The sequence below is a fragment of the Anabrus simplex genome, chromosome 4, assembly GCF_040414725.1.
Source record: "Anabrus simplex isolate iqAnaSimp1 chromosome 4, ASM4041472v1, whole genome shotgun sequence".
Taxonomy (NCBI): Eukaryota; Metazoa; Arthropoda; class Insecta; order Orthoptera; family Tettigoniidae; genus Anabrus; species Anabrus simplex.
Window position 1 is genome coordinate 320,122,442 of NC_090268.1, and position 288,358 is coordinate 320,410,799.

A 288,358-nucleotide genomic window follows, 5' to 3' on the forward strand; every position below is an offset into this window, starting at 1 on the left:
GTAAATTTAATTGCATTAATAAGTTGGGAACAAGGGTACATGAGCACATGCACGACACTTACCGGTGAATTGAAACTCTTAATCCCCACTTATTCTTTCTTCGTGAATATGAAAAACAACACCTAAACACCACGCGGGTATTCATCATTCTTCCACACAGTAGTTTTCCAACAGATTAATATGCAGTGTGCATAAAAACAACCGGGTTGTTCCAACACACAGTTCGGAGCGAGATCGGAACGCGTTCAGATCCTATACTAACAACTGTGAATGCGCTAGCGTGTACTGGTTACCGTTCAGAACCGGTTCGTTATTGCATCGTGTTGGAATACAAATAGAATCCTTCTGTGCGTTATCAGGGTCATCCAGTGACAGCGAGATAAACTAATCATTTATTTGGCGAGTACTTGATTACTGTAATGAGGAGATTAGGAATGAATTATTTCTACATTCTTAATGTATTGGCAATGTCATTTCGAATCATTTTGGCATCTCTATCGTCATCATCGTAATCGTCCTCAACGTCGCCTATTTCCTGTTGAGGCAAGGCCTTTTCCACAACAATGTCGATGCCATTCTCCTAAAATACAGCGTCACTTAAACATGGATGGAACACTAAATAGTTCTAGATATAGAATAAAATCCTTTCCTATTTTATGGGAATCTGATTAGTTCCTGGTTTGTCAGTTCTTATGTGAGAGCTGTCGATACCCCCAATGACACCAGAAAACCCTCTTTCTCTGAAATGTAGTTCACTGTCCCTTTTTCAACTTATGTAGGCCAGGTGATTATTTTGGCAGAGAGATTGCTCCAAAATAGAACAACTCTTTGGAACACCCTGTGGGAGAGCTGATGGTAACATCAAATATGTCAGCTACATCCCTGAAACTTGCAGGATGATGCCCCATGAACCACAGAAATATGAGAACCTGAAATTAGCAATGTATATGTATTCTGTCAAAGATGAATTAAATATATGTATAGGCATTTTGCTGATAAATGAATGCTTAAAATGCTTAGCATCTTTATTACCCCATCATAGTTACAAACCATCGGTATAAGGGAATAAAGAACATATTACAAGGCTAGACTAACTACATAACTACAACTATATCTACAACTAATTTAAACAAAATCATCTATGCCTAAATTACACTCTAACTAACTTGGTGGCGCCCCGCACGGGCGGGATACCAGACACCATGCACGGCACCACCCCCAACTAAATCTACTGAGCTGCCTCTAACATGCGCGAATAACCGAACCGCATGTTAGGTCATCCCCTGCATCTACTCTAACATCCTAACTAGTTATTCTACTGCCTACATCTACTTTAAAAGAACTGGCTGGTCGTGGTATCCACTTGGTAAGGAAAACTCCCGTCCAGCCCGTGATACCACTCCCAGCCACGCCTCGAGGGTCAGATGTCTTCCCCACCGACACCTAGTTGGCAATGTGTTTTCCTCCCATTCTATGCGTTGCGGATAACATGAGGCGGAAGCCAGTCCATCATGTGACCCGTCACGTTCTTATCTACTGTCCAGCCTGATGTGTACGACTCGCCTTTCTTAAACATTGCCAGCACGCATCCTTAATTCTCCTATTTCACCACGTACGGACATGCTTATTATTTTAACCTTGGGGTGGGTCAATCCTACCCCACACTTCCACCTCTATACCTCCCACTCCCTATCCTATATCTTTCAGTCTGCTCTTTCTAACTTACACCCTACCTTTCATCTACCTTATTTACATCTTATCCTCTACAATTTACACACTGATTGCCCATTTCCTTCCACTATGTCATACTGTTAACATTTGTGCATCTTCTTACAACACCGAACTTGCAAACAATTCAAAACTTTCCTTACTTCTGTACTAATTTACAGCACCTCCATACAGTTCTTCCATCTTATTTACGTCTCTTAGTCTAAAAACCACTCACTAATTGCACATTTCTTTAAACAGTACAAACTCAATGTTTATACCACCTCTGTACAGTTCCACTCTCAACTTACTTTCTCCTATCTAATTTCTTTATAACAAGGTTTCCCTTCCTCACCCCTATCTATCAATTACCTACTCGTCTCTTAATACAATCTTTTTCCAATATCTACACACTACTTCTTATTGTGTCTACATTATTTATAATATAACACATTTGTCTAAATCACCTTTTATCCTCTACAATTTACACACTGATTACTCACTTTCTTCCATTATGTCATACCAATGATAGTTGTACACCTTTTTACAACACTGAACTTGCAAACAATTCAACAGATTCCTTACTTCTCTACCAATTTAGAGCGTATTCGTACAGTTATTCCACCTTATTTACAACTCTTAGTCTAATAACCACTCACTAATTGCACCTTTCTTTAAACAGTACCAACTCACTCTTTATACCATCTCTTTACAGTTCCTCTCTCAAGTTCCTTCTTCCTATCTAATTTCTTAATAACAAGGTTTTCCCTCCTCACCCCTACCTAGCAATTACCTACTCTTCTCTTAATACAATCTTTTACCCATATATACTGAAACAGGAACGCCCGTACTTCAGTTTATCGGAGAGCATGAGAAACGACAAGGCGTGTACGGCCCATGCTAAGAGAGTGAGAGAGAGAGAAGGGTAGTGAAATTTTTTTTTAATGATTAAGTGGATCCTTCAGTTTATTCAATAGATATGCAAAGAATTATGTCACCTTTTACAGCTGAATCGTGGAGTTGTCCTTGAAGGCGTGGAGGGGACGTCGTCCTGCGGCGGCTGCGTCGTCTTGTGGTCGGCGTCGGCGTTGTCTTCCGTCGTTGGTGTTTTCTCTGTATTAGTGTTGATGGCGACTCGAACCTGAGGCGGGAACGGGGAAATGTGGAGCTTCCACATCGGACGTCATGGGACTCTGGTGTGACACCTCTCTAAGGCGAAGCACACCGAAATAGTTCCCACAGTCAATGATGTTGAACGCACTTTAGCAGCAAGGATAAAGTCAGAGTCACAGTTCCATGAGAATAAGATGGGAGGAATTATCGTATTTGGAATCATAAACAAACGAAAACAATCTAGGACCTTCCGAGGTGCAGTGATTAAGCACTTCACAAAGAAAATTAAATTCACCGGGTACAGTCTCTGCACTGTACACCATGAGCACAATATTCACACACTTGTTGAAATAAACGACAGTCCAAGTTCTGTTACGTCGTAATTTTCAGAAGATTATCATTGGCACTTAAGATCATACGTGATTCTGAACAGGTTATGATGGGAATTGGCATGGTCCCTCGGAAAGAAATTACGATACCGTATTCCACAAGTTAATACTGTCTTTAAGAGGGAATGTTGGCACAATTTATTACGAACACAGTTCAACGGATAGACACAGTCTTTAAATGAAATGAAGGTCGGCACAGTTTTATTACGAACACAGTTCAATGGATAGACACAGTCTTTAAATGAAATGAAGGCTGGCACAGTTTTATGTTAGAAACGTTATCGCTGTTTTTACACAGTCTTTAAATGAAATCAAGGTTGGCACAGTTTATGCTAGAAACACAGTCTTTAAATGAAATCAAGGCTGGCACAGTTTATGCTAGAAACATTCATAGTCCACAAACGAAATATAATCGCCCAGTCGTACAGACTGATAAAAACGAAATTACGTTTTTGTTCATGCACAAAGTTCAAGCCCACGGAGAAAGCTTCTAACACTAACGTTTCTGAACTCAAGTATACAGCCGGACCGAGTGACGAATTATATCGCGACGTGCTTACTTTCACACACACATTGAACTCACGGCTTACTGCCGACTCCCTCTCTCTCTCTCTCTCTCTCTCTCTCTCTCTCTCTATCTACGGCACACTTCAGCTGCACACTGCCCACACTGCACACTCTCTGCTTTACCCCATGCTGGCGATTCGCTTATATTGCCGAAGGTCGGTGGGCGTGGCTACACATGTGGGCCCCAAGAAAATTTTATATCTTGGCCATCTTTACACCGATTGACATGAAATTTCGGCTAGCAGCGTTCAATATTCCTGCCTGCAAGGTGACGTTATTGAAATATTGATATCACATTTCGTTCATGCTGCAATGCTATGGAACACGAAAGAACCTTCTGCGTGACGTCGCTTGACCTTGGCCGGTGTTCTGGAACAGCGCGAGCTTGCTTGCAGTTCCCACAATGCCTGTGCACTCGGCGCAAGTTTTAAATGCTTACGGCCGGGTGTTAGCGAGTTCCTCTTAATAAATGAATGAAACGTGAATGCTCGTAGGGCGTTCCCGTTTCACCTCCCCCCCCTGCTCGGGAAAAAGAAAATTGCTGGGCGATTTTCTTTTCGCTCATCTCCTAGTAAGGTATTTCAAAAACTTAACAGTCTTCTCACTATAGAAAGAGGATTAATGTAAGGTGTGACGCATTTTGATATGATTCTATCATTCTCCATCTGTTTAATGATGACCCGAGCTTCTTCCAAGTACTTCATGGGTATCGGATACGGCCGTTTCTTATAAGGTGAAGTGTCAGTAACATCTAAGTGGTGCTTGAACCCCTTAATGACTCCAGGTTTCTCGGAAAATACATCTGGAAACTTCTTGAAAAGCTCTTGGATTGCCTTTGTTATTTCATCATCATCGTAATCTGGGCTTTCAGCTACATTGGCGTAAAGCGTGAAGTTGTAGTGGTCCTCGTTCAACTCATCATCGATGATGGACGCCATCTGGTCCTCTACGGGTCCCACTTCCTCGGGTCTCCTCTCTTCGTGGACGCTTTCTTCGACAGGCGGAGCCTCACTCATCTTGTCTTCTACTATGTCCACCGGGGTCTCACATTCCGGATTCTTCACGTCATTATAAGTAACCAACTGTAGCTCTACAGATTCGACGTGGAAAAATTTAATCATATTAGCGGGATAATCAATGATTCCCCCATGTTGAATGAGAAAGTCTGATCCAAGGATTAAGTCAAATTTAATTTGCGTCAAAATCAAAAATAGATGTTGCAACTTAACACCACCAATTTCTAACTCAAGAAACGCTTGGAATTTACATTTAATAGCTTTGTCAGGAACTATGCCTTTAACCTTAACTTGAACAACCGGCAAGATGGAGATGTAGGTCGTCTCCTGCGCCACATCCATTAATTTCTGTGAAATTAGTGAGGCTTGCGATCCCGAGTCTACTAAAGAGTGAACAATCATATTGCTTAACTTAATGATAATGATCGGTAAGCCGCGTTGTATCTGAGGCTGTCGTGGTGTTGAATCCTCATATAGTAAATCTGCATCCTCTAAATACCAATGGTTAATGAGTGCGCTACATACTACTTCTCCTCCCTCCGGGTTTTCAGGCAATCTCTTTATTGCTTCGTCAAAGTTTTTTTGTACCCGCAGCTCTTGGATCCATTACCGTTCTCTCATTTCTTCTCTGCATTTCTGCCTGATATTCCAAAGAAGCTGCTCCAGGTAAGCCCTCTTCCCTGTTCTTATTCCTTACATATTCCGTAGAGTCTCTCCAACGTTTCTCTAATTCTTCCCGCTGGGAGTTCCTATTATCATTGGGTTGGTTAACTGCCTGTCTCCATGAAGGTCCAGGTTGAAACTTAGCCCTCCCTTCGTAGGGACGATTCCTAGATCTTCTGTACCGGAACGGAATATCTCGGCGAGTTTCTCTTTCTTCTCGCGGTTCTGGATTTACTTGAACCGGAGTCTTCATTTCCGTAAAGTTGGTCGTAATTTCTTTGGTTCGACCTGCTTTTGTTGCACTCTGAGTGTGTGCAGTATTGAGTCTCCTCAGGACATCATCGAGCTGCTCCAAGTCCTGGGCGTTTGCTGCCACCAATATTTCCTGAACATTTGGTGGAAATTGCAGCGTTATGACCTGAATAAGTTCTTGCTCCGGCAAAGGAGGGTCGAAAAACTGCATCTTTTTAAGCTGAGATATGAGATAATCTGAATATCGCGAGGAATTAACGGAAGTGTTATACTTTCTGGAGTATAATTGAAGTTTTATCAGGCGCTGAGCCTCAGCACTCCAAAATCGTCTAAGTAAGGATTCCTTAAACTCTTCGTAAGTGTTAATACTGAATTTAAAAGCGGTAAACCACATTAACGCCTTGCCTTCTAACAATCGAGATGCTATTCGTAATCGGCGGTCGGTCTTAACGTGATTTGCTTGAAAGAACTCTTCGAGGTTGAGGAGAAACTCCTTAGCAGTATACTCCTCCTTCCCCGAAAATTTGGCTGGTTTTTCCTCAGTCATTTTAAAAACTGTGGAAACATTCATGGATTCTCCACTAGTGTTGTGAAGGCTAGATGATGAAATATCCTGTTCAATTTGCGATACTTTGCTGTTGAGAGCTTCTATACCTCCTTGGAGTTCAAGTTTTAGGGTTTTAATTTTTCCCTGTACGGAATTCTCAATTTCCTTGATCTCCTTTTCTAAGTCGGTCTTGACTTCTGCTACATCGAGACAGATACGAGTAATCTGCGTGTAAGCATTATCTAACTGAGCCTTGACACGTTTATCGACCTCCTCTTGCTGACTTTTCAGAAGAGTAATTTCGTTTCCCAACTTCATGAAATTATTTTTAACAGATTCATGAAGTTTGTCTTGAATAGAAGCGATTTTAGTTTGCGCAAGAGATAATTGAGCATGGGACTCTTGAAATTCTTCCTTTAAGCTTTCTACTTCTTTAAGGACTTCCTGAGAAGAAGACGGGAAAGCAAGTTTTAAGTCCTCGGCCACTTGTGATTTTATATCTTGCTTAATGTTTTCTAAGTCACGTGTTAATCTTTCATTTATTTCCGTAAACTTAGAATCCATTCTTTTGTTAGATTCTTTAAATCGTTTTTCAATTTCGGCACCTGCACTATTGAGCCTACGTTCCAAATTATTATTAACTTCTGCAAACGTTTGATCAACAGATTCTGTCAATTTTACAATGTTGGCAACATTAGCCTCCCTTAGTTGAGTAATATTACGATTAGTTACTTCATTAGCCTCCCTAAGCAGACCTATACTAGCCTTAGTGGCTTCCATACGACTTTCCAAGGCTGCGTTAGATTCTTTAAGTTAAGCTCCTAAAGTATTATTAGATTCAGCAATCCTACGCCCGAGATTAGTGTTACTTTCCGTAATCCTGTCATTTAGACTGATTTTTAAAGCCTCAATAGCAGCTAGTATATGTTCCATATTAATGTCGTTATTTTCACAAAATGCGGAAAATACCACTTCATACGTAAAATCACCATTATTGTCCAATGGTAAAGTTCAATATTTCACCAACACAAAATATCAAATACTTGTGCATAAAATTAAATATCACCGTTATTGTCCAATGGTAAAGTTCAATGTTTCACTGACATAAATATCAAAAATTTATATGAGACTGTGCATAAATATTGTGCCTGAAATGTTTTACATAGCAAGAGAAAGAGAAAGAGAAAAAATAATCACTTGTGCCATAAACTTAATCAGAGTTCTGTGCCAAAAGTTCAAAATTTTGCCAAAGTCATTGAATTGAACTTCGTAAAATTTTAACACATTCACTGAACTGGAATTAACGTATGTACTATGCACTTTTATTTGAATTAAGATATCACTGATTTCAACGTTAATTTTTATCACTTTACTCTCTTTAATCGGGCCCCAACGTCACGGGTGCCACTTTACTACTCACTACCTTCTCTCTGAAACAGGAACGCCCGTACTTCAGTTTATCGGAGAGCATGAGAAACGACTAGGCGTGTACGGCCCATGCTAAGAGAGTGAGAGAGAGAGAAGGGTAGTGAAAATTTTTTCTATGATTAAGTGGATCCTTCAGTTTATTCAATAGATATGCAAAGAATTATGTCACCTTTTACAGCTGAATCGTGGAGTTGTCCTTGAAGGCGTGGAGGGGACGTCGTCCTGCGGCGGCTGCGTCGTCTTGCGGTCGGCGTCGGCATTGTCTTCCGTCGTTGGTGTTTTCTCTGTATTAGTGTTGATGGCGACTCGAACCTGAGGCGGGAACGGGGAAATGTGGAGCTTCCACATCGGACGTCATGGGACTCTGGTGTGACACCTCTCTAAGGCGAAGCACACCGAAATAGTTCCCACAGTCAATGAAGTTGAACGCACTTTAGCAGCAAGGATAAAGTCAGTCACAGTTCCATGAGAATAAGATGGAAGGAATTATCGTATTTGGAATAATAAACAAACGAAAACAATCTAGGACCTTCCGAGGTGCAGTGATTAAGCACTTCACAAAGAAAATTAAATTCACCGGGTACAGTCTCTGCACTGTACACCATGAGCACAATATCGAAATCGAAATCTCTTTATTTGCAAATGAGGTGATTACCTCGGTGGCAAATGGTACACTAAAATACATGATTGTCAAGCACTAAATATTAAATTAACAAGAGAGTAAAATTTTCCTATAATACAATATTATATAATTTACGCAAACAATTTTTTCTATTAAACACACAGCTCATCCTTAATAAATTTACATCGTTTACAAACTTCTACGTATAATATCTCCTGTACTACTTACAAATATAGTCATCTGATATACAGTATGTGGAATTACTTCAAATGATACTGTACAACTGGTATAAGATTAAAATTTACATTGCACTTATTTACTTTTTCTTTTCTTTACCCATTCTGGAACCTAAGTAGCAAAACGACCTGCTGCGTCTTAACCAGAGCCCCTTTTACCACCACTTTTCAGAGTTCCTGAAGGGCCTTCACAGCTACCGTAGCGGTCCCAGGGCCCTCGAAGTCCCCACTGTACTTCACCCCTACGGGCAGTCCCCTACTTTGGCTGTCCAAACTCCTTAGACCAGGGGATGGAATTAATCTATTCACACACATTCTTTATTTACATTAACCTGCACTGGTCGAATGCCCCCTAACATTTCATTTATTTTTCTCTGTTGCTGTTTATTCTCTTCTTGAATATCTGTATAGATTTTGGAAAAGGATCAAACACTACCCCTGGTAAACTGTTCCACTCCTTCACACCCTTCCCAATGAAAGAAAATTTACCCCAATCGCTTCTGCTAAAATTCCTTCTAATTTTATATTTGTGGTCAATTCTGCCGATATAATTATTTTCCAACTGAAGCCTCTCACGGATATCTCCCCATGCTTCTTCTCCTGTATAGGCTCTATATAAACCTATAATTCTAGTTTTCTCCCTTCTCTTACTTAAAGTTTCCCACCCTAGTTTCTTTAACATTTCTGACACACTACTCTTTCTCCTGAAATCCCCTGTTACAAATATTGCTGCTTTCCTCTGCACACTATCTATTTCTTTTATTAGGTATTCTTGGTGAGGATCCCAAACAATGTTTGCATATTCCAATAATGGACGAACCATACATAAGTAACTTTTCTCTTTTAATTCTTTGTTGCGTCCTTTAAGTAACCTCATTATGACATGTAACGATCTGTACTTGCCATCTTTTGGGATAACTACCCCATCCAAAGTATATTCAAATTCAGTTTTAAAACTCCTGTTTGTAAATGTTGTAACAGTTGATTTGCCTCCATTAACCTTCATGTTATTCTCTTCAACCCATTGTTGGATACCCTCAAGGTCCCTTTGTAATTCTGAACAATCCTCAATGGTATTTAGTTCCCTATAAACAATTATGTCATCTGCATACAATCTTATATTTGATGTTATATAGTTCCCTAAATCATTTACGTATATTAAGAAAAGTAACGGACCGATTATACTACCCTGTGCAATTCCCTTCCAAACTTTCTCTTCCTGCGATACGTTAATTCCTACTTTGACTTTCTGAACCCTTGAATTTAGAAATGTTTTTACCCAACGTGTAACCCTTATGTCCAATCCTATTCCCTCCAATTTCTTTAATAATATTCCATGTTCCACTCTATCAAAGGCTTTGGAAAGATCTATGGCTATGCAATCTAACTGACCTCCTGAATCCAATTGATCTGATATGTCCTGCTGAAATCCCACCAGTTGTGCCTCACAAGAAAATTTCTTTCTAAATCCATACTGGCTCCTCATGAACCAATTTTTATCATCACATATCCCTCTGATGTACTTTGATATTAAACTCTCCAGTATTTTACAAACTATACTGGTCAGGCTGATTGGTCTGTAGTTCTCTGGTTTCCTTTTATCACCCTTTCCTTTATAAATTGGTATTATTATAGATTCCTTCCATTCCTTTTGTATTACACTATTATTTATGACATAGTCAAAGAGAAATCTTAAATAAGGCACTATGTACCACCCCATTGTCTTTATGACCTCCCCAGTAATTTGATCACTTCCTGCTGCTTTTCCTTGCTGAAGCAGTTGGATTTCTCTGAAAATATCTTCATTTGTGAACGAGAAGCTTCTTGTTTCCCTCTGTGTCTGTCTCTCTGTAACTTCTGTTTCGGTTTCCAACTTCTGACAATCATCTACTGAATCTCTAAATTCCCTACTAAAGAGGTTTGCTTTCTCAGTATCTGTTAAATAGTGTTCACCCCCTTCTCCCCCAATTTTAGGAATTTGGATTCCTTTTCCTTTTTGATTCCTGATATATGAATACAGCTTTTTCCATTTCCCTTTGTGGTCATTACCCTCTTGAAGTATGCCATTCATATAATTCTCTTTTGCTTCCTTTTTCACTCTATTCAGTTCCCACATTAGCTGTTTTCTACTTTCTCTACTCTCCCTACCTTCTTTGATTTTCCTGTTTACTATTCTACATTTTCTTTTTCATTTTCTTATTTCCCTTGTATAACAAACAGGGTCTGAGGTCATTTTACCCTTCTTAACAGGTACAAATCTCTTCTCTCCTTCCCAAATGATTTCTTTGAATTTAGCCCAAAGTGTATCCAGATTACTCCCTTCACTTATCCAACAACTGAATTGTGATTTAAGGTAAGTCCCAAATTCATCAACTTTAGTTTTTCTGTACAATTTCTTGTCTTGTGTGACCCTCTTATTAAGCCTTTTAGGTACCAGTCCTACATCCATTATTACAGCTTTATGGTCACCTATTCCTTCAATTACCTCAGTTTTAACAACAATTCCCCATGGTTTAACCAAGAATACATCTAGTAAGTTATTGAGATGAGTCGGTTCTTGTACTACTTGTGTAAATCCTCCCTCCCAAATTAACTTATTTGCCAGTTTCTGTTCATGGGCTTCACTTGTAGCTCCATTCCATTCAACCTCAGGCAAGTTTAGATCTCCCCCAAATATTACCACATCATTATTATTGTTCTTATGAGTATAATCTATTATTTTCTCAAATATTTCCATGTCTCTTTCCTCTCTTCCAGGCCTGTATGTTCCTATAATTCCCACCTCCTTTATATTATCACAAATTAATATTATCTCTAATATTTCATCCCTTTCATCGGTAAACCATTCACGTGAACAATATGTTTCCTTCACCAGAATAAACACCCCCCTCCCTTTTTATCTCCTCGGTCTCTACGATAGACTGTGTACCCTTCTGGAAATATTTCTCTATTACCCACCCCTTCTCTCATCCACGATTCCACTCCTATCACCACATCAGTCTCATAAGATTCCATCAATGTACTGAATTTTAATTGTTTATTTACAACACTCTGACAGTTTACCAAGAGCAATCTCAGACCCCCTTCCTCCCTAAAAATTGACTGTTGCAATTGTGTAACTTGAAATTCCTTAATTTCCTGAGTTTCATTTTCTAGTTGGCTGAGCCAGCTTGAAGTACAGCTGGCTCTTTCTACTAGTTTTCCTGGTCAGTATTATAACTCAACACACTTGTTGAAATAAACGACAGTCCAAGTTCTGTTACGTCGTAATTTTCAGAAGATTATCATTGGCACTTAAGATCATACGTGATTCTGAATAGGTTATGATGGGAATTGGCATGGTCCCTCGGAAAGAAATTACGATACCGTATTCCACAAGTTAATACTGTCTTTAAGAGGGAATGTTGGCACAATTTATTACGAACACAGTTCAACGGATAGACACAGTCTTTAAATGAAATGAAGGTCGGCACAGTTTTATTACGAACACAGTTCAATGGATAGACACAGTCTTTAAATGAAATGAAGGCTGGCACAGTTTTATGTTAGAAACCTTATCGCTGTTTTCACACAGTCTTTAAATGAAATCAAGGTTGGCACAGTTTATGCTAGAAACACAGTCTTTAAATGAAATCAAGGTTGGCACAGTTTATGCTAGAAACACAGTCTTTAAATGAAATCAAGGCTGGCACAGGTTATGCTAGAAACATTCATAGTCCACAAACGAAATATAATCGCCCAGTCGTACAGAATGATAAAAACGAAATTACGTTTTTGTTCATGCACAAAGTTCAAGCCCACGGAGAAAGCTTCTAACACTAATGTTTCTGAACTCAAGTATACAGCCGGACCGAGTGACGAATTATATCGCGACGTGCTTACTTGCACACACACACATTGAACTCACGGCTTACTGCCGACTCCCCTCTCTCTCTCTCTACCTACGGCACACTTCAGCTGCACACTGCCCACACTGCACACTCTCTGCTTTACTCCAGGCTGGCGATTCGCTTATTTTGCCGAAGGTCGTTGGGCGTGGCTACACCTGTGGGCTCCAAGAAAATTTTATATCTTGGCCATCTTTACACCGATTGACATGAAATTTCGGCTAGCAGCGTTCAATATTCCTGCCTGCAAGGTGACGTTATTGAAATATTGATATCACATTTCGTTCATGCTGCAATGCTATGGAACACGAAAGAACCTTCTGCGTGACGTCGCTTGACCTTGGCCGGTGTTCTGGAACAGCGCGAGCTTGCTTGCAGTTCCCACAATGCCTGTGCGCTCGGCGCAAGTTTTAAATGCTTACGGCCGGGTGTTAGCGAGTTCCTCTTAATAAATGAATGAAACGTGAATGCTCGTAGGGCGTTCCCGTTTCAATACAAACCTCTTCTTATTGTGTCTACATTATCTATAATATAAGACATTTGTCTAAGACTTCCCCATCCCTATCTAAATATTACCTACCCGTCTCTTAATACCAATATCTACAGATCTCTTCTTATTGTATCTACATTATCTATTATATAGCACATTCGTCTACATCCTCTTCACCCATCTCTAGATATTACCTACTCTTCTTTTAATACAACATTTACCAATATCTACAAATCTCTTCTTATTGTATCTGCATTATCTGTAATATAACACATTCGTCTACATCTTGCTCACCCCTATCTGGATATTACCTAATCGTCTCTTAATACAATCTTTTAACAATATCTACAATTCTCTTCTTATTTTATCTACCCTATATATTGTACCCTGATGGGATAGGCTCTATCTTTCATGATTTGATTTTGATATGAGAAATACAGATATAAAGGAATATTAAATGAATACAGTGTCAGTTTTGTGTGGACGGGATAATTTCGACATGAGCTAGACATATCGCGACTGTCCGTCGCCACAGTGTAAGCTTGTCATTAAGGGGAAAATGTTTCTTGGCCAGAAGATAAGAGGATTAAAGCTAGAGCTCACAACAACGAAGTAATGACTTCGAGGAAGTGAAAGAGTATATATTTCGGACCAAGGGCGAGCATATGTATCACCAATACCGAGAATGTGACGTGCCAGTTTTTCCCACGCCCGAGGCATTTGGTGTTGTCAACGTTACAAGGAAGAGATTTCAAACTAACCGAAGCGGTGTTGACCAATGAGAAAATTTATCACAGGCCCGCAGATAAACCAACATAAGAAAAACTCAGAGTGAACTCCAGTTAGCTTCTCCGATAACAATAATTAAATTATTCCAACCACATAATTGAATAGAGGGGATTTTTGTGATATCGTTCCCATGTTGATTAATTGTAATCGTAATAAATTAAAGTAATGAATTCGTGGAAATGACCCACGCTATCTCGCCATTGGTCGAGATGAGCACGCCATCAGGGACGCCGAGTTAGCGCGCGAAAGGTGGAGGACAGAAATTAAGTGATATTTCCATGATCACCGAACGATAGGAGTTCAGAATACGACACATGAATGTGTATCGCCAGTGTATTAAGTAGGATAAAGCAAGAGATCCAAATCCACCTGCATATGCCGATTTAGGATAACCAACCCCCCTCTCCAGGAGCTGACCGCGGATGACCCCGGCGGGAAATCATATCGTCCATAAAAGTCCAGAAGCGGACCTCACATCACTCAGTTCTTACCAGTCACCCGTCGTTATCGGTCACCAGTCGGAATGAAGTAGTTGGGACTCTGACACGTTGACTCTGTAAGTCAGTACCTCGGGACGCATTTGAAGTCAGTTAAAGCTGAAAGTGCGTGAGTTATCAGGAGAATGAATACGAACAGTGAAATTATCCATAGTGCCGAGTGTAACTAATCAGTACAACTGTATGTTGAATTTAATAAATGTCATGTGATTGAATAATAAATAACTAACGGAACGCCGATAGTACATTTGGAAGGCAGTGTGCGGAGCCTGAAGTAAACACCTCAAGATAGACGGTGAATAACTATCCGAGCAGGGAATTATAGGAACTAGGCGATTATCAAGACGGCTTAGAAATAAACCAGGAAGTGCCGGTTGAAGACGCGATACGCGCCGGTTCAAATGAACGACATTTCGTCGTAATGTGTCACGACGTGTGTTTCGGGCGTATGTGAAGAGTATATTGTGCGAGTGTCAGGGGTCTAGGAGCACCTATAAGTGTTTTTTTTGTTATTAGTATTCCTGTGTAAAATAGTGTAATAAGGTATTAATCATGGGTAGTCACCCAGAAGTGTTTTATTGTGTTAAATTTGTATTGTGCGACATGATGGACGAGTAGATCACCATGGGGCCGTAAGGCCTATATCTCCTCCGCTACGAGACAATGGAATTCTACATAGGAATGAGTACACAATTTTGATATTGGGGGATGTTATCGCGACTAAACGGGGCTCAGTGTAAATTAATTATGGTTACTTAAAATAGTCCGCCTCCCGAGTCCATGATTTTTTTTGTTAGACGGACGAACTAATTTATATTAACGTAATAATGGGTTAGATTAATTAATTTGAGTATTTGTTTGTTGTATATAATGTAAAAATGGGATATATTTCTTTCAATTAATGCATGCTGTTCGTAATACTTTGACTTAAGTTCAATTCAAGTGTTAATTTCCTTTTTTTTGTGCTAACCCATTTATTTGATTTTCAATCACTGCTGTGATCATTTGTAATTCAATTAGGAATAATTTCTATTAGACAGCCAGATTATGAAAGAGCCAGAGTATGTAAGATTTGTGTTGCGTACGGAAGGTCATTAAAATACTAATAATAATCATGTTTGTGTGTTGACAAAGGAAAGTAAAATAATAATAATAATAATAATAATAATAATAATAATAATAATAATAATAATAATAATAATAATAATAATGTTTGGGCGTGTGCAAGTTAAAGTATAATAATAATAATGACAGTGCTTCGCGAGTTAGCCAGTGCAAATATAATAATCAATGTGGAGATGACATGTAGCGTAAAGACTTTCATTCGCGTAATCAGTTTGATTTTACGTAAATTTTTGATTTTACGTTTTTGGACTTTATTTTAACCATTAAAAATTTGTTTAAAAGCGATAGAGGCACGTGAATTAGAATGGTCACGATATGTTAAAAGCCCAGAATGAGTTGAGCCCATATTTAGAGTTGGAAGTCATGAGGGACGAATATCCGGCGCGAAATAAATTGAGCCGTATTGTTTGTAATGATGAAATAGATTAATCTCAAGGCCTAAGATGATATAAATGCATATGCCGGTGTTATTAGTGGTAGAATCCACGCACCGAGGATTATTTTATGAATTAAATGTTTGAAGAGTTCCGATGAAAGGAAATGGACTTCAAATTTGAAGGAATAGTTTAGCAATCGCCGGCATTGGAGGTATTTGCCCAGCCGCGATGTGCCATAGGTTGTGAGATGTGTCTTGGGAGGACAGGTGTCCCCATATAAAATTAACGGCAGTACGAAAGTGAAGGTACGGTCCCGAATACCGTGTTGTCCCGACCGATATAAAGCAGATCTTAGTGGTTCATAACGGGATTTAACATATGTGACTAAATTCTAAAGAGTGAAAATTAAAATATCATCTTTCCATTTTTAATAATAATAATAACAATAATCATACTCCAAGTGAATCTTGTCTTAAATCAAGTGCTTAGTGCCAGGATAAATCGGATTTGTAAAAGGGGTTATGCGTTAAACATATTAAGAGTGGACTACCGTGTAACAGGCGAAATTAATTTTTTTAATTAATAATAATAATAAATAAAAACTAAGCTACTTTTTTTTTTGTTTTTGAAGAATTTACTTTTTTATATTTTGGACATAATAATGATGTTGGGAGTTGAAATGAAAGATTTGAGATTTTTAACTAATAATAATAATAATAAATAAAATATTTGAAGAAGGAGAAGAAGAATAACCAATGAAGCTACTTTTTTTATTTTTTTGATGAAAATAATAAGAGCGAGAAGTTGAAGTATTATAGCGAGGATGATTACGGGTTACGATAATCACGATTTCCAATCATATTAATAACAATAATAATAATAATAATAATAATAATAATAATAATAATAATAATAATAATAATAATAATGAAAAGTTGAAGGAGCAGAAGATAAAGAACTTGCAATAGTAATTTGAGAATGATAATTATGATGAAAGGATATTAAGATATTTAATGGGCGATGATTCATTGTTACGAATATCATAGTAATAATAATAATAATAATAATAATAATAATAATAATAATAATAATAATAATAATAAAATATTTATGAGGAAGCTGATCATTATATTGTGCGGATAAATTAGGAGGATGAACGACCCTTCGTTTGAAACGTCGGCAAGGGTTGGCATATAATCATCCCGGATGACAAATGATAATAATCAAATACAGGATTATAATTGAAATTAATGATAATAATAAAATTAATTGATGGTAGTCAAAGAATATGATAATGATCAGATAAAGAATGGTATGATATTATTTAATAATCATAGGAGGATATGCTAGGGACAGTCATCCTGTGTCGAACTGCTCCGAACCAGATGTTGGGTTTTCACGGGGAGATTGTTAGCAGTAGATACGTAAATAACCCACGGACGGCACATGTTTTCATGGTCAGAGCATAGTAATGAACCTTTCCGTACGTCTTGTCGTATTGACAAGTGTAAATATTAAAGTAGCTTTTGAGTTAATGAACTCCGCCTGGTGTGTTTGTGAATCTGGAAATAATAGGCTAGAGTTTGTCCGTATTATAAATTCCCGTTTTTTTTTCGAGGCGATAACATTTTCCAAGGTGGGTGTCCGGCTCACCAGAATGTACATACCGGAAGTGTCTCATGTCCAAACGGAACGAGGAGACGACAGTAAAAAGTTACTGTCGTGCCTTCGTCTCCGAAAGAAGATCTCCAGCGGTGAAACGTCCAATCATACGGATGTGAATTCGATCCCCAGTAACCAATTGGGGCGAATTCACCAGATGTTTTACACTACCAGAGTAGTGAGGTAAAATCCAAGTATTATGTCATTTATTTTTCAGGATTAAAGTGCCCCAATGTAAAATTGTCATCATGTGTAGTATGCAAAATAAGTGAATAAATTGCTCCTCATTGCAATTTAAATAGGAAACAGTTTCCATATCTTTTCATTGTAGTTAGTCCAGTATGCCCATGGAATTTAAGTTGTCACTTCCCAGTCCTATTGTGGAGTCAAAAATTTGTATCCATGAATGAGTCGTCCCCCGTAACCTTAAATTTGCATGCCCCGTTCATCCCTGTGTTCATTTGATGCGCCGATATATATTTTTTGAATTTCTTTATATAATTTTTTTTATCGTTTTCGAACTGATCACCCCTGAGATAAATGCTAGTCTGGGACTCAGGAGGTGATCGGGTGCAATATAACATCACACCTTCGTGTAAATCTTCCTCACCACTATCTATATATTACATCCTCGACACTTAATACCTCTTTTTACCAATATATACACGTCTCTTCTTATTGTATTTACATTATATATAATCTAACATTCTCGTCTAAATCTTGCTTCCCATATTTCAGAATATTTCATTTCCTTATTCAACTCATCATTTCGTATATCACATATCTTCCTCCCATCAACCCCTGCTTCTCTCCTCCCCTATTCTCTTTTCTAAACATAACTCCAGCCATTCCTTCTCCTTATTTCTTGCCTTCCTCTTAACCCTATCTTGTCTTTCTCCACTTTTATTGCCCCCTTTTCGCTCTTACCATTCTACATGTTATTCCCTCAATTTTTTAAAAATCTACCTCTGACCGCATTTAAATATTTTGACGTATTTGTTCCTCTCCCCCACTCTCTGCACAACCATGCTGTTATCTTATAAATCTTTTCTTTTTTCTATCGCTTTCTTATTCAGCATTCTTTATCTCCTCTAAGGCTCTGCACGGGTAAAATATATGCAGGTTCGACCATCCCTCCCCACACAAAATACATTTATCCTTATTTTCTCGACCTACCCACCCCCTGTTTTTCAGAACTCCCATTACCCACCAACATAAACCTCTTTTCCCCTTCTGCCCTCAAATTCGGTTCTCGGGTTCGTTATTTACACCAATTAGTTTAATACTGATAGCGATTCTCTTTCCCTACATTCCATTATTAAACTCTGTCTTTCTATATCTGCTACTCACCCCTTTACCCTTTTCCATGCCCTTTCTTTCCTCTCCCCCCATCACGCACACCCTAACACTAAATTTTGTAGTTTTTACACTTATTCAACCAGTATCCTTCATTCTCCATACTTTTCTGGAACATATACACCTCTTGTATTAAATCCCTTCCCTTTCCTTTTCTAATCTTATCCAATACTTCATCACCCTCTTACCTATTGTAATTTCTATCGATTCGTTATATATTAATCTAGCCCCCGCATTTGCAGTACAGTCTGGAACACCCATCATAATCTTACTAAATTACGCCACCACTTGGTTTAGTTCCTTCCTGCCCTCCTCCAATCCCCAGGCTTCTACCCCCAAATAACATTTTGCCTTTTACCAGTGATTGGAACAACATTCTCGGGATTTTGTACTTGATATACGGAAATTTATTTTCTAACACCCCAACTGGTGCAAGGATTCCCCTCCACTTAAATTTGCCCCTTCGACACTGATCTTTCCATGATCCGTTACTATTAATGATTACATCTAGATACTCATATTTTTCAGATATGATTTCTTCCTGCTCTACCATCCAAACTTTCCTTTCCTGTCTTTCCTTTTCCTACATGCCATTATCTGCATTTTCCGTACATTTACTCTAAGTGACCATCTTCTAGTATGTTCAGCCTCCTCTAACCCCTTTGTAATCCACTAGCTGTTAGTGCCAAGATCATTAAATCGTCTGCAGATAGCAGGCCCGGTACCTCCCGCTTCCCTATCCAAGGACATTGCCATCCCTCTCCTCCTTGACTCTCTAATATATTATTTATAAACAATACAAATAATATCGGTGAAAGTTTACAACCTTGTCTCACGCCCCTATTCGACTCAATAAACTTACTCAACCCTCCCCCCTGTAATTTAATCATCACTAGTACTTTCTCATACATTCCTTCTATTGCCGCCCTCATTTTCTTCGACATCCCTACAACCCTTAATCTAGTAAATAGCGCCTCCCGACTCACTGCATCAAAGGCTTTCCTAAAATCAATTGCTGCTAATATAATCTCATCCCTGCTATCATCACATACTTCGCAATTAAAGTATCCAAAATCCACACATTATCCACCGTGTTCCTCCCTTCCCTAAACCCAGTCAGATACTCCGATATCCTTCCATACTCCTCTGCCCAATTTTTAATCCTATTGGCTAGAATTCCTGTATACACCTTCGACAACGCGTCAAGGAGTGTTATTCTTCTATAATTATTAGGATTCTTATATATTGGACATAACACCTTTTTTCTCCACTCACTAGGAAATTTCGCCGTTTCCCATATCCTGTTAAAAATTTAACCATCACCTTCAACATCGGTTCATTTGCCCTCACTTCCTTCCATACCCTGTTTGTAAAACCTTTCTCCCCACCTGCTGCATTTGTTCTTGCTTTACTTAACACCCTAATTACTTCGTGTCTTGTTATCTCCTCATCTAATAACTGTATTTCTACTTCTAGTTCTCTTACGATATAAGTCTTGCCCATTTCCCCATGCCAGTTTCCCCTCCTACCCAAAAGACGCTTAAAATATCCTACCCACTCTTTTTCCCTAAATTTATTTCCTTCCCCGCTGGTCTCGTTATCTTTATCTTATTTGTCCCTACCCAAATCCTCTCAAATATCTTCTCCTTGCAATATCCGTTTATTCTTTGAGGTTCCGCTTCTTTCCGGCATTTCTTTTTCTCGTTCAGTATCTTCGTATAATCTCTTCTTAAATCGCATATTCCTCTCTCTTTTCCTGTTTCCCTCCATTCATAAACTCCGCTAGAGCTGTCATTACAATCTGTCGTTTCCTCTTACAATCTTCATCAAACCACCCCATGACTCTGTTTTTGTTTCTCCCTTCTCTTATATTCACTTTCTTTCCCACCTTACATACTGGGAGTTCTATTAATTTTAGAACCTTATCCATGTCATTTCCTTCCAGCGCCCTTTCAATTTCTACTCTTAAACTATCTCCCCTCTCTTTTAACTCTAATATCATTTTCTCACTCGTAGTATCATTCCAGTTATACTTCCATCCCTCCTTATACCTCACCCTTTTTCCTAACCCTCTCTTCACTTCATCATCCTCACCTCTTAGTTTTATCCTACTTTGCATGTGTTCTGTTGTCCCACATTCTGCCACCTCAAAGCTGTTTCCGTGCTCCTCTATCTACTACACTCCCTCCATTCAATGTGATGTACGTCAGTTCCCCCTTACTGTCTCCCCTCGTCCATCAGTTTAAAATATATAAATTTTCTATAGCACGTAGCTCTAACAACCTTACTCCATAACTATTTATACCTTTGTCTTTACTTCTTCTTCTTCTATACCCTCTCACTTCGGTATCCTCCCTCCCATAATCTGGTACCCTATTGCTCACTCTTGCTTTCCAATCCCTCATTAAAATCATTCCGTCTTCCACATACAGCCCCTTTCATTTTGTTTATTTCTTCAATCAGTTTCTCAAAAAAGAATTATTCGCATAAACTGAATCCTTCGGATGATTACATGATAGAGCCAAACAGGTTGTCTCCTTCGCGTCCCTTTCCATTTTCATTCTAAACCATACCACCCCCTCTACCTCATTTTGTATCCTCTCTACCATCGCCGCTATCTCATTTTTTTATTAAAACTGCTATCCCACCAGGGTTTCTTCCCATCCTCCCAATTTTTTCCTTATCACGTTGACTACTCTATACCCGTCCCATTCAATTTCTACCCCTTTCCCTAACCACGTCTCCGCTCTCTCCTCTTCCTTTTCTTCCTTGTCCTTCCCTTTCTCCATACCTGTGCCTTTTTTCCCTTCCCCATAAATCTTTCAAACTTATTGATCTTTCCTTATTCAACACCTGTCTCCTCTCCATTTTACTTTCTGTCCTTTTACTTGGTGAGGATGTATCATTACCCTGTCTCCTACTTACGTCCAGTTACCCCTTTCACTTCTCTCTGCACCACTCGTGACATATTACTCGCTTCCTCCACCTCTGCGTTGTGCTGGCTCTTCAAGGTCTCTGCATTCCCGAACATCTGGTTGCTGACACTGCTATTCAGCAGTTCTCCACTTCCCGCTCTTGCTGTGCTGTGGACTTCGCTCACTTCCGTAATATCACTCCCCACTACGTCACTGCTACTTCTCCTTGTGCCCTTCCTCGCTTCTCCCTCTGCCGTCGGGGTCTCCTTCTGCTGTTGTTGCTGTTCGTCATCTAAATTATTTAGCCGGCCCACCACCCATATATGTGTCCATCTGCAGTCCCCAGCCACCAGCTGCTGCCCTCTATTATATGCTTTAAGGCCTTGCTTTTTTCCTCCCTTAAATGCCTGTTCAGGATTCTGTTCTCATCGATGGCTTCCCTGCTCATCTCCCTCCTTATCCACACTTTCTCGCTTTTTAAATTACTCGCATTCCTTATCACAATGTCCGCCATCAATGTAGATATTAATTTCACTCTGATGGGCCTCCTTCCCTTAACCTTACCCACACGGTGCACATCGTCTATATCAACTTCACTGAAGTTGACCTTCATTCTATTCTGAATCACTTCCAGCACTTTATACACTAGTTCCACTTTAGACTCTTTTCCCTCTTCTTGCACACCATATATGAAAATATTCTTCCTCACACTTTCTTGCTCACCCCTCTCTACTAATCTCTTCGTTTCTCTCAGGTCATGCTCCAAACTTCTTACCTTCTGCTTCAACAGATCCAGCTCGTCTTTATTACACCCTTAATACTCAACTTTAGGTCCTTAAACTCCTTAAATAACTCTTGAAACATTTCTCTTATTTGCTCCGTCTGACATGCCTCTCTTATCGCTTCGAACTCTTCCCATCCAATGGCACCCACTGGACCTGGACCAGGATTGACTTTCACTCCTCCTATTATCAAAAGCTTCGCCACCACCACTGCCACCAGTAGAGCAGCCAACACCCCTCTTTTTCACCCTTTAGCTTCACCCTTCTCTCCTTTTTATTTCCATTCCACAGTTCCAGCTACCAATCGCTATCCTGTATTGTGCCAACGTGTTGCCCATTGCTCCGGGCTTCACTCAGCATATCCGCACTCCTTGCTGACTCAAAGACGACTGGAGAAATGAATGCATGAAGCGTAGTCAACTATAAAGTACCACTGCTGTACTGACTTAGAGCTGATAGATTTCAATACTGCTCATAGTGCCTTTTAAACTAAGGAGTTTGCTGAAACTGCTCAGCAATATTCTCGGCAACTGTTCGAGTGAACCGAAAATGTTATAAAAATGAATCATCTTCATATTGAGGGACTGTTTGTTCTGAACATATAAAAGTATAAGCAATAAGACTATGACCCTTTTCACTAGAATTTTATATGGTGTAAACACATAAGAATTAGAAAATTTATTTTCTAAATGGGGTATTTTCTTACTTCCTTCTGCCATGACCTCCATTCTACATTTGAATGAATGCACATATTTTTGGAAATGATTGAAGACGTCCTTTGCTCAGCTGTTCCAGTCTTTTTCCTCCTTTCCCACAAATGAATGATTCCTCCGGTTATTATTCCATTGGCGTAACCTTATTTTAAACTCGTGATCGAACCTACCTCTATAGACACCTTCAGTCCTTAAACTCTTTCCATTATCCTCCCAAGCACTTTCCCCTGTATATGCCCTGTATATGCCATACTTGCTCTCCACCTCCTTTCTGTCAAACTTTCCCTCCCAAGTTTCCTTAGCATGATACAAACTCTGCTAGTCGTTCGATGGTCCCCTTCACATACCTAACCTGCTTTCCTCTGAACCCAGTCCAATTCTTTTACGAAAATTCTTGATAAGGATCCCTTATCCGCGAAACGTACTCTAGTTAATATCCTACAAGAATTAAATATGCCATCTCTTTTATACACCTCCTTGCTCCTTTTAATATCCGCATTGCAATGTGCAGTGACCTAAAAGCTTTATTGACTACATACTGTACCTTATATGTCCTCCACAGTGAGATTTACCGCTGCCTGATATAACACCTAAGTATCTATAATTATCTTCAAAAATCACCCTATCTCCCTCAATTCAGCTATTATGCACTATCCGGCATGTTCTGTTCCTGAAACTAACTGCTTGACTCCTTTCAACATTAATTTTCATCCTATTTTTCTGATTCCATATACTGTATGTATTTTGTCCAGATCCTCCTGCAATATTTTAAACTCATATAATTGTTCACAAAAATTACAAAAATGTAAATGCACCAGTTTACTGCCCTCTCTTATACTTCTCCCCAATTTCTGAGGTTCTGTTAATGACCCATCTGCCTACTATCTAGTCGTATATTTCTCATTTGCTTGATAAGTATCATGGTATACTCTGTGAAAGCTTTAGACAAGTCTGTTGGTGTACAATCCAACTCTTCACTCTCGTCTAAAACCTCTGACATATCCTGAGCTCTCCTTCCTCGCATTTTAGGTCTAGAATTTTATTTTTACCCACTTCTGTGTTTTAATATAGCTATACACATTTCTTCCCCTATCCTTAATCCCTTTTTTTTTGCTAGGGGCTTTACGTCGCACCGACACAGATAGGTCTTATGGCGACGATGGGATAGGAAAGGCTTAGGAGTTGGAAGGAAGCGGCCGTGGCCTTAATTAAGGTACAGCCCCAGCATTTGCCTGGTGTGAAAATGGGAAACCACGGAAAACCATTTTCAGGGCTGCCGATAGTGGGGTTCGAACCTACTATCTCCCGGATGCAAGCTCACAGCCGCGCGCCTCTACGCGCACGGCCAACTCGCCCGGTCTTAATCCCTTTACTCTCCGCTGTGATTACTCTCAAGGAAATTCTTTTCTTCCATATTCACCTCAATGAATTCCCTTTGTAACAATTACATTTTCACCTTATTTCAATGAATTCCCTTTGTAACAATTATATTTTCATCCTATTTCATACTCCATTTCTAATTTTATTCCATGGCACCCTATTTAGTCTCTTGACTCCCTATTGTAGTATTTTGGGTCTTTGTATTGCCGACAGTTTTGATCAGCCCCTCTCCTCTTTCCCCTTCCAGAAGTACATTTTTGAGTCCTCCCCATAGCAATTCAACATTTTCCCATCCATTTATCCTCTTGTTAAGATTTTTGCAAAGTAAGATCCGATTGCTTCTGTGTCTGCCTTATCATACAACTTAACCATTTTCCTTTCTCTTTTCTCTCCTCTTGATTCAGTGTTAATTTTTAACCGTAATAATAAAATAATAATAATGCTATTTGCTTTTCATCCCACTAACATAACTGCGCTATGATAACCCATTCCTTCTATTAGGTACCGCTGTTTTAGTAAACATTTCTTCAGGTTTGTCCAGGAATACGTCCAGAAAGTTATTTCTCCTTGTATTTTCCTTTACCAGTTGGGTATATACATCCTACTAGATGAAATTGTTTGCTAGAAGTTGGTCATGTTTCTCAGAGTTTAAATCTCCTTCCGAAAGCATGTCCATATCTAGGTCACCACCATGATAATACTTCTACCACATTTCTCGGCCTCTTTACTGTATTAAATCATTCACTAATTTTGCATCTCCTATTTTCCCTATTGCAAGGACACATCCTGAGCTTTCCTGTCTCCTATTTTAGGTCTGGAATTTTATTTTGTACCCCCTTCTGTGCTTTAATATAGCTGTACATATTTCTTCACGCTGTTCCCCTTTCACTAGCTTACTCTCACGAAAATCTTGTACTGTTAATGTGAAGTCTAATACATAAAATTTCATTTTTATTACATGTTAAAATTGAATGACTTGCAAAATTATTTATGTCTTATAAGAAAACCCCAGCATCCCTGTTTCCCCTATTCCTCCTGTAAATATTATACCCTTTTGGAAAAACAGCCCCTCAGCATCACAATTGGGCAATTCAAAAAGAAAAATTCAAGACACTGTCCAACCCACATAACCAGAGCAACTTGCGCTTGAAAATGGGCATAGACATAGTTGATTAGGTAAGCGACTGTGGTGTAAAGTTTAGCAATCTGGACTCTGAATCCAGCGATCTGATATCATATCTCGGTGGGACCTCCATAAACAGGTTCCAGGAAGGACGTTCCAGGGAACATTAATGGACATGGCGAGTTTACATGCGAGGATTTACAGAAGGTAGCAGTTCTTTATTTTTAAAGGTACCGGTACCAGCCGTGGCCTTAATGAAAGTAAGTTACAACATTTGCCTAGTGTGAAAATAGGAGACCACGGACAACCACCTTCAGGGCTGCTAACTTCCGAATGCAAACTCACAGATGCGTGACCGTAATCTGGCCGAAAACGAGTAATTTATCGGAGCCCAGCAAATTGTAATACTTGCCTGGACGGAGGTACCTATTCTGATATGTTTACATAAGGATTACAATCTCGTGAATAAAACGTTGTGCAATCAAGTTAAAATATTCAGTATTATAGCAAAGTCATCTTCGTACAGGCCATGCAGGCCCTTGGAATTGTGGAAGGGGAAGACTTCCACTATTCGTAACCTCGGCTTCAATATTATAGGCCTAACCTTGTTCTTGTTCTTGTTCTTGTTCTTGTTCTTGTTCTTGTTCTTGTTCTTGTTCTTGTTCTTGTTCTTGTTCTTGTTCTTGTTCTTGTTCTTGTTCTTGTTCTTGTTCTTGTTCTTGTTCTTGTTCTTGTTCTTGTTCTTGTTCTTGTTCTTGTTCTTGTTCTTGTTCTTGTTCTTGTTCTTGTTCTTGTTCTTGTTCTTGTTCTTGTTCTTGTTGATGGGGTGGTGGTTGGGCTCTCGTAATGTTACCCAGTCACAAATCAGGAGTATAACTTTACTTATATGTTATAAGACGAATCCACATAAACACACACATGATAACGAAGCACTCATTCATAAAAAAACACTATGCTAGACACACGTTATTGACCGAATGCTATGAATCATATTGAACAGTTTCTGTGTTCATATGACAATGGAACCTAGTAGCGCGAAAATTTGTTAAACAAAAGGGGATCATTTGCTTACAAAATTAATTTGAAGTCATCAACAACTTGGTTTAGAATTTTAAGAATGTTGGAAGAGGGTTCAAATAATAAACAAGAAACACTAGTTGGTAAATAATGTATAACTGTACCAGTTGCTTTAATAATGTGTGGCGCGCGGAGGAATACTCAGGACATTGGAAAAGCAGATTATTATTGTCGCCTTCTGGATTACCACATATACAGTTGGGGAGGTTAGTAATATTAAAACTAGATTTGTATTGAGGAGTGAGTGCATGATTGAACCGTAAACGTATAATGTTAATAATATGCTGCCGTGTATAACAACCGTTAAGATGCCAAGTTTTCTGTGGAATGTATGGTTGTAACTGATAATAAAATTGACCTTTCGTGCGAGCGGAGCGTTGCCACACTTCCAGCCAAGATTGAAAGGCGGCATCTTTAATAAGAGGATAATAATCTGGGAGAGGAGTAGCTACTGTAAGAGGCTCAGAGGGTGAGTTACTCGCTTCTTGGGCAGCAAGGTCGGCTTTGTGTTTTACTGGATTTGTGGAATGTCTTTGGATTCATATTAAAGTTAAATAAACACCCGAAATTTCAAGATGAGAACATTAATATTTTTTTACAATATATAAATACCAATTATACGACTATGTGTTTGAATTGAGAGCTTGTAAAACATTTTCGGCATTGGTTTATATGGCTGCCTTTTTTTAGGGAATGGTGTTTAACATATAGAAGCGCTTGTCGAATCGCAAACATTTCTGCTGAAAAGATGGGAAAGTTAGTTCGTAAATGGAATCGCTCGGTTGTATTCGTATTGGAAACGAAGAAGGCCGCACCTAGACCTCGATGGAATTTCGGTCCGTCAGTATAGATATTAAAGCCACAGTCGAATGGAGAAATTGTGAGTTTCTTGTTCGCTGAAGTAGGGAATGAGGCATTATTTGACTTATCTGAGAAAATCGATGTGGAGGTACCTAATTATAATATGGGGAGTAAAATTGAAGCTATCATAGGAAAAGGAATGCATAGGTAACTGAGTGGTACGTAGTAATGAATTGCGAAGAAAACTCATCTCAACGTAAGCCTGATATACTGCGGGATTCCGTCCATGTTTTGGGGGATGTTGGCTATAGTATTAGTGTAGAAGTTGTAGCTTTGGTATTAGTGTGGAACGGGGTAGGGCGAGTTGTTTAAGAATATACTTTTTCGCGAGAATTTGGCGTCTAATGAAAAGGGGACATTCACTTGTTTCTACGAGTAGAGCATTGTGGGGTGATGGGGGGGAGTGTTAAGACCGCCAATACAGATTCGTAAGGCTTGATGTTGGATTGTGTTAAGTTGAGATAAAGTGGCTTCAGAGGCCGTATCTATGAAATTAGCACTGTAATCCATATATGAACGGATAGCTGCCGAATATAGCGATAACGCTAATGAGGGCTCTGCTCCCCATTGGCACCTCGTGACTGTTTTAAGGATTTTAAGATAGACATCTGCTTTGTGTCGTAATGTCTTAATATTTTGTTTCCAATTAACGTTACGATCTATAAGCATACCCAAATAGGTATGTTGAGTAGTGAAAGGAATACCGAATCCATCAAAGGTGACATGCGTATGATCAAACGAGCGTTTGTGTGTAAAAATCACTGCAGCGGACTTTGAAATAGAAAATTGTGAGCCATGTATGTTGAACCATGTTAATACATTACTCTTAACAGCTGCTATGGACTGTCATTATTCATTTAAAGTAAAAACTTCATGGTTGTGTTCCGTATTGAGTAAAGTCTTAACTTAAAAACGAGTACAAAATTTTATTGTTCCACCTTCTCAATACTTAAAATCATTTAACGTTTATCAAAACATTACAATATAATAATAACAGGTACCAGTTTCGGTCCGTTTTTTGTACCATCATCAGCCTAGCCAATAATAATATTTCAATAATACGCAAAATATCGACAAATAAATCGTTTCTGACCAGAATTGAGTATTAATAACTTATCACACGTACAAGTACGTTTATACACTTCACGATAACGCAACTGCACCTCACTTGCATAGGTTCATTGGGTTCCGACTGAATTTAGACTACCTTTAAAAAACAGCAATCTTTCATACTACATAGAACGAGTCCAGATTTCTTAATTCGTCAAGTCTATACTGGTCATATTGGACAATTCCCTCTGCGCCATTGTGGATCTCGCTTTTAAAACCTTCCAGAAACATAAGAACTTACATAAGATTTCACTCGAATTTAAGTGTGCAACACACGTTCAACTGTCAATCTAAGACTTTGTCATCAAGTGATTTTATACATCACAATGCTTTAATTCATCTGTTAATTTTAACATATTCTGGTCATATTTATTGTAACACATGTATAAGTTTTTTACTTTCTTATGTCATTCCATCACCCACATGTTCACCCACATCATTTTTAGATTATGTCTTTTGCCTGTAATTTTGGCTAGACTGATGATGGTCCAAAAACGGACCGAAACTAGTACCTGTTATTATTATATTGTAATGTTTTGATAAACGTTAAATGATTTTAAGTATTGAGAAGGTGGAACAATAAAATTTTGTACTCATTTTTAAGTTATGTCAGCATTCATCTATGCTAGTGTGTGAGGTGGAAATGACGAAATCATCCGCAAATGCTCAAACGCGAGTAAATGGTGTTAACTCTGTTATAGATCACTCGTATAGAGGGCAAATAATATGCAATCTAATATAGCTCCCTGTGGTAACCCATTCGATGGCTGCCGACTAGTAATATGGTGGTGTGCCGATTTAATCATTAATGTACGACAAAAAAACAGTTAATGCAGCATAGATAAAAAATTAAAAGGCATTCCCTTTGAAGCCAACTTTTCCCACAGGAGGTGTAAAGGAATTGAATTATACGCACCCTTTATGCCGAGAAATATTGCAATAGTGCTGTGTTTTCTCCAGCGGGCTAATAGCATATATGTGAGTAGAATATTGATCGGATCCTGAGTACTACGACCTTTTAAAAAGGTATATTGAAAATTTGGAAAGAGATTGTAATAGTCCAAAGACCATACTAGTCGGCGTAATAGAATCTTATAAAAGGTTTTACGTAAGCAAGAGCCCAGGACTATTCCACGGTAATTCTCGGGGTCATTGGGAGTTTTATGTGGTTTCAATATTGGTTTTAAATGAAAATAACTCCACTGAGGCGGAGGGGGTTGCGCACGGTATGCAAGATATTGTTATAATAGTTAAGTAGTACAAGTTGTGCTTGAGGAGGGGTTAACCGAAGCATTGTGTACGTTATTGAATCCGGACCTGGGGAGGAACTGTTAGCAGTAGAGAATACAGCTCTTAATTCAGCAAATTGTATAGGTTGTAATAAAGTAGAAAAAATGCGGGGTGAGTCGTATAGGAGGGAAACGAGAGTTCTGGTACTGTATATTCAGGAGTGAGGGAATTAAGAAAGGCACAGATTATATCTGGAGATATAGGTTTTTTTTAATTTTGTGATGCTCTTGTAAGCATTTGTACCGCATTCCATAAATGGTACGCCGGGACATGAGTGGTTAAGGACGATATGGATGCTCTCCAAGCAGCTATTCTTTTATTATTAAATATAATTTTAGTTCGAGCGATATGACTCTTTATATTCAAATAATTCGCTTGCGTTAATGATTGACGATAAGTTTTAAATATAATTTTACGTTGTCTAATCAGATCATGACACTCTTTGTCCCACCAATGTATAATTTAAAAAGGCCGGGGGGAAGACAGGATTATTGGTTTGTGTGGATGGAAAGTAGTAATATAATTATTAAGGGTTGTAAGAAGCATCGAATATGGTATTGTACGTCCGTGAAGACTATTAAAATAATTGTTTAGGTATGCGACGTAAGTATCGTTATCAAAGTTTCTAAAATATCGTATATGTTCAGCTAATTGCATAGAAGTACGTGGTCTACCAATACCGTATGTAATAATAATTGGGTAGTGGTCGCTAGAATAACTGTATCATGGAGTATTCCAACTAATCATTGGGGCTATATGAGCACTACACAGTTAAATCCACAGCGCTGGGAGGAGATCCAGGAGGTGAGGGTCTCGTGGGGAATCCAACATTAAGGATCGTAAAATTATGGTGTTGTGAAGCGAAAAGGAGATGTGAACCTTTTGGGTATCATTTATACCTACCCATGCAGTATGGTGGCAGTTTAGGTCTCCAAACACAATAACATGTGATAAAGAATAAAATTGAGCAAAGAAGGACGACCATTGTGTTGTGGAAATATATATATCAGGGGGACAGTATATGTTAACTAAATGTAAATTATTATGTGTAATACCAACAACGTAAGTTTGCGGGATATTACGAAAGATGGATAAGGGTTGATATGAAAATGAATTATGTATACATATCGCTACTCCAGCACATCCTGGCCCATCTTGTTGTTCGATATTATATCCCGGAAGATGTTGGAGGATGGAATATAAGCTTTCACTTTAAGAGTTTCGAGAATAGGATTGCGCAGGAAGTCATTTGCCTGTGTGATTGATTGAAAAGACACTTGTGTACGATTTTTGCCCTTACGTGATATGGATTTTACACATAAGTCTTGCTCGTAGAAATGTCTGCCTAGTGCCATGGGATGAAATTGACCGATATTTTTGTCATTAAAAGTTTCTACGAACACTATGTATGGGCAAATACAGTAGAGACAATACGCGACACTCAGCGGGATATCGAGGGACAGCTATTAGAGCTGTCTCTAGCGGGTAGACCTGAGAACTACTGATTCTGTCATAAGAGCACGTGTATTCGTGTGTGAAGGTTTTGGTGTTATTTATGCATTTTCAGTGAGTTGACATAATTAAATAGTAGCGTGTGTCATTCCTTGATATCTCCTCTCAACATGAGGAAAGGTATGTGTTGTGTTGGGCTGCTCGTGACAGGAACATGTAAGTTATATTGTGTTTGCATATATATTCTTCCGGTGACAAAGAGATTTTTATAGTACTTCATAATCTTCTGACCTGCGCGACCCATATTTTAACTGGCTTAAAATAGAATACGGATATTTTATTGTATAGTGCATCAGTTAACCTTCAATACCGATGTGTTGTTGTAGGTGTGATCTGTGGGTTTTGAAATGTCACAGAAGTGATTTGGATAAGGTGTACAAGAAAGAAGGGACGTTACGCTTATATAAGAATTATAAGATCTGTTGGAATCATTTCCAGGCCAGCGACTTTAAAAATCCTCGGCTATACAGCCAAGGGTGTGTTACATTTTTACTCTAATTGTACGTAAATATTCCTCAAAACATCACTATCGACAACATTTTCGTACTTTTCTTTCTTTTATCCCTCTTCTCAGATTAAAGCCGGGATTTTATAGATTTTCTTTCTGTTAGTAGGCTTCATGTTAAGAGGAAAATTGTCCAGCTTCTAAATGTTAATTCATTGCATCATGTGTGTAAGGAATGTGGCGATATTTTTATTGACAAGTGTCTTTATGTGATGATACAATGTTTTTTAAATGAGAAAAAAGACAAATCTAACCGAAAAAGTTCAGGCAGGAATGTTAAAGCTAAAAAAGTAATGCATAAATGAAAGATCAACGCATTTCACAGCAGTCCATTTCAAGTCTTGTTTATATGTCTAATTTCAGTCTTTAAAAAGTAACCTTTTAAGTAATTCTTCATTCATTTATCCAGAATTGCTTTAGCAACTTTGAAGTTAATATCTCAATAATACTTTCTTTCTAGACGTAATTTATTTATCCATTTTCGTATATGCATTTCCATTGATATTTTAATTTAGCGCGGCTTTTCTGGTCAAGTCACTAGGAGCGCCACCGTCGAATTGTCTCCCATTTTTACAAGGCTAAATCCGTAAGTGTCGCGTATTGTCTCTACTGTATTTGGTATGGGCCATAATGAAACTGATTGTAATACTCCTGCACGTTTGTCGCCTGAGCCACTTACCAAGCTGAGCACTTTGTTGTACTGGTGGAAGTTTCTTATCCTGCGGTGTTTGACGAAATTGATCACTCTGTTGAACTTGTGATTGATCCTTATTAGCATGTTCTAGAGAAGAGCTATCCATGGATTCATCGTCCATAGGAACCTCAATCCCTTTACCTACCACTAACTGTTCATAGCAAGTAGCCTGTTTCCCCCGCTGGAGGCGGCCATTCGTCCCTCGTAGCACCACCATACACACGAGAGAATACAAGTAACTAACTCGCTGTTCACGACGTCACACACAAAACGACTTTCGTGCCTCACGGCGAGCTCAGAACTTTCTCTTTCACAATCCTTGCTCAAAATTGCGCTAATTCTTGAATTAATGTTCCGAACTCTTATTAGAACAAACCTTTTAGTGCGCATGACCAGAACGTCCGGTTCTGGCTATCCGGTTCGAAACCGTTACGAACCAGTTCCGAATTATGTTGGAACAGCAAGCTGGGAATTCAGAACTGTTCAGAACCGATTCTCATTTATGTTGGAACGCATGTTGATTTACTGCGCATGGGCAGGCAGTTCAGAATCGATTCGGAATCGTGTTGGATCAAACTTAACTTAAAACAAAACCGCACTTAACACAGTAAAATGCAGTAAAATGAATGTTTACACTGTATCTGTAAGGACGTAAAATGGCTGCGGCCGCAAGTTTCCGGCTTCACCAGCACCTATTCTACGAGATAGGGTGCAGCCTGTCCAGCACCTCCTAGAATGCTGGCCTGTTTATTTACTGTATTTCTGTGAGCCATACAATCCAACTTTTGCCAAACAGCGCGCTCGTTCAACTTCGCACGCGACTGCAGCACCAGTGCTGCCTCTGGTGTTCTATTTAGTAACTCTATGATATTTTTATATTTGCTTTACGTCGCACCGACACAGATATGTGTTATGGCGACGATAGGATAGGAAAGGCCTAAGAAGCGGCCGTGGCCTTAATTAAGGTACAGCCCTAGCATTTGCCTGGTGTGAAAATGGAAAACCAGGGCTGCGACAGTGGGGTTCGAACCCACTATCTCCCGATTACTGGATACTGGTCGCACTTAAGCGACTGCAGCTATCGAGCTCGGTAACTCTATGTTTCTAAACCTATTTCTTTCCAATCTGCACCTTCTACATTTGAGTCTCATTATTTATTTGTAATAACAAATACTGTATTTGGTAATAATAAAGTGGGACTTTTCCATTCCTTTAGCTGTGGTTTCCACATATTTACCTGCGAAGAGGAAGAAGATTTAGTTTGTTGGCGACCCTTAAAATGTCAAACATCTACACGTCGTTAGCCGCCAGCTGTCAAACTAATGATGGAAAGTGGCAATGTTTTAGCTATAGCTCTATGAAATATATCCTACTTTAATCATAAAAGAGTAACATTTTTCTTGCTCTCTGCGAAATAGTTTTCGCATTAATTTAGCGATATTTTTCTTCCTATAATTATACTCGTATGACGATTTTAAGTTTATTACTAACTCGGTATTACGGTAGTATATGGCCAGCATAAGAAAATAGAATTGAAATGGAAAAAGAAGAGAATAAGTACTCCATTCTTTCATCTAAAACTGGTGAAGATGTAGAAGACCTTCACATGTGGACGAGGTAAATTATCGTCTGTAATGTTGAATGAGCTTTGTGTGTATCAAGAATTGGCATAGAATTGCGAATATGCATTTTTTTAAATTGATGTATTGTCATTTTAGTGTGATCAATAATAATAATAATAATAATAATAATAATAATAATAATAATAATAATAATAATACATTGCTTACATTGTGCAGAATAGAATTACTTGGATTAACAGAATTTAGCGAGTGTCATTTCTTGTCTTTTAAGCCGTATGATGTAATATCTATCGCACATTTTCTCACATAAATAACACGCATATTTATTTATTTTTTATTTATCGTACTATAGGTTGTATTGCCGAGTGTGTCGGAGGACATGTCAGGCTCGCCAGGTTTAGATCTTACTATTTGACGTCCATGAGAGACCTGCGCATGTGGGTGTGAAATGATGAGTTAGGGAGAGAGAGAGATTGGGAGAGAAACGCGGTGTCAAATAACATCAAGGGGTCTGCTCAAGCTTAACGTCGTCAAATTACAGACGAATCACTATCACTGAATCCAAGCTTTTGGCACACAATCTGGTGGTTAGAAATGTTATTCCACCACCTTTCCTACCCTAAGTCAATATTCTGATGGTTTTTTTTCTTTTTTTCATTGACAGAAATTTAACTGGTTAACCATAGTGTCAGACTGTTAAAGACTTGGCACATTGGCCACCGGATGGGTTAACACACATTGTTTAATTGGAGAATGGTGATGCAGACTTTTTGATGGAAGCCATGCACTGTGAAATGCATTCTAATATGTCTTGGTTCATAGTTTATCTTGTCTGCATTCTGTTGATGTCATAGTGGCTGTCGTGTTGACATCACTCCAATTGTCATTTTTCTTTCAGTAGATGTAGATGTCAGTGGCATAATGCTTCTAAGATCTTCTGTGACAAATGGCTCCCTGTCGGTTCATAAACCAAGCGGAGTGGAGTAAACTTTGGCAGGTCCATAGTCTCCTTGAAGGACATAACATTAACATCTTCATGTTTCCTCTGCTAAAGTAGTCCTGTATAAAATCAAAAGACCATAGGTGTGATTTTAGCTCTGAACGGCTTCAAGGTAGTTTCCAGCGACAGTCTGTTTAAATGTTTCATTGTGTGCATTGCAGTGACATTTTATGTACTCCATCTATCATGTGCAGTGTTAACAAGTTTCCTTGATGCTGGAAGATCATGCCTATGTACTTGGAACAGCTGATTCTGGTGAGGATTGTGGTGTCCAAATATATGTTGTCCCTTGACATAGGTTTTCCTCTTTTCTTGAATGCCATGTGAACTGTCTTCATCCCATTGAGCTGCTGTTTGTTCTCATTAGCCTAAGCTACTAGTCTTCAGAGACAGCCTGCAGGGCCTGTATTAAAGTTGAAGCCATTACCATATTATCAGTAGGCTATACATACGAGGGCTGTAAATAAAGTAGTGGCAACGTAGTCCAGTCACTCGCAGGAAATCGGGCATGCACAAATAAGACTTTGAAGAGATCAGGTGGTGCTTTCATCGCTGTGTAGTGTGCATTTAACAAGCATGTGGTTTGGAGTGTTGTTACTGTGGGCGTTGAAGTAAAGAGCTGCTCTAAAGCCGGTTTTCAAAATGTGATCAGCGTTTGTGGATTAAAATCATGGTTGCCCATGGCAAAAATGCATCAGAATGGTACAGAGGATTAAGTGAAGCCTGTGGTGAGAATGAATTACTGTATAGGACGGTTGCACGATGGGTCAAGGAGTTTCGTGTGGGTCGGAATGAGACTGTGGATTTGCACTACACTAGTGTTGGCTACTGAATGCGTGATTCGAAGCAGTGTATCGATTCATTCAAGTGTCCGAGTGAATCGATTCACAGGAATGGCGAGCTCACGGCACACAGTTCAGCTTACTCCCAGCAGACAGTGCTGAGTGGCGCACTCACTGGATGTTGAAGGGGAAGACAGTGAATCATGGCACATCGAAAGAATCGTGAACAAGCGCGTCTCAGTGAGACACAAGATACACACGGCTCCTTATCGGCTCACTGGACACTGGCGGGTGGCGGAGAGCCGAGCTTCCGCTGCAGCGAGACATACAGTGAGCCAAGGTACACTGAAAGAATCGTATGCTATAATGGACTCTCGAGCTCAGCTCATTTGAAAATAATACTCAGTTGCATTCACTGTCCTCTTCTTACAGGGAGGTTTAAATAATAGATGGATTTATTTGCAGTGTTAAAAAGGTAGTCAAAACATAATTCTGAAGTAGCTAGTAAGTAGGTAGGCTATTAGGTTATACTATTTATTAGTATAATGAATCTTAGTATTATAACTTAGTTGACATTTGACAATTAATTAAACTCTACTGTGGCCTGCCCTATGACTATGAGTCATGCTCATGACCACTCAAAAGTACCTGTTTTATATTTCGAAGAACGGCTCAGTATTGTCTCAGTTCGTATGTCACATCGTTGCACAAGACTTCAATAATATGTGGACAGTAAGTGAGCCGACTGACGCAATAACTTAACCAACAGTATGTTGAATCAGAAAACCAGTGGGCTACTGTACATCTCTGGTAGCCTATACAAAATATGACGATTTTAAAAAATCCTCTGCTGATAGAAAAATATAGTACATATTTTCAAAAATGATTTAGCGAGTTGGACGTGCGGTTAGTATCGCGTAGCTATGCGGTTGCATTCGGGGTATGGTAGGTTCGAATCCCCCCGTCGGCAGCCGTTAAGATGGTTTTCCGTAGTTTCCCCATTTTTACACCAGGAAATCCTGGGACTGTACCTTAATTAAGGCCATGCCTGCTACCTTCCTAATCCAAGACATTTCCCATCCTGCGTCGCTGGAAACCTTCGATGTATTAGAGTGACTAGCATTTGTTTTTCTAAGAAAGGAGTTCATAGTATGAAGACCAGATGTTAGCAGCGAACAATGAATGCTGTTGCTGCTGTCTTATCATTACATACTACACAGATGCAGTAGGAGCGGTGACTCTAATGTGCCGTGAATCGGATCGCTGTATCGATTCAGTAACGTGAACGGAATCAAATGAATCGATTCAGTAAAATGAATCGAATGTCCCATCACTACACCACACAGGTCAGCCATCCATTCCTCAGGATCAGTGTGACATCGTGAGTGGTCTTGTTTCCGAAGACCATCAATGGACTCTCCGGGAATTATCTGTAGAGGTTGGTCTTAGTCATCAAACGGTGTGGCACATACTGATGAAATATCTTAACATGAGTCAAATTGCGTCCCGTTGGGTTCCACATCAACTCACAGATGTACAAAAATGGCACCGGTGTGTACTGGCTGGCATCCACCTGATCAGATGCTGCAATGAAGGAGACTCATTTCTGCAACATATTATCGCCATTGATCAGACATGGACACAGGCCTACGAGCCTGAATAAAAGCGTCAACAAAATTTGTGGTATCACCCAGGTTTGCCACGTCCACAGAAATTTCGACAGGAACCCTGATTCTGGCATACAACTACGAGGGTGTTGTTCTTACGCATGCTGTGTTCGAGGGACAAACCGTCAACATCGACTACTGTTGCTAATTTCTGGAGTGACATCTGTGTTCGGCTATGCGGTGCTGAGATGATAGCCCTTTCAGATACTCATTGTGTATGAAATCTGGACCACAGGCCTCCCGACATTTGGCGAAAGGTAAATGACTTTTTGGGTGACTGCATTGAAGGAATGTAATGCAAATGTACTTGTTAGTTCATTAATTGTGTGTTCTATCAATATTGCCACTGCTTGATTTACAGCCCTCGTTTATGCAGTATATACATGGATTTTTTCTTCCTTCATCTATTCTACAATATCTGCAGTTGAACAGCAGTGGGCTCATTGGATCACCCTGAACACACAGTCTGTCTGCTCCAATACTCTAGACTTGGAAATTTCATCACTCTATATGTAGTTGTTGGACAAAATGCTTGTGAATTATTTGAGAGATATGTAATGTTCTTTTCCTATAAGAGATTGTATCTTTTCCAGTACCTTATTTCTGTTCATTGTGTCAGAAGCCTTTGTATAGTAAATAAAGTGATGTGTGCTGTTTCCTCTAGGTCTCTGAAGTGCCTTTTCAATGTCTTGGAGGCATCTTATAGCTTGCAATATGGTTCCTCTTTCCTGGAATCCAAACTCTTCTTCAGGCATTATTGCATCTACTAGTTTTGTTAATCTCTTATTGATGAGTGTTTTGAGCAACTTGTATGGTGTACTTCCCAAAGCTTTACCTCTGTACAAACTGGGTCACCAGTGCCATCATGCCCTCTGAGAGTGGAAATCCTCCATTTCCTTGGGATGTTACTGGGAATCGGGCATTGATTGATTAGGTCAGTTCATGTGTTTGTCAGTGTTGATAAACTATCTTTCAGATACTCATTGTGTATGAAATCTGGACCACAGGCTTTTCTGGGTCTGCAATGGGTTATTGTGTCTTAAATTTCATCAGTAGAGAATAATGTAATGTCTGCTGTTGTGTTACAGTATTTGCATCTGATTTTCTGGGTTGGGTATCTTTGGTTTTTAACACTTTGAGAATTGATTTTCCTGTAAGTTACTTCCATAGGAACTTACGCTATCAGGGCTGTAGAGGTTGGGTTTCCCTCCACCACTTTGACCAGTTTCATTTCCTCATCAAGTTGGGAGTCATTTCTGTATTCCTTTGTAATAAATTTATATAGTCTTCTCTGCAATATGTACCTAGTCTTTGTTGGATATTTTTGGTTATGTGCTAAGCTTTTAGTATCGGCATTGTGATGACGAAGCACTTGTTATCGAACCATGGCTCTGCTCTCCTGTTCTTCTTTAGTGACTCTACTGATTTCAGTATAAGCTTCTAGGCCAGCACTTCTGAATCTTCAAGAGACCATGACCCAGTGAATCCTTTTTCTATAAGACGAGGGCCCAGTCCTGACAAATTGACTTGTAAATATGTTTTGCAATTTCTTTAAAATTCATACATTTAACTATTTTATTGAGAAATGCATTTATTTCTGCTTCCCCCATTTGGACTGCTAAAAAAAAAAGCTTACATAAACTTACATAAAAATCCCAAGGAAATGGAGGATTTCCACTCTCAGAGGGCATGATGGCACTAGTGACCCAGTTTGTATAGAGGTAAAGCTTTGGAATGTACACCATTCAAGTTCCTCAAAACACTCATCAATAAGAGATTAACAAAACTAGGGCCGTTTAAAATGTGTCCATAAATGATACATATACTATAGTAAAGCCTAAATAATAAAAAATTGTATCAGTCAATAGATTTAAAAATCCATGAGAAATTCCTCATAGGACAAAGATATAGCTAAGAGTATAAATTATTTCTTACTATTGCTAACGATCCTTTCAGGGCTGCTAACCCAATGTCCTTAATGAATTGGTTATACAAATTACATTTCTTACATAAGTATTAATAATTATGCATTGCATGATCTTTAAAATGAACACTATGAATATGATATGTTGACAAAAAAAAAATTAATTACCGAGCTCGATAGCTGCAATCGCTTAAGTGCGGCCAGTATCCAGGAGATAGTAGGTTCGAACCCCACTGTCGGCAGCCCTGAAGATGATTTTCCGTGGTTTCCCATTTTCACACAAGGCAAATGCTGGGACTGTACCTTAATTAAGGCACGGCTGCTTCCTTCCCCCCTCCTAGCCCTCTCCTGTCCCATCATTACCATAAGACATATCTGTGCTGCTGCGACATAAAGAAAAATGAAAATCCACAGCCTGTTTCCAGTCATCTTGATTTATTAGTTTCATTTTCCGTATTGATAGTTCTCGTATATTATAGATAAGAAAGCATCCACCTTATCAATACAAGTTTTATTTATATAAGATTCTACTTACATTACCGGTTTCGACTTTTTATACAGTCATCCTCAGCTGTACATTAGTACCTTCACATAAGTCAAAGTTAGTTAATATGCCTTGCCTAGTAGAAAGGTCATAATAATGGAGTGTGTCCAACGTTCAAATTGGGCATGTTTCTAAGTAAAAGCTGACTATATGTACAATCTAAAAATGAGTGTGCGTGTGTCTTTTAGGCCTAAAATTTGTGTGGATTAACTTATTTTAAAAGTACAGGTACATAAACACTTTAAAGTATATAGTACATATTAAATCACATATTAAAATATGCAGTTCATGTTAAAATCCATATAGCAGAACCCCAGAAAGCACCGCCTATGAATACGGACATTCTCCATTCATATTGGATAAAAATAAGACAATGGACAAACGCAAGATGTTAAGCTAATTTTAATGAAGTGTTCCTAGTCATCATAATGGATGGCAAGGCAAGGCATATTAACTAACTTTGACTTATGTGAAGGAACTAATGTACAGCTGAGGACGACTGCATAAAAAGTCGAAACCGGTACTGTTAAGGGACACTGGGACTGAAATTTCCAAATTCTATATATATGGAGGTACAGCTTTGAAATTTTATATGCTTATGAATAATCATAATATAAACTACTGTGGGAAATTTGGGCATTGCAAGTTGATTAGTTCTTGAGATATTAATTTTTTGTACATTTTCATGTGCAAATTATTCAAGATTTATAAAGGTCTGCCGCATTAAACCAATCCAGATAGTGTAACTTTTAGGTAATATTCTATTGAACAAAAACAATTGGAAGAAACCTACAGATTCGTTTTTGAATTGCATTAATGAGTGTGAAAAAATTTTTTTTTTTTCAAATCCTAGTTTTATTCTACAAAAAATCTTCAATTTTTTAAGTTTGAAATTTTTTTTGCAGCCAGACCAAAAGTGCAATCCTAAAATCGATCCGCAGGTTTATAGTCATTGCAATGAAGATAATACATGCACATTTTGAAAGCAATATCGTAAGATTTATGATGCGTGTAACATATTGAATGCCTGAAAAAGTGAATCAGAGAAAAAAAGCCTTTTTCTAAAATAATGGACAATTTACGAGGTTTCAGGTTACCAAAGACAATAGAACTGTCCTGCAGCATAGGTGACAGCCACCTTCTGTTTTGCAGCCTCCTTCATTTTGGTCAGTTTCACCTTCCGTCGACAAGCCTTCCACGTCTCCATTGATGACCGCAGACTTTCATACTTCCTGCGATTGTCACATCTTTAAGTGCTTGTGCTGTGACATGAGATACTGAAGTTTGTGTTATTCCTGATTTCAACTCTCTTGTTGCACTACACCCCATGTTGAATTCTGCTACAGCATTACAAACAGCAATTTCAAGTCTCCCCCATGAAATAAAAATCTCTTTTGGGCACTTTCTCCAGATAACAGAATGCAGAGACTCATTCTGATTTTGAGTAGCACCCCGGATGCATCTGGATAGTATATCACCTGTGCTGGGGCTTACTGTCAGTTGACATGTAGTGCCATAGAGTGGCACACACTGTTTTCTTCATATCTGCAATATTAGTTATGTTCTGTACTATTGCATTCCTATAATAATTTGTAAGTTTTGTTATCGTGGCATTAGTAAGACCACCTGTAAGACCACCAAGTTGTACACCTTTCAGCTTCCAAGTCTGTATCACCTGTCACAAGCATGTTCCCATTCTCTTTGCTATGTGCTTGATACATTCCTCCACTAGAAAGCAGCACAATGCAGACCAACAGATGTAGAAGACCTTTTTGAATTATTCCTATGAAATGAAATAAAGAAATCTGCTTGAATACACCAATAATGGCACTGATCGTGAGTCGAACAAAAGTGGGCGTTTAAAGGTCTGCATGCCAGGCATTTAAAAGCTATGCTAGACCTTTAAAATTGGCAGAATTTGGATAAAAACACTGCTATCTGATCTGCAGGGGTTAGGGGTGTATTAATATGGAAAAAAACGAAAATCAATATTTTTCATATATTTTGCCAAAATTTCAGTCCCAGTGTGAAGGAACTAATGTACAGCTGAGGATGACTGTATAAAAAGTCGAAACCGGTACTGTAAGTAGAATCTTATATAAATAAAACTTGTATTGATAAGGTGGATCCTTTCTTATCTATAATATACAATGTTTCCAGTCATTCGACCAGGTCAGGAATGGAATGAATGAAGCCCCATCTAGTGGTGAGAATAGGAATTGTGCCGACTGCCAAAGTCTGTCGCACTCCTCTGGGGCAGTGATTAATGAATGACAGAGGAAATGAAATGGTATTGGAGAGTGATGCTGGAATGAAAAATAACGGAAAACCAGAGTATCCGGAGAGAAACCTGTCCCGCCTCCGCTTTGTCCAGCACAAATCTCACATGGAGTGTCCGGGATTTGAACCACAGAACCGAACGGTGAGAGGCTGGCACGCTGCCGCCTGAGCCACGGAGGCTCTTGACGTAAAGCAACTTGTTAAAAAAAAGAAGGAATCATTATCTGTAACTGGATGAATAAAATTTTATAGCATGTTGTAGTTTCTTCATGCCAACATCATTTATCGATATATGCTAATTTTCATTGTTATATATTATCTTGAATCCTTTCCTAATGTTTGTAATAATTTGTTTTAACATTAAATTTGCAAACTGTAAGTTTTGGAAAGGGTTAAAATTAGAGTTGATGATCGCAGAGTCAGTCCATACATAAGGCACCCATCAACAGAAAGAGAGGGTCTCATCACTTATATTCAGGGGAATGGAATTGGTGGGAGAGTTGACTATGACCACCTACCAACATCTAGAAAAGAAAGTTTATAGAATAACTGTATCAAACCCATAAGCTTGAAAATATAAATCAACCTCACATCAGGCCTAAAGGTGTGATAGAAAGATGGTACGATATATTTTTCAGAGCTCACAGTGAGAGGGAGTATTGCATGAACATAAAGAGTAATACTGTACCATTGTGAATCAGAGCATGTTGCACTGTTTCTAATGCCTATGTCATTTGCTTGGACAGTGCTACCACCTGCAATCTTATCTTAAGTTATATTTATTTATTTATTTACATTTTATGGCCTTCATTGGACCACTCTAGCCAACTTTATACAAATAATTTTTTAGTTTCCAGTCAGCCCAGTACTTCTTCATTCTCTGTGATCTTATCCTTCTTTCTTCATCGGAAATCACCCTTCCTATTGTCTGTTTGTTGATTCTGATTTGCAGTCTGGTTTGTTTGTTTGTGAGTTTCTTGATTTTGTCGATTTTGTTTTTTAGGTCTTCCACTGTAATTTGTAGTTCATCCATATCTTCCTTGATTTCTGTAATCCACTTAATGTTGCACTTGCTATTCCATCATTTTTCTATTATTCTCCTGTTGATCCTGTTCTCTGGTGTCCTGATTAGATGTCCAAAAAATGAAATGCATTTCTTCCTGATTGAGCTCATTACTGGTTCTATTTCCTTGTAGACTGTTTCATTAGAAGCTACTCTCCAGTGTCCATCTTTTTGGTATGATTTGTTGATGCATGTTCTAATGATTCTTCTCTCTATCTTGAGTATTTTGTCTATTTGTGCAGTGTTAGTTGTTTTGAAGATGGTTTCACTTGCGTATGTTATTTCTGGTTGAATGACTGTTTTGTAATGTTTTAATTTTGTTGCTATTGACAGGCCTTTTTTGTTGTAGGTATTCTTGGTGACATATTGTGCTCTGGTCAGTTTATTTTGTTATGCCATGCTGGCTTTTCATTGAGGTTATATGTTATGATTTCTCCCAGATATTTTCATTTATTTACAATTTTGATTTCTTGGTTTTCTATGGCAATTTTGTTTATGAGTGGTGGGTCAGTAAACATGATTACTGTCTTTTCAAAAGATATTCCAAGACCAATTTTCTGTGCTATTTCCTGCAGTGATATAACTTGTTGTCTGGTTTCCTGAATATTGTTGGACAAGAGAGCAAGGTCATTGGCAAAACCTAGGCAATTTAAACTTATGTTGTCTTTGGGTCTTCCAATTCGGATGTTCTTTGGGTTACTCTTGTACCATTCCCTCATTATATATTCCAAGGCACAGTTGAACAGCAGTGGTGACAAGCAATCTTCTTGTCTTAAGCCTGTTTTTATGATGAATGGCTCAGAGAATTCCCCTCTGAACTTGACTTTTGATTTAGTGTTGGTTAAGGTGAGTTCAATCAATTTGATTAATTTTGGATGGAGCCCGAAATTTCTTAATATTTTCAACATTGAAGGTCTATGGATACAGTCGTAAGCTTTTTTAAAGTCCACAATGGTTATTGCAAGAGGTTTGTTTTGCTTCTTGTAATATGCTATGGCTAATTTTAAAGTGATGATTTGTTCTGCACTGCTTCTCCAAGGTCTGAAGCCTCCTTGGTATTCACCTAATTCTTCCTCTAGTTGCTCTCTGATCCTCCTGTATAGGATTCTGGAGAAAATCTTGTATGTGCAGTCTAAGAGAGAGAGAGATATCTCTGTAATTATCTGGATTGCTTTTATCTCCTTTTTTGTGGAGTGGGTGGATTATGTCTGTGGTCCAATGTTTGGGGAACTTTTCTGTTATCCAGATTTTTGTTAGGGCCACATGTAAGAATGTTCAAACTGTATCACTGGCATATTTCCACATTTCTGCGAAAACTTGGTCTTCTCCGCATGCCTTATAATTTTTCAACTCTTTGAGTGCTGTTTCCATCTCTTGGATTGTTGGGGGATTTATGAGTTCAGGCGGGGTCTTAAGTTATATATGATCACCCAGGTGAAAAAATACTGAACTTCTAATGCTTGTTGAATTTTGAGTAAATATGGTGTACTCTTTGGAAGCCTGCATGGTGCCCGTGATTGTTAAGGCGAGAAATCTATGTGGTCTGACACTATGATTAGCCAGCTTCAGTCCCATTGGTCGAAAAAAATTTCACCTTCAGAATGTTGGCCAGCGGTGTAGGAGGGGTGTTGGTATACAGTTTCTAATCAGCCAAAAGCCTGGATTCAATTCCAAACCTCTCTGGAGTGTTCATATGGTGTAAAGGCATATGATGGTGTTGGTGGCGATTTGTCCATCAGATGGGGGGATGTTAATCCTTGAGCAGACCCCTTGGTGCTATTTGACAGGAGTAGGCTATGTTCTGGCACCAGATTTCACCCTCTCCCATCTTGCTATCATCATCATCATCATCATCATCATCATCATCATCATCATCATCGTTATTTTTGACCAACTGCAGTTTCCCAGGTGTGGTATACTGCTATCATATATCACATAATTAATTTCAGTTCAGTAACTCCTTTCAGAAGGATGGCATCAGGAAGGGCTATCAGTCATAAAAACCTGTTACAAAGATTCATCTCGCTTCATATCCGACCCCATAGAGAAAAGAGAGGGAGAGGTTAGGTTAATTATGTTTATCGTCGCCATAAGACCTATCTGTGTCGGTGCGACGTAAAGCCCATAGCAAAAAAATAAAAAAATAAAAATAAATTATGTTTAGGGCAGATCTAGTCCCCTCCTCATTCAGGGTGAGCAGAGTGGATCCTAAATATTACTGCCCAGTCATGAAAGCTGCATATGGGTTGCTTAAAGCCTATAAATGCCAATAACTTCTATACAGCTGCCTCTGACTGTCATGAATTTGGCTCTGTAGGAAATCTCTTGGTATGATGGTAATCGTAAAAGAAGTCCATCACTTCTCAGCGACACCAGGTTATGGACATCGAGTGTGGGGGAGTAGAATACATCCTGCCTGTCCTAAACAAAACTTTCTTTAGTTTATCTTTGGTATTTCTGAGATCGCTGGAGCCACCCAGTCTCATTTTGGTTGTGGCTTGGGAATTAAGGCCGGATGCTCTTCCTGATGCCATGTGACTTTTTGAGATGAAAATCTCAACAGGCATCGACTGGGATTCAAACATCAGCCTTCCGTGTGGGAAGCTAGCAGCTAAGCCAGGGATGCTAATCATATCCCTTATCCTGTCCGTCAACTAAGAAGGGATTCCTGGGTTCTCAACTTCTCAACTTACCTTTAGCTTTCCTATCTGTCATTCCTTGGTCTTCTCTTTTGACTCTGATGCTATTAGTTTTGTGAGGCCTGAGGTGTCTTTGTCATGCCTTCCTTGACTCTTGCAATAATCTGGAACACAATCTACTAATCTACTTCGATACCTCATTCTTCAAAGGACTGGAGCCGTTCCTTTTTCCTTTCCGATTAGTGATAAGAGAGGATGGTTGCTATTAATACTTCTTAACCCAGGAACGCCGGAGTTTTCAATTTTCGATTTTTCAATTTTTATTTAATTTTCTCAGCATTCACATAGAGAACATTTAACAGTCATTTTTTTCTAAAAATTATATGATTGGTTTCTAAATGAGGGCCTGGTACCGTATGGACTTAGCAATAAACGAAAGAACAAACTGTGTTTATAGGTTCATTTGTGACATCCCTCTGGGAATTCCGAAAAATAACATTAGCTCAGACGTGACATATCCTTAGGAAATAGGTATAATACTACTATTGACATCAGTTTTTAGTCACCTATTTCCACTTTTTACTAGTTTGAAGAGGCAAAATGTAGTTTACACAGACGTCCGCATTACACTTGACGCATTCTCTGCAACCATGAGATTCGCGTCCAGTGGCCGCGCAGCGCCGGCGATGGTTTGTTGGAGCAATATAGTGATGTAGGTCATTGAATCTCAAGGTGTCAAATACTCTAAAAAGAAAAGAAGTGTGAGCAACTGCATTTCTTTATCTTCAAAATACCTCCCATATATATATATATATATATATATATATATATATTGTAACAAATATTTTGCACCTTCCTAATTCTGATGGTGGCAGTTGCACATAGACACTTAGAAGTAAAACGGTGACAAATATTTTCATTTCTTCGGGGTTACTTGAGGATCTTCATCATTTTTAAAGTGCATACTTGCTGGCTTCAGAGCACAAGTAATTCACAATTTCATCATCAAAATACAACTCTAAAATATTTCGGTTAGCATCATATTTCGAAAAGTGGAAAATTTCGCACTAGGCAAGTGGATTGTTGTGGGAACTAGGTCATCCGCCATCCAGATAGCTGGTGGGCGAGGTGATGATATTGCTCTCTTTGTGGGCAATGAATCATTATTGGACATGGATTCTCTACACCTGTACGGAATTTGCTGTTTCAGCACTCCTTCAAGTGGTGCTCCGAGTTGACCTCTCGTAAGGTTATCTGCGAGCCCCCTTTCATCTTCCTCAGCTGAATCTTCATTGGATAATACATTGCATTCCGGTGTTTCAATTTATATGGCTTCAGCATCAGTATCCTCTTCTTCAATACATAGAACCTCCTTAAACATCAAGCAACTCGAATGACATTCACATATCGTTAGACGCGATCAATTACGTTCTTCATGTCTATTATGACGTGGATTTTTTAGTAAAATCTACAATTATACAACTGAATGAAACACATAAATCATTATTTGCAGCTACAGTATGAATTGTTTGTTTAGAATCGCCCTTAGAAGCTTATTTTTCAGCATTTACGGACACTTTTATTCTCCATCCCGCGTAGTAGGGAAAATTATAGTAATCCACAAGCGGTAAAAATCATATAACCACATTTCAATTGAGAATTGTAGTGTAGATACGGTATATTTAGATAGTACAGTATCTTACCTGCTATATTCGTGTGTATCTTTTGTGTGTGTCTATTAGAGCATAGTACTAATAATAAACTGTCTAAGCATTTAGCTTTGTTGGTAATCTTTGAGTACAGTAGTTCATGCAAATTTCAAACTTGCAATTTTAATTTCTGTTTGTGCATAGTAATGACATACGGTACCGGTACGGTATTGTAATTAGGATACGTCTGAACTTAGTTTAAAATTATTCTAGTGTACTGTGCAGTAGTATACAAGTAAAATCTTATTAGAATTTAGCGTGCTTATTTTATTATTGTAAAATATTTGTGTAGTACCGTATTGGTATAGTAGAGGTATCCGTAGAAACTCCCTTACTAAAATTCTGTTGGTGTAATTAGGATAGGCTTAACTGCAGTATAGAATTGTGTAATTCTTGTGTATTTCTTCCGGTATTCAGTAATAAGCCACCAGCGGGGTAAACTCACCACACTAGCGGTTAGCAAACATGCACCGGCCGGTACTACCTATAAACCGGTGTTAAATAAATAATATTTATTAAACAAATTAAGGAAATCAGACACAAGGATAGGAAAATTACATCCAACAGTACTTACCCAGCAAGGGCCAAATAAAACTCCCAGAGGAAATGGATAAAAATCCCTTGTTTTGGCGCTGAACCACACAGATAATGAAATGAGACGCTGGTTTCAATCAAATGAACTTTTAATTGAAGAATGAAAACTTAACATGAAACCAAAAGAACATCGTCCTACCTGAGGGAATAAAAGTATTTTAAGTAGTTCAAAAAACAATTAGTGAATAATAGAAAATACACGGATGAAACTGAAAAACGTAGTCCTTTTCAAGAAATGATACTGAAGGAAATCATTAACTTAAAACAGAAAATTGTACTAATTAAAGACACTAAATCCACTACCAGAAATAGTACACTTTGATAACATTACCATAATAACTGAAAATGATACGAATTAAAACTTAAATTGTTTACAGAAGGTTTACACGGGCCCGTTTGTTAGACTTACTAAAATGAAATTAAAGCTAACGTATTAAACCTAGGGAAAGCCAATCAATTAACGAGTTTCGCTGAACTTTCTTGGTAAGATGAGGCTTTGCAGGAGCATAGAACTCTAGCCCAATTAATAAACTACAAGGGGTCAAATAAGATCAGCAAATGGAAATCACACACAATTAAATAGGGGGAAAAGGAAGAAAACCGTAAGAGATCAAGTGAGGAGCAAAGAAATCTTCCACATAAATCCAAAATTCTTAAGTAAACTCAGGCTCCACAATCAACACGCAAAACCCACAGGCAACAATCACCATCACGCCCCCAAAGGCAAATTGTTACCATAGCAACGAAAACATACGCCCGCAAACCAATCATGGTACAAGGCACAACAAAGGCCAGAAACACAAAAATAAAATCAGGAAACACGAGAGTATAAAATACCATAAAAATAGAAGAAGCAAGGTTTTTTTTAAAAAAAAAAAACAAGAAAACTAGAATTATATGCTTCTGCAGAACCTCACGCAGTATAAAGGCCACTAATTGCCCAACACATTTGGAATTTACATGATGAATGAAATACATTAACGGGTGAAAATGATAGTTAATTTAAAAAGGATTTCCTTATTTTCGTAGTCTTTACATGCCAATAATTTAATTTTATATATATATAAACTTTATTGCGCACAAGTTGTGCAGTATTAGGATAATTAATCAATACAGAGGTCTGTGATTGATTTCACACGATTTTTACACGACAGTACGTGATATCGGTCACAATGTTTATCACAGAGTTCACATATGCGCATCGAGTCCGGGTCGTGGTATGTCTTCGACCTACATATTTTGTGATGGTAGCCATGGACTGCCATGGAATTTACAAAATGTCTCAGCTCCTGGTTTGTGCCGGTCCATGCTCTGTTCATCATGGCCTCTGAAGAGTAGAACTCTGGCCATATCTCCTTCTTTTTCTTCTCCCTCTCTAACCGCAGTTTCTTCCAGTTCTCTGTACAGGGCAGATTGAATTTCCATCTCAGGTCCTCTATTAGAAATGTTTCTCTCGCGAGTTCGTACGCTAGTCTTGACTTGGTGTACTTTGAAATTCCGAGGGCTGCTTTCAAGAATCTGGCTTTCACTTTTTCCATTCGTATTAGGTCTTTATAGCTTAACTTTTCCCATGTTATCTCTATTCCGTATGTTAGAATAGGAACGATTTTGGCTTCAAAGAGGGCTATAGCTGTTTCCAGGGAAAGTTGTCTTAATGGCATGATGTCGTAGATGGCTTTGGTTGCGGCAGCTGCTCGTTGTGTTGTGTGAATTCTGAATGAGTGTGCTGTTGTCTGGACCGTTAAGCCCAGATATTTGAAGCTGTTCGTAGTTTGTAGAGGTTCATGTTTGAGGTAAATTTTGTCCCTTGCAGATAGGCATCCTCCTTTCCTGAAGACCATGTGTACTGTCTTTTCTGCGTTTATTTGCAGTCCGTTGTATTCAGCCCATGTTCCTAGAGCATTTATTCCTTTCTGGAGTTCGTTAGTATCGTGAGAACCCATCATCATGTCGTCTGCGTATATATAAATCTTGAGGGACGGAGCGGAAGTTCTTATTGCTTGGACCACGTCATGTGTGGCTACGTTGAACAGAAGGGGACTAAGGGGGTCTCCTTGTAACACGCCGTTTGTCTGTATAATTTCTTGCGAGGTTGTTACGTTGTCTGAAATTATGATGGTGTTTTTACTCAGGATGTTGTGTATCAAGACGCTTAGTTCCTTGTTTTGTTCCACCATCTGTTCTAGTTTGGCGCATGTTAAGGTCCTGTTGAGATTGTCGAACGCTTTTGTAAAATCGACAAATACTGCGTGGAATTTTCCTTTTGGGAATCTTATATCCTCCTCGACGTCGTCTATGAGGTTTTTGGCTGCATGTAGGGTGCTTCGGTTTTTCCTGAATCCAAATTGTTCCTCTGGGATCTTGTTGTCGATTTCCTCTGTTAGTCTTATCTTCACAAGATTCGTCAGAATTTTGAGAAAGTTGTTCTCTAGCGCGATACCCCGGTACGAGTTTGGGTCAAGTGGTTCTCCTTTTCCCTTGTATATCATTCTAATTTTCGAGGTTTTCCAGCTCACCGGGATTTGTCCTTTATACAGACATAAGTTCATCATGTTCGTGATTGCTGGGATTAAAACTTCCGAGGCTGCTTTGATGTGCTCGTTAAATATCCCATCCGGGCCTGCTGCCTTCTTGTTTTTCAATGTTGATATAGTGTTTCTAATTTCCTCTGTTGTAAATCTTCTGATGTCATCGTATTGTCTTGTTATTTCATGAGCTTCGTTGACACTTTGTTGGTTTAGGATGTTTGTGAAGTGAGCCTCCCAGATTGGCATCTCTATTTTCCCCATTGTCTGTGACTGTCGTGGCTTTAGAGCAATTTAGGGGTTTTCTTTTGCTTCTTCCACCATTCTTCTAGCCTCGAGTTCTGTGAAATCGTCTCGTTTCTTCTTTAGAAGGTTTTTATATTCTTTTCTGAGTCTGCTATATGTGATCAGGTCGTCCTGATTTTGAGTGCGTTTGGCCACGTGAAGGGCTGATATGACTCTCTTTCTCTCTGTATAGCATTGTTGATCGAACCATTTCTTTGCCTTTCTCTCGTTTATTGTGGAGGTTGCGGCTTTGATTATGTCTTCTAGCACTGTTGCAGCAGCATCTAGGTCCTTTTCCTGAATCTTGTTTTCAAAGATGGTAAGCTTGTCTCCATTTTCGCGTATTTTATTCACGTCTGTCTTTCTGGAGGTTCTTTTCGTATGGTTTGTTTCCTGTCGTGTGCCTGTAGACTCTTTCAATTTGAAAGTAGTTGTCACTGGACAATGTTTCTTTATTGGTGTCACCGCGTCGGAATATAACACCTTATGGTCCGTTACTTCTAGATCGTTGCCTTTGTACAGGATTATGTCTATGGTACTGCTACCATTATGTGCGAAGTATGTGTTGTCTTCTCTCTTACTAACCAGTGTAAATCCCTCTTCAGCCATCATCTGTAGTAGTTCCCTACTTCTGCAATCATACTTATCTAGCCTACAGTTTAGGTCGCCCGCTATAATAATACTTTTTCCCGTGGCCGTCTTTCCTAGAGCAGTCATCACGATTGCTATGATGTCTTCAATCGGGGTCAGTGGTTCGATGTATAGGCCTACGAAAGTCACTCTCTCGGACTCCATTATTATGGTGTCTTCTTGTTCACAGACGCAAGATGTTCTTCCTATCGTTGGTTTGTAGAAGCAGGATATTCCTTTTGTAGGTCTTCCCCTCGGTCCTTTTTTTGCAGGAATATGTTTTGAGTAGAAACCGGGGATTTCTATATTGTCCGTCGCGAAAGTCTCTGTCAGGATGAGTATGTCATGGCTACTTAGGAGCTCGCCTTCAGTTAATTCTAAGGCACTTTTAAGTCCTTCAACGTTCCATAGTAGGAGGTTAAGCTTCGAGTTCTGCACCTCTGCTTTGGGGACGAAAAAACTTGTACCTTCTAATTATGGCCCCTTCAGGCCATTCTTCTGGAACTGTGATTTTGTGAAGCTCGTTTAATGGTATGCCTACTTTGTAGGCTTTTAGAGTTCCTTTGGATTTTATTTCCTCACATTCTATTATTTCCGTCACCTTTAGTTTCCGGAGGTGTCGGATAAGTTTCTCCGGAGTGGAGTTAGAGTGGAGGCGTCCTATATAGAGCCACGCTTTGCGTACGGCTGCCTGAAGTGGGCCGTCTGTTGCGTCCGTTTCTTGTTGGGGTTGTTGCTGCGTGCCCACTACTATTGGGGTCATCTTCTGTTGATTCCCTCGGCGCTTCCTTCTTGCTGTCCATGTTTGGTTGTTTTCGTCGCCGATTGATTCGTCAAAGTCTACTTCCTTTTTGTCGTTGTTTACTGAGATCTCTTCGTCTCTCTTGTTGTTAATTAAGGCTCTTCGTGTAGTTAGCAGGTTGGGAGATTTTCGCGTTATTTCTTTCGGTTTAGTTCCGCTTGGTACATTCTCAGTTGTTTTTGCTGTGGTCACGGACCCAGCTAAGTGTGTAATTTGGGTTCTGATTTTCTCATCTATTAAATTTCTTAGATTGTTGGTGAGATGTTCTATCATGGCCTCCATTTTTTGTGTTAGTTCTTGGGAAATTTTTTCTTCCAGTTTATTTTCAACTTCTATTTCCAACTCACTTGTTATCGCGGGTTGTTGAGTATCGTGTCGTAACTTCTTACTGTCTATGCTGAAAGAGTCGGCCCGGAGGCCGCTAGGTATCGGCTGTGTTATGTTCCTGCCAGAGTAGTCGGTGGAATGGCTACTTGGTGTCGCCTCCTGACTTCTGTGAATGTTCCATTGTCCAACAGGAGTTGCTAGCGTCTTGTTTCGACATGCTGTTTCTTGCTTCGGGTCGCTAGATGTGGCTGGTTGTCCTATTGAGTAGCTGTCGTCTACTTCTATATCTGTACTTATACCTGTTCTAACCTCATTTCGAGTATTCTTTGCTGCCTTTTCACTTGCCTCTAAGGCTGATTGTAGTTCTGCAAATAAGTTTCGGATGTTACTTACGATTCTGTGCAGAGTTTCCTTGGCTTCCTTTTTCAGGTAACTGCCTCCTTCCGCTATATTCACAAGTTGTGTCAGGGCCTTGTCGAGACGCGCCTTAGACTTCTCCGCCATCTTTTAGACTCAATATGGCGGATTGATTTTTCTTTATTCTCCGCTACACGTTAGCACTTAGATCACACAACTGGAGTGCGACCTTACTGTGTTTAAAATCTATGACAAGATGGCTTCTTACAACAAACAAGAATATTTCGATATTTTGATATATTATTAGAATTAGCCACACGTCCGTCCGCTTAGTAATATCCAAAAATAATTATTTTCACTAAATTCCACCTTGAAAGAGTTAATTTCAAGACACGGATCACACGAATTTCCTTGCAGTTTCCTAATCACAGGATATAACTAGCCAAATGATGAAGCCACTTACTTGGGTGAAGCTGACGCTCAGGCTTGATGAGCTAGTTCCTCACATACTTACAGATGCTTGCTGATGAGTTTGGTTTCCCTGGTCAGAATTAGCTAAAAAGTATCATAATAGGACGATGCAGGAAACAAGGTAATTTGGGTTTAAAACCCACATCTCAAGACCCTCAGCCGGGGTCTATACTCCAACATGACGCCAACATCTTAAGAATCCAATTAACACAACTGCACGCCATGACTTCCCCACGCGTACTGTCAGCGGTCAAAATGGCGAGGTTTGCTCCATCAGGAAGTAGCCGCGCTCTGATAGGTAGAAGAGCGCTTGGGGAGGGGAAACTTATTGTGGGTGACTGGCGGAAGATTGCAGCACTTATTAGAAGAGAAATGAAACAGTCCATACAATACAGAAATGCGATAATCCAAAGACGTTGCCTTCAGTCCACAATAAGAAATATAAATAAGTTCGATGAGTATCACCAAAGCACGTAGTAGTACGAGGGAAACCATCCGCTTAGACATATAGAAAGATTAAGATTTTCTACGGCAATATTGCCAGTTCAAAATAGGTTCTCGAGGGAGGTTTTAAATTGCCTTACTCCGTAACAGCCCTCTCCCCCCGAAGCTTTGTATATTAACTGATATACCTCCCAGTTCAGTTTAGTGGTCAAGAAGTAAGCTAAATTTCAAATCACGTCCACATTGGATAGAGACCACTAGTGACGACTTCGCGTACGCACAACAATATCATGTCGAACCAGAGTCATTTTAATGTTATATTCTTGACTTAAGTTCATGGTAGTTGTGTCTTAGGTTTAGTAAACAGTCTTTTTTTAAAAATATTATCCATGAAGACACTTAGGTTAATTAACCCCAATTTCAAACAGAGTTCCATTTCCCTAATATTCATAACAATTAGATTAACAGAAATCAACCCTGTTATATATATTACAATTCACCCGTTTTAAGAAAATTAAGATTAAATTCACAATTACAGATTAGAAAATAAATTTTCTCTAGGTCACCAAGAAATGCATTATCTCACCCTTTTCCTTTTGACATAATAGTCAAACATGTAACCCACCAAGAGGAAGAAAAGAACCCGCGGCAAGGACGGGGAACAAAAGGGGAAAGGAGATAAACAAGTCCGGTGATACCGTACGGAAAGAAAATTACAAGATCCAAAATAAAACACATATAGCTTAAACTAGTAGAAGGCGGACTCAAGGTTAAATCATACCAATTGACCCCACAAGGAAACCCGGAGGGCCACACTATGATAGAATAGAGAACCCAAAAGAATAGATAAAGCAACAAAATAACACCAACTTACAAATAATTAAGGTAAAAGTGAGAGTAATAAATCACCCAAGGGTAGTTTCTAGATAAATAAGGGACATTAGGAATCGAAGTAACTGCACCAGCTACTGATAGTTAACTATGCCAACTCACACAACATGTTAACCAAAATCACTGGATATTCCCATACAACACCGAGCAGTGACATGTTGAGCAGTGCCTCACATCTACGGGCACAACCTTCCTTACAGAACAATATATAAAAATGACCCACCATAAGATGAGGAGGTAACACAAGCTTCAACTCACCAGGTTACAGACAAATAGGGCAAGGACCTAACTATCAAAACAATTTTGGTATAAATAAACTTAATTTGATCAAGAGAATCAAGGTGATAAATGGGGTAGGGCTTACTTTCAATGAGCAAAAGAAAATTTACATTAGTTTCACAATAAAACCAAAATTAAATACCTCATAAATTAGTGTCAACACATTCGTATTACCCATACATAACTTACTACCACAATAGGTGAAATCAGATATATTATTACCCAACCAATCAACAACACAGAGCAACAGAATGTAATCAAATGACAAGAATACATGGGTTACAGGAAGGAATTACTTCAGGAAAGGCCGATATTGGTAGCTGCAGTTGGAGACTTCAAGATCCTTCCGATGGTGGGTGCGCATTTAGTTGGTCATCATCAACGAGCTATCACCAACATAAGGCCAACAATGATACTAAGATAGAAAACAATAAACTCACAGTAACCCTTTCCTTTACACCATTGGTGGGGCGGAACACAAAATATCAGAAGAAAATTCAGGAAGGTTAACCAATCGGAAATCACATTTCTCATGACTGCACTCAAATTTCAAACATATACCTCAACAATGGACAACTCAATTAAATAAAAGGTTCAGAAATATACCTCAATTAAGTGACCGACTTGGAAGTGAGGAAGCAGAGACATAGCACGATTCACTACCAGTTATCCGCAAGAGATCTTGGACTAGCCGGACTAGTAATAAGAGATATCCGTAGACTCACACTGTAGCTTCACAGCGACAGGTACCTTGCTCAAAACAAAATGAAACAAGGTTAATAAAATATAAATGGTAGATAACGAACCAGATTGATGGAGAATGCTCAATACAACCATGAAGAAAGAGAAAACACTACTAAAAGACCCTATGATCAAATAGCAGAACGACTTCAGTACTGCTTTAGGAGTACTAGTTAATACCATACTTAACTAGCACCGTAGGACAGCGAGATGACCAAACAACAGCAACAGATATTAATACTCAACAGAGTCAGGTTCCAACAGACTGGCAGGTTGATCTAGAACGAACCTTATGGTACAGCAAGTTAAATACCAGATGACGACAGGTTAGCAAGTTATGCAGAGGAATTTTTTTTTTAAAAGATAGAATAGACCCAATTCATACGATAACCAGCAAAGAGTTGTAGACCCAAACAAGAATTAATATCAAACCACTGTGGGCACAAGGTACAAATAAAGGCAGCACACTGCCCATACCTGACATGCCCTAACAAATCAATTACACAACACCATAACATCAACACAACCATGGATTACATTTAACGACATGCATCTGCCCCAAGAGAGATAAAGGACCATTTACTTTCCCCAACACCATGCCCAGAAACAATCACATTCCACTCAAAACTATTTTCACAATACACCTACTTACGATATAGTACCAACGGTACCAACATAGGACCCAAACCAAACCTACTGCGTTTAAGAAGGGAGATGCTCTGCCCAAGTTAAGGATCCATACAAATGTAGTTAAGGTAGATAAGGTAGGGAAAAAAGAGGGTTACAACTCAATACCAAAATAATGCAACCAAATTAGAGGCCAGAAACCCGGTAAGTGGGGTTTGTAGTAGGGTGTGGAACTAATACCACATTCGACCGAAAAATACAGTAAGTAACAACTTAGTTAACCACCATTACCAGAACGGAAAACTCAGTTGCCAACCTTCTAAAGTAGGTAGAGTAAACCTTTAATCACCAAAAGGTCAATGGGGCAGAAATGCTCATAAATAAATCAATCAGCCAAAGGATAATTCACAACAGATTACAGGAATTATTTTGAGAGAGAGCGTCGGAGCAATCGAAAATTAAGAACCCATGCCACCGGAAGTAGGGGACCGAAAGCGGTAAAGACAGTAAAGTCCATACCCAAGGCAAACAGCTAACCACCACCAACGCCGATCGACAGGGCTCAACAATAGCAATAGCCACTCCCTAAGCGAATTAACCAAAAGAAACTAACATTGGGTACTACTTAGCAGTGAACGGACCCACTGTAACCAGAAAGGTCCACAGTTACATCTTACTAATAGAGTCGAATTACCGAAAATAGGGTATAGCATTTTAGAAATATAATAGAAAAGAAAAGGTAGAATTCCCTAACAATATTCACTTCCATATATAACAACTAAACAGGCTAAAATCACACAAATCTTGAAGTACCACATGACCAAGGTAAACACATCATGACAGCCCATAACTCAATTCATTTTCAATTTAGTAGTCTATCAAAGAACAAGATCAAATAATAGTGGTGACGGAACTGGCAAGCAATCTCCCCATTAACCCGATGAGTAGTTAACGGTTAAATAAGTAGATGCTTACAGCATAAGGGAAACACACATATACTCCTAAGTGACAATCACATTTTTAAAAGACCAAGATAGTAGTAAATACACAGTAGTTCGTTTCTACACAGGCATATCGCCTGAGATGTGAATGCAGAAGATTCGGACTAGGTAGTCTTAATACATGGTAAAAAAATTCGCACACAACTAAACAAATTCACTATTTTTTTTTTTCTTTTAAACAGGAACAGATCTTAAGCTTTTTGAAACCAACCCCCAGAACATCCAACACTATAAACACAGTACCCCAGGAAACCATAACTAAATTAAAATTCATACTCAACCAGAATAATTACCTAACGATCTAAAAATAATTAAATAAATTTGCTCATTGAAATGTAGCCCTAATCCGCAGATTCCAACTACAACCACAGGAACAACTAAGAAGCCCTAAAGGAAGGAGGAGGGACGCACCTTAACTGGTTTTTAATTGGGAAAGATGAACTCGCCTAATCCTTTTAGCGATGGGGTCGCTCACCAACACCGAAACTGGAGATAAAAACTGCAATACCGTACAGGGACCTTGGTACCTAGGAGAAGGCAGAAAATTTATTAATGGCTTTGCTGATTGGGTAACATTTAACGAAGACTTTATCTCCAACCTTTAACCTAGTTGGTTTCCTACCGATATCATACCTTTTCTTGGCTTTCTCATACGAAACAGACAGGTTTTTCTTTGCTTCATCCCACACCTTTCAAACATCATGGGGTTTAGACAGATCAGGCAAAAGATCATCAATACCAAGCACATTTGACATTGGGGAATATGGAGTATAAGAAAACATAAGGGACTTGGGCGTTTTCCCATGAGATTCATGGATAGCTGAGTTGAATGCATGAGCTAACCAATGTAGACAGGAGTCCCACTTAGACTGATCATTGTGATGATAGGCAATCAATGCAGATTTCAAATTTCGGTTTACTCTCTCGGCATAAGAAGGATTTGGGTAATGTGGTGTGGTTGTGACATGTGAGATACACAACTCGAAAAGGTATTTTTTAAACAGATGACTAGTGAACGCACTGGCATTATCAGAAACAAGGAACTTGGGAGGGCCGAAAGAAGCAAAGATATAATTTAGACAGTTAATAGTAGTCCGAGAAGTGGTAGACCTAGTGGGAAAGATCCAAGTGAACCGTGAGAACGCATCCACACACACAAAAATATGGGTGTTCCCCTGAGAAGATCGAACCATTGGTCCCACGTAGTCGATGAATAGTCGCTCAATGGGGCGAGAGGCTTGTGAGGATGACAACAAACCTACACGGTTGTTCAAACTAGGCTTACTGATGGCACAAATTTTGCAAGATTTGACCATGTTTCGAATATCACTGTCCATTCTTTTCCAAATGAAAAACTGCCTAATTTTCTGCCTAGTTTTAAACGTCCCTAAATGACCCCCAATAGGACAGTCATGATAATACTTGAAGATAATCGGTACTAGTACCTTGGGAACGACAATTTTGAAACCATGATCTCCGCGACCTTTACAGCACAAGACACCCTTGACTAGGGAGTAAGGCTTTACAAGATTCCCATAATTAATTTTGTTGATGATCTCGTTTAATTCAGGGTCAGATTTCTGATAATCTTCGAATTCATGGTAAAGTAAAGGTAGATTGGAAAGGATGGCACTAACTCCAAAAATATTACTTTCATCTAAATTTTCAACGTTAGATTGTACAATAGGACAAGGTTCCCCATCAAACATTCTGCGTAGATTGTCAGCGATGACATTATCCGTACCTATGATATGTTTAACTTGAAAATTAAAGGCAGAAATCCTAAGTGCCCATCGAGTAATCCTTCCAGTTCTTTTGGGTCGGTTCAACACCCACGAGAGAGCCTGGGTATCCTTCTCAAGATCGAAATTCACATGTTCCACAAAGGGCCGAAACTTTTCGAGAGCGAACAGGACAGCAAGGCATTCCAACTCATAAATAGAGTATTTGCACTCAAGATCAGTTAGGACTCGGGAGGCATATGCAACAGGTCTGCGTCCATCCTCGTACTCTTGCAGGAGTACCCCAGCAATAGCTTTTCCAGATGCATCGGTCTGAACAATAAAGCGTTTAGAAAAATCAGGTATAGCCAAAACAGGGGCGTTCGACAGAGCGAACTTCAATTTCTCAAAAGCTTCTTGTTGGAGAGGACCCCAGAAGAACTTCACATCTTTCCGCCTTAAATGATTGAGAGGGGCAGCTACCTCAGCAAAGTTGGGAATAAATTTCCTGAAAAAGTTAACCATTCCCACAAAACGGGCAATGCCTTTGACATCTTTAGGAGGCTGAAACTCATGAATGGCTTGTGTTCTGGATTGATCAATAGGAACTCCATTTGAAGACACAACGTGCCCAAGAAAGGACATACTCGGTTGGGCGAAGGCTACCTTAGATAGCTTAATGGTGAGGCCAGCTTTCCTCAAGCGTTCTCCCGTACATGGGTCACATGTTCTTCGAAAGTTTTAGAATACACGACGACATCATCGAGGTAGTTAAAAACGCATTTAAATTTAATATCAGAGAAGATAGAATCAAGCAAACGTGTGAGAACTGCAGCTCCAGAATTCAAACCGAGCGGAAGCCGGAGAAATTCATACAAATTCCAGTCAGTGATGAAGGCAGTAAGTGGTATTGACCGCTTAGATGAAGGAATTTGGTAGTAGGCCTGGTTAAGGTCCAATACAGTGAAAAACCTTGCCCCAGAAAACCACCCAAAGCAGGTGTGCAGGTCAGGTAACGGAATGGACTGAAGGACCACCTTCTGGTTTAATTTTCTATAGTCCAGAACAGCCCGGAGTTGCTTAAGTGCGGCCAGTATCCAGTATTCGGGAGATAGTAGGTTCAAACCCCACTGTCGGCAGCCCTGAAAATGGTTTTCCGTGGTTTCCCATTTTCACACTAGGCAAATGCTGGGGCTGTACCTTAATTAAGGCCACGGCCGCTTCCTTCCCATTCCTAGCCCTTTCCTGTTCCATCGTCGCCATAAGACCTATCTCTGTCGGTGCGACGTAAAGCAATTAGCAAAGAAAAGAAAAAGAAAAAAAGAACAGCCCGGAAGCCACCAGAGGGCTTGGGTACAAGGAAAACAGGAGAGGCGTATGGAGATGTAGAAGGTCGGATGACACCTTCTGCAAGCATATTCTCAATAATCTTTTTCAATTCCAGCATACATCGAGGAGAGAGTCTATATAGAGGGGAACGAACAGGTTTGGTATCAGTTAGTTCAATATCATATTCAAGAACATCAGTTACGCCTAACTTACCGGTAAATACTTCAGGAAATTCACTACAGAGGGCACGGATTACTTCAGCCTTTTCTTTACTCAGATGATCAACTTTTAAGTTTTCAATACCACTAATTTCATCTGGTACAGACCCAGATACACAAGAGACATTAAAGGTACCCCTAGAACTCTCAATCAATTTAAATTTACAGGTGGGAGAAAATTTAAAAAGGAACATTTTGTCCTGAAGATCAAGAACTAATCCAGTTTTTGACAAGAATCCAGTTCCTAAAATTACATTGCAAGATAGTTGGGATGCCACTAGGAAAGTAATTTTCCAAGTGAAGTTTCCTATTCTTAGTTTTACTCTCACAGTTCCCAAAATATCCAATTTGTTACCATTAGCTGCAACACATTTTATGCCAACGGGTTGCAATTCAGAAAATTTACAGGCACACTTTAGACAGTTATACCAATCAAAATCAATCAAGTTCACTAAACTACCGGAATCTATCAATGCAAGGACAGGTTCATTAAATACTTCCACCTTAGTGAAGGTGCCATGGTCAGAAACGTGCCCATATATTTTATTACATTCAGGAGGACAGAGAACTTCATTCAGATCATTTGAATTCACAGAATTTTGAAATGCAGATAGTTTACCATTACCTTTTAGTCATTTGGCACGTCTATGGAAGGAGTTAGGGCAGAAATTTTTTGTATGTTGCCGAGAACCACACAAATAGCAACAAGTATCCTGTTTTCTGTTCTTGGAAGGGCAAGAATTCCTAAGATGCTCGACAGAACCACATACAAAACATGCTTTAAGATTAGAACTTTTACCCGTTTTAGAATCCACTGGAAAACTGGGATTAATAGGGGGAATTAGTTCATGAAAATCATCAATTTTACACTTCTGAGAAATAGCCTCAGAAATTTCTCTCTTTAAAATACCCTCGCAATGGGAAAATAAGGCCCTATACATGCCTAGATCGTCAACAGAATATACACTAGCAGATTCCTTCATTTCTACAAGGAATCTTAGGAATCTTAAAGTTTCTTCGATTGAATTCACAGAAAAATTCTTAACTCCGTTAAACAGTTCCTTAAGGGAATTATGAGAAGGGGTAACATTTAACCTAGAGATGAGGCTTTCTAACACCGAAGTAGCAACACTGGTAGACACTAGTTCATTAGTATTGGAAACAACTTGATTAGGATTGTTATTAGGGTTAGAACACGAAGGACTTGGTCTGTCAACCACAGATAAACTTTCTACCTCCCTACACGCTAACATCAGGTCTAACTCAGTTGAAATACTAGAGGCGAGACATAACAAGCGTGTTAACTCACTAATATTTTCTGCAGCAGGCTTAACTGTCAAAAGGTCTTGAATCCGCCCACAATAGTGGAATGATCTAGCCTTGAGCGGAGCCTTAGTAGGCGTCACCTCAATAAATTCATTTCTGAAGGATTGAATCTCCTCTACATTACTTTTAATCTCAAGAATGGACTCACCGGAGTTGTTAACTTCTACCTTAGATACATCAATCGGAACCCGGAGAAGGGATGATAAACGAGGCGCACATTCAGTAGCAGTGCCGCCTGTCTCTAAGCCACATACCTGGAGCTCATACACGAGTTCGGACTTCCTCAAATGATATGGAAACAACACCCCTCGGGACATGATGAATGAACATGAAACAGAGTTTCAAAAAATAAGGAAAGATACTTGCACTTCTTTTCACAATTATGCATACAATTACCATACATAGTGCTCCTTCAATATCCAGCCTTTCAACGCCATCACAAGTACAATTACCCAGGAAAATGGGAAAAGAGAACAATGGTTAGCAGCGCCCAAAGAAAAATTAAACAACCACGCTCTGCTACCACTTTACTAAGCCACCAGCGGGGTAAACTCACCACACTAGCGGTTAGCAAACATGCACCGGCCGGTACTACCTATAAACCGGTGTTAAATAAATAATATTTATTAAACAAATTAAGGAAATCAGACACAAGGATAGGAAAATTACATCCAACAGTACTTACCCAGCAAGGGCCAAATAAAACTCCCAGAGGAAATGGATAAAAATCCCTTGTTTTGGTGCTGAACCACACAGATAATGAAATGAGACACTGGTTTCAATCAAATGAACTTTTAATTAAAGAATGAAAACTTAACATGAAACCAAAAGAACATCGTCCTACCTGAGGGAATAAAAGTATTTTAAGTAGTTCAAAAAACAATTAGTGAATAATAGAAAATACACGGATGAAACTGAAAAACGTAGCCCTTTTCAGGAAATGATACTGATGGAAATCATTAACTTAAAACAGAAAATTGTACTAATTAAAGACACTAAATCCATTACCAGAAATAGTACACTTTGATAACATTACCATAATAACTGAAAATGATACGAATTAAAACTTAAATTGTTTACAGAAGGTTTACACGGGCCCGTTTGTTAGACTTACTAAAATGAAATTAAAGCTAACGTATTAAACCTAGGGAAAGCCAATCAATTAACGAGTTTCGCTGAACTTTCTTGGTAAGATGAGGCTTTGCAGGAGCATAGAACTCTAGCCCAATTAATAAACTACAAGGGGTCAAATAAGATCAGCAAACGGAAATCACACACAGTTAAATAGGGGGAAAAGGAAGAAAACCGTAAGAGATCAAGTGAGGAGCAAAGAAATCTTCCACATAAATCCAAAATTCTTAAGTAAACTCAGGTTCCACAATCAACACGCAAAACCCACAGGCAACAATCACCATCACGCCCCCAAAGGCAAATCGTTACCATAGCAACGAAAACATACGCCCGCAAACCAATCATGGTACAAGGCACAACAAAGGCCAGAAACACAAAAATAAAATCAGGAAACACGAAAGTATAAAATACCATAAAAATAGAAGAAGCAAGGTTAAAAAAAAAAAAAAAAAACAAGAAAACTAGAATTATATGCTTCTGCAGAACCTCACGCAGTATAAAGGCCACTAATTGCCCAACACATTTGGAATTTACATGATGAATGAAATACATTAACGGGTGAAAATGATAGTTAATTTAAAAAGGATTTCCTTATTTTCGTAGTCTTTACATGCCAATGATTTAATTTTGATATATTATTAGAATTAGCCACACGTCCGTCCGCTTAGTAATATCCAAAAATAATTATTTTCACTAAATTCCACCTTGAAAGAGTTAATTTCAAGACACGGATCACACGAATTTCCTTGCAGTTTCCTAATCACAGGATATAACTAGCCAAATGATGAAGCCACTTACTTGGGTGAAGCTGACGCTCAGGCTTGATGAGCTAGTTCCTTGCATACTTACAGATGCTTGCTGATGAGTTTGGTTTCCCTGGTCAGAATTAGCTGAAAAGTATCATAATAGGACGATGCAGGAAACAAGGTAATTTGGGTTTAAAACCCACATCTCAAGACCCTCAGCCGGGGTCTATACTCCAACATGACGCCAACATCTTAAGAATCCAAATAACACAACCGCACGCCACGACTTCCCCACGCGTACTGTCAGCGGTCAAAATGGCGAGGTTTGCTCCATCAGGAAGTAGCCGCGCTCTGATAGGTAGAAGAGCACTTGGGGAGGGGAAACTTATTGTGGGTGACTGGCGGAAGATTGCAGCACTTATTAGAAGAGAAATGAAACAGTCCATACAATACAGAAATGCGATAATCCAAAGACGTTGCCATCAGTCCACAATAAGAAATATAAATAAGTTCGATGAGTATCACCAAAGCACGTAGTAGTACGAGGGAAACCATCCGCTTAGACATATAAAAAGATTAAGATTTTCTACGGCGATATTGCCAGTTCAAAATAGGTTTTCGGGGGAGGTTTTAAATTGCATTACTCCGTAACAGTAATTAACAACAGTTTTTATATGTTAGGGTGTAGTAGGATAAAAATAGAGTACGACTAAGTAGTATTGTAGTGTAGTAGTATATATATTACCTTATTGCCATGTGATCTTTGAGTACTATCCTAGACAATATTTCTTTCCTTTTTTTTTTTTTTTTTTTTTTTTTTTTTTTGCAAAAACAAATTATTTTATTTTTTCTTTTCTTTTCATTTTTTCCATAAAGAATGGCTAAGGAGTGCAAATGTAGGAACTGTGGGTGTGGCGAGGCATTGAGGGGTATGAGAGAGGAGTTGGAGAATTTGAGGGAGATAATTAGGATAGTAAAAGAGAGATGGGAAGGAAAGGGAGTAATTGTACAAGACAGGTGGTCTAATGTTGTAAGGGGAAGGAGATTGCAGGCTAAGGGCTCTATTCAGGATCAGAATTCAGGACAGGTGTCTGTGAGAAATCAGTACGAGTCGCTCCAGGTAGAACAACAGAGGGAAGATGAGGAACAGGGAACTGTTGCTGAGATGTGCGGAAGTAAGGGGAAGGGAAAAAATAGGAAAGGGAAATGTAGAGTACTGGATAGGAAAAGACAGTTGGAACAGGATCATGGGAGGGAGAAAAGGGAAGAGGAAGTAGCTTCTGCAGCTGTCAGGAAAGATAAGGCTGACCAGGAAGGGGATGTGATCAAATGAGGTGGGTAGGGTTGAGGCTCTGGTCATGGGGGATTCCATCGTTAGACTTGTGGGGAAAGTGTGTGGAGGATAGGGAACCAGGGTGGAGTGTTAACCAGGAATTAGGTTGAGGCATTTGTTGAGAAAAGTAGAAAAGGAGGAGGAGGGGAAGGAAAAATTGGTAGTGTTTCACGTTGGTACCAACAACGGAAGGCAAGCTGGTATAAGTACCAACATAGTTGGGGATGTGTGGGATCTGGTAAATGCAGCACGGGTGAGGTTTAAGGAACCGGAGAGTGTTATCAGTGGAATACTGTGTAGGAGGGATACTGACTGGAGGGTGATTGGGGATTTAAATGAGACTATGGAGTTGGTATGTGGGGAAACTGGGAGTGAAATTTCTAGATCCTAATGGGTGGGCAAGAGATAGGGATCTGCGCTCAGATGGCCTTCACTTAAACCGCATTGGTATGTATAACAGTTAAAATTGAAATAATAAATAAAGAGGTTCAACCTATTCAATACAAAAGAATAAGAAATGCAGTGATTACATTCTTATTTAATAATAAGTAGAATGTAATAATAAGTATAATGTAATAATAAGTAGAATGTAATCACTGCATTTCTTATTCTTTTGTATTGAATAGGTTGAACTTCTTTATTTATTATTTCAATTTTAACTGTGATACTTTTCAATACGGAACAATGAAATTTTTATCTTTAAATTGGTATGTATAAGTTAGGAAATTTGTTTGGAAGGGTAATAGGGAGGTACATTCAGGAAACGGGGTTGTCTAGGGAGCGGTGATAAGGGTACAGAGATCTGGAAGTCAAGTAGGGATGACATAAAAATGTTAGTGTTGAACTGTAGAAGTATTGTAAAGAAAGGAATAGAATTAAGTAATTTAATAGATATATGTTTACCAGATATTGTAATAGGAGTTGAATCATGGCTGAGAAATGATATAATGGATGCAGAAATTTTCTCACAGAAGTGGAGTGTGTATCATAGAGATAGGACAGGAATGGTAGGAGGGGGAGTATTCATTCTGGTGAAAGAAGAATTTGTAAGCTACAAAAAAGTTAAATATGACAAATATGAAATTCTAGGTGTAAGGTTCATTTCTAAAGATGATAGGCAACTTAATGTCTTTGGAATGTACAGACCGGGAAAGGGTAGCGCTGACATGGATTCAGAATTATTTGATAAGATAATCAGCTATGTGGGAACAACATGGAAAGGAATGTGATTGTAATGGGCAATCTGAATTTACCAGATGTCAATTGGGAAGGAAATGCGAATGACAGGAAGCATGACTAACAAATGGCAAATAAGCTAACATGGGAAGGAAAGCTGATTCAGAAAGTGATGGAATCAACTAGCGGGAAAAATATCCTGGACATGGTGCTGATGAAACCAGATGAGCTCTATAGAGAAACCGAAGTAATAGATGGCATTAGTGATCATGAAGCTGTTTTTGTCATAGTTAAAAGGAATGTGAGAGAAAGAAAGGTTTTAAAAGTAGGACTATTAGGCAGTACCATATGGCTGATAAAGCAGCATGAGGCAATTTTTAAAAAGTAAATATGATCAGTGGAAAATAGTAAATAAAAATATAAACAGACTCTGGGATGGGTTTAAAGCAATTGCTGAGGAATGTGAGAACATGGTACGGAATGGTAAAGACCCACCTTATTATAATAGATAAATAAAGAGAGTAAGAAGGAGGTGCAGATTGGAAACAAATACAGTTAGAAATGGCTGTGGAAATAAGAAGAAATTGAAGAAACTTACTAGGAAATTGAATCTAGCAAAGATGGCAGCTAAGGATAACATGATGGCAAGAATAATTGGTGGCCATACAAATTTTAGTGAAAAATGGAAGATTATGTATAGGTACTTTAAGGCAGAAAAAGGGTTCCAAGAAGGACATTTCAGGAATCATTAATGAACAAGGGGAGTGTGTATGCGAGAATATTCAAAAGGCAGAAGTATTCAGTCAGCAGTATGTAAAGATTGTTGGTTACAAGGATAATGTTCAGGTAGAGGAGGTGACCAACAGTAAATAAGTATTAACATTTACATATGATTACAATGATATTTACAATAAGATACAAAAGTTGAAAACTAGAAAAGTGGCTGGAATTGATAAGATTCTGGGGATATACTAAAGACAATGGGTTGGGATATAGTACCATATTTGAAGTACTTATTTGATTATTGTTTGGTTGAAAGAGCTGTACCAAATGAATGGAGAGTTGGTATAGTAGACCCTGTGTATAAAGGAAAAGGTGATAGACATAAAGCTGAATATTATAGGCCAGTAAGTTTGACATACGTTGCATGTAAGCTTTGGGATGACATTCTTTCTGATTATATTAGACATGTTTCCAAAATTAAAAGGCAGTTCGGTTTTAGGAGAGGTTATTCCACTGAAGCTCAACGTACAGGATTCCAGTAAGATATAGCAGATATCCTGGATTCAGGAGGTCAAATGGACTGTATTGCGATTGACCTGTCTAAAGCATTTGATAGGGTGGATCATGGGAGACTACTGGCAAAAATGAGTGCAGTTGGACTAGACAAAAGAGTGACTGAATGGGTTGCTATATTTCTAGAAAATAGATCTCAGAGAATTAGAGTAGGCAAAGCTTTATCTGACCCTGTAATAATTAAGAGGGGAATTTCTCAAGGCAGTATTATTGGACCTTTATATTTTCTTATATATATAAATGATATGAGTAAAGGAGTGGTATCAGAGTTAAGGCTTTTTGCGGATTGTTATTCTGTATAGAGTAATAAATAAGTTACAAGATTGTGAGCAACAATCACATAAATGGGATTGTAAATAAAGGGTACAGTTCTCTGCACATGGTTATGAGGGTGTTCAGGGGTTGTAGTAAGGATGTAAAGGAGAGGGCATATAAGTCTCTGGTAAGAACCCAACTAGAGTATGGTTCCAATGTATGGGACCCTTATCAGGATTACTTGATTCAAGAATGGGAAAAAATCCAAAGAAAATCAGCTCAATTTGTTCTGGGTGATTTCTGACAAAAGAGTAGCATTACAAAAATGTTGCAAAGTTTGGGCTGCTCGACTAAGTGGTATGTCACTTAGTTTACAAAAGAGTACATTTATTGTTCCACCTATTCAATACAATCAGTACCACGTTATGTGGTTAATTAGATATAGAAAATCTGAATATTATGGGGACATGTTTCGCCCTTCTTATTGGGCATCATCAGCCATATTAATTTATTCTTAAAACAAACATTGTTTAAAGGACAATGACATTTATAATTTGTAAAAAATTGAACTGTGATTTCTTATGATATTAACTTTACAGAATAGTGGTTATAAAATATGATGTTGGGACATATAACACATGCTAAAATTATTGTAAACTAAATTAAAATCTTGTCTAATAGAAAATTTGTGTCAATATAAACTTCTAAAAATGGCACCTCTTCGTTATAAAAGTCAGCATATATTCACTGGGGCAGTTGCCAACGTAAGTTTTCAATAGACTAAAATGTTTGAAAACTTGAGGGTGAATTGTGTTTATATTTTGCGTTCCAACATTAAAAGATTGGTTAAGAGAAAAGGCGAATGTTATGATGTTATGCTCATTAAGTTGATTGGTCTAAAATATTATCTGATATAACCGTTGCAAACAGACGTTAGTGTGCTGGTTGAGGCTGCTTTGAGACAAGTTTATTTCAAATATTTGACAGGTTATGTTTGATTTTCACTTAAAAATGTAGCCCTTCTAGAAGATGTAGAACATCGATGAATAGAATGTGGTTATACTGCAAAAGAAGAAAAAGACTTGTTTGACGTGTGTGTTTAAATCATATGTTAATGTCCAAGAATTGTGTATTATGTGAAGTGGTTACTTACTCATATGCCGTATATACATCTTACTGTATTAGCAGCGTTGGTCTGTCTGGAGTTCCTACTTTGCGTATTGTAACGATGTGATAGAGGGAGGGGGCATGCTGAGGGGAAGCGGAGGTGGGCGGAGCATTACATGTCGATGTTAATGTGGGAGGGAGATTGTTTGGAGGGGCAAGTGCAGGCTTAGTATTCAGTGGGATAAGGGGAGTTTTTGATTTAATGAATTTAAATATTCGTGGGACATTTTTTTTGCTATGGGCTTTACGTCGCACCGACACAGATAGGTCTTATGGCGACGATGGGATAGGAAAGGCCTAGGAGTTGGAAGGAAGCGGCCGTGGCCTTAATTAAAGTACAGCCCCAGCATTTGCCTGGTGTGAAAATGGGAAACCACGGAAAACCATTTTCAGGGCTGCCGATAGTGGGTTTCGAACCTACTATCTCCTGGATGCAAGCTCACAGCCGCGCGCCTCTACACGCACGGCCAACTCGCCCGGTGGGACTTTGTTTTGCTTTGGATTGACTGTTTTTAATAGCTAAGGCATTAATGTATAAAAGGGCCTCTTGACTTCCATATCATCGTTAAGGTTGCGATCTTTAGTAAGTGTTTTGTCCAGAAAATTATTTATATTCTCTAATTCATTTAGAAGTTTACCTTTATTTGTATTTCTGATTATTGCAAGATCCTTTTCTTCTATTGAAGTAAAACGGTGACCTGTTTCCTTCATGTGCATGCTCATTGCCGAATATTTATTGTGCTTATCCGCATTGAAGTGTTCCATGTATCTTATAAAGAAGCTTCGTCCAGTCTGTCCAACATATGAAATTCCACACTGGGAACATGTTAACCTGTACACTCCTGAGCCTGAATATTTACTGTTATTATTATTATTATTATTATTATTATTATTATTATTATTATTATTATTATTATTATTATTATTATTATTATTGATTTTATTATAATTGAAAAATATATTTTGTGTTGTGTTGGTTGTTCTGAAGGCTATGTTCATATTACATTTGTTGAAAGTGTTAGCAATATAGTGGACAACTGGGTTACTATACAGTATGTAAAAGTGGCATATTCAGTTCTTTTAGGTTTGTCTGGTATAAGGTTTGTGGATAACTTGTTTTTAATCTTGTGAAGTAAGCGGTTTACTATTTCGATCTTATAACCATTAATTTTGGCAAGATTCCTTATGTAATTTAATTCTGTTTTTAAGCTTGTAGGGGATAATGGGATTCTTAAAGCTCTATATATCAAACTATAAAAAGATGCCTGTTTCTGAGAACCGGGGTGTAGTGAGGAATTATTTATGGTTATGGTTCTATGAATCTGAAACTGAAAGGTGTTATTAGTTGGGGTGACCTTTATGTCTAAGAAATTTAAGGAGCCTTTGACTTCATCTTCCTTAGTGAAATTTACATTAGGGTTGATATTATTTAAGCTTTCTAGTACTTCGCTGCTATTGGTGACATTCTTATCAATTATTACGAACGTGTCATCCATGTACCTCAACCATAAACAAATCCCTTCAATATTTGTTCTGATTTTTGTGTGTTCAATCATGTCCATGTAAATATCAGCTAGGATGCCCGAAATCGGGTCTCCCATCGCTGGGTCATTCTGTTTATAGATTTTATTAAAAGTGAAATAGTTGTTGTCTAAAACAAAATTTAATAGCGCCATGAATTCGTCGATCTCCATTTTACTGAGGCCACTATGTTTACAGATGTTATTATAGGTGATGTTGATAGTGTCTCTGGTCGGGATGTTTGAGTACATGTTAACCACGTCAAAGGAACATATTGTATGGTAAGGTTGTAGAACTTATTTAGGATCTCACAAAAAACAGTGGAATTCTTTAAAGGTTGCTTGTTATTAAATGTGTAATGTCTCTTAAGGAAGCCATGAATATACTTAGAAACTTTATAGGTTGGACTGTTTCGGCAGTTGATGATGGGACGTATTGGGATGTCATTCTTATGTATTTTAGGAAGGGCTCTTGCTATAGGGATGTTGGGATTCATGTTTGTGACTTTTTGCTGATCTTGTTTGTTAAAAAGAAATGTAGATTTCTTCAGTAATGTCTTTAAATTACGTTGTAGTTTTTGCTATCGGGTCCTTATTAACCACCGTCTAACTATTACTATTTAAAAAAATCTTCTGTTTTTTGAATATATGTTTCTTTATCTAGTAGAACTATTGACCCCACCTTGTCGGCTTTAGTTACAACGATGTTGTTGTTGTTTTCTATCTTGGTTTTCAAGTTTTGTATTAATGTGTGTTGGTCAGGATCAAATTTAGTATTCAGGTCTTCTGCTAATCTTGGAAGTTTTTTCTTTAATTCTGTTTTTATGTCGTTTTGTATTTCATAAGGTAGTTTGGAAACATTAGTTTCTATTTCGGCTACTGTATTTATGATATCTACCTCTTTATTCTTGTTAGGCCAATTATACTTGGGACCCTTGTTCAAAAGCTCTATCTCTTTATTTGAAAACTGTGTGTCTGTCAAATTTACTACTGTAGGAGTGTTGGTACGTAATAGATTTATCTTCTGTTTGTCTGTATTTTGCTTAGAATGTTGTGTTTGAGATATTCTTAATTGCATTGGTTTTTTGTCTAGTGTCACCTGTTTCTTATCCATCAAATGCGTCAATTTGTTGTCTACATATCCTTGTTTAATTTACATTAAGTATATTCATGGCTTCCTTAAGAGACATCACACATTGAATAACAAGCAACCTTTAAAGTATTCCATTGATTTTTGTGAGATCCTAAATAAGTTCAACCTACAACCTTATCATACAATATGCTCCTTTGACATGGTTAACATGTATAACAGATTTTAGAACTTTATATTGACACAAATTTTCTATGAGACAAGATTTTAAATTAGTTTACAATAATTTTAGCATGTGTTATATGTCCCAACATCATATTTTATAACCACTATTCTGTAAAGTTAATGCCATAAGAAATCACAGTTCAATTTTTACAAATTATAAATGCCATCATCCTTTAAACAATGTTTGTTTTAAGATTAAATTAATATGGCTGATGATGCCCAATAAGAAGGGCGAAACATGTCCCCATAATATTCAGATTTTCTATGTCTAATTAACCACATAACGTGGTACTGATTGTATTGAATAGGTGGAACAACAATTTCCAATCTCATTGAAATCATTTAAGAAAAGGCTAGGAGAACAACAGATACGGAATGTACCACCTGGGCAACTGATCTAAATGCAGATCAGTATCGATTGATTGGAGGAGAAAGGGAACAGAGAGGTACAGTAAGCGCCATGCGGTACCTTACACTACCAACAGAATAAGTAGTGTCATAACAGCTAACACAGAAATGATGACCAATTGCTTGTTATTTCAAGTCATGGACTGATATTTTAAGATAATAAACCACGCAACACAAAATCATATTGTCAAAATTTATAAATTAAATAAAGTAACTTAGACGGGCAGTCATTTTTATTCCTCTCAACATGATCTCAAATTCGAAGCAGTTATTGCCGCAAATAAACACTCAAATAAAACCCTGTGTTGATTTTAGTCATTGTAGGGAGTATCAGCTTGACAACGTAAAGCAGAGTTGCCAGATTTATGTCGCGAGTAATGATCAGTATGAGGAAATCTGAAATAAGGTGCACTGGTACTATACGGTACTGCACTGCGTTGCCAGGTTAAGACATTATCACCACCACCTAAGGATATGGACTCACTGTTATGAGACTTTAATACGACCTTGTTTGGGAATTTCTTGTCCTTTTTTTCATATTTCCCCTTTGGTCAAATATTTTGTCTGATTTGGAAAGATTTGTGATAATGGCATAATGCCTTAAATGCCTGTTTGCTCTAGGAAGTCCTACCCCTTTGTTGCCAATCAATAACATACGTGTTATGTATTTCATGGATAAGCCAAGATTTTATATAATAAGAGAATGACCAGGCCGAAAAAACAAAAGTTCAGACTATTTTATTGATATAGAAGTTTTGGAGACAACTTCAGAAAATATAAATTTGTTGCCAGATATCTGAACGTCATTATGAACACAAGTATATCTTTGATCATGAAGGACCGAGCTCAGTAGCTGCAGTCGCATAAGTGCGGCCAGTATCCAGTATTAGGGAGATAGTAGGTTTGAATCCCATTGTCGGCAGCCCTGAAGGTGGTTTTCCGTGGTTTCCCATTTTCACACAAGGCAAATGTTGGGGCTGTACCTAAAATTAAGGCCACAGCCGCTTCCTTCGCACTCCTAGTCCCTCCCTGTCCCATCGTCGCCATAAGACCTATCTGTGTCGATGCGACGTAAAGCAACTACCAAAAAAAAAAAAAAAAATCATGAAAGAATATCTTATTTTTGCCATCACTACAGTGACATATGAGTGGCCAGTCATTTTCAGTGTAGATAATGAAAATGTAGAGAGGGTGTGTTCTCTTATGTCTGACCAATGGACAGAAGAAAGGAACAGGTTAATACTAACATCTATAAATGCAATGCTGCAATGGTAATACAACATGAAATATGTAAGTTGTAGTGAGCTTCATGTGCTTATTCAAAATAAAATTTTCTTCTTCTGTTCTTGGATCTGAGAAGTATGAGTGGTATACAAAAGCTTAATGGATTATAAGTACACATTTTTATAGGAGTACATGTTCTCTTCATTAAATGAAGTGGATACAAACATACTAATGCTATTTTCTTATGATAAATGTTTACCTTCTTATATCAGCCATACTGAGCCATTCCATAGATGCCTCAATTATTAAATCATAACACTGTGGAAACATTTATATTTATGCATGTCCAAGGAGCTGGGAATGAAGTCAGGGAATCCGTTGAACAGCAATATATGCGAGGCACACCCAGTATTTTTTCATCAGCAGCAAACTTTTTCAAGTTCGAATCAAGCCGTTGGCTAGGTATCCAGGCATGCCGACCCCACTCCCCTTTTCATATTCAAACGATACAAGCTAGTGGGAGGTAATATTTGAACGTCGGGAACCCTGAGACAACCAATTTAGCCTGGCCAACATCTTCGCAGGACTGGGATCTCTGAATTTAAGTAGAAATATTCACCACCAAGCTAAAATTCCACAGGTCCGAATTATTGAGAAATTGGAAATAGATTTGTCATTCACTTCTGTGTGAAAATAATGACTACTTGAGCGCCCTGGTATTAAAACTAATTTGAACGTAAAGCCGTTGGACTTAGGGAGAGTCGTTACAAAGTCATCATCTCTGTTAGTCGGGGAACCACTTGATGCAACGCAAAGACTGTCAGTCTGTTTAAACGCCCGTGATGAGAGAAGCTTTCACATTCGCCAGAAGTATTTTCAGTGAAGTGCATGTTGTGCATATTGATCTTCGTGAGAGGTGATATTTCATTGTGTATATCAAAGTCAGTTATACGCTATGTGTGCGTTCGGAATTAACATTTTGTTTGTGACTACCAGTACTCTCAAAGGATAGTTACTTGTATCTTAGTCTTATTTCAAATACTTCGAAGTACCAAGTGCGGTTTTTACCGTGCGGATGTAATAACTACATTAATCTGAGATTGGTAATAGCTCGAGACCTGCGAGTGAAATAGAAGTACAATTCAAACAGTAACCAGTATCTCCTGTAGGTATGCAGTCACGAGTTGTGAATCTGTCATGTGCGCTTTGCTTATTCTGAGCTGCAAAGGACGAATGTTGAGTGGGCCTAGACCCTTAATCTAATGACGCACAGGTCGGAACTAATACTTGCGCATAGGCTAAGCCAATTATAGCCTAGCATTAGAATCAACATTGTGTATTCATGCACGCAAAAGCGGTCAAGAGGAGATCTTAATTTACAGCATCATTGCAGACTTTTCCAGGAACGAAAAGAAGATGATAGCTGTATGTGGAGTCTACGCCAGTACCAGTCAACCTTCACTCACTCCTGTCATGATGTGCTAAGCGATCGTGACACAGCGGACATTTGATCCATGGTGAATGACAGCTAGCTGCAAAAGATAAGTACGATGTCCATTTAAGCATGTTTCCGGAAAGATTACTATATTAGGATAGGGTAAATTTCAATATGTTATAAATTAAATGTCAGCCACATTGGCAAAAGTCTTGTTCAGTTTTATTTAATCTATCAGTTTCATGTCTGTATTGATACTTGTATTCACAATTACAAAGAATGGGTACCGTCCACCTAATCAGTACTTTATTATGTCTTATTACTATGCAGTACCAGTTTCAACCTTCACAGAGGTCATCTTCACCTGGTCATGAGATCCAAAGTTAACTTAACATATAATTTAAAAACATTACTAAATCTAATGAAGAAAGTCACATGATATGAGTGATAATATTAAAATATACAATGATATTATGTGTCCTCTGGTTTAAAAAACAAGCGTTGATATTTTAACACAGGCATATTGTACCATCAAAATATAGCCCGGATTTACTATTTAATTTATAATTGCATGAGTTATGTCTCAGGGCAGTTCTAGGTAAATTATAGCTAGGGATTGGTACAAGAAGAAGGGTATCCAAATAAATGCATGTTGAATTGCTTATCACCTTGGTGTAGATTTTCGTCAACTTCAACATCGTCTATCGGGTAACCCGTACTCCCAGGTCACCATGCTGAACTGGACTGGAACTGGTTCTGCAGGCCTCGTTCGTCACCATAGATTGGAGCTGGAACACCCAGGTTGGTTTGACATGGGATCAGACTCATACCTCTGTAGTTCTAGATGGTCTCCGACGATCTTGTGGGGTAATCGCTCGTTTTATTACTCACACGAGTGTCCACTATTGCACAGTCCTCCGACACTTACTTGACACCAACGTCATATGAGGTCAATCTTCACTAGTCCCTTGTAGATAAAATTTAAAGATGAAGATGCGGATAGCATCAAATTAAGAAAAGAAATAAATCACAGTTTATGAACGTAAGCTTTAAAAATAACAAAACTGAAGACTGTTCACATATTATGCACAGTTTGTGGTTGCTTTCCACTGAAATATGGTCACAGTTGACACTAGAATAAATATACGACTGCACAAGAGTTTATCCAATGGACACTGCTGTTAGTAACGCACTAATGAATTATTATACACTTTGGGGAAATAATAACGTTGGCAATTATTCTGCACAGTTCACAATTCAACTCAGTTTGAATTAAGTATCGTTCACTTCAACCCAGAATTTGAAGAAATAATAAAGTTAGCAACTATTATACATTTGTAAATTCAATTCATTATGAAATGAGTATCGTTCACTTCTAGCCACTTCACTTGTGTTGAAGCACACGAGTATAAATTGTGCAATGGGTAATCACTTGCATTTATGGTAGTGAAAAAGTTTAAACACTTTCACGATCACTTCTACTGACTGGTTTTAAGAAATTGCACAGTTAATAATGTAGTAGTGTATCACTTTGAAATTCGCAACACTTATTGATAAGAAACTAAGTTCCACAATTGTAAAGTGGTGAGAAACGAAGTTCCACAATTATAAAGACTTGTCACATGTCAAAGTTTCTACACCCACACAATTTCTAAGTTCCAATCAATTGCCAGAACCTAAATCCACTGTAAGACTTGTCACATATCAAAGTTTCTGCACGCGCACAAAATCTAAGTTTCAATCAACTGACAGAATCTAAGTCCACTGTAAAGACTTAATGGGAGTTTTCTTCTCGCGCACAGATGCTAAGTTCCAATCAACTGTCAGAACCTAAGTCCACTAGAAAGACTTGTAGAATTCAAGGATAAATTTGGACAGCACTTTGTCTCGACGAACGGAGTAATGGTGCAGCGTGGTGAGTCAGACTGAACTCCCAGTTGTGACTGACTGACTTGTTTTAACTCGAGAATCCCTTGATGAATTAACTTAGTATTAGAGACGTTTACATGATTCTCTACAAAATGGCATATCTCTCAAGTTAATACGGTCATTGTTACAGGAGTTTTGAAAGTTTCCTAGTCGAACATTCGGGAAGGTGTGACGTTTCTTCTAGAACATGCCAGTCCTTGCCGGGTAGCACGTGGCAGAACAGGCGGGTAGCCTATCTTGCTCCTGCGTCCACGTCACTCGTACAGCCGCAGCTGCTTCAGGCCGGCTCGCTTCACCGAGTGTAGACAGACCAAGCTCGCAGAAAATGTCTTGCGTGATGATTAAATATTATTTATCTAAAAAAATACAACATGTACCGTGCATTACTGGTACAATAATGTTACTTAAAATTCTGATGTACTGTTCATGAGTAACAGATAATTTGTTAAAATACAATTTTTACACTTAAAATGTTTATAGCATTCTTGAGGTACACTTTGGAGTTTAATTCATGTTGGTAAATCATTGCATACATTCATGGATATATTTGTACCAAGCATTCTAGAATATTCCAAGATATGGATGTGATAAAAACTAGTAACACATAGTACATTAAAATACAGTGTTTTATAATGTAAAAATGTTACAGTATTCTTGCGGTGCACTTTAGAGTTATATTAACACTATGAGCCCGGATGTTTCAAGATGGCGTCCCTACCCTGTGCCGGCGTAATTTAGACTCTCAGAAAAAAATCTCAGTTCTGTCAGTTTTCGCATTATAAATTAACACATTTATATACATATTGTACAAAGAGTGGGCTATCCCACGAAATCAAATAAAAAATGCTTACCTTCAGCATTGGAAAGAAACTGAGGCTACATTATTGGTCCATTCTGATATCCTTGTTCACGCAGTTGAATTTCTAATTCACTAGAAAAGTTCGATGGTTTTTAGTCACTGAATAACAGAATTACACATTGTTATTCCCAATACTTAGCTTTGGTATGGTAACACTCAAAACATTCTCCTATGCAAAGACCTACGTCACATTTATGACAATATATGGTTGTCATTTTCTTCACAGCACGACCGGTGTTATGTTTGGACTTGTCGTAGCAAACCTTGCACGTACGCTGCGTGTGCCCTTCCTTCTTCGTGCCTACTGCAGGTATTCTGTGTGGAAAATGATCTCTACCTACTAGCCTTCCCGCAGTTGATGTTCATGATTCTTCAGTAATTTCGGCCCCAACACTACTCACCAAATCATCCGCTAAACGTTCACAAAATTTTGAAAGGGAAAGTTTTTGTGAAAAAGCCTTATGGTACAGTAAATAGGCATTCACTATGGCAAGATCAAACAGATGGAAGAATAATTTTTTCCACCACTTGATCGATTTCCTTGCGAATGCATAATATGCCAACAATTGGTCGGACTTATCAACAATTTTGAATTTGTTATAGTCTACTACTGCTGATGGTTTGGATTTCTCATGGCTTCCTCTTGCTGTGGGTACTTCAGTCATGTCGTCATCATGTGCAGTACTCAGCATATACACGTCTCGAACATCTCGCCACTTTATTGCTAGAAGGTGTTCTTTCTGCAATGACATTTTTTCCCCCTTTTCTCAGTTTTTTCCGGAACTCTGATTTTGGCATTCCTTTCCGATTTGGCATCACGGTGCCAGCTGCTTTAGCTTGACAGTCCCACAGATGGTCATAAATGGTGGGGCTTGTCCATATACACTGTGTGCCCCCTATTTTTTACTGGTTCGCACAGTCTGTCAACAACATTGAAGGAAAAATTGTAATCCTCCACTGTGATATGGGCCCCAGAATACACTTCCATGTTACACACGTAACCACTCCTTGCTTCACAGAGTTGAAAGATCTTGATTCCATACTTCTGCGGCTTTTCTCTCATGAACACACGGACACATATACGTCAAGAAATGGACATATTGTTTCATCGTTTGTCAATGATTCATCAGGAGAGAACAATTCTGAAAACTTGTTTTCGGGTAGTCTATAGTATTGGTCAGATTTTGAACAGAGGATCGTTGCCTAGATGGCCCCTTTTTTTTGCTTATCATTGTCGTTCAGATGCAACATTGTCAGAATAGCGAGAAATCGGTCTCTCGACATTCCAATGGACATTGCGTAGTCAGTTTTTAGAATTGGTATTGTGCTCCAGTAGTCCCGGAGAAAAGGTTTACGAATCAAACACATGTGAATCACTACTGCAAAAAATAACTTTAGTTCATTCAAAGTCACTGGTTTCCACTGCGCATGCACTGACTTAGTTTTCATAGGGCCTTCTTGCTTCTTTAGATGTATCTGCTGTAGGGCATATCTGTTACTTTCCACTCGGATAACATTCAGTACATTACTGTCAAAAAATGTACTGAAGAAATCTAGAGGAGAAGATTCTGCAGAAATACCAAGGTTATTAGCATTCAGTCCTGGTGCGCCAGAAAAAACAGGCCTATTCACAGGAGTAATATCTTGTTTCCATTATGTTCCCGTTCTTCTCACTTCCCTTCGTCTTTTTGCAACTGGTTCTCCTGGTGATGAATTTGATGATTCAGCATCCTGACGGACTTGTATATTTTCATTTTCTTCTTCACGATCACTTTCATACAGATCAGAATCTGAATCGTTCACAAGTTCCGTAATAATCTGTTTTGAGAGATGATTGCAGACTGTTGCCTCACTACACTTTCATTCTAAATCTGTGAAGTCATATAATCTATCATTAGAACACACGCACATAAATTTGAGCTTATCTAACCAGAGCGTGCGAGGAGTATGTATGTCAGCAATTATGTAAGATCTAACTGAGCGCAGGTGGCTACGAAACATCGTCCCTAAGTTGCACCACCAATCACTATCAATCGACAACACCACCTAACGATAGTAAAGGAAATCGACAACACGTCAAAGGAAAAACTAATTCGATAACTTGAATAGCTTTCGAGTGGCTGAATTTCAAAGATCGTGGTGGTAGTATTACTAACAGCGGCATTCAGCCGCATGCCGCGTGGTAGTAATATTACTACCGGCGGGCGCATAGTGTTAATGTTGGTAAAGCATTGTGTACGTTCACAGATATGTTTGTACCAATCATTGTAGAATGTTCAATGATGTGAATTGTTTATCTTGTGCATTCAAACAGTTGAGAATGTTGGATGATTTACATCAAAATATTGTGTCATTAGTTTCATTGGTACTAATCTCATAAGATATTGCATAGGTGCAGATGCTCCCTCCTTGTAGTTGTGTTGTTGGACAAGCTAGTAATCTGGGAGAACAGAGAAGAAAATGAAGTATAAGAGTTTTGTCAATAGAATGTCTATTGAACGTGTGGAATAAGTGCTTACTTACATAGTACTGTTGACTGGTCGATGTGTACAGTCAGGAAGCACGTCATGCACTGCTCCGTGTACGTCTAAGACTGGTACTTGCGGTTACGGAGAGGGGAGAGTGGAGGGGCATGAGGGGTATTTATTGGGGAAGGTAAAGTAGAGGTGACGTAGAGGGGGGAGTGGAGGGGTAATAGGGCTAATGATTGGGGAAGGTGAGGTAGAGTTGGGCTTGTCTTCGGGAGATTTCTTGATATATATTGGATTCTGTTTCTTAACTATTTTTATGTAGGTGTTTTTTTTTAAATCGGTATAACTGTATTAAAGAGGATATTAACTCTATCTTTAATTTCATTTAAGTTAAAATTTGGGTTTTCATATTGATCTATACTAATGTAAAATTCTTCTTTTATATTGAGTAGAGGGCACATTACGCCTAAAAACATAATCACTTTTCATCTATAGCCCAACATAACGAGGATTATAAGCATAATTTTACGAATATTGAAAACGACATGCAGATTCTAAGTATGATCCCCAAGGGCCCTCTACTCAATATAACGGAAGAATTTTACATTAGTATAGATCAATATGCAAACCCAAATTTTAACTTAAATGAAATTACAGATAGAGGTAATATCCTCTTTAATACAGTTATCCCGATCTTAAAAAACACCTACATAAAAATAGTTAAACAGAATCCAATACATATCAAGGAACCTCCCGAAGACACGCCCAGCTCTACCTCACCTTCCCCAATCATTACCCCTATTGCCCCTCCACTCCCCCTCTCCGTCACCTCTACCTTACCTTCCCCAATTAATACCCCTCATGCCCCTCCACTTCCCCTCTCCGTAACCGCAAGTACCAGCCCTAGACATACACGGAGCAGTGCATGACGTGCTCCCTGACTGTACACATCGATCAGTCAACAGTACTATGTAAATAAGCACTTATTCCACACGTTCAATAGACATTCTATTGACAAAACTCTTATACTTCATTTTCTTCTCTGTTCTCACAGATTACTAGCATGTCCAACAACACAACTACAAGGAGGGAGCATCTGCACCTATTCAATATCTTATGAGATTAGTACGAAGGAAACTAATGACACAATATTTCGATGTAAATCATCCAACATTCTCAACTGTTTGAATGCACAAGATAAACAATTCACATCATTGAACATTCTACAATGATTGGTACAAACATATCTGTGAACGTACACAATGCTTTACCAACATTAATATAACTCTAAAGTGTACCGCAAGAATAATGTGAACATTTTATGTTATAAAACATCGTGTTTTAATGTACTATGTGTTACTAGTTTTTATCACATCCATATCTTGGAATATTCTAGAACGCTTGGTACAAACATATCCATGAACGTATGCAACGATTTACCAACATGAATTAAACTCCAAAGTGTACCTCAAGAATGCTATAAACATTTTAAGTGTAAAAATTGTATTTTAACAAATTATCTGTTACAAACAGTACACCAGACTTTTAAGTAACATTATGCATGTCATAAAATATCGATGTTTGTTTTTTAAACAAGAAGACACATAATATCATTGTATATTTTAATATTATCACTCATATCATGTGACTTTCTTAGATTTAGTAACGTTTTTAAATTATTTGTTAAGTTAACTTTGGATCTCATGACCAGCTGAAGATGACCTCTGTTAAGGTCAAAACCAGTACTGCATAGTAATAAGACATAATAAAGTATTGATTAGGTGGACGTACCCATTCTTTGTAATTGTCAATTTTTATAACGTTAAATGTTTGGCCAGGGCTGGTGTGCATGCTATAGCCCATGTGCAGTGTATATTTTAGCTAGATGGGAAAAAGGGAAAATCTTAGGATAGTAGTTGGATTTATTTGTTTGTCTAGTGCATTTCTGTTTTCCTTTATGGGTCTTTCTTAGAGAAATTGCAGGTAGAGTTCTTTAAATTGTTAAACAGGCTATACGTCCGCTGCATTGAATTAAATTCAGATATCTTGTAATGAGAATTAGCTGGGGTGTTTTTCTCTAATGCATGCTGCAAGGATAATTTCAGTGCCTACAAGATGTGCAGCGACAATAAATCCACCATTGGGTCATGTTAGGATCGTTTATATTGGGAAGAAGGCAAGTTCGGGAACATGAGAGGACCATAAGTTATGAATTTCATTATTGTCCGTATTGACAATTGATCACTATCAAAGGGTAGGAAGGGTCCACGTATTCAATGCTATTAGTTTGTATACTGTTTTGTCTTATAAAACTGGGACTAGTTTCGACCCCATATATATTGGGTCATCTTCAGCCACACTCCAATTGGAAGACATAAGCAGCATATATAACCAATAATGATATAATCACTGAGATGACACAATTTATAGTCTTAATTTAAACTATTGATAAAGTCTGAAATAACATATCTACACTTTAAGCTAAATAGCACATCAAAAATGTTGTGGTTGATGGCAAACTATTTTGTCGTTTCTATAACAGCCATTGTTTTTGAGTTGATCTGGGAGTTGGTAACCTTTTCTGTGTAGATGAGCAACTTGATTGATATTCATGTTTGTTCATAGTAATATGGGTCAAGTCTTATGTAGCTTTAAGAGGAACATTTGTACTTTGAATAGGTTTTCCTTATTACCCATGTAGTGATCTATTGTTTAATTAATTTGGAGGTGAATGTCCCTATGTTGTTCGTAAGTTACGTGCACTTGGTACGGATAGATATGTTATTTCAGACTTCATCAATAGTTTAAATTAAGACTATAAATTGTCTCATATCAGTGATTATATCATTATTGGTTATATATGCTGCTTATGTCTTCCAGTTGGAGTTAAGCTGAAGACGACCCAATATATATGGGGTCGAAACTAGTCCCAGTTTTATAAGACAATACAGTATACAAACTAATAGTATTGAATAGGTGGACCCTTCCTACCCTTTGATAGTAACATGAGAGGACTCGAACCGATGATATGCGATGTGAAAGGCCAGTGTTGCCATTGCCATGTGAGAGAGGCGATTGAGCCATGATATTTACTGGGAGGACTGATTTAAAATGCATTGTGAACGGAGCCTGTGTTTGCCTTGAGTATGCCCAGGCCGTCCGTTTGTATTAGTAAGAGAATGAACAAAGAAAGTCGGCCACCCCGACAAGTGAATAAACTCCCAGGTAGCAAGTCTTCTGCCAGGTGTAGTAATGAGCCACTCCGTGAAAATGAAGTTCAACGTCGTGTTATTTCCCCGAGCGATGTTGTCCTTGCCTGTCAGAGTTTGTTTTGGTTTCCCAACAGCTGATCAACCTAACCACGTGGAGCCCAAGTGATGGACGATTGTGTCTGTTGTAGACACAAACCTGCATTGCCTGCAAATGTCGGGTTCGATCCCCGATATCTCTTTGATGTATATGTTTTGTGTGTGTGTATTTTGTCCACAGGTCTGTGCTATTTATGTGTGTGTTTCTGCTTGTTATTATATGTCCTGTGTTGCTTTCATTATGGGATTATCAGCTTGATAATTGATTTTTGTTGGTAACCAGTTCTGCCTGGTCTAATTTGCATATGAATGCGGACTCATACAGTTGAAGCAGTGTTACTTATAAGATATATAAGGGAGCCTCCCTGTGCCAAAGTGCTTATTTATTTGTGTCCAAATATATTGGAATGTAAATATAGAGTGTTAGTTATTTGTACTAGTGTATTAGTATTTCCAGAACATCAAACAAACGGTTTCACATTGATGCCCAAGGACAAAATGGACTTCGGTACTTAGCTGGCGCAACTACAAAATTATTATGTAACACGGATCAATTCTCCACGTAAACAGACTTTGTAGCTTTAATTTTTGGGTCGTTGCCCGCCTTTTCTGTTTAGACTTTCACATTTATTGTCATGTAATTTCATTCATGCACTTAATGCAGTTTTACAACCGATTTGGTGTCAGTATTTTAATTGTATTCTTGGTTTTTTAATTAGTATGGACCATATCTATGTTTTTGGACCAATAAATCCATTCTACCCCACATATATATATTTCTCATTTAAAGATATGCCTCCATATCTCCTGTCCATATACTCATTAGTATAAGTTTAGTTAAAGATTTTCTTTCACCCACTTTCGGGCAGCACCGTGCGCTCTACCAACCCCCCTGAGTTAGTCGAATTTAAGGACAGGAAATGGTGCAATACTAATAAGTATATATTGGTTTAAGAGTCATAAATTGCAACAGTGACCTGGTTTTGGAATTTTGGATTATGAGAACCTTAATTATACAGCTTTTTATTCACAGCATAATAAAAACTATTTAAAATAAATGTAAATAAACCTCATGTAGCAAAAATACTGTCTTAGCTGAGTTAATTGAAGAGGAAACAAAGAAGACAAGCGTACCTATTTGGCAGTATATGAAGATGTGGAGATTGTCCTTTTTCTTTTGTGTTTTCGTATTTGTCCATGTTACCTTTTTCTGTTATGCCTTCTTCCCATTCTGACCTAGCATTGCGTCTATTGTATTATATGTTCCTTTTCATGTTCCTATCTTTCAGTGTATGACTAGATTTGACACATGTATGTTCCTTTCTTATTGGCCTGTTGGTTCCTTTTCTTTTTTTGTGTCTGATGTTTATAGTCTTTTACCACCTGTATTCATCTTTGTCATTTACTCTTCCCTTTTCCTATATTTACCTGGCTTCTTTCTTATTCTATACTTTTAAGGACGAGCTGAAACACATCATGAAGACAACTGGTATTGATATACAGACATGGGAAGAATGTGCTGTGGACCGCTCACTGTAGCGGAACACTACATCCACCGCTGTCCATTTGTTTGAAAGAGAATGCTGCAGACATCAAGAGGCCAAGCGACAAGCAAGAAAACTCTGTCATTTACATCCCCGCCCTCCTCCATCCATTCAGTTTGATTTGTGTGGGTGTATGTTTTATGCCAGGATTGGTCTGTTTAGTCATCTTAAACACATCCATAAACTGAGTTGAACTGGTCAATGTATGCAGGAAGAAGTTATATATACTCGGATCGAGTTACAGCCGACGACGACACTTCTCATATCAAGACTGAAGATCTGTCAAGTTGGCCACTCGGTGATTGTTGAAGCCCACCTTCCTGATAACACTGTGAAAGCAGAAACGAGCTCATTGGGGATAAGAAGAACTGGGACTGGTGAGGGGAGGAAGAGAGAGAGATTATCTGTTTGAAGATAACAGTGTATGAAGACAAACAGATTGTGATTGTCCTTGTACTTTTGTTCTTAAGTCTGTCGGAACTAATTTTTAAAAATTTGAAGATACAATGCACAAATTGTGCATAGAGTTGAGAACAAACTAGAATTACTGACGTCACTCACTTTTACAAAAGTTCACAGTAGAAGATCTCCAATTTGTACAAGTGAGTACATGGTATCGGCTGCATTGTATACTGCATAGTTTACATACACAGGATTCATCTGGGTTTTGGAAGAACTCGGTATTACGCAGCTTATGGTGGCATCCATGTACAGCCATCGAGTTAACAAAGTGCCGCAGGTCTTAGTTAGCGTTAGTCCATGTCCTATTCAACATGGCCTCCATTGTATAAAAGTCGATCCAGATTTAGTCTCTTTTCTAAACTCTGTCCTGCATTAGTTTCTCCCCGGCGTCTGTGAATGGTAGCCCTCTCTTCATCTGGAAGTCCTCGATGAAGAAGGTCTCCTTGGCAAGTTCATATGCTAGGCGAGATTTTGCGTATTTCGATATCCCCAGGGTAGCTTTCAGAAAACGCGACTTGACTACTTGGAGTGTCCTCAAGTCCGCCATAGTCAACTTCTTCCAGATTATTTCCAGCCCGCATGCGGTGATGGTTCCCAGTCAAAGCTTTGTGATTGTTTTAATGTTATATATGGCTTTGGTTGCTGCCATTGCTTGAGACATTATGTGCATTCTGTAGACTCTAGCTGTTGTTTGTAAAGTCAGTCTGAGATATGTGAATGTATTTACTGACTTGAGGGGAATTGATCCTAATTTTTGAATAAATATATTTAATAAGTTGTTTCTTTTTCAGGTATAATTCTGTTCACATATGGGTTTTTTTTTTCAGGTAGTTTCTAAATGTATTTATTCATAAATTAGTTTTTACAGACTAAAGAACCTAACAATTATAAATCAACTGAGTTGAAACTGTGAAGAAATGGCTTTGTAAAAACTCACCTTATTCTGTATGTGACTTGATTTGACACTTGTTTGTTTCCTTCCTTTACTTATAAGATCTTAAAAGATAGTCTCTCCTTGATGTGCCTGCCGTTGTGACAGTAAAACAAGATTTGCATTGTGTTATTACACTTATTTTTATGCTAAGATCAATCGATCAATCAATCAGTCAGTCACTACTGATCTGCATTTAGGGCAATCACCCAGGGGCAGATTCCCTATTTGTTATTTACTTACTCTTTTCTTGAATAATTGCGAAGAATTTGGAAATTTATTGAACATCTCCTTTGGTAAATTATTCCAATCCCTAACTCCCCTTCTTATATGTGAGTATTTGCCCCAATTTGTCTTCTTGAATTCCAACCTTATCTTCATATTGTGATCTTCCCTACTTTTAAAAACACCACTCAAACTTATTCGCCTACTAATGTCATTCCATGCCATCTCTCCACTGACGACTCAGAGCATACCACTTAGTCAAGCATCTCGTCTCCTTTCTCCCAGCTCTTCACAGCCCAAACTTTGCAACATTTTCATAACGCTACTCGTTTGTTGAAAATCACCCAGAACAAATCGAACTGCTTTTCTTTGGGTTTTTTCCAGTTCTTGAATCAAGTAATCCTGGTGAGAGTCCCATACACTGGAACCATACTCTAGATTGGATCATACTGGAGCCCCCCCCCCCCCATTGCATCCTTACTATAACCCCTAAATACTCTGTACCCTTTATTTACAATACCCTTTTATGTGATTACGTCAAAGATGATCTCTTCTTATATTAACACCGAGGTAATTACAGTAATCCCTATAAGGAACTTTCACCCATCAACACAGTGACTAAATCTGAGAGGACTTTTCCTATTAATGAAACTCACAACCTGATTTTTAACCCTGTTTATATTCATACCATTGCCTACTGTCCATCTCACAACATTGTCGAGGACTTTCTGCACTTGCTCACAATCTTGTAACTTATTTATTACTCTGTACAGTATAACATCATCCGCAAAAAGCCTTACCTCTGATTCCAGTTCTTAACTCATATATGAGAAAACATAAAGGTCCAATAATACTGCCTTGGAAACATTCTCATCATCTTGTGTGCTTAATTTTGAGTTCAAGCAGAGAACTTAATTCCATGTTTAATATCCGTTTATTATATCCCTTTCTATTGTACATGAATTACTTATGAATTTATGTCTATATAAGCAATAGTGTGTATACAAGATGATTGTACTACTGACCAGTACCAGATTCCTATTTATAAATAATGATTGTACTAATTTATGCTATGATCTTTACAGGAATGAAAAACAGAAATGGCTCCTTACCCTTTTCATAGGAACGTCAGCTCTCTACGCCAGCAGAACTTCAATGCCACTTTTGATTCCAGCCATTAGCAAAGAACGAAACTGGAGCAAAACAGATTCAGGAACAATACTGTCAAGTTTCTTCTGGGGTTATACTTTAACTCAGGTGCTAGGTGGATATCTCAGTGACAGAATTGGTGGACAGAAAGTAATATTAACTGCTGCTGTTGGATGGTCTCTCTGTACATTTTGGATGCCCTATTTCATCTGGTTCCTTTCTGATCAGCGGAGCTCTGTAAACTTTATTGTGCTCATCAGAGTGCTTCATGGTGCATTTCAAGGTATAAATATTTTCTTGAATTTCTCCTTTAATATAGTAGGATGAGTAATTCAAGAGGGGAGATATACTGAATAGCTTCATTGTTTGTTTGTAAGAAGTTGTGTTGATATACAAATCATACTCATTACTTACTTTGTAGAGTCTTATTTAGTTTTCACCTAAAGATGAAGATGCTGTGTATTATATTTATAAGATAGGAAATGTCATCCCTATCTCTTTCTTGAAAGAATTGCTAGTTTAACCTCTCAAAATATCTCTCATGCTGGCTGTTAGCCCACTGCCTGTAGAATATAACTTGCTAACACTGTCATCTTGTTAAACTGTTATTGCAAATATTTAATAAGCATTTAATACTATCTATAAAATCAAAAGTAAGTTTGTTCCTTGTACGAATCTACATGCCTCCACTGTTAAGTACCAAAATTTACACCAAAGTGCATGAGGCACTTGGATGGGTCATAGAAGTAGCTATACTGTCAAATCCAAATTTGAACTCCATGGTGAAACGGCCACAAAACAAACAAAAATTCATAAGTAAAATATCAAAGTTGTCATAGAAGGACTGGACACAGCTCATTTTTATGCCACTCACTGCAAGAAACAATACTTGGCAAATTCCTATGAGACTCTGAAAACATCGTTTTAAGGCCCTAAAATCAAATGTTTCTGAGATATTTCCTAAACCCCTCCTCTTGAAAACTGATCGTGTAATGGCCAGCGGTCATCGTGGTAACACTGGCTCAAGATATCCCATTCAACTTTCCCTCTATCTCTGTAAGAGGCAGTGCCCAAAAATGGCTGGGCTAACATCAACAACTGCATGTTTTGGGGTGCTGTCTCTTGATGTTTTAAAAAAAAAACCTTCTTGAAGTCTTTAAGCCTGCTGTAATAGCTTACTTTATAGCTGTATTTTGCTCTGTGATACAGTCTTGCAATTCATTCTCTGGAAAATTCACCTGAATGAGTATGGAATGATTGCTTGCTGTTGTGGATTTCCTGCTTCAATCATATGTGCCATAGCTGTGCATTCCTCTTTGTTTCTTAATTCTGAAACAATGTCTTTAGCAATTCATTATCTGGAAAATTAACTTCAGTTCCATTATTAAGTATGGAATGATTACTTTCAGGTGAAAATTACTTGCTCCAATTCTATGTAACATAGTTTAACATCTCTCATCGTTTCTTAGTTCTAAAACTATGTCCTTGTTAAATATTTTTTTGAATCTGTTTATTCCAGCCTGTAAAGACTTCATTTTAGTTGTAGACTGCAGCAATTGGAAAGTCTGTTGTTAATCTTTCACCTCACCTTTATCATTAGGGGAAATCAACTACATGTTTAACAGTAGAAATTGTTGCAGGTTTGTGAGATTTGAGAAAGTGCTAGCATTAGGGCCGAGGAAAAAGGAACCTACCCAGAGGGGAAGCGAGGTGGACTGAGGTTAGGGAGTTCTCCATCCGTATTCATCTGTCATTTATTCAAAGGTAACAAAATATATACAATATCATAACTGAAGCATCCTTCTGATAATAAACCAGTAAACTTCTATTGGCCTCGTGCATTCATCAACAGAGAACAGAAAATCTATTACCAAAAGGTAATATAAAAGAAATACAAGTATAACCAGAATGTAACATTAAAGAAGTACATATTACGAAAATGAAACGGCCTTCAATGGGGCCATAGGCCCCTGGGCTATGAGCCCAGCACATCCATACAGCACACACAGAAGCACAACTCTTACCCAATTATACGCCCATTCGCTGCCACAAGCATTAACCTTTCACTCAACATACACTCACGACTTTCACTCTGATGCTCGCAGCCCAGCAGCCTCAGGTTTGAAAGGAACCCCAAAGTAGATGTTCAGATAGAGCGACAAATAAATAATGAGACTCAGATGCTGGACACAACCAGCCACCAAGACTATGCTTGAGAAGGAAAGGGGAAGGAACATGAGTTGGCGGGGACTACCAATGTTGAAACAGAAAATCACATACCAATAAGACACTCTCAGATCATAGCACAGGTGCACTTCAAGTGTCTGTAAGCGTCTTTTGAGTCTGAGAGAACAATTCGAAGTCTCTTGTTATACAATTTTTTAAAATAAATGAAAAACATCTGTGATATCCTTCCCCCCTGAGACTGGGCCAAGCGCATACAATTCACTTCACACAGTTTTATCCCTGGACCATTAGAGATACAATATAAACATGTTCATGGCACTGAATATAGTACTAACACTTCACACTGTAGCTGTCGATATAACACGTAGCTTGGCTTATAGGAGTGAGTTGACAAGGTCAGTCATTCAACCGGTTTTCCAGCACGTGACACACACACAACACCAGGTGTGTCGACTGCCGATACAAGTTCATAGAAGGTCAGGTAAACAGAGCAGGTAGCACACACTGCACAGAGGAGACACAAGTCTCCAACAGCGGGACAGCAGACTAGATCACACTGGTGACAAGCAGTGTCTCAGGACAGCACACAGCATATCCCCGATGAGGCAGCAGGCAACAGGTATAGAATAATGATGCCCCAACATCACATAGCACAGCACCAAGCACCAAAGAAGGAGGCTCCAAACTTCTCCTAGTGGATCGATCAACTAGCCATCTCAAACCATTAGGATTGGATTTCGGGATTCTCCAAAGTCTCGTTAACACGATTGCTCCCAAAGGAATTCCTGTGACATAAATCAAACGCAGGAGAAAGGCGGCACCAAAATGAGGTAAAAGGATTGGGGAACAAGGAATACTTCTCAAACGTAGTAAACTAGTGAACGACAGGACATTACACACACAGTACATATACTTAATCTAATATGAGGCCTCAAAACAAAGAATTGACATGTCAAACTGAGAAGAAATATATACAGAACTTACAATAATAAGTAACCTGGAAATAACCTTAACAATATCCTAAATATGACCTGACAAATCATAGCTCCAGGCATAAATTTAGCGAAACAGAATAATACATATCCTAACAGTGGCCGTACATAAATTGAGTGGTCCAAACATTTACCATATCGGTCATCAGTTTCTGAATAAGTTACTATATTAAAAGGCAGAACACGTCGAAACTCGGTGAGAACAGCAGTTACCAAAACATTCTCTTAATAAAGCATTAAGTGGCCTTTACCTGAGAAAGATGTACACGGGTCAATTTCCTGTTTGAATTATCCCGAACCAAAAGAGTGACAGGCATCAAATACTTCAAGATTTCTCACGGACCACGATATTGAGGAGCTAGTTTTAGCTGTAGATCTCACAGAATAGAGGGAATCTCCAACTTTGAAATTACCAGTTTTGTGACCCTTATTATAATAACACTCCACATGAGCATGAGAAACAAGAAGATCACAACGGGCTCTAGTCTAAGTTTCACGGATGGAAGAGGGTTCAGTAACCTCCATCAAAAGGTCATTAATTGATCAGAGATTGGCTAATGGAGAATTAGGAGAGAACGCAAACATGAGTGATGGAGTTTGCCCATGCGATTCATGCTTAGCTGAGTTGAAAGCCAAGGACAACCATTCCAAATTAGAGTCCCGACGAGAGCGATCATTTGAGTGATAGGCAATCAAGGGTGATCTCAAATTCTGGTTAAAACGTTCTGCATATGAAGAATTTGGATAGTGAACCATTCCAAATTAGAGTCCCGACGAGAGTGATCATTTGAGTGACAGGCAATCAAGGGTGATCCGTATGAAGAATTTGGATAGTGGGGAGAAGTAGTAATATGAGTTATTCCTAACCCAAAGCAGAACTTCTTAAATGCATGAGAAGTGAACACTGAAGCATTGTCCGACACCAGATACTGGCAAGGACCAAACGTTTCAAAAATCTGTTTCAAACATAAGACAGTACTTTTGGTTGTGGCATCACACGTGGGAACTAACCAAATGAAACAGGAAAATGCATCAACACAAACTAGCACATATCTACGGCCTGACCGGGAACTCGGAAAAGGTCCTAAATGGTCCACAAAAAGCTTCTCCATAGGGCGATTAGCTTGTTCAGAGACAAGGAAACCTAATCGGGTATTCTGACCTGGCTTAGGGAACAGACAGTACAAGATCGAATGTACTTATGAATATCTCCATCCATACCCTTCCATATAAAATGACTTCTAATCTTTGCTCGAGTTTTGAAGATGCCAAGACGACCACCCAAATGGGAAACATGGAAATATTTGAAAATCGTAGGGATCATGGCAAATGGAAGAACGACTTTCAACTTACGATAATAACGAGGACAACAAAGCAGCATACCATCTGTGATGACGTATGGCTTGACTTCTTCTCCCTCAGGAACTTTTCGGATAATGCCAGCTAGAGTTTCATCTTTTCCTTGATGCTCGTGCAATCCCTGAAACAATTCGGGAATTTCTAGAAGAAAGGAATTAGCAATTCCAACTTTATCTTCTTCTACCAGATCAGCAGCACCAGGGTAAAACATACTACTCCAAGCATCGGCAACGACATTCTCAGAGCCCTTAGTGTGCTTCACAGAAAACTTAAAAGCAAAAATACGGACGGCCCAGCGAGCGAGTCTACCAGTCAAACAAGGTTTCCATAAAACCCAAGAGAGAGCCTGATTGTCAGTCTCAAGGTCGAACTCAGAGTGGTTGAGGTAAAAACAGAATTTTCCCAAAGCGAACAAGACAGCGAGCACTTTGAGCTTGTACACAGAGAACTTTACTTCTGCGGAGGTTAACGTTCTGGATACATAAGCCACTGGACGGCGCCCTAGCTCAGTGTCTTGGAGAAGAGCCCCGGCATTAGCGCTCCCAGAAGCATCCAACTGAACAATAAATTGCTTGGAGAAATCCGGAATAGTTAAGACGGGAGGGTTAGCAATAGCAGATTTTAAATCCTCAAAAGCAACTTGCTGTTCAGATCCCCAAACAAACTTGACTCCTTTCTTCTGAAAATAGTTCAATGGAATAGCCCTCTGAGCAAAATTGGGCATGAATGTTCTAAAGAAATTACACATTCCAATGAAACGAGCGACAGCTTTGACGTTACAAGGCGGAGGGAACTCGCTTATAGATGTGGTATGATCAGGATCAATAATAACTCCACTAGATGACACAATACGTCCCAAGAACAAAATTTGCGGTCTGGCGAGACCTTGGTAGGTTTGGCAGTTAAACCTGCCTTCTCTAGACGGCTAAAAACTTCCCAAAGATGATTGATATGTTGATCAAAATCCTCACTGAATATTATCAGATCATCCAAATAATTGATGAGGAACTTGAATTTGATGTTAGAAAGAACTGTGTCTAAGAAACGAGTTAAAACAGAAGCACCCATGAAGAAACCGAAACGAATTGTCTCAAATTCGAAAAGGTTCCAATAGGTAGCAAAAGCTGTTAAATGTTTGGATTCCTCTGCCAGGGTATTTTAAAATATGCCTGATTCAGATCTAAGGAAATGAAGACATTGGCCTTACTGTACAAAGCAAAACACGACTGTAAATCAGGCAATGGGACTGATTCAATAGCAATATTCCCGTTCAAAACTCTATAGTCAATAACTGAGCAAAATCCGCCTTGTGGCTTAGGAACTAGAAATACAGGTGACGAGTAGGCATATGTAGACGTCTGAATGATACCTTAAAGTTCGATCTTGTACTCGAGGACGTTTGTTAGCCCAAGCTTATCTGTAACAACATTGGAAAATTCATTACACAAACTCTGAATACACACTGCTTGCTCAGGGGACACATCAGGAAGGGCAACATCAACAGACGACAACATAGTCTCAATTAATTGAAGGAACAAGAATCCACCTGATCGATACTTTCACTTTTATTTAGCCTTAGGCTATTTCAATAGACATTAAATTAAAAGTTCAGAACATGTTTCGAATGCGTTGCATTCATCATCAGCTGCTTACATTTGGCAAAAGTAAAAATTAGCTAAAAACAGTCTCACAATTTTCTTAAAACCTTAAAAACAAGTGTTAGTAGTGCGTGTGTGAATGGATTGGGGGGGGGGGGGGTAGAAAGGGGGGGGAATGCATTGAAGGTGATTGTTAAAAACTATGACTTATTATTAAAAATCTTAATGTTAAAAACACTGATGGACTGAAATATAGTTCACTATAAGTCTTGTAAATTTTCCATAAGTTCGTTGATTGCTGAAGAACTTGTATGCACTATGTGAAGTATTTCTGTTGAGCTATTGGTAAAAAGTTTCCTTAAGAAGGCATCCGGTGTTTTCACGTCTCTTATCTCCTGTTGAATGGAGAGGTGTGGCTTGTTTCGAATATGAAGTTTGCTAATTTGTAGTTTGCATGAAAACAGTTGGATCGTCTGTATCACGATCTGTAACCTTGTCTTGCGTGTTAGTTTAACTTCCCGTAGTACGGGAGACAAGGTTACAGATCGTGATACAGACATCCAACTGTTTTCATACAAACTACAAATTAGCAAACTTCATATTCGAAACAAGCCACACCTCTCCATTCAACAGGAGATAAGAGACGTGAAAACACCGGATGCCTTCTTAAGGAAACTTTTTACCAATAGCTCAACAGAAATACTTCACATAGTGCATACAAGTTCTTCAGCAATCAACGAACTTATGGAAAATTTACAAGACTTATAGTGAACTATATTTCAGTCCATCAGTGTTTTTAACATTAAGATTTTTAATAATAAGTCATAGTTTTTAACAATCACCTTCAATGCATTCCCCCCCCCCCCTTCTACCCCCCCCCCCCCCCCAATCCATTCACACACGCACTACTAACACTTGTTTTTAAGGTTTTAAGAAAATTGTGAGACTGTTTTTAGCTAATTTTTACTTTTGCCAAATGTAAGCAGCTGATGATGAATGCAACGCATTCGAAACATGTTCTGAACTTTTAATTTAATGTCTATTGAAATAGCCTAAGGCTAAATAAAAGTGAAAGTATCGATCAGGTGGATTCTTGTTCCTTCAATTAATTGGATCTTATAGTCGATACGGATATGAAGTGGATAGTATGTAACATAGTCTCATTCGAGTTGACCATTCCATTCGAAGAACATTGATGAAACACAGGGATCAATATCTTGGGCTGAAACTGAGAATGAATAAATCCTGCTGACAAATTAAGAATGAGCCCAGAATGGGCATTGAAATCGGCTCCCAGTATGACTGCACAGGATAACTCAATGACAACCACGAAGTTGAATTTCCAAGAAAAGGAAGCAATTCTTACAGAAACTGTAAATCTGCCAAGAATATCTAGCTTACTGCCATTTATGGTCACATACATAGAAGACACAGGTTCTAGTCTATTAAACTTATTGGAGCCCTTTAGCAATTCATAAAGTTCCTTATCAAATAACAGCACTACGCTCCCCGAATCAACTAGGGTAGACGTGGGTACCTTGTTTAATTTAGCATTTAAATAGGGCAGTGGAAATCAATGAATAGCCTTCACTTGAGTCCAATCTCACAAATTACTAGGAGACCCAAACAAACAGCATTCAGACAAACTTGAAAGATCAGAAAAACCTTCAGTTTCAGGAATGAACATCGGCGGATGAACATCAAGTGTGTCAGGCACTCCTTTTCTCGGTCTCACCTGAATCACCACCGGATGAAATGGGGTGAACAGGTGGTGGTTCCAAATCCCCTGTTCAGTAACTTCAGCAGAGACAGAAAACAGACTATCTCCCATCCTCAAAAGCGACTCAATTTTACCAGACCACAAAACTAATAAGATTTTCACATCATCACCCATACTATCACCAAATAATACCTGGAGATCAGACACACAGTTCCTGTAATGAAGCAGGTGAGCTTTAATACAACGAATCTGCTTTTGCTTGACATCACCTTGACCTTAACTAAACTCGTCCAACATCCCTGGCCTGGGGACTGGGTGTTTGTGTCATCCTTAACGTTCCTTTTCTCACATTCAAACTCGTCAAATATGGACTCTATTTGAGACAGAGAAACCGCGATACGACCTAACGCACTCTCAAGAGCAGTGGAAGGTTGACAGCTCGGTAAACTAACATGGTTACTTAATGATGAACGAAGTAATCTAATATTATTGTCTAATGTGCCAGCAGGAGAAACGCCCCTAATACTCGGTTCAAATCCCAGCTCCTCGGTTTATAGCAGTTCGAGACCAAAACAGTCGCATACCTTATCTTCATTAACAGGTTCAATTGACCCTTTACTAGGATCAGTCATATTTGCCCCTTTAAATAAGAAAGAATAATAGATGAGATTGAATTTACAGATGGAAACCACACGATAATGCTACCACCTGAGAAGGTGCTAGCATTAGGGTCGAGGAAAAAAGGGACCTACCCAGAGGGGAAGCGAGGTGGTCCGAGGTTAGGGAGTTCTCCATCCGTAAATTCATCTGTCAGTTATTCAAAGGTAACAAAATATATACAATATCTTAGCTGAAGCACCTTTCCGATAATAAACCAATAAACTTCTATTGGCCTCGTACATTCATCAGCAGAGAACAAAAATTCTATTACCAAAAGTATGTATGAAAGAAATACAAGTATTACTAGAATGTAACATTAAAGAAATACATGTTATGAAAATGAAACAGCCTTCAACTGGCCCATAGGCCCCTGGGCTACGAGCCCGGCACATCCACACAGCACACACAGAAGCACAACTCTTACCCAATTACATGCCAATTCGTTGCCACAAGCATTAACCTTTCACTCAATATACACATGCAACATACACTCACAACTTACACTCCAGTGCTCGCTGCACAGTAGCCTTGGGTTCGAAAGGAACCCCAAAGTAGATGCTCAGATAGAGCGTCAAATAAATAATGAGACTCAAACACTGGACACAACCAGCCACCAAGAGTACGCTTGAGAAGGGAAGAGGAAGGAACAGGAGGTGGTGGGGGGGCAACAACCAATGTTGAAACAGAAAATCACATACTAATAAGATACTCTCAAATCATAGCGCAGGCACACTTCAAGTGTCTGTAAACATCTGTTGAGTCTGAGAGAACAATTTGAAGTCTCTTGTTATACAATTTTTTTAAATAAATGAAAAACATATCTGATAGATTATACTACATCAGTGTCACAAAGCTTTCATGAAGACTGTAAAAAAAGGCTTGAGGAAAATCGCTGAAAGTGGCAGGGGTTAATTTGGAAACTCTGCTGCCTGCTGTCATTTCTTGATGGATACAGTACTTTTACATCCATCTCTTGGCACAGGCCAGAGTAAAGTGTAGCTTCCACCGAAGTCCCAGTCAACATCCATGGCTGTGACAATATGGAAGTTGCTGGGATATGGGTAGTGCTGAGTAATGACATTTGGAGCATGACTAGTGCATCTGAGTGTTATGAAAGGTGCTGCTCATAGGGTCAGTCGTGCTGCAATAGTACTTTCTGACCCAGTGAGGAAAGCAATGACAAACTACCTCACTCCTCATCTTGCCTAGTACGCCTCATTTTGGTGCTACCATTGGTTTTTGGGGTTTCCTTATAACCGCATAACCTTTGATGGTGCTATTTGAGGATCCAACCAGCCTCTGGGCTGATGACCTTACAGACAGACAGTGTTACTCTCATGGTCAATTTTATGTAGGGTTACTTGTAATATTGTTTATCCTATGGATCTGGAGTAATGATTTTGCACTTGGAAAAGGTGTACAAAGTTAACAAATCATTATCAATAATTTGCAGGTAAATTCAAAAAGTTACCAAACTACAAGAAAAATAAATCTAATTCACTTTATATCTGTGATGTATTTTCAAGTGTTTGTTGATATGATATTACATTCTATTACCACAAAAGTTCATGTGTATTATTTCTTTACCTCAAAACTTTGTGGTACATCTTTGGGAACACCATGAAACATTGTGGGAAGAGCCCATGGTATCTACTAGTCATTCATATTCGCATGAGGCTTGCGATAATAAAAAGAGATTGTGCTGAATCACTTTCCATAGATAAAGTTGTAATAATAATAATAATAATAATAATAATAATAATAATAATAATAATGACATCTTGAGGCAACCTCTAGGGCTAACAACCCTAGTTGTAAAAGGATGGGTACCCGTCCAAAGCAAAGTCAAGTCAAAAAGCATGATGGCACAACATTCAAGAAACATACCCCAAGGGGTAAATCTTCGGATAAATCCCTCGTCGTGAACGCCACGGCGCACGAGTCTCGTTCGGATTCTGGGGGAGACTCGACATCATGTAAGAGACGAGTCGGAGCGTCTCGGTGTACCCCGAAGAGTCAAAAACTCAGGCCAAAATCTAAAACCTTTTTAGCAACTTTCAACATAAATTCACTTACACAAACTGGCAAGCTGAAAACTCTCACCAAAGCTCTTCACGAAAATCAGATATCCATAATGGCCCTACAGGAAACAAGGTACCCAGATGAAGAGATTTTTGAAACCGAAGGCTACCGATTTTTCAAGAGCAAAGCGCAAAGAGGAATCCTCAATGGAGCTGTGATGCTTGGAATCGCGTTTGCTGTTAGAACCAAGATCCTTAAATCGGTTGCAAATTTCGAGCCTGTGAATGACAGATTGTCTATACTCACAATTAAATGCGCGAACAAAACCTACACCCTAGTTAATGCACATGCTCCTACAAACGATAAGAACAAGTCTGATCCGGATGAAGTTGATAATTTCTGGGACCTACTGGATGAAAAATTAAACAAAATCCCCAAACACCATGTCAAGCTTCTTTTGGGTGACTTCAGTGCCCAACTAGGTCGTGAACAGAAGTACAAGAAAGTTATAGGAAATTACCCTGCTCAGAAAATAACCAATCCCAACGGCAAAAGACTGGTGTCCATTTGCGAAAATCACAACCTGCAGGTCATGTCGACCCACTTTCGCCATCTACCCAGAAAGCAAATGACTTGGCGTTCTCCCGTCCAAGCTCTCGGAGAGTTCCAAATTGATCATGTTGCAATCTCCAGGAGAAACAGCCCTGAGATTATGAATGTCAAGGTAAAGAAAGGCATCAATATGGCCTCAGATCATTATATGTCTCTTATCAAATTCAAACCAATTCCCGCAAACACAAGAAAGACAACCAAACAGATCACACGCTTCAACAGTGATAAACTTCGGCAAAGGGTCGAGGAGTTCCAGGAGAAGGCTAGACCAAATGACTGTGACTTTAACAGTGCCAAAAGTCTCCTTGTTGAGGCCGCCAAAGACGTTGCAGAAATCAAGAGAAGCAAAAAGCATGCCTGGTGGAATGGTACCTGCGAATCAGTCCTCCAAGAAAGACTCAATGCGTGGAAACAGTACTACTCTACGAAATCGAAAAATGATTGGGAAACCTACAAAACCCAACGTGCCCAAGCAGCTAGGGTGTTCAGAACTGAGAAACGTAAATACGAAAAATCTCTCATTGAAAAGATAGAACAAAACTTTAGGAAGAATGAAAGCATAGAGTACTACAGAGCCTTCAAACGCAAACTCACTGGCTATAAACCACCATCTCTATGCTTTGAGTGAAAGGATGGCACACTGGCGACGTCAAAAGAAGAAAATTGCAGCATTCTGGCAGATTACTTCAAGAATTTACTTGCTCTAAACCGCAAAGCGCCATTGAGACCAAGGAACCCTTACTCAGGTACCCAGATTCCAGACCACCCGACAGAGATGAAATCAAGCTCCACATTGCCCATCTCAAAAATAACAAAGCGCCGGGGGAAGACTCAGTAGTAGCAGAACTATAGAAATATGCCCCAGAGGAATCACTTGATATCTTGCAAAAGCAAATAGAAGAAATTTGGAACAAGGAGACCCTACCCGAAGATTGGAAAATAGCTTTGATCCATCCATTACACAAAAAAGGCAGCATGAAGAACATCAACAACTACAGAGGAATATCTTTGCTACCCGTGACTTACAAAATTCTATCACTTGCCATCCTGGAGCGTTTGGAAGCACAAGTCGAACATCAAATAGGTGAATACCAAGGAGGGTTCAGAAAAGGTCGCTCAACAGCTGAACAGATCCAAAATCTCAAAACGATCATCCGATATTGTACACTAAGGTCCAAGCAGTATGTGTCTGTCTTTGTGGACTTTAAGAAAGCGTACGACTCCATTGACCGGGAAGTCCTGCTAAACATCTTAAATGAATTTGGAGTTGATTTGAAACTGCTGGCATTAATTAGAGCCACCCTGACCGATACAAAATCCAGGGTGAAGTTCCACGGATGTCTCTCGCATTCCTTTGACATCAAAACAGGACTATCCCCAACACTCTTCAACTGTGTTCTTGAAAAGATCATCAGAACCTGGCAGGTGAGATTACCCAAACCAACTACAGTCCATTGAGAATAGGAACCAAATCCAAGGGGATCGCAACAGACTGCTTAGCATTTGCCGATGATATTGCTGTTCCCTCAAACGACATAGAAACCGCTAGAGCTCAAGTTGAAATTTTAAAGGAAATTGCCGAAGAAACTGGTTTGCAGATATTGTTTGAGAAAACAGAAGTAATGACTAACATCAAAGAGGCTCCACCAAAACTCCATACAAAATACGGGGACATCACCCGAATAGACAAATTCAAATATGTAGGTGAGATCATCACGAAAAATGGACTGGAGAAAGAAGCACTTCAGAAGCGAGTACGGAAACTGAAAATAGCCTACCAAACATCCCGCACAATCTACAACAAAAAATGCCTTTCCCAAAACACCAAAATACATCACTATGCAACAGTTCTGAAGCCAGTAGTTCTATATGCAGCTGAAACCCTGTCTCTAAATACCAACAAAGGACTCCTTGAAGAACTGGAGAAAAGAGAACTGAAAATTGTGAGAGGAATCTTGGGATCAAAGTACACAAATGGAATCCATCAAAAGAGATCCAACAAGGAAGTCTACAGCAAAATAGAGAAAATTACCGACACAATCAGAAAAAGACAGGCACGATTTTACGGTCATCTGGAAAGAATGGACGGAAGAAAGTTAACTAAAGAAATCTTTCACTTTTTTGATTCAAACCCCAAAACCACAATTCCCTGGTTTAGAAATACCAAAGAAGACCTGCAAATGCTACATATCTCAGCTGAAGACGCCCTTAACAGAGATCTCTTCCATAAGAAAATATTGACGACGGGCTAAACCAAGACGAGCAACCGAAGAGAAGACACGGTGCCCCTTGGACAGAGGAGCGTAAGCAGGCCCACTCACAAAGAATGAGGGAAATTTGGGCTCTAAAGAAGACCAAGTTCAGTGTCAAATGCAACAAGACTTAACGTGGTCCTTGATGGCCCCAGCAAATTTTATATAAAAATAATAATAATAATAATAATAATAATCATGTGTCTTCCAATGCCAAGCTCAGACACTATTGTACAGTCATTCGACTATAGGCCCTGAATGCAGCAGAATGCCACACGATGAATAAGAAAGGTTTGATAGAAAAACTAGAATCCAAGAAAAGGCTGAAGAAATTTCTGGGCTGAAGAAAGTGGTGAGTACAGAAAGAGGCACAACTATGAGCTATATTCACATGTAGAAGAGATAACAGAAAGCATTCAAAAGAGGATAGCTTTCTGTGGCCACCTGGCACGAGTCAGACAAACTGTCCATTCAGATCTTTGCTTATTTTCTGGGTATAAGACCAAAGGAGCCTGCCTCACTGAGGTGGAAAAGGACTTTCAAAAAGTGGGGATCACAGTGATGACATCCTGAAACATGATCTTCAAAGAAACGTGGAGGACGTTATGGATTCTAGAAAATGCCCAAACTGAAACCAGGCAAGGAGTGGACTGAAGAGGGAAGGAAACCTCACCAAAAATGAATGCTGGAATCCTGGACAAATATTAAAGACCATGGAAAAAATAGTTGGAATGATGTAGTTCCTAGCAGTCCAAATCAAAATTAAAAGAAAACAAAAAATAATAATCATAATTTCCTGTACTTTGGATAAAAGGGGATCAGAACAAATATCATTCTCTCCATTTTACTCTGTCCACTACTCCTCTGTTCCAGTCGAGGTTCCATTGTCTCAGGCTCTTTTTAACCAGGTCCACTGACAGTAATTTGAAACTTCTTGGTCTCTCTTTCTGTTCTTTGGTTGTTTCATAGTACGTTGAAGTTAACAGTTTTAATTTATGTAACTTATTCAATATACCTAAACCATCTCAGGCACATATTCTCATGTTTTCACCAAACTTTGCCACTTTTAGTTCATGTCTTTTCTCATTTGATCTCTCTTGAATCCTTTTTTTAAACATATTCCTTAGACATTCTGTTGTTGCTGGCTTGTCTTTGATTTTTGTCAATCCTCCTTTGTAATTGTCAAAGTTTGATCAACATATGTTATTGACATGCAATTCAAAAAGAAAACACTCTCTGAACAGGACATGACGACCTGTGGAGGGGTGAAAGGTAAAGTTTTCCACATTTCATAACCTCAGACTTAGTAGTGTGGTGGTGGAGTTTTATTGCATATCATATGTGGTGGTAATGTTGGAGGGTATATTATATATATGGGTGGGGTGCAATGATTTTGGTTATTTGATGTTAGGCATAATTTAACGTATGGCAATAATAATAATAAAATAAGATTGAGCGACTGGCAAGTGCCGCTGCGGAATAGTAACACATAGTAAGCATGCAGAAAGATACACTTCAAATACTAAATGTGCATGAACGCGGGAAGGCGTACAATGGGATCCCATAAGGCACACTATCTTTCCAAACAACCAAAACATCCAGTTTTCCGAGGTGATCGAAGAGCAAGGGCAAGGCAAATGTACACGAAGCCAGCAATAAACTCACCACACAGCAAGTTTTAAACGCATAATAGAGGTCTACTGATTTGCAAACTCCAGCCAAGAGTGTGGAGGACGAAGTAACTAAGCGGAATGACAAATTCAGACAATGACATAAGGCAACTGCCTAGCTTGTCCACTCCAAACTCATTATTGGAAAACGAACCACTCATCACAATAGTTATTTAGCAGAGTATGTAGGGAGGGAAAACTGGGATTATTCCAGGAGGTGTTCCGTTGTAGGTACCAATTTAAACAAAAAAGGAGACATAGGAAAAAGAATAGACTCACTATTGCAAAAGACAAAGGAACAACAAAATATATTTTTATGCAATAATGATTCAACAATTTTTACACAAAATAAATTTCTTTCATAAAATGTTTTTAACTTTTTCAACACTTGAAAGGATTGCAAAGTTTGATGCTCAATAGTTTAATATTTATCTAACACAAAAACACTGGTAAGAAAATTAATTTCTAAAGATATTCACTAGAATTTTGAACAGATGATTTGTTCAAGGTTAACGAATAGTCCAGTTCTCCTCATCTAAATCTCTTGTCTATTCATACTTTCTTTTTGGAAGAATGGCAATTTACTTACAGTAAGATTTAAGCTTAAAATGCTTACAACTTCACACATTTAAAGGTAACACCTCAAGGCCACTTTACAAAGACAATCTCTACGGTTGTAGATAAAAATTGACAATGACATGGGAATATTTTATCGATCGATTACCCAAAATAATGAAAATGAAAATGAAAATAGGTACAGGCGGGCGGAAAAAGGGACGGAAGGAGTCTGTCTCTTTGGTTTCAAAAACTTTCCAAATAGCACCAAAGAAGAGGTGCATTTAGTTCCCCTGAAGAAACACTCACATTTCTCTGTCCTCAAGAAAATGTCCATACGGAGATTCTATCATACCGCATGCAAGCGAAGAAACTAGTTTTTACTATAAAAAGGGGGAACTCATTTTATCGTGAGCCCACCAGCAACTACATCAGCAGCTTAGAATTTTATTATTCACACCATGCTTGAAGGGCATAAATGTTAAGCAGTTCAAAATTTGAATTTTATAAGATATCCAATATAATACTTGCTCACCCAGCATAGCGTTGCGAAGTATGCTATTCCAGATGGTCGGAAAAATAGCAAAATCATACGGCTGGGCCGTACAAAACGTAGTCTCCCTCCACACAAATCCTTCGCTGGAAACCTGACTGACTTGCTCAAACTATCCACTTCATAGTCGTATCGATGATATAATCTAATGGTTTAAGAAAATATTTTCCACCTAATTGATACCTTTTTATTTTGCCTTTGGCAATTTATAATATCATTAAAAATAACAACACATGTTTTGATCGCTTTGCGATCATCATTAGCTGTATGCACAAAAGCTTAGATAAAAAAGCATTAAAAGTAAGCACATAATAAAATCCTTGTTGACTTTAAAACTATTGTTAGTAAAGGACGTAAGGGTTTGAATGGGTGGGGGTGGGGGGTTTGCGGCGGGTAGGGAACGGGTGTTACAAGGAAGTTAATTTAAAATAAGTTAAAAACTTCTATCTTATTGGGCTAAAATGTCTTTAGTATCTACTTAAGTCCCGAAGCCGTAATTAAAATCACTTATTGTTTTAATACTAGGAATGGGTGTTGTAATCTTGAAGAATTTTTTTAAACTAGAATGTGCTTCTTCTTTCATTGAATTCTAGTCTTCTTCCTAGTTGCATTGTACTGTCCTGGAAATTGTATAGAAAAGGTTGATCCACTTGTTTGTCCTTTTCTAAGTTCAAAAGGAGGATTCACTGTTGGTTTAAGTTAGGAGTTGTTTTCACAGACATTTCAGGTTGAATAGCTTGTTGCACGATCTCTAACTGGCAGAAAAATATGCGTCAGTTAGTCGAAATCGTCTCCGGAAGTGTTGTCTAAGGAATTGTTTCATGTTAAAATAATGGAAAATGATTGAGAATTTTTTTAACTTACCCTTGTCCGATTCCCTTTCTCTACTCCCCGTGATTATGGGTATGGGTCTGTATCTACTGTTCTCAACCTGGTTTACTAGCGGTGTAATGTGTTCTGATTGCTAGCGTGATTCGGAGGGGAGAGGGGAAGCAAGGTCGTGTCCTCATCTGTTGTTTCTCGCGAGGAGGTGTTTCTGGGTGTGACATAGAGTCCTTGTGCCTGCTTGTTACACTTGTTGGGCGTGTTTGTTTCCTACCGAATATATCCATATATCTCAGTATATAAGCAAGGGAACAGGAAGGATTGCAACAACTATTGAGGTATCTCATTGATTAGTAAATAATAATAATAATAATAATAATAATAATAATAATAATAATAATAATAATAATGTTATTTGCTTTACATCCCACTAACTACTTTTACGGTCTTTGGGGACACCAAGGTACCAGAATTTCGTCTTTTACATGACAGTAAATCTACCGATACGAGGCTGTCGTATTTGAGCACCTTCAAATACTACCGGACTGAGCCAGGATCGAACCTCCCAAGTTGGGGTTTAGAAGGCCAGCGCCTTAACCGTCTGAGCCACTTAGCCCGGCCATTGATTAGTATACCAGGCAAAGTATTCACTGGCATCTTGGAAGGGAGGGTGCAATCAGTTGTTGAGAGGAAGTTGGATGAAAACCAGTGTGGTTTCAGACCATAGAGAGGCTGTCAGGATCAGATTTTCAGTATGCGCCAGGTAATTTTAAAATGCTACGACAGGAATAGGCCGTTGTGTTTATGTTTCGTAGATCTAGAGAAAGCATATGACAGGGTACCGAAAGAAAAGATGTTCGCTATACTGGGGGACTATGGAATTAAAGGTAGATTATTAAAATCAATCAAAGGCATATATATTGACAATTGGACTTCAGTGAGAATTGATGGTAGAATGAGTTCTTGGTTCAGGATACTTACAGGTGTTAGACAAGGCTGCAATCTTTCACCTTTGCTGTTCGTAGTTTACATGGATCATCTGCTGAAAGATATAAACTGGCAGGGAAGGATTCAGTTAGGTGGAAATGTAGTAAGCAGTCTTGCCTATGCCGACGATTTGGTCTTAATGGCAGATTGTGCCGAAAACCTGCAGTCTAATATCTTGGAACTTGAAAATAGGTGCAATGAGTATGGTATGAAAATTAGCCTCTCAAAGACTAAATTGATGTCAGTAAGTAAGAAATTCAACAGAATTGAATGTCATATTGGTGATACAAAGCTAGAACAGGTCAATAATTTCAAGTATTTAGGTTGTGTGTTCTCCCAGGATGGTAATATAGCAAGTGAGATTGAATCAAGGTGTCGTAAAGCTAATACAGTTGCGATCAACAGTATTTTGCAAGATGGAAGTCAGCTCCCAGATGAAACTATCTTTACGTCGGTCTATTTTCAGACCAACTTTGCTTTACGGGAGCGAAAGCTGGGTGGATTCAGGATATCTTATTCATAAGTTAGAAGTATCAGATTTGAAAGTAGCAAGAATGATTGCTGGTATAAGCAGATGGGAACAATGGCAGGAGGTTGCTTGGAATGAGGAGATAAAGGCTAATTTAGGAATGAACTCGATGGATGAAGCTGTACGCATAAACCAGCTTCGGTGGTGGGGTGATGTGAGGTGAATGGAGCAGGATAGGTTACCTAGGAGAATAATGGACTCTGTTATGGAGGGCAAGAGAAGTAGAGGTAGACCAAGACGATGATGGTTAGACTCGGTTTCTAACAATTTAAAGATAAGAGGTATAGAACTAAGTGAGGCCACAACACTAGTTGCAAATCGAGGATTGTGGCAACGTTTAGTAAATTCACAGAGGTTTGCAGACTGAACGCTGAAAGACATAACAGTCTATAATGATAATGTATGTATGTATATGTTCATTTAAGGGATTTCTCTGTTCATTCGTCTCATTTAAGTTCTTGTCCTTACTTGTTAGCTTATCAAGAAAAATATGGTTATTTTCTAAACTGTTCATCAGTCTTTCTTTATTTAATCTGTTAATAATTACAAGGTCTTGTTTGATGTCTGTAAATTTATGACCCGTCTAAACCTTCTGTATTTTTCTGCATTGATGTGTTCTTGATACCTTATTGCAAAGTTCCGTCCAGATAGACCTACATACGTGGCCTTGCATTGGTTGCAAATCAACTTATAAATTCCTGAATCTTGGAATCTTTCTTCTTTGTACTTGTTAACTGTGTTATGGTTGAAAAACCTGTGCCTAGTATTATTATTTGTTAAAACGCTACCTTGATATCATATTTCTTAAATAAATTTGTAATTGCATAAATGTTAGAATTGTTGTAGGTGAATTCCACGTACTTCTTTGTTTTCTCTGACTGTTTTGCTAAATTTATTTGTTGTTTGCATTTACGTTTGGTGATTAACCCATTAATAACTTTAACACTAAAGCCATTTATCAAGGCCTGTTGTCAGATAAAAGCAAGTTCTTTACTTCTCTCTTTGTAGTTTACACCTATCAATTCTCTCATTTAGGTTTTCCATTCTGACCTCCTTTCTCACATCTTCGTTTCTTAATCTGTCTTGGGCCGATGACCTTCGATGTTAGGCCCCTTAAAACAACAAGCATCATAATTAATCTGTCTTTCCTATCATACTACTTAGGTATTTAATTTCACTAATTTGAATTCGATTCTACTCTCCTCTCTACTTGTCATTGTTGTACAAAAAGAAACAATTCCTCAAACGTGAATTATACTTAGCACACCTCACAGCTTCAGCTAACCTACTGCTGTTAGAATGGGATTCCTTCCTTAAACATAGTAGGGATAAAGTAGATAACTTAATGGAAAAGAAACAAGTCACACTAAACAAGAAACTAGAGAACCGGAATGAGGATAATCCGAAAAAAGGGAATAAGCCGCAGTTTAAACCAACCTTTGATCAAGAAAGATACTCACCCCAGTTGAAAACTTATCGGAAACAGTTTTCACCGAACAAGAATTACAAATATTAGGTAAAGGCCCGAATTATAATTGACACAGCTCCAATAAAAGTAAGGATCTAACCCTTACTTTATCAGAAACTGAAGCAGTCATATAGATTCTCCCAGCCGAAGTACAAAATGACGTAAGATATGAAGCAAAGAAAAAAATTCCTTCCCTAATAGACGCATTTAAGTAAAAAGATAACACTAGGATAAACAATGACCTACAACCCAAAATCAGGCAAAGTGACGTAGTCGTAACTAAAGTGGATAAGGGAGGAACAATAGTCATACTAAATAAAACCGATCATATTGAGAAAACCAAAACTTTTTTCAGCAATAATAAGTTCAAGGTCGTAGATAAAGATCCCACCTCATGGATTCAAAGAAATTTGAAAGGAATACTCAAACAAACCACTTTTCTTCTAAGTGAGCAGGAATCACAGAAACTGGTGAATATGAACCCAGGACTCCCTATGGCAAGAGCAATGCCCAAGTTGCACAAAAAAGAGATACCTATTAGACCAGTAATCAATATATAAGAGCCCCTCCTACAAAACATCGCAGTATATTTGTAAGTTTTTAACACAACATTATGTTTTTCATACTTGGAAAAGTATGAAACATTTCCCTTGATAAAATATTCCAGTCCCTAATTCCTCTTTGTATAAATTAATATTTGCCCCAATTTGTCCTCCTAAATTCCAACTTCAGACCTTCATATTATATTTCTTATTGCTGAAAGTTCCACTAAAGCTTATTAGTCTATTAATGTCACTATACGCCATCTCTCCACTGACAGCTTGGAACGTCCCGCTCAATTGAGTAGCTCTTCTCCTTACTCTCAAGTCATTCCACCCCAAATGATAAGAACCGATACAAAATCGGTCAGCATTCATATTTCTTCTCAGTAATTGAAAACAGATATCAGATAACATAAGTTTAACAAACTTACAATCAAAATCCCACTCTAGGAAATAAAATATTCATAAAAAGAGAGATTTCTAGCTTTCATACAGGATGACTTGCTCCTTGCTGCTGATTTTACCCTTGGTAAATGACCGTGGAGGAAAGGCTGAGTGTTGCAAGGCTGAAGTGGCTAGGACACGTTAAGCGGAATCAGGCAACTTGAACACCAAGGAAGTATTTTGAAATGATCGTTCTGAGATGGAAACCAAGTGGGCGCCCTAGAAAAAAGGTGATTAGACCAGATAAGAGAAGACCTAGAGAAGACAGGAGAGACATGGAATGCCCTAGAGAGAAAAGAAGCATACCAAGACTGTAATAAATGGAGCCACATCATTCTTAAACATCCTACCTAGCTCGCTGGAAGGAATTGATGATGATGAGGACGAGGATGATGAACTGAGACACAATATTGTAGGCTTGTGTATGAGAATTTTGAGGAAACTATTATTCTACATTTTGTAACAGGTACCATCCTTTAAAGCAAGAGTACGAAGTGGTTTTGGTGTAGGTATATCAAGCCATATTGAAAGGAACACGTAATAGGAGAAACACAACGACAGGCCAGTGTGGGAAGAGGGAGACAGGAAGGAAACACAAAAGGATAAGGACAATCTCCACATCTTCAAATAGATTGGCTCTCTCCTTACCAACCCCAATTCTTCACCACCCACTTTATCACAGCCCCTGACAAGCTCCTTTCTGCTTCCTAGCTCATTAGGAACGCGGGCTTCAACACTCATTGAGGGGTCATCATGACAGATCTTCATTCTAGATGTGGGAAGTGTAGGATAAGTATGAGGCCAGATAAACACAGGAAAAGGGAAAAGACGAAAGGGAAATAAGAGTTCTAATATAGTAGGAACACAGAACAAACACAGAAGGCAAAAAAGGAACTCATTGGGTCAGGTATAAGTAATTGAAAGAAAAAAAGTGCAAGTCAAGCCATACATAGAAGGACAGGCTTACCAGAAGGAACACATAATAGGATAAATACAGTGAAAGGTCAGTGTGGAAAAAGAGAAAAATAGGAAGAAAACACAGAAGGACAAAGGGAGTCTCCACTTCTTCATATACTGCTGTCTTCAAATAAAGGCTCTCTCCTCATCAATCCTAGATCTTCAACATCGATTTCTTCTCAGCCCTTGACAAACTCGCTTCCTGGATTCGTTGGGATGGTAGGCTTCAACATTAATTGAGATCTAGGTGTGCAAAGTATAGAATGAGAAGAAAGCCGTATAAACACAGGAAAAGGGAAGACACAAAAAGATAAAGTTGAATAAAGGTGGTAATAGGGTAATAACATGTGACAAACACACAATTCTCCTCCTCTTCCTCCTCCTTTCCCCTTATCCAGCTCCTGCAGGGTCAGGGCATTTATGGCATTTTTCAACTTCCAGCATTTTGTCTCAGTCCAGGTTTATTCTTCTTGCACTCCTCTTTATCGAATCAATACACCTTGTTCTAGGTCTCCCTTTTGCTCTCTTTCCCTCGAACTTCATCTCAATCATTTGTTTTTGTATTTTCCTCCTTCATCCTCTCCAAACCTTCGTAGTTCTCTCGTTTAGGTTTTCCATTCTGACCTCCTTTCTCACAACTTTGTTTCTTATCTGTCTTTCCTATCATACTACTTAAGTATTTAATTTTGCTAACTTGAATTCTACTCTACTTGTCATTGTCAAGATTGTAGCTGCATAGGTCAATATGGATGCATAATACATTTTGTACATTATCTCTGTACACTTCCTTCATTCCAGGCAAGGTTTCTTACACTCTGATTGAAGGTATTGCCCTGTTGCACCCTCTTGCTAATCTCTATGTCCACCCTTGTTTTCTGCATTAATTCAGTCCCAAGGTATTCGAAACAATCACCAATTTCAGCGCTTTGACCACCAATTTTCACAATGCCTTGATTTCACCATGGTTTTGCTTTTCTCTGTGCTGAATTGCATACCATACTTATCAATTTTCTTATTCAGTGCATCAATTTGTTCTAGTACTCCTGTGCTGTTTGTTCCTCAGACTACAATATCGTCTGCAAATAATAATAACTTTATCTCCCTGTTCCCATATGCTTCTTTTGTCTCATTTGTAGTTTTGTTCATAACCATTAGAAACAAAATAGGTGACAGCATGCTCCCCTGTCTTAGTCCAGTTTCATTTTTAAACCATTCCATCTTCCCGAACAGAGTCTGTATTCTGCTGATACAGATTTTGTACATTGCTGCGCCATTTCTACAGTTTGTGTACCCAGTCTCTTTTTTTTACCATAGTTTCCCACACCTCCCAGGGAACACTATCATATGCCTTCGTTAGATCTACGAATGTCATGACCAGAACCTTTCCATATTCACAATTCTTTTCCATTAATTGCCTCATGATGAAGATTGGGTGCTCTATAGATCTTCCACTTCTAAAGCCATACTGTTCCTCTTGCAACTCTCCTTCGACCTTTCTTCTCATTCTCCTCTCTGATATTCTTTCCAGTACTTTTTGCCACTTGTGATGAGAGTGTGATTCCTCTATAGCAGAGGTGCTCACGCTGGGCACTCTGTCCCGCAGGCACCCAGCACTGTAAGTGGGCGGGCTGGCAGGCGATGAGCGTATGCTATTCAACCACAGTGACGATGTGGCTAGAGGGATAGACAAAGTTCTCCCAATCACTCTTGATCACTGTGGTAATACCCAAGTTTGAAATAGAGGCAGAAAATACTGAAAGAAAGAGGGCAGAAATCCACATCATTTTCAATTTGCGTTATAAGAAATAACGTATTTATGTTCATTGCAGTTTATGTATTTTGACCGGATACAATAAAGAGTTAGGCCTACAACCTCAAATATTTGTGTAATGTACATAATAAATTACAATTTTCACTATTACATTTTTAGAGGTGCTTTAGAAAAAAAGTTCTAATATAATATGGTGTTAAGGTGGATAAGCTGTAGCTTGTGGTTGTTGAGGTTTAAATTATCTGATAAAAGTCTCCAACAATCCATGCTTACTGGGAATAAAATCAGTGAGGTTAATTATTTGAAAGCACACTGTGTATCTATCTGGTAGGTACATTTACATTGTTGTTTTACTTTAATCTTGGATATTAAATATCTATGTCCTCACACGTTATGAAACTACCTCGCCATTTAGAGGCTAGCTATTATCACCTGATGTCTGTTAAATTTTAAATACTACTGTATTTTCAGAAATTCATTGAACAGGGAAAGTTGCACAACACTACAACATTGTGCAGAATCTTTGTTGCATTATGTAATTACATTACTTTTTGATTAATGAATAACAGGAATTTTACCTTTTTGAGTGGTAATACTCTCATTCCCATCCAAGGAATTGTAAATCATTAGCTTGTATGCGTAAACCCTGTACCTTTGTAAATTGTAACACAAAAATTATATATCAGTTTTCTTTGAATGAATAATTATAAGAAAATAAAACTGACTGTTTATATTGAGCGCATTATAAATCAAACCAGAATATCTTAAAAAGATCAGTTTTTGTTGTTGTGATTATAGAATTTTATTTTAAATAATGTATCCCAGTCAGCACTTCACTGAGTAATGGAGGAGAGCTTTGTAATCACAAGCGAACATCAATGCTCCCTGGCTTCCCTGCAAAGTGTGTCCACTCTCTCGCTTCACTGTGACGTATGCTTGCTACATTGTCTGCCCGCATTCACGTCAGGCCAGCCCGGCCACAGGGGCTACCCTCAATGGGCACCCAGCTGAGCACCTCTGCTCTATATCACACACCTTTTTTGTCCTTCTTCTTAAAGACTGCAGTGGCAGTCGGTGCATAAAGGGCTTTTAGGTGCTACCCTGCTGCCTTTTCAAAAACACTTAACCTAATTTCACTCTGTAACTGATTACATACAGAGATGGACAAATGTTAGTGGTGTGTTACTCAGTTATACAATATCTTTATTATTTTGGCTGTAAAAATTTTACTTTTCTATTTTCAAAGATGTGGCAAAGGCTTTCAAACCATGGCTGCTGTTCAGCAAGCATGATGTTTTATCTTTAGTCTTGATGCGCTTGGGCTGTGGCAGGAGAGCCCTTGGTAGGTTCCTAGAGTGAGTTAGTGTGCGGGGTGCGGGCAGAGCCTGAAAGGACAATATTGGTTTGTTAGGGGAAGGAAGAGTGCAGACGGGTGTATAGTCTGTCCAGCAGAGCCCTCAGCAACATCGCCAACCACATTACAATGTACCTAGGTTTTCTGCCCCATGTCTTACGTTAACTGTTGCTAGAAATTAATTCCAAAACATTTTACAAAACAGTGAATTCCATTATACTGAATATTGAAACAATTTATTTCTACAAAGAAGCTAAAATAAAGATGGCACCCTTTGTAGGTTGGTCAAGTTGTTAAATACGTCTTCATGCTTTGAGAAAGTCTAGAGAAATTTGGGCTTTTACTACTTGTTTATTTTTGTGGATGTTGTTATTGTCGTTCGTGATCAGTTAAACAGTTCAATGCATGGTGGTTGTGATTGCAATAGCTGTTAGCCTGTTAATGCATGTGAATAAACCCATTGTAGGATAGTTAATTAATTACTGTTGTAGTGCAAGTATTCAGTAGATAAAACTAACATACTAGTTCAGATAGCAGTGTAAATTATATCTTCTGTATTTAAGTCTCATGTTAATATATTCATTCATGTGTTTTTTTTATCTGCCTGGTTGAAAACTAAATGTTACGGTCTTCATTTAAGAAGACAAAATAAATGTATTCTGTAAGTAGCATTTCAGTAGTGATGGGCATTTAAGTTTTGAACTTAGGCTATAATTAAAGAAGATTAGGGCCTCCTTGGCTAAATTTGAATATTACACAAGAACAGAATGATTATAAGAATGAAAATGCATACGTTAGGAAATTCAGTCCGTCACGTTATAAGCACGCTGACTGGCTGTGGGGTTGTGAAATAAGGAATGTGTTCTTTTGTTACTCTTATTTGACAATGAATGTCATTGATCCTGCATGGACATCAGTCAGGCTTTCAGACATAAAGCACCTTGGTGAAAAGGTGGAAAAGCATAAACTGAGCGAGAAATACATAAAAGCTGGTATTGAACATTGTACAGTTTCAGTTTCCCGGGTACTGTTAATGAGCCTCTTCCACTTCTTCCTATCCATATACAACTTGTCATGGAGAACATCATCCACTGTCCATCCTCTGGTAACTAGATCAACATTGATCATGTCCATCCATCGGGTTTTAGGTCTTCCTGCAGGTCTTTTTCCCTCCATCTGTCTGTCCAAATTTATTCTGGCTGTTCTTGTAGGCTCCACCCTCATCACATGCCTGTACCATTGTAGTCTGGATCTGCTGATTCAGTCTAATAGGGATGTCTTTATTCCGGCTTCTTTCCTCACCTCTTCATTTCTTAACTTGTCCATCTTTGTCTTCTGGATGGTGGATCTAACGAGGGAAGTACCCCAGCTCGAACGGCTAAAACCGACTGGAAGTGTGCTTAACATATGAAGATATGTCTGTTCTACTACACATCGAGGGCATTTGTCTGTAAAACGCCGCATTAGTGTACAATCAATGTTTGGAAGTTACGGCGTACAAAGATTTTAGAAACACAATTCACAGCAGAAACTACCGTGCAGCAGGCACTTCGGACCATTATAGTTACAAGAAACAGGTGTGGTGCAGTATCATCTGGCAAAAGGTTGAACATGTGCTTGCAAAAAGAACTCTTAACACATGCAGTACCGTGTTGACGTAGTCATCTTTCCCACAATAGAAGATACTGTGTTGTCCTTTATTCGACGTCGAAGTGTGAATGTGGAGTTTCAGTGAAGTGATTAAAAGACAGCGGAATGGAACAGTATGCACACTTAACGAGGGCAACATGTAGACATACTACATTATTTACTATGTTCCCGCATTGCAATAGTCCAAACTCAAATGCCACGGTGATCACATTATCGAACGAAACAACAGGAACATCCACATCATTACCTGCTCCTTGCCATGTGTATGTTAACATAGGTCTGTATCTCGGTGCAGATAGTTGGTTGTAGATGACGGAGTGAAGACGGATGATGAAGTATCGATCATGTAACGTGGCCTGCATGGTATCCATGGTGTCTCCTGAGGCTATCCGCAGCAGATAAGGGCGGTGGGGTTCCCTCTCTGGCTGTCCCTCAGCTATGTCCAGCCTGGCAATGGTCAATGCCCCCCCCCCCGTGTCTATCGTGACTCGGCACGGCCTGTCTCCGAGCCACCCGTCGGTGATCAAGCTGTCGCCGCTCCGCTCGATGACCACATTTAGCATGAAACGATGGGATGGTAGTGACGGTGCCGACGAGCCCCTCTCCTTGTCGGCCCTTACTCGTTTCCCTGATCAGGGGCCGCCACCATCCGGCAGTTCCTCCGCAGGTGGCCACGCTCGCCGCAATTCCAACAGGTGATCTCATTGGTGCGTCGGCGTCTCAAGAGCAGCGTGCGTCATTCTCCCATAACGGCGTGGGTCTCCGGCGCGTCCTCGCTTCTCACGACTCGTATTCTTGGTGACGGTGCCACTGTTCCCCTCACTGCCTCCACCCTCAGGGCTAACATCAGGGCCTCTCTGAGGTCATGCTCCCCGCTGAGCATCAGTTTTTGACGGATCTCAGCGTTGCGGAGCCCATCAATGAATGCATAAGCTGCCTCCCGCTGAATGTGGTCCAGTGGCAGCCCATCCAGAGCCTTGTGGGCTAGCTGCTCCACCCTCCCATGCGAATTCTTGCAGCGTCTCATTAGTGCGTTGGGTCCTTTTCCTCAGCTGGACTCGGTAGGCGGCTGCCAGCTGGTGGTCACCATACCGGCTATCGAGCGCTCTAACGATCTCGTCGTAAGTAGCACCTGCTGAAGGCTGTGTAGTACTTCTGCTGCTGGTCCTTGCAGTGCGGAGATTAGGTACACGGCCCTTTCCTCCGATGTCCCACTGTTGTGCCCGCACACGGTCTCAAATTGGGCCCGGAAGGTCCGCCAAGATGTTGTCCCGTCGAAGCGCGGGGGTTTTACTTTCCCGGCGCTGGAGCCGCTGTTGCTGCGGGTGGCCCTAGCACGAGTCTCCATGGCTGTCACTCTCGTACGCAGGGCAGTTACTTCTTCCTTCAGGTCTCGAACCCCTGACTCCACAACCTGCGGTATTTCTTTGATCTGTTTTTCAACCAGTTCCTGTACGTCCTGCATAATGTCACTCTTTAATTTTCTTTTGAGAGAGCGCATTTCATGTTCTAATCTACCTTGTCCACCCTTAAGTTCACATTTAATTCCAGTTTTAGTTCGTTCTTGATTTCGTCCTGTTTGGATGAGAGTTCGGTGAACTTACTGAGGAAAGCCTGAAACTGTTCACTATCCATTTTATGATTCACTAGAAATTCCTAGTTAGGAAATTACTGCTACCAGTCGATCCCTATTCTGACACCAGTTGTAACGAGTTGGCGGGGAAGTAGGATCAATCAACACTAGACTGGTAGCTTCAATACTAAGATTTATTAGCTACGCACTAAACTACACAAGACTACACACAACTTTTGCTCATAACACACACTTATGCAGTTTGCGCGCACTCTCTCCCTTCGTTTCTCACTTGTTCTCGCACTACACAGTTTTACACTCGCACACAAGGTCCTACGTCGCACGGCTACACGTTCTCTCCTTCGCTGATAGTCCGCACTGTAGCACACTAGTCCGATAATCACGGCAGTTCACATACTTCACTACACTGGCAGTCGCTCACAACTGAACCACACCAACTTCTAACTCAGTCTAACTCTCACTAACTCCAGGCAGGTCGTTCCTCTCTTATATACCTGCGCTGGCTCTTCTAGAATCGTCTGGATGCTGGATGGGTCCAGGAACATCACGAGATGATACACTCCAGATTAATCGTGGAGTCATTTCCATACTCCTCCGCTACGGGACCGTGAGCAGAAGCGAGTGGGGCTGGCTTAGCACTTAAGCGCTGCTAGTGATTGGCGCAGTTGAAGCGTAAGGGGTGGGTCTATACGGTGCCGGGCCAAGCCCACTGCCAGTTGACATGGCGGACGCTATGACCATTACAATATCTATATGTCCGTCCATTGTTTCCCTGTACGTAATTGCGTCCTTGAGCTTTGCTCCTATTCTAACTAAAACCTGTTCCTCTCCTATCTTCTGATTTATTGTTTGGACTCCAACCTCCTCTCTATGGTTGTCCATTTTCGTCTGTTCTCACCTCACGTGACATAGTCTGCGTCCCCGAGCTTTGCTGTTCACCTCCTTTTCTTATCTTGGTTGATGGGCTACTTTTCTCGGTCAAGTCCATCGTATGGATTGCCTCTGCATGTCTTATTCTAGGGTGCACTTGGTTCGACGTCAGATCCAGCTGTCTTAGCATCATTTCAGCATCTGCAGCAGTTTTGACGTTCGCTGCAATGAGTGTTCTTTGTACTTCCAGTGGTAGTTGCCTTGAAATAGCAGCTATCATCTCTGTCCCTGACAGTGGCATATCTAAATCTCTGAATTTTATAACCTGCGATCAAAGTACTGAGGAAGTCTTGTTGGAATCATTGCTGGATATTTTCTAGAGTAAAGTTCCATTCGCAGTCCTTGCTGTACCGAAGCGTCCCAAAATTGTCATAAGAAAGCTGTCTTAAATTCTTCATAGTTGCTAAACATATAGCATCCATTTGCCAGCAGAATCTGATAAAAACTTTTCTACTGTACGAAGCCTCCTTTCCAGTCGTACTCTAGAGTCAACTGTCGTCCATCTCTCTAAGGAAAGCTCGTGGCGTTTGATCGTCCATACAACTTAATTTCCGTGGTTTGTCTTCTGCTGTGCTAAGAATACTATATATAGGTAACCCACTTGGTGTGTTTGGCGTTAATGATCTCTCGTTCGGTCTAGGAAGAAGTAATAAATCACTCATCTTTGCCAATTCACTGGCCTGACTATGTTCTCTGTCAATGCTAGGCTGTTGTATTGAGCACTTTAATTTATCCATCTCCTTGTTAGTTTTTAAATCCAATAACTCCATTTTGTCTTTTAAGTATTGCATTTCCTTTTCAACAGAGATCAACTTATTTGTACTTTTCTGGCTTGACTCGGCCTAGGCTTCGATGCTTGCTCCTACCTCTTACGCATTAATTCTAGCTGTCTCACGGTCTGTCAAAATCATTTTCTTTATTTCCTCTCCCTTATCTGCAATCTCCTGCCTTAGTTTTTCCTCCTTCCTTTTCATTTCTGCTTTGGTTTCCCATTGATTTCCCTTCAGTTTTGCTTCCAGCTTTCCCTCGGTCTGTTATTGCACTTCAGCAATTTGGGTACTAATCTCTTCCGTTATATTCACAAATCTTGCCTCTGTGGTTTCTCCTAATTGATCGATTGCGCTTCTGTTTTTGCAGATCTCCGTTTGAGCCTCATCTAATCCAGTCATGACCTCTTCCAATCTCTTGTCACTTTGTAACGCTCCATCCGTCACTTTGCCGGTTAATTCCTCAACAGTTCTTTTAATACTTTCCACCTGTTCTTCTGTCCTATTTTCTATGGTATACATCCTCTTCTCTAATCATTCCATGCCCTCTCTACAACATTCCTGAACGGTCTCAATTTTCGCCTCAAGCTTCTCATTCCCTTCTGCGATCTGTTTAGATTGTTCGTCCATTCTATCCATAATTTCCTTCATTCGCTCCTGCTCGCATACAGTAAATTCACATGTTCTTTAATTCCCGTTTTTCATCTTCTATGGCTGCCAAGTCTATCCTATCTGTAATATCCTTCATTCACTCCTGCTTGCGTATCTCTGCTTCTTGCTCTCATTTTCTCAGCTTCTTGCTCCCGTTTCTCAGCCCTTTCTGCCTCCAAGTATATACGTGCCAGAAGATTTGTTAACGTAACTGCCATTTTAATAATTCAAGATATGACTACGCAGCCTGCTCACGTCACAAATGGTTTTAAATGTAGTCTCAAGTTTCCAAGTTTCTCATTAATTTAAAATTTCAGTTTCTGCCATCTACTTTAATCGAACAATACAATCAGTATGGCTCTATAATTCACCATGCAGAAACTGCCTAACGAACGCCATCAATGCCTTTATTAAATCGCGATAAAATAGTAAACCAGATATATATACAAATAATTTTGAAAAATTTTACTCTTGTAGCCCTAAATATCTAATCAAAATATGGGTTTTCCTAATTTTGGGCTCAAATCTAAGTATTAGACAACAACGCACAACCATATTTGCATTATATCTCCAATTCAAGGCTAATATATTCTGATACGGTGGTTTATACAGGGTGAAGCGTAATTTGCGCACTCAGGCGTCGCAGCGCGACTCCTCACATGCCAGCAATAAAAAAATGTCTCTTACAAAATTTCGTCTTGCGAGTATATCCGGCAGAAAAACGACGTTGAAGAGTAACAATCTGGCAACACTGTAACCACATGTATGGTAACTACCTCTGTCAACAGGAGTTAGTCGTACTGTACAGTTGGTGCAGTGGATAGAGTTTTGGATTACCATGCAGGAGGTCGAGTGGTCGATCCTGGATTCAGGCGTATGTTTTTTCTTTCGTAAATGTAGTACAGGTGGTATGGTATCTGGCATCTTAATCGTCAACAGCGATTGCAGTGGGTCCTCTAGAAGCCATTTGCACTTACATACTACGATCCTAGAAATGGACGAACAATTGTTTTCATTGGTCAGCTTTGAAAGGCACCCTTTCCACGTCGTGAGGGTGAATTTATTCGCACCACTTCATCTACTAGATGTGAAACCTGTTTGTTTCAGCTGTCTATTTCTTATTAGTCTAACCAGGTATTTGTTGTTTAAGCGTTACAAAATGTTGTAAATGTAGGATACATGTCACCTCAGAAACGGTGTCTTACTGTATTACAGTAGGTAATGTCAGATTAGCAAATAAAAAATGCGCCTCAACCCAGGATCGAACCATCGACCTCCTGCATGCCAACCAAAAACTCTACCCACTGCACCCACTGTACAGCACGACGAGAACGTGCTGACAGCGGTAGTTACCCTACATATGGTTACAGTGTTGGCAGATTGCTACTCTTCAACGTCTGTTTTCTACCGGATATACTCGCAAGACGAAATTTTGTAAGAGACATTTTTTTATTGCTGGCATGTGAGGAGTCGTGCTGCGATGCCCGTGTGCGCGAATTACGCTTCACCCTGTATACCTTCAACCTACGATAATAATGCCACTTACAAGAAAGAATAATGCCACTATCGATACAAATGTACATCCGAGATTGAGGTTTATCTCGTGTCCCTAGCTTACTCTAATCAACAAATATTCTACGTCACTGGCCATCCAAATTTGTTATGCAGAACAAATTTGTGGCTATGTCTTCAGTCGATTGATATCTTATGGATATAATATTGTCTATTTTGCCTCATGTGAGAAACGTGATCTCATATATTTAGGATTTTCTAACTTCCCCTAAATATACAATTTCCTTTTAAATCTCGCCCTCTCATATTCGCATGTCAACACAAGTAATGCCAAATACAGGACTGTAGACTCAATTGTCTAGCACATTAGGCTGCCAGTTTACATGACTCTGTCTGGGTATCGAATAAAATTCTCAGACTTTATCATCTAGGTAGTGCGCCAGTTCGAAATTATCTCCTACTTTGATCAGTGAATGTAGAGACTGGGTACCAAAGTGGTTATCCCCAAATTTCAAACCAACATTTCCTATCAAAGCCTATATGATACAATTTCTACCTGTTACAAAGCCAAAGGAAAAGTGCTTCCAACATGGTTGCAGAACCTGCCAAAACAATAGCAGTCCGCTACAGGCGACAAATAATGGTCCCACTATGGGTATAAACATTGCCCAACAACAATAGCAGGCCCCACATGCGGGTGACATAAATTATGTACCGTTTCCATTCTCAAATTTTGCCAGATTCAGCGGTAAGTGCGCGTGGTTACTGTTCGTAACAAAACAAAACAAAACAAAACAAAAACTAACCTCACAAAATAAGTAAATACCAAAGGTATATGGACAGGATAATGGATACATAACTACATGAATAAGAAACAAAAAAGTAGGTGCTAAAATGGATTTATTAAATTAAACACATCAGTGTTATCCACACTACATGTTAAACCAACTTCAAGATAAACTCGAACAAAGCCAAAATGTCATCATAAAAAAAAAAGTGTGCAGTGAACATAAGAAACTCAATTTACATTATGCAAATAATTACAACAACGTGGGTTATGACCTGAAATAAACATATTACATTGGAGTGACTTGGGAATTTGCTAAATTTTGATATTGGATCGCGATAAACTAATTTCTCTATGTCTTTATCCCCATTGGAATGCGATCGTTGAATTGTCTATAAATACCTGCGGTAGTAAATTAATCACACTAGTATTAGATCCATTATTATTTACATATGCACAACATTTATATCTATCACAAATCATCAAACAAGGTTAGTCCAGGGCTATGCTTAACTTATATTTTACCAATATAAATGGTCCGTTATTGGACATTATAAATTTTCCAGCTAACTCGTTCCTAGTTGCCAGCGTTTCACCCCCGTGTGGTAAGCTGGGCTCATCAGTTGGTACTTAGCACACCCACCAAGACGCATGGCTAGTGCATACCGTGGAGGCCACTGCGTAGGCTACTTGGAGCCACCGGCAGTGCCAATGCAATGTGAGAGACTTTATCTCATTACCAAAAATTGATGCCTGCTTGGCCATCAGATGATATAGATGTTGATTCCCATAGGGAACCTGTGAACATAGTGACTAAAAATACTGGTTGAAACTGGTACCAATTTTAATTAAATAAGAATGTAAACTTACATTTCTTATTTTAATAGTATTGAAAGGTGTGAACACACATGCATTGCTCTCTAACACATCTAACTTGAGACTTTTAGAAGCACAGTGCTGACCTACTCTTCGGGAACTTGCTCTGTAGTACATTTGTGTATTCGATCGACACCTTCTTCATAATTTTTTGATCTATCGGTGGGCAGTGCTATTCCCTAAAATTATACAGTGTCTCATAAACTGCAGTTGAACTCTTCAATTATTTGCTCAGTACTATATTTGGATATGTATTTTATTGTGGACTTCTTTCCGTACAGTACTCTCTAACACTTATGTCTTACTAACGTTGATGTTTGACACGCAGTATCTTTAAAATTGTACAGTGCCTTATAAACTGCAGCTAATAAATACTTGTGGTATAGTGCTTCATAAATGCATCTGACAATATCGTCTAAACTTCATATTTTTACCTGTGCATCTTTCAACGCACAGTACTCCCTAAAGATTTTAGTGCTTCACTATCAGTAACCTACAGAATCCTTTATGCTTTGCAATTTATTTATCTGTGCATTGTTTTACACCTGTTTGTGATCGGCTGATGATGACAAAAAGTAATGATCGAAACCGGTACCAATTTTAATTAAATAGGAATATAAACTTACATTTCTTATTTTAATAGTACTGAAAGGTTGAACCATTTTATACTTTTTTTAACTTTTTTTTTTGCTAGGGGCTTTACGTCGCACCGACACAGATAGGTCTTATGGCGACGATGGGATAGGAAAGGCCTAGGAGTTGGAAGGAAGCGGCTGTGGCCTTAATTAAGGTACAGCCCCAGCATTTGCCTGGTGTGAAAATGGGAAACCACGGAAAACCATCTTCAGGGCTGCCGATAGTGGGATTCGATCCGCGTGCCTCTACGCGCATGGCCAACTCGCCCGTTTTTAACTTATTAGTGCTCTTGCTATCATAGGAAATTGCTCCCCAGACCAGAACTCCTGGTGTAGGTCCAGTGTGTTGATGCTGCAGACAGGTGGAATGCAAGCGCTCACCTGGCCTCCTCCTAACCAACACACGGCCATCACTGGCACCAAGGCAGAACCAGCTTTCATCGGAAAACATAATGGATCTCCACTCCATCCTTCAATGACTTCTTGCTTGACACCACTAAAGTCGCAGGGTGTCTGGCTCGGAGCTGTCCTTCAAGTAACTGATTTTGAACAGTTCGTTGTGTCACTGTTGTGCCAACTGCTGCTCGAATTGGTGCTGCAGACATACGCCGAATACTGTGTTCTCCCTCTTGGTGGGGCCACGGGGACGTCCGGAGCTCAGTCTTCTTGCGAGTGTACCTTCCCGTGACCATTGCTGCCAGCACACATGAACAGTGGAGACGTTCATGCCAAGTCGTTCTGCAGTAGCATGGAAAGAAAATCCACCTTCACGTAGCCCTATTATACGGCCTTGTTCAACCGCAGTGAGTTGTTGATACTAGCCTCTTTGTCATTGTAAAGGCATTTTTGACCCACTCACAGTCACTCCGTCCAATCTCAAAGGTAATTAATGCTTTTGCACAGGACAGCCCCTATTTAAAGCAAATCTGATATGCAATATCATGGGGCCACTATGAGCTCCACGCTAATGCGATTTGTGGGAAGTTTGAATCAACATCATCTTTTAGATGTATAAACATGCATACCAACTTTCATTAATCTAGCACAACCCCTTCTTGTTGTTTGGATATTTTTTTTCTGCCATTGTAGTTCCACATTTCAGTACAAAATTGTGATAAACGAACTAAGTACCATTTTTAAATGTGGCCGCTGCAACACTTTGGTCATCATTCAGAGCATGCGCGCTCAGTACGTACATCTGTAGGCTAGCCAAAAATGCCATTACAGAAGCATTTGCCCGTATTTATGTTTGTTTGTGCATATTGAAAATACCTCTGACAATTAACGGTCCTGCCAAGAGTGAAGTACAAGCTGTGATTTGTTTTCTAAATGCAGATGATGTAAAAACTGTTGAAATTCACTGGAAGATTAGTGAATGGTATGGAGAACACACTAAGAGCAAATGAATGGTAAGAAAACGGGTTTACCGGGCAAATTGGCCGTGTAGTTAGAGGCGCGCAGCTGTGAGCTCGCATCCGGGAGAGAGTGGGTTCGAACCCCACTGTCGGCAGCCCTGAAGATGGTTTTCCATGGTTTCCTATTTTCACACCAGGCAAATGCTGGGGCTGTACCTTAATTAAGGCCACGGCCACTTCCTTCCCACTCCTAGGCTCTTCCTATCCCATTGTCACCATAAGACCTATCTGTGTCAGTGCGACGTAAAGCAAATAGCAAGCAAAGTGACTACCACTTGTCTCTGCACTTGAAAAAGCATTTAGGAGGTTAGTGACACGACGATGATGAGGCGGCAGATTTCTATGATGATGGAATTCAGAAGCTGGTTTCACGATATGACAAGGACAGTATCTTAATATGGTTGGAACTTATGTTGAATAGTAGTTTAAGGTACTAGCTTACATGCAAAAAAAAGAATTGTTTAAAAAATTGCATTTTTTTCTATATCAAAACAGTACTTACTTAAAAAACTTGCCTCTTACCTTAAATCACCAAGGCTAACACGTCATATTAAAATGTAGGACATGTTTCATCCCTCTTATGGGACATCTTCAGCTTTATAAACTTCATTGAAAAAAATAGACATAGGCCTATATGAATTTAAAAATAGAACTGTGTTGCGTTAAAATTGAAGTTGGAAATTTCTGTCAAAAACTATCCATTGTCATGTGTGCTATTTAATCTACTTAATTGAAGTAACATTAATCATTTATGTTTAAGTATAGGAATAGAACAAATTTATTATTTATTTATTGTGAAGTAATTCTGTGAGAGAAAATTGAAAAGTAGAAAATGGATTTTTAGGAAAGTACATTAATATTGTACCTTGTGTATCAGGGTTTATTAAAATTGGAATAGAGATTTATTTTTCCAACTTTTCTGCAAGCTTGAGAATTCTCCAATCCAGCAGCCCACAGACACTGATTCACTGTTTTCTATACCTCCTCCGTCAACTTGTGAACATAAATGACACTGTAAAAAATAAAGTCACAAGACACACGTAACATAATGAGAATGCACTAAAAGCTTAAATGTTCTACTGATATCTTCAGAACCAAGGTTACCTTTAGCAACTGTTATTATTATACAAACTTGTAAGATATAGGTGGTAAACGAGTCATACTGACGGTGGCCAAAGTAGCAGGGAACACCTCTCATAAAATGAACGCTGGTGTTCTAGAAGAATATTAATGTAGCTATGGATCGAATGAACCAAGTCCTGAAGAACTTGACATTGGTAATTGTAAAATGAAAAGAGGAGTCCATAAAGAAATCTAGAATGAAACGGGAACTGCAAAGAAAAATGTACCAAATTAAATGATGTGAACATGTCCTACATTTCAATATTACTTGTTATCCTTGGAGATTTAATGTATATCATGATTTGTATTGAAAGGTAGAACTAATACATCTTTTAAATGGTGCTCCATTTCTTTGCACATGCTTTTTCCACTTTTCTGCAAGCTTGAGAATCCTCCAATCTAGCAGCCCACAGACACTGATTCACTGTTTTCTATATCTCCTCCATCGACTTGTAGTGTTGACCTTGGTTATCTTTAAAAATAAATGTAAAGATTTAAAGAGTGTGCTTTCTCAGGATTGTAGGCAGGGTGCTGCAGAACTACCCATCCCATTTTCCCTATTTCCTCTGTGGTCATCTGACCAGAGTGTTGAAGGATGAGATTCTTGTTCCTGCACACTGAGTTTGTGAAGTGTTTGGACATAACAGTGATCATTTATGGTTTTTCCAGGTTCAAAAAATTAAATCAGAATGCACCCCTCTGCATCCCAGTAGACACTGAACATAACTTTCCTTGCAGAATGCACTGTCTTAACTTTCTTCTTCATTGACAAATTCTGAGGATGCCATTCCATGCTCTGCCATTTTGTTTATGGTTCACAATAATGTAACCAGTGATCGAGCAAGTGGCTGCGTGGTTTGGGTCATGCAGCTATCAACTCGTATTCGGAAGATAGTGGGTTTGAACCCCACTGTCGGCAGCCTTGAGGATGGTTTTACATGGTTTCCCATTTTGACACCAGGCTGTACCCTGCGTCCTTTTCACTCCTAGCCCTTTCCTATCCTATCATTGCCATCATAAGACCCATCTGTGTTGGTGTGACATAAAGCAGGTTAAAAAAAAAAAAGAAGTAACCAGCTTTTATCACCTGTCACAAAACGCGTTAAAAATCATATTCATTTCAGTATCTCTAAATAAGTTTAGAATGATTGTTTGTCTGAAATTTCTGTCAATAAACATGGGACTGAGCAACTTACACATTGGAAGCCTAAGCTATCAGCCATTTCCTGTGTTGACTCTGTCCTACTGGAAGTTTTGCTGCAGTTTTATCTACAATGAAATGTCTATCCCCTTGAACGGTGTTTTCAACTTCTTCCATGTTTTGTTCAGTGGAGTCAGTTCAAGGGTGACTGCTACAATGCTTATTTTATATGTTTTGTTTTTACATCTTTGAACTATTTCCCTCATCTCGTGTGCCCATGCACACAGCAGTCTGTAGTGAATTTCAGTGGCAAAAATGTTTTCCTTAACAAGGACTATAATGACAGCATGTTACCGATATGAAGCATCACTCTCAGGCATATTGTTACAATTACCTGTGCTGATGAGTTCAGAACACCTGAATGCATTGTGTAAAATCTGTTGATCGTGATTATGCATTTGGTTTTACTATATTGATGAATTCTGATATTTAGAAAGTTGTTGCTTATTAATATCTGTCCGATCTTTATATTTCTGCCATTAGTGCTTTAACTTTAGTGTTACATTTCAGTAATACCGGTACCATTATTTTCTGTGTTATTGTTAGGTGTCCACTTCCCTAGTATGAGCAGCTTAACGAGTCAGCGATTGACAGAGAAAGAAAGAGCATCTTTTTTCAGTGTGCTCACGTCAGGTTCTGCTGTTGGTACGATTGTCACAGGTGTACTTGGATCGTACTTATTAGACCATTTTGGATGGCCTACTGTATTCCTCATGATAGGTATGAATTTTAACCAAATTTTATAATTTCTTCTTTGGAATCTTTGGTTTCTATTTGCTATTCATGTCCTGATATTTAACTTGTATATCATTGAGTAATTGACGATACTCTCAGAATCAATCATCATACATTTGAGTGTACAGTGAAACCTGCCTATATGATTACCTTCACTTAGGGGTCATCTCAGTAAATGGCCATTTTTCTCTGGAACTGATTAATTTTTCCCATAACACCTTCTTTAATATCCCCTCCTTTAAGTGGTGACCTGAGACTGCAGTTAGAGGCCAGGCACATTTTACAAACTGACTTGAATTAAACAGCTGATCATAACCATTCCAAATACTTCTGTTCATCTCTTGGAGAGACAGTAATAATATCAACCTACCTTCCTCACATCAACACAGTAATTTTAACTGAGTGGACTTTTCCTATTGGTGAAACTTACGACCTGATTTTTCTCCCCATGTACCATGATGCCACTGACTGTTGGGGCTTTATCTTAATTAAGGCCATGGTTGCTTTCCCATTCCTAGCCCTGTCCTACCCTGTCTTCACCATAAGACCTGTCTGTAATTAAACCCAGTCACTGAGCCAGAGGAATTACCGGGCGAGGTGGCGCGCGGTTAGCACCACGCAGCTGTGAGCTTGCATCCGGTAGATAGTGGGTTCGAACCTCACTGTTGGCAGCCCTGAAGCAACTAGCAAAAAAACTAAAACTACTACTACTACTACTACTACTGGAATTTTAACTGAGTGGACTTTTTCCTATTGGTGAAACTTACAATACTATGCCATTTTAGTTTGCTAGACAGAAGTTGGTTCTCAATCTCCTCATCATTCAGTGTTTGGACCTAACTCAGTTGTATTGGATTTAAAAAAAAACTAACTGTGAATTCAGGGTATCTTATCCGTTAGCTAGTATTAAAAGATGCAAAATGTATAAATAATTTTTTTTTTTTTTAAACCATCATGTAAGTGACTCGGTTTCATATTAGTATTTATTGTTGAAAAATAGCAAAATTTAGAACAGTGATTTTATATCACCTATTACAACTGATCTTGAGCAGACATTGATCCAGGTGGGACGCGAATCCTGCAATATTTGAACTCCAAGTTTCCATGGAGTTACAGTCACCAAGAAGTACTATGGACCATTCATCATGAAGCTCCAAACACCATTCACCATTCACCAGTTACCATACTAGAAGTTCCAATCCAATCCAATCCATGAAGTTCCAGTAAACCATATTAGAAGTTCCAATCCAGTCACCATGAGAAGTCGCGGTAGTGGCCTGGGTCCTAGTCCGATGGTGGTAGATCCATTCTCATTGATCAACCAAGTCTCTTTACCTTAAATTAGGACACCTAGCTACTAAGTGCAGTCTGTGGTGGAGGAATAACTGTGAATTTAAACAATTATTCATACAACTCCAATTTTACTTATCTCACTTGAATGAGTGCAATTTAACGAGGCCAAAGAACCATGATAGTTGTCCGCTTGAGCTGACCCTTGCAGAAAGCCAGACTAGTGGTGAAGAAAAGGAATGACCCATGAATGAACATGTCGTTAATATCCCAGGTGATGTACAAAATGTGGTGGGCCCACCATGAAGTAAAGCTTGCTTTGTTTCCCCTCTGCAGCCAGCTGATCACATGTTTTGGTAACATGTAACCGGGAGTAGGTCTGTGTGTTCAGACACAGCCTGATACTACTAGAATCAGGGAGATACTGGATTTGAATCCCACTGTCGGCAGCCCTGAAGATGGTTTTCCGTGGTTTCCCATTTTCACACCAGGCAAATGCTGGGGCTGTACCTTAATTGAGGCCACTGCTGCTTCCTTCCAACTCCTAGGCCTTTCCTATCCCATCGTCGTCATAAGACCTATCTGTGTCGGTGTGACGTAAAGCCAGTAGCAAAAAAAAAAAAAACTACTAGAGCCTTACAGACCGTGAGAGCGATGCCCACTCACTCCAATTAATCTAGTATAAATATTTGTGTATTTTCCTTTCGGGAATGGTTTACTTGTGTTCATCGTTATTTTATGTCCAGTATATTGTGTTATTTTGTCATGTTGTCGTGTTGTTAGAGGGAGTTACAGCCTGTTGGCTATAATTGGATTATGACGTTTCACACCTCTGCCTTGTGCCCACAGTTTGGATACCATGATTAGTATCAATGTTCTTCTGTGGAAGGTAAATTTAGGGCAGTCCCAAACAAAGTGTTCTTTATTGTAGGTTTATATCCGACTAATTCAGAAGTAGTGTAATTAGGCCAATGCAGTGAAACTTCAGTAGTGCTTTCCTCATTAACACGTCTTCCCGCTTAGCATATTAAATCTATATGAAAATACCTCGCTTATCTTGTCACAAATTTTCACTATTATCACTTAGTACGATCACATTTTTCCTAGCCCTGAAATTGTTATTTGTCATCCCTTGTGGAAGGAATGTGATTTCCAACTCAGGTAAGAGCCGTCGCCCCAGTTGCATGATAACGGGAAAAGGCCTTGATTTCTTGAACTTCACAGGATAAATTGCACCTTTGGGGAGCAAGCCATTAGCCTCAGAAATTCTCAGTTGTGCTTGCCGGTTAGCAGTGAAACTACAGAATAACAAAATGAGCTTGTTTGTGCTTGTATTTTTCAGTCCATTCAGAAGTTTGAAATGTATTTTGTGTTTAGTTGTACAGTGAATGGTAGTGAACATTTGTCGCGCGATAGCCTCCATCTGGAACATAATCGTGTGAAGTTGACCAGCATAGTGCATATTTGTCTTGTGATAGCCAAATTATGGATACCGGAAAAGTCGTGAAATTTCTTACTAATGAAGACAAAATTAAAGTCTGTCAGCAAGTAGACTGGCATCGACATCTTCAAGGGTGCAGAATTGGAGTGAATGTTGAAATTCGCACCTTCCAGTTTCGACTTGAACACTCAAATTGGTCTTGATTGGTCAAAGTTTCATTTGATTCAAAATGGTGGCCAAAATCATTCTGAAGAAATATTATAACAAGTTCTTATGTGATTCCAATTACACTTGTCTCACTTGACTCAGTCCACAAGCGTATTTACACTGTCATTCAAAAATAACTTCAACTTGGCATGATTTTCAGCATGTCTTCTATGGATATAAATTTGTTACACATGTGAAGCTTCCTATCTAAGTTTATGATATTACACAGTTCAAATAAATATGCAAGTTCCCAAAGGTTTTGTTACGGGCACAAGGGCAGTAGAGGGAAAGAAGCGGTAGGGCATAGGCAACTCAATAAATGACCACGCAAAGAACTTTAAAGTTTGAATGTACTTCCTAAGTAATATTTTGTTCTTTTCTTTTTGTTTCTTTTCTCAAAAGTAACAATAACAATTAGTAACAGTAATAAAGATTCACTCAGTCAATAAATCACTGATCTGCAATTAGGGCAGTTGCCCAGTTGGCAGATTCCCTATCTGCTGTTTACCTAGTCTTTTCTTAAATAATTGCAAATAATTTCAAAATTTATTGTACATCATCATCATCATCATCATCATCATCATCATCATCATCATCAATGTTCCACTCCAATTGCCCAGGTGTGGTTAACAAGTCTCCTCCACTCCTTTCTGTCCTTCCTCTTTTCCTGCTCCATTACTTTTGTGGAGAATCTCTATGATGTGTAAAGTTGTTGTAGAATATTTTATTTGTAAATCTGTTTATTTGTAAATCTTTTTAAGGAATACTTACTGTGTGATGTGGAGTGTTGTGGTAGAATATTTTATTCATATTCCATTTAGCTACCTAACCTGTATGCTGTAAAATATTTGTATAGTTTTTTATTTTTATTCATTTTGTCCACTTAAGTAACTACTAGGTTGTAAATTATTGATCTGTAATAGCTTGAACAGTCCAGAAAGGTTGTTACGCAGACTTTTAGAACAGGGTGTGTTGGCCCCTGTCGGTTGTGGATTCTAGAAATATGCCCTTACTAATTCTGGAAAATGGAAAGTTCGCGATCAGTGTCTGTCTATGTTCTGGAATATTGTATAAACATCGCGACTGGATAAAGAGTTGTGATTGGTGAATCTGGGTGGCGTTAGGCAAACTCCTGCATTCTGATTGGTCATTCGGTAATCGGACCAAGGCCAGTCTTCCCTTTTTAAGTGAGTGAGGCAGGATTTTGTGGTCTTTCGTTCTATCATCAGTCCAGCTATTTTGACACTCATCAGCGTAACCTCGCTCCCGGGATGGGCTACCTTGGGGTAAGCACTCTTGATTTCAGTTCCACCTTAAATTATATTTAATGTTCACTTGCATTTTCATATAGGAGTTTGCCCTACTCCCCCCCCCCCCTCAGACTCGTCACTCAATTACTTCAGATGCCTTAGCTTTTCAGCTGGGCTTGCCTGTTTGCTTTCGAGGCATTCCCCTTTCCTTGTTTGCTAAACATGTAATTTGTAGACTAATGTATTTCCCTCGGGGTTTGCCTCTAGTACCTCCGTGTCGCTTGATGCACGCTAGTTTTTCCGCTGCCCCGCATCAGAATTGTTTTTGGTGTGGGAGCAAGTTGAACTGGTCTCTGCACCAAGTTTAGATATTTCTGATTCCCCCCCTCTTTCAATTATTTTTCTCAGACGTTTTAGAAAGCACGATTACTTTCATACTAGATTGTATTTGTATCTTGTTTGCCTTCTTACCTTCAGAATGGTATTGTAGAACTTAGATTATGCTAAGATATTTTGGTTAACTTCTTGGCCTAATAGCAGTGCTCTTGTCAAACAACATCTAATCTTGTATTTGTAAATTATGTGACTGGATTGTTTGGATAGATGAATTTTGTTCGAAACTTACCTCGAAATGTTCATTTTGAAAATAATATTTCGAAAACAAGAGATCACCGTTGATTTTCTGGAAACCCGCAACCTTCACATCTCTATGGCCTTTGGTAGTTTTCCCAGCCCCCGTTCCGCGTTCCTTGTTTATACTCGTCAAGTTGCCCAACTTGATATTTTGTTTGTGTGTATTCTGCACAGTTCATCTGATGTGTATTGCGTGTCCAGGGTTTAAAGTACCATGTATTTGATTTATTTTCCTCTCTTTTAACTGTGTATCGTGTAACAGCTGTAACCCGGTTACAACTTCCACCACATCCAGTCCAGCTTCTCTAATGTCCTTCCAAATCTGATCTATCCTCCTTCTTCTCGGTCTTCCAACTGGTCTCTTTCCCTTAACTTCTCTTTCCAATTCCTTTCTTGCTACCCATTCTTTTCCCATTCTTTTTACATGTCCGAACCATCTCAGTCTTGCTCCCGTGGTAAATTGTTCCAATCCTAAACTTCTCTTCCTATTGTAATTTCTCCTGTCCTTGCTGGGCCTAGCTTAGTGGAAACACTGTGTGGTGCGTCCGAAAAATTGATTGAAAAAAGTCTAACTAAAATTATCATAAAATACTGGAACAGGTTCTAGAATACTTTTTTGTGAATGATTACTCAGTGAGATAAAGAGGGTAAAAACAGTTTATCAAAGCAAAAACATGAATTTCAAATTCAAAACAATGGAAACTACTTTATTCCCCATTGAAAATCACAGAAATAAAGCATGGCAAGTCTCCCGAATGCTGGCGATCAATGTGGAGAGTGCTTTTCTGTCTTCACGGTAGAGTTCTTCAGTGCTTTTTATGCCTGTCCAGTCTTTAATATTCTTAAGGCATGTGGTTCTCCTCCTGCCTACTCCTCGGCATCCTTCAAATTTGCCTTTCAAAATTAGATGTAAAACTCTGTATTTTTCACCACGCAAAACATGACCTCGGTATGCAGTTTTTATGCATTTTGATGGTGATTACCAGTTCTTTTTGGCAGTTTGCTCTCTGTAATACTTGTTCATTAGTGGCATGGTCAATCCACAAGACTCGGAGCATTCTTCTGTGAAGCCAAAATTCTAAAGCTTCTAGGCTTTTAATGGTGGCCTCTTTTAATGTCCAAGTTTCAACCCCATAAAGGAGAGTAGACCAAACATAACATTTTGCCATACGCTGTCAAAGTTTTAAATTTAATGCACCATCACACAATAATGTCTTCATTTTCCTGAATTGTCCAAAAGACATAATTTTAACTACTCTGAAACGCACTTGATAAATAAATCCTAACAGCCCTTGTTTCCCAGTTCTAATTAACACTGAAATAAGACTGGGGTACAGCATGCTTTCAGTCCCAAATATATTTACAAACAAAGTGAAAAACAGGCATGAAGAAATGGCAAAGAAAACAGCAGAAACCAAATTATGGAAGAATATTGATGCTAAATGAGATCAGTATAAAATAAAATCAAGAAGAGAAGCTGTAGTCTTCTCCAGACAACACTGGCCATGACTGGCTTGCAGTTCATCTGAAACGAATCAGCATCCTGAGATTCAAAAAATGCACACTTTGCCATGATCCTGGAAGCAAAATGGGGTAAGGAACACCTGTTACATTGCAAGTAACTTGATGTGACAGCCAGAACTTCAGGAAATCTCACTCAACTATACTGGAACGCAAAAAAGCTGGTGGATTGGAATCTGGTCTAGCCATGAGATACTACAACAACAACAACAACATGAAAGCAAAAAAACTACCACTCTGGTTTGCATCCCAATTACTATTTACATTTAACAAATGGCCCTAATATGAATCACATCACCACATTTTATGCATATAAGCAGTTCAGCTTATCTTTATCTCCATCTGCCATCTGTACCATCTTAGTAGCTGCTACATATTTGCACTCTAGCACATGACAGTGATGCTGTCAGCTGGTCTTGAAGTCATCCGGTTGATTCTTATTGGGTCTATGATGTGTCGTCTTCTTTCTCATACCTTTGATAGCTGCCTGGAACCTTGTAACACTGGTTAGCTTGTATCTGACGTACACGTTCGCAGCCTAGATTAGGATACATTTTACGATATCCACTATCGTGACATTAGTCTGGTCAACCAATAGCAACCTAATTATGGGATATCTCCTGGTTACATTTCAGTCCTTCTCAGCAGTATCTCCAATCTTGTATCACTGAATATTATAAAACATTGTCTATCCCGTTCTCGCGGAAGATACACACAGTTACAATTTAAAAACTTCATCATATAGATTCATATTGATACAGTTTGAATTAAGAAATAGTGTTAGGTTTAATGGTTCACCCAATCAATACACTTCACTTTACAAGTGAGAACTACAATAGAAGTCCGCTATAGCGAGTACTGCATATAACAAGAACCCCGTTATACCAACAATATTTTGCTGTCCCTTCAAAATTCCTATATTAAACTGTGTATTATCTTTTGGTTACAGCGAGAGCCCTATCATTGATGCATCCGTTATAATGAGCGGTTAAGCGCACATGATTTTTTCCGTCATCGATATTTATGTACCACAGCGATTATGTTGCATGCAATCGATTAACTTCGGTGTCGTTTCCTCGCTATGTCCACTAGCAATTTCTCTCGTCGACATTCAGAGGCGATGTTGAAGTCTGTGATACACCTCAAGATATGGCAGAGTACATCACTGATTACAGAGGACAGTTCATCGACCGCTGTTTCGTAAAGAAAATTCAAAATGAAAGAGAACATGTTTTCGTAATAAATGCGTAAATAACGTGTCTGATAACAGTTCTTAACTCGTTAAAAATAAAGGCTGACTAAACGATCGCTTAATTTTAACGCTAAACACTGCAATTAAGTAAAAATGGGATACACCTCAAGATATGGCAGAGTGCATTATTGATTTTACAGGTTAGTTTATATTTTCTCACGTCTGGTTAAATTACAGAAAGGTTATTATCATGTAAATTTATAGCGAGAAGGTTATCATTTCTCTAGTGGCGCTTGAAGTATGTTTCATCATGTGTATAGTATGGTTAAGTTAGGATAGGTGACGTTGTTTGTATAAAGAACTGAAACGTTTGCCACAAAATGCGATCGATCATCTTCAGTACGGTATAGTTTTCTCACTACGTGCATTTGCAAGCGCTCTCATCATCATTCGAAGGCAATGTTGGAGTCGATTAGTAATACCCAACAACTACTATTCTCTAAAGAAAATTAAAAATGAAAGAGAATAACAAGTTGTCGTAATAAATGTGTATATAACGTGGCCGATAGCGGTTGTTAACTCGTTAAAAATAACGGCTGAAGTAAACAATCTCTTAATTTTAATGTTATACTAGGAGTTTCCCGCTGGCTCCGCCCGCAATGTGCAAAGTATGGTGTTGTTCGTTACCCTCCTCACGGATGTATTTGCAAAGTTCCGACTTAATGAAATAAAGCACATAGTCTGCTGCGGTAATAGAATGTAATATTATGTCAACAAAACACTTGAAAATACATCATACAAAGAAATTGAATTAAACGTTCCTTGGAACAACACTACGCGTTGAATTGTTGAAAAGTCCTTGAAAGATCTTCGTCATGGAGACAAATGTACTCATAACTTTTCTCAGAATCTACCAATTTAAGTAGTTATTACCTCAAATGAAAGTGCTTGATCCACTGAGTGTTTTTAGACCAAAATGAACTGCGTACCTCAATTAGAACGAAAGATTTAATTGCTTCAATGAGAAAAAAATGTTGAAGAAATAGGACGTCAAATTGAATGTGCACTCATAACTTTCCTCAGCATCAACTAATTTGAATAGTTAAGAGCTGAAATGAAAGATCTTGATCCACTGAGTGTTCTTAGGTCAAAACGAACTCTGTACCTCAATTAGAGCCAAAGATATAATTGCTTCAAAGAGACAAAAAATTGAAGAAATCAGATAATTTGAGGAAGGCGAAAGTTAAGTAATTTATAGTGCATGATGACAAATCTGTGCATGAATACCTTTCAGTTAAAAAAAAAAAATTAAGGAAATCGTCCGGATAGAATGGCTGTACTGACTGACTTTAGTTGTCATCAATTTTTTTAATATATAGATATTGAAGTTAAGTAAGAATGTGATACACCTCAAGATATGGCAGAGTACATCACTGATTTCAGAGGATAGTTCATATTTTCTCGCGTCTAGTTAAATTTCGGAAAGGCTATTCACATGTAAACTTTTAGCGAGGATAACTCATTTCTCTACATGCATTTCAAATATGTTTTCATGACACATATATGGTTAGGTTGAAAACTCTGAAGTGATACCGTATTTCTCCGAATCCAAGAAGACGTTTTCTTCCTCGGAATCTCATGCGAAAAATCAAGGGTCATCTTGAATTCTCAGCCTAACAGTAATGAATACCATTGGCAACTCTCATGGCAACCACACTGCTTTTTTTCACCCGTGCATGCACACACAAAATTCATTGACAATAAACGACCGCCTCTTTATTATACATCGCAAGCCGTGACAACTGGTTGTACAGTGCCTGTGTGTAACGTCATTGGATCTTGGGAAATAGTGAAGAGAGAATGACATTCTATTAGCCTCTACAAAAACGTTTCTCAAATCTGGATAATGGCATCAAAACATGCGAGCCTTTGAATTCATCGATAGGCCACGGCTACTCAGTGGCAGAGTTATAACGCGTCTACTGTACCTGAATCTTAGTAAAATTAAGTTTTATAGAGAACAAGAATATTTGGCGTCAGCGTGAAGACAAAGATACAAAAAATGCATTCAGTGGTCTGCAATAAGGACGCTTTAAATAAGTCGAAAAGGAAATTGTGAGGTATGTGCACGAAAAATACAAGGGCAAAAAGGCCATACCGTGGTGCAGTAAACTCATTCGTTGACCTGCAACGTCCGCGATTAGTACCATGCTATTGTAAGCAGCTTTCTTATGTGTGTCTGGGTCACAGAAGTTTGTTGGATGATATTGATGGTGTGGGTGGGTTTCCTATACATATTAAAAGATAAAATATTGTTGCAGTTGCGCATAATGGTTAAGTCCAGGTAATTGAGGGCTTTGTTTTTTCTGACTCAATGGTGGGTCAATGGAGTTGAGAGAATCGAGTACTGTATTGCTGTCAGTAACACATTAGTCTAAAATAACAAACGTGTCATCTACAAAGCGTGTCCAGTGTTGAATGCCATTAATCATACCAATATGTGAGAATGTTCTAAAAGATCGATGTAAATATCCGCAAGGATCCCTGAAGCTGGTGACACCATGGTAAGACTTATCTGTTGGTAAATGGCATTATTGGAAGTGAAGAAATTGTTATTCAATGTAAACATCAGAATCCAAATAAATTCATCTATTTCGCCTATACTTAAATTGCTGAATTTGGAAAGATTGTTCTTGATCAATTGTATGGTGGTGTTAACGGGCACATTAGCATACATGTTAGTAATATAAAATGAATGAAGTGTGTGGTGTTTGGATAAATTAAGGTGTTTAACTTCATTGCAAAATTCTATGGATAGGGTGATTTGAGGAATTTGTGAATGAACCGAAATACCTCATAGGTCGGACTATTTCCATTACAGATTGGAACTTCATTGACGGTTTCCACTACGGTCACTTACAGTTTATCATGCATCTGTTACCCCTCTAACACAGCTTCTCAATTTTGTTGCTGCCCTCCCGACCATTTAAAATAAGGCAAACACACCTAGCCAACACTGGAAAACAATCTTCGGGAACGGGACCGCTAAATTGAGAAGAAATTGAGAATGCTGCTATTCTAAAATTTTAAATTCATCGGTGATTTTTCCCCATCACTTATCACATACATTTCACCTGGCGCGTTGTCTCCTCTCAAACTTGGTTTCTCAAGCTTTTTTGCTCCCCTCCTAGTCATTCGGGGGATTGTGTTTCTACATAGAAAGACTGTTAGCCTGAATTTACAACAAGGTGATTTCATCCTGTTTTTGAAGTGTGATCTAACTAAAAATTTTCAGTCTAAGAGATTTGCAACCTCACTATTAACATTTATTCTTTCCTTTCCATCTGTTATCTTTTATTTTATTTTATTTTATTTTCTTAGGTTTAGTACATTTTTTGGTTTCAATTATGTTTTCAGCGAGGTATATACTGCTCCATCTAGTGGTGTAAATATTGTATATTGCTATTGTTTTTATTTCCATCTGTCTTTTTTGTTTTTCATTTGTTCTTTACGTTTTTAGTATCCCCCCCTATTTCACTGAAGATGGCTCAAATGAGTCTAAACGTGTTTGAATTTTATTGCTCCATCTAATGTTGGAATTATGTTTTGTATTGAATGAGAAGAATACATTTAATTTTTTGCTTTGTAAAGTGAAAACTGTCAATATGGAATGATTCTAATATCTTGTACCTTATACGATTTTATATATATATATAAAACCCACATACAACCTACTTTTTAGTTTTCACTATTATGTGTGTTTACTTTGCAGTGAATGTAAGTGAACCCCTCCCGGTTGATGTATGTGACAGCCCTCTGACGATCGGGACACGTAATTCCATTGAAATTACCCCATGTATATAATAAAATATATCGGTTGCCAAGAATTGTATTCAAGTTGATAGTTGCCGGACTGTCCCTTTGTCAGTTTCAAGAAACAAGGCTCTTGAAAAGCGAAACCTTATTTTAGGATCTATCTCCCCATATATGTCAAATGAATTGCTGCTATTTAGCAACGGATGACCCACAGAGAGGCCATCGTACTAACCTTTCTTCCCGGAATCGTCTCAACATAATACAAATTACATTTTTCATGGTACATAACCTCTGATTGTGATTCACTCCTCTGATTTGAGGTTAAACAGAGCTCTCAGCACTGTTTAAACATGACCGGTTGAACATCGGTTTTAGATAGTGTCCAAGTGATAAATAACGTCTTTGCAATGTGGCAGCCATACTTAGGCATTGTTTAACCGTTGACATCGTCTAAACACCGTTTCTGCAATCGGCCCTTAGTGTTTTCTCTACATTTATTATTTTGGCCAACCCTGACTTTAATTTAATTTTTGTTACGTTCTTAAATAATGAAATGTTCTTTGATTGCTTTTTATTAGGAAATAATTAGTCATACCCGATCTATTCAATTATTAGCAATTCTATTAAGGACAGCCCTGATCTAGAAAGCCAAGAATAACAACCATGAGGATTCATTGTGCTGACCACCGGACACCTTGTAATCTGCAGGTCTTTGGGCTGAGCACCCATCACTTGGTAGGTCATGGCCCTTCGAGGCTGTTGTGCTGTAGGGTTTGGATTTTTATTTTTGGTCCTTTCTTGTCTTTCCTATCATACTTGTTAAAAATTTAATTTCACTGGCCTGTATTTTATTCTCCTGTCTTTTTGTCAGTTTCCAGGTCACCAGTGCATATTGCAGTATTGTGGAGTTGTACCTCTTATATTACCTCTTTATACTTCATTGCTACTTCTTTCCTCTACACCAGGTTTCTCATACTCTGGTAGAATGCATTCAATCCTTTTACTGATGTTCATATCCAGCCCTGCATCAGTTTGCTTCCCAAATACATGAAACTCTCCACAATTTCAATGTTTGCTCCCTTTATTTTTATAATTTTTTTTCCCTTCTCTTTTTCCTCTAGTCCATGCCATTGTCTTACTCTTTTCCATGCTGATTTTCATTCTGTAATTTTCAGTAATCTCACTCAGCATTTCAAGTTGCCCTTATACTTTCTCTCTGTTTACTCCCCACACCAGAGTATAATCTGAAAACAGCATTACCTTCAGCGCCTTGTCCCCATATTTTACCTTCGTCTCCTTCACAGTTTTGTCCGCAACCACTTTGAATAATAGCGGTGATAGCACACTTCCTTGTCATAGTCCAATTTCATTCCAAATCCACTCTGTCCTCCCCAGATGTCTGGACATTGCTGCACCAATTTTTGTACGTTGCTTACACATATTCTATCATTTGTTTTTCAAATTAATTCTGTTGCATTACTTTGTGTACCTTTGGTCTGGGTACACTATCGTAAGTTTTCTAAATCAAGGAATGGCATCACCATATCTCTTCTATATTCCCAGTTAATTGCCTCATATTGAAGATGATATCTAGTGTTGATTTTCCATTGCATGAGTCATATTGCTCTTGAAATTGTCCTTCCACCTTTCTTCTCATTCTCTTTTATAGTACCCCTTCAAATATTTTTGCTACCTGAAATATGAGTGTGATTCCTCATATAATTGTTACATACCTGCTGCTTTTATCATTTGCACACCCAGGTCATGCAGTCCTGCTGCTTTTTCCTCTTTCATTTGTTTGGCGGTAGTTTCCACGTCTTCCATTGTGATTTTATTCTTGGTTTCTGTCTCCTCACACTCTACCTCTATCATTTTACAATGGTCCAACTCCATGGCTAGAGGTTAGCGTGCTGGCCTTCGGTCACAGGGGTCCCGGGTTCGATTCCCAGCAGGGTTGGGAATTTTAACCATTATTGGTCTTCATCATCATTTCATCATCACGACATGCAGGACGCCTACGGGCGTCAAATCAAAAGGCCTGCACCAGGCCTCTCCGGAGGCCACACGGCATTTCATTTCACAATACAAAGCTTGTTTACTCCCTCGTGATGTATTCCAGTGACGAGTATGTGAATATGTTGTTCATGTATGGAGAAGCTAGACAGAATGCACACCAGGCACAGTGCCTATATTGAGAACGCTATCCAGATAGATGGCAATGAACACCATGGCATTTTGGAGTGTGGAAAGACATCTAATTATAACTGAGTCCCTGGGAAGGACACAGCCTGTTCGAGATCTTCCCGTGATATCTTCTCACAATGAAGAGTTTGTGTTGGTTGCTAACCAGCACACTAACACACAAGCCTTTGCACAGGAAATGAACATCAGCCGAATGTCAGTTATGCAGATATTGCATACCCTTCGGTTTCACCCGTATCATCTGCACTTACACCAGGTGCTCCATGGTCATGATTTCTAGCCTGGCTTGTGTTCTGTCAATGGACTCTACAGCATGTGGACACTGATCCTGTGACCATCTTATTTATGGTTGAATGGCAGTTCCACAACAATGGAATTGTTAATCGCCGCAATGTGCACTACTGGAGTGTGGATAATCCCCATTGGGTGTGACAGGTAGCTTTTAGATACAGTAGGACATGAACATACGGTGTGACCTTGTGGGTGATCACATCATTGTTCCCCATTTCTTTGAGAGCCATTCTGACGGGAGCATGCTATCTGCAGTTTCTCCATGATGAACTCGCACTGTTGTTGGAACATGTGCTGCTCGTTAGCCACTGCAGGATGTGGTTTCAACATGATGTGGCTCCATCGCATGCAGCGCTGGTTGTCTGGAACCATCTCCATGCAGTGTATCCTGAAGAAGAAGGCCTGTTCCATGGCCTGCCAGATCACTCACTCTTATGCCCTTGGATTTTTTCCTAGAAACCATGTAAAACAACTGGTGTATGCATAGCAGTCAGCCATTCCTGGTCACCTTAGACAGCTCATCACCAAGGCATGCCCAAATGGTCCTTACAGCATCATGCGCAGCTCTGTATCGAACATGAAGTTTATCAATTTGAACAGGAGTTGTGTGTAATGACGTAACTGAAATCCTATCATGTTTCCTAGTTACATCCAACTCAGCTCAATACCCTATGCCTCAGTACCAACATAAGCATATCAGTCAGTGAGAACTTTATAGTATGGAACCTTGCCATATCCCAGGTAATTGGCAGTATATAAAATAAAAAACTAACTTGTCTGGGATTCAAACCTCTATACCGTTGAACCGTGTCCACTAACATAAACCGACTGCGCCCCTGCCAGCTGAGCTGTTGTGAGGCTTGGCATGCAGTAGGCAGTTCCCAGCCTATAGGCCTACAATATATGTTCTTGCTCTATGCATGCACCTCCTGTTGTAATATTCGTGTTCTTCATATCTGTACTCGTTTTACTGGTTCATTCAGCATATTCATAATGAATTAGTGGTGCTCACATTTCCTGCTGTCTTCTAGCCCCTAACCACACATCTTGTTACATTACCCCAGATTAGGCAGAGGAATGGATGTTTTTCATAGTTGTAGTAAACACAACAGGTTGCATAAAACTAGATCACAAGGAGCAGACCACCCGATGTAATATGAAAGAGATATATTTTGTTCATGCATGCACGCGGGGCTTAACCCAGAGTGGGAATTTGACCTAGTACTTCTGTGCAAAATAGATATCCATCCAATGTTAGATTTAATTTTTTTGTTCTAGGCCTTCTTGGCTTTATGTGGACATTTGTTCTCCGGTACTATACCTTGGCCCTGGATCGAAGAAAAGCAGCTATTGTGTCTGTTCCACTAAAGCTTCATTCCTCATTGCCTACAAGAGAGAAGTTACCTGTTCCATGGGTAAAGTTGTTTAAAAGACTTTCATTTTGGTAAGTGATTTCATTACATATTTTTCACTTATTACAATAGAAATAAATTCTATTCAAAAATCACTAATGGTCCCATTCTCATTGGCTGTGAATTTCATTACATATTTTTCACTGATTACTATAGAAATAAATTCTATTCTAAAATCACTAATGGTCCCATTCTCATTGGCTGTGAATTTCAGCCATTCACATATGGTGTGAGCTTAGCAGTTACATGCTTATTTGGAAGTCATACAAAAATGAATACATTATGAAGTACGGATATTTACTACTGGGTTATTGAGAGTTATTGAGATGGCATAAAATAAAATTGTGTTCATCCTGTGACGTGTTCCTTTTCATGTTCATATCTTTATACGACTTATTTGACACTTGTTTGTTCTTTTCCATTACTGATATTATTCTGATGGGATCCTTTTCTCCTTTTGTGTTTGTCATGTCTTTCTGTTCTTTTACCACCTGGATTCATCTGTATCTTATGTTTCTTCCTGCACTGGATGAGTTGGCCATGCAGTCAGAGGTGCGCGGCTGTGAGCTTGCATCCGGGAGATGGTTGGAATCCTACTGTCGGCAGCCCTGAAGATGATTTTCCGTGGTTTCCTATTTTCACACCAGGCAAATGCTGGGGCTGAACCTTAATTAAGGCCATGGCAGCTTCCTTCCAATTCCTAGGCCTTTCATATCCCATCATTGCCATAAGACCTATCTGTGTCGGTGTGACATAAAGCCACTAGCAAAAAAAAAAAAAAAGAAGTTTCTTCCCGCTTCCTGTATTTATCCAATTTTCTTCTTATCTTACATTCCTCACATCAAGACTGAAGATTAGTCAAAACGGATACTCAAAGAATGTTGATGCCTGTCCTTCTGATGAAACTGGGAAGCAGAAACAAGATGTAGAAGAACAGAGATTGACAAGGGAGAGCCTATCTGTTCATAGACGGCAGTGTATGAAGATGTGGAAATTGACCATATCATTTTATGTTTTCATGTTTGTCCTTATCTTCTCTTTCTGTTGCTCCCTCTTCTTACCTATCAGTGTATTTGTCCTATTACATGTCCCTTTTCATTCTTAGACATTTTATGTTTTGTTGTTTTTGCAGTTATTCATCTGTTAGATATCTAAAATCTTTCTTAATAGCAGGCGAGGCGGGTCTTTGTTTGCTGTGTTAGCCAGGCTAACGCCATCTAAAATGAAAGATCAACGAATATGATCACATAATATTATGCAATATAAATTGTTTATTTACTGCCATATAAGAATCATAAAACTGAATTCTCTTCCACGTAAATACCACTTTAAGTGACGAAAGCTTCGCATCTATCGCATGATAAAGATATGCCGACTGTGCACTCTGTTTGCCGTTTAGCTGAGGCAAACATTAGGAGCTTCAGTTCAGTCAGGGCACGTCTGCAATTTGATGTACTCGGAAATCCTGCACAGAGCTGACTATGCTGCCTACTAGGCTCGCATGTTTGCCTCAATCAAGAGGCTAACTTAACAGTAATCATTTGTAGTCTTCAATGGTGATCGTTAGGAGTATGTCTTGTGCTTGTTGTGGCTTTCTTGTTGTTAAAGGGAGATTCAGTTACGATGGAGGATGAATACAGCTGTGTCATTGAAGACTTATTAACACAATCATTCTCTAGCCGAACTCTTGCTGCGTAGATACAAATCATAGACAATGGGAGACCTAATCCTAGTATATCAGCTATGGTAACAAAGAAGAGGCAAAATGCGTCATTTTAATTATTCCTGGTAAACAAATGATACATGGCTGCGTGGCTGTAAGGAGTCTTGTTCCTTGTATTGCTGGTCGTGCCTTTTATTTTCAGCAGACACGAATGTTTGGACAACAAAGTGAGTTTGTGATGTTAAGAGTTATTTTGTACTAAAGAAACAAAATGAACAGTCTGTAGACTATGTTAATTCCGAAATAGCTTTACTGAAGTTTGGTGGTACTAGAATAGAGGAATTCCGAATCTTGTCTTCAAAATTAATTGGGACAAACCTAAAGAAAAACAGTGAAGCAAGTGGGGGTATAGTTAGTTGTCTAATAGCTGCTGTTTGTTTCCTGGTGAAGCAAGAGCTGCCTTTTAGGAGCCATATTGAAAATCACGACTCAGTAGAGGAAATTTTGTTGAACTGCTCCATTATAGAGCCACTTATGATGAAAATTTATGGGACCACTTGGAAACTGATCCTGCTTTTCTTGGTACTTCCCATGTTACCCAGAATGAGTTAATCGATTCAGTCTCAGCTGTTTTGATAACTGAAATAAAAGAAGCACCATTTTGTAGCTGTGATAGAAGATGGGGCCATGGACTAAACACAAGCTTTTTCCTGTGCTTCATTATGTTACAAATGATGATATTCAGGAGAGATTTATTAGGTTCATTGATGTAAGTACCCATCACTCTGCTGTTTCTCTGGCTGGGAATGATTTCAGTTTAATCACTGAATTCCATTTTAGTGACAAATTAGTCGCTCAAAAGTACGATCGGTGTTCTATTATGGCTGGAACACATAATGGTCTACAGCAGATTATTCTTGCCAAATATCAGTCAGCCTTATTTGTGCACTGCTATGCACACAAGCTAAACCTAGTACTAAAACAGTCTGTTAAAGGCATTAAGGAATGCAAAGTATTCTTTGCAGCTCTATCTGGGTTTGCAACTTTTTTCTTGAGATCTTCAAAGAGAAAAGCTGCATTTCAGGCGTTTACCACTAAGCATTTGCCCTCAGTTGTCCCGACCCACTAGATACATACAGATCGTTTGGTTGAAGTAATATCAGAAATTAAAAAAAGATCTGAAGACATTCTTCAAGACAGCCATAAGCAACACTGAAGAACAGGATGGTGAAACAAGAACCTGTTTGAGAGGTTTCTTTGCCACTCTACAAGATTTGTACTATTTTTTTCTTTTAAATTTATTCTCATCTGTATTATCTCAAGCAAAAATCTTGTTCAATATTTTGCAAACCATAATTAAAAACATAAAATATTGTGCTGCCTAAGTCAAATAAAAATGAGGTTAGAGTTAAAAGGTGGCAAATTGGTGATGTGGAAATTGACAAACTGCAGACTGCATTGTGAAGTACCTACTTGATACAACGGTTTGACATATAACGTACCATTTTTCTGAATTGAATAAACAGGAATTTCTTTTTATTTTGGATTTTGACTTGTTTGAAACATACATGGACTCTCTTCCTGCTTGACCATTCGAGTTCCTGGTTAAATCATGTGGTAGCTACTTCAACGTCCTGGTACTCAAAACCGAGTTGTCAGCCATCTACCCATCAAAATAATTTAAGAATTCCTGCCTACTAGAACTTTATAAATATTTAACATGTTCAGGATTGAATGTGGCATTACATGAAGTAATCAAACTCTGTTCTTTAATTTTGACTATTCCTGCTACTAGCGCCTCTGTCAAACAATTTTTCTCAACAATGAATCAGATAAAAATTTATTTAAGAAGTACGCAAGCACAAGAAAGATAATTAAAATTGTCATTAATTTCAATTGAGAAGAACCTCCTGGAAAGCTGTAGGAAGAATCCTGGGTTCCATGATTCTGTTGTAGACATTTTTCCAGCTAAAAATCTCCACATAGAGCTGTGTTACAAGATGTAATACATGTATATATACAGAGAGGAGTGATTTGTATAAGTTAAAAAATATATATATATATATATATATAACCCAACATGATTCTATTTGAGCTTTAATACTCATACAGTGTTTTTATCCATATTTCTACAAAACGAGTGTGCTAACACTTTGATAAGAGTCATGTGCCACCACTGCTTAATAGCTTGTTCTCGTAGAAGAGTAATGGGCATGACAAGGTAACTTGCCACCCACATCTTGATAATGGGTGTTGTTCTCATTTACAAGTTGCATTACATGATTTGGCATAGATTACACAAGCTTTGAGTACATATTTTAAAATTTGATCATCATGATACCACACTCCAACACAGAGGCCATCATGTGTGGGTTTAGAGTTCTCTAGCCACTCTAGGAAACAAATATTGTTAACACTGAAGAATTTCTTCACTTTCCTTAACCTCTTAACCGGAGAATTTCCACGGACAAAAGAACATTCGTAGGGGGGATATATTTTGACTGAAAACTAGTTAATTCATCACCCATTATCATGATGTTGGTGACGAGTTACCTCATCACGCCCATTACTCTTCTGTGAATGACGAAGGAACTCGTCCCGCCCATTATGCATGCCTTTGTGGAAGATAAGTTATCTAGTCCTGCCCGTTTTGACATAACTATGTCTTATGGTTGTTGCGCATCTGAAAATTTGCATTACGGAAGTTGGCATCAGAAGATGTGTGACGGTAGTTTAACCCTAGCAGCCGTGTAGGCTGTGATGTAAGGTATGGATTGATTGTCAGACAAGGTTACCTAGCAAGTGTGCAGGCTATGTCTTATGACTGCTGGTCATATAAAAATTAGCAGCTGTTGATGGATGGCCATGATCGAGAGACCTATTTACTTGAAGGACCGTGTAGGTGAGGATGGCGGAGCGACTGGGAGCAGTTGTTTCCTAGTAAGGTCTGACATTTTCAGTGCATCAGTTCCACTAGAAACTCAGGCAATTGCAGTCCAAGCTCCGTTACCAGTAATGGCAATGGTGTGCAAAGTGTTCTTTCAATTGGACTGTGATCTCCACATGCATGAACTACAAGATCTTATTGTTCAGTTACCTCCCGCTCTCCTACTGCTGGGAGATGTGAATGCCTGCAACATCCTCTGGAGTTCTCCATCTTCCCGTGCTAGGGGAAGGACTCTTGAGCAATTGATAACCAGTTCAATCGTTGTTAGCTGAACACAGGGGAACCTACTCACATCAGTAGCACACATCACATTCTTGCACCTGGATGTCACCTTGTGTAGCCGTGCGCTGGTCCTGTTAGTGTGGGAAGCACACTATGACCTCTGCATTAGTGACCATTTCCCAGTACATCTTATGCTTTTGCATCAAAAACTGTCTGAAGTACCCAAGAACTAATTACTTCATTGGGAAAACTGGCCAGAGTTTTCAAAACATGCAGTGATGGCTGATGCGTTGCTGGCATCTGTTGATGACCATGTATGTCCAATTACAACTGGAATTCTGGCTGCTGCAGAGGAAGTAATACCTTCCTCATCTGGAATCTGGTCCCATGGTGGACCAACAAAATTGCAGCAGCTATACGTTATTGTCGCCAGGCTTTCAAGCATTATCATCAGAATCCTACATTGGCCAACGACATTATATTTAAAAGTCTGCATACTAAGGCCTGTTCTTTGATCCAAGAGACTAAGAAAGAAACTAGGGAAATGTATGTGTGAAACTATAGTAGTGGTAATTGCGTATGTTTGCTAATTGTAACTGTCACTCCCAGTCCTGCCACCAAGACTCTAATGCTCAGCGCAACAAACACCAAGCCTCAGATCATCAACGTCATGGCGAGGCTCGGGTGAGGGAATCTGAAGAACAACGTGTTGAATGCTTGGCTTCAAGTAGTCAGGCATAATGCCCAGATTTGGGAGAGAGAATCTTAAGAGCAGCATATTAAACGCTTGAGGTCAAATATTAATTTCACAATATTTGGTTCCTATTAGATCCATATTGAATATTAAAATTCATCTAACGTGTGAAACAGGGCTAAGGTATGATCCGCCTGTCAATACATATTAATATACAATAGTATATGTTTGCTTATTTACTACATCCTAACATCGTACTTGTTGCAAGAACCTGTTTCTTCAGCAATTAATAAAATCTCAAAATCCCTAAGGAGAACATAAATCTACAACATATAATAATGTCAAAACAAACATTCACATTAAAAGAAATTGTGTACATAAAAATCTACTTTAAAATGCCAATAGTTCTGTTTCTTATTGCAGTCTAAAATTGTAGATTTATGTTCTCCTTTGGGATTTTGAGATTTTATTATTCACTGAAGAAGAGAATATGGTACATCTGTTCTGGAAGCATGTACGATGTTAGGATGTAGTAAATAAACATTTTCTTCTTCATCATTTCCCATTTCCAGTCTTCTGGGTCGGGTTGTGAATCAAGGACTTCCACAGTTTTTATCTCTACACCACTCCCTCCCTTCCTCCAATACTTCTCTTACTTGTACTCCTCTCTTCTTTATACTCTCCTTCACCATATCCGTCCACCTCTTTCCGGGCCTTCATCACTGTCTTCCTCTTATTATCTTCCCATAATTACTCGCTTTGAAACTCTGTCCTCTTCCATTTTCATCATGTGTCCATACCATTTCAGCCTACTGGTCTCTATCTTGTCTTACAATTTAGGGAATCCAATTCTCTCTCTGATTTCTATGTTTCTGACTTTATTCCTTCGTGTCTTCCCAGTTATTCCTCTAAGGAATTTCCTCTTGGCTACATGGATTCTGCTTTCATCATGTTTTGTTGTTGTGCGTGTGCCTGTCACGTATTTCAGAATTGGCGTGTAATACAATGAGTACAGAATTTTCTTGCATTTCTGTGAGACGTCCCAGTTCCACACTATACCTCTCACACATTGTTAAACAACATTGGCTTCTTGGATTCTCTTTCCAATTTCTTAATTTATTTTCCCATTTTCTGCAAGCATACTACTACCTATATATTTGAAGCTTTTCACAGCTTCTAATTGTTTTCTATTTACTTCAATATTCCCTCTTCTTTCTCTATTACTCCTCGTCATCACTACTGTCATACTCTTCTCCACACTTATTTTATTCCATATTCCTATATCTGCCAATTCCATACAGTAACTTGTTCTTGTAGTTCCATTTCATCTTCTCCGCACATTCCTTTGTCGTCTGCAAAGAGTAAGGCCTTTGTGTCTTTGCTTCCCATTTTTTGTTGTAGACTCTTGTTGATTTCATACATGACTGTGATGAAGAACACTTCCTTGTCAAAGTCTTGTTTCTATATTTGTTTGTCCTATCTTAGTCTTCACACTACTTATGCATTTTTTATACACAGCTTTGATCATTTGTACTTCTGTTCTGCCTACCTTCTTTTTTGTCAGTGCATCCCAGACCAGTCGTCATTGTACACTGTCATATGCCTTCTCATTATCTATAAATGTCATCACTAAATTCTTCCAGAACTTCCATTTTTTTCTCCATCATGTTTCATAATGCAAACATTAGATCAAAAGTTGATCTATCTCTTCTAAATTCATATTGTTCTTCCTCCATTTCCTTTTCGACTTTCATCCTCAGTCTGCTCTCTAATATTCTCTCAAAGATCTTTGCTACAAGTGAAATGAGGGTGATTCCCCTATAGTTGATACATTCTTATTACCCTTCTAGAATACAAGGATTATCAGACCCATTCTCCAATCTTCTGGTACTTCTTTTTTCTTCCATAGCACTTGAAATAATCTATATATCCAATGGAACCCTACTGGTCCTGCTGCCTTTATCTCTGTAGATACCTCATCCAGGGGCTGCCTGGCCGAGGCAGTAAAGGCGTGCTCGGTTCGCCTGGAAAGACATGGATTCGTATCCCCGCCAGGAAGTCGTAAAATTTAAGAAATGAGATTTCCTTTTCCGGAGGTGCATATGGCCCTGAGGTTCACTCAGCCTACATAAAAAATGAGTACCAGGTTAATTCCTGGGGGCAAAGGCGGCTGGGCTTAGAGCTAACCACTCTACCCCGTCACGTGCCGCGGTTAACAATGGTGGAAGCCTTTACCTTCCACTCCTCCAAGGGCCTTCATGGCCTGTACGGAGGTGTCTTTGTCTTTTAAATACCTCATCCACACCTGATGCTTTGCCACTTTTCATCTTTATAGCTTTTTCTATTTTCAGCATTGTTATATCTTCATTTTGATTTTCTTCCACCAATTCTTCTTCATGTCCTCCTCTTCCTCCAGTTTTTTAAAATGTGATATTAAGTAATTTAGCAAAATACTCCTCCCATCACTGGAGAATATCCTCTCTTTGTGTCAAAATTTGTCCTGTGTCTGTTCTTACAAATTTTGTATCTTCTCTCCTGTTTACTTTGCTTTTAACCAATCCATACAACACTTTTGTTACTTCCTTTAACATGTCACAAGGTTTCTGTGGTATTTTCTCTACATGTCTGTTTTTGTTGCTGCACAATTTTCTGATATATCTTCTTTGCTTCATGGCACTTTTGCCTACTGTGCATATTTCTGCCTCCTATCAAGCTTATCTGCCTCCCATTGACTCATCACTCCCTTACTTTTTTATTCCACTAGGGTGTCTCCTTTTGCTCCTTTTTCCTTGACATATATCCTCTGCACACTTCACCATTCCTTGTTTGAACTTGGGTTATTCCTTTTCAACACTGCTGACCTGTACTGTAGGAATTTGTTTTTCAGTTCTTCTTGGAACTCTTGTGCTCCCTTTTCCTTTAATTTCCATATGTTCACTTTTCTTTCTCTTGTCTCTTTTAATTTCACTATTTTACCAAGTCTTCATTTCGCTACTACAATTTTATGGTCTCCTCCAAAATCTTCTCGTGGCATAGCTGTCACATCTTCCAATTGTCTGTGTTTCTCTCTCTCAACTAAAATCAGATTAATCATTGTTTTTATTCTCCTTTGTCCCCATCCATATCTAGATATATTTTGGGCCAGAAGACCTATCTGTGTCAGTGCGATGTAAAACAACAACACAATATTTTTTGGCTGTCCTTTCTGAACCATGTATTGCCTACTATTAATCCATTCCTTTTCACAAAAATCGAGTAGTAACTCTCCTTCTGGATTTTTATTTCTGTAACTGAAAGGACCAATTATTTCTTCTTTACCTTGCCTGTCTGTTCCTCTGTGGGCATTCATGTCTCTCATTATCACCTCTTCTTTATCTTCAGGGGACCTCTCCAGTTCCTCCAAGAACTTTTCTAGACTTTTGACATTACCTGTCTGAGGTGCATATACTTGGAAAAATCTTGCACTCTACTCTCCAAGCCAAGTCTGATTTTCATGATTCTGTCATTTACCTGGTAGACCTTCTCTGTGTACTGTATCAGATCTTCCCTCACAATAAAATCTACTCCATTATTGCAGTTTGCACCTCCACTCAAAACAACTGAAACCCCTTTCTCAACTTCTTCTGTCCCTTTCCTCTCCACCTGGTTTCACTCAAACCCAGAAATGCAATGCAAAAATGCAGTGTCCTTTTCCATGTATTCTGTTAGTTCTTCTGTCTTGCTGTTAAGGGTCAAGACATTTATGATTGCAATCTTCATCACTGGTTGCCTACTTTTCACAGCTCCCCCAGGACGAGAACACCAGGTTCTAATAGTCGAAAATAAAAAACAATAAGATAAACCACCTTTCCAATACTTATCAATCCTTATATTTAGGATACAATCATTACAACTGGTGTTATAAGTTGGGACATGTTTCACTCAACTGTTGTAAGCATCTTTAGCCATAATAAACTTAACCTAAAGTTTGATCAGGGCCCCGAACCTAGTGACTTAAAGTATAGTATGTATGTTTAGTTCTCAGCCGTAAGGCTGGTTGGATCCTCAACAGCTCTGCCATCAGCTGTCATAGATGGCTTAGGCATCACTGAAGAGGCATACTAGGGAAATGAGGAGTGAGGTAGTTTCCCGTTGCTTTCTCTAAGAACTAATGTTCTCATTAGTGACAATCAATGACCATATAATTAGTGTATAAGCTTCTAACAATTTCACATAATTAAGATAATAACACTACATTCATAATGACGGAGGTTAAAATATATCAAATTACATAAGCTGATAATAAAGTAAATAATCATATTAGATTTTACATTGCTATCAGTCAATCACTAAAAAACTGTTTTACAATACTTCTAAAAACTATTTTTTTTTCATTGAATGATAAAGTAAAATTAAAATAGTTAAAAGTTAAATCTCATTCTTTTGCATAGAAAATGAGTCAGGTACAAAAAATCACTTAATAGTTAGTGACCAGTGGAATAGTTCACATCACAGAATTAATCAGTTTCAGGCGTGCACCTTGACTTGGAACTGACAGGGAGGTGCATTTCATATTATGATCTCACTAAACATGTACAAATGCAAATGTAAAAGATCCACCAATTAATACATTGGTCAAAACATCTACTAGTACTTGCTGTAAGGTAGTGATATTATGATATGTCGAGCCTCAGGCCACTGACAGGGAGAGGCATGCACTTAGGTAGCTGTGTCAGACAGATCTGACCCACTGTAAATTGTCTTATGATGTTTTAGCTGATTTCTCCAGGGAGGCAGACGTCAGTTTAATGACACAGATCTATCAGTACTGCCATGCCATTAGATGGAAAGGCAAGTCGAGAGGCCCGTGCTGCTTATCTGGTAAAATTAGATTGGCTTTCATTGCTAACCCCCAGAGGCTCTGAAGTACCTTTTAAGTGGGAGCATCCCCAGGTAGAACACTTCTTTTCTAGCATGCAAAACTATAATTACCAGAAATGAATGAATGAATGAATGAATGAATTTTCACGACTGCATTGTACTCAAAATAAACTTTTAATGCATTAGGTCATCTTCAGTACATACAGTATAATACAGCGAGTTTCTCTCATTGGTTGGCTAGCAGGTGCGCCCAGCTTATCTGCCTCCCATCGACTCATCACTCCCGCTTCACGGCATAGCAACAAGAACAGCATTTCACTCACTTTACCTGTGCATGACATGAGATAACAATTTAAATTAAGAAAATAAGCTCGTACCTTATGACAGGAGATGTTGGAAATGTTCTCCTCCTGCATCCACACATTTCTGGCATTGTCTTAGGAAACTCCAGTTCACACATATAAGTTTGTCTTCCGTAATTGAGGCTATTTCTCTCAGGATATGGTCATTCAGTTTGTCCAATTTTAACATTTTCATAACCTGCAGTGCTGAGCTCTTCGAAACCCCCGGCTTCTTGTCCAAATTGTCTTACGGAGTTTGTAGGCGTATGTTCTAATCTTTCTGCAATTTCATTTACTTTTTCCTTGTTAAGTACACATTTTTTAACACTTCCCTTCTTATCGAGTAAAGAACGAGTTCCTCTTGATTTGTTTAAGATTTTCTGCACAGTCCCTCTGTGGAGGGCATGCACCTGGAAATTGTGTTACAAATCGCCTAACGACTTCCCTGCAAGACTCTGTTTTCACATAATTATTGTACATACATACCCTTTCCTCTACCATGTACACATGTGGAGGCATTGCGAGAATTATCCTCCAAAGTAACACTTCACAACTCGACAACAGTTGGAGCGACAGATCAATACTTAATACACGTTCTAAGCACAGACCTGAATTATGAAGTGCGGGCATTCCCGTGCTGTCGCTGCGCTAAGTAACAGGAAGTGATAAGTCAACGGGAGGCAGATAAGCTGGCGCACCTGCCGGCTAACTGATGAGAGAATTTCACTGTACATATTGAAAAGATGTTAAGTATAGAATAAAAATAGCCAACTGGACACCAGTGGGATCCAAACCCACAACCTTCTTTTTTTGTGTCTGATGCTCTTACTATTTGAGCTATGGTGGCCTAGATCATATTTGCTCTGTTGGAAAGGATCTAAGCTTCAGGTCAGGTACTGTTGGCAGCACAACTGTTAGAGTGTGTGCATTTCAATGAATATTTAATGTTCATGATTGCATTGTATGTGAAATAAGCTTTCACCATATGAGGTCGTGTTCAGTACTTATAGTACATAGCAAAAGCCGACATATACAAAACTGTTCCCTACTAACTTATAAACACTAGTAGTTCAAAGTTACTGGCAAGAGATGGGTCTTGCGACACACACAGATTCCTCCTTGAAGTTCAGAGAATCTTGTACATAAAATTCACCGTATTAAGTTCAGAGAATGTTGGGTAAAATTCCAGACCTATTCACGCAAGTTTTATAAGGAAGTGATGAAGTAGAAAGCATGCAAAATTTACTAGCAATTGCTTTTAGATAAGTGATGTGTTCATTCCCATGTCCTGGGACCCACCAGTCCAACCCTAGAAGCACATTTACTTTTACAACGTAATGAAGAGTACATACATACATACATACATACATACATACATACATACATACATACATACATACATACATTATCATTATAGACTGTTATGCCTTTCAGCTTTCAGTCTGCAAGCCTCTGAGAATTAACTAAACGTTGCCGCAATCCTCGATTTGCAACTAGTGTTGTGGCCTCATTTAGTTCTGTACCTCTTATCTTTAAATCATTAGAAACCGAGTCTAACCATCGTCGTCTTGGTCTCCCTCTACTTCTCTTACCCTCCATAGCAGAGTCCATTATTCTCCTAGGTAACCTATCCTCCTCCATTCGCCTCACATGACCCCACCACCGAAGCCAGTTTATGCGTACAGCTTCATCCATCGAGTTCATTCCTAAATTAGCCTTTATCTCCTCATTCCGAGTACCCTCCTGCCATTGTTCCCACCTGTTTGTACCAGCAATCATTCTTCCTACTTTCATGTCTGTTACTTCTAACTTATGAATAAGATATCCTGAGTCCACCCAGCTTTTGCTCCCATAAAGCAAAGTTGGTCTAAAGACAGACCGATGTAAAGATAGTTTCGTCTGCGAGCTGATTTCCTTCTTACAGAATACTGGTGATCGCAACTGCGAGCTCACTGTATTAGCTTTACTACACCTTGATTCAATCTCACTTACTACATTACCATCCTGGGAGAACAAACAACCTAAATACTTGAAATTATCAACCTATTCTAGCTTTGTATCACCAATCTGACATTCAATTCTGTTGAATTTCTTACCTACTGACATCAATTTAGTCTTCGAGAGGCTAATTTTCATACCATACTCATTGCACCTATTTTCAAGTTCCAAGATATTAGACTGCAGGCTTTCGGCACAGTCTGCCATTAAGACCAAGTCGTCAGCATAGGCCAAACTACTTACTACATTTCCACCTAACTGAATCCCTCCCTGCCATTTTATACCTTTCAGCAGATAATCCATGTAAACTACAAACAGCAAAGGTGAAAGATTACAGCCTTGTCTAACTCCTGTAAGTACCCTGAACCAAGAACTCATTCTACCATCAATTCTCACTGAAGCCCAATTGTCAACATAAATGCCTTTGATTGATTTTAATAATCTACCTTTAATTCCATAGTCCCCCAGTATAGCGAACATCTTTTCCCTCGGTACCCTGTCATATGCTTTCTCTAGATCTACGAAACATAAACGCAACTGCCTATTCCTCTCATAGCATTTTTCAGTTACCTGGCGCATACTGAAAATATGATCCTGACAGCCTCTCTGTGGTCTGAAACCACACTGGTTTTCATCCAACTTCCTCTCAACGACTGATCGCACCCTCCCTTCCAAGATGCCAGTGAATACTTTGCCTGGTATACTAATCAATGAGTTACCTCGATAGTTGCTGCAATCCTTCCTGTTCCCTTGCTTATAGATAGGTGCAATTACTGCTTTTGTCCACTCTGAAGGTACCTTACCAACACTCCACGCTAATTTTACTACTCTATGAAGCCATTTCATCCCAGCCTTCCCACTATACTTCACCATTTCAGGTCTAATTTCATCTATTCCTGCTGCCTTATGACAATGGAGTTTACTTACTATCCTTTCCACTTCCTCAAGCATAATTTCACCAACATCATTTTCCTCCTCCCCATGAGCTTGGCTGTTTGCAACACCACCATGATGATTTCCTTTTACATTGAGAAGATGTTCAAAATATTCCCTCCACTTCTCCAGTGATTCCCTGGGATCTGTTATGAGTTCACCTGAATTACTCAAAACACTGTTCATTCCCTTTTTCCCTCCCTTCCTTTCTTTATTACTGTCCAGAAAGGTTTCCCTGCTGCTTGACCTAGCCTTTCTAGGTTATTACCAAAATCTTCCCATGACTTCTTTTTGGATTCAACAACTATTTGTTTCGCTCTGTTTCTTTCATCTACGTACAAATCCCTGTCTGCCTCGGCACTTGTTTGGAGCCATTTCTGATAAGCCTTCTTTTTACGTTTACAGGCTGCTCTCACTTCATCATTCCACCAAGATGTTCGCCTTTTCCCATCTTTACACACAGTTGTTCCTAGGCATTCCCTTGCTGTTTCTACTACAGCATCCCTGTATGCCACCCATTCACTTTCTATATCCTGAACCTGCTTACTGTCTACTGTTCGAAACTTCTCACTAATCATATCCATGTACTTCTGTCTAATTTCCTCATCCTGGAGATTTTCTAGCCTTATTCGTTTGCAGACAGATTTCACTTTCTCTACCCTAGGCCTAGAGATACTTAGTTCACTACCGATCAGATAGTGGTCTGTATCATCGAAAAATCCGCGAAAAACTCGTACATTCCTAACAGATTTCCTGAATTCAAAGTCTGTTCAAATATAGTCTATTATGGATCTGTACCCCTAGCCTCCCATGTGTAGCAGTGAATAGCCTTATGCTTGAAGAATGTATTCGTAACACCGAAACCCATACTAGCACAGAAGTCCAGCAAACGCTTCCCATTCCCATTAGCTTCCATATCTTCCCCACATTTACCAATCACCCTTTCGTATCCTTCAGTTCTATTCCCAACTCTCGCATTGAAATCGCCCATTAGCACTATTCTATCCTTGCTGTTGACCCTGACCATGATGTCACTCAATGCTTCATAAAACTTGTCAACTTCATCCTCATCTGCACCCTCACATGGTGAATACACGGATACAATTCTTGTCCTAATTCCTCCAACTGACAAATCTACCCCACATCATTCGCTCATTTACGTGTCTAACAGAAACTATGTTGCGTGCAATGGTATTCCTGATAAAGAGCCCTTCCCCAAACTCTGCCCTTCCTTTTCTAACACCCGTCAAGTACGCTTTATAATCTCCTATCTCTTCCTCATTATCCCCCCTTACCCGAATATCACTTACTCCTAGCACATCTAGATGCATCCTCTTTGCTTACCCAGCCATTTCTACCTTCTTTCTTCCATAAGCCCCATTAATATTGATAGCTCCTCATCGAATTCCATTTCGTTCGCCAAGTTGTTTCCAAGGAGTCCCTCGCCTGTCAAATGGGAGTGGGACTCCATTACTCCCATAGGTCCGAGGCTTGCTTAAAATGTTCTGAGCTCGGTAAATTCATGAAGCAGGATGCTACACTACTTGCTCTTAGTCCAAGTGAGGATCTCTCCTCTAACGGGTTATGGACCACCGGTGAATTGTATAGTCCTAGCCGCCTGAGCACAAGGAGGGCCACGACTCAGAATATGTCCAACATGCCCACTCCCATTCCATTGCAACTGGTATCCCGACTCTCAGGACCACTTACTAGGCCACTCAGCCGTTGCCCATGGTTCACGAACTAGGACATGACTACAGTAACCCACAAACATGAAGAGTAGCGCACACCATTTTCAATTGCTGGAATGGCTACGTGCATTGTTATTGACTGTCGTAAAATGCGATGTGACGTCATTCCCACAAATGGTCAGAAGCACATAGTGTTACCAATCCGCAGAGTAAAAAAAAAAGTAAGTAAATATAACCTGTAAGGCATGTCTAATACAGTCAACAGTGGAGAGATGCATTGCTGCCTCGATCCCGAGGTGCTATCAACCGAGAACAATGTAGTAGGCTTTGCTGCTATCCAGCATTTCTTAATTAATTAAGCTTTCCACATAGAATGTGCTGCTGTAGTATGGCAAGGAATAAGGTCATTTTGGTACAGGGCCCACTATCCTAACCAATCCAGATCAATGGTCCTGTCCAGGCTCTACCTTAACCAGTGCAGACCAGTGGTGCTTGCACAGGAAAATAGAGGTCTAAGGCCACTTCGCAGCTCTATCCTGGGGGCTTACACCCCCAGAACCCCTTTGCTTGTCCCCATATCATTGGTCTTGTCCAGTCCCTACCCTAACACCAATCCAGACCAATGACCTTGTCCAGGCCCTACCCTAACCAGTGCAAACCATTGGTGTTAGCTCAGGAAATTAGAGGCCTAAGGCCGCTTTGCGGCTGTAATCTGGAGGCTTACACTCCCAGACCCCCTTTGCTTGTCCCCATATCACTGGTCGTGTCCAGGCCCTACCGTAACCAATCCACACCAATGGTCTAGTTCCTAAGTAGAGAGGTTGGAAGCCTTGTGCAGTGTGAGATCACGTCGTCGGCAAGTTGTCTGCGAGAAATAAACATAGGACAGTCATACTGCGCTTAGATGTTGGTAATGCAAGTGGTGACCCATGGTACTAATGTTGCGTGAACAGGACTAGAATTATAATGAATGTTGTACAAAAAAGACAAAATGAGATCTGCCTGCGCTTGTAGTAAACAAACATGGCTGGTGGTGATGAAGATGATATGAAGTGCTAGAAAGTGATGATGATGATGATTTTTCAACAGGAGACTGATCATTCTTACAAAGATGATAATAGTGATAATGGTAGTTTTATTAAATGATTCCAGTGACTATGGCGGTATGAACGATGTAAATGAAGACCGTGGTGAAAGAGGTCCTTTAGGATTTGGATGTTCAGCATGGAGTTGTTGAACATTTCCAATACACTGGAGACAATCCCATTCACTGGCGTTTCTGATCTCAATGCCATCATTTCTAGAAGACTGGGGACAGATCCTTCCATATTAGATGTCAGTTTCGAATTCTTTGGAGGTGAGTTCTGGGAAATGATTATGATAGAAACCAGTGACTATACTGATTTCCAGATGAATAACTTGACAAGAAATAGACTAAAATGTAACAGTAAATGGTATCCTAGTGCTGATGGTGGGATAAAGACATATTTTTCGCTGGCAATTTTCGTGAGTCAAGTAAGGAAACCAAACCTCAAGTTGTACTGGTCTAACAGGAAGATTAAATAAACTAAAATATTTTGTCAAATTTCATCATTTCTGAAGTTCTCCGATTACAATTTTACTGATCCTAACGACCGTTCAAGAAAAATCAGACCAGTTATTTCATATTATCACTTAGACTTTTACGTCCCGTGTAACTATTCATGAGGTATCTTTTTGGGCTTATGCCGTGTAATTCATTTTAAACACACACTACACGTTTCAAAAGGAACCTTGCCTTTCTTCATCAGGACACAACAGAGAAATGAATCGATGTATGAACATTTGCTAGGAGAAAGCAGCAAGGAACTTGAAGTGGTGCCCTAAGATGTAAAAGGGACGCCATTTTAGCCCCATGCTAGAGACAACGAATTGCAACAGCGAAGCATTACTTTCTAATGGTTCTGATAATATGTAGCCATGATGTTGCTGTTGCTGATCATGCCTTAACACCTGTTGTTCCAAGAAGTGGATGTTTTCGCCCGTATAAAGCAGTATCGCCCAAGAATTATCAGGGAGGTGGTTGAAATACATAAACACCCAGATAATTTCAACTGCGATACAGGTTACAACCTCAGTGAATCATGGCTACCTATTATCAGAACCATTAGAGAGTAATGCTTTGCTGTTGCCATTTGTTGTCTCTAGCATGGGGCTAAAATGACATCCCTTTTACATCTTAGGGCACCACTTCAAGTTCCTTGTTGCTTTCTCCTAGCAACCGTTCATACGTCGTTTCATTTCTCTGTTGTCTCCTGATGAAGAAAGGCAAGGTTCCTTTTGAAACGCGTATAATGTGTTTACAATTAATTACACAGCATAAGCCCAAAAATATACCTCATGAACAGTTATTTCATATTTGCAATCAAAGTTTCAGAAAACTTACAATCTCGATAGATATATAGGCACTGAACAGTCATGAAATTTCAAAGCAGGCTTTACAATCCTTCCAAGAGAGAAGCAGAATTGAAAGCCAGAATTGAAATTCATAAACTCTGTGAAAGTGCATCTGAGTACTGCTCCCAGTTAAAAGTTTATACAGGACAGGACAAACAGGGTGATATTCCACTTGAATCAATGTTGTATATTATATCTTGATAACTGGTATATTTCTCCTGAACTTTTTCATACCTTGTTGGAGAATGGAACCCATGCTGCAGGGACCAGTGCTGTAACAGGAAGAACATGCCTCCAGAATTCCACACAGTGTGACAGTATTAACAGTATAGAACCTCGCCAACAACCTTTTTGGATTGGAATGACTACCGTCGAAATTCGTGTCAACCGCCTTTTAGCCAAAGAACTCTAATTCACGTAAAGCGGCACTTGCTGTCGCATTATCTCTCTGCAAAGCCTCTGCTCAGCTGCCCATGTGCCACGAGCTCCCTGGCGAAGCTAGATTGCCTGGCGTGCCGAAGCGTTAGCACGAACTGAGAAGCCATGATGTGTAGAAGTAAATGTGTTTTCTGCGCTATGGCATGGGACCTTATACTAGATCCTGGGTGAATTTCAACGGCGATCATTACCCGTCGTGTTTGTGATTGACCTTCTACCATATATTTCTGCTACCATTGTTTTTTTATAAAATACTTCTTCATTTCTTTGTGGAGACAGTAAGCTGAGTCATCTTGTGGTAACATTGTTAATAATGGCCAGGTTTGCACATTAGAAATTTTTATGTCTGGAAATGGTATGTACCTATGGAATTATATCCTGATACCCAGTGAAGCAAAAGTGTGTGGTGTATGCCAAAAGTACTTTTATCAGTTCGAGCACAATAATAACAATAATAATAATAATAATAATAATAATAAAATATCAAATTCTGACTTGGGTTTGTGAGTGTTCACGTGTTACTGAGTGATGCGTTCTACTAACTAAATTATTCCTCAGAGTGTAGAAAATGCACGGTGAACTGGCTGACAGAATTTAATTTTATATTTAATAATTTTTGTTTTAGGCCTGTAGTGTAATATTTTCTTGTGAATCAAGGTGGCTTTTCCAGGATATTGCCTTATCTCGTTTTTTGGGGGGTTTTCTGTCTGTAATTTGTGTGCATTTCTGCTCTGATTTGTATGTTTTCTTGCCGGTCTGTGCTTTTCGGAATGTATTTTTCCTTGCGGCGGGTTCTATTCCTCCTTGCTTGGGAAGGAGGCTTGGCATTGTTTTGGGTTGCCTTAGCAACATGTTGTTGATTCAGTTGTTGTTGATTATTGAATGGAGTGAACCAATATGTGTGGATTTACGTTGTTCTCGGTAGATGTTAATTGTTTTGGTGGAAACTGTTGGTGATATTTGATCTTCTTTAATCCATTTTCGCCACCAATTTATCTTTCAGTTTCATTTGTGGGGGCGTGTGTTTAAATTTCTCTTATAAGTAATTACCTATCTTGGGATAGCCCCTTGGTAGTAATGGTGTTAAATACTCGAAGTGACGAAGACGAAATGATCTCCTCAGTATCTAATTAAACCGTAGTTGAGTTTTTGAATTAAAGTTTAATTTAATTTATTTTTACCGGTGATCGATCATGACTTTACGTTAATTCTAACACTATTTTATTTTAGTTATCGGTAGCTTTTGGGTAGAAAGGTATGGAGGTGAACATGTTATCTGATTTATTTTGTTGCAAACTATTTTTCTATTTTCTCAATTAATTTAAAGCTTTCATGTTATCTTATTTATTTTGTTGCAAACCATTTTTCTATTTTCTCAATTAATTTAATGCTGTCATAGGATTTAGTTCCTTTAGAATTTTTATTTTCCTCTTGGAGTCGTTGCAATGTAATTCCTTATAAATTAAAGTTATCTTGTGTTACCAAGATGTTGTTTTTCATTTCACGGATTCAGTAGAGCACTGCCACTGTCCTTTTTCGTATTTTTGACCACGGCCTTAAGCCGCTTCCCTTCATTGTTTCAGGTAAGTGTGTGTTTCTCCTTTTGGTGATTTTATGCTGTGTTATATTTGGTTTTCCCCGACCATGTTTGGTCTCTCTCATTCTCGTGTTCACTTTAACTCCCTTCAGGAGCAAATACACTACCAACCTTCTTACCTGGGGCCTCACTCCTAGGCGTGTAAGGTTTTCTGCCCATCGTCCAAAGGGCTGTTCTGGTGGCCTTGAGGACGGTGCCGGTTAGAACAGTAAAAGTGAAGAAAGGTGAGACCATCAGATTGGCAGCTAATCATATCCTTGCCATAAAGTGGAAAGACAGAAAGGATGTTCATTTGCTTTCTACTGGTGATGAAGACTTGGACTTTAAAGTAGTGAAAGTTTGCAGAAAACAAGATGGAGGGCAAGAAGTGAGAAAACCTGAGGGTATTGTAAGATACAGCAGCAAAATCAATGCTGTAGACTGTCAAGACCAAGTCCTTGCGTGTTTCCCTGTAATGCTACGTACTGTCATTGGTTATAGAAAGATAATGCTGTACCTTTTGGATATGGCTATCTTCAATTCACATGTATTCATGAAGGTTACTGGAAGGCAGCTGCATTATACAGAATTCTGCAGTACATTTGCTGAGCAAATGTTGCAGAATGTTGTTCTTTCTCCTAGAACACCAAAAGGAAGACTGCTTAAGACTCCCCCTGCAGCTTTGTAGACAAGTATGGGACATTTTCCAGTTCCTATCCTGTCAATGAAAAGGAAAAAACATCTTTCCAGACCCTGCAAAGTGTGCAAGGCTCATAAATTAAAGTCAGAACTCAGGTGGCTACGTGAAAAATGTGGTGTGCCAGTTCATCTGGAGAGCTGTTTCATAACATTTCACATGGTGATTCACTACTGAAAACTGAAAAGCAGTTACTGAACACTTAGGCATCGGTCTGTGATGAAAGCAGCTTTCTAAAAATGTAAGTTTTTAAAATAATTCTCAATAAATCAAGTTACTGCATGAGTCTAAAAAATTATACAGTTTTCTTTCCCTGCAGGTGGAACAATTATTCAGATTCCATTCGGTTATGTACAGTAGTGTTAGACTTGTAGCTTAGATCCTTTCCAACAGAACAAATATGACCTAGGCCAGGGATGGCGAACCTATGATTTCGGTGGCACGCCACATGAACATGATAATATTTTTATATCCGTCTTGTACTACAGACAATACATGTCATAGTATTTCAGTGTAAGAAATAAATATCGAAAATCTAAATACTTGTTCCATTTGGATATGCAATATGGCAACACTGCTGCACTGATAGGCCTGAAAGTCAAGTGAGATAAGTGTCGTTTTCTGGTGGTTTTGTATACGGACCTTGCAAACATGTTTTCAGTGCCGAAAAGAACAGAAACTTAACAAAGGTAGTGACCGGATTTTTCAAGAACAGTGGACAAGGGAATTCGGAATGATAGAAAGATTTAATGCCTGCGTTCGAAAACAATTGTATTCCCCCCACATTTAATGTAAAGGGCCATTTCGAGACTAATCATTCAAATGTTTGTTCCGTGTCAAATGAAGAAAGAAGAGAGTTTGTTTCACAAAATATCGAACTTTACACAAAACAAACTAGTTCTTTTGTGTCATATTTCCACTCTAAGAATAATATCATTGCAGCTTTTATGTCTATCTCACTGCATAGTACGGCATACATGGGAAACCGCTTTCTGACAGTGAGTTTTTGAAATAACCTTTCTTATTGACGTCTGACACATTATTTGAGAACTTCCCTAACAAACAACAAATAATTAACAGAATTAAAGGAATGCCAGCCAGCTGAACTGCTGTCAAGGATAGATTAATTAGAATGAGTGAAGAAGTTTCTGAGCAATTGAAAGCTAATTTGGATAAGTCCTAGATGTATGCAGTATGTTTTGATGAAAGCATAAATGTGACCTTACAAGCGAGTATAGCTGTTTTTTTCCTATTTTCTTGTGAAGATGTGATGAGGGAGAAATAAGTAAAATTGTTGAGCATATGAACTACGACAACATGGAAAGATAATGAAGCTAAAGGAGGAAGTGAAGTCCATTGGCAAAATTAGTATTAGTATTTTTGATTTTTATATCTAATATTTATTTTCTTACAATTTGTTTTCCGTCGCACTGACACAGATAGGTCTTATGATGACAATAGGAGAGGAAAGGCTTACTAGTAGGAAGGAAACTGCCGTGGCCTTAATTTCTTAAAGGAAAATAACAAGTGGCACAGTCAACAGTTGAGAATAATAAACCAGACTTAGTATGGCACACTAGTTGGAAAAGGTTCGCTATCCGTGACCACGGAAACCATCTTCAGGGCTGTCGACAGTGGGTCTCGAACCCACCTATTTCTCGGATGCAAGCTCACAGCTGCGCGCGCGGCCAACTTGACCAGTAATAATATTTATTGATGAAGTGTGTTACAAAGGGAGCTTATTATTTATATTTTTACAAATAATATTAGGTATTCTAAAAACTTACATATTTAAAATGTAGTTTTTTGCAGTATTTGCAAAATACGACCACGGAACATGCAATCAAATGTATTTACAAGATATATATCTAAAAAGTAAAGAAATCAGTAAAAAAATAAATGAATAAATAAATATTATGAAACATAATTGGAATTTGGAAAGAAAGTCGCTGTTGGGCGGAGGGTTGTAGGTTGTAGCAATTCCTTAAAGGAAAATAACAAGTGGCACAGTCAACAGTTGAGAATAATAAACCAGACTTAGTATGGCACACTAGTTGGAAAAGGTTTGCCATCCCTGACCTAGGTCATCATAGCTTAATTGATAAAAGGGGCATGAAATCCAAAGGTTGTGGGTTTGGCCATTTCTTCTGTACTTAACATCTCTTTGATGTGTACTGAACACGGTCTAATACGTTGAAAGTTTATATCAAGATGACCAGAAATTGTAGAAGGGTTTCATACTATATTTTTAATTCAAAGTGATGTTTACCATCTAATTAGCTCATTATGTCCAGAAGAAAGATAATATTTAAAATGTATGCAAATACGAGGGTTGGGGTACAAGTCATGGCAACTGGTTTTTTCTCTCATATTTATACGGTGCTACCATGCAATGGCCATATGTCCTAGAAAGCATGACACCAATAGTACACAGACACAGCATGAGATGGTGGTGTTTTGGACCAGTACCACGCACAGGGTGATGAGACTGCTGTAGTTGTAATGAACTATAGGCAGTAGTAGATGGTTTGCTAGCAGACTAGCAATAAGCAATATTATGGTAAGTAAATATTAACACTGATAAAATAGAAAAGCAGCATGCGAGTGAAATAAGTAGTAGCCAAACGCGCAGCGAGAAGGTAAAGAGCACCCAGAGGAAGTGAAAAGGGACAAGAGAAAAGCAAATATAAACAAGGTAAATAAATATATTTAACAATCAACAAGTAGATTAAATAAACATCTGTCATAAGATAGGAAACACCAGATAAGAATTTTGCCTAACAATATCAAAAATGAAAGCTCGGAAAGCTAGCGAAAATATGCCACATTTATAATATACAACACTTTAATGCACATCAAGAAAAGCATTACAAATTGTGAAAACCAGATGCAATAAGAGTAAAGTATAGTTAATAATGAAAGAACTCCAATGAAAGAATGCAGGGTAAGGATGAAGAAAAATACAAAAAAAAGGAAAGGGAAAGGAAATAAGGATCGAAACTATAGGAAAGATTCACTTCGCTGGTTAGTATATACAAAAAATGTCTCACAAGTGCGGAATTAGTAATACGCGTCGCAAACAGGCCATGTAAGTTATTTACATAACAGTTTTCATTGTCCAAAGCAAAGTCTGTATTAAAAAAAAAAAAAAAAAAAAAAACATGGAATCTGCAAGTATAACTTTAAATGGCAGTATAAGCTGGCAGGAGCAAAAGTGGGTAGAGGCGAGATAGCCTAATGAAAATTTTGAAGTCCAATTAACAAGTTCATAGTTCTTGCTCACCAAGCACTCGGCAGGTATTAGTGCAGATGTTCGGTACTCCAGCACTCCGATACGAAGACAGACTCATTTGTGAGAGGTGGAGCCCGAAATATAAAGCACAATGGAAAAGTCTAGATCTATACGGAAAATGAAAGCCAGCATGTTCCAGAAACACGTCACAATAACGTGCCCATGGATGTTGCACAGGCACGCGTGGCATAGGAGGCGAAGATCGCAGCGTCTTCAGGGAGATGATGTCATAGTCACATATTCAGCAGAGTAGGTGACAGCGGGCGAACACAGCAGTAGAGAGTGAAAGGCCGCAGCAGAGCAGTCGAAGAAAATGCGGCAGCTGAAGGTAGGAAAAATACAGAATATGTAGTAGAGAGATCGTAACATATTCCCACGTGCCGGCGAAAAGTGAAGCGTCGATGAAGGTTCAAAGACGATGGCGTGTTGATCTTCACAAGGGGCGCCAACTTGGAAGAGCAATGATTGAGACTAGAAGAAGAAAGCAGACTGGTGAGAGATGATGTACCCAAACAAAGAGGGAAAGGTGGGGAGAAAGAAGGCAAAGAGAAAAAGGGGATGGGGGAGAATGGAGAATGAGGAGAATGGATCGGTCCAAAAAAGGGGGAAAATGCAAGATGAAAGGGAGGAGTTCAAAAAATACAGAGGTGATACAAACTTAAAAGATACAATATAATATGATACAATATAGAGAAAAGATATAAGTGGCATACATTATATTTATAAAAAATAAACAATGGAATGGTGTCCTATTTAAAAAAATTCCATGAGGCAAAAGTAAATAAGAGAAAACAAAAAGGGCCTATGCACTCTTGGGGAGTCTGCGTCGGAATGGAGTGGTGGAGAACAACATTTGATGAGCAAGATAATTTTGAAAAAAAAAAAAAAAGGGGGCAGTAAAAATAACCATAGAAAAAGGTGAACTAAAGAAACAGCACAAGGACAAGAGAGCTAGAAATCATAACCAAAGCGAATAACTACCCCGGAAAGAGAATTGCAAACAAATCGATGGAGGGGGGGGGGGGGGGAGGAGAAAGAAAAGGAAAAAATGGAAACATGATAGTTTAACAGAAGTAGGAACATGACATTTCTTAAGTTGGGAGAGATGGACACATTTAACATCGAGAGAATCAGAAGGGGATTGCAAAAGGGCATTAACAGGGTTAGACAAAGAAATAATACAAAATAGGCCTATCCACCGAGGGCCTAACTTAGCAGAGAACTGATCACTGGAGGAGCTTTGGGGGTGATTACGGAGGGACAATATATGATGAGAGTCATGTGTTTTCTTAGAGATAAGTTGAGTACGAAGATTAGAAAGGGCTTTGGTCCAGAGAGATTCAGTAGATTTAGAATCATCAGATTCTAAAAGGGTGTGAAGATCCCAATTAAGAGATAAGGGAGTGTGAAGATCTCGGCCCAAAAAAAAGTTTAGCGGGTGCTTGGTGGGTGGCACAGTTTATACTAGAATTGAAAGCAATGGCTAGGGCAGAGAGATTTACATCCCAATCCTTATGGTAGGAATTGTGGAAGATTGAAAGCGCAGTTTTAAGATTACGATGATAAATGTTCGACTTTGTTAGCCTGGGAATAATATGGAGAGGTATTAATTCTCTTAATTCCTAATTGGAAACACATATGAAAAAAAACCTTTAGAAGTGAAAATGGAGGCATTATCAGACACTAAATTAGAGGGTAGGCCAATAAGAAGAAATATAGTGTTAGAGAGAAGATTAATAATAATATGGGGAGAAATTTTGTGTAAAGGGTGAAGAACAAAATATTTAGAAAAACCATCTAATAACGTGAAAATATAGGTGTTACCATGCGATGAGCAAACAAGAGATCCAACCAGATCAATTAAAAAGTTTTGAGAGCTGGATAAGTAGGAGGAAAAGCAGGATGTAAGCATGCAGATTTAGTATTTAGAGGCTTAGCCAACTGACAAGGTTCATAAGAGGAAACATATTGACAAATGCATTTGCGCATATGTGGCCAAAAATAAAGAGAAGCAATATGAGCATAAGTCTTGGCAAGACCAAAATGACCTCCCGTTGGAGAAGAGTGAACCAAACCCTAACTCCCTCACAGATAATGTATGTAAACATAACACCAATGTAACACACACACAGGGAAAAATGAGGCATGGACTGCGACTAGGAAAGGCCAAGAGAACACAGCCTTGAGCTGGAAATGACCCTCATTGTTGAAGAACAAGGATATGAATCAAATACTACTATCAATGAAATGCAGAATAAATTAAATGAGGGTTTATTGATAAGATAAAAAATTTAAAAAAAACATTAAACAAGAAAAAGGAAGCCAATAATTAAGGAAAAATACCAAGTGGATATTTACATAAACGTACCTTCCCGAATGAATGTCATCACATCGACGCGTGAGCGCAGCATTTTTATGTGTACAGCCGAAATATATGAAAGAGAACATGGCGGCCTCCTGGGCTAGCAAACGCCCAAGACAGAGACATGGCAAGAATAAACAAAACTGTACCGAGAATCACACATAAGGTACAGACACCAGATTAAAAATGCAAATGGGGCCGATCAACATACCATCTTTCCTCTCCTCTCACTCAGTAACACATCCAAGGATTCACACATATGTAGGTATCGGGAAGTGATATGAACGGCCGTTCCAGTTACTAATGTCAAAATAAGTTTATATAGTGCGACTCGTTTGGCCACACACAACAGGTCTCGCATATACCAAGCAGCAGCGTGCACCACGCAAACAATTTTACAACGGTATTTAAAGTCACCCATGCTCAAATCCATCCGGTCACGCGCTTCGTACGACAAGAATTTAACTCTTAAGTCGAGACGGAGGGTATAAACACATCTGATGGTGAAGTACCATAGAACGCAGTGCACACAAATAGAGTCAATCAGAGACCCAGTTACCAACATTTCATGATCACAATAACAACCACGCACACACGGCAGTTCCATGCAGTGGAGCAGAAAAGATGCATGTCAATCTATGAATGGAAAGTTATGAATCATCACAGTACCAAAAACAAAAACAAAGATCAACATACCTGTAATATCAGTGGTCAAAACAAAAGGAAACATGGATGAATGGGCTAAGTTTGAATATATTAAAAGCCCATTTAAAACATAGAATGGCTACTTCGATCCGCACGGCCTCCATTGTTATTACCTCTCACATAAACAAGGCAAAGATTCGCTTCAAAGAGATAATACAACTCCTCTCGTAAAATGAACGATCTGGGTCTACAACTAAGGGTGCTGCCCTCTCTAGTACACTACCAGAAATACATAAGTCATTGGAATAGAGGCCGTAAGAAGCCATTTGCATATGAGAAACGAACATGCCATTTAAGCATGGGTCAAGAGTGATAATAAGAAAGTATCATCGGTTGAAGAAAAGAGGGAACAACAACTCTAGTGGAAGATTTAGAGGTGGGCTTAAAAAGCAGAAGACCTTTGGATAACGAAAAAGGGCCTTGATATGAGGGATCAGAAAGCAAGGTTTTTGTTTGAATGCAAAAATTATCATGTTGACGAGAGTGGCAAGACTGAAAAGATAAAGGGAAGTTAATTAATGAACAAATTAAGTTATCCAATGGGGTTGAGTCAAAGCTGATAAACGACTGTGAAACAGGAGGGGAAGAAGAAATGTCAGAAGAAGGGGTGTCAAATAAACAGGATAAAGCATCAGCAACAGAATTCTGTGTACTGGAAATGAATTTAAGAGAAAATTTAAACCTTGAAAGACACAATAACCATCGGCCAGTTTTGCCGATTTTGGGAGCATTTTGGAGAAGCCATGAAAAGGCCTGAATATCAGTTTTAACAATAAATTCTTTGTGATCAAGGTAATCATAAAAATGTTTGAGGGTAGTCACAAAGACTAAGGCTTCACGTTCGTAGATAGAATAATTGCGTTCAGTAAGAGAAAGAAGTCTACTGAAATAGGCAATGGGCAAAGGGGTACCATCAACTTCTTGATTAAGAACACCAGAAATCGCATTATTGAAAGCAGCGATGTGTACTTCGAAATATAAAGAAAAGTCTGGAAACTGCAGAATAGGAGCTTTAATAAGAAGAGATTTGAGGGTAGAAAAAGCATGTTGTTGAGTATGTGTCCAAAGAAATTTAACATTTTTACGTTTAAGGTAGTGTAGGGGTTCAGCAATATGAGAAAAGTTGGGAATAAAACGGTTATAAAAAGAAACCAGTACGGTCAGGATCAACAAAAACGCCCTGTGAAGAAATAATATGCCCTAAAAATTTAACAGAAGTTTGAGCAAGGGAAAGTTTAGAAGGTTTGATGGTAAGACCAGCAGTACGAAGATGAGAAAGCACTTCCATAAGATGAGCAACATGAGAATCAAAATTGGGAGAAAAGATCAATAGTTCATCCAGAAAGAGTGAATCGACAAGATATTGCATAACCTGGGATCCTACATTTAAACCAAAGGGAAGTTTGGTAAATTGTTTAAAGACCATTAGGCATAATAAAAGCAGTAAGCTTAGAGCTAGCAGAATCTAAAGGAAATTGATGAAAAGCAGAGTTACAATCAAATGTGGAAAAATATTTAGCAATGGCAAAAAATTTAAAAGCATTTTGCATCTTGGGAAGGAGATAGGCATTATACTTAATCTTATCATTGAGACAATGGTAGTCTACAACAAAACGTGTAGAATGATCAGGCTTATGAACAAGAAAAGCTGGTGGGGCATAATTAGATGTAGAAGGGATAATTGTACCATCAGAAAGCATTTTAGAAATATGTTGCTCTAAAAGTTTCATACGAGCTGGACTTAGATGGTAAGGTGGCGATCTGACAGGGGAATTATTCCCAAGATCAATATGAGCTTCTTAATTACGAGCAGTACCAAGATGTTCTGTAGCAACATCCAAAAATTGAGCAAATAAAGAATCTAAGACAAGCTGCTGAGAAGTAGTAGCATAAATATGTGAGGTAGAAAAATGTTGCGGAGTAGGTTAATCAGAAGGATTGATCAAAGGAATATGAGTCGTGGAATCAAAATGAAAAGAAATAGAAGAAATGTGAGTATGAAGAGTTAAACTGGTGTGGGGGAAAAAATCATACCCTAATATAAGAGGTATAGGAAGATCTTGTGTGACGTAAAAGGGAAAAGACCATGAGAATTTAGAAATCTTTGTAGTAAGAGTAAGTTGACCAAGAATATGTAAAGGGTGGCGAGAGACTGAAGTACATAATAAGTCAGAAAAACGTAATTGATGGTGTGGATGAAATTGCTGAAAAAAAATAGAAACTAAGGAGTGAGATAGAAGCTCCCGAGTCCAATAAGACAAGGGAAAGGACGTTCTGAAGTATAGCAAGAACAAAAGTAGGTCGAACACGCGACATAGGTAATAAGAAAGGAGAGACAGATGGCAGATTTTTCCCGACAGACCGAATGCTGGCTACATGCGGCAGGAGAGAGCATTTCCCGAACGTGGAGTAGAACAATTAATAATAATAATAATAATAATAAATTTCAAGGATCTTAGGATACCGGATACCAACTTAAGCAAGAGGTCATTGAAAATAACAGAATATGCATGGTTTTTAATGTCATCCGAAGATCCCACTACACTTAGGGGAAAAAAATTCATAATGTTTTACAAACATTCGTGTATCAATGCATGGAAACGAAGAAAATAGGAACTATAAACCATAAATTTTCCACCTATGAATATTTCAGACTTTCCAGTTTTATATGGAAAACCTTTACTAATCAGGTATTCCAAAAAGAAAGATCATTTGGACATGTGTCAGTTTATAAAATTCCAATCCCAAAAGGGGGTGAAAACCGGGATAAACCCCGGAAGTATAACAAGGTCTACATCATACGTCTGTCTCGTAGAAAGAACAGGCAACAATTGCCAAAATGGCTACCTCCCCCAACACTCAACAAGGCCATCCGTATCCCGTTAGTAATACCAAGAAAGGGAGGAGATAGACCAATCATGTGCAGAGCACAATTCAGGACTATATGGACAATGATCCATACAATTCTGTTTACATATTAAGAGGGACATTAAAGAAATTCTAATGTTAAAATACCCTTACAACTTATCAGGATCTTCCTCAACATCCTCAGCTGTACTAGAGTCATCCGGCTGGAGTGCATGGTATATAGCATGGTGATTCTGCGGTTTATACAGTAGAAAATATATCAAATCTTTATATTTAGCTTTATTCATTTTTCTTCCTGTAGGACGGGAATTTTTCACGGAATGTGTTAAACGTACATGCCTTCTTCTTGAATTGTCATTAATTCTTTTATTGGATGTAAGGTGCACATTGGAGAGTTTTGATGATTATGGCAAACCATGTTTTCTACTGCCATTCACAATCAAGTTTGGAAGTTTCTATCATAACGGCAAGCTCACTGCCTACTGCCATTCGCAATTGAGTTGGAGATTTTTCATTATGATAGGTCACTTTTCCTACTGCCAGTCACAGTCAGTTGGGGAGTTTTAATTAAATGGCAGCCACACTCGCCTACTGCCAGTCACAATCGAGATTGGGAGTTTTAACTATAATGACAGGCCTCCTTGCATACTGCCATTCACAATAGAGTTGGGCTGTTTTCATTATAATAGCAGGCCCCCTGTGCATACCACCATTTAGAATTGGGGTGTCATTATAATGAGAGGCACACTTTCCTACTGCCATTCACAGTGAAGCTGGGGAGTACTTATTAAAACAGCAGGGCATCTTTCGAGTAGGGGAGTTTCAGTTATAAGAACAGGTCACTTTGCATACTACCAGTCGCATTCTAGTTATAGAATTTTGTTTATAATGGTAGGCACCCTTGCTTACAAATGCATACAGTCGAGTAGGGAAGATTTGACCAAAATTGCATCCTTGCCTACTGCCAGTCAAATCAAGAAGAGGATTTTTCATTACATTGGCAGGCTCCATTTACTAATGCCAGTTACAGTTGAGATGGGGAGTTTCCATTATAATGTCAGGCCCTTTTACCTTCTGCCAGTCACTGTCAATGAGGGGAGTTTTGATTACAATTCCAGACCACTCTCCTACAAGTAATCACTATTGATTTGGAGAGTTTTAATTATGATGGCAGGCCTTCTGTTTCTAGATCGTTACAAATCAACTTCAATATAGATATATGAAAGTATATGCAAGTTTATAATTTGCAGACCTTCATTTCAAGATTAAATACTCTTAAATGGTACATCGTATCAACAAACAGATTGTGCCATCAGACATCATTTTTAGTTGTCTACAGGGTTGGTCCTATGATATTTTCTTGCATCTACTCCATTTACGTGTTAAATTTAGTTAGAAACTTTGAATAGTATGAAATTTGGGTACAGTTTCCACACATTGCTTTGTTTTTCACATACTTAAGTGGCAGCTAGAATCATAAAATTTGGCTTGCATATGGCAACTGATTGTGCCGATGTGCGTGCTGAATTTGATGATTCTATCTTTTCTATAAGTGTGTCAGACTATAAAATAAATGTGTAAAAATTACAAAATTTACCTACAGTTGAAAAAAGCAGCTATATCTAATGTATAAGGGATTGAGATACGACAAAAAGGTGCAGGACCAAAGATGTAGATCACTCCAAATTCGGCATTGATTGCGTTATGATATGACTTACCATTTAGCCTCCAATTTCATCAAAACGAAGGTCTGCACTGTTCATTAAAATTGCCTCCATATTTCGATATTTTTCCAGGGTAAAATGTTAAACATTGGAAAAGTTTAGAATTTTTCTGTTTGTTACAAGCTAAAAGCTATACTTTTGCCAAATTTCAATTTTCTAGCTCGTGTGGCAGATTGTGTCTGCCATCTTGGTTTGGGGGCATGGGGGTAAAAATTAGGATTTTCAGGAAACTGTTTAGCCCATAATAATTGTAGGTCATTGCTTTGGAAAAATATATCCCACTGGGTGAAAGAAATGCTTATGCTTGCGTTCCTATGCTGGGCCCCAAATTTCAAAATCGGTAGTGGGTTTGATCCTGTCTCCTTTTGATGGTATGTGAAGAGTTGTTGCTTGTGGGAAGCTGGAAATCTGCAAAGCTCATGTCTGTAGATGTACCTGTACATAAATGAACTCTTGCAGCACACAAAATATCTGGCTGTATGGTGTCTTCGGAGATCTTGGGACGTAAGCAACATTATTAAAAATAGCCTCAAATGCCCTAGATTTTCAATGACGTTCTCTCTGCTAGCTGAACCTGGCCTGCTGTCAGCATCGTTCCCCAAATGTCTTCCTTAATCTGACTACATTCAAACCAGCCTCACATTCAGAAGCATTCTCAGACGCCCTAAATGTGGACTGGTGTTTTTAGGCTTTGAGCGACGATTTTCCAATGGCAGCTGGTTAAGTTGCCATAGAAAGAGGCACCAACTCTCAGAAGTGTCACAACATACCTGCTGACTCTAAACAAGTTCCAGTTAACAGTAGGTACGTTATGCAATTTAATTGGTGAAATCATAGACTGCGAAGGAAAAACTACATGAAAGAAGTAGTGCATCGTATCACTCAAAGGAAAGAGAGTCCAGGTTTCAGGATTAGCACTCACATATGTATATGGAAAAATCAAGGAAGAAAGTAAGACATTTAAGAATGTTGACATTAATTGAAGATAGGATAATAACTGAGGACAGCTGGATTGGACAAATATGTAAATACTATGTGGATGTATTGGAAAAATGAAATGTCCCTCACTGAATTCTCATGTGAGTTATGGATTTAAGAAAGCGGTAACAGAGGAGTAATTTAAGTGCAGGGATTCTTAGGTATTCAGATAAGAAGATGACTGATGGTGTTAATATGTTATTACTTAAGCCTAAAGAGGCAAGGCAGAGGCAAGAAATTAAAGCAGACTTACAAGGGAACATCGGCAATGGATAAGTCGCCGATTGCGATGAAACTTGGAAAACCCATTGAGGTACACGTCAAAAAGATGTCAGCATCAATTTTGGGTGCCAACATTCATTAGGGCGTTAACTAAGGGGTCTAAAAGTTGCGACATTTCAAGTTTCGCGCTATCAGCGATGAATACCTGCTGGCCAATGCTGAGCCGGCACACTGCCTGACTGGAAACACACCTCTGCACCTCCTCCCCTCCCCACTCCAACTGGTTCGCCGCCGCACATTTCCCTTCTCCCCGTACTTGCCGGCTGTTTAGCTGTTGAACAGGACCGGCGCTATACTTCGCTTATTTTCGCACTATAATTATCGAAATCCTTTAAATAACGTTCCGTTTCACACATGATGATAATAAATAACCTAAACTAATATACCCATATTTTATTCAAATTTTATCTTTTCATTCCTGCTAATTCTGGTGATTTGTCACATTCGTGGGTACAACCCTGAGTTAAGCACCACCGGGTGTGGTCAAATGTGGGATGGGGTACCGCGTCCGACCTACGCTTAAATTATTATTTACTTCTAAAACGCCTTAAAGCTGTCAGTAGCGTCCTTTAGAGTGGACATACATATGAAATGAATTAAATTAAATCACCCACCATCAACCCTCTTGGAACCAGACGGTAGTGCAAGCACCCGCCATTTAAATTGGCAAAGCCAATCAGATCAGCCTTCAAAAATCCAGTCGGAATTTGTCAGAGCCGATTACATCGGCCGGCTTAAAATTCTGTATAATAAATCATTTTGAGGCAGCCTATAATGATCTGCATACATTTGTGACATCCTATAGTAAAGGGGCTATAAGTTATTATATGTCTGACCTTACTTTGGCAGTTCTAATAAGGTGTTATAGCTTTCACAAGAGTCGTTTCCTGTGTTCACAAATAACGCAAACCGGTCAGTAAGAGATTGCTCCTTGCAGTGAGTGGATTTGTGGCAACAAAATTGCAAGTAGTTCACGTGATCTTTTTTCACCAGGTATTGATGACGATAAATTAATGCACTATTTGAAACAATGCGAAGTTAATGTGGGAGATTTATCGGATAGTGATAGTGAATTTATTTCAGAGAGTAGCAACGAAATTCTGGACAAGCCCCGGAATCACCGCAGCTAAAGAAGAGACATGTGTTTCAAATGACAATAAAGCTACTGTGAATATGGTGGTAGATGAAACTAGTGATAACGAAGATGATGATGATAATGTCTCTCAAAAACAGTTTGTGGAAATTTCTCCCAATGAACCTGACAACATTCCTCAACTTCCTGTCTCCTTCATGTAACTTCTAGGACCTAAACACGCCCCTCCGTCTGATTCTCCGCCCATATCATACTTCAATTTACTTTTCATTTTCTCTCTCCTAAACCTTATAGTCAGATATAGTCCTCTATCATGACGTAAATGCCTGTCCCCGCGGACCAAGTGTAGCATACCTGCCTCTCACCTGGAGGTCATGGGTTTGATTCTCGGCCAGGTCAAGAATTTTTACCTGGGTCTCAGGGTTGGTTCGAGGTCCACTCATCCTAAGTGAGCCTAAGTAATTGCAATTGAGGAGATATCTGAGGTTGAGAGGGAGACCCCGGTCTAGAAAACCAAGAATAATGACCAGGAGGATTCGTCTCACTAACCATACATCACCTCGTAAACGGCAGGTTTTCGAACTGAGCAACAGTCGCTTGGTAGGCCAAAGCAAATCAGGGCTTTGGCGCCATAGATTTTTTAATTACGTGTATTCTGTTGTATTGTGAAAATATTTTTCAAATAGATACTAGGACCGAAAACGAGAAAGGTTTTTTGCGGAAAACAAAACTATATCAACTATTTTTTATAATTCAGAATAATTTTTTATACTATGTTGACCGCACGTAGAAAATTTCTTGTCAGTATTTGCCATAGATCGATACATATACGTGAATGTTATCGGTGAGTAAAATTGTCTTGTTTTTACTAGTGACATGTTTGAATCTTTATTTTTTATGTTCTTATTTTTTCATTCAGATTGATTATTCTATAGAATTGTATTTAGAAATACATTATACATCATTACGTACATTCTTTTGTATCGTAAATGATTTTTCTAAAGTTAATATTGAGAGAGAAAGTGAGAAAATGTTTTTCTCTTCCTAAAAATAAACGTTAATGACAACTATAGTATCAACAATAAAACGTTTTTGATTCTTTATATCACAATAAATCAGTTGTTTATTCTATGTAGTCGATATGTAGAAACATTCTTGCCAGTATTTGTCATACACTGGTAGATATATGCGAATTTTAAAATACATGTATTTTCACTAAGAATGGCCTGGCACTTTACAGTAGTAGAGTGGAGGCGGAGCTCTGGCCTCTTCGAGTTGATGGTGAACGGCCGACCAGATCGGCTCCTGGCTCTAAGAGGGTTAAATAAATCACCCACCTTTAAAAATCTTTTTACTTAAAGAAATTATGTGCCCGGGTAGAGGATCTCAGTGAATGTAATGAGATTTGGTACCTCGGGATATCAAAACCTGGTTACAGGTCCGGATCATCTTTTTATGTCCCCTTCCCCCCACCTATTTTGTATGTGCTATCAGTTGTGTCATAACGAAACGAAATCGCGGACGATGACAACAACATTTATAAACTCCGAGTTTGAAACTACTGGTATTTTCCGTATTGCGTACTCTGGTATAAGGAATATAGGTAGAATGTTTTTATTTGTGTTTGTACTGAATGATTTATTTATGTTTAGCAGTGACAGACATAACACATTTCAATTGCAGCAATGGTTGTGGAATATAAATCAATTAATGAATAGGCAACTTTGATATGAGTATGACATGGAATGTAGTAAAGTTTGACGTAATAAGAAAAGCCTTGAAAAGATGTGCTTTATATATGCAGTAGATACACAATAGTCACAGGCAGACCTGTAGTCTTACTTTACCGGTATTTTTGCGTTAATGCTGACGAAGGTCTATGTATTCAACAAGTATCATTATTAAAGTATCACACTACAGTCTTCTGGGTACAATGGCAGTTACATATGCAAAAATTGAAATGGCTATTGTATGAACTGGTACAACAACAAACAATTACAAGGCAACACAATAAATGACTCCGTATACATTACATCGGGCAAACTCCCCGTCAGTGACTGATAGTAAAGAAAAACAATCTTTGGTCTATTCGAAACATAAAAAAACAGTGAAAAGAAAATTGAAACAAAACATAATTAACAACAGGCACCATCCTTTTATCACGGGACGTATGCTTTACAATAGTGGTGTTCCTCGGGTGTTCAAATTGTCCAGAATGATCATCAAGGTATCAACTGCTGTACCATGAGTACTTCCACATGTTTTTGAATCGAGGAGATGCTAGCTGGCCCTGTGATGTAGGGGTAGCGTGCCTGCCTCTTACACGGAGGCCTCGGGTTTGATTCCCGGCCAGGCCAAGGATTTTTACCTGGACCTGAGGGCTGGCTCGAGGTCCACTCAGCCTACGTGATTACAATTGAGGAGCTATCTGACAGTGCGATAGCGGCCCCGGTCTAGAAAGCCAAGAATAATGGCCAAGAGTATTCATCGTGCTGACCACACGACACCTTGTAATCTGCAGGCCTTCGGTCTGAGCAATGATCGCTTGGTAGGCCAAGGCCTTTCAAGGGCTGTAGTGCCAATGTGGGGGGTCAGCTCGAAATGTAACGGTGATTGCAACTTTAAGATGGTGTTACAGTGGTGCAGCACGATACGGGCACTCGTAAGTCGCAGCCCGGAAAACATTCGTCTTGTATACGTTTTCCAAATCCAAGACCCATACACGTCAAATGGCTGACAAACTGCTGTAGCGCCGGCTGAAATTGTCATAACTTCTACTTCCGTGCCATGAACAAGCGCATTGTGGCCAGAGAAAGAATCTAACAATGAAATGTTTAGTCCATCGGGTAAACTTGGCTTCAACATGTCATTATACCAGCTATGAACCTCTGCTTTGCCCATCTTTCCAGACGTGGTGCACATGATATTAATATTTTTTTGTGAAAATATTATTTTCTTAACAAGGGAACCAAAAACACTATTTCTTTCCTTTAAAACTATTAATAACGGGGAGAGTAGCTTACCTTCTGCTGACATGGTAGGCATAATCATGTAGCTGTGCGTAGGACAGGGAATTGATTGGACCACCATGCTAATCGACTTTTCTCCTCGGGGCACTAACGTTCTGCCAGTGTAAATTTCCAAATTAAAGCTGCTTTGGTTGCTGTTAAAAACATGTGATGGGCTGTGTAACTGTATTTTTGTCTTACGTTTTCCACAAACATTTCGGCTTCCACCATAACGTCAGTTTCCCTATCAAGTTTTTTCATTGTTGTCTTGACAGTAATTTTTTGGGATATGATTCCAAATTTGTTTTTGAAGTCGTACAGCCAGCCTGAGGATGCTTTAAAGTCATGGATCCCTCGAGAGCGGGCACTTTGCATTGCCCACTGTTTAATTATGATGTCATGGATGGTGGACATATGGTACTCCGTGTCAAATTTTTCCTTGCAATCCATCACAATAACAAATTTGTCTTGGAGAGAGCCTCCTTCATCCACTACTTTTTTCCAGGCGGAGAGCTGTGCCTCACTATGCAAATGACGAATTTCTTTTGCACAGTTGCAAATTTCAGATTTTTCCATTTTCCATTCCTCCAGTAGTTGAGTGCTCTTGTTTTATACTGTAAGTCTGCGGTGTCCGTCGAATTGGCACTGTCTTGGCTTTGTCCCAGTTCTAGCTTGCTATATTCAATATCCTTTTCGTGTTCCTCCGAGTGATCAGACTTCTACGTCAAATTTGTAACGTCCTCCAAATAGAGACTGTCACTTTCAAGACAGTAACTTATAAGCACTAAAAAACAAAATAAAAATAATTAAAATACATGTTGTTATATGTATATTTATTGACACAAACAACGGAGAATGTAAATGTTTGTTTTAAAAAAAAAACGAGCGAGTTATCAGTATCAACATATCAGACGGTCCAATGCTGAAAACTAAAACCTAAAATTTCACATGCAGCGCAAAAGACCATGGTTCAGTCTACGTTATTATGGCCTATGTCACACAGTGTAACATCACCTCATGAGCGTCAAAACCTATTTGAAAACGGTTGATTATTTAACACTCGCCCTCAATCGCGTCATAAAGCTGTAGCTCCCAAAAGTTCAACGGACCTTCTTCACCGTGACTTCCGTGATTTGCCTGAAGATGAAAAATAATTTTTAACGTGCTCAACGACATTGCACTTAAGCAATCATCACATACATTTTCATAAACGTTTCAGAAAATGTAAACTGACTAATACAATGTGAAAATTACAAAGGAGAGATATGAGGAAGGCTGATAGAGTACGCAAAGTGTAGCACTGGTTCTCTTCAACAGCTAAGCAGACGGGCAGGCACGGGGAGAAGGGAAACGTGCAGTGGCGAACCAGAAGGAGGGGTGGAGGGGAGGTGGTGCAGAGGTGTGGCACAAGGCAGACAGTGTGCCGGCTAAGCATTAGCCAGCAGGTATTCAACGTGTTCGCGCGGAACTTGAAATGTCACAACTTTTAGGCCCCTTAGTTAATGCCCTAATGAATGTCGGCACCCAAAATTGATGCTGACATCTTTTTCACGTGTACCTCAATGTGTTTTCCAAGTTTCATCGCGATCGGCGACTTATCCATTGCCGATGTTCCTTTGTAAGTCTGCTTTAATTTCTTGCCTCTGCCTTGCCTCTTTAGGCTTAAGTAATAACATATTAACACCATCAGTCATCTTCTTATCTGAATACCTAAGAATCCCTGCACTTAAATTACTCCTCTGTTGCCGCTTTCTTAAATCCATAACGCACATCAGAATTTAGTGAGGGACATTTCATTTTTCCAATGCATCCAACCATACAACCATTGCTGATGTTCCCTTGTTGGAAGAGAAACACAGTAAAACTTATAGCAAATGCCAGAAAAGACCTTACATTGTGAAATAATGGGCTACACTACACTCCATGGTACTGTTGAAAAATTTAAGAGCCACACTTCGTACTATTCGAAGATGATTGTAACCTCCAGTGGTATTTCACAAATATCCTGCAGAATGGCAGCTTGATGGTCTCTCGCCTTCTACCCAACGAACAAGCACAAGTTTACAGGAATGATGACAAAAAAAGCATTCTGTTACTTTCCTGCTGGCAAGCAGCCTGAGCTATTACCAAGGTAACCGGTAGAGTCATTGTCGGTGTTCAGGGGTGTCCATCACCCAACACAGAGCATGAATCCCGTAGAAATCAGTAATTTTCTCCGTCATTTGAAGAGTAAGTGAAATTATGCAGATAACAAAAAATATTTAAAATGAAGGGATGTTTCACATATAGTCTGCAGATTTTACAGACAATCAATTGTGTATGAGAAAATATCAAATAACTCCTTTGATCTCCCTATAAAACCCCAGCCTCTTATGTGATTTTTAAATCATATACATATCAAAACCTTCTCCTGAATCAGTATACTCTGAATATGAAGTTTGGTCGAAATATATCCAGCTGTTTCGCCAATGTTGGAACAGACAGAAACGAAAGCTAAAATCCACTGAGATGGTCTGGAGTTGACCTGAAACGGATAAAAATCTGAAAATTCGGCAAAATAAATTGAATTACTGACAGCAGACCCACTACAACTTCATTTATATAGATTTTAATGTAGAATTATTACAAATCCACATTATTTTTATTATTAAAAATAATGCAATTTTATCTAGTCATAGGTGACTACTGCATCAACTTAAGGAACAACATTCAACTTTAAAAAATGAGTTTTGGGAGTTAATCAGAGGTACAAAAGCACTTACTTGAAAATATTTTTGTGTGATATGTGTATGAGTAACTTGTTTATCTTCAATAACAGCAGGGAGAAAGATGATGTTTTTCCAATTAAAATTGTTAGTATATGCCTTAACAGCTGTTACATTCCATTTGTAATGATTACAACTTAATCATTAGTCTCTATAATTAGTGCTTTTTTTTTTTTTTTTTTTTTTTTTTTTCAGGTCTTGTGTAATTGGACATGCATGCCAGAATAACTGTTTCTTTCTACTATTATCATGGCTACCAACATACTTCCATGATACTTTTCCACAGGCTAAGGTAAAACTACCATAAACATTTTTTTAAATATCTGAAATCTCTATAATCATCCAATATGTTTGTATTAAATTTGTGTTTGATTGCATTGCTCCTTTGGACCAGAGCAACATTCTAATTTCTGAAAGATGAAAATGATCATAGTGTGTATGATGTACAGTGTATCTATTTTCCCACATTTTTTTGAATGTTGTGTCTGAGTTTCTAATTTAATTTCCACATCTTTGTTTTATCGCTTTGATTTTGATTGTAATCTGATTGTAATCCTACTTATTACTTTTTAATTTCTTTTCCGCCTATGTAGTTGAGCAATAGGTCTATGAAACAGTAACATTCAGGCACTTTAGATTATAATGCTGGCATGAATAATGGCTATACTGGATGTAATTTTTTCTTTAGATTTCTCTACACAATGTGGCTTTCTGAACCTGGTTTTTGTACATTCATTTAATCAAATCATTTCAAGTTCCATAGCCCTGTCACAACACTTAGCCCTAATAAGTTACATATGCTACTTCAGATACTGCAGTTTGATTATCATACCATTTATGCTGCAGTGTCTGATCAGGATCATCCTGTTACCGTAAGTGACAGTAGAGGGTACTATGTTCGACTGTCTGGCTGAGGGTCTGCTGGCCAGTACCAAACCAGGCAAACTAATGGAGAACCAACGGCTGTGGATGAAGGAGTTCTCCCTAAGCAGGTTTGATGAAACCTGTATGTAGGGAATGACACACAAATTTATCACAATGCTGCTGCATTGCAGATTAGATAGAGGACTATCAAAGGCTAAGGGAGTTAACCCTGACAGGAAAACCTCACCTTGTGTTAGGCCCAGCAAGCCAGCAAGGGGAGAAAAAATGTCAGATCGCGAGGGTGAAACCTCCATCAAAACTTATTCTACCCAAGGAAAAGAGGTTGGCTAGACAGGAAAAGAAATTAAATAAAAGAAGTTTGAGATAGAAAGGTAGAAATAGAAATGAATAATAAAGAGCACAGACACCTCTTGGACAACTCAGGGGACACCTTGTTAATCTGGCCCTACACTGAGGCCAATCCAACATGGGTAACCCTGAGCTGGCACAAGCCTCGGGATCAATAGGCACACAAGCCCTCACACCGACGCCAAGGTCATGGTGTCCCTAAAGGGGGGAAAACCCTGGTGGACACTGCAGTCAGTATTGTTGACAAAACAAGTAGCAGAGTAAGAGAGAAAGAAACTGTCTGAACAGCAATAAAGGAGAGAAATGAAATGAGGAAACTAAGAGATAAAGAATGCCAGAAAGGTGTGGCAAGAAATGAAGAGAAATTAAAAGAACTCCATCAGCTGTACTGAGACCTGCAGCTTAAAGTGAAAAGAATCATTTCTAATGAGAAAAAGAACTGGACTGAATTTGCACAGAAACTAAAAGAGGACAGCAAGAACAAGAAGAAACTATTCTATCTAGTGGTGAGAAGCAAGAAAAACCACTATGCAGGAATAAAGGCCCTGGCGAAAGAAGATGGAAACATCACTTGGCATGACAAGAAGATAAGAGATGAGATGAGACAATATTTTGAAAAATTATATAATGGTGAAAATTTAAATAACGAAGAACAGGAGACCACAGCAAAATACAATATCCAAAACATGGATCTTCCTATAACTAGAGCCCTACACGGATATACAAAATATTATCCGCACCCGCATCCGGGGATATTGTAAATATTTAGCTACAGTATATTACACCCAAGGTATTGAAATGGATAGATCTGTTAACATACCGTATTTACATGCGTAATTTTCCCCCTCGCATAAAATTGCCTCCCTGATTTTTAGTCGAAAACTTGAAAAAATGTAATCTCATATTCCCCCCTTGTTTTATCTACGGTTTCCACTAGTTGCGAACCATGGACTTATCTTGTCTTCGTGATTTATGTCGATGTACGATAATTGGGAACTAGTTTGGAAATTCCATTTCATGTTTTCCATGCTAGGAGAGAAGGAAGTGACTGATTACTCAACATTCCAGTGCCCGGGGTCAGAACACACCTGTGACTGCTAGCCATAACTCGCCCTTGTTATCAGCTGTGACTCGCACGCGTACAGTAATTGCTTTCAACAGTGTTCTTACGTGTGAATTGTTGTGCGAAGTGTTTGTTAGTGACGTGATGGGAAGGAAAGACAGTAGTTACGATGCACAATTTAAATTGTCTGTAATGGAATTTGCCAAAAATAAAGGCAATCTTGTGAATTTTCTGTAGCACCATCACACGTGTACTGGCGGAAGCAGACAAAAGAATTACAGTGTACCAAGAAAACAACTTTATCATTTTGTGGACCAAAAACAGAGCAGCATTCAGAAATTGAAAAGGAAGTTGTTTCTTATGTAAATCAATTGAGAAATGATGGCCTTTCAGTTTCCCATGAGATGCTCCAGTTAAAGGCTGTAGAATGAGCAAAAACCTTGAAAATTCTTGATGTTAAAGCAAGCAGAGGGAGGCTTTATCGGTTCGTGAAAATGAACCGTCTTTTTCTTCGATGGAGGACATCTCTGTGCCTGCAATTTCCCAAGGACCGCAGTGAAAAAATCATGCAGTTTCATAGATTTGTAATTAGGAAGCAGCGCGAGTACAATTACCTGCTATCACAAATCGTAAATGCAGATCAATCTCCGATATTCTTTGATATTACATGTTATAAACCTCATTTTAGGTCCGTATTGAAAATTTTTACAGTTCAACAATAATAAAGGTGTTTTAATTTGTTCCACCTATTCAATACATATATTTGATTTCATTTTTAAGCCATAATTCATTTACCTTATTTTGGGTTACATTATGGCTTGGATTGCTTATGTTCTTACGTTGTGTTGATTTAGGAAAAGTAGGTACCAGTTTTAGTCTCAGACATTGTTTAAGAAAAGCTAAATCCTTTCCTAACTTACAAATCTTCATTTTCAGGTTGAGAAACTTATTTAATCTACATTTTGCCTGGTTGGCTGTCACATTACATGTTATAAACCTCATTTTAGGTCCGTATTGAAAATTTTTACAGTTCAACAATAATAAAGGTGTTTTAATTTGTTCCACCTATTCAATACATATATATATATATATATATATATATATATATATATATATATACACACATATATACACATATATATATATTATTAGAATGTTGGCCGGCAGTTTAGGAGTGGTGGCAGTATGAACTTCTATTTGCCAGATTGTGTGCCAAAAGCCTGAATTAAATTACAAACCTCTTCACATTGATCGTATGGAGTAAGGGTATATGATGATGTGAAGGTGATTTGTCCGTCGTGTGGCGACGTAAAGGCTTTAGCAACTCATTTGGTTGTATTCGCTAGGAGTAGGCTGTGTGCCAGCACCAGGTTTTCCCCACTCCTTTTCCAGTTTCATTGCATTTCCTTCATAACTCTATCATATTTCCAGGGAAGAAATGTGTGTTTTGGCGCTTACATCTTGTAATAGCATTTATGCATAAAACAAGCTACCTTAAGTATTTTTCATTTTGAAAGAAGCTGGCATCATGCACTAAAATATGGGACTCTATGACCTGTGATTGAAACAAGAAATAGTGTGCAGGGATGTGATGTAGGCCAAAGTCTGATTTTCCTCAAAAATTGTTCAGTATCGTTTGTATATTTGGTAGTTGCCATTGTACTCTAAGGATAGACTAACAAGGGAGGTATTGAAACGTATCATGTCGGAACCCACCTCTTATTTTGATGGTTGATTCCTTATACCGTACTGTAGGAATGTTGTTTTTATGACATATTTACACACTCCTACAGAATAATGCATTTAAGTTTCATTTTCCTTTACACATCAGCATAGGAAGATGAACACTGAGACCTATGCGGAGTCCTTTTTTAAGGAATATTTCCTGTGTGATGTGGAATGTTGTTGTAGAATATTTTATTTGTAAATATTTTTAAGGAATGTTTACTGTACGATATGGAATGTTGTGGTAGAATATTTTATTCATATTCCATTTAGCTACCTAACCTGTATGGTGTAATATATTATTGTAATATATTTTATTTGTATTCCCTTTATCTACTTAAGTAACCACTAGATTGTTCAGTGATGTTGGGTAGGACCTTTGGAACAGGGTGTGTTGGCCCTTGTCGATTCTAGAAATATGCCCGTACTAATTCTGGAAGATGGAAAGTTCGCGATTATTGTCTGTATATGTTCTGGAACATAGTCAAAACATCGCGACTAGATAAAGGGTTATGATTGGTGGATCTGGGTGGCGATAGGCTAGCTCCTGTGCTCTGATTGGTCACTTGGTAATCACACCAAGGCCAGACTTCCTTTTTTTTAAGTGAGCGAGGCAGAATTTCGTGGCCTTTGGTTCTCTCGTCAGTCCTGCGATAAGATGCACATCGGCGACTCCTTGCTCCCGAGATGGGCTACCTTGGGGTAAGCACAGTTTATTTCAGTTCCGCTTTAATTTACATTTAATGTTCGCTGGTATTATCACATAGGAGTTTGCCCTATTCTCCACGCTATTCCTCTGATGTTTTAGAAAGCACGTTTACTTTAATTTAAAAGTTGTATTTGTATCTTGTGTTTCCTCTTACCTTCAAAATTGTATTGTAGAACTTGGATTATGCTAAGAGGTATTTAGTTAACCTCTTGGCCTAATACCAAAGCTCTTGTCAAACAACATCTAATCTTGTATTCATAAATTATGTAACTGGATTGTTTGGATATATGAATATTGTTCGAAACTTACCTTGTAATGTTCATTTTGAAAATAATATCTTGAATCAAAGATCACTGTTGATTTTTCTTGAAACCCGCAAACCTTCATATCTCTATGGGCCTCGTAGGTTTGCCCAGACCCGTTCCACGTTCCGTATGATAGTCGTCGAGTTGCCCAACCTGATATTTATTTGTGCATATTGGCGTAGTCCATCCCATGTTTGTTGTGTATTAAGGTTTTTTTAGTGCCATGTAATTTGATTTATTTTCCTCTTTACTTAGCTGTGTACTGTGTAACTGCTGGAAACCGGTTACAAACACAACAAAAATTGTTCTGATGGATTTCATACCCATATGAGACTGAAAGGCGTGGCCAGTCTTAAGGATTAATAATTGATAGGAACAGCATTGTCAGATACTTGGCATTAGAACTAGGCCATTGATATGTAATAAATTTCATGTTGTTGATTAGTTTACAAGTTTCATTCTCCAAAATGTCGGACCTCTTCCATTTTCGTAGGATGGTTGCCCACTTGTTCCTCCTCTTAAAACCACCACCACCACCACCACCACCACCACCTCTAGGAAATTAATTATAGAGCATATTAACCTAGCTAATGAGAAGCTTTGGAACTTGTTCTGGCAATCTGTACAAGATGAACTAATGCGGGACATGATTGAGTGTCTTCTCCAGATCATGAAAGGCTGGATGTAATGGCTCATTCTTCTTCCACTGTCTCTATAGAAGCATGTTGGCAGCAAAAATCATGTCTGTAGTGCTGGAACGTCTGATGAACGACACTTGTTGAACTTCAGATTGATAATATTATGTAGGTACTGGTCGAGAATTCTTTCAAAGATCTTCATGGTGTGACTCAAAAGATATATTGGACAATGGTTAAAACATAGTACTGAGTTTCTCTTACTTTTAAAGATGTTCTGTTCGTTAGGCACTTGCCAGTACTTGAAGATCCCTGAGCTTCCACAGATCTTTTGGCAGATTGTCGAGGTCAGGCACTTCAAAAATTTTCATGCTGTCGACTGCTTTCTTCATATCAACAGCTATGATGCAGAAAAATGGACTGGCTTTATCAGGCCATTAGAAATTAGTGGGTATGGGAAATCAGTGATTGAAATAGTTGGTAGATGCTCTTCTCATCCTCGTCACGTCCAGTTACTCACATAGATTAAGTAGTGGTCAGCTTATGCAGCTGCCAGTGGTCATCTTGGCTGCCTCTTTATGCTGGTGTATTTGTGCCAGTTTTCATCTATCTTGAAATAATTGAAACATGATATGTTAAATGTTATAATTAATGTTGATTATTCAGTTCTGAGATTGTAATAATATTTTGAGCCACTGAGAAAGAGAACTCTGTTTCTTGAAACATGGATTGTTTGTAATAAATTTCATATTTAGTACTAGCAAATGTACCAGTGCTTCGCCACAGTATTCTACATTGTATACGGACATCGAAGTAAATACTGTACGTACAGTAAATAAGATTTTTTTAAAATTGCATGTCCTTTAGCGTTATCCGAGAAATAGCATGGGGAGGTCCCCATATGTTGTTTCCAGTGTAAAGTGTGGGTTGCGGAGTTGTAATGATAACGGCAGGCTCACTTGCCTACTGCCATTCACAATCGAGTTGGAAAGTATACATTATAATTGCAGGCCCCATTGCCTACTGCGCGATCACAATCAATTTGGGAAGTTTTTGTTACAATGGCAGGCCCCCTTTCCTACTTCCAGACAGATTACAGTTGAGGAGATTTTATTATAATAGCAGGCAACTTCCCTACTAGCAGTCAAAATTGAGTTGTGCAATTATCATTATAATGACAGGCCCTTTTTCCTTCTGCCAGCCAGCTTACTGCCAGTCACACAGAGTTGGTGAGTTTCCATGAAAATAGCAGGCCACTATGCCTAATGCTAGTCACATTTTAAATGGGTTCATTTGTTAATAATGGCGGGGACCCTGGCCTACAGCCAAACACAATCGGGTAGGGGAGTTTTGAACAAAACTGCATGCTCCCTTGCCTTCTGCAAGTCAAATCAAGAAGTTGGAGAAGGACCCCATTCCTACATCCAGTCAAAGTCGGTGTGGGGAGTACTGATTACAATAGCAGACACACCCTTTCTCGATATCTACAAATTGACATCAATGAATATATATATATAGATTGACATATGAAGGTATATGCATGTTTACAATATTGCAGAACTTCATTTACAGATTAACTGCTGCTAAACGGTACGTCATATCGACAAAGGATTGTACCTTAAGATGCCGTATTTAGTGGCCTAAATGGCTGATCCTCTGATATTTTCTCGCATCTCATCTATTCATGGGTCAGATTGAGTTAGAAACATTGAATAGGGTGAAAATTGTGTAAGATTATCTTACACTGCATTACTTTTCAGATAATTATGTGACAGCATTTGGCTCACATATGAGTATTGGGTGGGCCAATGTTCATGTAGAGTTTGATGAGTCTATCTTTCCTGTAAGTGACTGAAGGTATGAATTATGCATATAAAAAGTCCAAATTTACTTAAAATAGAGAAATACAGACGAATCTAATGTATAAGGGATACAGATACAACAAAAAGTCATAAGCCCAAGGTTGAAGATCACTCCAAATTGAACGAAGATTTTGCCATCCATTATGTAATAGGACTTCCCATTTATTCCACAAAATACCTCAAAACAAAGGTCTTCATCATCATTAAAATTGCCCCCATATATAGATAGATAGATAGATAAATGTCTTTATTGGCGTAGTTAAGGCCATTAGGCCTTCTCTTACACTAAACCAATTTGTACATAGAATCAAAGTTAACACTACCGTAATTAATACTAAGTATAGCACAGTTAAAGACAATCTAAATATTTTATAATAGAAATAAAATTCCACCCCAGTGAGATAAACATACTTACAACAATAATAATAGGCCTAATAATAATAATAATAATAATAATAATAATAATAATAATAATAATAATAATAATAATAATAGCTAGTAGTAATAATGCACTAACACCATCAGTAAAGGACTAGAAATGCACAGTTCATTCGTATCCTGCTATACCTCTTAACGCTCTTTTAAATGACCTGGTGGTTGGTATTCCTCTGACGTCATCCGGTAAGCGATTCCATTCTCGGGCGGCAAACACAGAAAATGAGTTATTATATGTTGCAGTTCGATGGTGAGGAATGACGAGCAGGTTTGATGTTTGAGCCCGTGTACCTCTGTTATGCACATTTGAGAAATAATGGAAACGTGAAGAAAGGTAAGTTGGGGATGATGTAGTAAGGACTCGGTGGAGGAGAGACAGAGTATGATGATTACGACGAACGTGGAGTCGCGACCACTCTAGTTCTAGGAAAGATGATGACACGTGGTCATATTTTTTTAGTTTGCATATATACCTCACACATGCGTTTTGAGCGCAATAGTCGAAATGTGGCATTACAAGAGCCTCCATTAATTTCTGCTTAAGTTTTATCGGAAATATGTATTTATATTTATATAAAGAATGAAGAGCAGCGAAAACCTTCTGGCAGATATGTGAGATATGTCCAGACCAAGTCATGCGTTCGTCCATGATAACGCCGAGGTTCTTCACTTGTGGTACAAAAGGAATTGCGACATTCTGAAGGATTACTCTCGGCAATGGACGTTTATTGATACTTGCCATTTGATTTTGGTGGCCAAGAAGGATTACTTGTGACTTTGTAGAGTTCAATTGCAGGCCGTGGGCAGCAGATCATTCACTAACAGTCTGTAAGTCAATGTTTAGTAAGTCTATATTTTCCTGAAGGTCTTGTGCTGTAGAGTCTGTGTAGAGTTGAAGGTCATCAGCGTACATGTGGTATTTGCAATGTCTTAAATTCGATGATATGTCATTCACAAAGAGTGGGAAAAGAAGTGGTCCAAGTACAGGGCCTTGAAGGACTCCTATATTCACGTGACGCCACGATGAAACAATTCCATTATTACCTTTCACACATTGTTGACGTCCGTAAAGATAGGAATGCATCCAAGCAATCGTACTTTGAGAAAAATGTAGAGCCTTCAGTTTTACAAGTAATATGTCAATGTCTACGCTGTCAAAAGCTTTACTGTAATCTAGTAGTACTAGAACTGTGACTCGTCCTCTGTCTATTTCCTGTCGAACGTCCTCAGTCACTTTGAGTAAGGCTGTAGTTGTACTATGTCCTTGTCGGAAACCGGACTGGAAAGGATTAAGGAGATTGTGCGTTTGAAGGTACTCTGACATTTGTTTATGGACTATATATTCTAAGATTTTAGATAAAACTGATAAAATGCATATTGGACGATAGTCTCCCTCGTTCGAAGGCGTTTGACTTTTCGGAAGAGGTAGCACAATAGCCTTCTTCCAGAGAGTTGGATATGTGGAGTATAGAAGAGAGAAATTGATTATATGGGTTAAAGTTGGTAATATAAAATCAAGAATTAGTTTCACCATGTCAGTCCCAATGTCATCAATTCCTTTCGCTTTTGTGCTTATCCTAAGGACTGCTTTCCTGACTTGGAGGGGTGTCACGTGACTGAAATAGAATTTATCTCTGTCAGGGGTGGGGTGTGTATCGTAATGGTTCATAAGTTTCTGTTTGTCGACAGGTCGTACTGCGGAGGAACTAGTAATAAAGTACTCGTTAAGAGCCTCGAGAGGTACTGTAATTTCGTCTTTGTTTTTGTTCTTCGTAAGTCCAAGGTTATTAATAGATTTCCACAATGTCATCGCTGTTCTACTGTTAGGCGTAATTAAACTGTAAGCGTGCCGCAGTTTAGCATTCCGTATTTGTTGTGTTGTCTTGTTTCGTAACTTCCTATATTCGTCAAAATTTTGTACACTAGGGTCATTTTTGTATTGTCTGTGGGCGCAGTCTCTTTGTTTCATTAGTTGTCTAATGTCGTCATTTAACCACGGAGAGGGTTCTTTAGATATTCTCGCTCGCCGCTTTGGGGCATGCTTGTCAAATAATTCCGTTACTTTGCTGTTAAAGAAAGTGATTTTGTCGTCTAGTTTGTTATATGTCGTTATGTTATGCCAGGGTATGTTGCTTGCGTCCTGGAAGAGTCTATCTTTATTTATATTTTTCAATGGTCGATAGGTAATAAATTTCTGGGAGCGTTTCGGTGGCCGGAGGTCATACGAGATGTATATTGCGTCATGTGCAGAAATACCAGGTACAGAGGTTTGACCAACATTGAGAATTCTGTCTGAATTGCTGATAACTATAAGATCTAACAGAGTGTGCGAATGAGATGTGTGGTGAGTTGGAGAGAGAGGCAATATGTCCATATTATAGGATTGAAACAATGTTTTAAGTCGCGTGGTTTCGGGAGAAGTTACGTCAATTATGTCCGTATTAAAATCTCCCATAATTATTGTGTGGGGGTAGTCTGGCAGCAGTTCAGTTAAGTCAGCTTCAAAGTCTTTAAGTGGCCTATATTCGGAGGTTTGTAAACTACTCCTACAAGTGCTTTAATCCCGTTCGCTGTTATTTCTACGAACATGTATTCTGGTTTTCTCTCATACTTGCCTGGTGAATGACCTAACATTTTGGGTTTGAGGCTGGTTAAGAAATAGCCACATACCCCTCCACCTCACTTGTGTGTGCGGTCATTTCTCAGAAGCGAGTAGCCTTCAAGTTGACACAAAGAAGACGGGCTCTTATCTGTCAACCATGACTCAGACACTAGTAGGACATGGAAAACAACTGGGGTGAATATTTCTGTAAGCTCATCCATTCGATTGGCAGCTAATAAGCTTTGGCCGTTTATATGGCAGACGTGAAGGGCTCTAGGATGTTGCGAGACGAAGTTCTTAAGAATGTTAGCGGTACTTTGGTCAGGGTTGGAACTAGAGGGTGGGGGGAGCGGGGACAGCGGAAGGAAAGGAGAGGGTGCATGGCCTGGTGGCTGCTGAGATAAACAGGTGACGTCAGAGGAATGTCCATTGTGACTCGTGACAGTAACCAACTTGGTAGAATGTAAATCACCAAAATAGACAAATAAACACTAGGGGCTAGGAGAAAATTATCGTTAACTGAAGTACAAGGGTGCAGGTAATGAATTAACTGTGCATAAAATTACCTAATATTTTTAAAGGACAACTAAACTAGGGGTGTCTTGTCTTAAATTAATGAAGTATATATTACTGGTAAAGTATTGAAACTATTTAAAAAATATTACATTAATACTAATCATAAAAAATAAGAACGCAAATACACGTATTTGGTTAAATTCAAAAGTTAATTAAAATTAAAAATGAAGTGTTACGAATAGGAAATGTATATACAAATATAGTAATACTGAAATTTCAAAGTTACAGTTCAGAATAGTGGGCAACGGAGTTTCATAACTATGGAAAATAATGTTATCTTAATATTTACAATGTGATGTGTTCCATCCGTGTTGCTCGGATTTTGCTGCCGTCTGGTTTCCGAATGATGACCGTGCAGTCTTTGGTCCACATGTTACGCAGTCCGTGGAGCTCCACTGCTGCACGAAGGATGCTCAGCCGGCAGATCGTCAGATCTTCCCAGATGGTGACCCCACTCCCTTTAAGCTTCCTCTTATTATGAAACAGTCTGCTGCGATCTCTGTATGACACAAATTTAACTATTATCGGGCGAGGTTTCTGCCCCGCCTTCGGACCAACACGGTGGCTGCGCAAAATATCAGCTAACTGAATGTCAGCTCCTATTTTTCGTGCAACATCCAGTACAAGATGGTCAGTGTCTTCCCCTTCAGTCTCAGGCACACCAAACACTCGCAGATTGTCTCTCCTTTGGTACTGCTTGAGGTCATCAGTCCGAGAGATAATTTCTTCTTTAGACGATGTCCTTAGCTCCTCCAAGCTTTGCCTCAATTGTTCAATTTCACTGTCCTTTAAACTGAGTTGTTTTCGGAGTTCCTCATTCAAAGTCTTGAACTCGGACAGTGCCTCCTCCACTCTATTTAAAATTTTAGTTTCTGTGCTGGCTGCAATCGCATCGGCTAGCACCTTCGCTACGTCCGGCTCCTGGAGTACGCGCCGAATGGTGTCCTCCACGCCAGGGTTGGCAGCACTTCCTCTGGGCTTGGATGCAGGCATGACGCTACTTCACAAAGCAATCAGTAATTTAAAGATAATTATGGAACCGTAGCTTTTTCGTATGTGATACTTAGCTATCAGTTAAACACGCTTTACACACGGAACACAAGCACAGTTTCAATGCACACTTCACTGTTTTACCCCTCCTGTTGTTACTTTCTCCGGGAGCCTCACAACTCACGTGTTAGCTGCGCACGAAGGGATAAAAAAGTGAAATCTTGGAAGTTTTCTGTCTGTTACAGGCTAAAACATATAATTTTGCCAAATTCCAATTTTCTTGCTCATTTGGCAGATTATGCCGCAATCTGTATTTTGGGTGAGGGGGGTAAAAATGAGGACTTTCAGGAAACTACAACAAAAATTATGCAGATGGTCATTATTACCCCTCAAATGGGTAGCTGTATGAAAATTTCACCAAAATAGTCAATGTACAGACACACACAGTAGTTACGATTTTATTTATATAGATAAGTAAGGAATCTGCTCCACGCACAACACCTTTTGGGCTATGTCTGCTGGACTTAACCTACAAAACCGACCGTTGATGAAATCTCACTTCTTAATCCTCCTGTCAAAAAAAATGTACATGAGAAAAAAAGTTTAGAAATGGATTTCCATTAATTTTGGATGTGCATATTTTGAGGGAGTGCAAAATCATGGTTTTGGTTTTGGATAAACCCCAAGTAAATTTAGGTATTCAGAAATAATATTGGCCCTAAAACCTACTCAAGGACAGGTGGATTCTAAATATCAAGTTTGGTGGAAATATATTCAGTAGTTTTCAAGTTATAAGAACTCATACAATCATTCAAACAAACAAACAGACACCCAAGCTAAGAAATATGCAGATGGTCATTATTGCACCTGAAATGGATAACTGTACGTAAATTCTGCCAAAATAGTCAATGTACAGACACACGGTCATTACGATTATATTTATATATATGACAGATAAGCATGGGCACGTTTGTAAATGCAAATCTTCATTTCAAGATTTATTGCTCCTAAACGGTAGATCATATCAACAAATGGTTTGTCCTCAGACGTCCCTTTTATCACTCTACATGTTTGGTCTTAAACATTTTCTCGTGTCTCCCTTATTTATGGGTTCGATTGAGTTACGATATTTGAATGGGGTGAAATTGGGTACATTTTTAACATTTTACATTATTTTTCACATACTTATATGGAAGTTAGAATCATGAAATTTGGTTTTCATATAGCCATTGGTCGTGTCAATATGTGTGCCAAATTCGATGACTCTGTCTTTCCTATAAGTGTGTCAACTATGTAACATACATGTAAAAAAGCACAGAAATTTTTGAACAATCGAAATATACAGCTAAATCTACCCTATAAGGGAGAGAGAGAGATGACAAAATGTTACAGAACCAAAGTTGTAGATCACTCCAAATTGAACGGAGATTGTGCCATCCGTTTTGTGATAGGACTTACCGTTTAGCCGCGAAATACCTCAAAACGAAAGTCAGCATCGTCATTAAACTGCCTCCATATTTCGATATTCTTCGGCATATAAAGTGAAAGATTTTAAAAAATCTTGGAAGTTTTCCATAGGTTACCAGCTAAAACGTATAATTTTGCTTAATTTCAATTTTCCAGCTCGTGTGGCGGATTGGGAGGCAATCTTGATTTTGGGCGAGGGGGGGTAAAATTTAGGACTTTCAGGAAACTATAGCTAAAAAATTTGCACACGGTCATTATTACCCCTTAAACGGTAAGCTGTACGAAAATTTTGCTAAAATAGTCAATGCACAGACACACGGTCGTTACGATTTTATTTATACAGAAGAATAGATAAGGAATCTGCTCCACGTACAACACCTTTTGGGCTATGTCCGCTGGGCTTAGCCTGAGAAACTGACCTTTCATGATATCTCCCTTATTAATCCTCCTGTCAAAAAAATGCACATGAGAAAAGAAATTTAGAAATGGATTTCCATGAAGTTTGGTAGATTTCCATTCAGGTTGGTCTTGTACTCTGTATGTTGTGGGAGAGTAAAATCACCATTTTGGTTCGCTGTAAAACCCCAGTCCATTCCGGGGATTTGAAATGGTATTGACCTTAAAACTTACCGTTGGACAGGTGGATGCTAAATATAAAGGTTGGTTCAAATATCTTCAGTAGTTTTCAAGTTGTAAGAAATACGCTTTACACGCACCCGCTCTTGAGTTAAGTTCAGTGGGACTTGGACCGAAAAATGGTCCGTTAATGATATATCCCATATTAATCCTGATAGCAAAATGATGCATATGAGAAAAAAGGTTTAGAAATTAATTTCCATTAAGGCAGGTAGGTTTCCATTAAGTTTGGTTGTGTATTTTGAGTGCACAATCACGGTTTCGGTTTCTTATAAACCCTCAGTCACTTCAGGGATTTAGAAACAATATTTGCCCTAAAACCTACCAAAGGACAGGTGGATTCTAAATATGAAGTTTGGTGGAAATATGATGATGATGCTTGTTGTTTAAAGGGGCCTAACATCGAGGTCATCGGCCCCTGGTGGAAATATATCCAGTAGTTTTCAAGTTATAGAAAGACAGACAAACATATAGACACCAAAACTAAAAAATATGCAGATTTTCATTATTACACCTGAAACGGATAACAGAAATTACAACAAAATAGTCAATGTACAGACACATGGTCGTTACGATTTTATTTATATAAATTGACAAGGTGGACATTTAATTGGATTATTTATGTGATATTCGTGAAGCTTGTCACACTATTAGCGCCTGCATGTTTTTAAATGTTGGAGAAAACCTTTCCAGAAGAATCACCAAGCATTTAGTTATTAATTGAGGCTACTTTAAACATTTAAAGAAGTAATGTAAAGTAATAATCTAGGTATTCATTGATTTAGCCTACTTATTCATTGAGTACTCTTTCTGTACAGCACTTGGCCTATACATCAATGTAAACTTCTTGTAACTGCTCAACATATCATTTTAGAAAAAAATGTTTTGAATAAAAATTGCTTACTTTATTGAGGAGAAACCAGAATATCAAACGTATTAAAATCAAGGTTCCATTTAAAATTCTGGAAGTTGCCCCCACACCTCATAAGGGACCCCAATGAAATATTCTCCATATTACAGTTTGGAAAGCTCCTACCAGTAACATTTGGAAGATGAAGCATTTAGTTTTTTCTATTAATTTAAGAGAGACGAGCTTGTAACACTATCTGGGCCATCCTGTATGTATTTCTCTTTCCTGTCGTTTATCCCAAAGTATGGCGTCCGCTGTTTTGCTACATCTCCTCCATTTCATCCTATTGCTGACATCTTCAGGTTTTAAACCCACGTTATGCATGTCGGCCTTGATATTGTCAGTCCACTGCTTTTAAGGCCTTTCACGTGGTCGTATTCCTCCCGGATCATCTTGGAGAGGTGTTTTAGCAACTGAGCCGTCCTGCCTTCTCATAATGTGACTATACCAGCGGAGATGCGCTTCCCTCACTTTCTCCACAATTGAAGCGACGCCAAGCCTTTGTCAAACATCTGCATTGCTTATATGGTCACATCGAGCCAGTCCATGAGTCTATCGAAGCATCTTTATTTCCATTGTATGAAGAGTCTGCTTATCCTTTTTTGTCATTGGACGATGCTCTGTCCCGTAAATAGCTGCTGGGCGTACCATGGCTTTGTAAATTTTTGCCTTTAGATGGTGAGGCATCTTTTTATCACAGAGAATTCCGGTGACTTGTCTCCACTTGAGCCAAGCTGCATTTACCCACGCTCGGGTATCAAAAGTGGCATCACAGTTCAAAGTGACAACTGACACTAGGTATTTAACATGCATGGATTTCTGTAAGTCTTGATTGATCCTTATGGTCCCGCTAGTTTGGGGGCCACATTCTAGGTATTTGGCTTTCTGGGTGTTGAGGTGCAGATCATTCTCAGCTAAATTGTCACTCCCAAGTTTGTGTCTGGCGTTGGAGTCCAGGGTGTTTGTTGGGCAAGTACCACATCATCCGCATAAAGCACGGTCCAAGGATGTGATGTCTGTATGTCAGCCGTTGCTGTATCCAAGCAGAGAATAAATAATAATGGTGATAGAGCTGAGCCCTAATGTACACCCATGGTGATATCAAAAGGCGGGGAGATTCCAGCTGGACTCTGGACCAGACTAGTTATATTGTGAAATATAAGTTGTACCCAGCTTACATAGGCTTCCGGGACTTCATGACTACGAAGAGCTCGCCAGAAGAGGTCACGTGGGACTTGGTCAAATGCTTTTTCTAGGTTCAGAAATGCCATCTGTACACTCTTCCGCCTCTCTCAATGTTTTGCCATCAATAGACGTGGCATGGATGGCATCGATGGTGCTGCAGCCCTTAACAAATCCACACTGGTTGGATGTTACTATGACATTGTTTCTGAGCCTGTTGTCCAGCACTCGTTCGAATATCTTCAGTGTATGGCAGAGGAGTCGAATAGGGCAGTATGTTGAGCAGTTGCTCACGTCTCCTTTACCCTTCCAGATTGGGATTGTTGTGCTAGTTGTCCATGCACGGGGAAGTTTGTTCTCGATAATGATCTGGTTGAAGAGAGTGGCAAGGAATTCTGCAATGGGCTTGCCAAGAATTTTCCAGAGTTCTGCTGGTATGTCATCTGGGCCAGTTGCTTTTCCATTCTTCATCTTCTTTATGGCAATCATTACTTCCTCTGCCATAATCAAAGGCATGGGTCCACAGACAGGTTCAGAGCTTGCAATCGGTGGATGATCAAATTCTTTGTTGCTGATATCTGCAAAATAGTCTGACCACCATTGAAGGATAGCTTGGTCTCGTAGTAATTTGTTGTCAGCTCCAATGCCCTGGGTTGAACGGTTACGGGACTTCGCAAAGCGATAAACGTTATTTTCTCCTGTTGGTGTGTCAAACTGATTGTAAAGTTCCTGGTAACAACGATCTTTTGCAGCAGCCACTGCTCTTTTTGCTACTGATTTCAGCACTTTATATCTCTGAAGTTCAGTATCCAGGCATGTCTTCCACCAAGCCATAAAGGCTACCTTTTTCTCCTTGATAGCTTGTTGGACTTCATCATCCCACCACATGGTCTGTTTATCAATGTATTTTCACCCGGATTTTGTTTTTCCTAGAGTTACTGTTGCTGCCTGATGTATCTGTTTAGCAGCATCTTCTCACATGTCCTCAACTGACAAGTCAGGCTTCACCAAGAAGTTGGTTAAAGCTGTCTTCATTTCGTTCTTATATACATTCATTTTCCACCACTTGATATGCTCAGGTCCAGTTTTAGGTGTCTTAGTACGTTTGACAGTTTTCCGAATATCCAGAACAAGCAAGTGGTGTTAGGGGGAAATGCTGTTAAATGGGATCACTTTGGTATCCATTACCATCTTCAGATCTTGTTGTCAAACCATCCATTAATCGATCTGAGGAGCATGACCTCCACTGGTAAATGTAGCTAGATGTGTTATCCTTTTCTTGAAATATGTGTTGGTCACAACTAGGTCATGAGACTCTGCACAATCAAGTATACAACATCCCTCATCGTTTCTCATGCCAAGACCATATCCTCCATGACATTGCCCATATCCATCTCGTTGAGATCCAACATGTCCATTTAAGTCTCCCCCAAGGAAAAGGAACTCATCTGGAGGAATTGTTCCAAGATGGGCATCAAGACTATTCCAGAACTTATCCTTCTCATCTTCCATGCATCCACTTTGAGGTGCATAGCAAGATATGATATGGGCAGTTATCGATACTAAATCAATCTTGACAGACATGAGCCTATCCGACACTCGACGACACTTGTGTTGTTGTTGCAGTAGCGTAGGCCAACCACTATTGCCACACCATTCGATGTTGTTCTGGTGCCATGATCGACGAGTTTGTAGTCATCTCCAATTCCTTTCGCCTTGGAACCTCTCCACTTGGTCTCTTGTATGCAGGTAATATCAACATGTCTGTTGTTCAACATTTCTGCTAGCTCACGATGTTGGCAGATTTGTCTGTTTTAAAGATGGTTTACTTATATAGGGCATAGATATAATTAAATACAGATTCTGTGGTCTAGGCAACACCAGATATGTAGTGTAGAGTTCCTATATGAATCGTGGTTTCTATGGCAATTATGTTAAATTGGACAAGATGGCTGACACTTAGGTCAAGAATGTATAGACATATATAATAAATTGCCTTTCTATCTGGTGTTATCTATGAAAGCATTATAGCAAATCAAAATAGCTGTCAGTTAGGGCGTAAAACTTTCACAAATATAACACCAGTAACAGCAAAGAAAGATCATAAAACTACTAGAAAACATCAAGACAACGTCAGTACATCAAAATAAGCCACAAATACCTGCCAAAAACCACGACAGAGACACAATTCTTGCATTTAGATCAATATATTATGCAGCACAACTTCACTACAACGCCTAGGTCACCCAGAAGTAGATCCTGTGTGTATATTTGTTGTAAATCTTTATAGCAGTGTACTTTATTTTCTTTAAGTAAGAAAACAGACCATTTCCTAAGGCTGATTCAAGATTCCAATCCACTAGCTTTTGAGTTGCATTATAAGTACTATTTCTTGAAATTGTAGCCATTGCATTTTTTAAATTATTATTGTTGTAGCAGATTCAAGGCTGAATTAATATTAAAAACATTTAGATTGATTTTTTTTGTGGTCCAGAATAATAAACATGATATTCTTTTGAGTTTTTGAATATCTTGCATATAATACAGGGTGAATCACCTAAAACTTACACCCCAAATATTTCTGAAATGAAAGGGGCTATTGATGTGTTGTTTCATAGAAATGAAGTGTAACCAAAAGCTCATAATTGTGGTCCAAACAAAGATTGAGAGAGAGATTTATTAAGGAAATAAATCGTCCGTCCTCCAATGAGGGTGACCATTTGGATCCGGAATACAGTTTCAATTTCAATGGAATTTAAAAATATCAAGAAATGAAGATTTAATCGTTGAAGCTGTTATCTTCTTTTTTCCCAGGGTTAGTGGGGGAGAAATGTCAGTCACGTTCTCAGGTACAAATGGAAGTGAATGATTTGCAGAGAGTCCCTCAGTATCTGTATTACTATTTTTTCTAACTCGCAGAATGGAACTTTTAAGTTTTGTAGGAAGTTCGATGTCTGACTAGGGAGGGCGCCTCTTGCTCCGAATAGCAGGCTTCTGACAATCCACTGATCGATAGGTATTTTATACTTAGATGAAAGGTAAGGCAAGCATGGAATATAAAATAGCTTGCTTTTCTAGGTCCACATCCCGAGCCTGATCCAGGTCCCTTTCAAAGCGAATGGTGGGATCTAAGACCATCGCTTTCATGTCCTCTCTGTTGATAGCTACGATGTCCACCCTCCGATTAGAGTCATCGGTAGGGACGCAGTGAACCTCCTCGTGCACCTCCCATCCATGCTGTCTCAAGCCTTGAGCAATCGACGATTTTACACGGTGGTGGCAGTGGTTGCGCATTAGTTCAGTGCTCCAGCAGAATTCCAGCACATGTCCAAAGGTTTCTGTCTCGTTGCAGCCATTTTGGCAGCAACGGGTTGTGTTGAATGACCTACCGGGAACTGACCTGACTGCGGTGAGGTTGCATGTTATCTTCACTGCATTCATGTATTCAGAGGAGGACAGAGGTGATTTATGAGTCATCCAGGAGTTTGCTTTCGGGCAGTCTGAATATAACACTACTCCTTTTCCTTTATGTGGTAGCTGACACCATGACTGAAAGGATCGATTTCTCATAATTTCACGTAGTTTCTTTCTGTCAATCTTTGTGGGGAGACTTTCCTTTTTTATGTCAAGTCTGTGGAGTGCCATATCTTGTTCTTCGGGTAACTTCCTTACGTATGGTAGGTGAACGCCCTGAACATGGAGTAAGCGATTACAGATATTGTAATGCTGTATATTTGCTTCCCATTCTGCGCAAATTATTCCCATCCCTCTGACCTTTCTGGCACTATACAGCATCGAATTTGGAGTATCATCAGGCAGCATCATTATTTCTTTTACAGAACTTCTTATAATTTTGTCCAGATCCAGATTATTAGAATGTGTATTTAATTTAGAAATTTAACAATGCCTATACATTAACAAAATAAAACTAGAGTAAGAATGTCAATGGTGTGTTTTTATTTTCTGGAGGATTCTAGAACAAGTACACAGCTCAAAAAAATTAGGGGAACATGTTTTTGAACGTATGCCATGCTCCACAAAACAATACCTCGCACCCAGGTATATTACCAACTAAACCTCTATTCTTTACCGTTGAAGTACGCAAAAGAACATCGATGGATTTTCAGAACACAAACAGAAATGTCCAAATAGGGGCGAAAACAAAGTGATAACAGTCATCCAGGGTGAATTTTTATCATAGTTGGAGAGCTTCAGTATGGTGTATATCCTCCACGAGCATTTATCACAGCTTGGCACCTACGTGGCATGCTCCGTATAAGTCGACGGAGGTCACGTTGCAGTATGAGGTCCCATTCTTTGATGAGAGCCTGTTCAAGGTCTGGCAGAGTCTGTGCTGGAACAGGACACCTACAAACACTTCTGTCAAGCCTATCCCACACATGCTCGATAGGATTACGGTCAGGACTCATTGCTGGCCATTCCATCTCTTGAATGTCCAGTTCTCGTAAGACAGCTCTGGTGATGCGTGCTACATGACCCCTGGCATCGTCGTGCAAGGTACGAATTCAGGGCCAACACCGTATACAGCAGCCAACACATGCTGTAGCAGTATCTGCTTGATGTACCCCGCAGCGGTAAGATTACCACGGACGACGACAAGATCCATACGGCCATCAATACTGATGCCACCCCACCATCACAGAATCTTGTCCGAATCGGTCGCCTTCCTGGACAATATTTGGCATGTACGGCTCACCACGGCGTCTCCATACACATTGACGTCCATCACACTGTATCAAGGAAAATCTGGACTCGTCTGTGAACAACACAGGTCTCCATTGGTAAAGTTGCCAGTTGACATGGGTATGGGCAAACAGAAGGCGAGCTGCACTATGTTGCTGCATTAAACGGGGCACTCGAACAGTACGTCTGGGTGGTAAGGACACTTCTCTTAACCTGTTCCTTACTGTCTGGTCAGACACCGTGACTCTAGTGACCTACCTGAGGTCTTATTGCAGTTCTCTGGCATTTGCTGAACGACGCCGCAACGCACTGATGGTCAGATATCGATCATCCTGTGGGGTTATCATGCGTCCATGACCTTGTCCAACCCTCCTTGTGAACTGGCCTGTCTCAGTGTAGAGATTCCACAGGCATTGAATAACTGATGGAGAGACATTGAGATTCGCAGCAACACGACGAAAAATCCATCCTTCCTGGATCAAAGTGACGGCCCTTGCGACTTGAACCTCGTTAAGATGTCTCATGGGATGTGCTGGTTTACGTACAACATGCTCAAGTGACCGCAGTAGTCTGTGTACCTCACAGTGACACATGGACGCAGCGCTATTCACTTTTTGAGGGACCTGACATTTTAATGCATGGCTACGCCTACAGATGGAGTTTAACTTCGATTTGACATACCTTGAGTAGCTAAAGTCTCAAGGTATGCTGTGTGCAACCATTGGAACCCCATCTACCAAATTAATGTTTACATACCAGACATTACAAAACATGTTCCCCTAATTTTTTTGAACTGTGTAGTTTATGAGCTGTTACATTTTAAACATTGTAAACACCAGCAGTTGTCTGCTCTATGTGTCAGCACTAAGATAAAAGTGACTAAACAAATTCTTTGGATTCTGAAGGAAAGAGAATCGGCCTTCAAAGTTCATGTTCAAAATGGTGACCACTGGCTTCAATAAAAACTTCCAGTCTGCCATGTAAAAATTGATGCACACTTTCTAACTTTCCATCAGAAATTTCAGCGCAAACAGCAGTATACGTCATTTCACATCATCTGGTGAATTTCGTTTAGAAGGAAGCCACATTTTCGAGTGTCAACGTAGTTAAATGTTACCTGAAAAGCTTTTTAGTCTGTCAAACACACAAGTTTAAAATATAGTATATATAACACTATAACAAACCTGTAAACAAAGAATGACATGTTTTGTTTCAAGAAAATTCTCATAGTCTATCAAATCACTTTAAATCACGTGCATATATGTACTTTTTTTCTTTTTTTTTTTCAGATAATGAATATATTAGTCCTCTATTGCCCCTTTAGTAAATTATGGAAATTTTACAGTCCTTATCTTAGCGGCTGTTGTCAGTTACCTTCCGCAACTGTGTCTGGACTGCCGCTAGTTGTTTATTTCCAGTCTTGGGGGGGGGAATTCTTTATGCAATAACTCCGCTTTGCGGAGAGGAGAGGGAAAGTAGGTGTGGCGATGGGAGTGTGTGCGCATTGGTTCTGTATAATGGAGAGGGTTGTTGCTTCTTCATCTTCTAATGAATTTTTATGTATTAGGCAGTAAATGCTTGTTAATGATTTTGATGAAATAAATTGAATTAAATGTAACATGTATTATCTTACTTGTATATGTTCAGTCTTCAGCCCTAAGGCTGGTTGGATCCTCAACAGCTCTGCCATCAGCTGTCATAGATGGCCTAGGCATCACTGAAGAGGTGTACTAGGGAAATGAGGAGGTAGTTTCCCGTTGCTTTCCTCACCAAGCCAGAAGTTGCTATTACATATCAGTCTGCCAAGCCCACTAAAATGCATGCACCAACCAACCCTATGAGAAACATTTTCACACCATTCATAGCAGGAACTGGCTGCACAAGGAATGGCATTACTAGCATCGCTCATACCTCAGTCACTTTCATATTGTCAAAGCCAAGGATAAGACAGAGACAGATCAATGAAAGTAACAAAATTGCTCTAGCCCATACCAGAAGACATAGTGCACTTTAAACACTAGGTCCTGCCAGCAAAGGCATATCTTACTTTTGGTGATAAATAATAACCTTCTAAGAAACATCTCGATTGACAAAAACACTACACGTAATAAAAATCATAGCGAATGCGTATTGAAAATAATCTTATGAAAAATATGAGAAATTTATTTTTCTTCCACCTATTCAATACAACTCAATATTTAAGTTAGAGTTAAATCCTCATTAAAATAAGAATTGGTACATGTTTCGCCCTTTCCTATGGGGCATCATCAGCCATAGCATTTACCTCCAACCATATCAGGTACCTGATCTAAAATATACTACAAAATTGAATACGTTAAAAACTTCACTCTAGAAAGCAGTCATTACATGAGTAATTTTATTTAGATACAAGTGGAGTTAACAATGTTGATGGCCTTGAGCCATGGTCAATGTCAATGTTGCACTATGTCTTCTGGTATGGGCTAGAGCAATTTTGTTACTTTCATTGATCTGTCTCTGTCTTATCCTTGGCTTTGACAATATGAAAGTGACTGAGGTATGAGCGATGCTAGTAATGTTGAATATGAATGAAAGTATAAAATATTGTTTAAAAAATTATGAAAGTGAATAGAGAACAAAGATAAAATTGATAATAAAAACTTAGTAAGGAAATGCATTCCAACACTGTGCCATTTGTACATAATATTGGACCTTGGCATGTGTACTTGATATAGTCTTATTTAAAAGATATCGAATAAGTTCTAAGTTTATAGTTTGTAACTGGCCCAGAAAGACATTATGGCCCGGTTTCTTCAACGAATGTTAAGTGTTAACTCTGCTTTTAAGGAGACTTGACACATAATTTAACAAAATGGTCATCTCATCAAGGATTGTTAACTCTAACAAATTGTTAATACTTGTGTTAAATTAACCTGGCAGCAGCCCTGTGTTAAACCTCTTAACAACTGCTAAAATTTCAAAATGGAGGCATGTAGAAGACGTAAGTTTGAAGCTTTACTGCTGTGTGAAGAATATTTATAAACTGAAGAAGGCAAAGGACAACCCATACTAAGAAATAACTACTTTCTAGAGTTGTCAGAAGATATATATCTAATTACCAAAGCCATAATGAACAAGATACTAAACGATATTGGAAATAGGTTAGAGTTTCCAACAGTGAGGACAAATGTCATGAGGCAGGATCTGCTTCAGACCACATGGAGGTGACAGAACACTAAAATGCGAACACATTTTACTAATAATTTCCGAAAAATTTATGAATCCCCCGATTTTAATGCAAAAGAGTTGTAACTTTGACAAGTGGAGCAGTAGCCGAGTGGTCATCGTACTTGTCTTCGAACCGTGATGACTTGAGTCCGAGTCCCGCCATAGACATACTTTTTTTACTACAAATTAAATCATTGTTTCAGAGAATGTGAAGGTAAAATGCGAATAAAATGAATAATCAAATTGCAGTGGAATTTTATTTCCTACCTCAAATTAATATATATATGTATAGAAAGAGATCCAGCAGTAACTGTGAGAACGATTAGGCCTATATTAATTTCAGGTAGAAAATAAACTGTACTGCAATTTGTGTAATATTTTTGTTCCAGTTTTTATCTTGACGTTCCCTCAAATATTAATTTAATAATCTTCTTCTTCTTCTACTGTATCTGTTTATCCTCCAGGGTCGATTTTCCCCCGGACTCAGCGAGGGATACCATCTCTACCGCCTTAAGGGCAGTGTCCTGGAGCTTCAGACTCTGGGTCGGGGAAACAACTGGGGAGGATGATCAGTACCTTGTCCAGGCGGCCTCACCTGCTATGTTGAACAGGGGCCTTGTTGGAGGATGGGAAGATTGGAAGGGATAGACAAAGATGAGGGAAGGAAACGGCCGTGGCCTTAAGTTAGGAGAATTGGGAAACCACGGAAAACCACTTCCAGGATGGCTGAGGTGGGAATCGAACCCACTTCGACTCAGTTAACCTCCCGAGGCTGAGTGGACCCCATTCCAGCTCTCGTACCTCTTTTCAAATTTCGTGGCAGAGCCGGGAATCGACCCCAGGCCTCCAGGGGTGGCAGCTAATTACTCTAACCACTACACCACAGAGGCGGACATTTTAATTTATTTTGTGCAAAAATCATAGCTGTGATGAGACTCAAATTCACGTGTACGAGTTTCGCAGACAAGTACGGTGACCACTTTCCACCACTCCGTTCCGCTGTGATGTAACTCCCAAGTATATATGCCTTGCATTGGAATCGGGGATTCATCAATTTTTCAGAAGTTATTCGGTTGCGGACCTGACATGTTTAAGTAAAATTTGTTCGCCTTTTTAGTGTTCTACCACCTCCACTTTGTCTGAAGCAGATTCTGTGTAATGACATCTGACCTCATTTTTTCAAAAACGAAAGCGTATTGACTTAAACCCTTATACATGAGTTACCGTTGAGTGTCTCCCCATAGGTACATTGAAGCTCGGTGAAATTGGTTGACCGCGGGGTCTGGCCTCTACTTGTTAGATATTATGCTTGAGACACTTTTCATGTAATTGTAGGCGACTATGTTCACGAGTGCAAGAAAAAGTGTGTAGAATCCTGCAAAGAATTTCTGCTGCCACAGCAGCATCAACAAGGCATTACATTATTTTCCCCCGCAATAAAATAATGCCTGAAAAACATTCAAAACACATCAATTATCACATTTTCCCGGTGATAAGAATATAAGAATAGGCTATATCGAATGTTGTGATATAACAGTCCGTTCTTTTATTTTTTAAGCACATTCGCATAATTTTAAATTTAAACGAAATGAAATAAAAACTTGCATTCATCATAACGCTTTTGTTCCTCTTACTTAACATGTTTACGTCTTACCGGTCTCCGCCAACCATAACCTATAATAATGTCAACCATGTGTCTGTGTATTTAAAGATACAAACTTCATTGTTCTGTATTGAAATTATTGATGTTAAAAATTAAATAATTGATAAACATTGTACATGTTTTTACGGCTGATGATGACCTGGACTAAGGTCGAAACCGGTCCCATTTAAATAGGAATGTGATTACTGCATTTCTTTCTTTTAAGTATTGAATAGGTTGAACCTCCTTTTCAATTATTTAATTTTTAACATGTGTCTGTGTGACAAAATACTATTTCAACACACTATTAGGAGCGCTTTATGTAAAGAAACAAAAGACGCTCACTGCCAAACGCGTTCAGAAATCTCACTGAAATGTGTTAATTTGTCTTTAACAATTGTTTCGTAACAAATGTTGGAAATGTGTTAGTGAAACAGGGCACTTTTAAACAAAGTGTTAAAAAAATAACAATTGTTAGTTAACATTTGTTAAGTAAAATTTAACATACAGTTGAAGAAACTGGGCCTATATGTATGTCATAGTTCTACTTGAGTACCTAACAGATTATTAGAGAACAACTTAATTAGGCTATTGAAATGTCATTAGACATTGAGAAAGAACCTGTCAGGGCTGATAAACCCATTCTCTTTGTTAGTGATGCAGGAAGGTCGAATCTTCCCAAAATTTCTCAAAAGCTTAGGAGTTCTTCCCCTTGCTCCAGTTAGCAGGCCTGTTACTTCTATGTTTTGAAGTCCATCTTTTTTTGGCGGGAGATTCAAACTGAACTGTTCGGTCAATGATATACTCATCCTGATCAATTTTTGTCCCTGATGGCTGTCATATCTATTCTGCCAGTGCTACCATCAACTGACAAGTCATGTACAGTATAACCAGTATCGCATGGTGTCGAGAGAAGCACAGGTTCTCACTGTGTGCAGGCAGTATCCAAGGACATGATTCTTTCAAGAATGAATGTCATGATTGGTGGTTAGGCAGGAAAATGTTACTTCTGGTGGTTCACATTAATCTTTATATCTTCCATGAATGGATCTAAATGAAGAATAATACTTCTATCAAGATGTATTAATATCTGATGCGAGTTCTAAGTACCTGTACTGTGGAATTTACAGGTTTTTTTTTTTTTTAAGAAGAGAATCCTGAAGTATAGGTATTTGGATTGGTGAATAAATTGCAAATGTTTTTTTTTTGACATTAGAAAATCTGGAGGAAACTTCACTAGGAAATATATTCATTATTCCTTTCTTTACATAATACTTGATTCATAGGGAGGACAGGTTAATCTATATTTCTTACCGAGCTCGATAGCTGAATCGGTAGATAGTAGGTTCGAGCCCCACTGTCGGCAGCCCTGAAGATGGTTTTCCGTGGTTTCCCATTTTCACACCAGGCAAATGCCGGGGCTGTACCTTACTTAAGGCCATGGCCGCTTCCATCCACTTCCTAGGCATTTCCTATCCCATCGTCGCCATAAGACAACGGTGCGACATAAAGCAAGTAGCAAGAAAAAAAATCGACATTTCTGTAATGAGATGTTTTGATGACAAAAGTAATTAACATATCAGAGTTCTCTTAGTAATATCAACGTACCTATTCCTTTATAAATATGTAAGGTGTTCCATGAGGCATATTTTTTATTTAAGGACCACTTGCCAATATTGTCTGAAATTCCATGCAGCTGTACTTTTGGACATTTACACCAACACCATTTCAACCCGTGTTAAAGAGTGTGCACTACAGACTCTGTCATGAAAATGTTAGACACTCAAGCAATCAGATCAGTTGTATGGTTCTTGACAGCAAGAAATGTTACAGCACCAGAGTGATCTAACTCTAGTGAATGGAATAATTTTTTTAAGTTCCCAATTTTTTATCAGATTAACCCCATATTATGGTACCCTAGAGAACAAAGTTAACAAGATGAACCCAAAGAGCATATTCAGGCAGCCCATCTTGACTGCAAGGGAGGAAAGCTTGTTAGTAGTTGTAACTTTGAAAGCCATGTCTGGGGATTTCCTTCTATCCCTTTGGACATGAGATACCGAGTGAAGGGGTTCCTCGGCAAGTGTGGATGGAAGGAGAAGTGCTTTAGTTGTAATTTTCCAGGAGAGGAATGGTCTCATTCTTTCCTGAAGAGGCACTTGGCTGTGCTGTAAGTACGACTTAGTGAAAACATAAAATATTGCCGTGTTAGTGTTACCAACAAACAATTTGAGAATATTTTGAGAACCCCCACATAATCCTGGAAAATCTTTCACCAGAAAATATTGTAAATTACAATGAAACAAACATGTCAGATGATCCCGGGAGAAAACATGTAATTGTGAAGAGGGTTTTGAAGCATCCAGAGGGTATTATTGATGCATCAAAATGCATTGTCTCGATAATGATGGCTGCTATGGTGCACGGAGATTTACTGCCACGACACGTGTTATGGTAGGAAAGTCGTTTGAAAGGAGGTCATCGTAATCAAAACAAAAGTGGATGGTTTGATCTGTGTTTATCAAAGTCTGGTTCATGACCAGTGCGCTTTTTTATTTGGGATCGCATGTTGGCCATAAGGTTCTGATTGGAGATAACCTTTCCAGCCGTATTTCACAGCTTATTGTAAAGGAGTGTGAGCATAATAATCTTGTATGATTTTTCCATCTAATAGCATGCATCTTTTACAGCTACTCAAATCATCTTCTTCAAGCCACAGGAAGCAGTATTGCATGCAGTGCTCAATGACTGGAAGAAATGTACTCGAAGCACAATATTGAAGGATGTTTTTCCAGGTCTTCTCAAACAAAGTTTGAGTAAGATTTCTGTCAATCTGGCTAAGAGATTGTTATAGATTGTTGTAGAATTAGTTTGAATTATCCTAGGTACCATCAGATTTGTTCTTTTCATATTAAGTTCTTCCAAACATCTGTCCTTCCACCATATGCTAAATGTGTCTTCATTTAATCTGCAATCAGCCTTTCTAAGTTTCACTATTCTGTATGCTACAATTTAGACTGTGTGAACAGGATAGCGAATGATGATGTAAACAGGAAATTGTTTCAGGGTGGCTACAGTTAATACATCTTTGAAATTAAGAGTCACATCTCTATGGTTTGGATTCTACATACAACAGGAGATCCCTAGTCTTTGATCATAATATCAACTGGCCCATGGAACTAAAAGCTTGCTTTTAATTTAAAAAGATTTTCCCTTCCTTCCCACGATATGATTGATCCCAATGTCCATTATGTAGAGTAAATTTCTCAACAACAACAACAACAACAACAATGACAACAACAAATAGTTTTCATTCTAAAATCTTCTAGGTAAATGTAACAGATGTCCAGTAGTAACTGATGGAGATAAGAAAACAAAGGGTGGCTTACAAGAATAAAGAGGAAGGTTTCCATTAAAAGGATGATACAGTATGTCGAGGTCAAGTCTTTAGCATAGGATTGGAGGCAGGGAGTGGTGCAGTCACCCTAGTGTAGAAGCAGAAAGAAGCTAAGAAGAGATTGATGTAGAAAAATTGGTTTTGATGAGGAGAGAGCCCATCTCTTTGTTGATGATAGCGTATGAAGATATGGAGATTTTCTGTGTCCTTTCACCTACAAGGCAAGGAGAGACAAAATAAGGAATGAGAATATCTGGCAACAAATTGGATTGGACAAGAACCTGTTGTAGATGGAAGATCATCACGTTGGTCTAAAATGCTTGACTTAACTTTTGTTGTTGGAGAAATAAAAAGTGGCTATTTAGATTGAGTGCTGCTTCGAGATGAAAAGGAAATTAATCCAACGGTAAGGGTTCCTACCGTGGCCTTCAGTGCTGTATTAGGTGGTGTTCCAACCTCGGAGTCTTTCAAGGTTTAGGAGTTATGATTGCCACTGGCTTCTCATCAAGACTGCCAATAGCATTGCTCAGCATTTGTTTCAAACCCATGGTAGGCCTAATCCTCAACAGAATTCAGGGAGTAGTAAATAACATAACTCCAGCATATCAGGCAGGTTTCCAAAATAAACATAGCTGTTTTGAACTTTTTACCATTTGCTTTACGTCGGACCAGCACAGATAGATCTTATGGCATTGATGGGATAGGAAAGGGCTACGAACGGGAAGGAAGCGACCATTGCCTTAATTAAGGTACAGCCCCAAAATTTGCCTGGTGTGAAAATGGGAAACCATATTGTGGACGGATATCCCACTGAAGCTAGTAACATCAATAGCTTTTGTCGACCTGACTGCAGCATACAATAATACAATATGGCCAGATGGACTGCTGCTTAAACTCAAAACAAGTGTTCCTTGTAAGAAGTTAACCTGATGAACAAACAATTCCTTTAAGGTCAGCATTGAGTGTAACTTAAGCAAGTCTTCCATAGAAAAGAACTGACTGCCTCAAGGATCTATGCTATCCTCACCACTCTTCAACTTATACACCAGTGATATGCATAATACCATCAGCACCAAATTCTGCTATGCCTATTACTTAGTATTAGCTGCTCAAAGTACAACGCTGGAAGAAGGGGAGAATATCCTATCTAGGATTTGGAAACCTTGATTTCATACTACAAGAAGTGGAGAACCTGTCCAAATCCATTTAAGACATAAGTGTGTGCTTTCCACCTAAACAGCCAATTGGCAAACCAACAGCTCAGTGTGAATTTCTGTCAAAAGTGGTTATAGTACAGTGTTAACCCTAAGTACCTCGGTATCTTCTTGGACTGCTCCCTGACTTTCAGAAAACACCTGGAAAACAGCAGTCAGAAACTTAAGAGCAACAACAACAACAACATCAACAACAACAACATGCAGAAATTGGCTGGCACTTCTTGGAAAGCTGATGCAAGTACCCTCCATCCCACAGCCCTCACTCTAGTGTACCCTGTTGCTGAATACTGTGCCCCAGTGTGGTAATACAGTGACCATATTTAAATAATCAAGATGACCACCTTGGTGAATGTACGAGGGTTATCATGAGAGCACTCCTACTCCTATTCCCTGGCTGCATGCCATTAGCAATATCCTGCCATCACAACTCAAACGGCAGGAAGTGACAGTATGAGAATGGAAGAAACTACACCATCTGTATCATCTGCAAGGTCTCCTAATCCAGGAGGTCCTAAATGATCTTCCATCAAGCTGGCTGAAGACAAGAAACCCCATATGGCAGGGTGTATGAGATGACTTCAACATCAAAGAAGAATGGTGCCTGGTTTGGAACTCTGTATCAATTAATCACCATAGTATCACAGATCCTACCACGAAACAACAGGGATTAAATCTAAAGAGGAAGGTCTGGAGTAGATTGAAACAAATGAGGACAGACCACGTCAGATGCAATGCTTCCATATATAACTGAGGACTGCACTCTTCACTTTGTGGCTTGTGGAGCTCAGGAACAGGCTTTTGAACATCTTGTGAAGGACTGCCATCTGAGGAAATACCACGAATTGTTCCAAGATCTCACTGATGCAACACCCTCAGCTGTAACCTGGTTTTAGTCGCTAGATGTGAATTTGTGATCAAGAATTCTGTGCAACTTTAGTATTTAGATAGCACCAATATTTGAAAGTTTGTATTGTGTACTAGTTTTTGAATGCCCATTGTTAGAATAATTAATCATTTGTAATGTAAAGGCATTGAAATTTGAGAAGAAATAGCGTATGAATTTATAAAGTCTTTTATGAAATATTTGTGTGTATTTCTGTACAATATTTCTTGTATAATTATTAGCTGTATAATTATTAGCTGCCTCTGTGGATCAGCGGTAGAGTGTCGGCCTCCGGATCCCAAGATAGCGGGTTCAAACCCGGCAGAGGTAGTCGGATTTTTGAAGGGCGGAAAAAAGTCCATTCGACACTCCATGTCGTACGATGTCGGCATGTGAAAGATCTCTGGTGACACATTTGGTGTTTACCCGACAAAATTAATTAAATCTCAGCCATAGACGCCCAAGAGAGTTTCGGTTTACTCGGTCTGCCATCTAGTGGGGGCCTAGAGTAAAACGGAACGTCGAAATTGACGAGCAGACAGCCAGATGGCGTCAAATTGAAATGTCTGCACACGGTAGCTGAGGCCATACGATGATTATTATTATTATTATTATTATTATTATTATTATTATTATTATTATTATTATTATTATTATTATTAGCTGTTCTGCCATACAATAAATACTCACTCACTCACTCACTCCAGCCCATGCAAGACATGGCTTCTCTGACAATTGTAGTCTTCAGCATGCTTCCTCCATCTTCTTACTCCTATCTTTCTTAAATTCTCCTCCACATCATCCAGCCATCTTTATCGAGGTCTTCCTTTCCATCTTCTGCCACCTGAATTTCCTTTGTAGATTTTCTTTACAGACCTATCATCTGTTATTCTCTCTACATGTCCCTACCCCTTTAATGTGTTACTTTTTATTTCAGATACAATAAATAAATAAACAAACAAATAAATAAATTCACGTAAAACTACAAGCTTGCTTTTTTTCTTGAAGAGTGAGGAGATGGAATAATGGGAATACATGTTTCACAACTTTGATTGTGAATTGAAGATCAGATGTGATGTTATGGAACTAGGAATCTTAAAAGAAAGTATGAAAAAAGAATGCTTGATTCAGATTGAACAGGACTTTTAAAAAAATAACACCAGGACATCTATAAAATGTTCAAGACCACCTTGAATAGATATGATCCACCAAGCCTTGACATCAGAAACTAAGAAGGAAAAGTAGCATACAGAGACGTGAAGAACAATCAGATTCTGGCATACTACTACTTAAAACTCCTCAATTGTAAACCACCGTCCCAGACATATGACTACAATCACAAGGAACAACATCCAGACTTGGAATCTCCAAATGTTAAAGTCAGGAGCATCATCAAGACCTTGAAGAACAACAGAGCATCTGGAGAAGATGGGATTGTTGCAGAACTTTGGAAATATTCGGACGACAGACGATTGTTGAGCTGACGAGAATTTTTTTTTTTTTTTGCTAGTGGCTTTACGTCGCACCAGCACAGATAGGTCTTATGGTGATGACGGGATAGGAAAAATGGCTAGGAGTTGGAAGGAAGCGACCGTGGTCTTAATTAAGGTACAGCCTGGTATTGCCTGGTGTGAAAATGGGAAACCATGGAAAACCATCTTCAGGGCTGCCAACAGTGGGATTCAAATCCACTATCTCCTGGATGCAAGCTCACATGCGCGCCCCTAATCGCACGGCCAACTTGCCCGGTGACGAGAATCCTAAATAAAATTTTGGAAGAGGAAAAGCTGCCATGTCAGATCAGGTCAGGAAAGACTCTGTTACCATATGTGACAGTGGACGGTACTACATGTGACTGTCTGGCCAAGGGTTGGGCAGCTGATACCAAACCTGACAAACTAGGGGAAAACCAACAGCTATGGGTGGAGGAGTTTTCCCTTAGAAGGTTAAATGAGATCTTTGTGTAGGAAACGACACACAAACTCATCAGCTGTTGCCTTGCAGTGAGGCAGGGGACTGCCAAAGACAGAAAAGCCTCTGAAATGTTAGGCCTAGCAAGTCAGTGGGAGAGAGGAATTTTAATTGCTTTCAAAACCAAAAGAAGCCTCGGATTTTTAAACAAACCCAGTAAGGATGCAAGTTCTTCTGGTATTTATATTAATGACAACTCAACGCTCAATGCTCCCTCAAGATCCAGCAAGAGAACTAAAATCTACAAGATAACGACCACAATCAGATTAGCAACTCTGAATATCATTACTATGACAGGGAAAATAGAAGAGTGTGTTGATTTGATGAAAATTAGGAATATTAATGTACTAGGACTGAGTGAAACCCAGTGGAAGGGACAAGGGTCAAAAGAACTCGGAGAAGATTACCATCTATATTGGTAGGAAGGAAGTTCAGCTAAGAATGGACCATTCAATGAAACTGCATGTAATAGACATAAACTTCAAATCTGAGAGGATTATCCAAGTCATTCTAAAATTAAACCCTACCCATGCCCCACAAGTAGGTTGTGATAGATCAAAGAAAGACCTATTTGAAGAATCCTTTGAAGAGCAAGTTAGAGGTGAAGAAACCATTGTTATTGGTGACATGGATGTCCAAGTAGAGTCTGATAGGCAGGGTATGAGAGCATCATGGGCACCCATGGATGGGAACCAAGGAATGCTGAGGGAAGCAGACTCCCAGATTTCTGTGTGAGAAATAACATAGTTATTGGTAATACCTGGTATCACAAACAGAAAAGTCACACAATCACCAGGTATGGATGGAATGGGCAACAGGAGTTCATCATTGATTATATTATGGTAGATAAACTTATACAAGAAATGCTGCTGGATGTGAAAGTGATCCCAAGTGTATCTCTTGACAGTGATCATGGGCTCCTTGTTAGTTGTTTCAGGTTTAAAAAGTTGAAGGAAATAAGAACCATCCAGGACAAGAAATTAAAGGTATGGAAATTGAAGGATAAAGAGAAGGCCACAGAATATCAAGAAAAAATCTATCAATCAATCAATACTGATCTGCATTTAGGGCAGTCGCCCAGGTGGCAGATTCCCTATCTGTTGCTTCACTAGCCTTTTCCGAAATGATTTCAAAGAAATTGGAAATTTATTGAACATCTCCCTTGGTAAGTTATTCCAATCCCTAACTCCCCTTCCTATAAATGAATATTTGCCCCAGTTTGTCCTCTTGAATTCCAACTTTATCTTCATATTGTGATCTTTCCTACTTTTATAGGCGCCATTCAAACCTATTCGTCTACTAATGTCATTCCACGCCATCTCTCCGCTGACAGCTCGGAACATACCACTTAGTCGAGCAGCTCTTCTTCTTTCTCTCAATTCTTCCCAACCCAAACATTGCAACATTTTTGTAACGCTACTCTTTTGTCGGAAATCACCCAGAACAAATCAGGCTGCTTTTCTTTGGATTTTTTCCAGTTCTTGAATCAGGTAATCCTGGTGAGGGTCCCATACACTGGAACCATACTCTAGTTGGGGTCTTACCAGAGACTTATATGCACTCTCCTTTACATCCTTACTACAACCCCTAAACACCCTCATAACCATGTGCAGAGATCTGTACCCTTTATTTACAATCCCATTTATGTGATTACCCCAATGAAGATCTTTCCTTATATTAACACCTAGATACTTACAATGATCCCCAAAAGGAACTTTCACCCCATCAACGCAGTAATTAAAACTGAGAGGACTTTTCCTATTTGTGAAACTCACAACCTGACTTTTAGCCCCGTTTATCAACATACCATTGCCTGCTGTCCATCTCACAATATTTTCGAGGTCACGTTGCAGTTGCTCACAATCTTGTAACTTATTTATCACTCTATAGAGAATAACATCATCCGCAAAAAGCCTTACCTCCGATTCCACTCCTTTACTCATATCATTTATATATATAAGAAAACATAAAGGTCCGATAACACTGCCCTGAGGAACTCCCCTCTCAACTATTACAGGGTCAGACAAAGCTTCACCTACTCTAATTCTCTGAGATCTATTTTCTAGAAATATAGCAACCCATTCAGTCACTCTTTTGTCTAGTCCAATTGCACTCAATTTTGCCAGTAGTCTCCCATGATCCACCCTATCAAATGCTTTAGACATGTCAATCGCGATACAGTCCATTTGACCTCCAGAATCCAAGATATCTGCTATATCTTGCTGGAATCCTACAAGTTGAGCTTCAGTGGAATAACCTTTCCTAAAACCGAATTGCCTTCTATCGAACCAGTTATTAATTTCACAAACATGTCTAATATAATCAGAAAGAGTGCCTTCCCAAAGCTTACATACAATGCATGTCAAACTTACTGGCCTGTAATTTTCAGCTTTATGTCTATCACCCTTTCCTTTATACACAGGGGCTACTATAGCAACTCTCCATTCATCTGGTATAGCTCCTTCGGCCAAACAATAATCAAATAAGTACTTCAGATATGGTACTATATCCCAACCCATTGTCTTTAGTATATCCCCAGAAATCTGATCAATTCCAGCCGCTTTTCTAGTTTTCAACTTTTGTATCTTATTGTAAATGTCATTGTTATCATATGTAAATTTTATTACTTCTTTGGTCTTAGTCTCTTCCTCTATCTCGACATATCTAGCAGCTAATACCAAAAACAGACATGGAACAGTAGGAGAAGAATGGAAAAATTTGAAGGAATGCTTGGTCAAGACAAAAGAGAAGACATGTGGAAGAACAAATGGCTAAAGGAAATGGAAAGAGACACCATGGTGAAATGATAAAACAAGAGACACCATGGTGGAGTGATAAAACAAGAGACACAGTCCTTAAGAAGAACAATGCCTACAGAAAATATTTCAAAAGTCGAACAGATAAGGACAAAGAACTCTAAGTTGGCAAAAAAAGAATCTAAACAGGTTGTCAGAGCAGAAAGAGAAAAAAATGGTTTAATGAATGGAGTGATAAATTAAATGAAGATGTAGATGGCAACAGATAAATGTTGTATGGAATGATGAAGAATAGGAGGAGGGACAAAGAACAGACTAATTATCTGACTAGTGATAGTGGGTATCTCATTACAGATGACGGAGAGATCAAAGAAGAATGGAAGAATTATTTTGATAAACTGTTAAATGTGAATGCTATCACAAACATTCCATAAGATAGATTAATTAAAGATGGAAGACACTATAACAGATCTGACATGGAGTTATATAGAATATGCATGGAAGTACATCAAAACAGGAAATCTCCAGGCACTGATGAAGTGTGTGGTGAAATGATCAGGTCTATGGGTAATGCAGGAAAGCAGTGGATGTATAGACTTTTTCACAAGATATGGAAACATAGGCAGATACCAGGAGATTGGAAAAAAGGTATCATTATTTCCACTCTTTAAGAAAGGTGACAGGAAGAAATGTTCCAAGTGGAAAAGCTGTATGAAAGGATTTTAGAAAGAAAAATAAGATCATTGATAGAATTAAAGTTATCAGAGGAACAATTCAGATTCTGGAAAGGCAGATCAACAGTTGAACTGTGTCAGCTAATGGAGAAGTATTATGAACATAATGAGGTCCTTTGGCTGGTCTTCCTGGATATCATAAAGGCCTTAGATGCTGTAAGCAGGGACAAAGTCTGGGAAGTGCTGAGAAACAGTGGAATCAATAATGACATAATAAAACGAATTGAGAATTTATATGAAGACATCAGTGGTTGCGTCAAAACACCATCAGGAATGACGGAACCCTTTAGAATAAGTACGGGCCTAAGACAAGGTGGAGTTCTGTCACCTCTTCTCTTCATTACTGTGATGAATGAGATTCAACAACAAGTATGTCAAAACGTTGGTGAAAACAGAATGAAAGTCATGCTATTTGCTGATGACATCTGTATATGGGAAGATTCCACGGAGGAACTTCAGGATCAGATCAATGCATGGACAGTAACAGCTAAAGGGTACGGCCTAAGATTCAGTCAGGAAAAATGTGAAGTGTTGGTTATGCAGAGAAATGGTCAACCTGAAGGTTACATTGAAATAGAGGGTAAACAACTCAAGATGTCCAACAAATTCAAATATATAGGAAGCATGATATCAGCAACAGGCTCCACTGAAGAGGAACTTACCAGCAGGATTCAAGCTGGAGGAACATTGTATAGAGTTTCCAAGACCTAATATGGAACCCAAAAGTACCATTGAAGTATAGAGTTTCCAAGACCTAATATGGAACCCAAAAGTACCATTGAAATGCAAGTGAGCAATTTATCTGACTTATTACATGTCAATTTTGACATATGGGAGTGAAACCTGGACCATGAGGAAAAAGGATGAAGCAAGGATTCAGGCAGCTGAAATGAGATTCGTCTGAGCGATGGTTGGCAAAACAAGACGAGATAAAATTCATAATGAGAACACCAGGGACATGGCTCAGGTTGGCAGAATGCAGGATAACATAACTCTGCGTAGACTCAAATGGTATGGTCACTTGCAAAGGATGGATCCTGATCACATTCCCAGAAAAATGTATGATCTGCAGTTAAAATATTCAAGACCAAGAGGGTGGCCAAAAATGCGATATACAGACAGGGTGAAACATTACATTCAGCAATGAGGAAGGGACTGGGACGGCATTGAAGAAGGAGAAAAGTATAAAGACAGAAGTTGGTGGAGGGGCTTAATTCGCCGACCCATCATATAGATGGAACGACACGGGATATGTATATATGTATGTATGTATGTATGTATGTATGAGAAGCTTCCAGTATTGTTAAGTACAGCCAGTATCCAGTATTCGGGAGATAGTGGGTTCGAGCCCCACTGTCGGCAGCCCTGAAGATGGTTTTCCATGGTTTCCCATTTTCACACCAGGCAACCCTATCCCATTGTCGCCATAAGACCTATCTGTGTCAATGCGACGTAAAGCAAGTAGTAGTAAAAAAAAAAAAACTCATAAGAAAGGAGGCAAGGCAGACGTCAACAACTACAGGAGAATATCACCAATACCAGAGATGTGTAACATCTTTTCAAAGGCACTGTTACATAGAGCAGGAAAACAATTGGAAGTACAAATTGGTGAGTGTCAAGGTGGTTTTAAAAAGGGAACAAATCCTGAGCCTGAAGTTAATCATTGCATACTGAAAACAAAGGAGTACCGGGCGAGATGGCCGTGCGCGTAGAGGCGCGCGGCTGTGAGCTTGCATCCGGGAGATAGTAGGTTCAAATCCCACTATCGGCAGCCCTGAAAATGGTTTTCCGTGGTTTCCCATTTTCACACCAGGCAAATGCTGGGGCTGTACCTTCATTAAGGCCACGGCCGCTTCCTTCCAACTCCTAAGCCTTTCCTCTCCCATCGTCGCCATAAGACCTATCTGTGTCGGTGCGACGTAAAGCCCCTAGCAAAAAAAAAAAAAAAAAAGAAAACAAAGGAACAAGAAATTCATGCTCACATTTCTAGATTTCAAGAATGCCTACAATGAGGTAGATAGAGAGACATTGATCAGTATCCTATAAGAAATTGCTGTAGATAGAAAAACTGGAGAACTCATTAAACAGACAGTGACAGACAGGTCAAGTTCAGAGGGATAGGATCAGAATCCTTTGGGATTGAAACAGGGGTCAGATAGAGAGATGGACTATCTCCCCTTATCTTCAACTGTGTTCATAACAAAGTGATTATACAGTGATGCCAAAAACTGCAAGGAATAGGTAGTATATGAATGGGATATAAGAACAGAGAATTGAAGTTGACTATCTTGCTTTTTGTGGATGACACTGTGGTTCTGTCAGTCAATGCAGGAGGCATGGAACCAGATTGTGTAGCTGCAGGAACAAGAGAATAAGACAGGCCTATGGATATTCTTCAAGAAGACAAGGTACATGACAAACTCCGAAACAGCACCCAGATAGATGGCAGTAAATGGAGAAAGGATTCAGAAAGTGAGGAAATTTAAATATCTAGGAGAGTGGATGGACTACAGCCTGTCATAAAAGAGGCACTGATATTGAGAATTGCGTTCTTTGTTGACTAGGGGTTTCTTTTTTCCTTTACTGGAAACCTGAAGTGTGTACACAGCAGAGCTATATGCTATCCTTGAAGCTCTGCAGTATGTGGTGTTCGATGAACATCAGTACTTTCAGCTGTGTATTGACTTATTGAGCTTGTTACATTCTATTGATGCATGTTTCCCGCGGCATCCTCTGGTGCAGTGGATCCAGGATTTCCCGACTGGGTGTTGGAGTGCTAACACCAGAATCATGTTTTTGTGGCTCCCAATCGACATGAGTGTAGCAGGAAATGAGTTAGCTGATAGGGATGCCAAGGAGGCAGTCACATTGCCCCCATTGCCAGTGATATTTCTCAGCCGAGATATCTGGCGGTGCCCCATTGGGAGATGGCATGGCAGGCCACTTCTCTTTCAAATAAGGTGAGAACAAGAAAGGAACTACGAAGGTTTCTTGGAGAGAAATAGTGATATTATGTAGTCTTCGGATCGGCCATAGTATAGCAATGCACTCCTACTTACTGAAGGAACTGAGATCTATTCAGTGGGTAAATTTTAATTATTATTACATTTTGTTTCATCTCGTACCATTAGCGGCCGATGACCTACATGTTAGGCCCCTTTAAACAACAAGCATCATCATCATCTCGAATCAACAAGATGAACTTGGCATACAAACTAACTATGAACACCTACAACAAGATGATCTCGATCAATGCAAAATCAGAAGCCTATGCAGCTGAATGTTTGAACCTCAATAAAAATAGGACTGGTGAGAAGTTGGAACTATGTAGACAGAAATTCTGAGGACGAATTTTGGACCACAAAGAACAAAGGGTGGATCATAGAGAAAGGAAACTAAGAATTGCACCTCAGGGCGGAAAAGTTGTTGGACACCATTCGGAAAAGGGGAGCCATGTTCTTCAAACACATCTACAGGATGAACCCGGGAAGATTGACCAGCCAGGTAGTAAGGATTTTTGAGACCAGGGAAATTACACTGTGCTGGTATCAAGAGGTGAAGGAGGACCTAAAAGAAATGGGAATACCAGGAATGGAAGTTAGCAACAGGGAAGCTTCCAAGTCTAGAATCAAGAACATCAAAAGTTTCCAAGAAAAAGTTAAATTCCGGACCCAAACGCTGTGGATGGAAGAAAGGAGCAGATTGCAGACTGAAAGAATGGAGGAGTACAGCATGAGGATCAAACCCCAGGAGCAGCTGAAATAGAATTAATGTAGTCCACAGTCGGCCAAATTGAAAGAAGAAAAAGAAGTTAATAAGGATTAGAACAATATTGTTGGGAAATCAGCTGAACTATATGGAAAGGAAAATATTAAAAGTGTGATGTGTATTTTCCCTACATTCTTTTAATTCTTGCCATACCTTAAGAGTTTCTATCTTATCAAGTTTATTCTAATCATTGTTACTTGATTTTTTTAAAGGAGTATGCAGTTGTTTACTTTCTCCTCCCCACACCATCACTGTAAAAGAGGTAGCCTATATACTTGTAGCTTGTACGCCTTTTGGATACAGAAATTGATTGGTGACCAAAAGTAGACTGATATTTTCATGCTGCAGTTCAGAACTGCCACCTTCCTTATTTCTCGCCTTGCTCTGTTCATGGTATTTGAACTTTCACCACCTATTATAATGAAACAAGAGCAAGCTGCCCATAGAAATGGCATGAAAATACTGTGTTAGTCACAGTATGAAAGAACTAGGGAGCCAGAGTTGGGTGATTTTAATTTTGGATTACTTTGACTTGTGTGATATATTATTGTACTGTATATACATTATAAGACATCATATATTTTTATTTCTACATGGACTATTTCTTTTCAGGGTTGGGTAGTTAATATGCTTCCTTGGTTGTTCTGTATTCCGTGTACATTTCTTGGCAAATGGCTCTCGGAAAGATGTATTGCAAGGGGTTATTCGACTACTGCAACAAGGAAAATAATTGAAGTAATCTGTTTGGGCACACAAGCTTTAAGTCTTATTTTAATAAGTAAGTATGATTCTATACTGATTTTTTTATTATGATTGGTTTACAGCCCGAAGAGGAAGTTCTTAAGGAAAGGATAATGAAACACTTCAGTTCTAATATTTGACAAATCATCATCATCATTTCCCTTTATCCAGCTGTAGCCGGGTAGGGGCAAATATGGTTCCTCTCCACTTTCTTCGGTCTTTCCACCACTCCTCCTCCAACACTGTGTCCCAGTCCAGGTTTCTTTGTATAATACTGCGTTGGATTGTATCCTTTCATCTCAATCGTGGTCGTCCACAGCCTCTCCTTCCTTGCATTTGCATTTCCATCACTTTTTTGGGCATTTTTTCATCACTCATTCGCTTTATGTGCCCAAACCATCTTAATCAGCTCTTTCCTATTCTATCATTCATTTTTTCCACTCCAGTTTCTTCCCGGATTTTCTCATTCCTTATTTTGTCTCTTCTACTCTTCTGTATCATACTCCTCAAGAACTTCATTTCGGCTGTCTGTATTCGACTCTCATCCTTCTTTGTCATTGTCCAACTTCCTGCTCCGTAAATTGTTATGGGTACGTAATACATCTTGTACATAGTTTCCTTTGCTTCCATTGGCACATGTTTGTCCCATTTTCTTACACTATGATAGAAACAATTTCCAGCTTGAATCCTCTTACTAATCTCAGCATCCAGTCATGCATTCTTCATTAATTCACTCCCCAGGTATTTGAACGTTTCCACTACTTCCAGGGGCTTGTCTGCAAGTCTAATCTGACCTTTCCCTTCTTTCTCCCCTCTAGTTATAACAAGAGTTTTACTCTTTTCTACACTTATTATCAATCCACATTCTTCGATCTTCCCACCACATCCAACTGTTCTTGAACCTTCCTGTCGTCTTCCCCCCAAATCACAATATCATCTGTAAATAACAACATGTTCATTTCTCTTCCTCCATATGCTGCTTTTGCTGTTTTCATTATGTCATCCATTACTATTGTAAAGAGGATTGGTGATAGAACACTTCCCTCTCTCAGCCCACTAGTTATTTTGAACCAACTTGTCCTGGCAACTTGTATTTGCACGCAACTACAACATTCCTTGTACATTGGAATGATCATTTTTATTAATCCCTGTCCAATTCCTTTTTGCACCAGACTGTCCCAAACTTTAGTCCTGGGGACACTGTCATATGCCTTTTCAGTGTCAATGAATGTCATCACCATATCATTCACGTACTCCCATTGTTTTTCCATTAGTTGTCTCATAATGAAAATGGGCTCTATTGTTGACCTTCCACTTCTGAAACCAAACTGATTTTCCTGTATCTGATTCTCAACCCTCAGCCTTATTCTACTTTCCAGTATCCTCGCCATTATCTTAGCAACATGGGGTATTAGAGTAATTCCTCTGTAGTTCTTCAAAACTTTCTTATCACCTTTCCTGAAAATTGGGATGATTATTCCTTTTTGCCATTCCTCAGGGACCTCCTTATTCTCCCTGACATTCCTGAGAACCCAATATGTCCACTGCTGGCCTACAGCTCCAGCTGCCTTTATCATCTCCACTGAAATTTCATCAATTCCAGCAATTTTTCCATTCTTCATCTTTCTTACTGCCATTTCAATTTCATTCAGTTCTTATGTTCGCAACTTCTGAAAATATTCTCTCCATCTATTTCTTATTTCTTCTGGCTTTGTTAATATTATGCTGCCTTCATCCTTTACAAATCTGGTGTTTACTTGATCTCTCTTTTTGTTTCTTCAGATACCGTACAGTAATTTCTTGTTGCCCTGCATATCATCTCTCAATTTCTGTGTGAATAAGACCCAGCTTTTCCTCTTTTCTTCCTCCACTACTTTCTTGGCCAAATTCTTTGCCTCCACATATTTTCTTCTACTTTCTTCAGTCTGAGATGTTTTCCATGCTTTCCATGCCTTTTTTTTTTTTCCTTCATTTTAATCTTTACCCTATCATTCCACCAGTGTGTCTCTTTGTCTTTCATATTTCCTGATGTTCTACCACATACCTTTTCTGCACATCCAATGAGTGCTTCCTTAACCCTTACCCCTCGAATTAAAGTTCTCTGTGTTGTCTCTACTACTCATATTTTAAATGTGAATTTTTATCATATGACCTTTATTCATCTTTCACCATTTTGGAGATAGCACTTGCTTTTATTTGATGTATTTAGGCTATGCACGTTTACAGCAAGCCATACTGGAGCAAATAAAAGCAATATGTGCAATTTAAGAGAAATTATTTTGCATTGTTGTTATTATTATTATTATTATTATTGTTATCGCATAGCGATTGGTTTCGTTAACAATTTCACAGAACAAATTATCGGTAAAAAGCAATTGATAAACTCTATTCAGTCTCTGGTTTCATACCTCATGGTAGTTTGTAGGCTGAAACCGCTGTAAACGGCGATTTCTTGAAATCAGGATCCGTTGATTTATAATCGTGCCAGCCGTCAGCATCAGTCATGTGTTGGGTTGCGGTACATAAGCCGACCATCGCCAGTTCTTTTTTCGGCATCGTCAAATGCTATTAGATTTATTCAGTTATTCAGTAGAGTACAAGGAAGGAGTAGAGGTGTGAAAATACTGTGGTTTTGTGTGTTACCTGACATATACAATATTGTACAGTAAACTAAATAAAGACTAGAAGAGCACATGGCGACCATGTTTGTTTACTATCATGTGCGTGAGTGAACAGCTGACGACTACACTGCCATCTAAATAATACATTTTGGACTGACTGTCAAATAGTATCTGGAATCTACAAAGTTCCACGCTGAACCAAAAGATGGCAGTACAGTATAGCATTGTGAATTTTGTCGGCTAGGAGACGGCAGACGAGCGGTGGGCGATGCAATGTCATGTCGGGTCTCGCCCGACCTGCGACCGGAACGGGAATATCGTAATGTCGAGTCTCACCCAACAGACGAGGGGTACAGGGTTAAATCTTTTCCATTCATCTTCAACATTCCCCACCTCCGTCGTGGGTACCAAGGGTATTATTTCTCTTTGAAATTCTTCTTGTATGCTTTTCTCCTTCAACTTCCATACTTTAATTCTTTTCTTTCTTCTTAATGGGGGTTTTTCAATCTTTCCCACTTTCACTTTTCCTATCAAACTCTATGATCTCCACCAAAGGCTTCTTCAGGCATGGCTGTAACATCTAAAAGGTTCTTCCGGTGTTCTTTCTTGATGATTATATAATCAAACATGGTCTTTGTTCGTTTGTCTCCCCAACCATACCTTGTAATCTTCTGACTGTTCTTCTTCCTAAACCAGGTGTTTTCAACAATCATTTGGTTCCTCATGCAAAAATCCACCAACAACTCCCCTTCTGGATATATATTTCTATATCCAAAGGGCCCTATGTCTTCCTTTCCTTGTCTTTCTATTCCAACCTGTGTATTTAGATCTCCCATCAATAGCACTTCCTTATCTTCTATCTGTCCCTCCCCCTACTCTAAGAAGTCCTCTACATGTTCATCTATGCAACCTGTTTGTGGGGCATACAACTGAAATAGATCTTTCATGCCATTTTCAAACTGGAGTCTCATCACCATTATCCTATCGCTGACGCATTTTGTATATTCCACATATTCTTGGATTTCTTTTCTAAGTATGCTTCAGATCCTCCACTGTAATACAGCCTGTATCCTTTTCTCAGAGAAATCTCCCCCGTAACCCTCTTCTTGGTCTCACAGAGTCCAAGTATGGCTATATCTTTTCTATCATGAAGTCAACCAGTTCTTCTGTCTTTCCCATCAGTATCAGGACATTTACTGTCGCAATCTTGATGTAGTTTGGTGCTGGTTGCCCATCTGTCACAGTTCCCCCAGCACTTGAAGATTCTATCCTAGTTGTACAAAAAATCTAGACATTGTTTTATATTTTAGAAAAATGTTTAAACATTGCTTGCAGAAGAACTAATGGAAATAGTCATATCTTCTTTTATTAAGCCTCCATTTTATGGTTTTTTTTTTTTTAGGTACCATATTGTTTTCATTGCTACACATGCACAATTAGAAAATCATCACCTATTTCAAGAGGAAGATTTACAAATCAGTGACTCAACTAGTTCAGCTTTACATATTTTAATGAAACAAGAGCAAGCTGTACATAGAATTGGCATGAAAATACGGTATTGGTCACAGTATGAAAGAACTAGGGAGCCAGAGTTGGGTGATTTTAATTTTGGATTACTTGGACTTGTGACTGTCAGTGTGAAATTTTTCCATTTGTAACCTCCACAGTTCTGGTCCGATTAGACTGTGTTATATTTGTTGGACAGTTTTCAAAAGAATGAACAATTTTAAGGTTTGATACTGTATAGGCTTTTGTGCTTATGCCGTGTCAAGAAAATAAGATGAAATTCCTTACGTTTTGCAGAGGACTGTGCTCTGCGTCATCAGAAGAAAATCTCGACTGTCCACGAGAAAGGCTTAAACAATTTCTTCTGATGATGCAGAGCACAGTTCTCTGCGAAACGTAAAGAATTTCACCTTATTTTCTTGAAACGGCATAAGCCCAAAAGCCTATACAGTATAATGTCTATAAGTACGGGCCATGAAAGCATCAGTGGCAATATTTTAAGGTTGTTTCTTGAGACAGCCCATGCATTCATTTGGCATGGGTTTCCGTGGTTGAGTAAGAGGATCACTCGTCCGGCCCCGCGGTGTAGGGGACAACGCGTCTGCCTGTCACCCGGTGGCCCCAGGTTCGATTCCCGACCAGGTCAGGGGTTTTTAATTGTAATGATTAATATCCCTGGCCTGGGGACTGGGTGTTTGTGACGCCCTTAATCTTACTTTCCTCACACACAACATTCCACACTACCGCCATTCCAATTACATGCAGGTTCATACAATATGGTGCCAGTAGGGGCAAAAGATCCACATGGGCCAACGCCCCAAACAAATAACATTTTTTAAGAAAAAAAAAAAGAAAGAAAAAAAAGCAGATCACTCCATGCTTCATTCTTTAGCTGCCACTCAACAGCTCACAAGGGAGAGGGGGCAAGTATGGCTAACCAGTAACAATCGTTCAACCTTCTAGTTAGTCAACCCACTGTGCATAGATTTTCAGTTACAAGTAGGGAAAGGATTTGTAGGTGCTAATAGGTTTGAATGCAAACTTATTTAACCAAGGTGCAAGTGCTTTCTACCCGCACAAAGGTTCTGCAGAGAGATTTGCATAAATATTAGCGATCTGAACTATGAGAACTCCTAAAATTGATGCAACTCACGTAGGCCTACCTAACTGTTGATACTTTCACCTTGTTCAAATACGTTTGCATTCTAACCTATTAGTGTCTAAAAATCCTTTCCCTAGTCATAAGCATTTGTACTTCTTATGCCGCTTGGATTCCTGAACCTATCCCAATGCAGCGTACTTCGGATGTGTCGACATGAAAAATGACGAGTATAGGGAAAAGAAAAAAGTGGCTGGTAAAATACCAAATACAAGAAGGAAATGCTGAGTGGAACAGGTTCAAGAAACATCCTATTGGAGCTGCTGTAGAAATTTATAGTGTAACTAGTAGTAAAATACAACAGAGTGAAAAATAGTCCGATGTATGGGTATGCATGTCTACTAGGGTTATGACATTTTTGTCACGTCATGTTTCTGTGTCATAGATCGATGAACTTTTGCTCAAAAGTAAAGAAAAGTACATTATTTCTAATTCATTTTTGAAAAAGGTCACCACCAAACCAAAAATTGGTTTTATCATATACAGATATACGTATCATCATCATTCTTTAACTGTCTCCAATCGCCTGGGTGTGGTATAAGAGTGCTCGCCATCTTTGTGTATCCAGGTACATTTCTTCTTTCTCAGCTTGGTGCCATTCAACTCCTTCCTTCCAGGTCCAGCTTTAACTTGACTGATCCACCATTTCCTTGTGCTGCGACTAAGTCTTTTGCCTTCCAGTTCGTTTTCTAGCCATTTTCTTGCTGTTCTCATTTGATGCATCCTTTTTACATGGCCATACCATTTGAGTCTTGATGTTCTTACTTTTTTGCTTAGCGACTGCTTTACTTGTGTATTATGATGAATCTCTTCATTTCGGATCTTATCTCTTCTTATTTTCTGTATCATTGACCTTAGGAACTTAATTTCTGCAACTTGAAGTCTGCTACTATTTCTACTGCTGACCGTACATTTTTCAAGGGCATATGTAGTTATTGGCACAAAATCTACCTGATAAAGGGTGCTCTCTGTACTTAAAGGTATTTGGTTATCCCATAGAAGAGACCTAACTTGGTGATAAAATTGTGCTCCTTTTGGATTCTGTTAGTGATTTTAGCAGAGGACTTCGCGTCACTAGTTACAATACTACCAAGATATTGAAAATGGTTAACATTTTCTAGTTTCTCGCCGTCCAGTTGGATGTTAACAAAGTCACTCTCTTAATTAAGAAATCATGCAAAGGAACACGCTTAACTATTCATTTGTATCTTCTTGACATGTACAATCGATTGTTTCATCAATGCCTTCTTGGTCACTGAACTTGCATTGTTCAAACCATGGCCTCCACCGCATATGCCATTGCTGGACCTGAATGTCACATATAAAACTTGCTTCATTCTCCCACTGACGTTTGATCTTTCATTTACTGGTTTCCGCTTATACACTAGATGATGTTTTTCTGAATATAATTATCCGATGGCCATGGGATTTCGAGCTTATGAATTTACGCCTTCATCTTATTTCCATAAAAATTTCCTCTTCAAATGAGCGAGTTATCTCGGTCGACAGACACAGTTGGACGTATAGCAACTGGACGTATACTTCCGTGTAATTTCCATTGACTTCTTTACCATAACCTTCAATGGCTCTATAACTGATCTGGAGACTATTGGAAGGTTATAGTACCTACAGTAGGTGTTAATATAAGAAAAAATCTTCCTTCATTGGGGTAATCACATTAAATAGGATTGTAAGTAAAGGTTACAGATTTCTTCATATGGTTATGAGGCTATTTAGGGTTGTAGTAAGGATGTGAAGGAGAGGGCATGTAAATCTCTGGTAAGACCACAATCAGAGTATGATTCCAGCGTATGGGACCCTCAGTAGGATTACATGATTAGAGAACTGGAAAAAATCCAAAGAAAAGCAGTCTGATTTGTTCTGCATGATTTCCAACTAAAGTGTACATTATGAAAATGTTGCAATCTTGGGCTGGGAAGACTTGGGAGAAAGGAGACGAGCTGCTGGACTAAGCAGTATGTTCCGAGCTGTCAGTGGAGAGATGGCGTGGAATGATATTAATATACAAATAAGTTTGAGTAATGTTTTTAAAGTATAAAAGATTACAATATGAAGATAAAGTTGGAATTCAACAGGACAAATTAGGGCAAATATTCATTTATTTCCAAATTCTTTGAATTAAATTTTTTTTTAAGACGTGGTAAACAAACAACTGATTGGCAACCTGCCAGCTGGGCGACTGCCCTGAATGAAAATCAGTGGTGATTAGTTGATTGATTGATACCTTTTTGTGATGCATAAATGCATATCAAGGAAATTTGACTTTGAACCATGTTTATTTATATAATAAAATTTTTGAAAGAAGTCCACAATTTCAATACAAATATCATATACAAAGGAATATACAAATACACTGCCTGCCAAAAAAGTTAAGCACCCAGAAGGAGTGGTCCAATATTATCCCATATTGGTATACATGCATACTATTCATGTGTGAGTAAATAAATGATTAGATTTATATGGATCTGCAATATGTAGAACACTCACCAGAGGACATTCATGATGGCACTGTCCTGTTCTTGATAAGTTGTTACCAGTCAACTGCTGTGAGTGAGACAGTTAAGAAAGACGTGCAGAGAGGACTATGTACAGTACGAAGCACCTGGAATTCCTCACAGATACGTTAGATAGCCTATCCACCAACAACATTTGACAGAGGCTGCATTGTGGATCTGCATAAGGCTGGTTGGTCATATTGTGCAATTGTCAGGCATGTGGGCCATTCAAATGTCACATTGGCCCAATGTTGGACTCAATGGGCACATGAGGGCACCCAGTCACGAGGGAGGACTTATAGTTCCAATGTTTATATTTTTAATTCTTGACCTTAGGATTAATATAGACTGAAGATGCCCATAACTAGGGCGAAACATGTCCCTAACTGGTGTGTTTCATTCATGTAGAATTTAACCACTAAGAATATATATTTGTATTGAAAAGGTGGACACAATAATTTTAATCTTGAAAGAGTTTACTTATTGTATCTTCAGTACGGAACAAAATGAGATTAGTTACTTGTAACATACCACTTAGTCGAGCAACTCGTCTCCTCTCTGCCAATTCTTCCCAGCCCAAACTTTGCAACATTTTTTTAACGCTACGCTTTTGTCGGATATCACCCAGAACAAATCAGGCTGCTTTTCTTTGGATTTTTTCCAGTTCTTGAATCAGGCAATCCTGGTGGGGGTCCCATACACTAGAACCATACTCTACTTGGGGTCTTACCAGAGACTTATATGCCCTCTCCTTTACATCCTTACTACAACCCCTAAACATCCTCATAACCATGTGCAGAGATCTGTACCCTTTATTTACAATCCCATTTATGTGATTACCCCAATGAAGATCTTTCCTTATATTAATACCTAGATACTTACAATTATCTCCAAAAGGAACTTTCACCCCATCAACGCAGTAATTAAAACTCAGAAGACTTTTCCTATTTGTGAAACTCATAACCTGACTTTTAACACCGTTTATCAACATACCATTGCCTGCTGTCCATCTCACAACATTTTCGAGGTCACGTTGCAGTTGCTCACAATCTTGTCACTTATGTATTACTCTATACAGAATAACATCATCCGCAAAAAGCCTTACCTCCGATTCCACTCCTTTACTCATATCGTTTATATATATATATATATATATAAGAAAACATAAATGTCCAATAATACTGCCTTGGGAAATTCCCCTCTTAATTATTACAGGGTCAGATAATTCTCTGAGATCTATTTTCTAGAAATATAGCAACCCATTCAGTCACTCTTTTGTCTTGTCCATTGCACTCATTTTTGCCAGTAGTCTCCCATGATCCACCCTATCAGATGCTTTAGACAAGTCAATCGCGATACAGTCCATTTGACCTCCTGAATCCAAGATATCTGCTATATCTTCCTGGAATCCTACAAGTTGAGCTTCAGTGGAATAACCCTTCCTAAAACCGAATTGCCTTCTATCGAACCAGTTATTAATTTCACAAACATGTGTAATATAATCAGAAAGAATGCCTTCCCAAAGCTTACATACAATGCATGTCAAACTTACTGGCCTGTAATTTTCAGCTTTATGTCTATCACCCTTTCCTTTATACACCGGGGCTACAATAGCAACTCTCCATTCATCTGGTATAGCTCCTCCAACCAAACAATAATCATATAAGTACTTCAGATATGGTACTATATCCCAATCCATTGTCTTTAGTATATCCCCAGAAATCTTATTATTTCCAGCTGCTTTTCTAGTTTTCAACTTTTGTATCTTATTGTAAATATCACTGTTATCATATGTAAATTTCAATACTTCTTTAGCATTAGTCTTCTCCTCTATCTGGACATTATCCTTGTAACCAACAATCTTTACATACTGCTGACTGAATACTTCTGCCTTTTGAAGATCCTCACATACACACTCCCCTTGTTATTTAATTATTCCTGGAATGTCCTTCTTGGAACCTGTTTCTGCCTTAAAATACCTATACATACCTTTCCATTTTTTACTAAAATTTGTATGACTGCCAATTATGCTTGCCATCATGTTATCCTTAGCTGCCTTCTTTGCTAGATTCAATTTTCTAGTAAGTTCCTTCAATTTCTCCTTACTTCCACAGCCATTTCTAACTCTATTTCTTTCCAGTCTGCACCTCCTTTTTAGTCTCTTTATTTCTCTATTATAATAAGGTGGGTCTTTACCATTCCTTACCACCCTTAAATGTACAAACCTGTTTTTACATTCCTCAACAATTGCTTTAAACCGATCCCAGAGTCTGTTTACATTCTTATTTACCGTTTTCCACCTGTCATAGTTACTTTTTAGAAACTGCCTCATGCTGCCTTTATCAGCCATATGGTACTGCCTAATAGTCCTACTTTTAAGACCTTCCTTTTTATCACATTTATTTTTAACTATGACAAAATCTGCTTCATGATCACTAATACCGTCTGTTACTTCAATTTCTCTATAGAGCTCATCTGGTTTTACCAGCACCACATCCAAGGTATTTTTCCCTGTCGTTGGTTCCATCACTTTCTGAATCAGCTATCCTTCCCATATTAACTTATTTGCCATTTGTTGGTCATGCTTTCTGTCGTTCGCATTTCCTTCCCAATTGACATCTGGTAAATTCAGATCTCCTGCTACAATCACATTCCTTTCTATGCCATTTCCCATATAGCTGATTATCTTATCAAATAATTCTGAATCCGTGTCAGCGCTACCCTTTCCCGGTCTGTACACTCCAAAGACATCAAGTTGCCTGTTATCTTTAGAAATGAGTCTTACACCTAGAATTTCATGTTTCTGATCTTTAACTTTTTCGTAGCTTACAAATTCGTCTTTCACCAGAATGAATACTCCCCCTCCTACCTTTCCTATCCTATCTCTACGATACACCCTCCAGTTATGTGAGAAAATTTCTGCATCCATTATATTATTTCTCTGCCATGATTCAACTCCTATTACAATATCTGGTTAATATATATCTATTAAATTACTTAATTCTATTCCTTTCTTTACAATACTTCTGCAGTTCAACCCTAACATTTTTATGTCATCCCTACTTGATTTCCAGTTCCCTGTTCCCTTATCACCGCTCCCTAGGCCACCCCGTTTCCCTGAATGTACCTCCCTATTACCCTTCCACACAAATTTCCTAACTTATACGTACCACTGCAGTTTAAGTGAAGGCCATCTGAGCGCAGATCCCTATCTCCTACCCACCCATTAGGATCTAGAAATTTCACTCCCAGTTTCCCACATACCCACTCCATAGTCTCATTTAAATCCCCAATCACCCTCCAGTCAGTATGCCTCCTACACAGTATTCCCCTGATAACAATCTCCGCTTTATTAAACTTCAACCTTGATGTATTTACCAGATCCCACACATCTCCAACTACGTTGGTACTTATATCAGCTTGCCTTACGTTGTCGGTACCAACGTGAAACACTACCACCTTCTCCTTCCCCTCCTCCCTCTTTTCTACTTTCCTCAACGTCTGCCTCAACCTAATTCCTGGATAACACTCTACCCTGGTACTCTTTCCTCCACACACTTTCCCCACGTGTCTAACGATGGAATCCTCCATGACCAGAGCCTCAATCCTACCCATCTCATTTGATCCCCTCTCCTCCTGGTCAGCACTATCTTTCCTGATAGCTGCAGAAGCTACTTCCTCCTCCCTTTTCTCCTTCCCATGACCCTGTTCCACCTGTCTTTTCCTATCCTCCACTCTACATTTTCCTTTCTTACCTTTTCCCTTCCTCCTACTTCCACACATCTCAGCAACAGTTCCCTGTCCTTCATCTTCTCTCTGTTGTTCTACCTGGAGTGACTCGTACCGATTTCGCACAGACACTTGTCCTGAATTCTGATCCTGAATAGAGTCCTTAGCCTGCAATCTCCTTCCCCTTAGAACATTAGACCACCTATCTTCTACAACTCCCCCTTTCCTTCCCCTCCCTTTTGTACACCTGCTGTAACCTATACATTGTTTAAGGGAGTCCTGTCTTCCTTCCCGTCTTCTGTGAGAATCCTAATTATCTCCCTCAAACTCCCCAACTCCTCGCTCATACCCCTCAATGCCTGTATCTGGTTTCATTCACTTTCAGCCACTCCTGGGTGCTTAACTTTTTTTTTCGTCAGGCAGTGTATATGTCAAGTAGGACATGTTTCATCCTTTAATCTAGGACATCTTCAGCTACATACAAAAACTGAACAAATTCCAAAAATACAAAAAGATATTCTTTGAGGAATTAAATAGATCACTAATACATTAAAAAAAAGTAAAAAATGGTTCAACCTTTCAGTACTATTAAGAAATACCGAGCTCGATAGCTGCAGTCGCATAAGTGCGGCCAGTATCTAGTATTAAAATTATAAAATCCTTTTTTTAACAACCACCTACTCAATACAATACAGTACTCATTGAATTATAAAATAATCATGAGGTGTCTTAAATAATGGAACATGTTTCGTTCGACATAGCGAACATCATCAGCCGTTAATTTACAAAGATTAGGTCAGGGCCCTAAGCTGAAATGATAAAAAATGTTAAAAGAGTGACAATGCCATAATAAAAAGTAAAATGATGACATTAGACTTGAAATTGTAACAATATGTACAGATTAACAGCAAGTATTTGTAGTGGAATACATTGAACGATGGTAGTCTGTAAAGTTAAAACAATCATGAGGTTGTTAAAGTAAAAAAATATAGATATAGTGGATCTTAAAATATATGTCAATGCATGAAGCATGGATTAATTATTGACGATGGAGTTCTTAAATTGAGCAAAAACAAAAGTTGAAATAGAGTTTATTGAATAGTACGAGTCAAACTGAACCAGTTACAAGGCGCATGGCGACAAAACTAAGGTTGAAATGACGTGAACTCCAGTAGTTAGGAATTCTGTAGGAGAGCCAAACACAATGCCAGAAGGAAATACAAGTTGAACTAGTCAGTATTTACACGCTAGCAGTAAAATTAATCGTATACAACGTAGGACACCAATGTGGACTCGTTAAAGAGTAACTATAATCTTGAAAGTAGGGAGAGTTCCAGCAAACCAGAGATGGATGGAGCAGATTATGGCACAATTGGAGTTAGAAATCCTTGGGACTAGTGCGTGGTGTTCGCTAACATTGGCTGCGTGAAGCAAACTGGCGAGAAACCTTAAGGTCCCAAGGATTTCTAACTCCAATTGTGCCATAATCTGCTCCATCCATCTCTGGTTTGCTGGAACTCTCCCTACTTTCAAGATTATAGTTACTCTTTAACGAGTCCACATTGGTGTCCTACGTTGTATATGATTAATTTTACTGCTAGCGTGTAAATACTGACTAGTTCAACTTGTATTTCCTTCTGGCATTGTGTTTGGCTCTCCTACAGAATTCCTAACTACTGGAGTTCACGTCATTTCAACCTTAGTTTTGTCGCCATGCGCCTTGTAACTGGTTCAGTTTGACTCGTACTATTCAATAAACTCTATTTCAACTTTTGTTTTTGCTCAATTTAAGAACTCCATCGTCAATAATTAATCCATGCTTCATGCATTGACATATATTTTAAGATCCACTATATCTATATTTTTTTACTTTAACAACCTCATGATTGTTTTAACTTTACAGACTACCATCGTTCAATGTATTCCACTACAAATACTTGCTGTTAATCTGTACATATTGTTACAATTTCAAGTCTAATGTTATCATTTTACTTTTTGTTATGGCATTGTCACTCTTTTAACATTTTTTATCATTTCAGCTCAGGGCCCTGACCTAATCTTTGTAAATTAACGGCTGATGATGTTCGCTATGTCGAACGAAACATGTTCCATTATTTAAGACACCTCATGATTATTTTATAATTCAATGAGTAATGTATTGTATTGAGTAGGTGGTTGTTAATAAAAGGATTTTATAATTTTAATATTTTGTCCTCAATACGGTTCTATTATGAGATTAATTACATGTAACAGTATCTAGTATTCGGGAGATAGTAGGTTCGAACCCCACTGTTGGCAGCCCTGAAAATGGTTTTCCGTGGTTTCCCATTTTCACACCAGGCAAATGCTGGGGCTGTACCTTAATTAAGGCCACGGCCGCTTCCTTCCCACTCCTAGCCCTTCCCTGTCCCATCGTCGCCATGAGACCTATCTGTGTCGGTGCGACGTAAAGCAACTAGCAAAAAAAAAAAAAGATAAGAAAAGAAAAGAAAAGAAATGTAAGTTTACATTCCTATTTAATTAAAATTGGTACCAGTTTTGACCAGTATTTTTGGTCATCATCAGCTGATCACAGGTAGGTGTAAAACAATGCACAGATAAAATAAATTGCGAAGTATACAGAATTCTGTAAGTTGCTGATAGTGAAGCATTAAAAACTTTAGGGAGTACTGTGCATTGAAAGATGCACAGGTAAAAATATGAAGGTTAGATGATCCTGTCAGATGCAGTTTATGAAGCACTGTAACACACGTATTTATCAGCTGCAACCAAGCAACCAGGAATGAGTTAGCTGGAAAATTTATAATGTCCAATAACGGACCATTTATATTGGTATTATAAATTAACTCATTCGGGACAAATATTTCAGATTCCCTATGGGAATCAACATCTATATCATAGTCAAATTATGTGAATGATAAAAAAAAGATTCTTGGTAAATACTTTACAGTAAGTCAAATAAACTTATCTTCAAACGCTTACTGTACATAAACTCAGAAAACAAAGTATGATACTTCCTACTTCTGAAGTAAATTCTAACATATGGCTAAAACTATAATTAAATCTTGCATGATGTATCAACAATCCAGTTCTGGAAGACTTACCTGCTTAATTTGCATCATTTTGCTGTGGTTTTGATCCCTGTGATAATTGTTTATTAACATTATAGTCCATCTTATCTGACTGGATTTCTCCTTCATCCTTTCATTCAGTCTCACAGTCAGTTTTATTCTCTTCTTACCCTGACTTTGTTAGAATTTCTTTCATTTTCCTCCGTGACCCTTCTCTCTTCTTAAGCAGACAGTCTCAAGTTTTGAGGATGAAATATACTCACAATATTCCTTTTCCACTGGGAGGCTGTGTGTGTGTGTGTGTGTGTGTGTGTGTGTGTGTGTGTGTGTGTGTGTGTGAGTGTGAGTGAGAGAGAGAGAGAGAGAGAGAGAGATATATATATATATTCAGTAGAGTTCCTGAGCTGATTATATTTCTCTCCTACAATTATTTTATTTTTCCAGACTGCCTTCCTGTAGCACTTCTCTCCAATATCCTCATCTACTATGTGCAAAAAGGAACCATTTTTCTATTATCTCCTTTAAAAATCCGAACATTTTTAGACAAGGCTTCACATGAATTAGTATATTCAATTACAGCTCTCCAAACATTAACAATGCATAGTGGATGTGTTCTGCCTGCTGTCATTTCTTGATATATACAGTACTTTTGCATTCATCTCTTGGCACAGGCCAGAGTAAAGTGTAGCTTTCACCGAAGTCCCAGTCAACATCCATGGCTGTGACAATATGGAAATTGCTGGGGTATGGGTAGTGTTGAGTAATGACATTGAGAGCATGACTAGTGCACCTGAGTGTTATGAAAGGTGCTGCTCATAGGGTCAGTCGTGCTGCAGTAGTACTTTCTGACCCAGTGAGGAAAGCAATGGCAAACTACCTCACTCCTCATCTTGCCTAGTACGCCTCATTTTGGTGCTGCCATTGGTTTTTGGGGTTTCCTTATAACCGCATAACCTTTAGTGGAGCTATTTGAGGATCCAACCAGCCTCTGGGCTGATGACCTGACAGACAAACAGACAGTGGATGTGTCTTGCAGATGCTGGGGGATATACTTTCCATACTATATACACTATTCTCTGATTATTCCCGTCCCTTTATGAGTATAATGCCAGACCTGTAAATTATGGAGTATTTCAGTTCTGTCATTACTTAAATATTTTCATAATACATACATACATACATACATACATACATACATTATCATTATAGACTGTTATGCCTTTCTGCGTTCAGTCTGCAAGCCTCTGAGAATTTATTAAACGTCGCCACAATCCTCGATTTGCAACTAGTGTTGTGGCCTCATTTAGTTCTATACCTCTTATCTTTAAATCGTTAGAAACTGAGTCTAACCATCGTCGTCTTGGTCCCCCTCAACTTCTCTTACCCTCCATAGCAGAGTTCATTATTCTCCTCCATTCGCCTCACATGACCCCACCACCGAAGCCGGTTTATGCGTACAGCTTCATCCATTGAGTTCATTCCTAAATTAGCCTTTATCTCCTCATTCCGAGTACCCTCCTGTCATTGTTCCCACCTGTTTGTACCAGCAATCATTCTTGCTACTTTCATGTCTGTTGCTTCTAACTTATGAATAAGATATCCTGAGTCCACCCAGCTTTCGCTCCCGTAAAGCAAAGTTGGTCTGAAAACAGACCGATGTAAAGATAGTTTCGTCTGGGAGCTGACTTCCTTCTTACAGAATACTGCTGATCGCAACTGCGAGCTCACTGCATTAGCTTTACTACACCTTGATTCAATCTCACTTACTATATTACCATCCCTGGAGAACACACAACCTAAATACTTGAAATTATCGACCTGTTCTAGCTTTGTATCACCAATCTGACATTCAGTTCTGTTGAATTTCTTACCTACTGACATCAATTTAGTCTTCAAGAGGCTAATTTTCATAATTTTAATTTTAATTTTTTGTTTTATTTTTTCCACTCAGATCAGATCTCAAGCTATTATTGGGCCTTGCTGAACATGACTCTTGCCATAGCAGCAACTGGGTTCCATAATAATGCAATTTTAGTTAATCCTCAAGATCTAGCTCCAAAACATTCTGGAAGTGTGTTTGGGTTGATGAATACAGTTGGTGCTGTTCCAGGTGAGGATGTAAAAGTAATTAAACTTTTGTTTTACTGTACATTATAAACATATTGACCTATGTTTTGATGCTGCTTTGTTTGTATAGGTTTTCTGGGGGTCTACCTGGCTGGTTACATCTTAGAAACAACTAAGAGCTGGTCAGCTGTGTTCCACACTACAGCTGCAATTAATATGATTGGCTGTATTATTTATGTTGTCTTTGGTAGTGGAAATGCTATTGTTTAATGATGCAAAAAATTTGCAAATGAAATATTTTATCGTAAAAGAATTAGGAAGTGTTTGACTGAGACTGTTGATAATAAAGAAGGTAAGATGTACTTCTCAATTTAAGTTGTTGACAAGACATTGCTGGCATTTAGTGTTTTGTCAGCAGGTTGTTTGGTAAGTTTATCTTATATTCTCTTTTTATTGACTTTGTATCTTAAAGAGATTTTTTTTAATTACTTTTCTAAAACCATAATCTGGCAAGAATTTGTTTTATCCATTTTTTACAAAGATTTGTATGAATCATTGTACTAAAATGTGTCTCTGTTGTATGTGATGATTCTATGATAAAAATAATGAGACCATGAAATTAGCTTTTATTGTTGAAATGAAAAACTCCCAAAGATCCTTTGCTCACAAAAAAAAACCCCACATGTGCGCGCACACATAAGAACTGATACTATCATTTCCAGTTATTCATAATCATCCTCATAGGGATGACAAGTTTTTAACATCTCAATTTTTTCTTCACAAACCCTTCAGTCCTCTGCAATCATTTTACTCAGAAGTACCAACGAGAATTAAGAGATGCAGAAGGAAACTAAGAGGATGATGTCTAGACTACGTTTATAATGATTGCAGTATACAGTAGGAGGCATAGAAATAAGGCTAGTTTCATCTAAAGGATTATGGAGATTCACTGTTCACTCATAGAATGCATAATTGTGCATGTCTCCGTGCAGAATTTTATTGATTTTACACATTGTCTTTTAACCATCATTCTTTGCAGCACATTTTTCATTTTCTTGAAACTATCTTGACCAATTTTTCCTGCACAAGACCCCAATTGCTGTTGGACACTTTTTATCTTCTTGAGGAGTGAGTGCATCCTCTCGTCTCTTTTTTCTGGCATGTTAATGCCTTTGTCGGAATAGAAAATTTACTATTTATGTATACCAAACTTCCCTTCAAGTCAGAATCAATCAGCAAGTTCTGTCCAAAATCTCAAACGCTGATTTCAAAACACCTAAATTGTCAGAATAATAGGTACTGTACATGCATTGATCTAAGTACCCCAGCATGTTAGGCTATGGAGGCAATGGTACGTCAGGTGCACTTTCATGAAAAGTCTTTATCCTCAAAGCAGATTTCAAAAATCCTTTTCTTAAAATATCTGACACAAGTTTGTCAACTTTTGGAAATTTTGCACTCACTAGTTCACACAGCCTACATGGGTGTGGGCCAGATATGTTGGTTACTTGAACAATTTTTGTGTAAAATCGCTGGACACATCGCATAACAGCGCAGCATTGGTTAAGAACTGCAAAACCTTGTCATGTTTTATACCCTATGGCTATAAAATAAAGATGTTTGCATCAAACAATTTGCATATGGATTGATGATTCACCTTGTCAAACACTTCTGTTGTGAGAAAAAATTTTAAAATATTTTTTATCATTTGCTTCATGTTGCACCAACACAGACAGGTCTCATGGCGATGATGGGATAGGAAAGGAAGGAAGCAACAGTAGCAGCTTGTTCTAAAGGGCAGAGGGAGATGTGCCCCTCCAGCTAAGTAACTGTTAATGCATGGCTTTACAAGTACTGCAATTTGAATGACGATACATTCAGTTTTGATATTAGGCACCACATGCAGCTAGTGCGTCAATGTTTTCATCAGACACATACTTTGCTTCCTCTGGGGGTTCTCTTTGCTGGCCGGTCATGCTGTGCCCTTCGCTGTTGAATCTTTTTAGGTAATTTTCGTTCGCGCATGTGTTGAACTAACTATTTTTTAACATGCACTTAATTGGAGATTGGGTCATTGCCGAAGCCAGCCCGTTACAATTCTGAAAATAGGATAAGGCTTATCACACCGAGAAGAACATCCGTTTCAAATTCGTGTTCCAAGTCTGTTGTCTGCAGTTTGATAAACGTGCTGTACTGGCTAATGAAATTAGTCGGTATCCTATTTTGTAATATTTATTGTGGTGTCATTAAAAGTAAATCTACTAAAGAAACAATTTAAAATAGTTTATGTTGGGTCCACCTTGTCAATACACTTTTAATGATTGAAAATTATTTGTTCATTCATACATGTAATTTGAATGGACTTAAGGATTACACGGCCATCCAACGGTAGTTCAGTAATGTATATAGCGCTGTGAACGTATTTCAGATAGACTTCAGTGACAGTAGGTACATTTAAATACTCTAGTTCAGGATACTTGGGTGATGTAAGGGTCTGGATCGCTGTCTTATTTGAATGGATGCTAATATTTTAGTCCACATTTTCTCTTAAAATGAAGAAGACAGTGAAGTAGGTGAGTAATGATCAAGTATTCAACATTATATGATGTGTATCCGGGTTTGCATTTGTTTACTTGTGAGTGTTTAGTAATTACATGTAACAAGCTTTAACAGCTTCATTTCAAGTAATACTAATCCCGTATTGACTATAATCAAGTAGTAAATATTTAAGATAAACTTAGATATTATAACCAAGTGGTCTGCCTATTCAGTACATAACCGTATATAATTTATTATATTTAGTACATGTTTCATCCCCTAAGGGACATCATCAACTATAAGAAATTAACATTAATATATCAGAATACAAAATAGATATTATTAAAATTCGAAAGACACATTAAAATATTGATGTATGGTACGACATTTAAAATAAGATCTTAGAAATTTTGTTAAAATTGTAAGTCATATGATCGATAAAAACAGTTGAATTGTCCATTATACTCTTGATAATATTCTTGGGAAATAACAGTTGTGCTTTATAAAATCTTAAATGATCAATTGTTGTGAACAGCACACTTGATTTTTATCTCTGATGAAAGATTTGTTAGATCCTTGATATGCATTCCTTAGATAGTATATACATTGAATGCTTCAGAATTTAAAGTCAACGTGGGGCCCCTTTGTAGTAATGAATATTATTTTATCCGAAATAAAATGAAAAACTAAGTGTAAGTAACAAGAAAGATGATGATGATGATGCTTGTTGTTTAAAGGGGCCTAACATCAAGGTCATCAGCCCCAGTAACAAGAAATGAAAGATGAAATGAGGTATAATATAATTGTGTTACTTACTCCTTATTATTGGCTCCGATGTACAGAAAAGGACTCACTTCTACTGAGGTAAGTGTGTATCTGCTTTAAAACAAGTACTGGTAGTTTCTACGCTGAGCGGGGAGTGTGGAGGGGAAGTAGAGAGGTGTGTCCTAGGGTGAACGACCTGAGTGTCACCGAGTGTGTGATGTGTTAGAGTCTGACGTTTTTTCCTAACTCTCACTTTAATTAGTTCTTCATGTAAGACGTTATACTTCTCAGAAAGTAGTGATGGGCAACACTCTCGCGAGAATCTTGAGACCGATCCTCCTGTAGTGCAAGCTGTGTGACGTACCAGTAACTACGACTGTAAACTTGATAATGTATCATTGGCAGTTATTGTGTGAAATAACGTTCTCATATGAAAACGTGTGAGCCAATACATACTGCATGTTCAACTATGAACCCCTTAATGCCATTAACGAAATTGAAAACAGAATTTCAGTATCTTAAACTGTTCACGACTTATTTGGGGTGGGCATCTTAGCTGAATAACAATGCATAATTTGTGAATAACTGTAGATAGGATGTATGTACACCTACTTGGATACTAGAGGCGTGCATTATTCGAACCTGAGACGGGGAAGATGTGCTTTGCCACATATGCAACCCCCTTTACACATGAGTGGAACGTGTAATCTAAAATGCCCGACTTTGCTCCAATTCTTTCAGCAGAAGTGAGGCCCCATTCACAATGCAAACGTAACCGTAAACTTAACGACGTAACGTGACCGTAAAATTAACGTAAAATTTGTGGTATTCACAATGGTGGAGCATAACATTAACGTAAAGAGTACACAGCAGCCAATCAAAACACTGCCATGTTATTTAGTACGGAAGTCAGGTTTTGGGCTATCTCGCAGTTTTATATTTCAATACTTCGATGGAATCAAACAACGTGGTAGCGGAATTCATATTACTTCAAACATCTATTGTTTTTGCTCCTGGGAGCTGTGTAAGGCGATGTAAACAACGGTGCGGAAAATGGGTTCATCCCTTGAATCAAAGGTTATCTCGGGGCGATTTCTGTAATCTACTGTAAGAAATGACCCTCATCAGTTCGTTTTGGACATGCGGATGAAACCTGAACTGTTTGCCTTTCTTACGATTTGCTTCCCCTTTTGTAATAAAAAGAAATGTAAGGTCTCGTTTACCGACATCTGTGACCCTATCTACCACACGCCGATGAGATGTTTGGATGATATCGTTTTCGTAAAATAGTAGTCCGTCATAATGTTAAGAAATATACAGGGACACTGTTTTATTTATGACAGGGATTCTCTCTCGTCCGTTTGCCAGCGCTGCGAGCTTGTCTCCAGCCATTTATTGTCAGATTTCATTACTACAGGATATTAATTTCCACCAATTATTTTTCGGTACAGCGTATTTGTAATTCTTTTTCCTTCTATCATACATAGCCTATACACAAAGATTATTTTGAAAGAGAATTACAAGTGTTTCGTCGAAAGAAGTCATATCGTGCACAACACACAGTGTTTACCTCTGCTCTGATTGGCTGGTTCTTAAAGTTAACGTAAAATTAACCGCAAGAGCTTGGAGTTTGCAATCCCTTAATTTTACGGACTCGCAGTTAAGTTTACGTCGGCGCATTGTGAATGGATCCATTAGATAAGATGGCCGCTCACTTCTAAGTTAACGTTAATTTTAAGTTTACGTTACGTGATGGCAACGCTCTCGAGACCGATTCTCGTGTGCTGCGAGCTGTGCGACGCGACGTCCCAGTAACTACGAGTGTAAGCTTGATAGTTATCATCAGCAGTTCCCATATGGAAACGTGTTTGACGATAAATTTTGTCAAAAGCCTAGGAAAGCACTGCATGTTGAACTTGAGCTGCTTAATACCATTAACGAAAGTGAAGACAGAATGCCAGTATCTTAAACTGTTCACGAGTTATGTCAGGTGGACTTCTTAGCTGAATAACCCGTATAATTTGTTAATAACTGTTATTAGGATGTAAACCTACCTAGATGCCTTACAATCATTGTCGGCAGGGTAGCTTCTTGTGATTCAGACCGGGCCGAAGGTGTTCTATGACGATTCCCTCTTCATTGATATTATGCGTTTGTAAGTGTCCGATCATCCCAGAAGTATCTCTGCCGACGTATTTTACTTCTTTTGAATAAGTAACACAGCAGGCTGTGCTATGTGACATCTGTTCAAAATAACCGACATCTGCGACTTACGTTGCGTTTCGGACATCGTCTTCAAGTTGTCGCGCACAACTAGACACAATATCACATTGCACCGTCATATATCGAAGTAGCTAATGATGACGGCATACTCTATAACATTGTAAGGAATTATTTCCTTCGTTACCAAAATATCGGTAAACACAAGCAGTGGTCATATGTTATTGAATGCGCGGTCTGATAACGATGTACACCTACCTGTCGAAAGAATTGGAGCAAACTGAAGCATTTTAGATTACACATTCCACTCGTGCGTAATGGCGGTTGCATATACAGCAAGGCGCATCTTGCTTCGTCTCGAGTTCGAATAACGCACGCCTCTAACATCCAGGTACGTGTACCTAGAGTAGCAGTCGTGTACCTGCCAGTGCATACAATGCCAGAATGCGTTTCCTTTATAATTATGTTATACTGCGTCAAAATAGACCTCGGTAGAAATGAAAGCCCTAGTCGCTTGTTGACACGTATTTACGAAATTGAGAAGACCCGTGGTTGGCTATTCGCATACTCGGCACAAACAACATTTAGCTTCGACTACCTGTAGGCCTACGATACGCTGCCGGCGCGCAATGCGGGGACAACGCTCTCGAAATTTCTCGCGGGAAATAGTGCCTGCGCTAGTCTCGAGAAATCTGGAGACCTCGTCTCAGACTCCCCATCACTATCAGAAAGCTCATTGATGTTATTTGTTGGATTGTTCCTTTGGTCTAGATAAATGTAAATTTCTTCATATATATTCAATAAATGGTCATTATTTACAGTATCAGTATTTTAAGTCGCTGTGTATGTTTGTAAACATGTGATTGGTGTCTGTCATGTGTTCGCTCATGGTCGAGTATCTGTTGTATTTCTTGGCTCTGGTATGTTCCTGATATCTTGTAATGAAGTTTCTTCAGGTTTGTCAAATACAAGTTCTTAAACAACTAGCACATTTCAGTTTGTAAACACCCGAATTTTGGAATTTATTATTATTATTATTATTATTATTAAAGATATGAGTGTTATAAAATAATTTCGAATTTGTGTTATTAGTCCTAAAAAGCGATTCTTAAATTACGTTTTTTGAATAAATTCGTAGTACTATATATTTTGCTGTTATTATATGTAAATACGGCAAATTTCTTATTCTCTTTTTCTTTTCGTTCTTATAGGCTATTTTTCACTTTATTTATAATCCTGTTTACAAATTCTTTATTATAGCCATTCTTACATGCTCTACAGTATATAGTATTAATTTCTTTTTCTAAATCCTGGGTTGAAAGCGGAATATTAAAAGCTCTGTAAATCATAGTAAAGAAACTGGCTCTCTCAATCAATCAATCAATCAATCAATCAATCAATCAATACTGATCTGCATTTAGGGCAGTCGCCCAGGTGGCAGATTCCCTATCTGTTGATTTCCTACCCTTTTCCGAAATGATTTCAAAGAAATTGGAAATTTATTGAACATCTCCCTTGGTAAGTTATTCCAATCCCTAACTCCCCTTCCTATAAATGAATATTTGCCCCAGTTTGTCCTCTTGAATTCCAAATTTATCTTCATATTGTGATCATTCCTACTTTTATAAACGCCATTCAAACTTATTCGTCTACTAATGTCATTCCACGCCATCTCTCCGCTGACAGCTCGGAACATACCACTTAGTCGAGCAGCTCTTCTTCTTTCTCTCAATTCTTCCCAACCCAAACATTGCAACATTTTTGTAACGCTACTCTTTTGTCGGAAATCACCCAGAACAATCGAGCTGCTTTTCTTTGGATTTTTTCCAGTTCTTGAATCAGGTAATCCTGGTGAGGGTCCCATACACTGGAACCATACTCTAGTTGGGGTCTTACCAGAGACATATGCACTCTCCTTTACATCCTTACTACAACCCCTAAACACCCTCATAACCATGTGCAAAGATCTGTACCCTTTATTTACCTACAATCTCATTTATGTGATTACCCCAATGAAGATCTTTCCTTATATTAACACCTAGATACTTACAATGATCCCCAAAAGGAACTTTCACCCCATCAACGCAGTAATTAAAACTGAGAGGACTTTTCCTATTTGTGAAACTCACAACCTGACTTTTAACCCCGTTTATCATCATACCATTGCCTGCTGTCCATCTCACAACATTTTCGAGGTCACGTTGCAGTTGCTCACAATCTTGTAACTTATTTATCACTCTATAGAGAATAACATAATCCGAAAAAGCCTTACCTCCGATTCCACTCCTCTACTCATATCATTTATATATATAAGAAAACATGAAGGTCCAATAATACTGCCTTGAGGAATTCCCCTCTTAATTATTACAGGGTCAGATAAAGCTTTGCCTACTCTAATTCTCTGAGATCTATTTTCTAGAAATATAGCAACCCATTCAGTCACTCTTTTGTCTAGTCCAATTGCACTCATTTTTGCCAGTAGTCTCCCATGATCCACCCTATCAAATGCTTTAGACAGGTCAATCGTGATACAGTCCATTTGACCTCCAGATTCCAAGATATCTGCTATATCTTCCTGGAATCCTACAAGTTGAGCTTCAGTGGAATAACCCTTCCTAAAACCGAATTGCCTTCTATCGAACCAGTTATTAATTTCACAAACATGTGTAATATAATCAGAAAGAATGCCTTCCCAAAGCTTACATACAATGCATGTCAAACTTACTGGCCTGTAATTTTCAGCTTTATGTCTATCACCCTTTCCTTTATACACCGGGGCTACAATAGCAACTCTCCATTCATCTGGTATAGCTCCTCCAACCAAACAATAATCATATAAGTACTTCAGATATGGTACTATATCCCAACCCATTGTCTTTAGTATATCCCCAGAAATCTAATCAATTCCAGCCGCTTTTATAGTTTTCAACTTTTGTATCTTATTGTAAATGTCATTGTTATCATACGTAAATTTTATTACTTCTTTGGCCTTAGTCTCCTCCTCTATCTCGACATCATCCTTGTAACCAACAATCTTTACATACTGCTGACTGAATACTTCTGCCTTTTGAAGATCATCACATACACACTCCCCTTGTTCATTAATTATTCCTGGAATGTCCTTCTTGGAACCTGTTTCTGCCTTAAAATACCTATACATACCCTTCCATTTTTCACTAAAATTCGTATAACTGCCAATTATGCTTGCCATCATGTTATCCTTAGCTGCCTTCTTTGCTAGATTCAATTTTCTAGTAAGTTCCTTCAATTTCTCCTTACTTCCACAGCCATTTCTAACTATTTCTTTTCAGTCTGCACCTCCTTCTTAGTCTCTTTATTTCTCTGTTATAATAAGGTGGGTCTTTACCATTTCTTACCACCCTTAATGGTACAAACCTGTTTTCACATTCCTCAACAATTTCTTTAAACCCATCCCAGAGTCTGTTTACATTTTTATTTACCGTTTTCCACTGATCATAGCTACTTTTTAGAAACTGCCTCATGCCTGCTTTATCAGCCATATGGTACTGCCTAACAGTCCTACTTTTAAGACCTTCCTTTCTATCACATTTATTTTTAACTACCACAAAAACAGCTTCATGATCACTAATACCATCTATTACTTCAGTTTTCCTATAGAGCTCATCTGGTTTTATCAGCACCACATCCAGGATATTTTTCCCTCTGGTTGGTTCCATCACTTTCTGAATCAGCTGTCCTTCCCATATTAACTTATTTGCCATTTGTTGGTCATGCTTCCTGTCGTTCGCATTTCCTTCCCAATTGTCATCTGGCAAATTCAGATCTCCCGCTACAATCACATTTCTTTCCATGTCGTTTCCCACATAGCTGACTATCCTATCAAATAATTCCGAATCCGCGTCAGTGCTAACCTTTCCCGATCTGTACACTCCAAATATATCAAGTTGCCTATTATCTTTAGAAATGAGCCTTACACCTAGAATTTCATGTGTCTCATCTTTAACTTTTTCGTAGCTTACAAATTCTTCTTTCACCAGAATGAACACTCCCCCTCCCACCCTTCCTATCCTATCTCTACGATACACACTCCAGTGCCGTGAGAAAATTTCTGCATCCATTATATCATTTCTCAGCCATGATTCAACTCCTATTACAATATCTGGTAAATATATATCTATTAAATTACTTAATTCTATTCCTTTCCTTACAATAATTCTACAGTTCAACACTAACAATTTTATGTCATCCCTACTTGATTTCCAGTTCCCTGTTCCCTTATCACCGCTCCCTAGGCCATCCCGTTTCCCTGAATGTACCTCCCTATTACCCTTCCAAACAAATTTCCTAACTTATACGTACCACTGCGGTTTAAATGAAGGCCATCTGAGCGCAGATCCCTATCTCCTACCCACCCATTAGGATCTAGAAATTTCACTCCCAGTTTCCCACATACCCACTCCATAGTCTCATTTAAATCCCTAATCACCCTCCAGTCAGTATCCCTTCTACACAGTATTCCACTAATAACAATCTCCGCTTTCTTAAACTTCACCCGTGCTGCATTTACCAGATCCCACACATCTCCAACTATGTTGGTACTTATATCAGCTTGCCCTTACATTGTTGGTACCAACGTGAAACACTACCACCTCTTATGAGCTCCCGGGTGTAAAGAATCATTTTTTAACATGTTGACGGTCTGCGTTGGTTTTCTAAACAATATTAAATGAAAGGTTTTGGTTATTTCTAGTAATTTTCAAGTCTAAATAATTTAACGTGTAATTTATTTCAGAGTCAAGTGTGAACTTGATATATGGATCAAGAGAGTTAAGTTGGTTTAGAAAGGTCTGGCCATTAGTAATTCTTTCATCTAATATTACAAAGGTGTCATCTACAAATCTAGACCAATGGTACAAATCTTCTAGTTTGTCGATAATTTTTGTGATAAACATACATTTCGGATAAGATGCCTGATGCTGGGGCGCCCACATCTCTGCACATCGGGGCCAATAATGATAAGTAAGTAACATGATTATATTATGTTATATTCATTTCATCTTCCATTTCTCGTTACTTACACTAGTTTTTCATTTTATTTCAGATAAAATAATATTCATTACTACAAAGAACTTTACCACTACAGCCCCGAGTTGACTTCAAATTCTGAAGCATTCAATGTATATACTATCTAAGGAGTGCATATCAATGATATAACAAATCTTTCATCACGAGATAAAAATCAAGTGTGCTATTCACAACAATTGATCATTTAAGATTTTATAAAGCACAACTGTTATTTCCCAAGAATATTATCAAGAGTATAATGGACAATTCAACTGTTTTTATCGACCATATGACTTACAATTTTAACAAAATTTCTAAGATCTTATTTTAAATGCCGTACCCATACATCAATATTTCAATGTGTCTTTCGAATTTTAATAATATCTATTTTGTATTCTGATATATTAATGTTAATTTATTATAGCTGATGATGTCCCTTAGGGGACGAAACATGTACTAAATATAATTATATATTGTACTGAATAGGCGGACCACTTGGTTATAATATCTAAGTTTATCTTAAATATTAACTACTTATTGCTTAGTAAGAATGTAAATTTATGAAAAAGTAGTGCCCCTCCGCCAATCAGCATTTTTACATGCCTTCACTTGTCAGAAATAGAGTACCAAATGTCATTCACTACGCAATGATAGCACAGTAGGATTGAAGCAGTGGGAAATACCACAGTAGCATATGTAATTAGGTCAAGGCCAGGTGATCGCAACAAGAGGTAACATCACACAAGCTGTTACGTCACCTCATAGCTCAGGAATTAAAATATTGGTTGTTTTTCTGCAAATATTGGAAAAGTCCATTCTGACCCTTGAAGAATAAAAACATTTTCAAAAATCACCAGCAGACAGAAGAAAAAACCAAAAAATCCAAAAAATATGCAAAGTAAAAGTCAGCCATTTTTGTTTGTTTTGAGGCAAAACAAATTTATATCACATCCCGCATTCTCTGTGATGTCTCAGGAAAAAGATGACATTTCATGAACTTCCGAGCCCTACTAATAATAAAAGTTATAATGAAATCAGCTACCTACAAATATGGTTTCTTAAGAGGATGCCAAGATGTCAACTGCAATTAAAATGCAGTTCTTCAGAAGTATTGACGTAATTTCTCCCACGGTCATAAATATGAAACCTCCATCCACCCCTAGCGAAACTGTCACAGTACAAAGAAAACTGTGTGGACAGACCCTCATTAGTAACAGCCACTGAAAAAGTGCGAGGGAGTCAATGTACTCTATTTTAAGAACATTTTCTCAGTTGTTGTCAGTATGTCTTTGTTTTTTGGCCATGGTTAACTATTGAAGGTGGTTGATGATGCCAATGATGGAGAAGTTGGTGGGGTTTTTTGCAGATGTTAAGATATTCTTTGTCTTCTGCCCAATTCTATCCATATCATTGCTCTTGTGCACCAATTAGAGCAATGAAGGAAAATACCATATTTTACCGGACGAGTTGGCCTGTGCTTAGGGGCGCGCAGCTGTGAGTTTGCATCCGGGAGATAGTGGGTTCGAACCCCACTGTCGGCAGCCCAGAAAATAGTTTCCATGGTTTCCCATTTTCACATCAGGCCAATGCTGGGGCTGTACCTTTAAGGGCGTGGCTACATCCTTCCCACTCCTAGGCCTTTCCTATCCCATCGTTGCTGTAACCGTTGTTTCAAGCGCGTACACCAATAAATAATAACAATCATAATACACTGACTGACAGAGCAAATGCAACACCAAGAAGGAGTGGTCAGAACTTTATGCCAATTGCAGGGTAGACTGACGTCACTGAGGTATGCTCATGATGTGAAATGCGCCGCTGTGCTGCGCACGTAGCGAACGATAAATGGGACACGGCATTGGCGAATGGCCCACTTCGTACCGTGATTTCTCAGCCGACAGTCATTGTAGAACGTGTTGTCGTGTGCCACAGGACACGTGTATAGCTAAGAATGCCAGGCCGCCGTCAACGGAGGCATTTCCAGCAGACAGACGACTTTACGAGGGGTATGGTGATCGGGCTGAGAAGGGCAGGTTGGTCGCTTCGTCAAATCGCAGCCGATACCCATAGGGATGTGTCCACGGTGCAGCGCCTGTGGCGAAGATGGTTGGCGCAGGGACATGTGGCACGTGCGAGGGGTCCAGGCGCAGCCCGAGTGACGGCAGCACGCGAGGATCGGCGCATCCGCCGCCAAGCGGTGGCAGCCCCGCACGCCACGTCAACCGCCATTCTTCAGCATGTGCAAGACACCCTGGCTGTTCCAATATCGACCAGAACAATTTCCCGTCGATTGGTTGAAGGAGGCCTGCACTCCCGGCGTCCGCTCAGAAGACTACCATTGACTCCACAGCAAAGACGTGCACGCCTGGCATGGTGCCGGGCTAGAGCGACTTGGATGAGGGAATGGCGGAACGTCGTGTTCTCCGATGAGTCACGCTTCTGTTCTGTCAGTGAGTCACCGCAGACGAGTGTGGCGTCGGCGTGGAGAAAGGTCAAAACCAGCAGTAACTGTGGAGCGCCCTACCGCTAGACAACGCGGCATCATGGTTTGGGGCGCTATTGCGTATGATTCCACGTCACCTCTAGTGCGTATTCAAGGCACGTTAAATGCCCACCGCTACGTGCAGCATGTGCTGCGGCCGGTGGCACTCCCGTACCTTCAGGGGCTGCCCAATGCTCTGTTTCAGCAGGATAATGCCCGCCCACACACTGCTCGCATCTCCCAACAGGCTTTACGAGGTGTACAGATGCTTCCGTGGCCAGCGTACTCTCCGGATCTCTCACCAATCGAACACGTGTGGGATCTCATTGGACGCCGTTTGCAAACTCTGCCCCAGCCTCGTACGGACGACCAACTGTGGCAAATGGTTGACAGAGAATGGAGAACCATCCCTCAGGACACCATCCGCACTCTTATTGACTCTGTACCTCGACGTGTAACCTGCATATCGGTTTGAAATAAACATCAATTATTCGTCCGTGCCGTCTCTGTTTTTCCCCAACTTTCATCCCTTTCGAACCACTCCTTCTTGGTGTTGCATTTGCTCTGTCAGTCAGTGTAATAATGCGAAAATAATAATGATAAAAATAAAGTTAATAATAAATATTGACATAAAATGTGAATAAAGGAATAGTAAAATAACGCAGTGGCGGTGAATACACATCAGAGCATGGAAACGTGACGGATAACTTTCAATACGCAATTTTAAATCAAATACAAGGGAATACTTACAGGGCTAAAAATGACAACTAAGAAAGGATGTGGAAGCTGCTGGAGCCCTATGATGTCCATGGGAAGGTATGGCGTTATTGGAGAGAAAAGGTTTACGATCACCACCTCGAAACTCATCATATTAACATAATCAAAACCAATATTACAAGAAACAAGATCATGACATAGCAACTGATAGCTATGCACAAATGAAGGGTGTTTAAAAGACTTTAACAAAATACAGTTCCACGACCTGGAACCAAGACATACTTAAGTAACTTAGAGAAATTTTGATTTAACATAGTAGGGTGAAGCTACATTACAATGTAAAGTTTAAAACAAAAGTAAGTGAGAGAACTGAAATTACGGCAATGGGAATCTAGGGCAAACTCGGACACGTTAAATTTTAAACTTAAAAAATGACATTAAGCAAGGAAATACCGAAATACCAAAGTAATAAATTAAATTAAACAAAACCAGAAAACATTGAGAATAACATTGAAATAATACTTACCAAATGAAACTGGAGTTCCCGAGGGGAGCCCTCGAGCGCACGCAACCGCACTCGAGGACGGTCAGATGGAATAGACGCCGCCTAATCGCATCCCGCACGCGAAGCGGCCTAAGGCCAGAAATTGACAAATCACAATCCACCAATGGGAAACAAATTCCACTAGATTCCCTATCTTTTCGCCAATAGGAAATCTCGTTATTCTAGCGAATGAAATTGCATGACCATATACGGTCATATTAAGATAGTTAGCAACTTCTCAAGGTTTCCTATTGCGACACCTCTTTCAACAGCAATAATCGCACATGCGGTATAGGATGTTTCACAACTAAAGCACCATCACATTTTCATCAGATTACAACTTTGACATATAATTACAAGAAATAATTTTTAAATAATCCTCAAGAAATTCTTCAAGTTAAAACGTCTCAAGAGTCTTTTAACATGCTTGCTGACATTAATTTAAGTTATCAATTACATAAAAATTACATACAAAAAAATCACTGCATCTTGTGCAATGCTCATACTGTTCAATATATCTTCCCTATTGCCTAAAAGAATTACACACATATTTAAATTAATATTTCTTGCAGTTACATAAAATAATTCCAGTAGAGTCCACAGTTCCAACCAAAAATGAAATCCTTCAGACATGTTAAATAAAAAACTTTAAAATTACCTTTCCCATAGTTGTAGTTCTCCGTCTCACCCCATATTACATTCTCCTCCTCCCAACGTCGAGCTCCGCTCAACAAAAAAAAATTTAAAAAAATTTAAATGAAATTAAAAGGAGGCTTAAATGGGGATTTGAAGATTCTCACAGCGCCACAATTGCACCACACCACAAATTTTTTTCTTCGTTCTATTCAGGAACGTCTATACATACAAAAACAAGTAGAACGTTGGTATCGCTGTCAAACAAAGGCGCAGACCGCGTCTCCATACATATTACAGTCCCACCATTGCTGTCTTACAGACTCAACACAACCCACCAGCTTAGTGAACTGGCCCATAATAGGTGAGGGTTGTTGGCGCAATACTGCAGACTGCCGCCATCAGAACCACCTTCCCATTCCACCATCAGATATTAGTGGCAATAGGTGCGTTGCAGGCTCTAACCATATGCCCCAAGTTGAACAGAGTTTGTGGTATTGCAGTCACTGGAACATAAACAGACACAGCAGAAACTTGGAACAGAAGAAATAAGGCCACTGGCCTGAACTATTAAAGACTTATAGTTGAGTCTCGAGGGTGTTTTTTTGTAACAATAACAAGACTCCTTAGGGAGTTACCCTCCCATAGTTCTTGGATACCTCAGTCCCCTTGGCAAGTGCTATTTCAGAATTTAGGATAATTTAAAAGATGAAAAGAAAATCTTCCTGAGTTTACCCATGTATGAAAAACGTTACAAAAAATCTAACTAAGCACATGAATAAACTTCTAATCTTACCCCCAAAATACATTATATTCCAGTATATCTAATATGGTCACAAACGACCATCCTAATTACAACTAATATTCTTAATTAAACTATAAAATCCAGGAGATAGCCAGCCAGCCATTTATTCAAAAGAAAATTTGCTTGTAACTAAGTAAATCCCTTATAACTACTAAATTAAGTTACCGTGTGCATTCTTAATCTCCCAACATTAAGAAAAGAACCAAAACAAATAAAAGGAAAAATTTAGAATGTTGCAAGGAAACTGAAAACAGAGAAACAAGTACTTTAATTACGTTAGCTTGCAACCATTTTCAAGGAATTGAGATAGATAAACTCCCATTATGTATTACGTGTCACAACAGTCAAATTATGGTGCAATTAAGCCGGGAATACCAAGTCAAAATCACATTACTTTACCGATGAACAGAAAATCCCAAATGAAACAATGAAAATACTTCAAGAATGCGCATACAGAGATCCAACTTACTGATATAAGAAATAAAAAGGTACAAGTACAACCTTCATACCAGGGATTATCAAATAACAGCACGACACACAAGACTACCGAGCCCATCTGTCCTCCAACACACACACAGACAACATCACCAAACCACCAAAACAAGTGCGACGATCCCTGAATCAATATAACCAGCCAATGGTAAAAGGCACGAACAACCTCAATACTGACTCCATCTCACATCACAAGAACACAGTATACACACACAAAAACACCCGTGCGATGACACATCAAGAAGTACTCACAAAAGAAAAAGGACAGTACATCAGAACATGACCTCAAGTACACTTGAACTTATCACACGATAATGAGACTCTTAGGGCCAATATCGTACTCCCAGGAGAGGAATGGCCTCTCAGAAACTTCAGCCCTAAGTCTCAGTACACATACACACACACATGCCTTCACAAGGCACCTAAGACGAACACACAATTATTTGCGAAATGGTAGGACAGATACAGCATGGCTACCTAATTTTGGACCTTACTCGGTTTACAGAATCCCATACTTTTTGCAAATTGAGAAGATGAATTTAGAAGATACGAAACCCGTAACACAAGAAATTTTTACTATCGATAAAATCGAACAAGACAAACAAGCAGGAAAATTAACTGAGTGGCTTAGCTAAATCGCGACACCTTCGAAATTTCACCAGTGACAAATTTAAAATAATAGAAACGGAAATCTTGACAACTTGCAGACCTACTATGAATTTAACAACAATTTATAGCTCAGCATAAGGACACCGAAATGAACGTTTGCAGAAAATCTTCCTAGGATTCATTTCACAATCACAAGGGACATTATTCTTCATCCTAGGAAAAAGATTACGAGGAATCTCATACCAGAAGCACCAGATTTCAAACATGTCACGAGCACAAGTGCAGATCCGTATCCCGTCAAATCTGACCAAAATGGGCCTCAGCGAACGCTGGCCTATTAATATGGTGAGCACGTTTCACCCTACAAGACTATCACAGCCAATGTCGTACTCTCCTGGCAAGTATAGGAACACACGGGTAAATAAATATACGTGACAAGGGAACAGACACTTACACGATGGAAAAGCACAAGACAAACTAGGAAACATCCGAATTTAGCAGCTGGCTGGAACTGTCCCCAAAATAGTCCCATACCTACTCAGAAAAGAACCCAAACACAGCAACAGACCAAAAACAAAATCACGTGACCAGAAATTTGAATACATTACATACATACATACATACATACATACATACATACATACTGAGCTAAAATACGACACCATAATAATAATAATAATAATAATAATAATAATAATAATAATAATAATAATAATAATAATAATAATAATAATAATAATAATAATAATAATAATATCCACGTCAAAGAAAGAGCAACCGCAGCAATAACAGCCATCTACAACATTCAACAACCTCAACTAATAGCATTGGGTACAGCAATGCTACTCTTCAGGACAGCCATATCACCAATAGCAACCTATGGGATTAGCACCACCTGGGAAAAACTCACTCTCAGCGACCTGATGACAATAGAAAAAGTCAAGGCCCGATATCTCAAGAGAATTCTAGGCATTGGGAAGTCAGCCCCTTCAAGGTTAACATATGTTAACTACTTCATTGACGATGTCAAAACACAGTTTTGTCTACCAAACACCAAGCCCTACGAGAATGCACGCTAAACTTTAAACGAGAAAATAAATGCTATTTGGTCCGACTTCTATTCCATGGACGCCATAATGACGGAAGAGAGGAAGCAAGCAAATTACGAGCTACGGCACGTAAGTACACGTTACGCCACTCATGGATTTCACCACAGATTCTGCCAAACCAGAAACTTCCACCAGCCGAACGAAGACTATATATGTAACCTGTGCAACGATCATTGTGAAAGATACCATGCACTAAACTGTAAAATGAGGACAACCTCAATAATAAGAATGGCATTAGCATAGTTGACCATCTGTACAAAAACAGTTTTTGCATATTGTGCGCTTTTCATTTAATAATAATAATAATAATAATAATAATAATAATAATAATAATAATAATAATAATAAAAGATCACACAAGTGGAATACTGCCAAATAAAATATAACAAGCATTAAGAGACAAAATTTTGAAAATAATTTACTATAACACCAAATTCATGAACAGAAAGACACTCAAAGAGATCGATGTAAGTTACGACCTTTAACCTCAACATTTGCGAACAGAAAAACACCCGAAGAAATAGACGAAAATTTATGAACATTAACCTCCAAATATTGCTGAATATTTACCAAAACATAAATTTAATCAAACTTCATGAGACATCATGCTAAAACTTGACCAGAACAGACTGATCGGCCTGATAATTCACACTACCACTGGCGTAGCCAAGGTGGGGGGGGGGGGGGAGGCAGTGGGGCCTGCCCCCCCCCCGCACAAATATTTCCTGAAACTAGAGCGAGGATCAGCCGTTGTTTTACGTACGGTACGAACAACTTAAAAACGTACGCCGAAATGTTAAGTTAACGTAGCGACAAGAATCTACTAGCAGGGCTCAATAGGGCCATACATAATTCTCCATATTTGTACTGCTTGAATGAAAGGAGGACACTTAGGTTTGTGATGCGAGGGGATATTTCCCTGTAGAGGCCTCAGTATTGAGAATGTAACCGTGTGTTGACAAATGTCAAGACATGAAGAAAGGGGCAATTAGCAAGGGATTACTCAGTAGGGGGCCGGAACGTGACCACCGAGATAACGGAAGGCCACGTTCAGAAACAGTTGCAAGCTTACAACATCGTGTCAGCTTTTGTATATCGGTTCCAGGAAAAAACAATGTCCTAGGGATCCTCTGGTGGTACCGTGGTTGAGAGATGTGCTGTGTTTAAGTTGCAGCGTTGGGAAGACTGTGACAGGATTGTGAGCTGCACGTTAGTTCCTCATTTTGTGCCATATAAGTAACTTTTTTTGAAGAGGGACCGTTTTGTCACTGAGAAGCCAACACTATGTGCATCCTCGGTAAGTTATGAATTTTTTTTACTTTTAAAATAGCAAGACAATCGCGGAGTCGTGCCTAAGTTCGATAGGTAGGCCTATATATTTTGTCAGATGCCCGGGGACTGATTGGAACCTTAAATGGCACCATCAAAAGTGCGGGTAACTATTTTGTAATTGGCGGGCGTGATAACTCAGTTCCAATGGTTCTATCTTCTCATCAGGACGGCCCAGGCTTGAATCGCGGTCGATGCATGAAACATTTTAAAAATGGGAAGTCATGTTCTATTGATACGGATTCTACTTAAAACACTAGATCCCGTCCCTTACGTTTCCTTACACTTTTGAGTCAGAACTGCATCACTTATGGTGGCGTATTTTTGAGTATCCAACCATTCTTTGGACTTACCTTGTACCTTAAATGGTGAGTGGATGCAGTGGCGTACCCACAAAATAATTTCAGTGGGTGGGGTTTAAGTCCAGGCCAGTAGTGTGGATACAACGTTTCCTTGGAAGCGGTTGTGAAAAGATTTTTTCATTTTTTATTTAGAATTTGCTTTACGTCGCACCGTAGGTCTTATGGCGACGATGGGAAAGGAAAGGGCTGAGAGTGGGAAGAAGAGGCCGTGGCCATAATTAAGGTACAACCCCAGCATTTGCCTGGTGTGAAAATGGGAAACCACAGAAAACCATCTTTAGGGCTGACGATAGTGGTGTTTGAACCCACTATCTTCCGGATGCAAGCACACAGCTGTGCGCCCCTAACCGCACGGCCAACTCGCCCGGTGGATATAAAAAGAAAGCCGGACCTACCGAGTGCGCTGACGGATCTTCAGTAGATATTGTTGGTTTTGATTGTTACCATGTACAATCATAGCTTCTGTACTCTTAACATACGCCGGCTGCATTATTGAAACTGTTCGTAAAATTTATAATATCGTTCTTCGTTTGTGAGGAAGTAGAATCTTTATTTAATTTGTCTTCTTCAAAAAGGAACCACTTTGGTATTACACTCAGTGAAGGTGACTATCTTCCAGGCCGTAGATATTTCGATTACGGGAGACTCAAGGAAAACTCTACTGCACCCAAAAACAACGTTGTATCCTCCCCATCCCATGCCTTCCTTAACTCTGTAAGTGCCAGGAATCGTATGCAGGATGCCTTAAGTCAAATTCGAAATTAAGGAGACCAAAAAGTAACCCGCCGGCCCCACGGTGTAGTGGTAGCGTGCCTGCCTCTTACCGGAGTACCCGGGTTCGATTCCCGGCCAGGTCAAGGACTTTTACCTGGATCTGATGGCTGGTTCGAGGTATACTCAGCCCACGTGTTTATAATTGAGGAGCTACCTGACGGTGAGATGGCGGCCCCGGTCTAGAAAGCCAAGAATAACGGTGGAGAGGATTCGTCGTGCTGACCACACGACACCTCGTAATCTGCAGGCCTCCGGGCTGAACAGCCGTCATTTGGTAGACGATGGCGCTTCGTAGACGATGGCGCTTCGGGGCTGTTACGTCATGGAGTTTGGTTTGGAAAAGTGAACAGAGAAGGAAGCGACACCCCTGCAAGGCTCCTTAGCTTCCAGCTAGTTCTTCTGTCCGGCCTCGTGCATTTAGGACGGTAAGAAAACGTACCCCTTAATAAATGCTCCTCATGAAACCTTTGTAAAAATACCAACTGCATCTATTTATAAAAATTGTACCGGGCGGTACACCTCCACTCCGCTAATTTAAAATGTGCGCCTGTGGAAACTCCTCTGCTGGAGGAAGTCGGAACTTTATTTACCCTATTAATTTTCTAGTTTCTCAGAAGATGTCACCACCGGGATAATTTTGAGTTTGTGAACTGTGTCATTTTCAAAGTACTTTTGTTTTGCTTGTATTAAGAAGTGTGAACTTTCTCTTCTAGAGGACACTACTGAAGATCAACAATAGTGCACCCTAGTGCGGGGTCGAAGAACTATTTTGTTGGAGAAATTTTTATTTCAAATGTTTGTTTCATGTTAAATTTCTTTCTGTTATTGTTTAAGTTGGCTGTATACCCCTCTCTTTCCCCTTATTTTGCATTTGACCAATCACGAATTTCTTTAATTAATTTCTGTCCAATTGGATGTATCTTCCCCCAACTTGAATATCTTTCTGTAGCCTACCCAATAAAAGGTTTGAGGGAGGGTGTTTTCTTTCCCCTAACGCCTAGAATCTTCCGCGAGAGGATATAAACTGCTGATTTTAGGGTCTCTGTGCCACTTCTGTTCCATCTTTCAGTGTATTAAGTACATAGCAGGAGGCGGGAAGCGCCTCTTTCTTCTCCAGCCGTTCAACACAAGGTAATGGCCGATTAATAACTTCTTTCTTTGCTAGCTCAGCAGTTTAACTTTCGGGGCGGGTTCTAAGCGTTCAACCATGTAACCTTTTCCTAAAATGTAACGATCTTTCTTCTATTCTATTTTAAACTGCATATTGGGATAGAGAGTGCTAACCCTCTCGAGCTCCCACTCACATTGTCTTGAGGTGAACTTATTTTCTTAACCTATTCTTCGATAATGTAAATCAAATTGCTCTTTTCTAAAGTCACCTCGGTAGTATGGGATTAGCCCTTGTATTAACGGCCTAGTGCCAAGTAGGTCTTAAACAAAGTGTATTAGGAGTGCAAGCTCGCCTCCTCTCAAATTGTTATTTTAGAGGTCATTTAATTAACATTCTTTTCGTTTAATAGACCTCAGTAGGTTGGGTATTTTACCCCTGTGTCTAAGTCCTGAGAGGACATTTTGAATGGTAGAGTTTGGTGTGGCCTAGGAGAGGCCTGAATTTGAGAGCGTGTGGCTCTTTTGAAATTGTATATTGTATGCCTCGAGGAGGCTTTACTGTGTAATTTGGAGCAAGTGCTCCAGGGTTTGATTGGGGTCTTCTGCCCCTTTGTTAAAATTTGTATATCGAAAAGTTGGGCTAGTTGCTCAAGAATTGTGAACTCAGGGCTCGAAGCCCAAATTCTGTAATCCCTGTTATTGTACATTTCAAATATTGTTTCGGCTACTAAGTACCTGTTCTTTGTTATTACTTAATCTTGAAAGGAAAATATAACCTTGTTAAATTTTACATTAACTTTGATTCCGTAGTTTGAGACCCATTCACGCCCGCACCTTCTTACACCTCTACCTACCACCAAAACACGGTAACAAGTGGTAGCAGAGCGTGGTTGAATGGGTCTCAATTTAGCCCCTTTTGACGGCTAAACATTGCTTTGATTCGAACTCTAACAATTTTCTCAGTTGCTGGAATTTTTTGAGTTTTTCAAAATTGTTCTGTCATCATGCCCGGCCCTCGCGATGTTCTCCTCCTTAACTACTTGCGCAAAGAGGAGTTGATATACGAGTTAACTATCAGAAACGTGCAATCTGGAGGCACGGTTGCAATAGACACTAACAAGCTTAGAGAGTCCCTTGATTTGCCCATTTCCATCCCCAATTTGGGAGAGAAAGAAATTGATGACTCTCTTTCCACGATCGTCGAGAATATTTCTGGGCTAGCATCTGTAGTCAGTTTTTTTGATGAAAATGATCCGTCTCCAAATCAAATTAAGCGTGTGCAAGGCAGGCTACATCACTTTTCAAATAGAGTTAATGATCTGTTGTCTCTAAAGGTGAATGACGTTCAGAGAAAGCAAGCTAATACGCTCCTTGAATCTATTTCTGAATTGTCTAGTAAAGTCACTCTATTGTTAACTGGGGAAGTTCCTCCCAAATCTGATCAACCCACCATAGTGAATGCAGGTAGTGAGGAAGCGCCTCCTAAGGGAGAAGTTAATAGGATAACTGTTGGTGCTCAAACAACCCCTGCCCCATTGGACGAGTCTGAACGCTGTAACTCATTAAATAATGCTCGTGCTGAATTAACTTCCTTGCCATTGAAACCTTTACCTACCATGTCACCCGGGTTTAGTAGCTTGCCTCATCCCTTGGCAATGTTGCTCAGAGGTATCTCTAAGTTTTCCGTTAATACCACCAGTGATGTAATTTCATTTTTAAGATTTTTAGTTGAATTTCAGGATCATGCCCTTGTGTTTTCTCTTTCTCCATGTCAAATTTTACAAATTATTTATCCGTATGCTATTGGTATTCTCTCAGACAAAATAGTTAAAGCCATTGCCGAGCAATCATCCATTGAAGACTTCCACGCCCACTTGCTAGCTAACTTCATCCCGGCTAGGGCAAGGTCCTCTCTTATTCAGAAGTACTATTATCGTGTACAGCGTTTCGATGAAAACTTGGCTGATTTCATACAGGACATTAAGTTTTATACTAGGGTGTTTGCTCTTCATTTTCCTGAAGATCAGATTGTACAGGCTATTGTAGAAGGCATTTCACCATCTTATAGATCATACTTGTGTTTCGCGGCGTGCCCGCAAACTTTTTCTGAACTTGAAGCGTTGGCCGTCTCAGCGGAAGGAGTTAGGTACGCCGATTCCTTGCGTGTAGCGAAAGAACCCCCGCCTTCCTTTAGTAATACTCGGTTTCCACCTCGCCGACCAGTCAATCCCCGTAAATGTTACGCTTGCGGGTCGCCTGACCATCTGCGCAACAAGTGTCCACTGATCAAGTCAAGTGGGACAAGGAATGGAGCCGGGTCATCACAAGGCTGTTTTAAATGTGGGGCTTTCTCACATATCGCCAAGAACTGTCCCAATTCGAATAGCACCCCCTCCTGCTCAACTTCTGGTGCAACTTCCAACAACAATAAAAAGTGACTAGCGGATTCGGCTGAGTCAACTAATTCTGATTCCCAAGGCTCAGCCCCTGGCAAAAAGGTCGTGAATTCAGGGAACGATCAGTCTTCAAAGACATCTTTTGAATGCCCCAAAGAGTGTCTTAGGATTGCGGCGGATTCCCCCGCACCTGTCCCCTTCCTTAAGATTGAAGTAAATAACGAGCCTATAACGGCCCTCTTAGATTCAGGCAGTGTTTGTTCAATTATTTCGGCTGAATGGTATTCTAAATTGAAATCTGTTTGTAAACTTCCTGACTATGTCTCATCTCCTGTTCAATATGTTTCGGCTAATTCATCCCCGTTAGAAATTTTAGGTTCTGTAAATGCCAAAATTCGTATTTTTAAATTTACATGGAAAATCAAATTGGTTGTGGCCAAGCATTTGTCTTGCCCCATTATACTGGGAGCGGACTTTATTTCTCACACTGGTCTTGTGCTCGATCTCCAGAGTAAGGCGTGCACATTCAAATTTGCCTCTAATTGTAAAATCCCACTATTAAAGTGTAATTCTGTATCATGTTCTTCTATTTCGCCTACCCAGGATGAGATGTTGTTAGACCTTAGACATCTACCTGAGGAGCAGGCTGATAGTATTCGTAAGCTGTGTCAGTCGTTTCCGGAGGTGTTCTCTGATACTCTTGGTGTTACTGACCTTATTGAATACAAAATTGAGGTCACGGATTCGATTCCTGTCCGTTTTCCACCGTATAGGCTATCTCCACCTAAAATGAAGGCTCTGAAAGAAATCATCGATCAGATGTTGAAGGATGGTATTATTAGGCCCTCTAAGTCAGCGTATTCTTCGCCTATTTTTCTAGTCCCGAAACCCCAAGGAGGCTTCAGGCCTGTCATTGATTACAGGGCTCTCAATCGGAAGGTGGTGTTGCAATCTGTGCCCCTTCCCGACCTTCATTCTTGTTTTTCATGGTTTCGTAAGGCCAAGTTCTTCACGATCTTGGATTTGAATCAGGCCTACAACCAAATTCCCCTTGCCGAAGAGTCTAAACATCTTACAGCGTTTGCCACGGACTGGAATTTATATGAATACAACCGCGTGCCTTTCGGGCTCCCCACGGGGGCAGCTGTGCTCACTAGGCTACTAGATAGGGTCTTTTCCGACATCAAATTTGAGTACTTATATCACTACTTGGATGATGTCGTCGTATTTTCAGAGACCTTTGAAGAACATCTAGATCATCTGCGAGAAGTTCTCAATCGCCTTCGTAAGGCTGGGTTAACTGTTAAGTTGTCCAAGGTTGCCTTTGCTAAGCCCTCTATGTCATTCCTAGGGCATATTGTGTCACCTGATGGTGTAGCAGTCGATCATTCTAGAACACAGGCTATCCGTGATTTTAAACCTCCCAAGGATATCAAAGGCATTGCCAGGTTTATTGGTATGGTGAATTTCTTCAGAAAGTTCATCCCTAACTTTGCTAATAGAGCGGCGCCCTTAAACCTTCTTCGTAGGAAAGGCATCAAATTCGAGTGGGGACCTTCTCAACAGGCCGCTTTTGAAGACCTTAAATTAGCTCTCTGTAATGCCCCTGTACTCGCTATGCCTGATTTCTCGAAGAAATTCATCGTCCAAACGGACGCGTCGTCGTCAGCAGTAGCTGCAGTCCTTCTTCAAGAGACTGAACTAGGGAGGCGACCCATCGCCTATGCATCTAGGACTCTCTCGGCTCAGGAAGCCAAGTATTCCATATATGAGCTTGAAGGTTTGGCAGTCTTATTCGCCTTAGAAAAGTTCCGTCTCTATCTGGAACACGTCAAATTCGACCTGGAGACAGATAATCAAGCCTTAAGCTGGGTCTTAGGTAGGCCGCGTCGTACTGGTCGCATAGCCCGCTGGGCCATCCGTATTTCTGCCTTCCAATTCGATGTACGACATATCAGAGGTACTGAAAATGTTGTGGCTGATGAACTCAGCCGTATGTTTTCTAACGACGTCGAGACCAATGAACCTGTCGACAGTTCATCACCTTCCGAGTCCATACTATCTGAGGTTAATGCCATCCTAACAGATGCTCCCATGCTCTTTAGGGATATCGAGAAATACCAACGTGAAGATCCGACGCTGGGTCCGATAATGGAAACCCTTTCTTCTGGGGAACATGTCGTCCCTTATGTTCTGAGGAATGGTGTTTTATGTTGCCCATCGAGGCATGATAAGATGATGAAGGTTGTCGTGCCAGCGGTTCTTGTGCCTATGATCTTCAAGTATTATCATGAGACCCCATTAGGAGGGCATCTTGGAATCTTTAAAACCCGTGAAAAAATTCGTGAAATGTTCATTTGGAAAGGTATGGACGGTGAAATCCGTGAACTTGTAAAAGCTTGTAAATCTTGTTTGCTTAGTAAACCCACCATGTCCACCAAGGTAGGCCTTTTGTCTTCGCATCAAGCGTCGCGCCCCATGGAACGCCTGTATATCGATTATGTAGGACCCTTCCCCCAGTCAAAGGGTAATGCTAACAAGTTCATCTTTGTGTGCGTAGATGGCTTTACTAGATTTTCTTGGTTATTTCCGACTAAGCTGGCTACCGCTCAGTCCACCATTACTTGCCTAAATTCTATTTTTGCTTCTTTTGGTCCGTGCCAATACATTGTATCTGATAATGCTAAAGCTTTTACATCAAATCTGTTTCGTAAATTCTGTTTTGACTTGTCCATCTCTCATGTAACTACATCTGCTTATTACCCTCAACCATCTCTGGCTGAACGGGTTAACCGTAATCTCAGGTCCGCACTTATTGCCTATCATCATGAAGATCATTCTAGGTGGGACACGTCCCTGCATTGGTTAGCTTTTGCTTTGAATTCGGCGGTTCATGAATCACACAAATTTACTCCAGCTTCTTTGATGTTTAAGTTCGTTCCCAACACGCCGCTCTCTAACCTCTGGTCTCTGAATGACATTCTGCCCGAGACAATAGATCCGGACAACATTAAAGATCTTTGGAAGAAGGCTAAAGCTAATCTTAAAGTGTCTCATGAAAAGGTTAGGGAAAGGTATGATCGTGGACGGAGACCCACCACTTTGAAGGTAGGTGACCAGGTTATGGTCAAAAATTTTGTACCCGCGGGCAAGCTTGCCCCCAGATTTCATGGGCCTTGTATCATTCTCGATTTTCTTACGCCGGTTACCTTATTGCTAAGTAATCCAGCCACCGAGAGGATATTTAGAGTTCACCTGTCCCAGGTGAAACCGGTGTAATTTCTGTGTTAACTTGCTTCATATTATTTTGAAAGGATATGAAGGTTATATTTTTTGAGTTTCACTTTTAAGGCATTCTGCCCCTTCTGTAATATTTTGGTTTTAGATGTAAGCCTTGTGTAAAACCTGCCCCGACCCGTTAAACTGCCATCCTGTTCTTGCCACGGCCATTACCACGCTCCCGTCTCCTGCTCCACCTTACACTGTGGCTTCATAATAGTAAATGCCATGGATATCTACACGCCGCTGGCCCCTTAACCTCTCCACAAGCCTGTACCCTCAAAGAAGATGATTGTCCAACACAATTCTGCCGCCTAGCTTTAATGTTTCAGCGCCCCCGCAGCCGCGCAGCGCCGTGCAGCGACTGGGGAGGGGGATGGGCCCCCTCCTCTCCAGCGAGGACGACATGTGCACGGCGAGCCGGAGCTCTCCTCCCGGCCAAGGCTGATGTGCGGCGCACGACCTGCTACATGCCCGCAGCCTGTATCTGTTCACCGCGGGCGCGGCGTACTTCAACACCTCTGCTCCCCTCATAGTGCGGGCGAGCGGTATCTCAGGGTACTTGAGGGGTCCGAGCGGCCTCCGCTGGACGCAAGCTGCAACGGCCGGTCTGGCCATCCGACTCAATCTACATCAACTACATGGACAGTCACCATAAGCAATAACTACACTTGGGAATTCAACAACAATATTTGGTGGACATTGCAAAATTTTTCGTCACTTTTAAGTATTAAAAGTCCATGTTCGAAATTCTACTACTACAAACAGAAAGACTTTACTTCACTTGCAACAACAAAATTTTGAAACTGAAACAACCCAAATTTAGAAAATCTCATAAATGCTTCTGCAACCTATCTTCATATTCACATCATAACTTGGAACTTGTTTCAAACTGCCGTCATGTGAAATCCCTGGAGGAACTTTTGGGGGGGGAGGTCTGTACCGGGCGGTACACCTCCACTCCGCTAATTTAAAATGTGCGCCTGTGGAAACTCCTCTGCTGGAGGAAGTCGGAACTTTATTTACCCTATTAATTTTCTAGTTTCTCAGAAGATGTCACCACCGGGATAATTTTGAGTTTGTGAACTGTGTCATTTTCAAAGTACTTTTGTTTTGCTTGTATTAAGAAGTGTGAACTTTCTCTTCTAGAGGACACTACTGAAGATCAACAATAGTGCACCCTAGTGCGGGGTCGAAGAACTATTTTGTTGGAGAAATTTTTATTTCAAATGTTTGTTTCATGTTAAATTTCTTTCTGTTATTGTTTAAGTTGGCTGTATACCCCTCTCTTTCCCCTTATTTTGCATTTGACCAATCACGAATTTCTTTAATTAATTTCTGTCCAATTGGATGTATCTTCCCCCAACTTGAATATCTTTCTGTAGCCTACCCAATAAAAGGTTTGAGGGAGGGTGTTTTCTTTCCCCTAACGCCTAGAATCTTCCGCGAGAGGATATAAACTGCTGATTTTAGGGTCTCTGTGCCACTTCTGTTCCATCTTTCAGTGTATTAAGTACATAGCAGGAGGCGGGAAGCGCCTCTTTCTTCTCCAGCCGTTCAACACAAGGTAATGGCCGATTAATAACTTCTTTCTTTGCTAGCTCAGCAGTTTAACTTTCGGGGCGGGTTCTAAGCGTTCAACCATGTAACCTTTTCCTAAAATGTAACGATCTTTCTTCTATTCTATTTTAAACTGCATATTGGGATAGAGAGTGCTAACCCTCTCGAGCTCCCACTCACATTGTCTTGAGGTGAACTTATTTTCTTAACCTATTCTTCGATAATGTAAATCAAATTGCTCTTTTCTAAAGTCACCTCGGTAGTATGGGATTAGCCCTTGTATTAACGGCCTAGTGCCAAGTAGGTCTTAAACAAAGTGTATTAGGAGTGCAAGCTCGCCTCCTCTCAAATTGTTATTTTAGAGGTCATTTAATTAACATTCTTTTCGTTTAATAGACCTCAGTAGGTTGGGTATTTTACCCCTGTGTCTAAGTCCTGAGAGGACATTTTGAATGGTAGAGTTTGGTGTGGCCTAGGAGAGGCCTGAATTTGAGAGCGTGTGGCTCTTTTGAAATTGTATATTGTATGCCTCGAGGAGGCTTTACTGTGTAATTTGGAGCAAGTGCTCCAGGGTTTGATTGGGGTCTTCTGCCCCTTTGTTAAAATTTGTATATCGAAAAGTTGGGCTAGTTGCTCAAGAATTGTGAACTCAGGGCTCGAAGCCCAAATTCTGTAATCCCTGTTATTGTACATTTCAAATATTGTTTCGGCTACTAAGTACCTGTTCTTTGTTATTACTTAATCTTGAAAGGAAAATATAACCTTGTTAAATTTTACATTAACTTTGATTCCGTAGTTTGAGACCCATTCACGCCCGCACCTTCTTACACCTCTACCTACCACCAAAACACGGTAACAAAAATAATAATCACAAACGCCTTCTTTTCATGTGGCTCAGTTGGTTGTGTCTCTGTCCTTCTGAGTCCGAGTTCGCAGGTTCAAATCCCGGCTTGGAGCGGTAACCCTTAAAACTGTATTGACATGGCAACAGCTCAGTGTCGCTGGTTTCTGACACGTTAATAAAAATGATACATACGAATATTAGCGTCACAAAACTCTAACCTTATACTAATATATTCTGTATCCCAGGCTTGCGAGGAAAGTAATTAACAATTTACTTTACGTCGCACCGACACAGATAGGTCTTATGACGACGGTGGGATAGGAAAGGCTTAGGAGAGGGAACGAAGCGGCCGTGGCCTTAATTAAGGTACAGCTCCAGCATTTGCTTGGTGTGAACATTGGAAACCACGGGAAAACATTTTCAGGGCTGCCGACAGTGGGGTTCGAATCCACTATCTCCCGGATTCAAGCTCACAGCTGCGTGGCCCTAACCGCGTTGGAAACTAATAGGACAAGGTAAACTCTACACAGCACATGTTGTAACGCGTATTTTTCTCTACCAACTAACAAAATATCTGTACCCATACGCTTTACATTATATATATATTTATTTATTTATTTAGTAGTGCCTTCAGTACAGTGCTAACGGCCGTAGCCGTGTTGACACACCGGATCCCATGAGATCTCCGAAGTTAAGCAACATTGGGCGTGGTCAGGAGTTGGATGGGTTGCCACGCGCTGTTGGTGGGGGGTAAGGGAATGGAGGAGCGGAAAGGAACTGGCCGCCCTACCGAACGTAAACTCCGGCTCAGGAACACCTCTGCGGAGGTTCGGACCTGCCTTCGGGCAGAATAACCCTTACCTTACCTCAGTACAGTGGCGAAGTTAGGGCTCCAGGCCCTCTCGTACACTTAACCACATACTAATCAGAATCTTAAATAAAATACTGAGATACTTAGAATAGTTAAAACTACATAAATTAATAGAATCGAAAATAAATTTATTTAAATTACTTACTAAATTAATATTAGAACTAGTTAATATTAAAAACTCTTAAAAATGGCTAATCCTCAGGAACGCACACATTCGTACTTCAACCATTCAGTCAGCTGTCCTCTGGAGGTAGTCTCGGCAGGTGACCTTAAATCGTGATTTTAAAAAAGCTAGATTCTCTGACCTGAACTGGCAGGGAATTACATAATCTGGCGACAGTCACCACAAATTATCTATTAATTTTATTTGTGCGGTGCTGAATTTAGAAGAAATATACATTTGGCTGACTTTCAGCTACCACTCTGATCACCATCGTTTAAGTGTGTAGCTGCCGACGTTTATCAGACATCAGCCATGAGACAGCCTGATAGTGTGGGGTGATATGAACGTACCCGATATTGTAAATAAATCGCAGGCAGGAATTCAGTGCTCGTTGAAGTTTAAGTGTTTCTTCTCTCGTCGTGTCAACTAAAACAACGTCACAATAATCAAGAATAGCGAGAATGAGTGTCTGTATTCGTTTGGCCTTTTGCTCAAATGGAAATACAGCCGTCTGCCGTTTAAGAGGGCGAAGAACTCCAAAAATCTTTTTACGTATTTGTTTCGTGTGATCAGACCAATCAACTGCTTCATTCATCATTACGCCGGGATTTTAAACCGTTTTACTGTAGGGAATAATTCAGTAGGATAGGCGGGATTGCGACATTGTTTGAGCAGCTCAGTAATTTTCGGGGTCCAATTATAATTGTCTGTGTTTTTCAGTTTAGTATAAGAGAGCTTCGTTTTGCATATACAGTAGTACACTGAGTCGTCGGAGGTCCCTGTTAATATCTTGTCTTGCAGTGTCAATATATTTGAAGATCGTCAGCACAGATGTCATCTGTGTTATTTCCTGTCACAGATGGAATGTCACTGATAAAAATACAGAAAATTAGGGGCCTAGAATACTGCCCTGTGAGGCAACACTAAGTTTCATTTTCCATTTAGAGGCCTTGTCGTTTACTGTTACACGCTGTTGACGGTTACTCAAATAAGAACTAAAAACCTTAAGCACAGCCAGGTCGAAATTTAGCAGTTCAATTTTCTTTATCATAGTCGGAATTACTATAGTGTCATAGGCGCTACTGAAGTCAAGAATGATACGTATAGTGAGCAGTCGTTTGTCCATAGCGTTTCTAATGTCTTCAGTAACCTTCAAAAGTGCTGTCGCGGTACTGTGACCCTTCTCAAATGCAGATTGTAAAGGGTACAAAAGAGAATTTTTATTTAGGTATTCCAGAACTTGCTCATATATTAAACGTTCAAAGTCTTTAGAAAGCGCAGGGAGTACGGACATAGGACGATAGTCAGAAGGTGATTGTGGATCTAAACTCTTAGGTACCGATATAATATTGGCTGTTTTCCAGACAGTAGGGAAAGTTCCGTTTAGTAAACAGTAGTTCAGTATGTGCGTCAGTATAGGCGAGATAGCACCCATAATGTTATGTGTAAAAGTAATAGGAATATCAACTAGGGCCTACACCTGTAGTCTGATTTAATCGAGTACAAAGCCTTTTAATCTGAATTTCTGTGACACTGTGAAATGTGAATGGTGGATTGGCTGGAGGAGAGGGCGGTGAGTCGGTGGAGTTAATTTGGGTAGGTTGATTATTTATTCTACTAAAGTAATTGTTCAGTTTGTCAAATGGAATGTCAGGAGTTGTCTGTCTCTGTTGATGTTTTCCTATTCCAAGAGCTCTAAGCTGGTTCCGTGCGCGATTAGAATTTAAATTGTTAGCTAAATTCCGAAAATATATACATTTTTTAAAATTTCTGATTAACTGCTTTGTGCGATTTCTTAAGATGCGGTTAGATTCTAATTCTGTGTCATCTAGGGTTTGTTTATAATGTCGAAATAACGAGTCACGGTGGGCCACCATTCTCTTGCCTTCATCATCTAGACATGGACAAGAAGAACGAGAAACGCGCGCGCGCGCGCGCGCGCGTGTGTGTATATATCTTTGCCGCATTATTTGTATAAAATGTCACTTCTTTATTGCTTATCACATGACCATTATTATAACAACATACCGTATTTATTCTAAACCAGAAAATTGCATCCTTAATCAAACGGTTTATTCTTGCATTCATTTCACTTGTACTCGGAATATATGAAATGCTGCAGTTACTGTATGTTGGGATGGGAGTAACAGAGGTAGCTGAGGAGACGGGGGTGGTTGTCGTCCAAGAAGTCCAGACACCCCAGAAGTTTTAACGATTGCACTTTTATTTAGCATTTTATATATAATGTACATTAATATTAGCTTACAGAGTCCGACTCATTAGCTGAATGATCATTGTTGAGGCCTTCGGTTAAGACGGTCCCGGGTTCGATTCCCGGCTGGGTCGGGGATTTTAATCGCGTCTGATTAATTCTGGCTGGGGACTAGGTGTTTGTCCGAACATATTCATATTCAGACAACATACTACACTACCAACCACCAAAGAAACACACAACACTGATTACATCCCTCTATATAGGGTTGGCGTCGGGAAGGACATCCGGCCGTAAAACAGGGACAAATCCACATGTGCGACACAGTTCGCACCCGCGACCCCACAGATGTGGGAGAAGCGAGAGAAGAAGAAGAAGGAGAAGAAGAAAACAATTACTATTACCTTCCGGAATCCGCACGAATCCACCACTCTTACTTGGATCCAAGGACACCCATTTCCTTTTTCGGAAGTCTGGACACCTATCAAATAAAATTCTGGATGAATGCCCCCCCCCCAAAAAAAACCTGAAATCCTGGCTACGCTACTGCACACTACAATTTACTATCTGCGCACTTTTTAGCGATAGATTTGTGTACGTCTTCGAGGAGTAAGAAGGGAGCTCTTCCGGTTCCGTTAGTACTGCCAACTGAATGGAAATGAAATCTGAATTGAATCGATAATATGATCGATCGATATGAATTTTCTAATCCTTTGTTATTTTAAGCCAACAACTGTGTCACACACACATTATATAACATTTCTCGATGCGAATCTTATTCCTAGGGTGAATTCTATACTTTGGCTTTGCTGTGTAAATAACAACAGTACTAGTACGTAAAGTGTACGCCAGATGTCGCACAGCGATGCATATGCGATTCATAGTGTGTGTTTCAAAGATTGCCAGTACGAATCTCGAAGATTGCCGAGGTCGACCGCTTCAGCACTAGGGTGTAAATCTATCGCTAAAAAGTGCGTAGATAGTACGTGGTCCAGAAGGAAAACAAGCAGAACGCGACACGCGATAACTTTAGGATGTAGGGTGTGTACACTTCGCAGTGAGTCAAACGCTCAGCTGTTTTCAACACACTTCGGCTGTTCAAGAAATAAACATGAATTCAGACACAGAAATACAGTACTTGGCACGATATCACGACGCAGTTCAAAACAACCGAAAAATTACACAAATGCTATAATCGGAACATAAATGGAAGAAAACTTGACATAATCAAACATATCGAAATTTATCAACGAAGGCTTTCGGAACGCGAATACAATACACGAAATGTGAAGATACCGGTACCACTTTACTACAAAACATGTGGTCAAGCGAAACCTTACCACACAAGAAAAAAAAAAACAACCTGTTACAAATAGTGACACACCATTTACTCCAACCGTTAATTACACAGTACAAAACCCAGATACACGAACAGCACATCGCGGCACGAAAACCACGTGGTGAGATGAACTCGCGCAATAATCATGAAAAAGGAAATAAATAGGGATTAAGAATACACACGTAACACTTACAGCCTATATTCAAACTTAAGATTTAAAATTAACTTTCGAAAAGTTAGCTGAGAATGATCATTGTATATCCTTTCTGCTTCCATAACCTACGCTCTGTTAACAATGTAACCGTTGTTTCAAGTGCGTACACCAAAAAATAAAATAATAATCATAATAATAACAATGCGAAAATAATAATGATAATAATAAAAGTAATAAATACTGAAATCAAATGTGAATAAAGGAATAGCAAAATAAGGCAGTGGCGGTGAATACACATCAGAGCATGGAAACGTGACGGATAACTTTCAATACGCAAATTTAAATCAAATACCGACACAAGAGAATACTTACAGGCCTAAAAATGACAACTAAGAAAGGTTGTGGAAGCTACTGGAGCCCTATGAGGTCCATGGGAAGGTATGGCGTTATGGGAGAGAAAAGGTTTACGATCATCACCTCGAAACTCATCATATTAACATACCGTAATCAAAACCAATATTACAAGAAACAAGATCATGACATAGCAACTGATACCTATGCACAAATGAAGGGTGTTTAAAAGACTTCAACAAAATACAGATCCACGACCTGGAACCAAGACATACTTCAGTAACTTAGAGAAATTTTGATTTAACATAGCAGGGTGAAGCTACATTACCATGTATGGTTTAAAACAAAAGTAAGTGATAGAACTGAAATTACGGCAATGGGAATCTAGGTCAAACTCGGACACGTTAAATTTAAAACTTTAAAAATGATATTAAGCAAGGAAATACCGTACCAAAGTAATAAATTAAATTAAACAAAACCAGAAAACATTGAGAATAACTTTGAAATAACACTTACCAAATAAAACTGGAGTTCCAGAAGGAGCCCTCGAGCGCACGCAACCGCACTCGAGGACGGTCAGATGGAATAGACGCCGCCTAATCGCATCCCACACGCGAAGCGGCCTAAGTAGGGTTGCCAGATGTACGGTTTTGCCCGGAACAATACGGTTTTTTCTCATTTTGTTCCGCGTACGGTGCACCATTTAAACCGTACGCCCAATATTCCGTTTTTTAAATATCATGGTTTTGACAATAGTATTGTATCCAAAAAGTGCGCGGTTAAGATCAAAATATTCTGTATTATGACCCGACTAATGATCAACCATCATAGTTGAGAACAGCACCTCTGGCAGTATTCTAGCGGCACTAGCGGGCGTGGGGTCTCCTCCATTTTATATACCAGTGGTTTAATTGGCCCAGAAAAACTGAAGAACATATTAATGGTACTCAAGTTTGTCTTAAGTTATTTCCATCGAATGCTTATACTGAAAGAGTATTTTCAGCAATGGCAATAAAATGGAGAGATGACAGAAACAGATGTTCAGTAGATATAATAAAAAATGCACTTTTTGGGTGCTTCAACTATGATGAGAATTGTAAGGAATTTCTCAAGAAAGTTTTGTTGAATAAGAAACTGTTACATATTGCTTCTTCAAATGACAAGTGCTTGTTAAATGTTCATTTCAATGTAAAGGCTAACGCATTATTAGTTTGTAATAAATTAAGCACCTACATATTTCATGCTGGCGCTGTTATATTGTTACCGGTATTTACTTATTAACATAACCCTGGTCTTTTCTCTTAATCATGGCTACGGTGCCTTAATTTAGCGCTATATGGCAAGGATATGGAAGTGTTCCTTATTTGCCATCCGGAAATCTGGCAACCCTAGGCCTAAGGCCGGAAATTGACAAATCACAATCCACCAATGGGAAACAAATTCTACTAGAATCCCTATCTTTTCGCCAATAGGAAATCTCGTTATTCTAGCGAATGAAATTGTACTGTACTACCATATATGGTCATATTAAGATAGTTAGCAACTTCTCAAGATTTCCTACTGCGACACCTCTTTCAACAGCAATAATCGCACATGCGGTATAGGATGTTTCACAACTAAAGCACCATCACATTTTCATCTGATTACAATGTTGACATATATAATTACAAAAAATAATTTTCAAATAATCCTTCAAGAAATTCTTGAAGTGAAAACGTCCCAAGTGTCTTTTAACATGCTTGCTGACATTAATTTAAGTTATCAATTACATAAAAATTACATACAAAAAAAAAAAAAAAACAACACTGCATCTTGTGCAATGTTCATACTGTTCAATATATCTTTCCTATTGCCTAAAAGAATTACACACATATTTAAATTAATATTTCTTGCAGTTACATAAAATAATTCCAGTAGAGTTCAGAGTTCCAACCAAAAATGAAATCCTTCAGACATGTTAAATAAAAAACTTTACAATTACATTTCCCATAGTTGTAGTTCTCTGTCTCACCACATATTACAGTTGTCATAAGACCTATCTGTGTCAGTGCGACATAAAGGAAATAATTAAAAAAATTAAAAATTACCATATTTTCTTGCATTTTTCTCCCTCTTGTGTACCCCCCCCCCCCACGCTTTCTAGTGAACGATTTTGGTATTTTTAAATTTTTCTTATATAATTTTCCCTTTCATCACCGAGTTCATAAAATTAATTTGTCCATGAAGTGCGGTAGTCACTATTAGTCCTTGTGTTGAACAAAGAAAAATCTTCCTTGCTTTGGTTTTTTTTGGGTCAAGATTGAAAACCTGCAGTAGTCTAAGGACATATGTAGTTAGTTGTGAGTGTAATTACATGCATTTATGGAGCTATGGTTGGAGATAAGAATCATAGCTACAAAGCTAAATTTAAATTAGAAGTATTAAAATATGCTTGAATTAAAAGAGTAAAACCCACAAGCTGACAGTTTGGTACTGAACGAAGCTCAATTAGAATCCGGGGAAAACAGAAAGATGCATTAATGAACAGACAATCATTTTGCAGACCAAACATCGGAAAATATCGAGAAATTAACAATCAAGCGCTTAATTACACAATGGGACAGAGGAATGAATTGATTGATTGAATGATTGATTCAATCATTCATTCATTGTGCCTCAAACAGCTACAAACCTAACAGTGTGATACACATACAGTATACTATTACATTAAATGAAAAGAAAGAGTCAACTTAAAATTACATTAACTCCTGTGAAATTCCTTGTAAAAATAAAGTCATATGTGAACTAATAATACATTTTCTTCAGTAGCATGTTATCGACGATCGAAAACAATGTTATAAATATTCAGTTATATATGCACATAATTTAACCAGGTATTCAGTAACAGTTTTAAACCTGTGTTACAACTTTAAAAATGATGTTGATGGTGTTATAGAAGATATAATGATGAGGTAGATGGTATCAATAGAAAGAAGGAAGTGAACTAAAACTATAAACTTACCAATAATAGTCAACAGAGTGGGATTTTAACTTACAGTAGAAGACAATTATTTGTTTAGACTGTTTTATTATAGAAGAATATGTAGCTGCAAATATAACTAGACTGTACTCATTGCTATATTTATTAAATATGTTCATTGACTTTAACAATGGTAAATTATTATGTTGCTGGGTTCTTGATCTTGAGCAGTTGAAGGTAATATATTTTGAGCATGTCAATAGATTAGGGACAGACAAGTTGAACAGAGAGTGCAAGCTAGGGCTTCCAATAAGATTGTTAAACAATTTATAGACAGAAAGATTTATAGCCAAGCTGTTTCATTAAGTTGTCATAAGAATCAAATTTAGGGTACCTAATTATTAGTTCATTTATATGTAAGGTATCTAAGATATTTATATGGTTTTCGGACGCTGAGGTGCAAGAAATTAGTCCCGCAGGAGTTCTTTTACATGCCAGGAAATCTACCAACATGAGGCTGACATATTTGAACACCTTCAAATACCACTGGATTGAGCCAGGATCGAATCTGCCAAGTTGGGGTAAGAAGGCCAGCGCTTTAACCGTCTGAGCCACTCAGCTCGGCACACGGAAATTTTTAACATCAAAAGTGAAAGATTTGTTCAATTTCTTGCAAATGCGATTGATATGCTTCCTGGACCTAAACATCCGGCAGCAAGGTATTACAAAACAAAGAAGACAAATACCTAGAGATCGAAAATAAATGATTTTAAATCATCCAGCAATCTCCACTCTTGGAGAAAATTGAGCTGACAGTGGATAATAATAGTTCAAAATGTTATCTTCCATGTCCTCAAACGTTCCATAGCATACTTGACTTTCTCCCTGTTTTATGAAGGCAGGAAATTATGGATTAATTGCAAACACAACAATCTCCAGACGACGTTACACTGCAAAAACGGCATTCTCTATCATAGCCAATCATGGAACAGCACCAGTATCACGACACAGTCAGCTACTGTACTTGCATAGAGCAGGAAAACACATTTTGATGTCCTTGTGTGTTTTTTCATTGTGTGCTTCAGTGATTGTACTACAATTGTAGCATGTAAATGTGAATACAATAGCATTTAGTATCACCAAGTAATGCAAGGACACCATCACGACCAAAGGCGTGGAAAAGATATGTAAGAAGTGTTTGAGGTTCATTCTATTTTCTATTTTGCCTTAAATTCTCCAAAATGACATAAGTTATTGCAAGGTAAATGTATGATTTTATCATTTCTGTTAATAATATTATGTTATTTCACTTCTTTGTAGGTATGGTTCTAAATCATTGACAGAATATCATAAATGTGGCCACAACACAAAAGCCATAGAACTTGAAAATTATGGAAGTAATTTTTCCTGCAGTGGAACATAGCTTCATTCCACCCAAGAGAGGTTTTGGAAATACTCAAAAAGACATCTGAAAGAATGAAGTGATTGCAAATCTGATGACTACCTAGACATTGTTGGAGAGCATGCTACTACTGTTATAAAATGAGGAAAAAATTATGCATTGTATGATTGGGAAAATGCTGTTCAGGGACATTTTAAAGTAACTGCATCATGGATCTTCCAAATTTTGAAATACAAGAGATTCTGCATAAAGAGAACTAGAAAAGGAATTAGTGCCATCATAAGAGGAGAACCTCACTATAAAATGGATATAGGTATTTTAGCCTCAGTTAATACAAAGTACAAAGGTGTGAACGTGCTTGTACTTCAGGTAATTCAGGAAGGGAATCGTATGAGGAAACAAAAAAGCCATGTTGTCCAAAATTTACTGAATTAACATTACAGAGAAGACTGGCATAATGTCAATGGCCTATGATACTACAATGATCTGTTTGCAAGGGATGAAGGGAATGAAGCTAGGTCTTGTAATGAAGAACCATTGTGCGACAGTATTGAAGAATTAGATGGTTAGTGGTATGGGGACTCAGATTTAAATCCTTTGAGTGGCTGAAATTTGTTTAAGAATTTAAGAATTAATGAGACTTTTGAGGCCAAGTGAAGAACTAAATGACTAAATAGTGTGAGAGGAAAGATTTCAATTATATCTTATATTATATCTATATTATATAAATTATATCTTCTACTAGTTGTTTTACATCGCACCGACACAGATATTTTGTTAAAAATGAAGCCATGTTTTCCAGTGTTGTCTTAGTTAAATGTAACAAAGGATTTTCAGTCTGTCAAACACACAGCAAATACAATGTAAATTAAAACACTATAAACATATCTGTAAAACACACACTAACATACAAAGATTGGCATGTTTTGTTCTACAAGAACATCCTCAGATTCTATCAAATCACTTAAAAACAAGCTTATATACGTACAGTATTGTTTACGCTTGTTTAGCTTGTTTTTAAGTGATTTGATAGTATCTGAGGATGTTCTTGTAGAATGAAACATGTCATTCTTTGTATGTTAGTGTTTTACAGATATCTTTATAGTGTTTTAATTTACATTGTGTTTGCTGTGTGTTTGACAGACTGAAAAGCCTTTGTTACATCCGACACAGGTAGGTCTTACGGCGACAATGGGACAGGAAAGGGCTAGGAGTGGGAAGGAAGCGGCCGTGGCCTTAATTAAGGTACAGCCCCAGCATTTGCCTGGTGTGAAAATGAGAAACCACGGAAAACTATTTTCAGGGCTGCCGACAGTGGGGTTCGAACCTACTATCTCCCGAATACTGGATACTGGCCGAACTTAAGCGGCTGCAGCTATCGAGCTCGGTGATTTCAATTATAGAAATGTGTAAAATATATTAAAATAATATATAGCTTAACCAATGCATAACGGTCAACCATTTATGTTTTCTTTACCACAGCAAACATGGCAATCATTTACCAGCATACCTGGGAATCTCCAAATTTTAATTGCAATTTTCCAGACCACTGAGCAATACATTAATCTCTAATTATTTCCTAAGACTTGGAATATATTTCCGGATAGAGATACATATTATTTGATGAAAATGAGCATGCATATACCTGAAACTCTTTTTGGCTTATATCTCAAAACGTACAAAAGTGGAGATTGCCAGGTTTGCTGTTAGACTTCTCAAGTAATCCATCAAGAAGGGACAAGAGGGAAAGGCAGATTAGAAGAGAGAAGTACAAATAAATAAAAAGAAACAGTATCTCTTTTATAATCAGAGGCGGAAAATTAGTCGGTTGATAATGATGGATAACAAGCATGCCTGTACGATTGATCCTAACCCTCTTCTTTAGACATTCAGTGTGAAATACTGTACCTCCAACACCACTGTTAGAGAAAATTATCCAGCATCACATTCAGATCCCTCTACTTATGAAAGCCATGACAGTGACCTCTGAAGAAGTAATGAATGCTATGACAAAAATGGCAATAGATACAGTGCCTGATCCTGACAAGGTTCTTATGAGGGTTGTTAAATGTGCTCGAGTAGCCAGTATAATAGCTAAAATACCAACTATAATGGTTTTTTTTTGCTAGTTGCTTTACGTCGCGCTGACACAGATAGGTCTTATGGCGACGATGGGACAGGGAAGGGCTGGGTGTGGGAAGGAAGCGGCCATGGCCTTAATTAAGGTACAGCCCCAGCATTTGCCTGGTGTGAAAATGGGAAACCACGGAAAAAAATTTTTTAGGGCTGCCGACAGTAACCATAATGTTGACAAAGGCAGGGGTTTCTGAATGTTTCAAGGTTGCTCATACATTTTTAATTCATAAGAGTGGAGATGTGAATGATATAAATGAATGAAGACCAATAACAATATGTCGAATCATAAGAAGAACCCTTGAAAAGGTATTAGATGAAAGGGTGAAAGATGTCATCTCCTTAAATCCAAATCAAAAAGGTTTTACCAGACTTCCTGCAGCATGCATTAATACTTCAATCATTAGTTCAGTATTGGAGAAAGTTAAACAAGAAAATGGTAATGCAGCAATCTTATTTCTTGATATTACAAAGGCATATGATAATATCGGTCATTATCATGTTTGTTCCCCACTGGAAGCGTCCAGTTTATCACCAGAATTAAGACGATTAATTATTAATTTACAGTCTGGAAACAGCACTAGAATACGGACAATTAAAGGTGTAACAAAACATATCAATCTTCAGAGGGGCCTTTTTCAGGTTGCACCACTTTTATCAGTAATATTTAATATATGTATTGATTTCACAATTGATGTACTATGTGAAAAAATCAGTTACGGAGGCCTTTGGATATCTGCTTCAAAGATGATATTGCGTTTATAGCAAAAGATCAAGAATCGGTTGAGAAACTGGGACTCAAGGCTATTAAAATGCTTGAAAGTATTGGGCTGGAAGTCAACTAATCCAAGGCTTCCGGCATTACAATCGATAAAAGAAATCTTAAAGATACAAATCTCCGTATATCAGAGAAAATAAGGTTCAAAAGTATTGGCAATAGTGAAACAATTAAATATTTGGGAGTAGATTTTTCTAAGTCAATCACCGTAAATCATAATAAAGTTATTAACAACCTAAAAGATGAACTGGAGAGATTAATTGCCACTCCACTTCTGGAAACTGATCAAAAGTTAAAGATACTAAATAACCACATATGGCCAATGTTTGTGTATCCATTATAGAATGCCCTGCTCTGTTAGTTGCCAAAATGATTCCTTAAGGATGTAGATCAGTTGTTAAAGAACGCACTCAAAGAGATTCTTTCACTTCCTATTGATGTTTTGGATGCCATGATTTATTCACATACAAAATACAAATGTTTACCGTTAGTCAAGGCCCAGGGGGAAAGCATTCATCTAACATCGTAATGTGGTAAACATTCTGGAAAAATCTCACAACATATATGCAGTCTGTGAGAGGAATTCTGAGAAAGAAAAAGCCAACTGTTTCTGTAATTTGAACACTGAAAAAAAAGGGGGGGGGGGGAGTTCAATCATTGGTGCTCCCTTCTTTTACAAAAAAAAAAAAAGTAAAGGAATTGCCCTCTTCGCCCAGCACCATCAAGGAAATGAGTGATTCGCAGAAAAGGTAGGCCTTTAAACATCAGAGTAGACTGAAACAATCAAAATGATGGCAGACATAGTTCCAGTAAGGAGCTTGTATGGTAGAAACCAGGAGAACAACCACTGCAGGCATGCCTGCGGTGGATTGAAACTTTGGGACATGTTCTCGGCTACTGTCCATTCGGCTCATTGCTTAGGAATACTTGCCATTACACAATTCATGGCCGTATTGCAAAAGCCTTTTACGCTAACAGGTGGGAAGTACAGTATATGAAGAAGTGAACTGCTTAACTCAAAATGGAAGCACAAGGAGAGTAGATATTCTAGCCATCGATAAACATGGAGATTGTTCTGTAATATTGGACCCAACAGAACGTGTAGAATCAGGTGAAGAACAGCCGTACAATGTGCACTCTGAGAAGTAGGCAATCTACATTCCAGTATCCATTTACATCAGCAAGAAATATAATGTAAACTCTGCCACCGTTTATGAATTGTTAGTGGGTGCAAGAGGTATACCATACCAGGGATAATGGCCAATTTATGGAAGAGATTTGTCCTCACGAAAAGCTACCTAGCCACGATTGTTGAAGTGGCTGTGCGTGGGTCCATGCTTCTTTTAAGGAACCATTTATATTCCAAGACTTACATTATTTACAATACTGTCTTTTATGGCAAACCCGTTGGGGGCCAGTTTCTTAAATAAAGGAAAAAAGTGTACACTTATGTGACTGCCATTAATGCTGGCCATCATGCTATACTTAACTGTTATTTCTAAATGTGAAAACATACTTTCAATATCTTTTAAAAGTTTAAGAGTTATTTGAGGTGAACATCTTACCTGACTTGCCATTTATATTGGAGACCTGTAAAAACTTATAAACTTGCTCTTATAAAGGCATGAAAATTAACCTTTTAAGTGCTGAGTTACCAGTTGACTGGTTGTTACCTCAGTGCTGAGTTTTTCCATTTGTATGTAATTTTTTTTTTTTAGCCTCAATTTTTAACTTATCAGCTTAAATGTTTATAGATGTTGGTTCTTTAGGTAAATCTAAATGCAAATGGAAAATGGGAACCTCGTTAGGGAAATGATGCTCTTTAAGGTGTAATAGATTTTCCTCTAGGGATAGTTGACCACCTTTATGTGATTTATCAGATGTGTGGTGATTTTGGACAGTTCTCGGATAACTTACAATTGAAACTTCGCCAAGGACATATGGCTACCAGTCTGGAGTTGGTACAAAGCAAATGCATTGAGAAGACATGGATCTAGGATATGGAAAATCATTTTCTTGTATCACCTGGTGGTTTTACTTACACATTCAGTGTACAAAAGCACCATGTCGGTCTTATCAACCCCACCCACACCCTTCTAATAAACTAAAACTGTAGATGGTTCCTTCACCATTTCTCGTTTTGTGGTTAGTTTCCTCAGTTGTTACCATTTCATTGTGGTGGAAATGAAAGAATGCAAATTTCCCTCTTATCCTTCCATTGCAATGCCATTGTATTGTCAGTGTGATGTGATTCTACGTCCCCCTTTTCTAATGCCTTTACAAACACAGGCATCCCCTTTTGGTTCTTACGAACAGTACCACACGAGTCTTTCTCCTCACAAGATGGTGAGCTCCCAGTAAGTTAGTATACCAATTGCCTATGAACAGCTTGTGTCTCTTGTCAGGGTGCGGTCCAAATAATGTGCTAACAATGCTCCCTGACACTTCTAGCAATTCGTTAGTTAGTGCAGTTATCTGTATCAGCACCCATGTATACAATAAAATCTAAAACATACCCAGTTTTCACATCACAGGAACAAAACATTTCATACTAAATCTTTGATGCGTGGATGGAATATACTGTTTGAAGGATAACCTCCTTTTGAACACCACCAGTGATCCATCAATGTACACAGGTTGGTGAATGGCTTCATTGTGGCTTATAACTGAAGGTTTCTTTAATCCAAAATAACGTTGTGGCGAAAGCAACTAGCTTGTTGTTCCGCCATACTTGTTCACATCACAGATGAACTCCAGCTGTAGACAGACGTCTCCAGAATCTATAAGCCATGACCAATTAGTTATAGATAATGTCCAACAGATGGCAGAACATGCCAGAGATCAAACTGACTCTCGAGAGTGAGCCAGTATGCTGAAAAAAATGAAAGTTCTCATGCACCATGTATAGATGGGTGTAGCAGTGGTGGACCGGCTACATCAGCCTGTCTATAGGTGGGCGTAGCACTCATTGAGTTCAAAATCAAAATCTCTTTATTTGCAAATGAGGTGTCTACCTCAGTGGCAAATGGTACACTAAAATACATTATTGTCAAGCACTAAATTTTAAATTAACAGGAGACGAAGAAACTTTTCCTAGAATACAATATTATACAATTTACGCTAATAATTTTTTCTATTAAACACACACATCATCCTTAATAAATTTATATTGTTTACAAAATTCTACTTATAATATCTTACAAACATAGTCAACTCATATACAGTACGGTATGTGAAATTACTTCTAATAATACTATACAACTGGTATAAGATTAAAATTAACATTGAATTTATTTACATATTTATATTTTACCCATTTTGGAACCTAAGTAGCATAACGACCTGCTGCGTCTTAACCAGAGCCCCTTTTGCCACCACTTTTCAGAGTTCCTGAAGGGCCTTCACAGCTACCGTAGCGGTCCCAGGGCCCTCGAAGTCCCCACTGTACTTCACCCCTACAGGCAGTCCCCTACTTGGGCTGTCCAAATTCCTTAGACCAGGGGATGGAATTAATTTAATCACACACATTTATTATTTACTATATCCTGCACTGGTCGAATGCCCTCTAACATTTAATCTATTATCTCTGTTGTTTATTCTCTTCTTGAATATCTGTACAGATTTTGGAAAAGGATCAAACACTACCCCTGGTAAACTGTTCCACTCCTTCACGCCCTTCCCAATGAAAGAAAATTTACCCCAATCGCTTCTGCTAAAATTCCTTCTAATTTTGTACTTGTGGTCAGTTCTACCAATATAATTATTTTCCAACCGAAGCCTCTCACGGATATCTTCCCATGCTTCTTCTCCTGTATAGGCTCTATATAATCCTATAAGTCTAGTTTTCTCCCTTCTCTTACTTAAAGTTTCCCACCCAAGTTCCTTTAACATTTCTGATACACTACTCTTTCTCCTGAAATCCCCTGTTACAAACCTTGCTGCTTTCCTCTGCACACCATCTAGTTCTTTTATTAGGTATTCTTGGTGAGGATCCCAAACACTGTTTGCATATTCCAATAATGGACGAACCATACTTAAGTAACTTTTTTCTTTTAATTCTTTGTTGCATCCTTTAAGTAGCCTCATTATGACATGTAACGATCTGTATGCTTTCCCAACAACGTCATCAACATGACCCTTCCAGTGCAAATTACTTTCAAATCTGAAACCTAAGTATTTGCACTTGCCATCTTTTGGGATAACTACCTCATCCAAAGTATATTCAAATTCAGTTTTAAAACTCCTGTTTGTAAAAGTTGTAACAGTTGATTTGGCTCCATTAATTTTCATATTATTTTCTTCAACCCATTCCTGGATACTGTCAAGGTCCCTTTGTAATTCTGAACAATCCTCAATGTTATTTATTTCCCTATAAACAATTATGTCATCTGCATACAATCTTATTTTCGATGTTATATTGTTCCCTAAATCATTTGCGTATATTAAGAAAAGTAACGGACCGATTATACTACCCTGTGCAATTCCCTTCCAGACTTTCTCTTCCTGTGATATATTATTTCCTACTTTGACTTTCTGAACCCTTGAATTTAGAAATGTTCTTATCCAACGTATAACCCTTATGTCCAATCCTATTCCCTCCAATTTCTTTAATAATATTCCATGTTCCACTCTATCAAAGGCTTTGGAAAGATCTATGGCTATGCAATCTAACTGGCCTCCTGAATCTAACTGATCTGATATGTCCTGCTGAAATCCCACCAGTTGTGCCTCGCAAAAAAATTTCTTTCTCAATCCATACTGGCTCCTCATGAACCAATTTTTATCATCACATATCCCTCTGATGTACTTTGCTATTAAACTCTCCAGTATTTTACAAACTATACTGGTCAGGCTGATTGGTCTGTAGTTCTCTGGTTTCCTTTTATCACCCTTTCCTTTATAAATTGGTATTATTATAGATTCCTTCCATTCCTTTGGTATCACACTATTATTTATGACATAGTCAAAGATAAATTTTAAATAAGGCACTATATACCACCCCATTGTCTTTAATACCTCCCCAGTAATTTGATCACTTCCTGCTGCTTTTCCTTGCTGAAGCAGTTGGATTTCTCTGAAAATATCTTCATTTGTGAATGAGAAGCTTCTTGTTTCCCTCTGTGTCTCTCCCTCTCTATCTTCTGTTACGGTTTCCAAGTCCTGACAATCTTCTACTGAATCTCGGAATTCCCTACTAAAGAGGTTTGCTTTCTCAGTATCTGTTAAATAGTGTTCACCCCCTTCTCCCACCATTGTAGGAATTTGGATTCCTTTTCCTTTTTGTTTCCTAATATATGAATACAGCTTTTTCCATTTCCCTTTGTGGTCATTACCCTCCTGAAGAATGCCATTCATATAATTCTCTTTTGCTTCCTTTTTCACTCTATTCAGTTCCGTCATTAGTTGTTTTCTAGTTTCTCTATTCTCCCTACCTTCTTTGATTTTCCTGTTTACTATTCTATATTTTCTTTTTAATTTTCTTATTTCCCTTGTGTAATAAACAGGGTCTGAGGTCATTTTACCCTTCTTAACAGGTACAAATCTCTTCTCTCCTTCCCAAATTATTCCTTTAAATTTAGCCCAAAGTATATCCACATTATCCCCTTCACTTATCCAACAACTGAATTGTGATTTAAGGTAAGTCCCAAATTCATCAACTTTAGTTTTTCTGTATAATTTCTTGTCTTTTGTGACCCTCTTATTAATCATTTTTGGTACGAGTCCTACATCCATTATTACAGCCTTATGGTCACCTATTCCTTCAATTACCTCAGTTTTATCAACAGTTTCCCATGGTTTAACCAAGAATACATCTAGCAAGTTATTGAGACTAGTTGGTTCTTGTACTACTTGTGTAAATCCTCCCTCCCAAATTAACTTATTTGCTAGTTTCTGTTCATGGGCTTCACTTGCAGCTCCATTCCATTCAACTTCAGGCAAGTTTAGATCTCCCCCAATTATTACCGTATCATTATTGTTTTTATGAGTATAATCTGTTATTTTCTCAAATATTTCCATATCTGTTTCCTCTCTTCCAGGCCTATATGTTCCTATAATTCCCACCTCCTTCATATTATCACAAACTAATTTTATCCCTAATATTTCATCCCTTTCATCAGTAAACCATTCATGCGAACAATAAGTTTCCTTCACCAGAATAAATACCCCTCCTCCCTTTTTATCTCCTCGGTCTCTACGATAGACTGTATACCCTTCTGGAAATACTTCTGTATTACCCACCCCTTCTCTCAACCACGATTCCACTCCTATCACCA

General features: G+C 38.9%; 1 protein-coding gene across 4 annotated transcripts; it reads left to right on the forward strand.

Moving 5' to 3' along the window:
• Positions 1-34,013: 34,013 nt before the first annotated feature.
• Positions 34,014-240,718, forward strand: MFS18 (major facilitator superfamily transporter 18). Of its 4 annotated transcripts, none has more exons than XM_067145678.2 (9): positions 34,014-34,302; positions 75,409-75,560; positions 88,265-88,611; positions 127,072-127,245; positions 142,382-142,547; positions 182,284-182,380; positions 223,310-223,475; positions 239,992-240,150; positions 240,238-240,718. In XM_067145678.2, exons 3-9 carry the CDS (start codon positions 88,335-88,337, stop codon positions 240,375-240,377), a joined length of 1,179 nt encoding a protein of 392 aa, XP_067001779.2. In that variant the 5' UTR covers positions 34,014-34,302; positions 75,409-75,560; positions 88,265-88,334; the 3' UTR covers positions 240,378-240,718. The 4 variants fall into 4 exon arrangements, with proteins under 4 accessions (XP_067001779.2, XP_067001780.2, XP_067001778.2 ...); XM_067145679.2 differs by having other exon boundaries at positions 75,409-75,532; XM_067145677.2 differs by lacking the exon at positions 75,409-75,560.
• Positions 240,719-288,358: the final 47,640 nt, after the last annotated feature.

What these genes read in the sequence shown, in the direction of transcription:
- MFS18 (XM_067145677.2), top strand. Translation starts at nt 34,223, where the DNA reads ATGGAAAAAGAAGAGAATAAGTACTCCATTCTTTCATCTAAAACTGGT. An exon ending in ATACTTTTCCACAGGCTAAG is followed by an intron (nt 182,381 to 223,309) that starts GTAAAACTACCA and finishes ATTTCTTTTCAG; the next exon opens with GGTTGGGTAGTTAATATGCT. An exon ending in TACAGTTGGTGCTGTTCCAG is followed by an intron (nt 240,151 to 240,237) that starts GTGAGGATGTAA and finishes TTGTTTGTATAG; the next exon opens with GTTTTCTGGGGGTCTACCTG.